Consider the following 275,771-nt stretch of genomic DNA (forward strand, 5'->3'; position numbering starts at 1 on the left):
CCACTGGTCTACAAGCAGCACTACGACTGATTTACTCTTATTTAGTTACTCAACCAGTTGATTATGTATTTAATATTTTGACTCTAATAAATTAATGCTGGTTGGTAGTTTGTATTCTCACATTTCGACTTAAAAATTATACAACGATTATTGAAAGGAACAACACGCAAGTTTCTTGCTCGTTCTTCTTGTGATGAGACAGCTACCCAATGAGCGGTAGATAAGTTAGCTATTAGTGGCCAATTCGGCAAGAAATGGATCCTTAGGTTAAAAAGTATCTTGTGTCATCTATCCCAAGTGCTACTTTTAATATAAAATTTCATGATAATTCAATCAGCCGTTAATATAGGAAAGGGTAATATATAATATTAGTTAGAATATATGTATGTATCAGATGTATATAATTGTATATCATTAGCTGTAAATATGAAATTCAACGTTTGTTTCAAACTATTTGTGACCATTAATGAAACCGCTTTATTGAATATTGGTCGAAGTTAGTTCAAAGCGACGTTATATAGGACGTTTATAGTGACATATTGTAGTTATTGTAATGACATGCCCTAATAATTTCAGGTTCGAAATTCAAATTAGCAATGCGAAATTTAAAAAAGAATTCTGGTCAAGTTTGTATGTCGCCGGAGCCAAAAGAAGAAGAAAAAAAGTTTGTATGCATTATAATTAAAAATTCGAAATTTAAATACAGATACTGCGAATTCTGGTTGTGTCGCTAAAAATAAAAAATAATAATTAGTTATCTTTAATTGAACCTTTTACTTAAGTTTTCAATACGTAATATATTGTAAGCACGTTTCTAATACGTAATATATTGTAGTCTTTATCACGACATGCCCTAATTCAAATTTACGATTCGAAATTTAATTAAAGAATTCTGGTCCTGTTTGTATGCATTTTTCACCATCCTTTTTGTATTGTACTTATTAATTCGAAATTTAAAAAGTTCCTAAGAATACTGGTCATCTCTAAAAATAAAAATTGCATTTTAAAAACACTTTGTTATCTTTAAATGAGCCTTTTAGTGAAATTTGTGCTATAGAACGTTTCTAGTAATCTATTATAGTCTTTGTATATACACTAATTGTGTATGTATGTATGATATTTACCTTATGTGTGTTTGTGTTCGAATTTCAAATCAACAATTCGAAATATGAAAAAATACAGTTACTGTTCTGTCGACATTAACAATGAAAATTCGTATTTTTAAAGTATTTTGTTATTTAATTGATCCACTTTATTATATTGGTAATTATTAGGTAGGTATTGGTAAAAGTTTATTGAAATAATCCAGATGCTTGATAGGCTTTGTACGAAACCGTCTGCGTACTACGTATACTATATACTACTTACTACTTACTATAATACTTTCTCAAAATGTGTTTCGATTGAAGATTGAGATAAGGTACAGAAGTTACAAATTTCGGAGATCAGTCGTATTTGTCCTGAGTACCACATGCGTTACGTGATGACGTGATATCCGTGGTGCTGTTCATGTAGACGACGGCTACCACTTACCATAAGGTAGCAATTATATTGTTTGCCATTAGAGTAACATAAAAAAATCTAGTCATATATACTCTTTGTTGTGACATGCCCTGATAAAACGCGGGTTCTAATTTCAAATCAACAATTCCAATTTGAAAAAAGATTACGACAGTTCTGGTCCTGTCTATATGAATAATAAAAAAATGCGAATTTTAACCCTCTCTAGATGTGGTCCGGTTTGCTCAATGGACTTTACATGTCCTGTCATTTTTGTACAGGGGGGCCGTACAAAGGGTTAAATTTGCGAGTGAAAACCCTCCACGACTGAAGGGCGGATTATTTATGAAGACTGGCCACATTTTTAAAATGTAGGTCATTACAATCGATTAGAAGAAAAAAATATTTTTCTTGGATACAACTGTAAATGTCCAGTGTGATTGATGCGAGCTTCCATCTCTACGTGTCACGTCAATTTCGCAACTATCTTGACATGACAATTTTAAGAACGTATATCGATTAATTTCGTTTATTTTTTTTTTGTTATTTAATTATTGTTTTTAATCAATTTTATAGTATAGATTGTAAATTAGGAGTGCCTATTTGATGGCTAGAACAACTCCTCAAATTAAATATCTGCGGTTCGTACCTTCACAATTCTGCCTTGTATGCCGGCGTAAGCCAAACCATTCGCTTGCGCTTACAAAATTCAGTTTGTGTTGCAGAACGCACGCGCGCGGCCGTTCTGCGCGGCCGAAATTTTCAAATTTGGAAGCTCCGCAAATTTTTCATATTTCGAACGTTTTTTGACAGTTGTGATTTAGTTTTTTTTTTTCCAATTCTAATTGGACTCCAGTTGGTTTATTGACCACCAGTGCCTAATTGGACTTTTCGGTGTACCACCGCTGTGAGTTTTGGATTGTTACAAATGCATTGCGTTGGATGTGAGTAATATATAGTAAGCGTTTTGAGATTGTTCGTCCGTTGTACTTTGTACATGCGTTTGTGTAGTTGTACGTACTTTGTGGGCAAATTAACTTAACATTATCTGTAACTTCAGAAATTCCAAATTCAAAATAGACAAATTAAGTGCGATCCGGCACAATGAAAAATTATAATATTTATAAAGATAAAAAAATATATTTTCGGCCAGTGTTATATTATGCATTTTGTAGTAATAATTATTTTTTCGTGTACTTGAAAAGGCTTGTATAATAATCACCCGTATACCAATTATCTATCACGAAACTTGCAATTTATCAAGGTCTCAGTTGCATGAGATCTCGTATTGCACTGTGCGAGCGAGAGGGAATAAAACGACCTTGCGTGACAGAACGAGACGGCGAACGTTAGGAAACTGTTGGGAAATATCATTTTTCTCTTTCGGGGGCTGAAGGGCACTTTTTGTGTATTTGTATTATGATAATAAATTTATCTCTATTTGTTTGAACAATATTTAGGTCGATGTTAAGGAGTTACGTTATTTATTAGCACATTCAAACAAACAGATGGTATTTTTTATGTTAATAACACAACAATATTTTATCTATTTTAAATTATAATCGTACAATATTTTTTTTTTATTAAACTGACTGATCTGTAAGAATTTTTATTATCCATTTATACATTTATTTATTTTTTTAATTATATATAGGTAATAAACCATAAGTAATTTGAGATACTACCGTATATTCACGCCTGGCCCTAATCGGTTCCGGGGGTTCTTGACTCCTTCTCTAATATTGTCTTCTTATAGATATTACAGTATTTACCCATTTGTCTATATAAAACATACTCAAAGACAGGCAACTTAATATTTAGTGAGTTCAAAAAAATTAAATTACTGAAAATTTGCTTATATTCTATTCTTATTCAAGTTAAAGGATTATTAATAAAAATGAAATCTAATCCTTTAATAAGCATATTCCATATTTGAATATAACTTTTTTAAAAACTTTATTAAAAATTAAAAATTAAAAAAAAAACAATATTAACCACAGATTGTATGAAAAATTTATTTCAGATTTGGAATATAATTCCTAGTACTCCAAGAATTGTATTCCAATTTTGAAAGTTTTTAACTGTCGTGCATATTATAACAAAGTATGTAATCGCAACACAAATCACCAAAACGAAACAACACAAGGAGCCAAAATATATATATGTATAAAAGTAAAATGGGCGGGTTATACTAAAATTAATAAGGAATTTCAGTATAAAGGGTTCACTAACTAGCGTCTACTTTATGTAGTTCTCTAAATACATAGTATCAAACAAAATCTCTGTCTTCGTCTATCTCTAAATTTACTTGTCTAAACCTAATTTATGAAATTTTATATTTTTTTATTGACTGTATATGTTTATATAATCTGTATATATCGGTCAATTCGGGATAAGTTACAACGGATCGCTAGTAATGATTAAATATTAAACTAATTATTTTTTTATGTTTGAGGTATAAATTATTATTTGTAAATTGTATATATAATTACTAGTAATTATATAGTATCTTCTGTTAGTTATAATTATTTATGATTTTATTTATATAATTATGTTCATATATTTTTTTATATACTATTATGCTATACTAATATTATCACAATACATTCAAATGCACACGGTAATGAACTAAGAGGGATATTATACTATCATATATAGGATCATATACATATATATATTTATATATATATATAAATATCCCCTTGGGCACTTTGTGGCTCAGACGTGCCGTATAGGTAGTTTTTTGTTGATCCTTTTTCACTTGTTGATCCGGAGGCCTTTTGTTGATCTAATGCCAGATGACCATATATAAATGTTGATCCGTTTTGAGCCACAACTGTCAAGACGAGTAATAATAATAATTAAGCGATTTATACACGATTTTATACAAATCCACCTTTTTGGCATACGACCACTTCTTGATCCAATTCAAACGGGCCAATCAGGGTGCAGCATTTGCCAAGGGCTTCCTCATTGGCACGTTTGGGCTACTACATTATGGCTACAGTAACTCAATAATGTCTAGCTAGTATTTCAAGAATAATAGTCTATCTAATCTAAATATTTATAGAAATCAGTCTGGAGTAACGTGACTCCAGATCAAACCTCAATACTTGTTATTTTTTGGACGGGAATCTTTTCTTTTGTAACAACGTTACCGAGCGAATAAAGAGAAGACGCAACGGCGGATCCAGGGGGGAGCGTCATGGAGGTCATGGGAGTCATGGGGGCATCATGACTTTCCCCCCCCTTAGCCCAGGACTTAGGTAGACCACTAATTGAACTAAAAAATAATGAAACAGCAAATTTTTTTGCACGATCGGAATGTTGGTGCAGTAGTATTAATTATAATTAAACATTGTTACTTAAAACATAACAGTTAAAGTACTATAACACTAAAAGCAAAATAGGTATTTTCAAAATACTTTTTCAAAATAAATTACCCTTTGAGTTTTTGTCCAAACCTCAGATATTTTATTTATTTTAGGTATATCAATCATTACATAGTATAGTATAGTATAAAAAAAGTCGCTGTCGCATCTAACAAGTACATAAATAAAGAAAGAAGACTTTTTGGCTCTGAATATATTTCAAAAATCAATTACTTGTGTTAATCAATTTATATACTCTTTCTTATTTCATAGTACTTGTTTTGATCCGAATATATACAGATACCGTAACGGTCTATTAATTATGAATTTATTATACCTAACCTAGATATTTTATTGTGACGAAACTCCGTGTATTAGTAGTATCCGATAAGGGTATGCGAACCCTAAGTATTATTACAAAATGACCAGTAATTTCGAAGAAATAAGCCTTTGAATTTCAAATCAACTTACCAAACGGACGCTCAAGGTTCGATTCCCGCCATAGAATTTTTTTTGTTTTGACTTTATGTTATATTTTAAATTAACTATTTTAATAATTAAATGAATTTAATCGAACAAAAAGTTGTCAAGTATTAAATTAATTTTAATTTACATTAACTATTATACTTTCTAAATTGTAAAGCAGCTAACAATTATAGTAAGATCTTATAAATAATGAACACAACAACATTTCAAATGTATTTTCTTTATTATTACAAAATATTTTTTGTGCATGCTATAATAGTTAATGTCACTTAAAATTTATTTAATATTAAACAACGTTTTTATCGATTAAATTCATTTAATTATTAAAATAGTTAATTTTAAATATTACTTTAAAAAAAAAAAAAAAAAAAAGTCAATGGTGGGAATCGAACCCGGGGTGTCTGTGTGGTAAGTTGGTACACAGGTACACTCCTAACTAGTAAAATTAATTTAATACTTAACTACGTTTTTCTCGTATAAATTAATTTAATTATTCAAATAATAAATTAAAAAAAAAACAAAAAGAAGTAAATAACAATAGTCAATGGTGGGAATCGAACCCGGGATGTCTGTGTGGTAAGTTGGTACACAGGTACACTCCTAACTAGTAAAATTAATTTAATACTTAACTACGTTTTTCTCGTATAAATTAATTTAATTATTAAAATATTAAATTTAAAAAAAACAAAAAGGAGTAAATAACAATAGTCAATGGTGGGAATCGAACCCGGGGTGTCTGTGTGGTAAGTTGGTACACAGGTACACTCCTAAGTAGTAAAATTAATTTAATACTTAACTACGTTTTTATTATAAATTCATAATCGTATATAATCATAAATTAATTATTAAAATATAAAATAAAAAAAAAACAAAAAAATAAATAATGAAAAAAAAGTATAGGATTCGAACTCGGAGTATCTATGTGGTAAATTGGTAAACAGGTACACTACTAACTAGGCCATATTGTTGTTGTTTGCTGTGGTGAAAAAACTAGTATATATATAAGTTACACGTACAATTTCAAAGACTTATTTCTTGAAAACTACTGGCCATTTTGAAATAGAAATAGAAAATCATTTATTCAAATAAACTTACATTGAAGCACTTTTGAATAGTCATTACATTTTTTAATCTACCGCTCGTTCGGAAAGCTGTCTCATCACAAGAAGAACGAGCAAGAAACTTGCGTGTTGCTCTTTTAAATAATTTTATTATTACTTTACATTTTTAAGTTTAAGTGTGTGAATACAAACCAACAATTAGCACTAATTCAATTAAATACTCAAATAGAAAAAATATTGAATATATAACCAACTGGTTAAACAATTAATAAGAGAAAATCAGTCATAGTGATTAGAGCAGACCAGTCCCTACAAGCAGCACCCGTTCAAGAGTATGACGGATGAGCCAGCCATCACTGCGCTCGACCATATTTTAGGGAGCCCAATGACCCGGCCCACCACGCCGCCACAAGTCTGGACATTTTAGTGAGCATGACTACTCAAAACACTAGACTACGTCAAAGCTACTTACAATTGCCATCTGATAGTTATAGTATTCACATTTTACATAAGAATGCATGCGGCAATCAATACAAAAACCGCTACGCTTTCATGTTTCTAAAATCAATCAATTAAATCAAGAAAGCAATGAGAAAATTAAATTATAACGTTGTATGCTAATAAACTAGTTATTTACTTGAAATAAAACTTTAGGGTTTGTATATGTAATGTTTGCATATAAAATATGATTAAAGGTTACCAGTGTATTTACACTTTTACTGAACAAACAGAGTTGTTTAGTACTGAAAATATTGTGTGGAAGCCATCAATTACTTTCAGTGCACTTATAGCTTTGATCTTTTCCTAATTATTATTATTAAGTTTTAAAGTGGTTGAATTTTGCGTAGAGTGTTTTTATACGTTATTTCTAATTTACCATTTACTTTAAGTTTTTTAAACTCTATTCATCGAGACCAATCTAATGAGTCCAAACACGATATTTCTGCTGTAAGTTTTCGAAGAGTATGTTCATCATCTGATAATACTGGTGCCAGTATGAAGTCAAGGTTAACAGATAGATAGATAACTAATTACTCTTATTTCGTCAAAATCTTTAGATTACGTACAATAAATTCATAATATCGCTACCTATTCGAATCAAAACAAGTATTTTAGGTACTTCATGTACTAGTATATAAATTCATCAACACACAAGTAAATGATTTTTTAAATATATTCAGAGCCAAAGTTTTTGTGCATTTAAAAAATTTTGCTGATACGGAGTCACTAATGCAGGAAATTGTTGAAAACATATATATCGAGTACAGGTACTATCGACGAATACTTTATCTAGGGAACACGCGGGAACGCGGAACGGCAACATGTTGCCGTTCCGCCACGATACCGTTATAGTGGTAGAAAGAGATAGACAGTGGAACCAGCAAATGTGTCTACGGGTCGTGGCTGGATCAACAAAGTGTACAACTAAGTGCGCGTATATATATATATATATACACTTGTCTTTAATTCAAAGGAAATATAAATAATGAACACATCACATTTAAAACAGTAATAAGTACGTAATATTATCACATTATCAAACAGTAACTACGTAATATTATCACATGGTAACAGCACGTATTATGGCAAAAATAAACATCGGCTGATTTGAAAAGATTTATTATAGTAATAATAGTAATCTCAGGACAATTCACACAGCTTCATCTAGACCCAAGTTAAGCTAGCTGAACATTGTGTTATGGGTACCAGATAACTGATACAAATACAAAGATTTTTTTCGTAAATTAATATATATTATCTATACATAGAAAACACCCAGACCGTTACAAACAATCATACTCATGAATACAAATGTTTGCAGCGTGCGAGGAATCGAACCCTCGACCACCAAGCAGGAATCAAAGCGGTGTACTAGCTAAATCGCTAGACTACCGACAACTAGCTGTACACGCGACTTCGTTCGCGTGGAATGTAACTTCTTATATTTTAGTAAAATAAAGTTAAATTACACACGGACGAAATCCCGTGTACAGCTAGTCATCAATAAAAAAAAAACACGTAGGTATCTCTAATATATTATACACTAGCTATTCCCGCGACTTCGTCCGCGTGGTTGTTAACTTTATTTTTCTAAAATAAAAGTAGCCTAAGTTACTCCTTATTACATCAGCTACCTGTCAAAAAAGATCCCATTAAAATCGGTCCAGCTATTTCAGAGATTAGCCGGAACAAACAGACAGACAGACAGACAAAAATTGTATAAAAATAAATTTTAGTATATGTACCGTATTTATATTCATATGCAAGTAGTAAAAAACGGTTATTTCAATATTACAAACAACAGGCTTCAACATTCTCAAGTACCACAAAAAAGATGTTTTTTCTATCAAATAAACCGTTTTTATTAAAAACAAGCTGGGAACAGCGACTTCGTCCGCGTGGAATTTAACTTTATTTTTCTAAAATAAAAGTAGCCTAAGTTACTCCTTATAAATCAGCTACCTGCCAAAAAAAGTACCGTCAAAATCGGTCCAGCCATTTCAGAGATTAGCCGGAACAAACAGACCGACAGACAGACAGACAAAAATTATAAAAATTGTTATTTTGGTATATGTACCTTATATATATTCATATGCATGTAGTAAAAAACGGTTATTTCAATATTACAAACAGACACTCCAATTTTTATTAAATGTATAGATGTATAGATTATTATTTATTTATTTATTCATCCAAAATAATACAAATTGTGTAGGATAACGTAATAGTAACATTACAGTAAAATTTTGTCACCAACATAATAGCAACTTAAATATTAAATCTCGGTATATCTATAGACTAGCTGGCCCCAGCGACTTCGTCCGCGTGAAATTTTATTTTATTTTTCTAAAATAACAGTAGCGTAAGTTACTCCTTATTACATCAGCTACTTGCCAAAAAAAGTCCCGTCAAAATCGGTCCAGCTATTTCAGAGATTAGCCGGAACAAACAGACAGACAGACAGACAAAACTTGTAAAATATGTTATTTTGGTGTATGTACCGTATTTATATTCATATGCAAGTAGTAAAAAACGGTTATTTCAATATTACAAACAGACACTCCAATTTTATTTACATGTATAGATGTATAGATTAAAAAAAAAGTAACAGTCATAAGGCTAGTCGTATGCCTAATATATATAATAATGTAATAAATTCATTTAAACAGAAATTGCGGCAACATTATTTAAATTTGTAACTTTTTTACTGTCCTTCTCCTTTTTTCACATCTTTCTGTTATATCCCTATAGTTCTCTCTATATTTTCTGTTTTTCTTACTTTCAATTTGAGACTGTACTTATAATTTGATTATCGGATCATTATGTATTTATTTATACATTTATGGGTTATATATTTATGTATGTATATTGTTATTTTTTTATAGAAATGTATATTTTGCTTTGTATTTATATATCTTTTTTTGACATTTCTTATTTATATTAGTGCACCGCCAATAATCTTTCGCTGCACCACTCATGGTTGCCTAGTAAATAACGCGGCAAAATATTAAGTCCGCCACATGTACAAATTTGTTTGTGCATTAAAGTTAAAGAAATAAAAAAAATACAATACTGTTTAATGAAAATGCGTATTGTCTAGTGCTTAGAGATGTATCAAAATAAGGTCAACAAAAAAGTCCATGATGGTATATGTCTATCTCTTAAGGATAACCAACAATAACCATTTTTTATCTTTTACATTTTACGGGAATTTTTTTTATCGTATGTTTCCCTTAAAATCATGTAAACTATGTTATTATGTCATAATCTAAAGAAATAATAATATTTTATAGTGACATATCCACTATAAAATACCAAAAAGTAGCAATGTAATTCGTTACGCGCGAATCAGCTGTTATAAGGTCAAAGGTCGGTGCACCCCGCGTATTTGATAAATATGTAGTGCTTCTCTGGATGTCTTTAAGAGAAAATGGCAGTATGTACGTGTATATGTACAAGTCCTTAAGTGTTAAGTTTTTCAAATGTACAATAAAGAATAAATATTTTTAAGTACAGTACTTACGTACATTAATATAATACCTACTTTTTACTTGTATCTATTGTTATCAAAATTAAATTATAAGTTCTTAACTTTACCACGACTATGTGACCCTCTCTTGGCGCCAAAACGAGTGAAAAAATGAACAGCATACGACGACGACGCAGTACCTATAGAGTGGAGCAAGTGCTTATTCAGTTTTATTCAACTATTTAGTCCCTCCACCGTTACAATGAATGGAGGCGGATATTAGAATGTATGTAGCATTGCGAATATAAAATATCTAGATTAGGTATAATAAATTCATAATTGATAGGCCGTTACGGTATCAGAGCCAAAAAGTCTTCTTTCTTTATTTATGTACTGTTAGATGCGACATCGACTTTGTTTGTATACTACACTATGTAATGATTGATATACCTAAAATAAATAAAATATCTGAGGTTTGGACAAAAATTCAAAAGGTACTTTATTTTGAAAATACCTATTTTGCATTTTGTATTTGAAATACAAAACACAAAACTATTTTTGTTTTTAGAGTGACATTTCTATGAATTCACTGTCGATAGCGAGCGGTGCGATGGAAAAAGATAACCGTTTATAAAAATATAATAAATAGCCCTGGACAATTAACACAGACTGATACTGAACTGATATAAATAGATATTTTTATTTTGTAAATACATATATAATATACATATAAAACACCCAGACCGATGAAAACAATCGATGACCGATGAGTACAAATGTTTGCACCGTGCGAGAAATCGAACCCGCGACCATCGGATGTAAAGCGGTGTGACCACCGAGGCAGTCGAGATATATAAATAATCTTATGAATTTAATTTATTCTAATTTGTTTGTGTGCGCGGGGTGCGGTGTACGGTGCTCCCCCCTGCCTCCACCGTTGCTGGAGCTTGCATGTATGGAACATTGCGAATATAAAATATCTAGATTAGCAAATGAATAAATTCATTATTGACAGACCGTTACGGTATCTATATATATTCGGATGAAAATAAGTATCGCAGTAAGGACGAGTATATAAAGTGATCAACACAATTAATTGATTTTTGAAATATATACAGAGCCAAAAAGTCTTTGTGTATTCAAAAAATATCTAATTTGTTTGTGTGTGCGGGGTGCGGTGTACGGTGCAGGGGGGACCCTGCCTCCACCGTTGCTGGAGCTTGCATGTATGGAGCATTGCGAATATAAAATATCTACATTAGTAAATTAATAAATTCATAATTGATAGACCGTTACGGTATCTGTATATATTCGGATGAAAGTAAGTATCGCAGTAAGGACGAGTATATAAAGTGATCAACATAATTAATTGATTTTTGAAATATATTCAGAGCCAAAAAGTCTTTGTGTATACCAAAAATTTAGCCGTTCGGAGCCAGTCAGTCACGAATTATTAGTAAAAAAAGTGTCGAGTATATCGTACTATCGACGAATATATATGGCCACATCGCAAAATAGAATGCGACGTTGCCATACCGCCTGAGATATACGCGATAGGAGTCAAGTTATTCAGTGCAAAAGGTGGAATCGGCAAGTGTGTAGGTTGTGGCGTGATCAACAAAGTGCCCAAAGAGGTGTTTATATAATTATATCAGTATAATTCATTATCTACATATATTATATAAGACTAATCTTCACAGATCACTTTTATTCAACCTATACTTTTTACTGTGTGATATATATATGATCTTGTAATAACCACTTTAACAGTAACTGGCCATGTAATTCTGTTCTTTAATTAGAGCGCCATTAAATGCACGCCTCTAATTGTACTGGCACTAGAATTGGGCTTCACTTCACTAGATCAAAGGTCTAATATTTTCATTCTGGTAACTGAACCTACATACCATACGGAAGTCATGATTCCGTATGGTATGTAGGTTCAGTTACCAGTATGAAAATATTATCTTAGTCCTTAGAAATTAGGTTACCATATAACGAGGGGAAGTGACGGTCATAGCACTGTTAATGTATATACACGACATTTACCACTTACCATCAGGTGGGCCGTAAGCTTGTATGTCGTTTTATTTGCACTATAAAACCATTTGTAATAGAATACTAAAACAATTAATATTTTGCATGTCAACCATTATGAAATTGCCAGTTTTCGATGGGAATTTCGAAGAATGGCCTTCTTTCTATGTGTCAATTTAGCAACGCGCAATTCATGTGAATAGGCCTTCATAAATAACGAATTTTTATGTAAACTATTGAGTACATTAATTGAGAAATGTTAATTATTTTAAACCTATTTGTTTAACTAAGCTGTAAGTTGATATATACCAAATCTTACTTAAAATAGTGCATGAAAATTAAGATAATGTGGACAAGGGTGGGTTTCTTTTTTAATGAAGTCTCTTCCAGCCGAACTAACACTGTGACTTAGTTTATTCCTATTATGAATTAACAGAGTAAAAATTTTTGATTAAAACTTTTGGGTACGGACCGTAATAAATAAAATTGACTTCTGTAAAAAAACTAATATGAATAAATTATTTTAACTTTAACTTACACATATAGATATACAAATACTTATTATCACGAAATGACTACACCATTTTAGATGAAACTCAGCATGGTAACAGGTAATATTTAAGACTTGTTTCTAAGAAATAAATGCACGTGGTTACACGTATTGGTTGTGTCTTAACGCCGACTTCTAACCCGCTACCCTTTGGACGGTAACAATAGCCAACACACCATTGTATAAATAGAAATGTAATTTAAATAATTAACATACTGGTCAAGCTACCGGCGTTGCTCGTTCCTTGGTTACTTTTGTTAAGCAAGAAGCACTAGATTAATATCTACACTAATATTAAGATTAGTTTGTTATTTTTTTTATTAAATGGTAACGGAATTGACTGTCTCGATGGTCTAGCGGTTTGTCACATCGACTTCCGATGATTGCGGGTTCGATTCCTCGTGATATAAACATTTTCTATTCATCAGTATGATTCTTTGTATGTAATTTGGATTATTTCTATGTATATTACGTATGAAATAAAAAAATGTAATTGTGTATACCTATCAGTTATCTAGTACCCGTAACACAAGCTCTGCTTAGCTTAGGACTAGATGGCGCTGTGTGAATTGTCTAAGGTCTAAGGCACTCTCTTGTTCTAACAATATAAGCTGGCGGGGCACTAGTGCAGGATGTTAGGAGGAGTATAAAGTCAGGTCAGTTAGCCCATCGTAGATAATACATCAGTAATTAACCATAATGGTTTCCACATCTATATATTGTTAGCTATGGCTGATATTTATTTCCTCATTGGAACTAGCGCCAAGCCGGGAGATGCCGGGAGAATAGAAATAATCTATATTCAAATAAACTTAATATAAACACTTTTGAATAGTCACATTTATAATTCTACTATTCATTCTTCTTCGGAAGAAATTTCGGAACGTGCGTTCCGAACTTTCCTGCTCATTCTTCTTGTGATGAGTCTGCACTCATCAAGAATAATGAGCAAGAAACTTGCGTGTTGCTGTTTTCAGCTGTAGCTAGTGTACACTAATATTACAGTAGAAAAACATTCTGTATCTAAGTTTGTTATCGATAAACTCAAAAAATATGTGATCGGCTTTAAAAATTGTAAGTTATATTGTTATCGAATAATATAGGCTGTATATCAGGCGAGCAACGCAGCGGGATTTAGCTAGTTGCTATTAAATCATAGTTCAAGTTGTTAAACTTTAAAGCACTAAATTTCAGAATCTAGTATAAAATATACTTGTATTTTGCCTTCAAATAGATGTAGTTACCTCTAATATTATACGCATATACCGGTTTTGTGGCTTTAGCGTGATGCAAGGACAAACTGATGTACTTAGATACTATTAATGTTCGATACCAACGATTCGTACCTTTGATTTTATCCTTTATATAATCTGTAGAAATAATTAGATATCTATCAAAATTATTCTTTTTTTAATTTTTGCTGCCGTTTTTTTATAATTTTTTGTTAAATGATATTGTCCATATTGATTGTTTTGTAATAATTAGTTACAAAAAAGTCATCTAATTTCATCAAAAAGATTTATTTCTAATTTATTACGCAATGATTTTTAAAAGGTTAAAACTAATTTGATATTGACCATGTGATTTTGTGTATTCTAATTACGAAAAAATAACATTTTATTCTTATAAATTAGAATACTGTAAACACTGTACTGTAAATACTGTAAAAAATACATATTGGTTGTCAAAATACTTTTACTCATCCATAAACAAAGATGAGATAATGCAAAAGACATAACAATATATAAATACATGAATTGGCATTCCAATTACCCAATATTTGTGGTGCTTAATTTTTATTATCTTATAAAATAAATAGATGTAAATAAACACATGGTAATTATATCGATAGGCAATCGATATTTCGATACATCCGGCTTTTGCTTTTAGCATATATCGTATAATGGGTAATAATAATTACGTCGATCAAGCTCTCGCCGCTTTCACATGGGTTTTTGGCAGCGGACTTTCACTTGGCCAGTGTTTGGGATAAGTCATAAACGTATGACTATATTTGTTAGGTTTATTCATTTGCCTTATTCATTATTGTCTATATATGTATATTTATAAATACTAGTGAGACGCCTTGGTTTCGCATGGGTGCATTTATTATAGGGATATTAAATTTATTACATTATATGTATATATATATTTGAATCATGTATAAGTTATGATACTTGGCGATTAATTAAAAAATAATGTAATTATTAGATTTTGAAATTTTATATTTATATAAATATAGATTCGGTGTTTTTTTTATATAATGAATTCACATAGTCATATTGACAATGCCATGTAAATAAATGCAAGTAAAAGCCTGAAACCAGGTTTTCTCGAGAGACTACAGCATGGGGTTATTCAAGAAGCGTATATTAAGGTTTTTAAGGGTCGGCAACGCGCATGTGACAAGCCTGGTTTCAGGCGTCCATAGGCTATGTTAACCGATTACTATCAGATGGGCCGTATGCTTGTTTGCCACCTATGTGGTATAAAAAAAACTAATGTTTGCGCCGTGCGAGGAATCTTATCCGCGACCATCGGAAGTAAAGTCCTAAACCGCTAGACCCCAAGGCTGTAAAATTTAAAAGAAATACTAAATTTTGCTTTCCGCTATCGCGTATAACTTGTACGCTTACAGCCAAAAGTAGCTGCTTTCGCGCGGGTGTGTGCTTACAACGTAACGTTGTGCAACTATCGCTGCGCGCGCGCCGCCCGAATGCTGATTAACATCAGGGATGCCAACATTACGATGATCCTCGTACAAAACGGCGTCGGTGGTCCAGCTTCCTCCGATTGATCCCCCGTCCAATTCAAACGGGTATCAAAATTTCGATGACCTGAGCGACGTTCGAACCCCTGGCGGTGTCTTCAGACTAAAACCGTATCAGAGAGACGGGAATGGGCCTTCAGCTGCTACATAAGTCCTTCCTTTGGTTTGGAGTGCCATCTGCACTCGTTTCCTATCATCCACTGAAGCTGTAAAGGCCTACTACGGCCAACAGCATTAGATTAGTCCGAAAAAAGTGGTCTAGCGGTTCAGTACACCGTTTTACTTCCGATGGTCGCTTATTCTATTCCTCGCAAGATACTAACATTTGTTAACATTGTATTCATGTAGGTGTTGTTTTGTATACATATATTCATGAAAAAAAATGTATTTAGGTATATTTATCAGTTCTGTAGTACCCATAAAACAAGCAAGTTCCTTGTTCGTTCTTCTTGTTATGAGACTTCTTTCTGAATGAGCGGTAGAATAATAAAATATGATGTAACTATCAAGAGTACTTATATTAAGTTTATTTTAATAATGATTATTTCTATTTCTCTGCTTAGCTTGGGACTAGACGGTGCTGTGTCAATTATCCAGGGCTATTATAGTTAAAACGACATGGTATTTTCATATGTGGTGTTTTAATGCTAGTAGTTTAAAACGAGGTTAGAGAGCAGAATTGAGATAATGTACGAGATTTTGTCAAACTGTTATTTTCTTCGTACAAGACGAGATATTTTAAGGTTGGCAACCCTGATTAATATTTACATGTGCGTACGCAAAATGATGAGTCAGTAGCATGCACTCGTCATGTATTTTTATTAGCTTGTAAGAGAGGTATGATATATATGAAAAGAGAGAGATAGACTTTGTAAAAAGTGGTCTACGTCTGGTCTACGAGTTTTTTTTATGGATGATAATGTAATAATGCACCCGCCTGCGCTAACAGCTTACGCTGGCGGGAAACCAGTGGAGAATGAAGTCAGATCAGTTAGCCTCTTCGCAAATAGCAATTTGCCACGATGGTTTCCAGGTGAAACCGCGTGGGGGTCAACCTGACATGGTACATTGCTAGCAATGGAGTTATTATTCCATATTACTAAGGGGAGCGGTTTAGCCCCTCCCCTCTAGAAGATGTCTTTGTAGGGAGAGTTGAGATTAGGCAGTGAAATTATACATTTAAGAGGTATGACAGCAGTTTTAGTGGTATCACGGGTGTCACATGATAACGTGATGTCAGTAGTGCTGTTTGTCTATATTGTCAACAGGTACGACGTCGTAGTGAACCTAACACTTGACTTGCTGGATACATTTGAATACAATATGAAAGGAGGCGAGCCTACCATTGTATCATGGAATAATCAGATTTTTTTTACAACTCACACAGCTCCATTTATTACCAAGCTAAGCAGAGCTTGTGTTATAGGTACTAGATAACTGATATAAATACATAGATACATTTTTTAAACACATACTTGATATACATAGTAAACACACAGACCTGTACAAACTATCATACTTATGAATGCAAATGTTTGTACCGTGCGAGGAAGGAACCCGCAACCATCGGAAGTAAATGTGCTGTACCGCTAGACCACCAAACCCGTCATCATAAATTAAAACTTATAGTTTTATCGGTTACATTTCGAACTTACGACCTTGAAGTCTAAGTCCGGGTAGTTAACAACTAAGCCATAACTCTCTCCACAAATTGAAATAATTAAGATTTAAACATATGTAATAATTATATTTCGTTACCGAAATAAGCCCAATTATGAAATAAAACATTGTCTCCATACATTTCAATAGTCATTGTTAATTAAGAGATATGCATACAATCGCACTTGTCTCTCACACTATAGCTTTACAACATTACAATAATAACTTCAAAGAATAATAAACACTAATTATTACCCGGGACTATGTCTGCTTTATTAACCGATCTCAAAAAAAGGAGGAGGTTCTCAATTTGGAACTTTTTTCTTAGTGAACCGATTCTGATAATTCCCTTTTTATAGGAAAGTTGTGTGCTTTTTTTGCTGTCCTATATATATTTCAAAAGATATATTTGACTGTCCCATAAATATTTATTGAGTTACCTTTATTATTTTGGTTGTTGTCTTTTTTTTTTACCGCAATAGGTGAGTTATCAATCTCTCTATTACCACAAAAATAAAACGAAAACGAAAGAGCTGAATAGATTTTTGAGAATGAAGATAGCATCTATCTTCACTTCAAATTTAATAAAAATCTGTTCAGCCGTTTAGTCTTAAAAAGTTACATACAGATAGAGCATCTCAGGTATTGCGTACTACACTTCAGCACGACGTCTACAGAAACGCTTCTGTCTACCCCATTTGGGAAGCCTAGTCGTGAAGAAATATTCTTTTAAATAATGTAATTTGAAACATATGTCCAATATGTACAATAACATATATTGTACAAATATATTATATGTAAATTAAAAAAAATCTGCTTCTATTACTATTATAAAGAGCTAATTATTAGTTTAAATATTATGGATAAGTTGTAAAACAAATGAAATAAGCTACGGGATCCCATTAACATATATACGACGGTCTCCTAACCGTCTTTTACAAATATGATAAAAAATGAGCATATTTAAAAATAATTTAGCTCGCTAGCTGTACAGCGCACTGTGAAATACTCAGGGAAACATCAAAGGGAGTGACATAATAGACCTGACGCCTCTATAAGTACATATACCATAGCCAACCACACATAGTGAAGAAAAGTAGTGTTTCAGTTGGCATACCTCACTGGCCACGCGGGATCGATTCCGAGCATGCGCACACCGCGCCGGCACTTCCGACCCCCCACCCATCCCGAGCTGAAGCTGAAACCCACACCACTGCAACTGCATTTCAGTGCACACGAGAACGCCAGTAAAAACTGAAAAACAACGCAATAAACGCTCCCTTGAAGCACACACAAAGAACGGTTTCCAATTACAAAAAATTCGCGGTAATTCAAATTTAAAAATAGAATGATAATTTAAATTTCGAATATGTGCCTGTACGCGTGTGATTTAACCGTTGCATCGTTTTAACACTGGCCGGCGACAAGGGGTGGCAACGCATTCACGATTACGAACTATGAAGAGAAAAAAACGCGTACACAGAAAATTCAGAAACCGCATACGTAATCAAATTAAAAGTATATTTTCTACGACGACGGCACTGTGACAATACTGAAGTATATCCGAACGTATTTAAAAAAATATATTTAAATTAAATTTATCACAATTTATTCAATTTACACGCAATATATAATCACAAAACAATAGTTTTTATCTAATACAATATATATCACAAATAGAATATAATACCCACAAAGTATGTATAACTTCCCAAGCAAATAAATCCAAAACCTTACGAACGAAATTTTAGACTGATATTAAAATTCTTAGAGTAGGCGAGAGTATAGCGTATTTACATTAGTTGAGGATTTGAGAAAGTTTATAATAAATAGTAGTTTAAAAATATTTATGAAATTTTGCAATAATTAACAAACAAGTTACCAATATAACCGGGGATCAGTGAATAAGCCTTATTTTATACAACGCACGAACGATCCATAGTGTTACGATGTGGATGAACTTGTATGAGTGCCTGGGCGCAGTGTAATGGAACAGTTATTGTGAGACAGTAGGTCCCAGTAGGGACCCAACGATGTTGAATATGTTTGATATGTGGAACTCGGTGAGCACCAAACTGGAGGCTCAGAGCAACGTCCAACAAAGTCAACAACCACACACATCAGGTGGGAGCATTAAAGGTAATTTCCACTTAATAATGGCGTCGCAGCCGACAAAAAAGAGGCAAAACCCCTGATAATTTTTTTCCGTTTTTTAAATCTTTAAAGTCTGCGTGGGTACCTCTATCTCGCCTATTTAGGCAGTTTTATAAGCTGTTTCGGATTTAAGGTTGAGATTTGGTAGTGAAATTACAGAGTACTGAAGTATGACATCTTAGTCCATCTAGATAACAATGCATGTTTTTTGTGGCAAATAAGCATACGGCCCATCTGATGGTAAACGGTTACCGTAGCCTATGAACACCTGAAAAACTGGTGTCACGTCTGTGTTGCCGAGTCTTAAGAACCTTAATATACCTATATGACCTGATACCACTAGTATCACATGATGACGTGATATCCGTCATGCCACTTTCCATCAGGTGGGCTATAAGACTGTTTGCCATAGCCGTTCCATAAAAAAAATAGTTTATTAATAGTAAAAGGTGACGGTGCTTAATATGATAATTTGTGTGTGCTGTGCTACGTGATATCTTCGTGAAATCCTTCGATTTCGATGATTCTTTTTCTAACGTATACCTTGCAATAAATATTAATTAACAAACATTTTTATGAAAGAAATTTGGTGGGGATTTTTTTTAATTTAATTATTACAATACGGATTCAATGTTCATAGTTAAAGAGACAGGTCAGGTGGTTCGAAATGAATTATAACTATCTATTTGGGTCTATCTTCACGCCAAATTAAATAACTACGAAACCGGGATAGAATTACGACGACCTCAGCCGAGGTTCGAACCCCTAGCGGTGCCCTCAGGCTGAAATCATATCCAGGCAGGAGTTGCCTTCAGCCACTCCATAAGTCCTTCCGCTGGTTTGGAGAGTCCTCTACACACGCCGCCATTTTGGTGCGTTTCGAACAGTTAATTCAAATTTGAAAATAGAATATATTTTTATATTTATTATAATTTAAATATTTGAATAACAAGCAGTGAATTTTGAAAAATAATTAATTAATTCTTTTTTCAAAATTCATTGTAATTTAAATAACTATAGAGTTTTTATAATTATGACGTAATACAACAATGTAAGTTGTAACGATAATTAATAATATTACAACAGTCGGCGTGAGATAATCAGTTAGGCCTACAAGAATATACTGAGAACAACACGAAATTTCTAGAAAGTGTGCAACGCATCTTTTCCGGTGTATTAATACATACATAATTGTTTCTTATTTCGTTTGATAGTTACGCAACTGAAAGTTACACAGTAAGAAAGTGGCCAATTAAAATTCGGTAACAGAAAACCGTCTCTACATTGTCGCGGCTCTATCTGATTCGTGTTATGCAGTTATGTTATATCTGGCTAATCGGAAATGTGTTTTTATTCTAAATTACTTTTAAGATGTTTTTCGGTTAAAGGGTAAAGAAAATAAAAAAATATACTGTACCAGCTACTCGCCCCTTCTTCACACGGGTATACATGTATGATATATATAAACCTAATTAATAACTCTATATATTTGTACCGCACTAAATTCCGTTGCGTAGTTTTAAAGATTTAAGCATATATAGGGACGGACAGACAGCGACAGCGACTTTGTTTTATACGATGTAGTGAAGAGGCATATTAGTCCTCCAGAATGCCAACGAATGAGTGGTAACACAGAACTTGATAACGATAAGTGTTTATATATTATTTACCATAAGCTAAAGTTTACCATCAGTTCCTTAGCCATTCCAATTACATGAAAAAAAAATCTTTTCAATGATAATTGACATTTAATTTTCGAACTTTCACGAGCGTAAAGTGTTCGAAATTTAAAATAATAAAGGACATTTCGCATGCCAGTCTCAAGAAAGCTCCGGTTCGAAATCTGGTTTCTTTTTTTTTTAAATAATAACACGTTCGTATTGCGTAACGCGAGGTGGAATAACGGCGGCAACCAGTTTACGACTATTTATTTTCTGTTTTATTATTCGTATGTGAATGAAACTGGACCAGTCTTTGCCCCCTTATCGAAATGTCATTCGCGATTATTAAAGGGACATTGCAAATTTTACTGGTTTCCCACGAAGTACTGTTTGCCGTCTAATTCTAATGGCTCGCTTCCAAAAATTATAATAATCATAATATTTAGTTTTTTGTAACCTAGATATAAAGATAAATTACATTCTTAACTTAACTATATGTTTTCTATTTCTTATATATTACGATATCTAAATTATTACAAACTTGGGAAAATCAAAAGTTTTAATATTGAAGTCTAATAAAAAAATACGACAACTATCTCTCTATTTTTTAGCTTTTCACAACAAATATACTGAACGTATCGAAATTAATTTTATAATCATAATACTAACTTTTTTCCTCAAAAACACAGTAGAGAAGACTGCAATTAAAATATAAGACCATGTGTTTTGGCATAGCAAAGACAAGTAAAAATGTTTAAAAATAGTACACACATAATCCACAAAAAGAAAAAAGATCCGTAAATATAGATTGTATGACGACAAATGAAAAATAGCAGACGACAAAACAATTAATAAACGGCACAATTAAAATATATAACCAATTATTACTATGTTTAACTTGTATTTTTGTGTTTTCCATAGTAAAAATACCGTTAGTCTAATATATTATATGTAAATTAAACGTTTTTTTTCAACGCTTATAAAACCGTTAACACTTTATAATTGAAAAATAAAATGCAAATAAATACGCAACTAGAAAGGCGACTAAATCGGTTGTTTACGTTACATTTAACTATACACTAGTTACTAAATATCACAGAGTAATTATATAACAATTTAATTCCATTTTTGAAAAAAATAAAAAACAGGACCTCTCAATAATTCAAAACAAATCAAATTGATATATATTTATGCATGCAGGTCTATTACATACTTATAATATGTCAAATCTACCGTTATTTCGTTTATTGTTCACTGTTTAAAAGTTTTAAAGCTTTAACTGATATTTTATAACAGTATTACGTGATAAACAATAAGTAGTTATATATAGATGTATGTAATAAAAATGTAACTGAACGCTGTCTGTACATGAGTGACATATTACTATAAAACTGTTATTGGCAGATAAGTGCAATCATTAGGGGACTCATACAATTAATATCTGTTTGTCTGTTTCTAAGATTAGTAGACTGATTTGGTTGCTGTTCAGTATTGTACTCTGGTAAACATCTCTTAAAATTTTGTGTTTGTTTTAATTCTTTGAAAACCTGTTATAGGCTTTCTCAAGAAATGTACTGTTGATTTAATGTACTGGATAGTAAGCTGTTGCTTTTGTAATTAATTAATTTTAATATATATTACATTATATCGGCTTATTATAAACAAAACAGTAATGGAAGTCGCGGGCTTAGCTAATATTCTTATATATATTCGATTAGAACAAAAATTATTTCATTTATTTTCAATTCAATTTAAACTAATATTGTTATTAAATATATGAAACCTCATAAATGTTTCTGTTATTTGGATTAATTTAAAAAAATAATTAGGTATGTAATCGTTGAATAAGTGTTGCGATACTTTCAACTGTATCTGTTACAAAATATTGGTAACAGCAGTAACAGTGACTGCAATTTGCATTATAACTTTATAATAACGTTTCAATAAAACCGTGTCACTTTTCATCACGTGCTCTTGTTACAATCTCTTTGTCACGTGGTCAATGAATTGCAAAAAAATAATATTTATGGAACTATTAATCAAATATAATAATAATGTACCGCCACGAATATCCCAGATGGTGTAATTTTTTAATGGATGATAGTGGAATGGTGCACCCGTTTACGCTGGCGGGGCACTAATGGAGGATGATAGGATGAGCATTAAGTCAAGTTAGTTAGCCCATATTGGTAAATGGTAATTTACCATGATGGTTTCGAGAGGGCACCGCGTGGAGGTCGACCTGACATGGTACATTGCTAACAATGGGGTTACTAACAACTCGTTCCCTCCTCCCGGATGGGATAGTCAGCTGACAATTGGTGAACAATACTTTACATGTATTTTACTGGGTATATTTATATGCAACGCAGAATATAAGCTTACCGCCGTCTTTCGGATTATATTTGAGTTTGTTACCGGTGTTTCCTTCACCGGAAAATATTTATTGCCAAATAGAACTGTACTTAAAGGTTAATCTGAAATATTATATTTCAAAGACACAAACAGATTTTTGGTATCGCGCAGATTTAAACTCATGATCTTTTGTCAAAGTCAAGTTAGTAAACCACTAGATATCAATGCTTTCTAACTATTAATAGTAATAGATAACTTAGTAATAATTAATAAAATTTATATATATATAAATATATGTAAGTCTGTACTAAAAAATATAACTTCATTTCAAGCTAGTAAACGGTAATTAGTAATGTATTAAATACGTACAATACATAAATAACAGTTATATATAGATACATTACGCCCGTCTCTAATCGCATCAGGAAAAAGCTGATTATGCAATAAAATATTAGGACGTTATGTGAAATTTGAGCGTTATTCATATCGTAAGCAATAACAGGTATGAAATCACTATTTTATATTATCACGCAGATTTTAAATATTTGCTGAATTGAAGTGTTTGAAATTTTATTGTTTTAATTTTATTCGTATTAAGCAAGAAAATAATGCAGCGTGATTTATTTTGTTCAAATTAAAATTGTGAATTGTTAATTTCACAAAATTCATACTGATGACATAGAGGACCGTTGCCTCGCGGTATACTACCCCGATTTATAGCGAAGGTCGTGAATTCAATTCTCGCTGATAATAACAAAAGGTTCGTGTGTGTGTCAGTGTATATCTGACTAACTTTCTGATGAAGGTAACACCGATAACAAACTAAAAATAAATTCTAAAGAGAGTGCTAGGCTCGCCCCTTGCCACGTTGTATCCAAAGAAATCTGGGCATATCAATTATTGCGTTTACCATGACGTCAACAATAAATAAATAAATAACCCTGGGCTATTAACACAGCGCCATCTTGTCCCATGGTAAGAATCCCAGAACTTGTGTTATGAGTACTAGACAACTTATATAAATATATTTTTTGTAAATACATACATAATACACCCAGACCTACACAAACAATCATACCTTTGAATACAAATGTTAGCACTGTACAAATGTTTGAATCGAACCCGCGACTATCGGAAGTAAAACGGTGTGCTAAACCATTATACCACCGAGGCCATCGTCATCGCATTAAGTTTCTCTTACTTTTGAAGTTGGTTAAAATTGACCAGTAGTACCAGGATAACATAAACACATGATAGGTCCAACGAACACCACTTTAGAGTATAGAACGCAAGAAAAAGTTGCACGGCCAAGACCCATATAGCGCGGACGATGCGTGCCGACCGACCCGACTTGGTACTTGTTGAACCTTCAGAGTTTAACGACACCTGGTATAAATTATTTGTTGACGATCTACTCGATTGCGAGAACACACTTTATTTTTATATTATTAGAGTCTTTATTGTAAACATAAATAGTTTTCTGGTGATTTGTCTAAAATATTTAAACGTGGAAAATTTTGGTTTTGTAACGGTTGGAAATTAAAAATAATAGTTACAGTTTTAAAATATATTTGAACACTGAAACACTGAACGATTACTTGAATGACGAGCGTGCATGGCAATAATTTGTTAATGCACGGGATTTTCATTTAATGTTAGACATGGACACCTACATAAATATACATTATAATAAAATTGCGCGGGCGGAGGAGTATGAAATTTCGGACACTTACAGTTTATATATATAAAGATGTAGTGCATAATGGTAATATTTTTTTAAATTATGCATAAAATATATTAAATACTAGCTGACCCTCACAACTTCGTCATTTATCATTAAATATCGGCCAATTTACATAATATCTTTTTAAATTATAGCCTATATGTTATTCTGATATATACGCTATATTGCTGTAAAGTCTCATCAAAATCCGTTCAGTAGTTTTTCCGTGATAACAGACATATATTCACAAAACATTACAAACACTACCAAGTATTTGACAGACACATATATACTCTTTTGTTTATTGTTAAATTCTGTAAATAATAATGTAATGTAAATAATATTGAAAGTTATAATTTAAATTAATTATGGTAGGATTTCATCCATTGGTCGGCCACTAGTATATATTTTATATTTTTATAAGTAATGAACAACAAAGTTGGCACTAATTTGAGCAAAAGCGTAATATTTACGTAAATTTCGCGCTAAGTCCTGAAAATAACGCACTAAAAAAGCTAATCTTTTTCAATTTCACCTCCATCTCTATTTCCTCCCGATTCGTTAGATATTAGATATGTTATAGGAAGTTAATGGCTGCTGATGAATTTTTACAACTTTAATAATAAATGTTTTAAGTCATAGAAAAAATATTACGATTTTTTTCTCATTTCTATAAAGTTAAAGTATCAAATACGATGATGCAACGTACACACATTTCTGTATGCGCGTGCGTGGAACATGCACTCAGGTACTAGGTGGTAGGGTCTGATAGGTACTAGACTGCCATGTGTGGGTACCGCGGTGCTGCCTTCACACCTATTTGTCTAGCTGGCGCGAGTTACTCACCTGTACACTTGTACAAGATGCTAATCACGATTACATCCTTTTTTGAGATAAAATGTAGCCTGTAGCAGTTTAATTTCTTGTCAAATTTCATTAAGTTCCGATCAGCTGAGCAGTATACAATCGCATGACAGCTTAGAACTTTGAAATAGCAACGCGCTGTACGAAGTCACGGGATTTTAAGTAACGTGGACTGATGACCCCATTCTTGCAATGGAGTCATCAGTCCACGTCCAGTCCAATGTACTATATCAGTTTGACCTCCACAAGGTTTCCCCTGAAAAGCATCATGTTAAATTCCTGGTGAATATGTAATGATAAGCTAACTGGCCTGGCCTTATGTTCATCTTATCATCCTTTACTGGTGCCCCGTCAGCATTAACCGTTAGTGCAGGGTGTACCACTCCATTATAATCCATTTAAAAAAAAGTACGTAGTTACATGACCTCATGATGATGATGATGATGATGACGCGCCCAACTAGCCGCCCAACTCGCGCCAGCACTTGCCACCATAGTCTATGACTGCAGCGAGCGGGTCGCGTGTCTATGTGCGCGCGCGCACGATGTCGCGCCGCTCACATGGTGACGTCACTACGCATTATGTATTGAAATTAGACAGGGTGGGGTATAAGTCAATGACAAAACATGTGAAAAGTACTTTAAGCTAACTCCTATAGTACGACTTTGAAATATGTACAATATTTCGTGAGATTATAGGGACAGATATGGTAGAGCCATATGGCATTAAACTCTCCTCTTGTACATTCTTTATTGTGCAATAAAGAATCATCATTACATAGAATAAAACAAAGTCGCTGTTGCTGTCTGTCCTTCCCTATGTATGCTTAAATCTTTAAAACTACGCAACGGATTTGAAGCGGTTTTTTTAGTAGATAGAGTGATTCAAGAGGAAGGTTTGTATGTATAATACATGTACAGCCGTGCGAAGCCGGGGCGTGTAGTTAGTAAAGAATATACGAGTACTAAAGTTGCCGTGATACACTTTGTAAACATGTACAAGCTTATTTTAAGAATAAGAGCTGAGTTTCTCGTCAGTTCTTCTTGGCCCGAAAGCACTCAGAACTGACGATAGATTTGACATATCATAAGAGCCTGTAATATACCTACATGAATGAATAAAGTTATTTTGTCGAAAGTCACCTATTTCGGCCGCCAAGCAGCTTGCTTTGTAGGCTGTATTGCTGAGACACGGCAGTTCTTCAAAATGGCAACGCATGAGTGAAACCACGTGTATCATATGAAAAAGCGATGTTTGCCATTTACCACTAGTTGAGCCGTCATATTGTTTGCCATTTCAATGGCAGATTGCCGTAGTAAGTGTAGTGATCACTGAGACTATATTATTATTATTATTTTATCTTATTTACTAATATTATAAACGCGAAAGTTTGAGTATGCATGGATGTTTGTTACTCTTTCACGCAAAAACAAGTGAACGGATTTTGATTAAACTTTACAGTATATAGCTTATACATTAGAATAAGACATAGGCTATAATTTAAAAATATATTATGTAAATTAGGCGAAATGTAATGGTAAATATCAAGTAATGCAAACGAACGGGTCAGTTATTTATTATATATATACGGTATACACACAGAAGGTAGATTTCAGATCTGATCGATACCAAAAAACCCTTGTGATCATTTTATATTCCTGACTGACTTCCCGGTGGAAGAAACACCGATAACATACCCAAAAATAAATCTGACAGCCAGCAGTAGGCTCGTTGGATTCAAATATACATAGCAAAATGTTGCTTTTAACATGACGTCGATATTAAATCTCTGGCTACCCTAACCGGGATTACAATAATATCTCAGGTAAATTCACACAGTGCCATCTAGTCCCAAGATAAGCAGATTTTTTTTGTAAAAAAATATATATTATAAATATAAAACACCCAGACCCATACAATCATACTCATGAATACAAATGTTTGTACCGTACGAGGAATCAAACCAGCGACCATCGGATAGTAAAGCGGTAGGCTAAACCACTAGACCATCGAGGCTGTCATCGAGACAGTGGCGTATGTATGTATCATAAGTATTTCCACTTCTATTCCACTATCTATTGGAAAGTAGTTATAAATCGTTATCAATATAAGTATATAGTGTGGTATTGTCTCAAAGTTCGTATTTAGCATTAAATCACACGATATCAGTGTCAATACTAGCCTAGAATGCATTATCAGAGTTGATTTCGTACCTAAACTTAACTGAATTAGTTTTTATAACTATGTACATGGATTTTTTTGACGCGATCATTATTTATACTTATGTACAATTAGGAAAAATCACAGGATCTGACCACATTATATTTATTTTTATTATTATTATTGCTATACCCGTAATAGTCATGGCCGTTGTAACACTGCTGAAATATAGCTGGCCTGAGACAAGGTTCGAATCCCTAGCAGTGCCATCAGACTAAAGTCGTATCCGTCCGGCAGGAGTTGGTTGGGTTTCCGTGGGTTTGGAGTGCTATTAACACGCCCCCTAACGGTCGGTGAAGCTGAAAAGACAGCTACGGCCAAAAGTATCAGATTTTTGACGGTAGCAAAAAAATATTAATACAATAAACTAGTCGTACATAAGCGGCTACAATATCCTACATGAATAAATGATATTTGACTTGATTTGATCGATTTTCGAAATATTTCAAGTTCGATAAAAATGCATACAGTAGTTTATGTGTTATAGATATATAAATAAATAGCCGACCCATTTACCAATTTATTGGACCTGTACCCTTGTGGTGGATGGGTCGTTTAAATCTGCGGATGTTCTCTCTCACCTCGGATACAACGCGCGGCGAAACTCTCAGCATGACCGTCTACAGAGAATTTGTCATAATCAATTCAATGGATATTAATAATAAATAATAACCATGAACAATTCACACAGCGCCATCTATAGTCTGTTTAATAATTCTGGAGACAAATTTGACATTACCGATGTTAGCAAACCGGTATCGCAGGTGCACCACTACTCCGCTATAGGTGGTAACTTTATTTGAAAATTTGACACTTACATTACACCTGTCAATTTAGTTTCTGGAATAAAAAAAAACAAACTATAGTACCAAGGTAAGCAGAGCTTGTGTTGTGGGTACTAGACGACTAATATAAACACTTTTTTTTTTAACACAACAATAATATACATAGGAAACATCCAGGCTGATATACTCATGAATACAAACGTTTGTACCATACGATGTAACCCGCGACCATCGGAGCTAAAGCTGTGTGATAAACCGCTACACTACCGAGGCCTTCGTTAAGTATATATGTATTTACATTAAATGTGTCTAATATATATAAATTTACTAGTATACATAACGCGTTTTGCTTAGTTTGGGACTAGATGTCACTGTGTGAATTGTCCAGCGTTATATTTGCAATTCTATTTACATAAAACAAAGAAAAGGGTAATCATGATTATGAAATCCTTTTAACCATTCTCCTTAATTATTAAGGACGGGGGATATAATTAAAATATGTATTTTTTACATGCCGTATTTATCTCCGGAACATTTAAATATGTATGGGAATAAATAAGCTTACTGATGTAACATATTTCCTATACTATCCTGTTTCACTGTCACGCAAGCGTGTACTGTTAGCCCAGCCAGAGACACCATTCCATCATCATCCACAGACAAAATCTAGCCATAAATCTAAACAATAACATTGTCAACATCCCGACAATCAATCAAATTGTCATTATAAAAGAGAAATCCAGCCTTCCGCCGCTGTTGTAACACCATCGCCCGCTTTTTCATTTTTCGCAACCACCAAGGTGACAGTTATTGAGTTTTTTATAAGTTGACAACCGAATCCGGGTCGGTAGGTAGTCCTTGAAGGTTAATAGTAAGGGAAACCAATGGTATGGAACTATCATCGATAGCTTACTTAATTATTACACTAATAATACTAAAGCCTTTATTCATATACTAGTTACTCGCGCCGGCTTCGCACGGGTGTACATGTATTATATATATAAACCTTCCTCTTGAATCAATCCATCTACTAAAAAAAACCGTTCCAAAATCCGTTGCGAGTTTTAAAGATTTAAGCTTACATAGGGACAGACAGCGACAGCGACTTTGTTTTATACTATGTAATGATGATTAGTTATTTACATTTACATTTCCTACCATATATGTCTATATTTGTTTGCTAACATCCTCCAAATGTCTCCCTAAGCAGTTCTTGCCCAAGTACCCTATTACCACATTACATTAATACGTGAAACAAAAACTTTATACCCCTTTTAACGAAAATTACGCGGAAGTATGAAAGTTCACACGTTTACAGTTTATAAAAAGAAGGCGTACAAAATGCTAATATATATTTTATTATTATACCTAAAACTACATTAAATCAAGAAAAAACAACATTACACCGTACACTGCCATGTATTTGAAACACACGCATATATATACTGTTTTGTTTATTGTTAAAATCTGTGGTCAAATTGAGAATAGATTTATAATGTTCGGACTTATAATTTAAAGTATTTATGGTCGAATTTCGATCACTTGTAATAATAACTATTCAGCTTTCATAGCATAAGCATAATACAATGAAACAGAATAAAAAATATAACTCAAAACTATTATGGTATAATATGAAAGGCTCTCTTAGCTATTGCTGCAGCGTATCAGTTTAGCGTTGTTTTCAGTGGAAGTACCACAAGTAAGGGATAGCATGAGCATTATTGAGGTTGCATAAAAATAAATTGTCTTCGCAATATTTTCTAAAAAAAAAAACATTTTAATCATCCATCATCTCTCCATGACGAAAATCATAAGAAAATATCGAAATTTAAAAAAGGAACATTAATTTTCATATTTATAATTAACAATGTCAATAAAACCAATTCCAAATTTGAAAATGTAGGTCAGTTCAATAGAAATGACCGATAGTGCAAGTTTATCGCCATTTGTAATCTTCTTTATAAATTTTGTGGAGACAGACAAAAAAGAACGGTTTTTTATCATTCTTTGTATTCAAGTAAATATAACAAATACAAATAAATAAAATATCTTTATTGTTTCTGTGTCATATATCGGTAAATTGTTTGTGGTTTAGAGTATGTTTTATGAGTCATGTTGATTAAACCTTTTTATTTTTTAATCCTGTTTTGACATGGATATTTTGCATTATTTTGCAGTACTTTTTTTAAACGTTTATAACTGTTTAAGCGAACGCTTATAAAACAATCCATAATCGAATTCAAATCCGCAAAAACCGCGAAATTCGAAATTTAAATTTCGACATTTCGCGATAGGACACCGAACGTTGTCTCAATTAAAACTATATTTTCAAATACGGTTATATCATAACCAATCTTATGGTGTTAGAAATAAGTTTGTGTATCGTTTGTGGGTTAGTACGGCGTCAAGCCAACTCAAAAGTGTGTCACAGAGTTGAATAGCATGCGCAAGGCCGAACCGCTGCCGAGCTATCTATGAGTGCGCGCGCAAAAGCGCGGATGTGCGTCCCTCGTCTATCTGTTTATTTTAATGTACGCGTAAACATTTACATGTACAAGTATACATAACATGCGTAGAATATGTACCTACATATTATCCGGTAGTTTCAAATTGAGTGACCTAATTATGCAGAGAAATGCATGCTTTTGTTTCAGAGGTTCTAATATAGCGTAGTTGTGTAAAAATAGTTTTTTTTTTAAGTTTGAATATGGAATGGAGTATTCTCCTGAGCTAACGTTATACGCTGGTAAGGCATCAATGGAGGATGATAGTATGAGAATAAAGTTAGGTCAGTTCGGCTAACTGACCTAACCTTATGGTGAATGTACTTGGAATTAACCACGATGGTTTCCAAGTGTGATCGCGTATTGGTTAACCTGATACAATGCCATAGGGGAAATTGTTGACCCTATTGTAATGTACTATGTTAGGTAGACCTCCACTCTGTTTCCCTTGGAAACCATAATGATAAATTCTTAGAGAATTTGTCAAGATGGGCTAACTGACCTGACTTCATATTCATCTTATCATCCCTCACTGGTGCCCCGCCAGCGTAGACCGTTAGCGCAGGCGGGTGAAACATTCCATTATCATCCTTAAAAAATAGTCTTTATTAAAGTCAATTATTTGAATTCCTTATAGCAATGGTTTCTTAACTATGCAGAAGCCCCAGGGGCGTCACGTTGCTATTCTAGCGGTCGAAACCTCTAGAGTTTCGATTTGCGAAATTAATCACAGAAGAGCGAAAATATTCGTCCTGACTAGTAGTAAAGAATAATGTAATAACTAAAAAACATTCTGATTCTACATATTATATTAATTAATATAATTCTTTGGAATTATTTCGAGTTCATAGAAAATTTAAAGTCAATGGGTATATCAATGGGTGTCCTTCCATGGCGGATCGAAGTAAAACTAATTACAAACCCGGGCTTTGTTTTTAAGTAATTATATTGAATGAAAACTAGAGTTATTTAATACTAAAATAGACTTTATTATTCGTTGATAAAGTATTTTTTTTAGTTAAATCATAACATTACAATAGAAACAAAAAATCATATCTTCCCACTTTATAACATTTGTTATAGCCCTCTTAAAATGAAATAAAAAAAATACGGTTTGTAATCGGTTGAAAATATTTCTAGTGAAACCTGATAATGATCATAATATTTCGGTACTGGCAGTTTATAACAGTAAAAACACTTTCCTTTGCCTACGCGGCCATCACAGTGACGTAAGCACAGAGTACGTACGAAACAACAGATACATAGCGTAGTAGAAGTACAAAGTGTAAAGGTAAACAAAAAGTATGTGTGCCTTGCGCAACTTATCCTCACGGGTCTACACTCGTGCCATGTACCGTTGTCATAATATTTTATGAATTTCAAATTTCGAATGCCGTTTATTTTTAATTATACATATTTTTTAATGGCAAAGGATAATTAAGATAACTTATTTAAATCTTTACTGTACTGTTTTTTATACTATTTTTTCTTAGAATATACATAATTTGTGATTTAGTTATCAGTTTAACTGTAGATGTGTCAGTGTGTCTGTCTATGGCATTGTAACATTGTAGCTAGACTGATATGATGTTTTACGCCATCTAGTCCCAAGCTAACATCACAGAATTGCATAAAATAAAATTTTTACATATTAGAGATTTTTGTGTCGAAAATGTATAATTTTATTTTGTTATTTATAATGTAAAAATATAGACTAATGGGGAATATTATTTAAGTCAATTCATTGAACTCATAATAAAAAAAAATAAAAAATATAAAGAGGAAGAAAAAATTATACAGTTCCAATAGTGCATATATTTTTTTTTTAATGCCGTACATTTTTTAATGTACTATAATAATATTTATTAATATTATAAATGCGAAAGTAACTCTGTCTTCTGTCGCGCTTTCTCGCCGAAACTATTGAACCGACTTAAATGGAATTCGGTGCACGGATAGTCTAGATCCTGAGAAAGGACATAGGCTACTGTTTAATGCGAAAAATGGGTTGTAAGGTGTTGCAAGGGGAGATGAAAGATTGTATGGCAGTATCGTCATTTTTAAAGCTTGAAACTTATTTTTTAGTCTGTTGATTAAATACATATATCATTGAATTTTTGGTAAAAATTTTACTTCTAAATAAAATAAAATAGGGAATGAAAGTTTGTACGGAAAATTGACATTTTGAAGCTAGAACGATTCAACTTTTACTTTGGCTTTTTACAATTAGGCTAAATAATTAAAACTGCCATCTAAGGTCACTATTCAACGGGGATGAAGTCGCGGGCACAGCTAGTGGATTATATTTGAAAGTTTTAAGTTTAAAATATGATCATTAATAGGCATATTTATTATAATATTGATGAAATTAATAAAATATTATTATCGTGATATTTGCGACTTATTTTGCAACCAGTACATGGTTAATACTTTTTCCTTGTTGCAACACAGTATTTTTTTTTCAAGGGAAAGCTATGACGAATGTTAGTGGTCATATCCACAGATAACATTATTGTTAGAAATTAATATTTTACTTGTTTTCTCGCTGCGGTCAGGGCTATTTCGCCTTACACTATATTCTATTTTTTTTTTATTGAGTGCTTAGGTCTATTGTCATCATCAAGACCTGTAGCACTGCAATAGATCTATGTAGGTACATAAATCTATTGTGCTCGCCCTTTATCAAAATTCTCTACCTAAACCCGTCAGAGACAAGAATTGAAGGTTATTATTAGGAACAATGGTTTTAATTTTTCCTCTATTATTTAGATTTGTCTATACTTTCCAAGGGACAACCACATAGATTGTCAGTTCTTCTTAGGTCAAAAGCACTCCGGACTGATGGTAGATTTGTAATATCATAAGAGTCTGTAATATCATACAAATCATATTATCATATAAAGTAGTATTTCCTTTTTTCCGGACTACTCTAACGCTGTTGGCCGCAGCTGGCCTTTACAGTCTCACCGGACGATAGGAGGCGAGTGCAGATGGCATTCCAAACCCGCGGAAGGACTTATGGAGCGACTGAAGGCCAACTCCCGCCTGACGGATACGACTTTACTCTGAGGGCACCGCTAGGGGTTCGAACCTCGGCTCAGGCCGTCGTAGTATCGATCCCCGTTTGAATTGGACGGGGGATCGATCGGAGGGGGAGTATAAAGTAGTGTGATGGCTGCGCCGGCGCAGTGACGTCAGCATGCGTGCGCGCGAGGTCGATGGCGGGCAACGCATCAAATCTAACTGATTCGTGAGCCAGCCATTACGAATCATTGTCATCACTTTCGTAACTCACCGACTATTACTGTTTATGTATTCATAATTAGCTGTGCCCGCGACTTCGTTCGCGTGGGGTAACTTGAACTGTTTACGCAGCGCACGCAACGGAAGCCCTCAAATATGAATATTTTCTTCCCCGTTTCTGTAACATTTTACACTAATGCCTCACTTCTATTAGTAATTTTATGTGGCTTAAAGCCTTCCTCAACAAATGAACTATCCAACACAAATTTTTTTTTTCAATCCGAACCAATAGCTCCTGAGATTAGCGCGTTCAAACAAACAAACTCTTCAACTTTATAATGTTGGTATAGATCATGACCCATATCCCAGACGAGGTAGTCAGAGACGTTTATTGATAGCCGCGGTGGTTTTGCGATTTAGCACACCGCTTTTCTTCCTAAGGTAGCGGGATCGATCCTCGCAAGGCATAAACATTTGTATTCTTGAGTGCGATTGTTTGTATCGGTCTGGGTGTTATCTATGTATATTATGTATGCATTTACAAAAAAAATATCCTAATACATAATATAAGAAATATTATAGTAAAGTTAAAATACATAAAAAAAGTCGTAGAAAAGGAATAAATTGTAGTCTGTAGTAAACAAGTTTGATTACAATTATATAATAAAAAATCAAAAATGTGTTTAATAATAATAAATAAATTATCACAAGATAATATCTAGTTAATCAAATCAAATCGTAAATAAACTGAGTTTTAATAAATGACAAGAAGTATATTGTAATACTCCACAAACGAACATAATTACACAAACTTAAATATCAAAGTTCAGACTCCCACATTTATTCCTAGGTAGTACGGTCTTAGGCAGTATAGCTTAACGTCATTGCTGCCTACAAATAATACGCCATTAAAAAAACATAATTAATTTCCCGCCTAAATGTCCCGCCAAAATTTTTGCAACCTAATTCCAAATTCTAAATTATAATAATTCGCAACGTCCACATCCACAGCCGTGTCACTTTGAGTAAAATAATATTTATATGACACCATGTAACCACTTTTTTTAGAATAACATTTCAACACTACAGGTGTTTTTTATAGGTTAAAATCTTCAAGTTGATGGGCGTACCGTCCTCGCTATTTGATATTCCGTGACTTTTTTAATGGATGATAATGGAATGGTGCACCCGCCTGCGCTAACGGCTTACGCTGGCGGGGCACCCGTGGAGGATGATAAAATGGATATGATGGTCAGATTAGTCCATCGTAACAAATTCATCAGGAATTTATCACTATGGTTTCCAAAGCAACCGCGTGGAAATCAAACTGACATGGTACATTGTTAACATTGGGTTAGTCTGCATTACTAAAAATCACCTTTCTACAATATAGTTAGATAAAAGCTGTGATCACACTGTTGGTAGTGGCATAAATGTGTTTTAGATTTCATTCTCATAAGAGCTGCGCCCAGTCATAAAACGAAGTTATTAAATACTCCTTAATTAAAATCATACATTACATAAATAAAAACATATTCATACTTATTTATGTAAAATTTGAATTTGGAATTTCTTTCAAAAAGATAAAATGGAATGGTGCACCCGCCTGCGCTAACGGTTTACGCTGGCGGGGCACCAGTGGAGGATGATAAGATGAGCATGAGGTCAGGTCAGTGGTGAATTTACAAGGTATTAACCACGATGGTTTCCAAAGTGCACCGCATGGAAGTCGACCTGAGCTGTCTCTATTGCTAACAACAGCAGAAATAAGTGTAACACCCATCCAGACGCTTTGTTCAAAGTCACACATTCAACTCTTCACAGACGACTCTTATTCATTCATAATTTAATTGCCGCGCTCTTGTCGATACAGCTTGTGCATATGTGATACGAGATAACTCCTACTTTTCCTAAATTTATTTGATATAGCTGTGTCTTCGTCTTCCCCTTGCACTTCTTCCTTCTCATCGGAGCAAATTAACCTACGCACACTACCAACAATTTCTCTCAACGGATCTGACCTTTCACCAAATGATACTATGATTAGTGACCTCTACATACTGGCCACTGCTTTCTATGACATCATCTAAGTACCTAATAAAAAATAGAAACAAAGAATTACTTTCAATTCTACAATGTTATTTTTTTTAAATTACTAAATAATTATAATAATATATACTGTGTACAATTCACATAACTCCATTTACTACTTTATTTGCTTTGTCAATAAATCAATAAATAGTGTAATACGAAGCGTAAAAAATATAATATAAACAAAAAAAACAGGAATAAAACATAGGCGAAAATAATATAACCACAAAGAAAACGACAGAATAGAATAGAATGGAAATTCACTTAAATTCAAATATACTAAAACTAAAAGTGTAAACTTGCAACGATTATTTAAAAGAGCAACACAAGTTTCTTGCTCATTCTTCTTGTGATGAGACAGCTTTCCAAATGTGCGGTAGATTAAAAAATATATATTCTATTGAAAATTGTGATGACAATTCTAAAATGCTAATAAGTACTTTAGAATAGACATCACAATTTTTTTACAAGAAGAATGAGCAAGAAATTTGTGTGTTGCTCTTTTAAATAATCATTGTAGGTCGAAACGTGTGAATACAAACTGCCATTAGCATTAATTTAGGATCAAATATAAATACACAATAAGATTAAATCAGTCGTAGTGATTAGAGCAGATCAGTCCCTACAAGCAGCACTGGTTCACGAGTATGATGATAAAGTAAGTTCACAGATGTTAGTTTACAATAAAAAAAAAATACCACAATTCTAAGTCAGCTAAGTCACGGTGGCCCTCGCGTGCTCGTCACACTGACCTCGACGTTGCATAAATAAATATATAACAATTTCTGGAAGCCGCTGGGAAACGTGACAAAGATGGAAGTTTTTTTATAATTAATTCTATTTAGGGTTACGCTGTTTTTTTTTTATTGGAATGGCATACAACCTGATGATAAGCGGTCACTGTAGTCTAAATATATATTTTTTTATTAAAGAGTAATATCTGCGTTTTGGATTATTTTTTTTACCGTTGAATATATTTATGAACAGTACTTTGGACACCACTTTATTTTGTAAGTACAGTATAACAATAGAATCTAAGAATGTAAGAAAGGCGGCCTAGGTCTAACGGTTTAACACACCACTTTACTAGTGTGTGTTGTAGGACCCATAATACGAACTCGGTTTAACTTGGGATTAAATGGGGTTGTGTTGTGAATTGTCCAGAAATATTATTATTATTATTATTCGATAGTTTAATAAATCTTTATATAGTACAAAAGTTGCTTCCGCTGTCTGTTCGTTTAGATCTTAAACTACGCAACGGATTTCAATGCAGTTTTTAGTAATAGATAGAGTGATTCAAAAGGTAGGTTTATATGTATAATACATGTACCCACGTGAGAAGCCGGGGCGGGTAGCTAGTAGTATAATAAATATGAAAGTAATTCTTTGTGTTTGTCACATAAAGTATTCACGGTCAAACCTATTTGAATGCAAATATACATTTAGTTACGAAACAACGAGTTTTACAACAGTCAAAACATACGTGATTATTGTATTATCGACTAATAAAAAGTATCCTTAGTAATTAAAATATATTATTTATGTTTTTTTTATTGTATTGCAATAACAATGACAAACAAGCAGACAATACTTTTTTTTAAATACAGACAACAATCATACATATGAATAAAAATATTATAATCGTGCGAGGACTCAAATCCGCTACCATTGGAGGCAAAGCGGTGTTCTAAACTGCTAGAGCCTTCAAATTTTAATTTAAATTTAACAAGATCAGGTCCAGAGATCAAGCTCATAATCCTTAATCTTGGGATGTATGACAAATATTACTTTGCCCATTTTTAGAGAAAAAAAAATAACAATAAATAATTTTCTTGTCAGAACAATAGCTTATGTCTAGGCGTGTCTAATTAATAAGCAAATTTATCGTCAAGATGGACAATTAAGCTGTAAATATGCAGTCGGTACGTACGAAACCTTCACCGTGTTTGGTCTCACGCGATTGTAATGCCTTTAACACACGTTTGTTGTTTAAATATAAAAAAAATGCATTTTTTTTTTTAATTACGGTTTTTCACGGAAGATAACATAATAACAAACAGTTTAAAATTAAATGAACTTTAATTGTTATTGTTTAAAGACGACTTCACAGTTTTTTGTTATAGTTCATACAGTTAGTTATTTCTGTTTACATTTTTTTATACTGTCTTAGGACTAATTCGCTATATATTATCCACGGTTAATCAATTACATTTTTTATTTAATTGTCCGTGCTTAATTGGCTTTTAAAAAAAATTAAGTTGAGTTTCTTGCCAGTTCTTCTCGATCGAATCTGTATACTGAACTGAACGGTAGGGAAAAATATTAAGACAAAAAACGGTCATAATCGGCTAAAGTGTCTTACATGGAATAAATGATTTTTGATTAGATTTGATTTGCCATTTTATTTATAAAAAAAATCGGTTTGAACATTTTTGTGGTGCAAAATCAACTTGTTTTAGACAATAGACTAGTGTCCGAGGTGTGGCCACAGACTATAAGTATAGTTTATCACGACCGGTCCGTTATCTAACCGGTGAAAGTATTTCGGGGTCTGTCCCTGCGTTCAACTAACTATACGATTACGTTTAATGAAACCGTTTGCTCCTCCGCAACGTTGTGATCAATGAGGTTAAGCAACTCTGAGTGGGGGTCTCAATTTGGATGGGTTCACCATTAAATGGTACTCAACTAAGTCAATACTATGGTCTTATTTTTTGTTGTGATCAATGAGGTTAAGCAGCCCTGGGACCGGTAATTAATTTGGATGGGTGACCGTTCGATATAGCAATAGGACAGACAGACAGTGACAGAGCTACTTTCGTATTTATAATATTAGTAAGGATTTAGTTTTTAATTTAAATTATAAATGCAGATTCTAAACTGCAACCGGAATAAATAACTTCTGTTAACGGTGTTTACCGTGATCTAAGTTAAGTATAAATTTAAATTACGGACTTTTAGCCACCAATGAACTGTCAGCTAACTGATCACCTTCTTTATATTGCTAATAGGGTTATATAATTTAAAAACTAATTCATTAAAACCTTTATACATTTTTAAATTATTTATATAAACGAACCACGACAAAAACTGAATCTTGTTAATAAAATTAAAAAATATGACATTAACATATTTATTTATAGATATATACTCAACACAAGAACAGTAACCAAACACCGTTTACAAAATTATTGGATGTCATACTACATCCAATAATTTTATAAAATATATAACTCTTATTGTATTCATAAAGTTAACAGGGTATAATAAACAACAAATTCATTCTAATTATGATACAACATCACTAATAATACTGGCCGCTTGTTACAAAACTAATATTATTACAAATATTACGTTATTAAAAAGTTATTCTCAAAAGCTTCATGGGAATGGCTCTCCAAAAATAGCTGTGAACGCATACTCTCTGGTCTCTCGTTTCAACTTTCGAATACCTAGAGAAAGTTGCCCGCCAAATGTGTTTAAAAAATTTTTTATGTACCACTCGCGAAAATGTTGTATTTCGAACGCGGAAGTTACGTTCGGATATCGACACGCGAGCTTTGTTGTATCACCTAATGTATTTAATTGATTTCTTACATAATAAATGGTTAGGATTATAAATTAATTGATTGCCTATGAAAGTTGTATTAAAATAAAAAGATTAACATATTATATTTAAATAAAAATCTTTTTAATACTGTGTACATTTTGATTTTTTTTATTTGCGTGTGTTTTTAAATAAGAGCTGTTATGATATAGAACTAATGTATTGGTAAAAATAAAAAGTATTTTCCATAGCAAAACTAATGAGTTATTTTTAGAGGTATCATGAAATAAATTAACAATAATGTAAGCTGTGTAATAATGTAAACGTATATAATAAATTTTAGTAATCATATATAACCAGACTGGTTGTATACAATTTCTAAATATCCTTATTTATTTTTATATCCCATTTCTATTTTTAACTTCAAAATTTGCAAGACCATGGAAACGCTATTTCAAGAATCACGTATTCAATTCTTTACAATTTATATACCTTTATACCAAGCCACTTTTAGAAAATAGTTTATATTTATTTTTAAGAAAAAAAATCGCTGATACAATAGAACATATTTCGATATTCATTCCATAACTTTCATCCATTACTTTTACACTTATATTTTTTGCTTAACAATCTAGATAACATATCCGATCTCTCTTTCGTGTTCGCTTATATCGCTTTATGAAAAAAAAAACTATTTCTGACAAATGAATCATGATTCTCTTTTTAAAATTTATTGCGTCTCAAATTTTGTTACCTTTAAAAATATTTTTAGCTAACTTTTGACTTTTGGAAAAATCAAAAAGACTATTCCCATACCGTATGGGCTGTATAGTCGTTGTGTTGTGTCATCTTTAACAATCGTATTTTTCCTTCTTTTTTTATCATTTTTTTAAAGGAAAGGCAAAGGGAACAGCCGTATTAGTAATACTAAATTATACAATGACATGGTAATCCTTAATTTTGAAATTTTTCTTAGCTTTTACAGTAATGAGTATGTCTGTATATAAAGATAATAGAGCCTCCTACTTACTATTCACGGTATTTCTGCCGCTAAAAACAGTAGCACAGTTATTTTCTCTTCACTATGAAAGAACGAGATTTCCCGCCCAAACAGTGAGTCATTCGTTGCTCAACCATACCTACTACGTAGCTTGTTGATCTTTCAACCTTACTGATATAGCAGGCGTTCTTACCTTAAGTTAAGGAAATTTTTACGCTAAATACACAGAACTAATATAAGTAATTAAGCGTAGGAAATGATAGACAAAACCAAATGATAACAAAACTTAGCTCCAGTAAACATAGCTTACGTAATACAATGATAAGTATCCAATTTCACCTGACACCTAAACACTTTTCTTTGCGTTCCAAATTGAAGATAGCGACAGTTTGGAGGTAGGTCAAGTTAAGCTGGCCGGTGCAGTCAATAAGTAAAGATGGCAGACAGCATATGTTCGGCGGAAAGAGCCGACGGTGGCCGAGCGCGTTCGTAAGTGGGTCACACGGATACACGCACACAGGGATAGGAAGCCACGCGAGTAGATGCCGCGGCGTGACGCGCTCGTCTCGTGATTGCGTTGCAGAAAAATTACTTTTTTTTTTCGAACACAAAGGACGGTTTTCGACCTGACTTTTTTCAACGCCATATTTTCTTAATTTAAATACGATATAAGGAGCAATTCTTATAGTGTATTCATTACTGTTCCTGTATGACAATAAACATCGTGTTTATTCCCAAATTAAAATCGATAAATTAAAAAGAATATAATAATAAATTGTGTAATAAATAAATTGAAATAGTCAACTTTTTAAATAATAAATTATTTGTAATAAGAATATATTAAATAAATAAAAATAATTATTTTTTAATTGTACAATGCGGCATATCCTCCAACTAATACAAAATCGTCTGCTTAGACTTTATCTGTGTCGCTTATTTTTTAGGTTTGTCACGATAGCCACATATAATAATATAATAAAAAAAAATTGTTGTTAAACAGCTTGCTTGCAGCTTTATAATCTGAATTTGTTTTTTAATGGTGAGAGTAGACAAGGCAACGAAATTACAAAGTATGTGGACATTATGCCCAATTTACACTCAGCCCGAGTGGGCAACGTAGTGAGCAGCGCGAGAGTGTAAACACTAGTGGAAACACTTCCCATGCCATTGGCGCTGCTACTCGCGCAGCCCGGCGCTCCCTCGATTGGTTTTTCGTGCGCGAGTCAAAGGACTGGCAGCGCGAGTGGCAGCGTGTTTTTACATTCAGCCCTCTCGCTCAGTTGTCGCCCGGCAATATTTCCGGCAGCGCGAGTGGCAGGGGAAGCGGCTGAATGTAAACGTAGCATAAGTCTACCAATCCGGTGGACTAAGATGTTATGCTCCTTGTAATTTTAATGCCATATCTAAACCTACAACCACAGATTATGAAGTTGCTTTGTGGCTGAAATGGCTGAGACAGAAGTACCCATGCAGATGACTTTAAACAAAGTCTACCTCTGGTAATAATAATAATTAGAGGAGGGTGATTGTTTTTTTTTGTGCGCTAACGGTTTTCCTAGTAGTGGAGGCTGTTAAGATGAGCATGAGGTCAGGTCAGTTAGCCCATCCTGATAAATTCACCAGGAATTTAACCCGATGGTTTCCAGAGGGAACCGCGTGGAGGTCGACCTGACATGGTACATTGCTAGCAATGGGGTTATCAATCCACATTACTAACAATCCCCTTGCCCCCTTATTGGGCGATTGTTAGAAATGATGACTGTTAACCCCATTGCTAGTGTACCATCCACCATCTTGATAAATTGCTGGTAAATTTGCCACGATGGGCTAACTGACCTGACCTCATGTTCATCTTATCGTCCTCCACTGGTGCCCCGCCAGCGTTTACCGTTAGCGCAGGCCGGTGCACCATTATCATCTATAAAAAATGCTATTAAATATTAATTACATTAAAATATCTAATATTTGGTGTGCCCGCGATTACGCCCGCGTAAAATTTTGTTATTCTGATGTTTAAGCTATATTAGTGTAAAGTTTCATCTATATGCGTTTAGTAGCTTTTTTGCGTCAAGGAATCACAAACATCCATCCATACATCCATACTCACAATCTTTCGAGTTTATAATATTATTAAGCTTTAAAATACAAGTTTCTACTTAGTTTTATAATGTAAATATTGGTTGAACAATAAATTATTTTTATATAAAAAATATATATATATTTCGTATTTACATTAAAATACTCATAAAATCAACGCCTTAATGTTATTAATGAATATAATTACATTTAATTATACGACACTGACCAATTTTGCGTGCTGTTGTTGGAATGTAGTAACTAGTAATTAAACGACAGCAAAAACCTAGGCACAGACTCGAGCCTAAACGTCTAGAATAATAATTACATCGATTTAGTATTGCGCAGATTCGCGAGACTTTTGATAGTATCTTATTTAGCACCAGCTTTTGCCCGCGGCTTTGCACGCGTTAATTTATCCCCTTAGGGGTGGAATTTATCGAAATCCTTTCTTAGGGAATGCCTACGTCATAGTAGCTTTTTGCATGCAAAGTCTCAGCCCGATCGGTTTAAAATTGACAAAGTTTCGTACAAACTCTCATTCAAAATCCTTTCTTAGCGGATGCCTACGCCACATCTACCTGCATGTCAAATTTCAGCCCGATCCGTCCAGTGGTTTGGGCTGTGCGTTGATAGATCACTATATCAGTCACCTTTGTTATATATATATATATATATATATATATATATATATATATATATATATATATATAGACTAGTTCAGTTGGAAGAGGAGGGGATAATTGAAAATCAAGATCAAAAATCATTTATTCGTGTGTCCCAGTAAAAATGAATAAAAAAATATAGATGCTTGTTGAGACGTTTATTATTGCAGAGCGCAGTGACAGAAGCTATATCACTTCTGTCACTAAGTTCGACTATAAAATGTATATAAAGAACATCTATATTTTTATAAACAAAATGTATATAAAGAACATCATATTTTGAATATGGATGAAAGAATATATAAAAACTGCCAGTGACTCTCATTGTAGGTCTAACAGTCCCGCACTTCTTGACAGTATTTTATTTAGTAGGTATTACCTGAGCTGGGGGAGAATGGATTGATCAAAATCAAGATCAGAAATCATTTATTCATGTTGGTTATTTTAGCCGCTTTTGAACGTCAAGTTTTTTATATTAATCTTATTATTTTCCCTAACGTCCAGTTCAGTATACAGATTCAATTGAGACGAACTGGCAAGAAACTCAAGTATATTTCCTTTTTTTAATGTTCGTTTATTTACACTGTATATATGTAGGTATATGTCTAACATTAAATGAAAATTCCTTGCAAGAACGACTATTGCCATGCACGTATTGTTTGTAAGGAAGACTAGTGGTCCCGTTGCTAGCAATGTCGGGTCGACCTCCACGCGGTCTAACAAAGAAACCGTCGTGGTGAATTTGTCAGATCTGTTAGAGCTATTGTATATTTCTTATAAGTACATAGGTACATAGAAAAACACTCAGATCAATACAAATAATATATTCATGAATATAAATGTTATTGTGCGAGAATCAAACCATTGACCATTAGATGCAAGGCGGAGTGGTAAACCGCCAGACCACCGAGACTATCAATTTATTATTAATATGAACAAGTACTTAATACAAATACTAATAATATTGATAACAGCTTGTCTAATCTAAATTTCTAATGTTGAAATGGCATACTACTCATGTTCTAATATATAAAACGTATATAACGACTTTCTACCTGATAAGATTCTGATAACTCTATTAATTAATTATTTATTTGATTAAAAACATTTATATTCATAATTTGTTACAGGAACATATTCTTGCGAAATATGATAAATGAAAATGTACAATGCTTGATTCGTTTTTGATTTGTCTGAGTGGAAAATAGTTTATTTTCCATTTTTCAAACTTACTAAGAATAAAAACGTATATCACGTATATTCCATGAAGGAAAGACTTAACTCAAGATGTATAAATCTTAAAACTAGGCAGTATACCTACATGCTCGTAGCCTGTATAAATTGGACGAAAATTTAAAACAAAAACAATAAAAGTATCAATATTTTAAATTTCGAACTCTTAGTATATCGCACAAGTATAATAACGTCTTTAATTTGTAATTTTTACAAATTTTTGAAATTAGATTCTTATAATTTAAATAAAGAGCATGAATTTCCTCTAATTAGGAATTTTAATTATCACCTCCTAATATGGAGTGATTGTTGGTAACGGTGATCACTGCCCCCATTACAACCAATGTACCGTATCAGGTCGACCCCATGCGGTTCCTCCTGGAAACCATCGTGATCAACTTTATGATCATCCTATCAATGTCTGCCTTTCTGAGTATACCGTTACAAGAGGCGGAAGCATATTCCATATTCATCCATCTAAAAAAAATTTCAACGCATACATTCAAATTCCGTGAGTAGGTCAAGCCAAAAATTAACATTAACACGCTATAATCGTCACAGAATTCCTGGAAATTGAAAACTTGAAAGGGGCATATTTTCCTTTTCACTAAAAAGCACTCATTAAAGGTATGAAACCCGCATTCCACAAAAGATTAGGCCGCACACATGCGTAATGCATGTGGACACGTATAAAACGTTTGAATGTGGTCGAGTGTATATGCATAGTGTAGAGTTACGTGTGAGACGCACACATGCACGGCAGTACAGAATAGTGATGTAACTCCGTTGACGCCTCGCAGACATTTTTTATGGACTGTGACGCAATTTTTTTTTATAACCGCACCGTAGTTAGGGCGGCATCATATATTCCAATAGGATTTTCAGGACGTGGCTTCATTTTTTGTTTCGTAAAGTATATCAAATTTATAATATGTATTTAACGTTTTTTTTGTTTATATAATGAATATAACATTATTATCGTATAGATAAATAAATAATCAAACATATACATACAATATCTCATTTTACAAATAAAGAAATTATATATAATATTCTATTTTTATTTGGGAATTAATCAAATTAGTTAAGAATAAATACATATTTCATACATTATCTTTATTAATTTACTTTAGATAGAGAAGTAACCAGTAACATTCCTGAAGGCGTAGCCTAGACGCTCAGTTCTGTTCGCAGCCTACGCTAAGCCCAGGAATTCTTCTAAATATTGTAATTGTAATCAAATATATTAAACACCATTATTAATAGTCATTTCTGGGGCCATATGTATTTAGTATAGTAGACAAGTGGCCACATTGCTAATAATGTACCATGTCAGGTCGACCTCCACGCGGAAACCATCGTGGTTAATTAATTGAGTTCGCCGACTCACGACTACGTAATCACCATATCGTTCTTTTATACCGTTAATACCGGGTGCACCATAATAACGGTATCACCATAAAAAACCCTGTACTTGCCTATGTTTATATATCATTGTATAATACTAATCAGATATTTTTCCTTGTCAACAGGTAAGCATTGCGCGCATACAACCATGAGTAAAACAGGTTTTGTATTTCGTTAATTAGAATTAGTACATGTGAGTGTACTTTGTACTGAAATAGGTTGACAATTTAAATTGGTTGTCATACAATTTTTTTTTTAACAGGAACGTACTTTAATTTCCAGTATATATATTCTTAATTATTATTGAAGTGTTTTTTTAAGTTATTTATTTTATTAATTTACTAACCATTAAGATATTTCACAAAAGGTGAACCTTATGCTATTATATACCATTCTCTACCACTTATCCTTTGGGAAGTGCAGAAATACTTGATTGTAAATTGTAAATGTGAAATACTTAAATTTGTTACAAAACCATTAAAACACCATATACATCCCGTATGAATTTAATTTTAAAGGTTAATTTTAAAAACCAATTCGAATCCGAGATTGAATATTCATGATACTGAATGAACAACGGGAAATTAAGTTGAAAAACTGCAAATGAGTCTGTTTGGGAAACTACTCTGCTACCAAAATGTTAGGGAAGCGTCAGTCACGTACCTTTATGGTTCTGCGGGCTTCTTGGGCTTCAGGGTCTCGAAGATATCTTCGCTAGCTTTCCAGTTTCACATCAGGCCTCACAGTAGGTTTAACAGAGTCTTAAAGTTTTCATACAAAATTTATCACGTGACCATGCAGTTTGTATGTAAGTTGTAAAACATACTTTCAATCTTACATTTTGCTTCTTTGCGAAAGATTTTTACTTCTGTGAATACTACGAGTATTTTCGTCCAGTGAAGCTGTAAAGCTGCTCTTACAGCTTCACTGGACGTAGGTGATTACGGCCAAGCCTTAGAATAGTTAAAAAAACTCTTTATCAATATTAGATGAGATTTAATTTGTATACCTTTGCCACCATCTGTACATATCTTATAAAAAAGACATTAACTGTTGAACGTTTCAACTTACGATTATTAAAACTTAAGATTACCTCCACTATTCTGGGAAGACAATTCATTTCGCATTCATATTGTTCTGAGTTTATAACAAACCTTGGTTTTTGTATTGATTAAACACGTAAGTACTGATGAAGTATCACATTTACTATAATTATGATACGTCCAGATAGATTTATCTAAATTAATATTATAAAGATCTAATTTATTTATTTATTACTTATTTATTACTAACATATATTTTTTGTAACATTTATTTATTTATCTTCACTGTTACAACTATTTTAACAGGTCTTAATAGGTACAATAGTGTAATTTATATATATTAATCCTATTTTAAAAATAAAATCACATGTAAAATGCCCCAATATCCGTAATCTATATATACATACATATATATTTGTTTTTTGTCTATGATAATGCATTCCATTATCAAAATGTGCACCCGCCTGCGCTAACGGTTTACTGGCGGGGCACCAGTGGAGGATGATAAGATGAACATGAGGTCAGGTCATTTAGTCCATCGTGACAAATTCACCAAGAATTTATAGCTATATAGATAGCTTCCAGGGGGAACCGCGTGGAGGTCGACATAACATGTTACATAGTTAGCAATGGGAGTTACTAGTTCCCATTACTAACAATCCCCGTCCCCCCACATACATAAATACATATATTATTTATTCTATCACGTGTACTCTTTCGTAAGTTTGTGTGGATACCTCATCCAATTCAATCTCAACGCAACTTTTTTATAAGCGTTATTCTATTGAAGGGACATGGCAGTGAAATTACAGGGTACAGAAGCATGGCACGTTAGTCCTACTGATTGGCAATTAAAAATAATTATAAAATAATGTCGTAATTCCCGCTCTTTATTTATATAGGCGACGGTGACCACTTACCATCAGGTGGACCGTCAGCTTAGTCATCTAGTCACATAAAAATATAGAGACTACTAAAATAGTTCAACACCTTCAACAACATTTTTTTTAATTTAAATTAGTGATGATGTTGAATTGAATGCATGTAGTGTATTTATATATATTTGTTATATAAACGCGTATTAGATTTAGATGTGTGTTTGTTTATATTAATGATTATAAATGTTAATCACTTCATTTTAAAAGCTGTGATGGAATATATTAATAAATTGTCTATATTTTTAAATACCAGTCGCCCAGTAATCATAAGTCTAACATAATCCGTTTAAACTTTAAAGTTTTTATTTATTAAAGTACTATTATTATGAAAGGTTAAATATATTTATGTTGGAGTATATATAAGAAAATATTAGTTTTCTGCATTCCTCAATATGAACATTATCTGTGTTAGTTTTCATACTCTGTCCACGTAATAAATGGTATAAAGTTTTAATTAATTAATTAATTAGTATAATATATAGATAAATGAGTCGTGTGGATCTACCCTTAAGATGCACGCTCACTACATAGAAACATCATGTAACAGTAAAGCAAGGCTGCACACAACGTAACAAGGACAGGTCAATGCACTTCGTTGCCTTGCACGAGCGAGATAAAAATATACGCGGCAGCCGACGCGCGACAAGCATAAATATATGATGCACGCTTCCGCTGTCCAAACGGGTAACGCAATGCGTGCGACAAAGATGACGCCATACCGACGGAAGGAGATGGCTATATAAATATTATGACTGTTATTTCACTTCCTTCGCTGTGATGCAATAGCGATATACAGTATATTACCTTTTTAGAGATAAATTTTACACATTTTTCATAGTTCAAACTTACATCAAACTTTATTTTTTAATAAATAAAACAATTTAATAAGTACAAAATTATAATATACTAAGTTTTACGTTGCTACAATTCATATAATATTCAAGTATACATATTTTCTCTGCTTTTTAAGCATATACTGTATAGTATTTTATTTTCTTTTACATTTTATTTTGTTTGTAATTCAGTAGTGATTTTGGCGGGAAAACCTCTGCGCTGGTATATAGAAACCATAAACAATTCTTTTCTAGTCTCACTGTTCATAATATAACTATTATTGATTGTTTGATGGCATTTCGATATACAAATATTATGAATCTAAAATCAATGTGCTGAATATTTTGCAACGCCACCTTTCGTCGAGTAGCAGTACTACACAATTGTGATTTATTACTCTATCGTTTATTTGTCCTCATTTTCGGTCAATTCTCATTGGGTACGAGTTCAGACAACTCATCAACAGTGCTGTTGTATATAAAGACCAAGATCTAAATACTACTTTTTCCTCGTCGTTCTTGGAAAAATCGATCGCGGAGAAAAAATAGGTCTAAACTACGCATGCCCTACTTTTAGTTGAGTGAAAACGTCTTTTGTGGACTTTTCGACTATGCCTACAATATGGCGGAAAAAATCAGCGTGGACTAAAACCACGTGTCATTGAACCTCTTCAAAAAGCCGCTGTGCACCTTTTGGTCAACCCAAAAATAGACCTACTGCCTTCACTGAGAACGTTCGAATTTCCACTTCGCGAATCTAAGAAAAGAGTTTCATTTTCAAAAATACACTCGACACTTACGCTCTTTCGTTCGGAATTCAAAAATGTAAAGACTAGTGCACACTAATGCATAGAGTATCAAAGGCGTTGAGGTAGTGTTTATTATGTACAAAGAAAGTACGTGTGAGCTTTCTCTGTGTAGAGTTATTACACAACCTGACATGCTATAGCCTCGTCTCTCTTCATCACGGAGCAAGCAGGCCGCTGCACCTACCTCTCTTTCTAACCAACTGTTATGTAATAACGGTTGTTGTGATTTAACCGCGTAACATTTTTCTCTTGAAACCGCTACGTAGAGCCGCTACGCCGACATTTTTAATCTAGCATTTTAATTTGTCCAACAGTACTTATTAAAATTTTAATTGTTACCATGCCATGATATTCGCTGTTTATTACCCGCTTTATATTACAATTAAATATAACACGATTGCTATCCATACCCGATCCAACATATATACTTAGTATTGTTACCGTTAACTTCAAAAACAATAGACAGGATTCGCTATTTAAAAACACGCACACAAACACATATCATATAGCACGCATAGGCCTATAAATAAACTTGCATGTGCCTGTCAAAATAAATGCACCTCCACAATACATACAGGCATGCATGAACAAGCGCGCTGCACACACTTATACACAACGCCAGCTAGTGTGCTACACGCCTGTGTTCATTTCCTAGTTGTTCCCCCGATGGCCCGCTTGCAACATCTCGGTGTGAGCGGGTCCTTACAATTCGGCGCGCGTTTTCGAAATTAGAATGTTTTAAAAAATCATCATAGTTTTTTAGTGGTTTTTGATGTGAATTATTTGTGACCAGTTATGTGTAGTGTAGTGGATATAGTTTAAAAAAGGAATTTTATATTTGGAATGACAGGAGGTTTGAGTTTTTCTATTTCAAATTCCTAAACTATGGTTGTCGCAACTCGGGAAATTAAAAACGCAACGTGGTTCGCGATTATTACTGTTTATTATACAGATTAGACTGTATGGTTTTGTACCTTTTCATTTATAATTTTAGATAAAGTATTATGTCTTTATAATTATATAAGGATAACCAGTTACGTCGGACTTAATCAATGCACAATATGAAACTTTCTATGACTAAAAACGTAATTAATATATAAAACGACTCAATTAGATGTGTGAAACGGTTGTCTGTATGTAAAATATACACTATTTGCATTAATAACTGAGTTACGAAGTTAGAATGATACTAGTTTGAAGTCGTAGCGAGTTTTATTTTTTTGTCTTTTTACATAATAACCAGACGTAATAGGAAAATAAATGTAACTTTAATTAACATTTTATAACACGCTCCAAGTTAAAGAAAGGGGTTTGACTTGTTTTAGTGAATGTTTTATTCAGTAGTTGTTTATTGGATTTATTAATATGTATGATTTAAGTGATATTACATAAAGTGATGTGATATTTTGATTATATTTTCCATTATAAAAACAATAGTAATACGAAATTAAAATAGTTTTTTTAAGTCTAATGGAGTTTTAGAAGTCTTTCGATCACTAACATATTACATTAAATATAGCGTGTGTTACTATAGAATTTACTATAGATATATATGTATTATTTAGATCCTATATATATATTGGAGTTACAACTACAGGATACAAAACAAAATTAACCTTTAATTTGTAAATTATTTTTTTACTATTAAAATAAACAAATAATTATCAGAACCACTACGCCTTTTGATGAAATTATTTCACTATTTAAAAGATACCTACATTATTTCAGGGCTATAAATTCTATATAATATGTTAATCTATATAAAACTCACAAAGTTACATGCAACCGGGCGAAGCCGTTATGAGCAAGTAGAATTAGTAAAATCTTTAGATAGTATAAAATTAAGTATATTCAGTTGTTTGTTCGCTTAGATCTTTTAAAGTACACAACTGATTTTAATGCACTTTTTAGCAATAGATAGAGCGATTCGAGAGGGATATTTATATTTATAACATAGTTACAGTTAGTTGATTATAAAAGAATAAAAAACACCGGCGAATCGAGAATCGTCTGCCTTTTTAAGTCGAAACCATATAATAGGACCTTTATTCGTCAGATTACAATAAAATGTTGATGGTATACGATAACGATATCGAATACAAACAAAGTTTCTACCATTTTCATGATGGTGAACCGCAAACAATATACATTCGCGTGTGTATAGATAAAAATACTATATCTTGGCACCACGATAGATAATGGCAGTGAGTAATAGACACATTCCATACAATATATATATCTACCTTGTATTTAAATTAATAGGGAATATTAGAGAAGACCGTGAACAGTTTGACATGGAAACAAATTATATAGAAAAACTATGTAGTTTTTTTAGAGTCTAAGACTAATAAATAACACTAAGTTATTATTAATTCGCGTCGAAAATAATACATAATTTTCTGTAAGTAATAAACGCAGATGTTGTTCCCATAAATTCACAACACGTGATAATGAAAGGAAAAATGTTAAATTAGAGAAAGGTATATAAATACATATCTAAATATATATATATATATATATATAGATCTCGTGTAATTTAATAATAATAATATCTCAGGACAATTCACAAGCTAAGGAGACCTTATGTTATGGGTACTAGACAAGTAATATAAATATATAAATACGTTTTTTTGTACATATATCCATAACATAGAAAACACCCAGACCAGTACAAATAAGTAAACAATCATCGTGAATACAATTGTTTGTACCGTGCGAGGCATCGAACCCGCGACCATCGGAAGTAAGTCGGTGTGCTACCGAGGCCATCAACATTTAGCAATATATTACTTGTTAATAGACATTATTACATATTTTTTTATTATTAAATCGGAATTGTTTATCATTCTTTGAAGAATTGTATGAAAATGTTGATCATACACTAGATCAATAATAAAATTAATTAAGATACACACGTCATCTCAAAATTTCATATTAGCGGATACATATCTTTTTATAATATTGTCTATCTGGACACCATCGTTAAGGGGAAACTTTATAAAACGGACGTCTCTATCTCTCTTACGTAAAAAAGCTAATTCATGAAAGAGACAGGCATATTCCAATTGTCATATCACAATGGCTGACCCATTTTCAGGCACGTGGCTCTCTCGAAGAGCCTGTATTTTCCCCCCATAAAATTCTGTTTCGGAGGGCAAAGGAATTGAATGATTTGTGTTTTAGAGGGGCTACATTATCTTTGTTGGGTTCCGTTTTCGCTTGAATATCAAATAATGCTGTAACCATTACTGCGGAATAAAAAGCTTGTATACATTTATACACGCTTGTATACATTTTTGCACTATACATTTATTTATTCTTTTGCACACAAAAATGTATACATGGCGGACTTAATGCCTGATGACATTCTCTACCAGTCAACAGTCGCGTTGACCAGAGATAATAATATGGCGGTGCAATTTAACAATTAATATATAATACATGTATTATAGATATAAATCATTTCTCTTAAATCACTATCTATTGCTAAAAATTGAATGAAAATCTGTTGCGTAGTTTACAAGCTCTAAGCGAAAAGATAGCTAGATTATATTGTAATAACCTGGGAATACCCAGACCTACCGAGTATACAAATAAGATCTCATCAGAATCGGTTCAGTAGTTTAGGATGCTGTAACGTGACATAATATTTTTATATATTAATATAACAACATTGGTCGATTGGTCTGTTGTAACAAATTTGAGCTTTAGAGAGTTACCCATGTCATAAGGAGAATTTACCACGTGGATGTTAACCAAATAGGGTACATTGTTAACAATAAGCTTCTATTCCTCTTTACTAACAATTCTCTTCTCTTCTTCCACAAGAAAGAGAGACAGAGTAAGAAAATTGTCTTCTCTCGGAAAGAACTTGATCAGTTGCATGAAAAATAGAAAAGCAAAAAAACTGCAAAGTTACATAACAGGATCAATGACATCGTCGGTGGTCTAGCCGTTTAGAACACCGCTTTACTCCCAATGGTCGCGGGTTCTATTCCTCGCACGGTATAATCATTCATAAATATGATTGTTCGTATCGGTCGGTGTGTATTCTATGTACATTACGTATTTATTTAAAAAAATGTATCTAAGTATATCTATCAGTTGTTTAGTACCCATAACATAAGCTTTGCTTAGCTTGGGACTAGATGGAGCTGTGTGAATTGATAAGAACTAGCTGCACCCGTGACTTCGTCTGCGTGGAATTTAACTTTATTTTTATAAAATAAAAGTAGCTTAAGTTGCTCTTTATTACATGTCAAAAAAAGTCACATCAAAATCAGTCCAGCCATTTCAGAGATTAGCCGGAACAAACAGACAGTCAGACAGAGAGAAAAAAATTGTAAGAAATGTTATTTTCGTGTATGTGCCGTATTTATATAATTAAAGTATTGTAGTAAAAAGAGGTTATTTCAATATTACAAACAGACACTCCAATTTTATTTATATGTATAGATGTTGAAAAGTCTGTGTTTGATTACATTAAAAAGACAATTAAATAGTCCTGCGAAATAAATGATACCATTGACCTCTCCTGAAATCGGATGTGACCTCAAACTTGAATTGGATATAGGTCATCCAGGTCGGTGCAGGTCACGCATTTCGGCCACCGAACGGGTTGCTGTACCGACCTCAATGACCTTGATTCTAAGGTCTCTTGAGGTCAAAGTCGAGATACAACAGCTTTGCCCCAGTTCAAGGCGGAAGATGTTTGTGTAATTTGCTATTTATTTTGTTAACTGGCCTTTAGCTGATTAGACTATTAATAAGTAGGTATTTTGTAATAACAAAACAACAAAACAAAATAACTTTAATTGTAACCAAATTAGTATAAGAATTATCGAATTTTTCCGTTTCAGAATTAATTCACACTCAAATTTATTTATTTACTAGCTGCAACCGCGACTTCGTCCGCGTGGAATTTAACTTTTTTTTTAAAAAGTTGCCTAAGTTACTCCATATTACATCAGCTATCAGCCAATAAAAGTCCTGTCAAAATCGGTCCAGCCATTTCAGAGATTAGCTGGAACAAACAGACAGACAGACAAAAATTGTAAAAAATGTTATTTTGGTGTATTAATATTCATATACATGTAATAAAAAACGGTTATTTCAATATTACAAACAGACACTCCAATTTTATTTATATGTATAGATTTAAACTTTACTGCACAGGTACAATATATATGTGTACATATGACGGACTTAACGCCGAAGAGCGTTCTCTACCAGTCAACCAAACGGCAGAAATTAGTAAGAGGCACATTACAGTTTGCAAACATTTCAGAGAGCAAGAACAAACGGACAGACAATTTTTTTTTACATTAATATATATTAGAAAGAATGAAATTTTTCTTTATGTTTAGTATATGTAATTGGTTTGTATTTTTTAGTTGTAATTTTGTTTTAATTATTATTATCATTAATATTTTAAATAGTGACTTTTTCTCTCCCCTTTTTTATATATTTTTTTTCTCGTTTTGGTGCCACTGAAAACCAGCTATATGTTCACACAGAACATACAATAAAGCTATATGGAGCCATTTCAAAATATATGGATGTTTATTTAAATGTAAATAACATGTTAAATTAAGTTTAATTATATATATAGACATTTTATTTAACCTTTTTTTGTTAGATTTTTTTATATTGCAACATTGTTGAAAAACACTGAATAAATATTTTTTCTTTCATTCTAATTTTTTATGTAAGTATCGTATAGTTTCATATGCATTTAGTGAAAAGCTGTTAATTTGAAATAGGCACTTAAATTTTATTTATTTGTTTACTGCATATCTATAACGTATTGGTTTTCTGTTTGATCTCTACTTTTACTTTTAGTGCAATTTTAGTGTACATACAATTTTGATTATATAGAATTGATAATCTACTATAGTAGGTAAAATACAAACGTTATCAGTTTATAATGAAAGTAAAGGTAGAGAGCAGGTGCAGTTAAAAGTCGGTTTTACACAAATCAGTTGTCTAGTACCTATAACACAAGCTCTGATTAGCTTGAGACTAGATGGCGCTGTCTATTCAGGGATATCATCATTATTATTATTATGATTCCTTTTCTCAGATTTTCCTAGTTTGTTACGGTTGGTCGCGTACCACACCTACGGGTAGAGACCGTTATTATTATTATTTAATTATACATTTTATATTTTCGAAATTCGTCTGTATATAAGTTAGAGTTACGAGTCATAATGACCAAGTAATTCTATTATAATAATAATAAATAACCCCTGGACAATTAACACAACGCCATCTAGTGCTATGGTAAGAGCTTGTGTTATGGGTACTAGGCAATTGATATAAATACATACATTTTTTTGTAAATACATACTTAATATACGTAGAAAACACCCAGACCGATACAAACAATCATACTCATAAATGTTTGCACCGTGCGAGGAATCGAACCAGCGACCATAGGAAATAAAGCGGTGTGCTAAACCGCTAGACCACTGAGGACGTCAAATCGTCAAATTACATTATATCTTCCTGTAAAAAATTACTATTATATTATTATAATTAGTGGCAAGAGCTCCACCGAAAAGAGCTGTTAAATTATGAATGAATGAATGAAAATGATTATAGTGTTTGTTTATTATAATTGGTTTAGAAAACAATAAAGTTTTACGAGAAGAAATTCGCAATATCAATAATAATTCTTATGTATTAATCCACGCTTGTCAAATATGAATTTAGTTTAATATTTGATTATGATGGCTCGACATGTTAAGGAGATATCCAGCAAATAAAACGGCATACCAAATACTTGACCATTAAGTCTACCTTATACGGGTCTAGTGACTCCAAAATGATAAAGAACTTATCATATCTTTTAACTGTTGATAACAGAATTATTAACTGGCATCAGTAATCGCGAATGCGTTTCCGTGGAATCGTTATATTTACGCACATTGAATATTGTTCAGTAATAGCTGGACGACAGTCACGTGTTGCTAAGGGAAAATTGTAATACTCTCTCTCTATTTAATTAATGTAGGCACATGGTAATTGTTTGTTTGTTTGTGATACTTCATTGTACAATCTTTATATACAAAAATAACATGTCACGTGTTTGTCCGCGATGTACTCCTAAACTATTGGACCGATTGCAAATTTGATTTGCACATTGTGTGCAATTTGATCCAACTTGAAAGATAGGATAGCTTACATCTCAATTTATAGTCGCAATATTATTTTATTCAAGAACCTTAGCCACAGCAACGCGTGGCCGGGTCTGCTAGTACAATTATAAATACAAGAACACAATTGACTTAAAAAATAAATACAATAAGAATAAATATGTACAACAGCGGACTCATACCAAAAGAGAGCTTTTTTCATTCAATCTTTGAGTGACTGAGAGGAATTGTGAAGTGGTGAAAAAGGTACAACAGATAATACTCGTCACAATGCAATATATAAACAAATTTGTATATGCAAACATATATAAATTAATATAGTATATAAATAATAAGAATATATCTACATATAAATTTAATAATATAATTAAAAAAAAAACGTATATATAGTATGTATATAGATACACACAGAAAAGGAAAAGAAAAGTAAGTGGAGTATAAAAAAGCGCAGGCTCCGAATGATCCCAATTGTGTGTACATTCTTATAAATAGAAAAGATATTTAATTAATGGGGATTTTTAATGTTTTTTTTTTAGCTTGAAAGGATCACTCAAAACGTGTATAAAACTCAATAATAATAAAACGTAGTAAGACTCCGTGATTTTTTCCTAATTTTACGTATAAATAATGACCGCATCATATGTAACAAAGTTTATTTAAGGATAATAGTAAGTGTGTAAACTCTCTGAGCAGTATTAAGCGATTACGTGGTTTGGACACTGAGCTCTTCATTTTCTTAGCATTTCCAATGAATACTAAAAACAAATTGCATAATACATTGCATGATCACTATAAAATACCTTAACGTCTATCCGTACCAGGGTTGCCAACTTTAAGTTCGCATGGGATATAAAAATAAAAAAATATGTTATAATCTCCTATACATATTACCTTAATTTCTTCAGGCAGTTAAGTTTTGCCGAGGTTAGGGGTTCTTTAACCACGGCAAAACTTGAATACTTGATCTAGCGATTTAGCACAACGCTTTTCTTCTGATGGTCGCGAGTTTGGTTCCTCGCACGGTACAAACATTTGTATTTATATTTATGAGTACGATTGTTTTTAACAATCTGGATGTTTTCTTTCTATTATGTATGTATTTACAGAATAAAATGTTTCTAAGTATTTATATCAGTAGTTTAGTAACCATAACACAAGCTCTGCTTACATTGTGACTAAATGGCGGTGCGTGAATTGTTCAGGGATATTCTTGTTATTAATCTCGAAAATCGTCATATTTTGGCCGAATTTCATAGACAAAAATTTCGTACAAAGTTGTACAAGGTACAAAATATTAGTACCGAAGGCCAAAAATCTCGTATTTGTACGAGATACCTCGCACGATCGCCATCCCTGATCTGCTGATATACACGAGGTACACTACCTACAGAATAACAAGTTGTTGAGTTGCACGGACGTTTCTAGTAATGACCAATTGCGCAATATGACAGCGACATTAAACTTACACGAAAACAAACTTTATTTACACCGCCATGAAATAAATATTAATTAAAATTAATTAATTGGAAAAAAAATCAGTTTCGTATTTAAATATAATTCAATTAGGTATTTCTCATAAAATACACGTATATTTATGAGAATAGCTGAGACCTGCGACTTTGTCTAGAATTAGTACTTCGAGTAATCTTAATCTTGGTTTTTTTTTATGCTACGATGGTGGCAATCAAACATACATTAGTATACATAAATAGCATTAGTATTTGTTTTTTATCATTTGAGAATGTATTTTATCACTATTTTTTATTATTTGAGAGAAAAAAATAGGATACCTGTCTCTCTCGTATATATAATTTTATTAATATTAGAAACGCGAAAGTTTGTGAGTATGGATGGATGTTTGTTACTCTTTTACGCAAAAACTACTGAACGGAGTTTTCGAAACTTTACAGTTATATAGCTTAAACTACATGAGAATAACATATAGGCTATAAATTTGAAGCGGGTGAAACCGCGGGCAAAGCTCGTATTCATATATATTAACTGGATAAACTAATTTATTATCAATTCACGACGATAAAAATTAACTGAATTTTTAAGCAACTTTTAATATCGTAATAATTAGTAAAAATCACGGGATGTTACCACGTTTTATATTTATTTGCTGAGTTCACGATATTTCGGCAGTGTTTCAACCGCCATGATCACGGGTAAACTTTAAACAATATATCATGATAATCATTTATTTTTCTCAGTCTAATTGACTATAATAGTCGATTAAAACTGAGAAAAATATATAATATAATATATTCTTGAAATAATTATACCGTTAGTAAATAACTAAATAAAAAATTAAATAAAAACACTAATTTTAACATAATGATAGAATACGGTGTAATAGAAAGAATGTAGGAAAATGGCGACGCTCGCGCCAAAAGGGTCCTTTTCAATAAGAGTACTCTCGACCTTGAGACTGGGGCCGGGAAACACAATTATGAAATGTCGTGAATAAAATGAATTATAATACTCAATACTAAATAGATATTCAAATAATAATAACGCAGGATGAATCGCATAACGCCATCTAGCGATAAATTAAGCAGAACTTGTGTTATGAGTACTAACAAGACAACTGATATACATACTCAAATACAAGTTTTTTGTAAATACACATATATACAACTAATAGAAATACTTAAATATTTTTGTTATAAATTACTCAAAATTCAAACTTTTACGTAATTTTTTTATTACTATTAAAAACACACATACATCGTAGTCGGTAGTCTAGCGAGTCAGCACACCACTTTACTCCCGATAGTCGCGAGTTCGATTCCTGGCACGATACAATTAAATGTTATATAACAATCATACTCGTGAATTTTGTATTCATGAGTATGATTGTTTGTATTAGTCTGAGTATATTGTAGGTTTTGTATTTACAAAAAAATGTCTAAGAATTTATATCAGTTGTCTACTAGCCATAAGACAGATGTTGCTTAGCTCAGGACTAGGTGGCATTGTGATCTGTCTAAGGATATTATTATTATACATAAAATCACCCAAATTCATACTCAATTGTCAGTAATGTGGACTAGGCGGCAATGCTCACGTGACAACCCTAGTGTTACAAGCATATATAGGCTACGGTAACCGTTTACCATCAGATGGGCCGTGTGCTTATTTACTACCACCATAGTATAAAAAAGTGTCTCCATCGCTAACAATGTACCATAACCTACATACGAGTGTATACTCCTGGTAACCGTCATGTTTAATTCCTTTTAAATTTGTCACTATGGGCCAACTAACCTGACGTCATACTCATCCTGTCATCCTCCACTGGTGACCCGGCCAGCGTATACCGTTAGTGCAGACGAGTGCATTCCTTATGTATCCATAAAAAATAATACGGCGTGAATCACGTCATAGTATGTTCATAGTTTACTCATAACTTGGTGTTTATTCTTTGTTTAGCAATATAAATATATAAGTAATGACTGATACATATTATAAATACAATAATAATAACATATATACATATTTAATAATATTTTATGTCAATAGAAACAGAAGTTATCTGTGGTCACAAAGTGGAGAAGAGTTGTAAAACATAGGAAGCAGTGGAAATCGCTGTTAAAGATCTACATATATATATATGTGCCTTCCACATATATAAATTTTATGTATATATATTAAAGCAAATCTTTGTTTCCCTACTGTCCAGGTCTGTGCACAAATTCAATTAATTAATAACTAAATTAATAGCAATTCATAAGTAAACTATTAATACAAATGTTCACCTATGTAGACTTCGCATAAAGACGTCTACGTACCTTAGTTTGACCAATTTCGGCATCCAAGACTTTACTACGTGTATCGAATGAAAGATGAACTAAGGTAGTAAGTATATCGTTTTTAAAAGGTTTTTCAGTAATTAATAAGAAAAACTTCTTACATTAAAGTAATAATTATCATAGCCATATTATTTTTAAATGGTGTTTATTAATAAATTATGATTGTAACGTAAAATAATGGTCATTAAAATATTACTTTCCGAATAAGCGCCATCTGTTGTTCAGTAGCAACACTAACGTGGTTATAAAAACAACTACGATTAGTGATTTGTTTACGTGCGCGTTAAGGTCTTTGACACGTTTATTTGCATTTTATGTACATATCGTGAGGGATCCACGAATATTCACATTTACATCACATTGCGTTGACTCTTTTAGTGCTAAGTTTTAGAATACCATCACTAGATGGCGCTGTTTGCCACTCGGCCACCGACCTATGTTTATTATGTCATATTTTTTATCGAGCCGATACATAGCTGCACTAATCGTACATTGACCGATTGCATTTTATTGTTTTTTTACTGCTATGTGGTTGAATGGCCATAGTATGCCTACTTCAGTGATATGCGACTAATCAATATGCTCTTGATTTCACGTTCATCTTATCAACCTCCACCGGTGCTCCGCCAGCGTATACCTATAGCGCAGGCGGGTGCATTCCATTATCCTAAATAATATCATTAACTCTGTCTGTCTGTACGTCGCGCTTTTACACCAATACTACTGAACCGAGATAAATGAAATTTGGTACACAGGTAGTCTAGATCTTGAGAAAACATATAGTTACTTTTTAATTCCAAATAAGGGTTAAATTGGAGAGGGTTGGTTGTATGGATACATCGTCAATTTTAAAGCTAGAGGTTTGAAACTTATTTTTTAGGCTGTTGATTAAATATAAATAATTATGACTTGATAGGGGATGAAAATTTGTATGGAAATTCATCATTTGTCATCTATTCCACACGGACGAAGTCGAAAGCAAAGTCATCTATAAAAAAATGATAAAAAAGATGTAGGTGCTTACTTCGTGATAGACTTGGCATGCCATGAAAGAACGATAAGATAGAATTTCAAAGTGCAGAGTTACAGAGTTTCAGGGTAAAAGTGTCTTTATGCGCGTCAGCTGGTCGTAGAGGTTTTGGTACAAGATTTACGTTCTACTGCCTCTAGAGCGTGAGACAATAGCAATGATTTACTGCCATTTACCGTACAGTCTGAAACCGACGTAAATTGCTCTTAAAACTGCTATAATCTGTGGGAAATAGATCCACCAGGCATAATTAAAAACATATTTACTTTTGTCTGCGCTTTTGTGTAAAGTGGAAAAGATTTGAATTTTTTGTATGTATATTTGCTGGTAATGGATAAATTACAAAAAAATATCGATTTTAAGAAGTCTTCTCACTTAATATTTTGTCGAGACGGTGGTATATCGGTTTACCCAACCGGCTTACTTCATCGTCGCGGGTTTGATTCCTCATACGATACAAATACAACGATTTGTATTCAACTGATTATGACTATTTGGTCTCTGTGTTTTTATATATATTATATATAAAAATAAAATAAAATGTATTGGTATTTCTATCAGTTGTTTAGTACCTATAACACAAGATCTACTTAGTTTGAGACTAGACGACGCTATATGAATTGTCCAGGGTTATTATTATTATTAATAATAGATATGTCAGTGGAATTTCATGGCAACGCTTGAGAGGTACCATGGTCACATAATAACGTGATGATCTTGATGCTTCATATATATAAGCTACAATGCCACTTACTACAGCAAGTGGTTACTATATAAGTTGCATAATCAAAAATATACCTACTTCTAAATTGGTCACAACTTCAATCCAGTGACATTTTGTGCGAATTTTTCATCAATCACGCCTTATCTCAATTCCCATTAAACATACCGTCTAGACTTCAGGCTGATAACTTGACAGACGGACAGACGTACCGACGCCTTTGTTTCAATTGTCATAGTAGTACAATACTAGGTTATAAAAGCAGTGTTATCTAATATATATATTAAAATATTTTCCTCAAACTGTCCGTATATGTTTATTCAATCCGTTACTATGTGGTTGAGTTTCTTGCCTGTTCTTCGCAAGTGAAACTGTATCCTGCAATGGCTATATAAAATAAAATAAAAAATTATCTTGCATAAAATTCCCAAAAATGTTCTACACGAACGAAAAAATATATTCTTATAATAAATAAAGACAATTAATATTAAAACAAATTATATGAAAACGTATAAATTATTTTATCAACAAAATTATTTAAACAAATGGCTAACTAAATGTATACACTACACACTATTCAAATATGTACTACATGCCCACATTATAATACTAGGTCGCACGAACAATACATCAAATAGAAATAAGGGGCGGACGAAAATAATAATACATAAAGTAAAAATAAATACCCCAAAAATAAGGGAGGAATACATGAGGGAAAAATATTGCTCTTTTCAGTATTATTTCCCCTATATATTGTTACAATAAATAGGGGTAAACAAATAAGCTCGGGGTGTAATCCCTGTTGAGAGAAAAAAAATTGAGAAGGGGTTGGAATATTAAAAAAATATTAAGTTTTCGTACGTAACAAATAATCTATACGCATTCTAGACTAAACTTAAAGTACTGTTTTTATAATACCCAACACCATCTAGTCCCAAGCTAAGCAGAACTTGTATTATGGATACTAGACAACTGATACAAAAACTTCGACATATTTATTTGTAAATACATACATATTATACATAGAAAACACCCAGACCGATATAGCAATCATACTCATGTATACAAATGTTAGTGTGCGAATCGAACCCGCGACCGTTGGAAGTAAAGCAGTGTACTCAACCGCTAGACCACCGAGTCGTTGAAGGTTCGTCAAACGAGTAGACTTACTGGATTTATATTTCCTCTACCATTAACGTGTGGAATAAATTAATATGAATTGACGGATTATAAGCCTCTGTCATTTCCAAAGGGACTTGGAGTTTGACCCCCATAATAGTCAGGTAGACTGTTCAGGAAGTACTTCTAGCTGGCTATATTAACCATTCATATTGTTCTCATATTTTTGTTTTTTTTTAGATTCTCGATTTGACAAGATATGTGATTATTATTCGTACATATTTGCATAATTAGGTTTTTTTAATGGATGATAATGGAATGGTGTAATGTCTACGCTAACGGTTAACGCTGGTGAACCACTAGTGGAGGATGATAGGATGAACATGAGGTCAGGTTCGTTAGCCCATCGTGACAAATTCATAAGGAATTTATCACGATGGTTTCGAGGAGGTCAACCTGACCATGCACCGTGCACTGTTAGTTATGAGGTCATTAGTGCAAATTGTAGGTTTCAATGTGTCAAATGCAGTTTGTTAGCAATTGTTTTACATAATTAAGCACCGGATCTCGGATATCAAACAAAGAAGCCGCAATTAAATAAATATTTTCCTCGTGCACAATATGGAAAAATAATTCACGTACGTATGTGTCACTGCGTTCATATAATACGAGATAAGCCGGGGTCGTTCACCTTAGTTTGGCAGTCGGTTGAACTTTGGTACCGCTATCTGATAAGAGATGGCGTTGAATTCCGTAATAAAAATACTCAGTGACGTACGAGTTACGACACGGCACGAAGTTTTCCAAAATTTTATACATGAATATATCTATGAAAATACAATTAATTTAAATAAATACATAATTTTTATCCCATTCGGGAATAACTGATATAACATATTTATTTCATTATTTTACGCGACTACGACGAAAAGAAAAGGTTAAAAACTTCAAAACATTTACACTACAATTTTCGAATATTTAATATATATAAAAAAATAGTCTAGAATAAATCAGATATAACATAACTGTAACAATATGGTAATTTATGAATATATTGATTCAAATTTTGATAACAATATAGAGCTCTTTCAAAAACCTCTGGCACGTTGCCAGAGTACTAAGGTGTCATGAGTTTGTAAGTCTATTCTCTGTAACTTCACTACCATACATCTCGCCTCAAAGGTAGACTGTTTACAAAGTAAGCTGATTGGCAGTTGATATAGGTGAGACACAACACAACAGGTAACAGCCGGGTATGCGAATAAAGTCGGATATTAGACTTTTTTATTGCGTGTCCGGCCAAAGTAAACGGTGTCCGGCTAGTCCGGCTTTGGTTAGACTTACATTATTGTTATTATGAAACAAATAATTCTTTTTATTATTTATACTGGGACAAAATCCTCAATAATATTGCATGTGCGGCATTTTTATCCAAATATACGGCCAAACTGGCTGCTCCTGTTTGGCGACATGGCAACTCTGGGTGAGTCTGACGGTAAAATATCCACGTAAATGACTTCATACAAAGTATATCTAATTACAAAGTATAAAACTAAATGTCAGCTACTGGACAACAGATGGCTCTGTACAAAGGTATCCCCGTGTCTGGTGTCTGGGTAGCGTGTTGAGTGCGTTGCTCCTAGCCGCGGTTATTGGACCCTCGGGCCTCGCCTCGTAATGTTGACCGGGTGAGTATATAAAAAAAAAAACGACGCAATTGTACGAAAGTGTAACATTTGACACTTTTTCTCACAAAGTGATAAAGCGAGTGAGTAATGATAACAAATTCATTGTAAAAATAACGTTACATATATGCGGAAGTAACTGCGTCTGTATGTTACGTAGTCACACTTGAACTACTGAACCGATTTTGATGAAATGTGGCCGGTGATTGCTAATGATTGATAATGATTGCTAAAATAAATACCTATTCAAAAGAGTTTAATAAAGTTTTAATAGTTCAACTTTATATAAAGTCCCCTAGGTATCTCAGTCTCACCTATTTCTGCCGCTACATCCTATCCGTCAGGCGGGAGTTGGTCTTCAGCCGCTCCATAAGTCCTTTGCACTTTGGAGTGTCATCTGCACTCGCTCCCTGACGTCCGGTGAAGCTGTAAAGGCCAGCTGCGGCTAACAGCATTAGAGTAGTCCGTAAAATGCCGCTTAGCTTGTATGTCATTTCTGGCAAGGCATCTTTTTAAGACGACCACCTCGTGGTCGCCCTGGAAACCGTAATGATGAATTCCTGGTCAATTCTCCAGGATGCTAACTAACTCACTTCATGCTCATCCTATCATCCTCCACTAGCGCCCGGTCAGCGTAAACCGTTAGCGCAGGCGGGTGCACCATTTTATCATCACTTAAAAAAAATAAACCCTTTCATTTATCCTCCGCTAAAATAGGCTTATTGGACAGTTAACATTTATGAATAATGTTCTGATTCTATCATTATATGTGTGTATGTCGTTTAATTATGTCAATGGCCTAAATAAATATTGTAGAATATACATCACTGCCACTTACTGAGAAATGTAATTAATTTAAAATGAATTTATGAAACAGGAAAGAAAATAAATTTTGTAGCGATTTCATGCCTTACCTTGTGTGTTTTGTTATGGATGATAAAGGAATGATGCACTCTCTTGCACTAACGATATACGCTGGCGGGGTATCAGTGGTGGATGCTAAGATGAACATGAGGACAGGTCAGTTAGTCCAACGTGACAAATTCACCAGGATTTGTCACAATGGTTTCCAGGGAGAACCCCGTGATCAATCTGACAAACTATATTGCTAGCTATGGGGTCATCAGTCCCCATTACTAAGGATATGAGGGATGGGGCCCCTCGTGGTATAATGGTTTATCTCATAACCTTAATTTAAAATGTTAGCAGTTTGCATTATCGGTTGATACGGACATTTGTAGTCATGACTCGCAAGTAGGATTACTGGTGACAGTCAGGATGTTTTCTATTATTTTAGTATTTCTATCAGTAGTGTAGTACTATAGTATAAACTTTGAAAAGTGGCAATTTAAAAGTGCTTAAATTTAAGTTTATTTGAATTAAGAATTTTCATTCTTTTAAGATATTCTTTTCTACTGTGTTTGGGAGTAGATAGCACTATGTGACATATTCTGGGCTATTTTTTTTTCAGTCCATCTGTCAGCATTGGGTTATTCTTATTATTATATTTTGTCCGTCCATCGGTCACATACTTTACCGATACTTTTTCGCGACAAATTTCCTTGAATTTCGTTATATGTTATAAGGATAATACTTTGTTTATATTGTAAGAGATGGAGTCGTCTAGTCACACCGAAATTTAGGTCAAATTATTGTCAATACGTGAATAAGGTAAAATAATTAGTATTTTAATCGTAAAATTATGATTAATCAATATTATGGTACCAACTTCATGGTTGGAAGCTATACTGCAAATGACTATAATATTCACGGTTTTCTCAGAGACACGAACGTCATTAAAATAATACGTAAGTTTAATAATTAAATTATTAACATGTGTTAATAATAAAATTATAGAAATTTATTAATATTTTTTAGAAAAAAACGTGTAAATTTATATAACTAATAATAAAATATTTAAAACGTTTTGCCATATAAATTAAAACCGCTATTAAAACTAGGGGTGTGTGATAGTAGTGTTTAATGCTATATTATAAAATAATAAAAAATACAATTTTGTCCAGGAAATAAAAAATATGTTAGGGGTGAACAACTCTTATGTTATGTATTAGTGGTATAATAAATAGATAATTGTCGATTCTCACCCCTACTAAATATGCATATAAAATTATTTCATCACGATTCAAACCCGTAAATTGAGGCTGCGAGTTAAACTGCCAAACCATTGTTTAGTTCACAAAGGATTCTTGTTAAATTAATATATATTTTGATTACGCGTTTATCAGTAAATTCATTCCATTATTTTCTTGCTGGTTGATAGCAATGAGGAAATATTTATTTTATTAGTTCAATATCAAAGTCAGCCCTACGGTCAGTCAACACATACACTGTAACTAATGGCCCACCACGGCTTCGCCTGGATTCTTATTACTATATGAGTTTTAATATATATAAACGCTAGCTGTACCCCCGGTTTCACTCGCGTGAAATTTATAGCCTATAAGTTATTCTGATTTATGAGCTATATTACTGTAAAGTTTCAGTGAAATCCGTTCAGTAGTTTTTGCGTAAAAGAGTAAGAAACATCAGTTATATTGTTTCCCATTATTAAAAACTAGTTGTCTCGCTCAACTTCGTCTGCATCACATTTATTTGACCTTTATCATTGTATTTCGTCCAATTTACATAATATCTTTTTAAATTATAGCCTATGTGTTATTCTGACGTATAGGCTATATTACTGTAAAGTTTCATCAAAATCGGTTCAGTAGTTTTTAAGTAAGGTATAAGGCATATCACCTCTTTTGATGCCGGTAAAACACAGCACCCTAATTTGTTCAAAATGGACCGACTGCGTTATCTAATGTTGATTCACATTCTGTATACGGAAGAGTTACTGACCTTGCAGTACATTGACCTTTAATTATTATATTTTTTTAATCAAGGGTGAATGCACTTGTCTAGTACCTATAGGTATGATTCTTTATTGATAGATTGTGAGTGCCGGACAATGGTGCGGTTACTCTGACGTCATATGCCGGAATTACATCAAAGAAAGAAAAAAATATTGCCAACTATTATATTGTTGCACACATATACATATACACATACATACACATACATAAATGCAACTAGTTGCTCCGCGCAACTTCGTCTGCGTTATTTTGCTCGTTTTACAACATTTATCACTGCTGCTCAGCTGTTATTGAATGTATCTTAATGTTATATAGCCTGTCACACATATACACATACATTTCTGTAACTAGCTGACCCGCGCGACTTCGTCTGCATTATTTCGCCCGTTTTTTCAACATTCATCACTGCTTCTCTGCTTTGCTTTGCTATAGCGTCATATTATATAACTTGTATAAATATTGTTGGATAACCAATTTATTGTGGACGGTCGTCGGTCCTTAAAATTCTAAAAGACGTGAGAGAGTCGTGGTTTAGCGGTTTTCTACCCCGACTGTAACCCCAGTGGTCGTCAGTTGAAATCTGACCAAAGTTTATGTCTCAAATTATATTTCTTATTAACTCTTCGGTGATGTAAAACACCGGTAACAAGTAACGGCGGTAGGCTACTGTCGTTGGATTGAAATATAGTAGTAACTTAGCGCTACTTGGACATATCAAGTATTCTTATAGAATGTTGACAGTTGATACCACTGTCTACCCCATCTAGAACAGTCGTGAAGGTATTATTTTGTTTAATATGAAGTATTTAAACATACTTAGGTACTTACATTATTTTTTTCGGACTACTCTAATACTGTTGGCCGCAGCTGGCCTTTACAGCTTCACCGGACGATACGGGGCGAGTGCAGATGGCACTCCAAACCTGCGGAAGGACTTATGAAGCGGCTGAAGTACCACTCCCGCCTGACGGATACGACTAGTCTCAGGGAACCGCTAGGGGTTCGAAGCTCGACTCAGGCCGACGTAATTTTAAATTTAGCTACATATTTAAATTTGCATATTTTTATAATTAAGTTAAACGGTGTTGATTGTCAAAAAAAAATCCTCTGAAACGTCACAATCACGTGTCCGTGTTGCCGTCTCGCTCGCACACTATAAATATAAATACGAAAGGCCGCCGACCCGGTCGACGACCGCCGAAATTCGGGGTCAACGAACGACCGAGCCGAGTTGAACGTACGAAACCGTGCACCGTACACGGCGTGGCGGTTTTTTCGCGAACTATGCCTAGTTTTAATCAGAAAAAAAATCTGATAAAAAAAATATATATTTTATCTTTGTTATAGATTGCATTTATACAGCGTGTTATTTTTTCGGCAGTATTTTATATTAATTATACATGTATGAAAATAAATTTCTCAATACTTTTTTTATTTTTAATTATAATAATAATAACACATATTCACACAGTCCAATCTAAGCAGAGCTTGTGTTAGATAATTGGTAAAAATATATAGATATATTTTTTCGTAAATACATAATATACATAGAAAACACCCAGACCGATACAAACAATCATACTCATGAATACAAATATTTGTACCGTTCGAGGACTCGAATCCCTGACATCTGTGTGTTAATCCGCATAGCCTACGTCCGTCGACTATATGTAGCCTATCTCGTGATACAATCTACCTTTACGTCAAATTTTAATAAGATAGTAACAGCCATCTAGCAGGAGAAAGGTGACAGACAGACAGTATCGCAATCAGAATATTAATATCAAAATGTCCTAATTAATAATAGAAATCTATATATAAAAATTAGGCCAAAAGAAATCGAACCTAGTTACCAGTGCACACCCAAATATTGCAAAGGTGGTAGTTCGTTAACACTGCGTAGTGTAAACGACCCCAGCAACATAACGCTGCCGACTCGAGTGTTGTTTGATTTTTCGTTTCCTGTCCATCCTGCAGGCTGTTAATTTTTTTTTACGTATTTAATTAATTTCAGGATACTAATCGCCCATATTATAAATACCTTATAGACTAACATACTCGTACATCTTATTAATATTATACACACGAAAGTTTGTGAATGTGGATGTTTATTACTCTTTCACGCAAAAACTACTAAACGAATTTTGATGAAAGTTTACAATAATATAGCTTATATATCATAATAACATATAAGCTATTAATTTACAGGATCGGCACGGCTGGTATGAAATAATTAGCTGACCCGCACAACTTCGTCTGCATCACACTTACTTGACATTTAACATTATATTTCGCACAATTTACATAATATATTATTAAATTGTAGCCTATATGTTATTTTTATGTATAAGCTATATTACTATAAACTTTCATCAAGATTTGTTTAGTAGTTTTTGCGTGAAAGAGTAACAAACATCGATACTCACAAACTTTTGCGTTTATAATATGTTAATAGAAAATAAATATAAATTGTCTTTGTGGCACGGCACCGACGACGGTAGCGCCAATACACCACCCCCTTCAGCCAGTCCTCCTTCATGAAGGTGGGCAGCATGATGGTTGGGACCCAAACCATAAACGCCTTGAAACTCGTGTTATGACTCAACTCCAGCTACGTCACCCTCAATGTCAGGTTACTCCTGGTCCGTAAGTAGTCGAAAACTTTACTCACTTATTCTCTAATTACAAAAAACCATTAAAGCAAATTAGCATGTAAAACTTCGCTCTGAAGTTCATATGCATCACTACGGTCACCTCTTTTGTCACGGGTTTGATGTCCGGGTCGCGCAAATACGTCACGCATTTCATAACATGAGGCAACATCTACAACTAATCAGTTACAAAAAAAAGTGACTCAACCCTTCGTCGCGTGTAACACTATTGTAGGGATATCTACAAATATACAATTAAAAAAAAGTTGATACACATATATTCTTATTCTATAGAATAATTATTATCTTCTAAGTGACACGGCCCTGGATTTTTATCGAATATAATATTTGAATTCAAAATTTAAAAAAATCAAAATATCATTTAATCAGAGGTCGTAACCCGAACAGTATGGTCTGTTCGGGTTACGAACACTGATTAGATCATATTGTTCAGAAACTATTCTATTTTCAAATACACTATTAAGCATGTCTTGTAATTATTTATTTGTAAAAACTGTATTCTATTTTCAAAATAAGTTCCTCACTTATTTCAGTCAGAGACAAGAATTTTTCGTGCGTATTTTTTTCTTTATAATTCGATCGATTTGGCGCCAACCACCCGGACAGATAAGGTTTCCTTTTTTAAATTCTTTTTACAAATAAGGCAAATGTAGTTTTATATTTGCAAAAATACATGTTTTTGCATTAATACGTAGCAGCTTGCTGATAAACCATACAGTATCAATAGATATAACGTTCATTCAACTTGGTGGGTACGTTGACATTCCAAAATGCCAAGTTATCCTTACTATGTAATATTTTAGTCGCCATATTAGATGTTATATGTTTTTTAATTACTTGACAGGCAAAGGAATTCGATTGGTTCGATATTTAAAAAAATAGATACATCGCTTATTGTAAAGAGAGTAAGTGAACTCCGGAACAACTGCATCGATTTGAAAAAATCTTTCACTGAATTGTACTTTATTCCGGAGTGAATGTATCCATAGACTATATGTTATGATAAAGTTATGAGCAACCAGGCTAAACTTACTAACTTTTTTACCTAAACCCATAAATATGTACTTCAATTTTAAAAATTTGATATAATTTTCGAGTCGCAGATAATAATTATTCTATTGAACAGTGCATTCACTTTTTTTAATTGTATATTTCAAATTCATTTGTTGTGTAGTTTAATTACGTGCGTACGTTAATTGTATATAATCTATAATATATAATTCATATATAAAATTGATCAAGGACATTTTTTTAAAATAATATTTAAATATTGCATTATGGTTACATAAATTCAAAGCTGTTTTAGTAAAAATATAGCAAACAAATACACAATCCACTTTTGAAATTGTAATATTAGTATTGTCGACGGCTATAAGAATCGAACCCGCGACTTTGCTAACCTACACCAACAAGTTGGAGGTAACTGTGACACAAGAGTTCAAGTTATGGCAACCCAGTCAGTCAGTTTCGCACATTCAACCCGACGCGGTGCGTTGAACCCCAAAATTATCTGTACGAAGATTGTAGTGTTTCATATATATTTAGTACTACTAGTTGAATGGAAACGTCATACTCTATGGTTAATAATAAATTAAGTCATAAAAATATTTATTGGGAAACCGTCTTTAAACATTTATTATTAAAGTCGATTACTCAAAAAATAATATATGTCACATAATGCAATTTATTATTGAGTAAAACTTAAAAATAGTTCTTAGATAATTGACTATAAATTAACGAAATTAAAGTCAATTTTCCAAAAAGTTTTTTTACAGTTCATTATACTCGTAGAATAAATAATGAACAGAATTAAATCATAAAAACATTTTTTTGGATAATCTACTATAAATTTTCAACATTAACCCAAAAAAATATTTTTGCCACATAATACAGTTTATTATTAAATAAAGAATGGACTGAATTCAATCAGAGAAATATTATTTGGGTCTTTAAAATTATCCAATTAAAGTCGATTTTCCAAAAACAATAATAGCCACATAATGCAGTATTAAATCATAAAAATATATAGCGTTTCTAATATTAGTAAAATATACCATTTAACATTAGAATGCAATATGTAAATATCCTAAAGATATTTGTTTAATCAACTCCCATACGTTGTTGGCGTATTCAGTACGGTATTCAAACGTTTTAGTCAAGCGTCGATACCCGTGTAGGTAAATAGCTGTTACCAGACTTTAGTTAAATAAATATTTAATTAGTTATAATCGAGTATAGCGCGGGATATTATGCGTATAGTCAATATTAACTTACCACGTTCACTGACTGTACCAAAATGTGTGTTGTATTATACTATCTCACATAATATATATACGTATATATAGACGGCCTCGGTGGTCTTGCGGTTTAGCGCACGATGGTCGCGGGTTCGATTCCTCGCAAGGTGCAACATTTGTATTCATGAGCATGGTGGTTTGTATCGGTCTGCGTGTTTTCTATGTATATTATGAATGTTTTTTCAAAAAAATAGCTAAGTATTTATATCATTTGTCTAGTACCCATGACAAGGTCTGCTTACAATGGGACTAAAATGACTTTAACTAGATTTTTTTTTAAATAGTATAATTAAAGAACTGATTTAAATTAATAGATATTTTTTTTAATAAATAATGAATATGAGGATTCAAACCCGCGACAATCGGAAGTCTCTCTGTATGACTCATTTCACACACGCTCGTCATAGTCTGTGACTAGATGGCGCTGTGGGAATTGTCCTAAGTTATTATTATTATTCCAATATTAAAAAAAAACATAGTCCAGCTATAAACCGGTAGACTCAACTGAGTTGCGAATTATGACAACAGATTTCGGGGGTCATCGACCCAGCGGTTACCGACCGCACAGCACTGACCTATGTTTAGGCATTCTACCTACAATATATACTTACGATATAAATGATAGGCTGAGCATTCACTTTTATGCCTTATGGCTAATTTTAAATTTATGACTTTATTATAAGTACATAAAGTTTTTTTTTGTTTTTATTATTTTTTCGGACTACTCAAATGCTGTTGGCCGCAGCTGGCCTTTACAGCTTCACCGGACGATAGGGGGCGAGTGCAGATGGCACTCCAAACCCGCGGAAGGACTTATGGAGCGGCTGAAGGACAAATCCCACCTGACCTTTTTGGGATTTTTTTTATTTTTTTTATAAAGTCTAATCACAGATAACACGAAATGGAAGCAATGTAAGCTTGTCTATATACATGCCTATTACAATGAACGCGTGTTGATTGTAGGTGCAATGCGCTTGTTTTACCTCACCCCTCGGGGAACGCCCTCAGGGTCGTACCCCGACATCATATGACGGCTTTGGTCCATCCTAATACAAGTATGAGACCACGATCGTCACATGATGTTCATAGTATTATTCCATGTATATAGGCGACGGTTACCACTTACCATCAGAACCATCAGCCATTTTGTGATAAAATTTTTTTTTTATCCCCTCAGACTAAAATCGATTCCATCCAGCAGGAGTTGGTCTTCAGCCGCTTTATAAATATTCCGCAGGTTTGGAGTGCCATGTGCACTCAACCGCTATCGTCCGGTGAAGCTGTAAAGGCCAGCTGCTGCCAACAGCATTAGAGTAGTCCGAAAAAAAAAGAAAATTATCACCAAGACATATTGCGATTTTTTTTTAATTAGAATTTAAAGCAATGGAAGCAACGTAAGCTTGTCTATGAACATATTACAATGAACGCGTGTTGATTGTAGGTGCAATGCGCTTGTTTTACCTCACCCCTCGGGGAACGCCCTCAGGGTCGTACCCCGACCTCGGTAGTAGGCGCGCGGTACACAGCTTGTTAATTAATAACCGAGCGGCATATTACGTTATTTTCCCGTAGTGACGTATGTGAGTTGAGAATTTTTATCTTACAGCCGTATTACACTATCAACTACTATAGTAACAATAATTTTGAAATTGAAATGTTATATCCTTAATTTATACCTAAATTTCGTTTTAATAATATAACATATGTAGTTATAAATAACAAAATAAATAATAACATATATAGTGCCAGTTTCGTACAAATTGGTCTTCATAATATCGTAAAGGCGGAAGTTTGAAAGTGTGGATGGATGGATGAATGTATGATGAAAACTGCTGTACTATTGAAGATATAAAATTTTATAAGATCGGATCGAGCTGGTTTATTTCAATTTAGTATATACTATACATATACAATTTATTAAAATTAATAAAATTTTAATAAATTGTATATGTATAGTCATCAAAGCATTTTTTTTTATTTCAATGGAGAAAATATTTATAATATAATATTAATTTATGAAGATTTAATACATCTTTTATATATATATATATATATATATATACGGATTAGCATATACAATTTATTATTATTAATTGTTTAAAATAATAAAATTTTCGTCAAAACTTTTTTATTTTATTTTAATGGAAGAAATATATATAATTATTATTTATCATCATTTATGTATATACGGAACCCAATAAAAAAGATACAATCTCCTCTTTTTTTTAACAACATCAGTATTGTATCTTTGTACTTCGTAAAGGACGTTTACCTATGAACTCGTCAGTTAAATGACCCGTACATACAAACTCACAATGGATTCGTGTCTGACTTAACCCAATTTGAGCAAATCGTTTGAGCCTAGATAGATACAGGGGATGATTAAGAGCATCATTAATATCGAATGGTGTTTAGTAAAAAAAACTATCTAATATTTTACAATTTTTTAAACGAAAGTGGGGTAATATGGTTTAGTATTGAACTGACATAATTATATACGTATATAAGTTCGAATCTTTGTCGTAGCATGTAGGTATCGTAAATGAATGATATCCTAACTAATATTTGATTATATACTAATATTATAAATATTATAAAAATGCGAAAGTATGTCTGTTTGTTACAATTTCACGTCTTAGTACCTGAACCAATTCTGAAATTTAATCCGTAGTATATGAGATAAAGAATGACACACGATTTTTTTTTCAGTTAATCTTGATTACGTGGACGAAGTCGAAATCAGAATTTAATATATAAATATAGACGATCATACAGTGACGAACTTACGAAAATAGAAAAACTATTTGCTTTTCGTGACTATTCAAGTCTACGTTTTTTTCATCAATTATGTTTAGATACAGACCACTCAAATTGCCAGGCCACAAATATTGCGCAATTCCACCAATACGTCACGTTTTATTCTCAAATAATAATCTATAATTATACGAACGAAATACCACAGAGTTGAACGCACCTGAGCAAGGAACATACAATGTAAACATACAGTTATTTCTATTTACATTACTAGAAATATAATGTGACGCCGCGAAACTGCTTTCAAATCGATTCGCATATTTATAAAAAAAAATGTCTATGGTCATCGCCGTTGCGACATTTAAATTGAGAACGCAAGATTACTTTATACATTTTATGGAAACTAATTTGGTGGATTTAAAATCCATTTGTGATATATGTATCATGTGACGCAGCAAAACTACTTTTTAATAAAAAAAAATGGTAGCTAGATAATTATACATATCATCGTCATTTCTAAATTTAAATTTAGAATTACATAGAATCTTTTTTTACAATCTTATTTTTAATTTGCTATAAATGTTCTAACTTTAATACAGAATATACAATCATATAATGTTCGCTATCACACGACGTGATGAAAAAAAAGTTTGTAAATGATGTCGTATTTCATATCTCAACGATGTACCGACTCTTTTTTGTGCCTTTACTAATGGATTACCATTCTAATTGTATGACGATAAAATCGGATACACATAAATTATAACCGAACAAGACATGACATCAACGCGCCAAAATTTGAAAAAAGAATACACCACAGACAAGCCGGTACATGTAGAACACCTACACACTAGTAGCATAAAAAATATTTTTGAAAAAGGAACATACAATTAGTCACCTGTGCGGCTACGCCCCAGTGCGTGTGTGTGTTTGCATCATGCCATTTGACAAGTGTGCGTGAGGTTGTGGATTCTCTTCGTGTGTGCTCCGTTGTGCGCGTTCAGCGAACTCGGGCTGCGCAGTGGGGCAGGCGTTGACCCACCACGTGGGTTGCAGAGGAACCGGCCCGTCTTATCGCGCCGTGTACAAGCTTCCCGGTTCAATTTTTGAACCTTACAAATTAAACTATACGAACTGTGTGTTCTTTTTTCAAATTTAATTTAAATTAGAATTTTTCCTGGAATTATTAATAATTAACAAACAACATTAAAAAAAACATTATACAGCCATAATAAGTATTTTATAAAAGTTTGAATTTCGAACGTTTCGAATGATATAAAACTTTTAAAATAAGAATACCTACAAGGAGTATTCCAGAAGTTTCCCATGACTGAAACAAGATGCACTGAGCAAATGATCAGCAATTATAGTTTAGTGTGTAAATTATTTAATACATTTGTAAATATGAAGTAGTGTAGTAGTCACCTACAACATCATTCTTATCCGCTTACTGGCACAATTAGACTGAGTTCATAGCTGTCATTTGTAAACTGAAATCAGTCTGTCAGCCAATATTTTAGTATTTTTTTACCATTTTGTACCATCACAGGCGTATTATAAAAAAGAATACTAAAATATCGGCTGACAGACTGACTGACTGTTCTACCCATGAGTTCCCATTCCGGAGGATTATGTAATACCTCAGTACTCTGTAATTTCACTACTATATCTAACCCTTTAATCGAAATAGCTAAAAATCAAGCTCCTTGACTATTGAAGTAGGTAAGATATAGGTACTCACTCTAACAACTTCTTGCAAAGTCTACATTATACAAAGATTTCAAATTCAATTGAAATTTTCATCTCAATCGTTAATTATGAATCGAACCTAGAATTTAGTCAATTTTAGCCTAAATTAATAACCAGCAGTTGAGAATATAAAGACTTACTAAACAAACGCAATGGGTATAATGAACCCCTTGAAAGCAGGTCGCAGATGTTTGATTTCCTTCACACAATTTCGTTGATATTCTAAAAAAACCGCCTCTACAAATTCGCTTTATAAAATTTACATACCTTATAGAGTAAGATCCCAGGGCATATATTACTTACTAGCTAGACCCGCGGTTTCACCCGCATGAAATTTATGGCCTATATGTTATTCTGATGTACAAGCTATATTACTGTAAAGTTTCATCAAAATCCGTTCAGTAATTTTAATATTAATAATATTTTCTAAATAACGAAATAAGTGGAATAGACTAGTTTAGTGTGTACTCCAAACGTATGCATACTCGCTAGCTAGGGCCGTTGGCCAATTTACAGGTACTACAGGTACGTTAAACCTTACTCAATTTTCGTCTGAGTGTTAAAGTCTGAGTGTTGATTTTTCTATATGTTTTGTAAATGAGACCTTAACTTACTTAAAAGAACACACAAAAAGGTATTATATACATATAGATAGGTACAGTAAATTATAGAAAAATATTATGGAAAAGCCCAACGAAAATAGGCAAGAAATGAATGTTTACTAATAAAAAACAATTGAAAATTAAAGTCCGTTCGATTTTCGAATTTAATTTTTTTAAATTTTGTGTTGTTTTATCTACAACCGATTGTGTTGCCATTAGTCATAATGGAGATTATTTTGCGCGATCTTTTATTACGGAATCGAAGTGGGAATTTAAAAGATTCTGAACTATAATAATAACCATTTAATTTAGAACGTTATAAATCGAATTTCTAAACAAACGCGATGGTGTGATGAACCCACCGGAAAGCAGGTCGGCGCTGTTTGCTTATACTGTTTGAAAGTAGGTTAGTAACGTTTTCGGGAAATTAGATTTTTATTGTGTAGTTTCAGGCCATCCGATACGTATAAAAGGAGCCCTAATGGCGGCACAGAGAGGGGTAGAATGGATAATCACACGACCGTGTACCTAATAACCTTTTAACCGACTTTAGAATAGGATATGTGAAACATTTTATAATTTAGTAAAAATTGAGAGTGGTTTTGTTTTTAGGTCGGGACTTGTTTTTTCTATCGCAACTTTAATACAATACTGTTTTAGTTAAAAAATACTAAATTTGATAAATTGGCTATAATTTTAAAGTCTAGTTAGAGAAAAATATTTTTTTCAGTTAATGCAGTATTAAGCTAATATGTACATTACATAGGCGTTTTTTTTTATGGATGATAATGGAATGGTGCACCCGCCTGCGCTAACGGTTTACGCTGGCGGGGCACCAGTGGAGGATGATAAGATGAGCATGAGGTCAGGTCAGTTAGCTCATCGTGATAAATTCATCAGGAATTTAACAGTATGGTTTCCAGTGGGAACCGCGTGGAGGTCGACCTGACATGATACCTTGCTAGCAATAAGGTCATCAGTCCACATTACTAACAAACCCCTTGGGCGTTTATCTAAACATATATAACTCAAAGGTGACTGGCTGACATAGTGATCTATCAACGCATAGCCCAAACCACTGGACGGATCGGGCTGAAATTTAGCATGCAGGTAGGATAAATAGGATAGAGGGGATGAAAGTTTGTATGAAACTTTGTCAACCGATAGGGCTGAGACTTTGCTTGCATAAAGCTACTATGACCTAGGCATCCCCTAAGAAAGGATTTTGATAAATTAACGCGAGCGAAGCCGCGTGCAAAAGCTAGTTCAATATATATGTTTTTAAATGACTTCAATGAAGGAAAAATTAATTTCATTTACGGCAGAATTTGTAAAACCTTAATGAAATAATCTATACATACTATTAACGATGATATAAAATAATACAGATTGAGAACCTTCTCTTGAGAACTGTTTACTTTGTGTAATTTGGGCAAAGATAGACTCATTCACGTACGCATTGGCTGTTATTTAATATTAAAAATAAAAAGGAATTTAGACTGCGTGATTTGAATTTAAAAATAGTAATTCTCCAGATGTTCGTTTTAAATTTAGAACGCAATTGCTTTTCACAACTTCCGGATAAGAGTCTGGAACACCGATGACGGAAGCACATCAATTTCGCCCGTCACTGGCCAGCCAGCAGCCACTAACGAATCGACGATCGATATCGTTTCGAGTGGTTATCTCGTTCAAATTGCTCGGTTCGACGCTCGTTCGCGTCGGCCGACGAACCCCGAAACTGCGAGTTCAACGGCACTCGTCTAGCCGTCCAGCTACATTGGGCGTTGGTGGATGCAATTCGCGAATGTTTAAATTCCGAACTATTCATCCGATTGGTGGTAATGGATTTTGAATTTAGAATCAATTATTCGTTTTTTGAACAATTGCCCGACTCGTGACCACGCTATTGTCACTGGTCAGGCGGGTGAAATTAATTCGATACAGGTAGTTGTTTTAAACGGGATTTTCCGTACTTTAAATTAGTGTGTTGCAGAAAATTAAAAAACGAATATAAAGTTTTATAACGAGCTAGCAACCGTTTTTGTTAACGAGTTTATATTAACGGATCTTTTTAATTGTGTTCTCAGATGAAACTTTGAAGAAGTTGGAAATATTTGGTGTAATTTTATTAAAGCTGCTAATAGGCATTAAGTTATTCTGTCAATGGGAAATATGTATAGAAGGCACTTAAAAAGTATCTCAATTATAATTTTAGAATCTATAATAAGAAAATACTAGTTATGAGAAAAATAAAATACAAAATTTTTGTAACGTTTTTTAATAATTATGAACATGTTTTTGTTTATCACTTAAAATTTATAAAATTATTTTCAGACAATATTTTGTATTGAATATAATAAATAAGCCTGTACCTGGAACCTATGACACAGTTTGACACAAATTTATTTTGTTTTAATTGAGATGTGAAATGATGACAAACCCTTCCTTCCAAAGCCCAAAATTACTCCTACATGCAAAATAGGCGTAAAAAAAAATGATAGCACAGATTCATATAAAATATTTTGTTGCTAGTGCCAAGCCAGATACCTGGCATAAAAGATTTTTCGTACAACACTACATAAGGGTCACACGGTTCATAGTTCGTTGGACGTCCGCATACGGCGCCAAATTTGAAATTCGAATATTGAGCTTCTTCTGAACTTTTGAATTTGGAATCACTCTCGTGTTATTTTTAAAACTTAACGGTAGAGGTGATGAGAACAAACCGTTTTGGATTTTTCACATATTAATAATAATAATATTCTTCATCATCATCATTTCTTTTATACTTGTCATTGTTTGGTCATTTTCACCCGCAATGACAAGTCTATCACCCCAGCAAAGGGAGATAATAATAATAATATCAGGACAATTCACACAGCGCCATCTAGTCCCAAGTTAAGCTAGCTAAAGCTTGTGTTATGGGTACTAAACAACTGATACAAATACATAGATATTTTTTCGGAAATGCATACATAGAAAACACCCAGACCTATACAAGCTAGTTGCTACTTACGAATACATATGTTTGTGCCGTGCGAGGAATCGAATCTGCGACCATCGGAAGTAAAGCGGTGTGCTAAAACGCTATATCACCGATCAAGCTCAGCTTACCGTGGGACTAGATGGCGCTGTGTTGATTGTCCAGTGTTATTTATTCTTATTCTAAAGAACTAAGATATCATGCCTCTGATCCTGTAATTACACTGTGATATTGTTTACGCAATTTTGAGCAATATTTCTTACATATGACGTATATATATATACGTCACAACAACATAAATCTCTTACGATGCTAATAAGCTCATGACAGAAAGAGATAGCATTATTAATAGCTATTGACTGTTGCTGACCGATAATAGGGTATCTAATCCTTTTAATGACCTTAGCGGTATAGTGGTTTAAGGCCTTTCGGTGGTCATTGGTTCGATTCCCACACAATACAAATAATTGCATTCATGATTATGTGTGTTTACATTGGTTTAGATGTTTTATATGTATTTTTTTCATGAGTCATGGAATGGTGCACTTGGAGAATGAATTAACCAAGCTGGTTTTCAGAGGGGTCCGCGTGTGGGTCGATCTCCCATGGTATATTTTAGTTCTCTGTATAAAATACTAGAAAACGCCACAGCTTCAAACGCGGACAATCATTGCAATATTTATTACAAAACACTAGTGAACCGCCCCGGCTTCGCACGATTGTAATTACTGTAACGCTACTTATCATTAACTTATACAATTTGAAATAAATTATAACTTATGTTACTTACTTGTAATTTATAAATTTCTATCATTATATACAAGCATTTAACGCTTTCCAAAATGTTAGAGTCAATCGATTGTAAAAAGAATCATTAAAACTTGAATCACAAAATAGGAACAGATTTTGTTGCACTGTTAGACCCCCCCTTTATGAAGTCGGTTGATAATATATCGCGTTTGCGGTTGGCCTAAAACCACAAATAATTTGCACATGTACCAAAACTTTAGAACAATGTATTATTATTAGTATTATTACAACATACATACATACATACATACATGCAACAATGTATTGTCATTATTAGTTATTGTGTTAGTTATTATGACGGCCTCGATGGTCTAGTGGTTTAGCCCACAGCCTTCCAATGGTCGCGGCTTCGATTCCTCGCATGGCATATTTGTATTCATGAGTAACCGCCTAACACGCTAGACTTCATCTGCGTCAGACTTACATGACATTTTTACATAATATCACAATAATCTATACATTCTATACATATAAATACCAAAAATTTTTGGTTTATAATTATTAACATTAAGATTTTGTAAAACATTAGAATAATATACCGTATTATTTTACACTTGCAATATAATAATAAATACCTACACATAAATAAAAATGGAGTGTCTGTTTGTTTTATAATTTTTATCTGAATCTGTCTGTCATATTTTACTATTTGTTCCGGCTATTTTCTGAAATGGCTGGACCGATTTTGACGAGACTTTTTTTGGCGGGTATCTGATGTAATAAGGAGTAACTAAGGCTACTTTTATTTTAGAAAAATAAAGTTATATTCCACGCGGACGAAGTCGTGTGAACAGCTAGTAATAATATAATAATCTCAAGACAATTCACACAGCGCCATCTAGATCCAAGTTACACTAGCTAAAACTTATGTTGTAGGCACTAGATACAAATACATAGATTTTTTTCTCTAAATACATATTATACATAGAAAACACTCAGACCGATACAAACAGTCATACTCATGACTACTAATGTCTGTGCCGTGCAAGGAATCGAACCTGCGACCATCGGACGTTACACCACCGCTACACCACCGAGGTCGTCAAACAATAATTGTCATTATTAGTTATTGTGCAATAGCCTTGGCAGGAAGGTCATTGACACTAAAAAAATACATGATATATATACAGAGTTGATAAAACCGATATGACCGATACCGAAATCTGATTGATAGCTGTTTTTTTATGTAACTAGTATTGCAATAGGGATGGTAGCCACCTGGTGGTAAGTGGTAACCGTCGCTTATAGACTTGAACGGTATTACGGATATCAAATTTCCATCAGGTGAGCCGTTAGTTTGTTTGGCAATACAATTATTTAATATAAAATAAATATGAATAATTTTAATTCAAGTATTAAAAAAAAATACATGTTAGGGTTAAAAAACCGACAGTTACGTTCTTAATGACTAGCTGTGCGCGCGGTTTCACCTGCATGATATTTATAGCCTGTGTTATTCTGAAGTACAAGCTATATTATTGTAAAGTTTCATCAAAATCCGTTCAGTAGTTTTTGCGTGAATGAGCAACAAACATACATCTATCCATCCATACCTACCGACTTACGCATTTACAATATTAGTAAGATAACTTTATAAATACTGATCAGATTTTAATCAAATTTATATTAAACCAGACGTGAAGTAGGTACCTCCTTCAATAAAAAAAAAACAATTATCAAAATCAATAAACATAAAAAACTACAGTCAAATTAAATTCCCCTTTTTTGAAGTCGGTTTAAAAGTGAGTACGTAACAAAATTCGCGAAAAAAATTAAATTGAATCACAGTTTCACAAACATCAAAGCAAAATATGAATATGTATTGATTTATCGGTGTCATTGCCCTGCGAGATATGCTGAGTTGCTATCTTATTTGCAAGATATACCTTGAATTAATTCGACACTCTTATCAACAGAAATCCATAGCGACCTCGCTAGTAGTCATGATAAAATAGAAAAATTATTATCACTTAATACATTTATATTACTTTGCTTAATTCCGCAACCGTTAGGATGTTACCTCGACGGTCTAGTGGTTAGCCAACGTCCGACGGGTTCGATTCCTCGCACGGTGCAAACATTTGTATTTATGAGTATGATTGTTTGTGTCGGTCTGGGTGTTTTATATATATGTATTTACATACGTATTTACAAAAAAAAACATACATACATGCATTTATATCAGTTGTATAGTACCCATAATACAATTTCTGAAAGTTTGTTAGTATGGATATTTTTTTTTCTTATGGATCATAATGGAATGGTGCACTCGCCTGCGCTACCGGTTTACGCTGGAAGTGCACTAGTGGAGGATGATAAGATGAGCAGGAGATCAGGTCAGTTAGCCCATCGTAGTAAATTCACCATGAATTTATCACGATGGTTTCAAGGGGGACCGCGTGGAGGTCAACCTGATATGGTACATTGCTAGCAATGGGATTAGTAGTCCACATTACTAACAATCACTTTCCCCCAACGTTGGATGTTTGTTACTCTTTCCCGCAAAAAGTACTGAACGAATTTTGATGAAAGTTTACAGTAATATAGCTTATACATCAGAATAACATATAAGCTATTAAATTACAGCATCGGCATGACTAGTATGAAATAATTAGCTGACCCGCACAACTTCGTCTGCATCACACTTACTTGACATTTAACATTATATTTCGCACAATTTACATAATATATTTTTAAATTATAGTGTCTATATGTTATTTTTATGTATAAGCTATATTACTGTAAACTTTCATCAAGATTCGTTTAGTAGTTTTTGCGTGATAGAGTAACAAAGTTTCAAGTAGTAGTAACAGAGTTATGTGTTTATAGGTTAGTATGAATAGGACCATTTGTTATAGTATTGTCTCTGTCTATCCCTATAGGAGACGAGTGTGACGTATGTATGTAGGTTACTTGCACGAAATAGAGCAACATTGTTAGAATCAACGAATTCGGGCATCGATGATGAATCATTTGTGACAAATGTTAATGGAAATAATGACGAAATGGCATATTTAGCACGTGGTCAGAAATCAATAGGTCGTTAGCCTGTGAGAGTGAATGGGACGCAGATATGTGGTGTGTCAGTTATCTCTTTCTATCGCAAGGTCGCCGGCTTCCCTGGGTTAATAACATTTTTTTTTATTTGGAAATATATTCTACTTTATGCTTTTAAACTGCATAGAATATATTTCCTTAGTAATATCTTTTTTTAAGTAGTTTGATACATATCTACTGCACACTGAAATCTTGAAACCCTGGTGAAATGTGCTAAAATTTAGCACATTTCAGCACGATTTCACATTAAGTACATTCAGTTTCGTAATAAAAATATTAAAACTAATTTATTTTACACCACGATGGAGGTAATGAAGCATACGGCCCATCTTATAGTAAAATATTACAGTAGTCACGTGATAACGTGATGGCTATAATGCTGTTCATGCATCTGTAGGCGGCAACCAAATGGTCTTACCATCAGGTGTCGCTGTCTGCTTGTTTACCATTCCCATAAAAAAATGGTCCGGAACCAATGCCTACCACAAACTTCGAGTTAAAAAATTTACTATACGTGTAAGTATCTATATGCAGCGACGGTTACCACTTACCATCAGGTAGATCGTCTGCTTGTTTACCATTCGCATAAAAAAATATCCCGAACTAATGTTTACTACAGAGATCAAGTTAAAAAAATTTACTATTTACGTGAAGGTATCTACCACTGCTGTCCGATATGGTGGTGGTGAGATTTCTGATGGATTTCGATAGCCATACAACCTATCACAAAACAATACATTCCGTATATCATAGATAACATTCGTACAGAGCGACTAGCGTCTTCTTTCCTCATACGGACAGTATAGTAGCAGAATTGTCTATATTTTACAATCTATACCATAAGAACAATTCCTTGTGAATTCGCCATAATGGGGCAAGAATATCCCATGAATTTAAGAATTTTTTACCCCTCTGAAAAAAATCCCCTTAGAAAAGTAAGGGGTTTGCTGTTAGCGTTCCACTCTGCCTTTGGCGGCTCAACTGTCCCCTATCGGGAGAAAGGGGATTGTTAGTAATGTGGACTGATGGCCCTATGGTACCATGTCAGATTGACCTCCACGTGGTTCCCCTGGAAACCATCGTAATAAATTCCTTGTGAATTTACCATGATGGGCTATAATCTGACCTCATGCTCATCTTATCATCCTCCACTGGTGCCCCGCCAGCGTAAACCGTTAGCCTAGGCGGGTGCACCATTACATTATCATCCTATGTAGATAGGATGAGGTAAGGTCAATCCACCAGGATTTAACCACGATGTTTTCTAATGGGAACCACGTGGAGACTAACCTAACATAGTCCAGTACTAGTAGTAGGGTCAATGTTCCCGTTAAATACTCCCCTACACGTAGTATATATACTGTAGAAGGACGCAATAGTAATAAATTTTCATTAGGCTATTTTTCATCAATCAATTAACAAGTTTTATTCAAGCGGACGAAGTCGCGCGCACGTCTAGTCGTCTATTAAATTGGAAAAGGTTAATATCCTTGAAGTCGTTTCTGCATTACCTACTTACCGTTCCAACTTCAGGATAAACAAAATCGCCAACTATTTGCGCTGACAACATTTTCCCGAGTCAATGACCTGTTAACACTACGATACAACCGCTCAATCCATAACTAATAGAAACCGCTTGTTATTTTTTATAACGTATGAAATAGCTTTAAATATTATAATTTTCGAAAAAAGAATTCTTTCAAAATGCAGTTGACATAATCAATAAATCATATTTTTAAAATTAGAATCTAGAATAACAGATTGGAATTAGCTTCTAGGTTTTAATTTTAAAAATTCATATTTCGAACGTTCCTGCAAAAGAATCGCGAACCACGAACATCGTAATATTATCATCACCCTGGCGATTCCACATTCAAAACTAGAGTTCAACAGCATTTCACCGAAATCTACTTTGTTTGGGTCCTGGGGTCGATGAACCGTTGTGACGCCGGCTTGGCTGTGTGCGCGCGCCGCTATGTCCGTACACACCAGCGACGTACGCACACAGAGACGAGTCGCCTTGTAGTTGGTGCGGACTATAATGGGCAATTTTCTTAATTAATTACTGTCTTGCCATAGGCATATTTTAATATTTAAGTAATTATATCTACATTTTAGATAGTTTTATATATAAATGTGAAGTTATTTTTTCTTAAATGTTAATATTTTAGGATATATTATTTTCCATTATAGTCCGCATTGCGCCGGGGCGATTGAACTATCACTATGAGCTAAGTTGATTATTCGGTCGGAATGAAAAAATATATAATTTTTTCGTGAACCTCGCCGAAGATTCGTCAATGCGTCAGTCACGTTCGGGCTGCCCTGGCGTCAACATCTCATGACTGCCAGTCGTCGTCGGGAAGCCGAGTTGTGAACAACCATAGTACAAAACATAACGTACAAATTTTTCCAGCAGTGAGGTGAACGCATCTTGTTTTTTTTTAAATAGTGACAGTGCCTTTATAGTGCAGTGACCAGGATTATCATTGGAAAATGGAACGCGGTGGTGTTTAAAACAGAGTTCTAAATTTAAAAAAGCGAATTCGTGCCCGATGTAAATTCGTACAACTGGATTTTAGATAACTGAACACAACAACGTTCGGTTAGCTAAAGTCTTACAAATAAAAAATAAAATAACAAATTGGCATATAAATCTTATTTAACAAATAACTTCTCTTTAAATCAAATAAATTCTTCTTTCTGCTTTGGTTTTCTCTTTACAGATATTTTGTGCTTTGATCAGTAAGAAGATAGAGATTAGTATACGGGAACAAGTGAATAATTACAATAAACCGATAAGTGCCTTATAATGTTTATTTAAGAGGAAACGAAGACAAAATATACAAACAAATCACGGAGACAAAATGCCAAAAAACTTGTTGCTCTTCAAAAAGATAATACCCGAGATCAATTTCGCTAAAAGAAATCTCACATCGCCTCTTGGTCGAAACATATTCATCAGTTAAAAACTGACGAATATAAAAAAATAAAACAAGCTGAAGAAACATCGGGGGAGTGCCATAAAGTTTTTTCAAAATTCTTAATGGTGATAATAATATAACAAAACACAAAAAAACGTTGCCTTAACACCGACTTAGTCGATAAAACAACAATACAAAACGTCAAAACGTATAAAACATCAAAACACCAAAACGTTCAGTGATACTAGTGTAAAAAGAGACGCAATGCGAATGCAATTCGCGCGTTTGCAAAAATACTGGCCGAAAATAACCTAAAGAAAGCGGTTACGTTGTAAATTTAAGAAAACTTTTTGAAAGTTTCAAATTTCGAATTTCGAAATGAACAACAGTCAGTTCCACGAGTTGTTCGGGTCTCAGTGGCCGCCCGATCAGCATGGGGGCCACTCGTCGGCGTCCACGATGCTGCATCAGGCGCAGTCGCCACTGCCTCAAGGCATGCAGCTGAAGAGAGAGCCCCACACCGATGTTCAGGGTGTGATGCATAACCAGATGGGCATGGACATAACGTCTGGCTCCGTCGCTGACAGCACTTCCCCTCCACCAGGGAGCAGTGAAGGCATGTTTGGATCCTCAATGTCAGGAATGTTCATGGATAAGAAAGCTGCTAATTCCATTAGAGGTATCTATATTTCTTTATTCTTTTTTTAAACGCCGCTGGCAAGTTATGATTTATAAATTGCCAGTAACAATTTTTTTAATATCAGTTATTAAATATAAACTCGATTACATAAAAATTACGTATAGGTATATTTATTTTATTAAAAACGGTTTAGCTATATGTGGACAATCAAAGGAATGTATTCGGCCAGTCTAACTCGAGTGTCATGAAATCGTATAAAAATAATGTTATTGTACTAAACCCTTACTAATATTGTAAATGCAAAAGTAACTGTCTGTCTGTCTGTCTCGCTTATCACGCCAAAACTACTGAACCTATTCAAATGAAATTTGGTACATAGATAGCCTAGATATATAGTCTAGTGAAACATAAGATTGAGAGTACTTTTTATATATATATTGTCGCGATTTTTTTTTAAATATAACTGTCAAAGATTTTTTTATTAACAATGATAGAGTGATGCGTCGTATAGTATAAAGTCATATAAATACTTAATAACAGTTATTATCTACAGCTAAAGTAAATATAAATATCAATCTGTTTGTTTGTATTTAATGCTAAGATATTAATATATATGTATATTTGTATGTGTGTATGTTTGTGCACGCTATCATTATGTAAACTGTGAATGTAGCATTTTTTCTTATTTAATATTGTTAAGTAATCTTTTAAGGTTTCTTGTAGTTAAGTACTATATACATATACATATGTATGACTCATTTATGTGTCTATATATATAACTAGCTACTCGCCCCGGCTCCGCACGGGTGTACATGTATTATATATATAAACCTTCCTCTAGAATCACTCTTATTTATTAAACAAAAACCACTTCAAAATCCGTAGCGTAGTTTTAAAGATTTAAATACATAGGGACGGACAGACAGCGACAGTGACTTTGTTTCATACTATGTAATGATATATAAAATATAACTAGCTCCGATTCATCCCCAGTCCGATTCAAACGGGGATCGAAATTACGACGGCCTGAGCTGAGGTTCGAACCCCTAACGGTGCTCTCAGACTAAAGTCAGGCAGGAGTTAGCCTTCAGCCATCCCATAAGTCCTTCCGCGGGTTTGGAGTGTCATCTGCACTCGCCCCCTATCGTCCGGTGAAGTTGTAAAAGCCAGCTGCGACCAACAGCATTAGAGTAGTTCGATAAAAGTCTTTATGATGCAACTCACCCATCGCAAAAATTAAGGTCCTTTGAGACGTTTAAATTCATACAACACGTTGTTTTGCCTTATAAATTAAAATCGGTATTGAGCTATAGGGGTTGGTGATAGAAGTGTTTTTTTTTTCAATGCTAAATTATAATAAAATAAAAAAAATTATCGAAAATAATGAAAAAAAAAATTTGCCGTGAATCCATCCTTAACATTTAGGGGTTTTTTTTTGTGTATGATAATGGATATATATTGCACCTGCAAACGTTGTTTTGCGCATTTAGGGGGATGAAAAATAACGGTACTACGCGGTGGCGAGGCGAAAACTGTGACACGAGAATTTTATATATAAGTGGAGGATGAATTTTTAATTTCATTCATTTAAGATGAGTAAGAGGTCATGAAAATGTAACAGACAGATATACAGAATGAGTATTTATAGCCCATCGTGATATATACAAATTCATCCGTATAAGATATTCATCACGGTAAATATAAATATCAATCTGTTTGGTTTAATGCTAAGATATTAATATATATGGATGTGTGTAACTATCGCTGTGAATGTGGATTGTTAAGTAATCTTTTAAGTTTTCTTGACTATATACTAACATGTGTACATGGTTTATATATATAAAGCTTCCTCTAGAATCACTATATTTATTAAAAAAAAACCACTTCAAAATCCGCTAGATTTAAATACATAATGGTAATGAGTTACTCAAACGGGGAGTTCCCATTGCTCAACTAAATCCCCTTCTCCCCAACATTTAGGGGTATAAAAATTAGTTCTACACCTATTCTCAGACCTACTGAATATACATATAAAATTTCATCAAACTCGGTCAAGCCGTTTCGGAGAAGTATAAACACGAAATCTGTGACAAGAGAATTTTATATATTAGACTAGCTGTCTCGGCAAACGTTGTTTTGCCTTAAAATAGGAGTGGACTACCCCTACCCATTTAGGGGGATGAAAAATAGATGTTGGCCGATTCTCAGACCTACTCAATACGCTCACAAAATTTCATGAGAATCGGTCAAGCCGTTTCGGAGGAGTATGGGAACGAAAACTGTGACACGAGAATTTTATATATAAGATGTATGTGTATGTAAATGTTTGTTTTTATTCTGTGGAGGAGAAGAATAAAGAATTTTTAATTTCATTAATTTAATTATGAAAATGTAACAGACAGATATACAGAATGAGTTTCGTATTTATAACATTAGTATACCTTTGGTGACCTGAAAACTAAATATCTACTTACAACTACTTATCCGTATCGTCTATTTGTCATGAACCCAATTACATTTAAATGTTTGTGTCCCAAATTATAGTTTTCCACTAATAACGATTTTTTTTCTTTGTTCGGAATTTGTGTTAATTGTCCAAAAATTTGGGTTAGGTAAACGCTTGCAATTAAGTTGCAATATGCCAATGTAATCCGTACCACTCGGAGATAAAGCACAAATTTGTATTGTTGCATTTGGTATTTGCATTTTTGTTCTACATATTTATATTGTTATGTCATTTAAATATTAACTTTATTGTATGTGTAATATAATTCACATTCGATCCATGTGTGATAGACTTAAGTCGTTTTTCAATTGTGTGCGCATTGCACGTGTAGAACGGGGTGAACGCACTTGACACACTGCCTTTGCACTTTGACTTGTGATGATTTTGATGGCATTGTTTGGTATTGTTTGTTGCTATGGGCACTAATACTGGCACAATACAAAAACATACTTAATAATACCTGCATGCGTATATAAGCGTACAGGTAAAAGTAAGTTCTAAATTTGAATTTTGGTTTTTCTTGTTTGGATAGTTATAGTATGTAATATTATGTTATCTGTGGTTATAGTATAATATTTTATCCACAACTTGAATAGCAAAGATATAAATGTATACAGCCTAAACTACTGTTTATTTTTAATTAAATATTCCATATTTACTGGCCAGTTGTATTTTGTCCCTTAACTGTAATTATTTATTTTCTAATTATAAATAGATATATAATAATTAATTTCTAAAATCCCTTTATTTATATATAAACACACATATAAAACATGTAGATCCCTTTGTATAAAACTACAGGCCACTAGGTAATGAACTAAATGACGATTAATTTAACATTTAAAATTAATACAAGAAAATTACTACAGATTAATTAGTTATTGCTTATATTTCATGAGAAACTAATAATGTGGTTATTGTAGGCATTATAAAAGCCACCAGTTGTTTAGCTAAAATAGATATTGTGTTCTGATGTCTAAACTATTGTACTTTATAATATACTAAATGACTGGCCGATACTTATTTTTTTTAAATTTTTTTTTATGAAAAATTTTGTTATTATACTCTTGATCTAGTTTATTAAACTATGTACGCCTTTATTATGTTAAACTCGCCTGTTCTTATGTATTATTTTTAAATTATACATTAAATTAAATCATAAAAAAAATATTACACAAACTATTCTATATTTAAAACACATACATATATAATATATGTACTCTTTTGTTTATTGTTAAACTCTGTGGTTAAATTGAGAATAGATTCATATTGTTTGTCTTTAGTACCTATTATTTGTCTACTGACCTCGTATTTGTCCTATCATCCTCCAATGTAATCCCGCCAGCGTATACCGTTAGCTGAGACGTGTACTATTCCACTATACTCCATTCAAAATTTTATTCTCCCTCTTCAAAGTCGGCTAACATTAAGTCCAAAGATTCCAGTCATGGTTTAAATAAAAAAAACTATTTTCTCTCCTCTTCAAAATTAAAAATACATTCTTGCTCCTCTTCAAAGTCGGCTAACATCAAGTCTACAGCTCCCCGTCAAGGTTTAAATAAAACTTTGACCTTATAGTGTAGTTGTTAAATATTTCGGTGTGAGATGATTGGTTAATTGAGTGAATTAGTTTAGTCGGGTTCAAAAATACCATCAATTCGTTGATGCGTTCATCTCAAGAGGTGTACAGGACATACCTCTTGTAGTCTGTAATACTACAGTAATTTTGATAAAACTGTTCGGCTTACGAACACTGATTAGCCTATTTGCTTTTGCAATAGCATATGCTGGTGGTCACTCTATTCTCTCAAATTCGAATTTAAAAATGAATCTGTATTATTGTAAACATATGCAATATTTATTTGAAAGGAATACGAGCTGAGTTTCGGATACTGAGACGGTAGATTTGACATATCATAAGAGTCTGTAATAGACCTACATGAATATAGATGTTTTGCTAACAGTTTACGCTGGCGGGGCACCAGTAGAGGATGATAAGATGAACATTAGCTAAGGTCAGGTAGCACAACTTGGCGAATGGCAATTTACCACCATGGTTTCCAAGGGGAAGGTTACATGGTGTTACATATGAATGTGGATGGTTATAAGGGCAGAGGAAGGCCGATAAAGAGATGGATGGACTGTGTGAAAGATGATATGGTAAGAAAGGAAGTAAATAACGCGAGAACTGCGAACAGGGATGAATGGGAGAGGAAAACATATTACGACGACCACAAATAAATGGTATAAGGAAGAAGCAGATGATGATGGTGTCCAAGGGGAACCATTGTGGCTAGCAATGTACCATGTCAACCTGACATGGCTAGCAATGTGGTTATTAGTCCACTCTACTAACAAACGTCTTCCCCCCAATATAACAATAGTAGCCCGTCCAGGCTACGCTTGGTGCTTATGTATAACTTTTTTTTTTCACGAAAGCATGACAGCTCAACATAGGTTATCAAGGTGTCACATGAAGATGTGATATCCATGGTATTCTATAGGCAATGCATGGTATTTTCCATTTTGTAGGCCATAAGATTTGTTTGACATTCCAGTGATATAAACAAAATGCATTTATGTAGGTAGATATTATATTTGTATCTGTTATTCACTATCCCTACAAAAAATAATATATAGGTACGAACTTACTCTATATTGTAGAAACTTCCCGCCAATTTTTACTTTTTATCAATAATAAAAAATAATAATTGGCGGGAAATTTCTGTACTAATCTTTTTAAAAACATCTTTCTCACAGACAACCTAAGTATTATAAATTCATTTATAATTACATTACACACCAATAATTTATGTTATCTGTCACATATTTAATTTTAATTAAAAAGTTACTACACCGCAGGTTTTTAAAAATCGAACGTGCCACAGCGCGATGGCAAGCATCGAGCCGGGTTCAATGACCCTGACGTCATCGTGACGTCACACGTGGCTGTCACTTTTATTTTAGAGCACGCTCTAAAAATGACGAATGATGACTTTTATTTAAGTGCAGAGTGGTGCCTTTTATTCTAACCGATTCTAAATTTGAAATGAGCCACGCTTACAATAGGTTTCATAGACAATTGTATTTGGTTTTTTTGATATAAACCTCTTTGTTACAAGGAGTAGTTTCGTTCCAAATCAACAAAGGTTCTTTCTTTTAGTTCCCTACAGCGTAGTCGTTTAGAACAATATATTTTTTGTATGAAACTGTGTAAAGATTTTTTTAGAAAATATTTTTTTTATTTAGTTGTATTTATGCAGTAAAGGGATTAAGATTATTAATAATCTCAGAAAAATTCACACAGCGCCATCTAGACCTAAATAAGCTACCTAAAGCTTGTGTTATGGGTACTAGATAACTGATAGAAATACACAGATATATATTTTTTTCGCAAATACATACATATTATACATAGTAAATTGCGAGAATCGAAACCGCGACGATCGGTAATAAAGCGGCGCGGCGCGTTAAAGCGCTAGAGGCACTCGAGAATAACATTTCAATACTAAATGTGGTTGCATAGATTCAACTTAGGTTTAGTTCTCATAAGGTCAGTACCGTTTCTTAGAACGCAGTATCTATTTACTGTCATTCCGTTTTTTTATGTATTGGAAAATCTTAGACAAGCTGACAGCACGGATATCATGTCATCAGGTCATCATATTCCTGAACATCATGATATCACGATGTCAACCATCTTAAACATCATACTGAAATAAACGATATAAGAGACGACTTTGAACAAAGTCTACCTCTAAGGTGTAATGTTTTTTACAATTATAATTCTAATTCCGTAATACATAATACCAATACTGGAGTAATATAACTAAGTAACGTGACACGGTTCAATGAACTCCTAACCAAATTAGTCATCATTATAATTGTCATTTGATTACAAGTATTTCGTTGCAACTTCGAAATAACTGCTTGCGATGTTTATTTTATTGCTAGCCGTTACACGCGGATATGTCTGCTTTTTAAGATATTTTTTATCTTTAAAAATTTTGGCACTTTTGAACAATTTAAAAGTACATGTTAGTCCCATTGTACTCTTTGGTACGCACTATCTGAAATAATAATAATAAACGTGGACAATTCACTCAGCGCCATCTAGTCCCAAGCTAAGCAGAGCTTGTGTTATGGATATACGACTGACATTTTAAAATACATATATAATATACATAGAAAACATCCAGACTGATACAAACAACCATACTCATGAATACAAATGTTTGTACAGTGCGAGGAATTGAACCCGCGGCCGTTGGAAGTATAGCGAGGTACACACTGTTACAATCTATACTAATATCTCTGCCTATTGTGTAAACGATCTAACGTAACTAAAAATTTCATGCAAGTGAAACCGCGGACACAGCTAGTATGATAAATAAATAAACATACGAAGCCGGCGGTAAAAACTAGTTATTATCTTGTATAATGTAGTTCCACGAAGATGTTGCAGCATAAACTGTGATTTAAAAAAAAATGGATAAGGCCAAGGATATTATAGCATAATTATGTTGTCTATGGCGTTCTTGTTAAGATATTATACCTTTTTGGTCTTGTTAATAATATATTATACGGTTTTTGGTCAGTGGAAAATAGCTGTTCAGACGTGACAATTTCATCGAATTTGCAGATGGTTTCCAGGGGAACCACGTGGACTAATATTATAAAAAGTAATGTTTTGATGGGTTTGATTGTGATGAATAAACTCATTTTGAGCATCGTACTTTTAGTGGTTTACCCTGAAATACGTGTAAGAGGTCGTGAGTTCAAATCTGCCGATACAGAAATAAATTTAGTGTAAATTATATTTATGTGTAATAGACTCCCCGGTGAAGAAAGCAATAATCAGCAATATCAAACCAAAAATTTATACGAGAGACGGCGCCAGCCTCTCACTATTCGAGCTACAACATGAGGAACCTACAACAATTGTACTAGAGCGAAGCCGGGGAGGATTACTAGTATGTAAAGCGCGTTATCCGCGAGTGCATTGACCCCGTGACGTCACACGTCACTCCGTACCACAGTTACGTGTGATTCTATGATAACGATACGATACGAGTCTGACCGATATTAGGTCATTGTCAGTTAGCGACGGTACCTCAAGAATTAATCAAGAATACCATTGTATTTCTTATGGATGATAATGGAATGGTGCACCCGCCTGCGCTAACGGTTTATACTGGCGGATGATAAGGTGAGCAAGAGGTCAGCTCAATTAGCCCATCATGGTAAACGACAATTTACCATGATGGTTTCCGGGAGTAACCGCGTGGAGGTCGCCCTGATAGCACTGTACCATGATACCCTCATTAGTATTAATCCCATCCTCCAATAACAATGCATTTTTTTTTTATTTTGACAATGGAATGGTGCTTGGTTATCATCCATTGTGACAAATTCACTAGGAATTTATGACGACGGTACCAAGGGGAACCTGACATGGTACATTGCTACCAATATAGTCCTATCCCCCATTACTAACACCCCCTCCCCCTCTCCTCACCCCAATTCCATTGTATTAATGACGAGTATCTATGCTTTAATGAAAAAAATCATGGTTTGGGACTAAGGTGTCATGCTTCCACCCTTCAATTTCACTACCACATCTCAATATTTTCATCAAAACAAAGCAAGACAGATTTAGACAGATCGGCAGTGTTTATTTGTTGTAAATGTTTTTATTGACTGGGAATTGAATCCGCTAACATTAGGCGCTGAAACTGTATTGAAGCGCATTGCAACTATACTCTATACTTATGAATGGTTAAACGAACCACACAGTACCAAACAGCATTAACTAAAAAGTTATATTTCGGAAACTCAACATTAAAACTAAGCATTAAAGTTGCTTTTCCAAAATTTGTAACCTCAGAATTAATACGTTTCGTTATAAAGTGCGAATATTATAAACACGTAATCCTCCTTTAACACCACTACTCTACTCGTGAAATCGATTAAATTTAATCGATAGACCATCAAATCGATTCTCAATTCGCGTGGATAAAACGTGAGTTCATCACGCGATTGTACATAGCAACACTTATCTTTCGTTCCGAGATATTTAATCGATTTGATCATATGATCATATTTCAATGATTCTGATTATGTGTGTGATATTGTCTTTATTTCTTACTAGGTTTTACCCGCGACTTGCTACACGTGGAATTTTTTTTTTATTATAATTTTACTAACATTATAAACGCGTAAGTTTGTGAGTATGGAACTATGGATGGATGAATGTTTGTTACTCTTTCATGCAAAAACTATTGAACGGATTTTAATGAAACTTTACAGTAACATAGCTTATGTATACATTAGAATAACACATAGGGTATAATTTATAAATATATTATGTAAATTGGGCGAAATGTCAAGTATGATGCAGACGTTAGAGGGTGAGTGCAGATGGCACTCCAAACCAAAGGAAGGACTTATGGAGCGGCTGAAGGCATACTCCCTCTTGACGGATACGACTTTAGTCTGAGGGCACCACTAGGGGTTCGAACCACGGCTCAGGCTGTCGTAATTTTGATCCCCGTCTGAATTCGTCGGGAATCGATCTGAAGGGGATTATCATTAAGTGTGTTTCAAGCGTTACCATTACAAAACCCGCACATTTTTAAGCAAAATCGGGGGCGGCCACTAGTATGTTATAATACTGCAAAATACATATTATCAAACTGCATGTTGTCACTTGAAATAGACGTATCTTAAAATAAACACGCTTATTTACATCGATTCCATACAATTGGATATATATATACATACTTCGCAATAAACTGCATTAACACAATACTAACAAACTTCGCAAATACGACTTTATTACGATTATTTAAAGTTGATTTTCTAAAATTTGTAATTTTTGAGTTAATACATTTGGTTGTTGTTCGTGCGATATAGTTTTGGCGTAGAATCAGACGTAATGTGCGAGTTGAATGAACTCATATTTTAAAGAGCACACTTGTCAATTATCCACTAAACTATCCAGACGATGGTAACGGTGACAGTCCACATAATTTCTCATGTACCATTTTGATATTAAAAAAAAACAAATAAAAAAATGTAATTAGAATGAGAAACTACTAACTGAAGCTACTACTACTGCCGGCCTAACATTTAGATATTAAAAAAAAAATTAGAATGCGAAACATTTTGATTCTGATGGTAAGTGGTAATAAAAAATGTAATTATAATGAGAAACTACTAACTGACATTTACATATTAAAAAAAAAATTACTACTACTATTATTAATTACATTTTGATTCTGATGGTAAGTGGTAACCGTCACCTACATACATGAACAGCACTATGGACATCTCGTTATCATCTGACACTCATGCGTTACTTCTTTACTCCCTTCATTTCACTGTCTACTCTGACTCTATAACCGAAAGCTCTCTTTTGTAAGCTACAAAGCAAGCTACTTGGCGCCTGAAATAGGTTAGGTACTTACGCAGACGGCTTTTCATTTATTTATTTACTAGCTGACCCGCGCAACTTCATCTGGGTTTCATATCCCCACCTTATGCAATATTTTTCATTGCAGCTTCACTCCTATTGGTCGTAGCATATTGTATTATTATTCTACTTCTATTATAACATGCAAGAATATACGAGTATATTCTTGCATGTTTTTCATGTGCCACCTACCATTTTGTTTTTTCTCTACCTAAAGGTTGTCTGTTAGAAATTGCTTGCTTGTAATAAGACCTTTTGTACATGTATATCTCTTTTCTGTTAATTCTTATGTAAAAAAGAAGAGGTCATAAATAAATAAATAACCGGTGAGAAATAGTTAGTAAGATCTAGAGTCTATGCTCAAAACGAATTCAGATTGTACCTAACTACCGCTACCAGTTTCAACGGATGATATAAAGATCAAAGAACACTTCATTTCCTTTCCTAGACAGGTAACTACACAATTCTGCATGATTATCATCACAAAGCTTTTAATTTTAAGTGGTTTTCATCAAACAATTTTGTCTATTACAATTGTGGATACAGCAAATAAAAATTAACTTCCTGCCTCTATGGTTGAACATAAAAACTATTTCGAGCACTATATTCTCATACGAATTTCGAACAGCAATACACTGGCTGAATCTATAACACTTCTAAAACTAATTGTTAAACGAAATTATGTTCTATTTCCTTCGTAATAAGTGTTATGTGCATCTCCTTGGGCTGTAACGTTAAAGTGGTGGCGTAACGTTAGTTCGGACAACCGCGGTCGTTCACCCGTGACGTACGCAAGCAGTTAGATTAAAATTCAAATTTGGAACTAGAGCCTGGTGTTAGAGGTTTAGCATAGAAGGCTCGACGGGGCGTTGACCGACGACGAATGTGACGTTCTGTGGGTGTGTTATGGTGTACTCACTACAATTGTTTTTTTTTATTTTCATTAATGAGGCTCAAGGCTGAAGACGACATTATCATGAAGAATTTTACTTTTTTTTGTTAAACAGGTTTCAGACCGCTATTTGAAGTATTATTATTAGTTAACGACCTTGCTTATGAAGCGGCTAAGCGCACTGCCTCAACTTCCGATAGTATCGGGTTCAATCCCAGCACAGTGTAAAACAGTCATGAATATCTAGTTTAGAAGCAGTCACAGTTGGCAATTTATCTGTAAAAACAACTAAAAAAACTAACTTGCCTGTATTCGTTGAATTTGATGGATAAAACAAATAGGCAAAATCACTTTTATACTGGGAAAAATTAAATTATAATCTGTGCAATACTTCTACAGATAACATACAAAAACATTTTCTTAAAAGGAATAAAATGTATTGAATATATTCTAAAAACCTTTTTTTTTATTTCACATGTAACAAATTGTCAGTTCCACAAATCTGATTTCAACCGAATTTTTAAATTTAGAACTGCTTTCGTAGCTTATGAAATTCGCTAAACAATAAAGTGACCTCCCCTGTACCATGAATGAGCTAACGCACACATACTCACCCGACCTCCATAACGGTGCAATAATCGTACCTAATACGATACGTATTCCAAATTCAAAACGCGGTGACGTCACAGCGGGCGTGATACAATTTCGAACGAAGAGTTCGATGTTTGAACGGTGTTGCGGGGTCGGCGACCGGTGACGTCACGATCAGCTGGCCGTGTGCAACGGGCAAGTCTATAGGTTGTCCCTTTTTTACGCGATTGCAGGTCTTATGACTTTGTTTAACTTCATGTTATTTTTTTTTAATATATGAAAATGGAATGGTACACCTGCACTAATGGTTTGAGACAATTTATAAAATGCGTTAAGGGAAGGGGGTCGACAAAGTGCGACTTTACATTGTATAAAACAAATTGCCGTCATTATCTGTTCGCTTATATCTTTTAAATTACGCAACGGATTTTAATGGCATTTTCAGCAGTAGATAGAGTGATTCAAGAGGAAGGTTTTTATGTATAATACAAGCGTGTTATAGTATAGAAGAAACATAGAAATTAAAAGATTTGCGAATCCGGGCTCTCTCTGCAAAGAAAAAGGATTCATCGTTCTAGGTTCAAAAATATCGATTTCCAAACTTCCTACCCCTATTTTATTTTACCCCCTTAATGGTAACATTTTTACATATTTTGAATGTCATATTTATTTATACTTATTGAACAGACTAAAAAATAAGTTTCAAGTTTCTAGCTTTAAAAATTACGATATTTCCCTACAAATTTTCATCTCCATTTTCAACCCTTTACAACCTTTTTTTCGCATTAAAAGTAGCCTATGTCCTTTCTCAGTGTCTAGACTATCTGTGTACTCAATTTCATTTAAATCGGTTCAGTAGTTTTGACGTAAAAGCTACACAGACAGACAGACAGAGTTACTTAGCTACTTTCGCATTTATAATATTAGTCAGAAAGTAAGGATGGTTATAGTACATACATTAAGATACTTAAGTATCCTGTCAATAGATCAATAGATGTTTTTTTAATAAAGTTGCTTTCTATTCTATTCTATACAAAGGTACTATATTATATTCAAATTTATCTATTGAAATTTGTAACCAAATTGTAAAATATTTAGCAATTCCAAAGCCATAAAACTACGGATAAGATGTAGGATATTGCCAAACAAGCCGACAAAGGTGTTGCAAGCAGTGCTCTATGGCTGTATATAAAAATAATCGCTCATTGTTACATCACTATTGTCTATGGCGCGACGCCATTTTGGATACGGCCGATTATTTATCGGAATAGCGATGTCCTTGTTTAAATTTACAATTTAAATACCAATTGTTTACAATTATTGTGGAAATAGATAACGGCGACTGTTGAGAAAACTAGGCGTTACCGGCGACTTTGTCTCTTTTTTTATAAGTAAAAGATCTAACTATGCTAACGGTAAATGCTGATAGAACACCGGTGGAGGATGAACGAATGAAAGAAAAATTCTGTATTGTTCTTCTCACAAAAAGAAAAAAAATTGACGATGATAATATGTTAGATAAGTGTTTAGAATCAGGTTATTATATTGCAAATATAATAATACTAGTAATGTGGGGACTGGTCTGTTTGGGTTACGGTTACTGATCAAAGCTAAGCTGCTGCTAAGCTGGGTGGTCACTCCATTCTACCTTTACAAATGAATCTGTATTTTCGTAATCATGTACAAGCTTATTTGAAAATAATAAGTGCTGAGTTTTTTGTCAGTTCTTAGATTGAAAGCACTCCGAAATGACACTTGTTTCACTCCATTCTCCCTTTAAAATGAATCTGCATTTTCGTAATCATGTACAAGCTTATTTGAATTTAATATTATATTTGAGTTTCTTGTCTGTTCTTCTCAGCTCAAAAGCTCTCCGAAATGACGGACAAAAACGCAATGGTATATGCAAGTTGCCACTCATTCTCCCTTTAAAAATGAATCTGTATTTTTGTAGTCATGTACAAGCTCATTTGAAAAGAATACGAGCAGAGTTTCTTCTCAGTTCTTCGCAGCTCGAAAGCACTCCGAACTGACGGTAGATTTGACATATCATAAGAGTCTGTAATAGACCTACATGAATAAAGGTGTTTTGATTTCATTTTAGTATACCGCCATAATTGTTAACCCAGAGGAGGTATTCACACAAATTTACAGTGAACTATTAATAAAGTTATTCGAAACGAATATAATATAGCAGAATTTTGTGAATTAAATCAAAATAAGTAATTTCCTTCTAAACGAAATGAAGAATAAACACTGTTGATTAATCCTAAAATAAAACTCGACTCGATTTACAATAACAAGGAAGTAATAAAAGGTTAGAATTATTAGATTTTTACTAAAATAATAGATTTTAATTTAAAATAATAACACTGTTTTGGATTTTATTTTTAATTCATTAATTAACTTCATTACTTAAAATCTCGTAAAACATCTGTATAGACATACTAGGGGACTAAAATGTCATGCCTCTTCTCCTGTAATTTTACTTCCTAAATGTAAACTACACTCAAAGTAAAGATGACAAAAGTTAGTATTAAGAATTCGGTTTAGAAATAGGTGAGACAGAGGAACACGCGCAGACTGCTTTCTAGAAAATCTCCATCTAGTAAAATATATGTAAAAATAAAAACGGAACAGTATTATCACATATCATTCTAGTTCTAGGAAAATTTGTGGTCATAAATATTGGAAAATGCGTTTAGTTAACACGTGTCAGAAAAAGTTAAACAATTAATTGTTCTAATCGTTAAATTCAAATTTAAATATCGAATTCGAACGACTAGTGACGCGACTATTATCTAATTTGAAGCGTTACGAGGAAAAAACAAGATAACCAGTGTTGAGAATAGCAGAATCGATCCGCGCCTTATCCATGTGAAGGATCAATGTGGTTGTGACTTGTCCCACGCACACACGCAACGCGCAGTCATCGGCCGCGCTCCGACCTTGCCTCGGGGTCGATGAACCATCCGACCGAAAACGGTAGTCGTAACATGACAGTTCGAAATTTGAATTTTGTTGTCTTATTTTTGTAAGGTCTTAACAGACTTATTTGTTCTTAATACATAGGCCCTTTGTTTTTTTGGACGTCAGCTAAATTATAGTGCTTGCTTTTTATAGCATTAGTTTAGTGTTTTCTTTTCTTTCGAGTAACATTCTTAACTTGCGTGAAAAGGACAAAAAACAGTAATAAATTGGATTTATATATAAAGTGAGTCATTATTTAGACAGTAAGAAGTATTATTCTGTAGAACCTATTTTTATTTATCTTTTCAAAGGATTTGATATTTAATAGGAATGTCTCTAATTTAACACCGAATTTGATGATTCTTTTTATAAACGTTGACTATAATCTTGCTACGTTGAATTCTATTGTACTAGACGAAATGTGGGCATGTTAAGTGTTGTGTTCATCACCTTGACTGTTAACAATGCCTCTACCTACCCCAAATTAAATAACAGTCGTGATAATATAAGTAGATGGAAATAAAATTTTTCCTTTATATTATTACTTACTAGGGACCCTATACCCTAGTGATGAAGGAATGGTGCACCCGCCTGCGCTAACGGATTACGCTGGCGGGGCACCAGTGGAGGATGATAAGATGAATATGAGGTCATCATGTCATATATGACATGATGACCTCATATTCATCTTAGCAAAGCCCATCGTGGCAAATTTGCCAGGAATTCATCAGGATGGTTTCCAGGGGGAACCACGTGGTGGTCAACCTGACATGGTACAATGATAGCAATGGGATCGTTAGTCCACTTTATAAGTATATTCTATAAATGTACCATTATCATCATCTGCTTCTTCCTTATCCCATTTATTTGTGGTCGGCGTAATATGTTATTCTCTTCCATTCATCCCTGTTCGCAGTCATCTCGTTATTTACTCCCTTTCTTAACATATCATCTTTCACACAGTCCATCCATTTCTTTTTTGTCTTTCTCTGACTTTATAACCACCCACATTCATATGTAACACCTTTAAAATATTATCTTCATTCCTACACATTATATGACGGCCTCGGTGGTCTAGCGGTTGAGCAGACCGCATTACTTCCGAGGGTCGCGAGTTCGATTCCCCGTAGGGCACAAGCATTTGTATTCATGAGTATGATTGTTTGTTTCAGTCTGGGTGTTTTCTATGTGTAATATGTATGTATTTACGAAAAAAATATATTTATGTATTTGTATCAGTTGTCTAGTACCCATAACACAAGGTTTAGCTAGCTTAACTTGGGTCTAGATGGCGCTGTGTGAATTATCCTGATATTATTATTATTATTATTATAATATATAATATAACAATAAATAACAATGTATTTTCTTTTGTTGCAGCCCAAATCGAGATAATACCGTGCAAGGTGTGCGGGGACAAGTCTTCAGGGGTGCACTATGGGGTGATCACGTGCGAGGGATGTAAGGGGTTCTTCCGGCGGTCACAGAGCACAGGTCAGGTTCATTTATCATCCTTCCCACATGATTTTTTTTATTTTAATTTGTCTATTGTTTTACTGAACGGCAATGAAATTTTTTTTTAAATACCAATTAGGTGGCAAACTAGCATACGGCCCATCTGATGGTAAACGGTTACCAGGGGGGAAACACCAGGGGTGTCACATACGCGTTGTCGACCATTAAGAAACCTTAATATACCCTTCTTGAAAAAATGACTTTATAATAGAAAATAGCAATCATCGCCTCTATCTACAGATATATGAAACCAAATAATGATATTCTGGAGAACTAGTATTATTGTATTGGTTAGTTTTTTTTAACTGAATGGCAAACAAGGTAATAATACATTTATAATGGGAAACGCCAACTGTCGCCTGTATACATGAACAGCACCAGAAACATATAAAAAGCCATTATATCTCATATTGCCATTCTGGAGAACTAAGGTGTCATGCCTTATTAAGCAACAATTTGACTGCCATATCTCAACTTCAAAAACGCACTTCGTTTTCGAAGTTGAGATATGGCAGTCAACAACAAGATTATTTAGTATTTCTTATATGTTGGAATAGCAATTAAACTGACTGACCCACCTGATGGTAACTGGTAACCGTCGCTTATATTACATGAAGAATTAACTCCATGGATATCACGACATCATCATATGCGCCTATAGATCCCGTTATGAGTTGTCATTCCGGAGTACTAAGATCTCATGCTTCGTACCTTTATTGTCGCTTTCTTAAAGGATCCGGAGGCATGATATCTTAGTCCTCTTTAGCTGAGTACAGCTTCCAAAGCACGCTGCTTTGTAAGCTGTATTCAATTGAAGAGTGGCTGAAATGGGTGCGACAGACTTTCCAAGAATTTGACAATTATGAAAATCTTTTTTCATTGAATGAGTTGTAGCATACATTTTCCTTTATTTAATTCAAAGGAAACTGGTCTGCCAAATACATAATTCTAAATTGGTAATAAATAAAAAAAATATTATATTATTGTTTTTTTAATTGATGATAGTAGAATGGTACACCCGCCTGCGCTAACGGATTACGCTGGTGTGGCACCAGTAGATGATAGGATGAGCATGAGTGGTACACCCGCCTGCGCTAATGGTTTACGCTGGTGTGGCACCAGTAGATGTTGATAGGATGAGCATGAGTACAGATCAGTTAGCCCATCGCAACAATTTCTTTATTATAACATACAGTTTTGTTTTTGGAGAAACATAAGGCGATTAATCTAGGAATTTATTACAATGGTTTCCGTTTGGATATCAACCTGACATGGTACATTGTTAGCGAGGGGACCTAGTCCACATTACTCACAAACCCCTTCCTCTGTTATTGTTCCAATTAATAACGCCATGCATTGTTTCAGTGGTGAACTACCAGTGCCCGCGCAACAAAGCCTGCGTAGTGGACCGGGTCAACAGGAACAGATGTCAGTACTGCCGGCTGCAGAAGTGCCTCAAGCTTGGAATGAGCCGTGATGGTGAGTAGACGTAGAAGTAATCTATTGTAAAGAGTCTAACGGGTTAAGCATATGAAAACACGTGAAATTAAACAGTTATAAGAACAAATTTATGATAATGGATTTTTTTCGGAATACTCTAATGCTGTTGGAAGCAGTTGACCTTTACAGCTTCTCCAGATGATAGAGGGTGAGTGCAGATGCCACTCCAAAGAAAAGGAAGGACTTATGGAGCGGCTGAAGGCCAACTCCCACCTGACGTTTATTTTTTTAAACTATGTTCCATATATTCGACCCTTTTGTAACTCTAACCTGTAATAGGTAACTAATTAATAAATAAGATATATTTTTTTTATAAAAAACCACCCACTAAAAGTATAGTTCTCGTTTCTTACAGTTTCTAATATAAGAAAAATCTTATAAATATATATTATAATTAGTTTATCGCTAGTCATATATGGTTTCAATTTCATGAAGATATCTTGAATAGATACAGAGAAAAAAAATGTTTTTAAGGGCTTTCACCCCCCATTATTCCCTTACTATAGGGGTGTGAGATTGAGTGTATGGCTATTTTAGATGAAAAACAAAAAATAGAAAGTAAGAACCCTTCATCAGACGCGAGTGTAGTTTTCATATGCTTAATCCGGTAGATCCTTTAATATAAGCACTTTTTTTTATGCCACCAACTCATTAGCTGCCTTTAGTCTACGACTTTAGTCTGAGGGCACCGCTAGGGGTTCGAACCTCGGCTCAGGCTGTCGTAATTTCGATGTCCGTTTGAATTTGACGGGGGATCGATCGGAGAAGTAATGGATGATAACGGAATGGTGCTAACAGCATGGGGGCAAACCACGTCACACTTTAAGGAGAGGCCGTCAAATTGTGATATTTATACAATGTCACACTTTGTCAACAAGGGGTTGATTATATAAAATAATTTCTCATATAGGACCCCTCCTACCTTCCTAGAAGATATACTAGTTCGTTAAATTCTAGTATTCAAATATTAACTAGTAGTAGTTCATATCTACGAGTATAGGCGACGATTGTTCTTTTCCATCATGTGGGTCGCCAATGTATTTAAAAAAAATATCTATAAAAAATATAATTGTATATAAAAAAAATACCATTCCAATATACATTACAACAGATACATATACTTATAATGTTACACCATATCTCCGTTACAATGACGTAAAACCTAAAATAAACTTTAACACAATGACATAAGATTCAAATACAAACACCACTACAATGGCTGCTATCGCAAAGAAAAAGATTGCATTACCTAGATGAAACACGTGGTGGTATGAGGAAGCGAACACGGGGTCAACGGCCTGCTATCACGGTTTGATAACGCAATATTATGTTTATACATTTATGACTCATGTTACATTTTATAAGCGGTAGCGGAAACCGGTTTAACTTTGGGTCTTACAATTAGTCAGCGATATAGTGAATTTTTTTTTAATTGAATATTACATTGTCCTTTTGTTTCAAAAACTTGTTATGTGATTGCAGAATATAATTCTATATAACAAAATACAAACGTAAGTTTGTTATATTTTCATGCTTACACGGCCAAACCAATCATGAAATTTGGCATATATATATGTACTATATAGTCTTGTACATGCGAACGCAGTTGCAGCAAGAACTAGTTGGAAACAATATTATTTATACTAACAATAATGCCAAAATTATTTAATTTTTTATTCGTAATGTAACGTAAATTATGAATAAATTTCTATATTCGTAAAAATAAAATTTCTTTATTCATAATAACTAAAAAACCATCGATTTTAAAAATTCCTTCACCTTTCTATCTTGATCTGCAAATAACATGGGCTGTATCTTATTCAAAGATGCATATTTACTAAATGCATTATATGTTCAAGTAGTACACTATGAATCGCTAGTAAATATAAAAACGCTCCGTGCATCGCTCCGCTTGTGCCTAACATCGCAGCCTTATAGGTGCGTGTTGTAGTGACCAATGAGTTCGTTCTCTGTTATTAACAGGGATAGATTAAGAAAATTGCCTGCATATGTTATAGAACCGTATTAGTTCCGGTAGGGCGAGGCGTGCTAGTTTTTTTTTAATTCCGTCACGGGCAGTGATTTATACTGCCTAAATAAGAAATAGCCAGTGTAACTGTAATTAGGGCTTATTACATTATCATAACTAATATAGGAGCATTATTTTTATATAGCACACTTTGTAAAAAGTCAAAGTCACACATTTCAGCAGTCAAGCAGCGTGCTTTATAAGTTTGTAAACTGTGGTTAAACATAATAGGATATGTGGTTTGACATCTTAGTCCTCTAGAATGGCAACGCTTGAATGGCACTACGGGTGTCACATAATAGCGTGATATCCGTGGTCCTGTTTATGTATATAGGTGACCGTTACCACATACCACCTCGTGGATCGTTAGCTTCTTCAGCATTTCAGTAATATAAAAAAAACACTCGCGACTCTTTACGCGACGCGTTACTCTTTCGCGCAAAAACTACTGAACGGATTTTGATGAAACTTTAAAGTAATATAGCTTATACTATAGCTTATAATATAGAATAATACATAGAATAATATATTGTATAAATTGGGCGAAATATAATGATAAATGTCATGTAAGTGTGATGCAGACGAAGTGCCGCGGGTCAGCTAGTTTATGATAAAACAATAGAATGTCACGAATAAATTGACAACAAATGTGTTTGTTTTATTCCTCCAAAGATTGTAAAGATTTATTTTCGCGCTACTTCTTATTTCAAAATAAGAACACTTTAAAAAACTGTCACATAAAAACAATAAAATATTTTAAAAATGGAACACAAACACCGGCCGGTACTTAAATATTTTATACTGCCATAACATAATTCAAGTAGTTGCATTGCATGATAGCGCGTCGCAGGAGGAACTCACTGACGCGTTCAAGTTGCGCAATAGAACGTAACGTGTAGTGATGTGGCACGTGATGATAATATTACAAATATCGATATCGATGAAAAATATGTAAAATATATCATTATCTCGTCTATTACTACTAGCTTGACTTCGAGAAACTTGTGGTCACGTTAAGTAAAATGTAACAATAACGTTAAAATAACAGAGACCATTAGAGAGCTTTGCGTTGACAATTCAAACCCAACTACCAGACAGGCGCCCGATTAGCACAGATACAAAGCTTAGTGTCACTAAAAGAAAACGATATTAAGTGGACGATATCACTATCCCTGGGTTTGTCCACGATTTTCACATACAAAACTAAAATAAACCGTATGCTACACAGCTTAGCTCACTTTTTCATTAACATTGGCTTGTTGCTGAGGTGTTAAATGGACGACGACCCTTAACCGTGTTTTTTTAGTGACCCGGTTGGCAGATTTTCTGAAAAATACACTTTTGTCACGCAGCTTACACTGTTATGTCTAAAAACACGATATGAAAAGAAGCATTATAAATCAAATATGAACTAATTAGGTAGTAACAAATAATTAGATCAAGAGTTTACGATAGTGTTGGTTAGTTTTGTTTTATAACATACGATGCTCTATTTTTTGTAAAATTTTCTATAGATGCAGATAGAGAGAGAGACTGTTAATCAATAAATAAGCTACTAAAGTCTTATTTTCAATTTTCGTAAATTACTTTGTAGTCTGTAATGTTTATCAAGACAATATTTTTTTAGAAGAAATATCGACTCATCATATTTTTTCGTATTTTTAAAATTATTTCAAAGGTATTCTTTACCTGATAAAGAAAGCGAAATGAGCGAAAGAGTTAAAGAAAAAAAAAAAAATTTTTAAATATATTACAAAAAACACTAATTCAGTTTCATTTGCTAGTAATTAGTAATCCGTAATACTTTCGAAGTCATAATCATATTGGTACGTCCAGCATAAACGTACTCCTACTTAAAGATATTCAGGAGAACACGAAAACATTAGTCTATGTCAGTTGTACAAACAACAATTTATTTAGTATTATAACTGTACCTCGCTGACAGCTAAGATATATATTAATACAATGTTTTGACACACTAAACGTTTGAGCATATATCACCATGCTAATATTTATTTAATGACATAATTTAAGAACTGGGTTTCACGAGAATCATGATTTATAAATGTAAAATAAAACATAATTAATATGGATGACATTTCTTTTTTTAAATTTGTTTTGGATTTGGATGTTGTGTTAAAAATAACAAACCAGAAACAACAACAATAAATCTAGAATATTATGAATAAAAATCAAAATAACAGTGGCCACATAAATTCAATATGAGAATATAGTATCTAAATAATAAAATTTAAATAATAATAGTACTTAAGTTACACAAAAATACTAGGTCCAATGTTAATATAAAACTATAAAAATGTTATCTATAATAAATTATCGATATAGATAAATAATCAACGACGGACATCACAATGCATTGTGCAATGTGCAAGCGTAACGTGCATGTCTCGGTATCGATGTTTTGTGCACGTAACTGCACGCATCGACACCCAGTTATTTATGTAAACCGAGTATTCTTGAAACTTGCTGACCCAAATGTTCTGAATTGTATTCGAAATTTAAAATCAAAGCAAGAAAAAAAGAAATGCATACACTTTAAACTTGCTGACTTCAAATTCGAATTAGAATTCCAAATTTAAAATCACAGCAAGAAAAAAAAGAAATGCATATTCTTTAAACTTACTTACTTCAAATATTTCGATAACATTCCAAATTTAAAACAAAAGACAAAGTAATGCATATTCTTAAAACTTGCTAACTTCAATTGTTTCGAATTAGATTCGAAATTTAAAATTATTACAAAAATAAAATGCAATTAATTATTTCTTACTAGTGACTACAGAACAGTTACGTTAATGTATCTGTCTAACAAGAGTTTAACAAAGAAGGAAGCTCTTCTTTTCATATAGATTAAATTTTGGATCGATTCTCAAGGACGATGTTAAACTCTTATATTTTCACACAAAAACTGTTTTGTTTTATGCAAGGCGGTCTTGTACATGCGGAGAAAACCTTCAAGATCAATCTATGCGAACAATTGCTTGCAAATATCGTGCCGAGATGTACCTACTTGGTAACACAGTTTATATAAAAATTCTCTGACAATACTAGTTTAGACTATTTGTGTCCTAAGTATTTCAGCAAAAAAATCTAATATCAAAGTATTTTTTTTGTAGGTCCCCCTATTTATGTTTATGTTTGTCTGTATGTTTGTTGTCATTTCAAGATTAAACAGTTAATGACTATGACGATACTACTACGACATACAGTATCTTTTATTTAAAAATACAGACAAAATCGCTGGTAATACCTAGAATAAATTAAATAAATATAAAATTTTATTTGAAAATGAACAAAGATGTTTCTTGTCTTAATCACCAATATTCTTTTAACTAGAATAACAATTGTTTCATGTACAAACAGAAAATCTATTGTTAACATGTTTTCTTTCATTTTGTAAAGCTGTTAATGTAGGACATTATACCCACTGAGGTCGCCGTCCCAAAACGCCTTTAACAAAATAGGCACAGCCAATGTTTATTGATCCTCCAATCAATAGCAAACGCTTCACAACAAAGACCCACTTAGACCGGCCGCGATGTAGTTCATCGAACTGCCTACAAAGAAAACTTTTCATAGACCGAAAATTTACAACTGCACATAAAAAAAAACATACACCTACCAAATCGACAAATTATCCGCTGGAATTCGGTAGGTCATTAAACTGCGCGCGCGATCTAACGACCCGTGCGCGTTTTAATCCGGTCGCGTTACACCGAACGGGACCGCAGCTAGTTACGTAGCTATACGTCACACGTACGTACTGTACGTATACATACATACGTCAGAGGTTCGAGAGTTCGTTGTTCCACTAGGCAGTGTGCCAACGGCCTATGTGTCCCCCACGCACACATGCACACGCGACCGCACACACCAATCAGAAGCTGTTTAATAACGCACACAATCACATATCGAACACAAACAAACGCGTTTCGCACACATTGACGGAACTAGCTATTGAGTAACCGAGCGATGCTGGTGTCATTGAGAACATACTAATTGCATTGTGTTGTAGAGCCGCGAGGCTTACTGATTTTAGTTCTTTTTTCGTGGGAATAAAGAGTAAGGCGCTATGGGAACAGATTGGAAACCGAGTTCCCCTGTTATGTCATTGATTTTTCACGCGACAACAGCGCTTCCAACGGCAAATAGCGTATTCGATTATCGCATATATTTTTTCCTTCGTTACCTAACAGCGCTATTGTTGGCGAGTAGATGAACTAATTTTACACTGTTTTTGTTTCCAGCGGTGAAATTCGGTCGCATGTCGAAGAAACAACGTGAGAAGGTGGAAGATGAGGTGCGATATCATCGCGCGCAGATGAGAGCACAGACAGATGCCGCTCCGGACTCGGTATATGATGCCCAACAGCAGACGCCCAGCTCCAGTGACCAGTTCCATGGTCATTATAATGGGTGAGTAGCGACATCTGTTATTGAGAAGATGTACTTAGAAAATTAGAGTTTTCCTCCGGGTACATTTAGATTGAGGAATGAACTACCTGCAAAGGTTTTCTCGAGAGAGGTGTTTTCAAGAAGGGTATATTAATTTGTTTCTGAAGGATCGGTAACGCGCACGAGACCCCCCTGGTGTTTCAGGCGTCCATAGGCTACGGTAACCATTTAATATCAGATCTGCAACCTATGTAGTATAAAAAAATTGATATATCTACCGTTTTTGCAGACCGGAGGTAGACCGTAGAAAGTTGTCTTTCTCTATTTCACACATTTAAGCAACCCGTAAAGTTTCTTTCGTGACCTGTGTTTTTTTGCTTGAGTATTGAGATATGACAGTGAAATTACGACGTTGCGTGGTATACCACGGTCGTCACAAACCATGAGTGGCGTCCGTTAAGTATAGGTATTATTAGGGCCGTAAGGTTCACATTCCAATTAGATAAAAAAATCTTAGCAGTTTCCCAATAAATGTATGTATTCTAGTGGAGCGTAGCAGTAGTCTAGGTGCTTCAAGGAACAAAGGACGTGTGGTATCGAGTATTGAGAGACGTTTATATATTATAAAAAAACGTGCCGCGTTATCCGTTAGTTTTACTGTAATATTACGTTATCTTTGGTTTTACGATTGCAAAACTTTGTTTATACCAATGACAATCGTGACAAAGCAGTTCGTAATTATTATATGAACTATAGATAATACCTGTGTATTACAAAAAGAAGACAAATCAATGTCGAATTGGCGTATATGTACAGTTTAAATACATAAAATAAATATTGGAAACGTTTTTTTGTTAGAATATTTTAATCTATATCGTAAAGTAACCTACTTTGTAAAACTTTTGTGCTCTCTGTTTTTATATTATCTGTGATTTTTTTTCTTTCACCTTGACCTCCTTCTTCCGGTTTTTGAGGCAATCAAAGATGTCGTCTTTTTTCAAATAAATGATTAAATAAGTACATAAGTATCTAATTATTTCACAATTGTCAACATTTTTTAATGTTAGATTAAAGTTCTGTTAACAACTTATATACCAGCATACCAGAACAAAAAAGTCACTAAAATATTGTGCTAATAAGTTAGTATACTAAAAAATCTATTGACAGTTATCAGATCTGTGATACAATTCCTAAACCAATGTGAAAAGATTAAATACAGCTATTTCCTAGCTACAAGGCCCGGATTCATACGGGTGTACATGTATTATAAATATAAACCTTTTTTTTTAATCACACTATTGCTGAAACTGCAAATAAAATCCGTTGTGTAGTTTGAAAGATTTAAGCGAACAGACAGTGGAAGCGACTTCATTTTATACTATACTAGCTACCCGCCCCAGCTTCGCCCGGGTGTACATGTATTATACATATAAACCATCCTCTTGAATCAGTCTATCTATTTTAAAAAAACCGCTTAAAAATCCGTTGCGTAGTTTTAAAGATTCAAGCATAAATAGGGACGGAAAGACAGCGACAGCGACTTTGTTTCGTACTATGTAATGATGATAAAGATTTTATTCTTCAAAAGCGACACTAAGTTCTCTATGAGTAATGTTTTTTTTTAGTCTTTTAAAAAGTTGTAATTCCTTTTTTAAACGCAATTCGAGTCTTGTGACGCCATCTTGCCGGTGTGTTTACAGTTCAGTTGTACTATGTCTCAGTCGTACAATACCGTTGTTATCCCATAATTCATTACATCTATTCGTGTCAGCGGTGCATCAAATGTCATTATTGCAGGCAACGGTAAGTGCGTGACACTGAATGGCGTGCAACGGTAACCGCCCGACACTGACGCGCAACGGTAAATGTAAATAGCGACGTCTAGTAACGAGTAGCGGTACTAAATGTTACTTGTATCCGTTGATAGATGGCGGTGTTCCGTGTTTGTGAATGGGCCGTGCGACCGCATAGTTTGTTTTTTCTAATTCACGTTCGGGAAGAATTTCCAATTAATTTCTTATACAGTAGTGTTGATCATTAACTTCAATTCGATGATAAAATATCAATTTCCCCTTAGTCGTTATTTAATTTGTTCATTTAACTTACTAATATTATAAACGCGAAAGTTTGTGAGTGTAGTTGATAGATAGATGTTTGTTACTCTTTCAAGCAAAAACTACTAAACGGATTTTGTTGAAGCTTCCAGTAATATAGCTTATACATTAGAATAACACATATGCTATAAAAATAATGCGAGTGAAACCACCGGCACAGCTAGTTTATAATAAGTCATCATTTCCTTCACGAAATTATAAGTAAATAATTTTGACATTTGTAATAATTTAATAGCGCAAATATTTTACTTGTGTGCATTTAAGTGTATTATATGAAAGAGCAAAATTTTTAGGTATATTCGAAAAACCTATTTTATTAATTTCAGCTACACAGGCTACCCTTCGCCTCTCTCTTCATACGGGTACGGCGGCAACGCGGGACCAGCCCTGACTTCAAACATGAACATTCAACCCCAACCACCCCAGCAACAACCCTACGACGTATCAGCTGACTACGTTGACTCTACAACTGCCTACGAGCCAAAACAAACTGGAGGATTCTTGGACACTGACTTCATAGGACCTGGTAAGTCTTTTTCTGTCATTATAGGAATGAGCGAGACGTAATCTTAGAGTAAAGTGTACTATTACTACCTCTCGATCGATTCCCCGTTCAATTCAAACGGGGATCGAATTACGACGGCCTGAGCTGAGGCTCAAACCCCCAGCAGTGCTCTCAGACTAAAGTCGTATCCGTCAGGCGGGAGTTGGCCTTCAGTCGCTCCATAAGTTCTTCCGCAGGTTTGAAGTGTTATCTGAACTCGCCCCCTATCATCCGGTGAAGTTGTAAAGCCCACTGCGGTCAACATCATTAGAGTAGACCGAAAAAAAAGTGTACTATTAGTCAACCATTTGGCATTAGGCTTTGGTGAGTCTCTGAGGAAATCTTGAGGATATAGTGTGGTCCTTTTTTAATTTAATGGAATAAAACGAGACGGCAATTGTGCTGGTAAGGCACTTCTTATCATTGAAGGGTTAAGAGAGAGAAAATCTTAAGGCAGTATGCTGTCTTTCTAATTTAATGGAATAGAATGACACGGCAATTGTTTATACTTAGTTGTTGGTGAGTCTCCTTTTATTATTAAACAAATAGCGAGATGAAATCTTAGTGAATTTGTGATCACCTTAGTAGGATAGACCGGGATGTCAGCTGTTGTTAGATCCATTACATCAACTAAACAAGCAGTATATTCCCAATTAACAGTCGCTAACCTTTTCAATAGACGAGCAACAAAAAAGCACCATAGTCCGACCATCAGGTTCCACGTCAACCGCAACGGCAACCACATCGACAACCACCCTCCGACAGTCAGCCATAGAAATGCCGAGGCCCAGAATACAGGAATTCGACAGATACGAGGAAAGGATTCAGTCACCTGCTTCTATATCGAGCGGTGTCATTAATATCAAGCAGGAAATAAAACCGGAAACTTCTATGGGGGTTGACAACTTGGTTGCCAGTTATGTGGACTCGACAACCTTCTTACACAGTCCTTCGAACATCCAACACAGTCCCATGGACATACAGAATACCGTGCTTGTCTCTGGGCAGAGTTCTGTCTCTTTGACAAGCGAGGAATTAAGTCCTGATGACTTAACGTCGAGTAGTGGACACGGGCGGTTAATGGATCCAATACCTATGAATATACCTCCCATGGGGATGGTTAACCCCAACGCAGTCACTAATAGAAGAAACCAGGGCTCAAGTCATAGTGGGTCGTCCAGCTCAGAAGACCTGCCTTGTAAGTGCTGTTTGGTTGTCTATGGTTGCCTGGTAGAAAATTTTGTTTATTTACGATTCCGTTATTTTTTCGTTGGCAACATTTGCATTGCTAGATCTTATGGTAGTAATATTCACATTATTTTTAATGTAAACTGAGTTAATTGTACAATATTTCACTGAGTTTTTTTACTATAAACTCAGTCTATTATTTATATGCTAACTTTTATTTACCATGATATTATCCGTGGTAAGATCCGGTTAACAATATAAATAATAAAAAATAATATTTACCCGTATAAATAACAAATTTATTAATATTATTCCATACAGGTACAATAAACTCAGTGTCATAATTTCTATTGGTTGGCTAAGTTGGTTAGATTAATTTTATTTGCTCAGGTTTATTTCTATTATTTTGCCAGGTTCTATATTTTTATGTTGTTTATGTTGTTGTAGATAGATAGATAGATAGATTTGGATGTAAGTTTCACAATATTAGTATTCGTAGTGCTATTTTTCAGTTATATTCGATTAATATTAAATAGTAATTAGTATCTTTAAGAATTTTAATAGTCTAAGTAATTCTTAAACTTATTTTTTACTTGTACTTTATCGCATATATAAAATACTACTACTTCCAGGACTAGTCTACATGTTAAGATCGTATTCATTTGCGTAGGTACCACTGTCGAACCCAGTGTTTCCCAACCTTTTTAGTATCATGCCCCACTTTTGCCTCTCTAAAATTCTCTATATAACATACAGCCAGTAATTAATAAAAAAAATATTGCCATTTCATATATTTATCATTATATTTGCTATTTGTGCACACGATATGGTTAAGTGGCATTTCTTTTTGTCTTTAACACTATTCCACTGTTAGTCCAAACTAAGTAATATAGATGATGATTTTTACCCTGAAATGAAACACCATTATTACTTATTTATTGTTACTTAATATTATTATTATTACTTTATTATGCTTTATACTTAATATTATTACTTATATTAACTGACGGGTTTGGTTGTCTAGCGATTTCGCACTCTCTCTAACTTCCAACGGTCACAAGTTCATTTCTATATACAAACTTTTGTATTCATGAGTATGAATGTTTATTATGTATTTACCAAAAAAAATTACCTATTTAAGTATTTCTATCAGTTGCTTAGTACCCATAGTACAAGCTCTGAATAGGTTGAGAACTAGATAGCGTTGTGTTGATTTTATATCAGTTATTATGACTAGTACAGTACAGGCTCTGTTTAGTTTGGGACTAGATGGCGCTGTGTGAATTATCCTGGGTTTAATAAATATAATTAAACCTGACTGGACAGTTAGGTTAGTGATAAAGATATGAGGTGCACAAGAGCCAATAGGTGTTATGTTAATAAATTTGAATTATCAGTAATTTTTTATACCAAAATTTTTATAATAAATTAACAGTAGGTAAAACAGTAAACCTACCGTTACAAAACCGCTCCTCTTGCATTCCAATCTGTTAGATTCACGAAGAATTAGAAAAGGAAACGGTATTAGTGGTAGAGCTAGACAGCAGGGCAAATAACACGCTGGAAAGGAAGAATATCTTACTACTGTTATAAATGTTAAGGTTTATGAGTATGGATACATGGATCTTTGTTACTCTTTCATTTAAAAACCATTGAACGCATTTTGTTGAAACTTTACGATTTTAGAAACTATAAAGTCTTGTCCTATTAGTCAAATATATAATCGGTCTGGGTGTTTTCTAATATATATGTATGTAAGTATTTATATCAGTTGTCTAGTACTCATAACACGAGCTCTGGCCACTATGTGCTTAGATGGCATTGTGAAAATGTCCAGGGGTATTATTACTAAAAAAATAAAGTAAAATTTATTGATATATATTTACATACTTGTAACATCCATCCATCCACACTCAAAATTCCGCGTTTATAATATGAGTAAGATTATTATTATAATGAGGCTGGCCTGGCAATAGAGAAGCGTTCAAAGGACTATTTTTAGGGCTGTTGTCCATAGTACATCAGTTCCTTGAATTCCATGTCCAACAGTGGACTTCAATGATAAGATAATACTTACGCCAGCAAGCTATCAAACAAGCACCAAATAGAAAAGCTGTAAATGGTTCCATCGCCATATTTTATTTATTTTATTTTATCTACAATTAATTCATTTTGTAAACTACGTCATTTTGACACAACGTTACTTTACATTAATTTTATCTTCTTGTGCAAATAGTTTTTTTGTATTGTAAACATTGACACGATAATTGACATATGTTGGACATTGACTTTAATTTTTAACTTCGAGTTAGTTTGTTAAAGTTGGGCTAAAAGGCCTTGTATCCAGAGCTGTAAAACATAATATTAAATATATATATGCATATATATAATATCAGTTACCCGTCGGGCTTCGCACGGTGTATGTACACATACCTATTATACAGTTAATATTGGGATTTTATATATAAACCATTTTTCTATTTATTAATGTTTTCTCCTTTTTATATACAGTAATATATGTCAATTAAATCACAAATAAACCTTATCTATTGCTAAAAACAGCATTAAAATCCGTTGTGTAGTTTAAAAGATCTGAAGTGAACAGAGGAAGCGACTTCATTTAAAAATGGGTAAAGATTTATGTAATATATATTCTCGTTTCAGTGCTTTTTACACAACTCCTCTGAAACGGCTAAATCGGTTCAAATGAAATTCTTTGTGTATATTCAGTAGGTCTGAGAATAGGAAGTAAACTATTTTATATATCCTTAAGTGATAACGGTGGTCCACCCTAGTTTTTTTTTATGATAAAAAGAATCGTAGTATTTGTTATGATTTATAGGATAGTATATATATTTAATTGATATTAAAATTATATACATATTATCCTATAAATACTGTTTAATAGCGATGTTGGTACTTTAATTTTTATGGTAAAACGTTTACCGGCACTGATAGTCTTATTATAAATTTATACGAAATTATGAAGTAGTAGTAGTATTATTTTTGTATTCTTTGTAAATGTGATAAGGAATTTAATTTTTTTAATATATTTTCTTCTATAATTTTTTACATTAGAATCGAAAAGTTCTTGACATCATGAAGAGTGTATGGTCTTTGTTTCCTTTGCTTATATAGCTTAATATAAAATTGTATTGTTACTTGTTATGATGCATTTTATTTGATATTTACTGAATTTATTTTATTGATCACGTACAAGTTTTTGTATTTTTTTTTGTATTTTGACGTGATATAAAAACATTTGTATTATCTGTGTTGCGAAGTTGGAAGTGAATATGTTTGAAATATGTATTCATATATTGAAAACCAAAAGCAATACAAATAGTTTTCACGCAATAAATGAATATTTAATAAAAAAATATTCACCAAATTCTTATGTTTTTATTCTATAAAGCAACTTGTACAATTTGAGTTATACATTCAAATTAGTTTGAATAATTTGCTTTATAAAATTATTCAAGTAATAATTTGAATAATAATGTTCTTAATTAATCATAATATTATTATATCAATAGATTTATTAATATTAGATAAAATATTCTAGTTTTAATATTCGTTATATTTATTTCATTTTTAATTGTAATTCTCTCTTAGTTTCTATATTAGTTGTACTATTTTCCTTTTTTTAAATTTTGGTTAACTTTTTTAGCGGAAGGCGACATCAGCAAAGTACTGGTGAAGAGTTTGGCAGAGGCGCACGCAAACACCAACCCGAAGCTGGAATACGTCCACGAGATGTTTAGAAAACCACCAGATGTCTCTAAGTAAGTCCTAACATTATTATTAACTTCATGAAGGAAATCTTCCTTGGCCGAAGGGAGTTGTGCACCGTCGCTACCGTGGCAGATTGCCATAGTGAGTGTGGTGAACACAAAAACAATATTTGTAGAATTTCATACATTTTAATGTTCAATAACTTATTTAGACACACAAATATTTGTCTGTGCAAATGCTTCTGACATTTGCACATATTATACAAATATATGTAAATAAAAGTACATATATTACTATAATCTGTTACAGACTTTTATTTTACAACTCGATGACTTATGAAGAGATGTGGCTAGATTGTGCGGACAAGCTGACAGGGATGATACAAAATATTATAGAGTTCGCGAAGCTGATACCAGGCTTCATGAAACTCACCCAAGATGACCAGATACTGCTGCTCAAATCAGGTGAGTATTTGTATTATTTTCAATAAAGCAGCTAAAATACAGAAGTATATATATTTTACCGGATCCCTATATATGTTTTATATATATATATATTTATATATGAAATTCTGTCTCTTGAAACACTTTTTTACGATACTATCTTTAATATATTATTATATTCAAACGGTTTTTAATTAGGTTAAGTTTATATTACATTACTGGAAGTAGAATACAAGTAGCTTAATAAAAGTACTAGTTGTTGACTATAAACATTTACAGTACAGAGAAAATAACAGTTAATGTCCGCGTGCCCTACACATTAGCTAGGGAGTGCCGTGCACAAACTTAATGGGCTTTAAACTGTGATTCCTAACGGTAATATGTTTAGAAAGTTACTTAAAGTGCAATCATGCGTATTTTTTTTATAACTCCTTAGGGTTAATTCTGAAAATTGGCGACTGCCAAATACTTCTATTTGACATCGAAATCAAATAGAAGTATAAGTTTTGTATATTATAATATAAATGCGTTATTATGGTTATAACGAGGCGGAATTTTAGTCCCAACCAAAGGCGAGGTTGTAATAAAATCGAGTGTGTTCAATACGCACGTATATCGTACGATGTTTTTACAACACATTAATTTGAAATAAACTTAACTATAAAACGGTGATTGATGCAAACCATTACTTTCCCGCCATTTTACTTTTTAAATCAGCGCGCTGTCTACTAATTGGTGACGCGAGGTGGTCCGTTTGAAATTTGATAAAAAAAAAAATAGCAAATAGTGCGGTTGTGGAATATAACTTCACTATTTTCGTTTATAACGCACGCGTGTTTTATGAACTGCTTTATATATACCGGTGCAGATAGATCCACTTTACGAGGAAGTGTGTTGAAAAAATATTTAACTAATTAACATTTCTATTACGTCACAGGTTCATTCGAGTTGGCAATAGTACGTCTGTCGCGGCTGATCGATGTAAACCGCGAACAAGTGCTATACGGCGATGTCGTATTGCCGATACGAGAGTGTGTGCATGCACGGTTAGTTTATATAATTTCATTATATTTTCCTAAATTACTAGTATTTTTTTAATTTCAATAACTTTGATGACCAAGAAAATGTGGTACAATTAAACAAAATTATACATATAATTAACAGAAGCCAATGATAAGGCTTATACAGTAAAAAAAGTAGATTTAATATGTAATTAAGCAATATTATTGTTTAAATAACTGACTATCATATTTAATACTAGTTGTGTCCGGTGTTTCACTCACATGAAATTTATACCCTATGTATTATTTTGATGTATAAGCTCTAAAGTTTCCTCAAAATCCGTTCAGTAGTTTTTGCGTGAAAGAAACAACAAACATTCATGTATTCACCTATCCATCGATACTTAGAAACTTTTGCATTTATAATTGTAAGACTGATTGGCAATTACGATAAATTTATTATTGATTAAATAATTGACTATCATATATAATATTGTTGTTGTGAGAGTGTAAACTGATATAATGTTACGTTTAACTGTAATAACTTTTCATTAATTTCTTATTGATTACTTTTTCCAGCGACCCCCGGGATATGTCACTTGTGGTCGGCATATTCGACGCCGCGAAGACAATTGCGCGACTCAAACTGACTGAGACTGAGTTGGCTTTGTATCAAAGTCTTGTGTTGTTGTGGCCAGGTGAGTTTCTTAAATATTTATATAATATATGTATTCAATATAGCAAACAAACATAGTCCTTTGATAGTAAATAATTTATCGCTGTCTCTGTATACCAGCACTCGAGCTCGGATTATTTAAATGAACATACAAAACCTTGTATATAACAGTGTTTGTTTGATATAAATATCATTCCAATTAATTTAAACTATCATGTTATGTAACTAATAATTATTTTATTTATTTATTTTTATTGAATTTAGGAAGATTAATGTTTTATGTTTATTTATAAATGCTAAATAATAGAATATTGAAATTATAAGTTTGAATGTATTATCAATTTACAGAACGGCATGGAGTTCGTGGTAATCCCGAGATCCAGTGTCTATTCAACATGTCGATGGCGGCCATGCGTCATGAGATTGAATCTAACCACGCGCCTCTCAAAGGCGACGTGACAGTGCTGGACACTCTGCTTGCGAAAATACCCACCTTCAGGTAAGTTTTATACTTAATCATTAAATAAAAACTGATTAATGAAATAGAAAACCATTTATTTTCATTTAAATTAGACATATTTTACCGACCGTGAATAATTCTAATTTTACATATGAGTCTATAGTATTCTGAAGTTATATGTAATTACATATATTTTGTTACAGAGAACTTTCGCTCATGCATTTGGAGGCGTTATGCCGCTTCAAAGCGGCACATCCACACCATGTATTCCCAGCACTCTACAAAGAACTGTTCTCCTTAGACAGTGTACTAGATTATACACACGGATAATTTCGCCAAATTATTCCATGGGTTATATCCTTTGTTGGGGTTAGTACGATCTCATTTTTGCCTACAAAATCTGGAGAGGGCAGCAGTGAGGCCGACCTTTGTTTAAAGACTTGACAGCTATGTATTTTTTATTTGATTCCTTTGAACTGTGGACACCTAAAACGTTATTTGTTAACCTATTTATAATTGTATGTATGTACTTTGAGACTGTTATAATGATATTTTACGTATAGGTACGTACGTACAATATTAATATTTAAATGTTTATTTAATTTTGAATCTAGGAACATTTTAGGTGTCCACAGTTCACGTGTAATGTCAGATGGTATTATATTTTTTGTTGTGGTTTTATTTTTCATAACAAAATGTAGATTATGGGAATATATGAAACCTGATTTTGTGAGCTTTATATAAATACATAATAATGCATATATGTTTTGTTGTGTGTTTGTATATAGAGACGTATCGTAATATAATTATCATAAATGTGTAACTTTTATGAGAAAGTAAGAATTATATATAAAAATAATAATAGTAATAGAGTTTTTATTAAGAAATGAATAAAGAAGTTATAACGATATAGAGTCGTAATGATCACACTACAGTTTTTTTTTCTAAACAGAACTGTAATTATTAGTCCTTAATTATTTTTTAACAATTTTTTTTTAAAGAATATTGTAATTTGTTATTTATTTCAAATGATTATTATTATTGATGTTTTTTTCTCTTCAACATAGATAATATAAGTTGTAATATAGGATACACAATACTGCCCATTTAATTATATATTTTATTTTTCGTTGGCTTGAACAAGTAAAGCGATGAAAAACTTGAAGATATAATAACGTAATATAACCTAATAATAAGATGGATTATAACGTATTATTGTACGGTGCATTGAACAAAATTGCAGTCGAACATTATATTATTATTATTATAATAATAAAAGATATATAAACAATCAAATTTGTACCGATCAAATTCATTTTGTATACTGTTTTAGCAGGCAATTTACATTTTTTCTTAGAATAAATTTGATCTCATTTTTTTGCACGTTCTTCGCTTTGGTGCCATGTTCGGAATTTATTCACAATTTTATTGCATAATACACGAGATGTTATGCCACAACAATGCATAATAATAATTCTATAACTGATTATTGAAGTACATTTTTTACAATAATATATATATATATTTTAATAATACGTAAATAATATTATTTACAGTTTTTAAGCTTTACGCTCTTTTATGTACGTATCACGGACGAATGTTTGATTATTAGAAGATCCCTCTTAATTTTTTTTATATTAAAATTGCCTGCTACGTCTATTAGAATTATTAACCATCAATTTTTCTAACAATTACGCTAAGTTTTGTCGAATAGCCTTTTACTATAGACTGGTTTATATTAATATTAAAAAAAAGTATAAATCTTAACTCGTATTTTGTAAATAGTTATTAATCATATGTATTTTATATTAAATATCATTATAAGGTTCAATGGGTTAATTTTAATTTTACATTCTATTAAAAAAAAAGTGAAAAACAAATTTTCCACAATGACCTGCCGGGATGTCGCGTCTTGAACGATCTTGTGAAAGTGTTGTTTTTTGTCTTTCTATATATTATATATTTTTTGTTAAATAAAGCAATCTGTTATTGTCTATTTCTTTTTGGTTTTATTTTTTTTTCATTTTTAATGCGTTCCTTATCGTATATATTATTATTTTTTTATTTCCTCTATTTGAGCACCATATTTTTTTATTTACAAGAATATTTAATATAGTTATAATCATACATAAATAGTGAGATACATAATAGTATAAAAATATACGGGTGATTCAATATATTATTTTTAAACACAGTATATATATCTACAAATATATAGTCCCATTGTTTTATTGATATTGTTATGAAAAAAAATATATAAAACGTATATTCAAGTGATTTTAATGAATGTAACTTTTCCACTGAGCGACATTTAAACCATTTTATTTTAAATATAAGATTATAGGCGCACATTAGACGAATTAGCGAAGTATTTATTTAGCTTAATAATGGGATTTGTCCAATTTTTTCAATACAAAATTAATTTAAAACGTACCTTAAGATATACGAAGAATTACATTATTTATCAGTCATCAGTTTTTCGTCTACACCACTGTTGATCATATATACTATATTATACATTATACAAAGAGTTATTTGTTTATACATTATATTATATACCGAATTATATTATTAGTACTATACATGAACATATTTTTATTTGTATTGATTGGATATTTCCCATTAAATATTTACTTTATACTTGATAAATAAACGTTCTAGAGCACTAAGACTGAAAATTCGGCTAAAATCATTAATAACACAATAAAATATAGTATCTCGTTATCAGCACTAGTTATTAAGTCTGAACTCATTATGATCTTATACTCTTAGATATAAAATTTAATATTTTTGCTTAATAATGCAACTCCCTCAAATTAATTCCACTTGTCCTTGAAATTATTAATATTTTATATTCGTTTTGTACAGTATTAGAAATTGTACAAAACAAAGGGTAACATTCTATACTTATATAAAGAGACAGTATTTGTCAATATGATATATGTTTCCTTCCAAGAGATTCTGAAATAAGGAATTTAAAACAAAATAAAATATTTGTTTAATAAATAAATTATTTTGGTAGATACTTTCGACTAGTGTTCTTTTATTTAAAAAGTTCGTAAAAGTTTAATTTTATAAATTTATGGCTATACAGTAGGTAAAGTACAAAACATTACTTATATATATAAGATTATATAAATCTACTTACTATATAAATAAATGTAACAGAAGAAATGAATATGTTTCATATTATTATATAATATAATACCATTACACTACAATTCCATTTTCAAAAATATATATAAATGAAATATAAATGAGTTCAGACATAAATTGACTAGTTATGTTTCGATACGAGTTCGATATCTAGAAATCTATTTTCAAAAATTGTTTTTTCTTTGAAAAAATATAGAAACAAATCCTTTACGGATTTCGAATATACGAAGCCTATTGTCACTTACAGGCCGTGTCCATTCTCTATTTCATGTAACGTAGACTTTGATTGGTGCAGACAATTTGAAAACGAAACGAGATGCATAACGTCTCTCTTTCGCGCACGTACGAAGGGTGTCAGTGCGATAGTGATAGATATAGGGTAAACATTTTAATTGCTGGGTAGTTTTAGTAGGTATTTCTAAAACTTTTGTACTATGTTTTGCTAAATTTCCACTAAAACTAATTATATAGATTTGGACACATAATGGTTAGATTATAAAGTATTTTCGAAAACGCAAGCGTGAAATTTCACGGGAATAATCGGTAAATTGTTTGAGTGTTAGTGTGTTTTATATATAGGTCCATTTATATTGGTTCTATTAGGGATTTCATTTAACGATATCGTTTGTGAAGAGCTTTCTATTTTGTACAAAGGTGCCTAACGGTGTCACAATCATTAATAATAGTAAAAAATGTACCTTGTTTTCTATAAGATGATTTAAGTATATAATGAAAGTATTGCTTTGTTGACGAAATATTAATATTTTTACACCATTACCTGAGACATATTGAGAAGAGTAACAAATATATCTATGTAAAGAAAGTCGAATATATAAATACATATTTTGTATGTACATGTTGATGGAAAATTGGTACACTAGTAAATATATGAACGTTATATTTAATATCTTGATTTTTTTTATATGTAGTAACCTGATAAATATAGTCGGTTTTCTATCAACCTGTATGTAAGCTTTGTTGATTTATGAACTCAATACAAAACATTGTACCTAAAGTAGATTGGAGGTGGTGTTGGTTTATATCCAATAGCTAATAAATGTTATTGTTTTATTATTCTCGAATCACTTGCAAGAGGGCGTGTTTTATTTTTAAAATAACCTTAAAAATTACATATACACAACCCTACAATCGAGGGACATATCGGAGTAAGTATTAGAGGGAGGAATGTGAATGTGGCAATAAATATACAAATATAATAGACCCTCACACGTCGCGATACCACTCATGCGTTGCCAACGCAAGGGTTTTAGGCATTCCAGAGGACTAAGATGTCATGTCTTTTATTCTGTAATTTAATTATCAAATCTGCACCCCACAAACTAGACAGTTTATAATACAAGCTGGTTGGTGGTTGGAATAGGTGAGGAGGTATTCACGCTGCCAAGTTTTTACAGTCAACCAGTATTGTTCTTATCTATTTCATCCCATATTTTCTTCAGACAGCTAACGAAGTGGTCATTTAACCTTGGTATAGGATATCCTAAAGACAGGATATGCCTAGACTGTAGATAGTCTTGGCATATCCCACTTTCAAATTGATCAATATATATCCTATATACAAAAAAATGCTATTTATTAATCCTATATTAGGGGAAAAAAAACATAAAACTTAAAAATTATATATATATCCTATTTTAATAAATCTTATATTATGGGAAAATAAAACAATATCCTCAATAAATTTACTGTATTTAATTAATTTATATTATTTATTATATTTTGGTATTTTAAATCGATTTTCATTCGAGTAATGTTATGTACATTTTCTATATAACTTATAATTAGAAACTATACAACTATTTAAATAATAATCTGGTAGTAAGAGGCGTTCCGAGTATGGTGACATTAAATTATATGACTATTAGTGTTCCTTTATATAAATCTTCTCTCTGTACTCCCAAACTTTAGATTTGAGATGAGATTGAGTGAAGTAACTCGTATAGAGTACGAATAATATGAAAATGAAGAATAAGGGAAAAAATATGGTACCTTCCAGAACTTTGAGTATAAGGTACGGCCAGACCCCATAATCTCCATAGCGAGTGTAAAACAACCTGAAATGAATTCAATATCAATATATAGTAGGTGAAAAGTCAAATAATAATAATAACCTTGGACAATTTACACAGCGCCATCTAGTAATAGTAATCGGAACTTGCGTTATGGGTACTAGACAACTGATACAAATACATAGACATATAACATACATTTCGTTTGTAAATACATATATAATAAAACACACAGACCGATACAAACAATCGTACTCATAAATACAAAAGTTCGCACCTAATTATCGTTTAAAGAAACAAATATTTCACCATTACCATGTCTATATATATTTTAAATGTGTTTATTTGTGAAAAGAAATATTGATATCTTCGTAATGAAATAAAATTGCGTGCGAGGAAAAGAACCTGCGACCATCGATCTGCTAAACGGCTAGACCACGAGCCGTCAAACTATTTCTAAATATTATTTATATTATTAATCGGGTCTTAACACGAATAATTTTATGGCAAATAAAGGTATTTACCTCTCTCGACATTACTCTTACTCCAGTCAGCTCGTGACCATGGCTAGTGCAACCTAGTCGAAAAGTCGAGAGAGGTAAAATCTTTATTTGCTATAAAATGATTCGTGTTAAGACCCGGTTTAAAATATAAATAATATATATTAAACACGAAAGTTAAAAAGTACTATTTCTAAATATGAATAATACAAATATACTTACGAAGTATTATATATCACATACATAAGTAATATGTAAACACAGCTGTGTGTGTGTGATACATAAATTTTCTTCGGCTGAAACACCAACTCCCATACAACAACGGGTAGTATAAATGCATGGAACACAATGTTGGATGTAGGGCATATTACCATGTTGCTTTTGGGTGGAAATACCAGTGGCTTGTCATAGAAATATATAGGCCAGAAGAGTGTAAACACGAGCTGAAATAAAAGTTACATGTGTTATTACATATATACTAGCATTTGCTGGTGGTCACTCTATTCTCCCAAATTTGAATTATAATAACTGTATTTATCATATACATGTTCCACTATTATTTGACAAAAAATTACGAGCTGAGTTTCTTGTCAGTTCTTCTCATCTCGATATCATTCCGAACTGACGGTAGATTTGACATATCATAAGAGTCTGTAATAGACCTACATGAATAAAGATATTTTGAATTTGAATTTGAATTTGAACTAGCTGTGCCCGATGATTCACGCGCGTGAAATTTATATTACTGTAAAGTCATACAGTTTATACACAACATTGCGTGAAAGATTAACAAACATCCATCTATCTATACACACAAACATTCGTGTTTATGATATTAGTATATATATATATACAATAACACAATATGTGTCAGCATTTTGGCGCCATAATTTTTACTTTTTTAATATGAACTTTGCAGGCAACGCAACGGAACATTACACAACAGCTATAATGACATTAAAAACGTACCACAGTCTTACTAAAATCATCATTTATTATTTGTGAATTAAACAAATCTTATATATAAAATTCTCGTGTCACAGTTTTCGTTCCCATACTCCTGCGAAACGGCTTGACCGATTCTCATGAAATTTTGTGAGCGTATTGAGTAGGTCTGAGAATCGGCCAACATCTATTTTTCATCCCCCTAAATGTTAGGGGTAGTCCACCCCAGTAGTATTTTTTAGACAAAAATTTTAGTTTCTATTTTTTTATGATACAACATACAAAAATACATACAATCCTAAATTTTCACCCTTCTATCATCAACCCCTATTTTTTTTATAGCGTTATTAATTTATATGGCAAAACAACGTTTGCCGGGACAGCTAGTATAATATAAAAATAAAATATAATAACAATAATGATGACACATCTCTGACATTCACAATGGATAGATTGCCCAAGAATTATGAAGATATAATATAGAGTGCCTTTCTACGTCTCTTGCTTTGGTTTATTATAATAATGCTAAAATGTATAGCTGCGTAGCAGTTTCTATGTAGATTATGGACATTTAAATCCGTTTCCCCAAGGTTGCCTTGTAATAACGGTTTCAGCAATAAGGCTGCCTTATTGTAACTATACATGTGTTCTTTAATATATTGTTTATGCATTTTCATACATGTATGTTACAAATAATGTATATTCTATTTATCTTATGGCATGCCTAATCCTTGTTAATGTGTATTCACTGAGAACGACATATATTTAAAAGAGCAACACGTAAGTTTCTTGGTCATTCGTCTTGTGATGAGTCTGCGTTCCGATTGAGTGGTAGAATATAAAAATATGACTATCCAAAGTGCTTATATTTAGTTTATTTCAATAAAAAATATTTCTATTTTTATTTATCAAAAGGTGGACCGTGACCTTATTTACCATTCCAGTTACATAGAAAAAATTTTCTTACCACAGCGAATGGTAACACAATTGCTGAGAAATATTTGTAGCTAGCATCTCTAATAGTTGTGATCGTAGGCGATTTCTTCCCAATTATAATGAGGGTATCACAAACTAGTCCCATAATGGCGTAAATCACCTGAAAGACCTGTTGAACGAATTTCTTATTAACTCTTTATTGCACCAGAAGTAAATTATAAAGAACTAGTTGTGACCGCGGTTTCACCCGTGTTAAATTTGAATAAAAAATATAGCCTATATGTTATCTATATTACTGCAAACTTTCATCAAAATCCGTTTAGTAGTTTTTGCGTGAAAGAGTATCAAACAGCCATATTCACAAACTTTCTCGTTTATAATATTATTAAGATTAATATATAAATAGAAATAATATAGGCGAAAAGGCGGTCTTATTGTATATTATGTTAATATATACAGAACTCACAAAGTTACATAGCGCACCTGAGCGAAGCCGGGTTCGTAACATAACTGTTGTGAGTAAAATTGATATTACAAAATTTACCTCGCAGTGTAAAGTTAGTTGGTAGTCTGTATTCACACATTTCAACTAGGCACCGCTAGGGATTCGAACCTCGGCTCAGGACGTCATAATTTCGATCTCCGTTTGAATTGGGCGGGGGATCGATCGGAGGGGTTAAAAGGTGGGAACATCGGGGGGTTTTGGTGGGTAAGAGCCCCACAGTATCCGCCAGCACCCCTACATCAAAGTTCTGTATTGAACGGTTCTCTTCTCCCAAATTTGAATTAAAAAAATAATCTGTATTATTGTAAACATGTACATTTATTGAAAATAATACGAGCTGAGATTCTTATCAGTTCTTCTCATCTCGAATTCATTCCGCACTGATGGTAGATTGGACATATCATATGAGTCTGTGAGAGACCTATATGAGTAAAATATATTTATTGAATCTTGAACATTTCTCCTCTTAAAAAAAGGTGCCTTCTCAACTCTTTGTCACACTATGTCCCACATTGTCACTCCATTTACATGAATAAAAAAACTAATATGTTACATACCGTTGTCCATATCGTGAGGTATCTATACTGCAGGTTCAGGAATATGGTGAGTTCCGGATTTGAGGGTAGTTTTTGTTGGAGCCGTGACGTCACCACGGCCAGGTTCGTGAGATGGGTACACAGCGTCACCAGATATCCAATTAGACGGTAATATATGAATTTGTCCATTGTACTAGAAAATAATAGGTAAAGTAAGTAACACGATTTGGTGTCTAAATAATAATAATGATGACGGCCTCGCTGGTCTAGTGGTGTAGCACACCGCTGTCCTTCCAACTGTCGCGGGTTCGATTTGTACGTACGGTACAAACATTTGTATTCATGAGTATGGTTGTTTGTAACGGTTTGGGTAATTTCTATGTATGTTATATATGTATGTGTTAATAGTAATAACTCTGGACAATTAACACGGCGCCATCTAGACCTAAGCTAAGGAGAACTAGTGTTATAAGTACTAGACAACTGATACAAATACTTAGAAAACTTTGTTTTGTAAATACATACATAATATACGTAGAAAATACCCAAACCGATACATATAATCATACTCATGAATATAAATTTTTGCACCTTGAGAGGAATCGAACCCGCATCCATCGGACGCAAAGCGGTGTGCTAAATTGTTAGACTATTGAAGTCGTCAATATATAGTATTCTATCGCCAACTGCGATAGCCTAATTCACCTGTCTTCATGCTCAGGATTGTTAGTAATGTAGATTAATAATCTCATTGCAACCAATGTACCATGTTAGGTTTACCTCCTTGAAACCATTATGTTAAAAACCTGATGAATTTGCCACGATAGACTACCTGACCTGACCTCATACTCATTTTATCATCCTCCACTGATGCCTCGCCAGCACGTTAGCCATAGTTTTTTTTTTATGGATGATAATGGAATAGTGCACCCGCCTGCGCTAACGGTTTACGCTGGCGGGGCACCAGTGGAGGATGATAAGATGAGCATCAGGTCAAGTCAGTTAGCCAGTTATATTCTTAGTGAATTTGTCACGATGGTTTCCAGGGGGAACCGCGTGGAGGTCAACCACATTACTAACAATCCCCTTCTGTATACTGTATACTGTATACAGTATACTGTTAGCGCAGGTGGGTGCACCATCCCATTATCATCCTTAAAAAATCCTGGTGCCCCATTAGCTCAAGCAGAGTCACCGTATCATATTAATTAATTAAATTAAATAAAAATACTATTACCTATATAAATATACATTGTAAATAAACTGGCTTTAAAAAAAAAAAGTAATTCAATTGAGTTTCTTGCCAGTTCTTCTCAATTGGATCTATATACCGAACTGGACGGTAGGGAAAAAAATAAAATTATAATGTAAAAATTTGACGTTCATAAGCGGCTAAAATGTCCTACATGAATAAATGATTTTTGAATTTGAATTACAGCTAAATAAAAATTATTAGTATTATTGGTGTATGAACCCTCAGCCTGTCTCGTCATCACGTAAATATAGTCAGTTAATTAAATGTTTTCGCCAAATTATAGGTAAACGTAATTTTTTTACAACCAAGACAACGCTTAAAATCTTGAATTTCCAAGGTTAGAATCGTTTAGAATAATTTAATATTGCAAAAATTATAATGGTAGAACTAACATACAACTTCTAAAAAAGGTTTTTTTTTTAATTATTCTAATGCTAAAGCTTCACCGAACGATGAGGTGAGTGCAGATGGCACTCCAAACTCGCGAAGAACTTTGGAGTGGCTGATGGGCAACTCCTGCCTGACGGATACGACTTTAGTTAGAGGGCACCGCTAGTAGTTTGATCCTCGGCTTAGGCCGTCGTAATATCAGTCCCCGTTTGAATGGTATCGATCGGAGGGGGCTAAAAAGGAGGAAGTTTTCAATTTCACTGTATTTTATCAATATTACCTTAGAACTTTATTCTACATGAACTGCCTTCCGTATCATTCATTAGGGTTAAACAGTAGGCTATGCAGACATCATTGGAGTAAAAGAGAAAAGAGAGGTATACTCTATGTATGATATTTCAAATCTACCGTCAGTTCGGAATGATTTCGAGATGAGAAGAACTGACAAGAAACTCAGCTCGTATTCTTTTTAAATAAATGTTGTACATGTTTACAATAATACAGATTCATTTAAATTCAAATTTGGGAGAAAAAAAATGAGATTGTCAATAACTGAGACAGTTAACAATGTCTCTGACCACTCTATCTGGTTTTGTAGGCGTGATAGTATATTTGTAGTAATAAAAATATTAAAATACCTCGTACGTGCGTAATTCAGGCAAAATTTCGTATATAAGGTCACCAACTAACGTTCACTGTACATTGAAACGGAATGAAAAATAAACGCTGTTTTTTTACGTGTATCATGATTTACATCTTCATGTACATGAATATCTACTTATACATGTTTTAGGGTTCGTAAATACAAAGAAACTATGAAATTGTGGGTATATTTTTTTGTTTGCCATTGTAGAAAGTATTCCATGTGAGAACCTAGGTCTCACTTATTTCACAAGAAAAAAATAACAAATTACTTGGTGGTAAGCACAAGGACAAAGACTATAGAGTGGCTGAAGGCTAACTTTTGCCTAACGAATAAGATTTAAATCTGAAGGCACCGCTAGAGATTCGGACCTCGATTTAGGTGAGGTGGAGGAAAACTACTAGAGAAGACTTCGCTTAATTTGTTTCAGTTGTGGATAGAAAAGCTTAATTTGGGACTAGATGGCGCTGTGCGAATTGCCCTGGGTATCATGGTCAAGGTATTAAATCATATACAAATGTATATATATTAATATATATATATATGTTCATATAGGTCAATTATAACAATTCCATTATCCATTAATAAAAATATTTTCTTTTTTGTGGTCTTTTCTAATTAGTGCTTGTTGGTAGTTTGTATTCACACGTTTCGACTTGTAAATGTAAACTTACAAGGATTATTTAAATGGTCAACACTATTATCTTCAATCGTTCTTCTTGTGATGAGACAGCTTTCCGAACGAGTGGGAGATAAAAAACAAATTGTTATGACTATTCAAAAGTGCTTAAATTAAGTTTATTTGAATAAATGATTTTCTATTCTATTCTTTTCCTTCTCTACTTATATACGTACTCCAAATGACGACAAGATGGCGCTACTTGTCTGTTTTATAGTTCCACGCACATATTGCAGTGTAAGCCGATTTTATATATGTAGTTTGTATCGAAAATAAAAATGCTAGGTACTTGATCTGTTATTACAAAACAACATAAGCTTGAAAGTGATAGTGTAATAGACATATATTTTATTGAGAAATTTTATTACAATGTTTTGTATACAAAATAAATGTAAGAATGTTGGCGTTATGATAAGAAAGAGAGAGAGAGAGAGATTAATATATAGAAGTTGATACAATAATATAACGAGTATATCAGAAAATTGGTATTAAGAACATATATAATATAAGCCTGGACATTTCTCGCAACGCCATCTACTGCCAAGCTAAGCAGAGCTTGTGTTATGGATACTAGACAACTGTAAACCAGACTACTACTGTGACTTGTGTGATATGAATCGGTATACTTCCAAAGCCGCGGAAAACAGCTAGTTTTGTATGGCCTTGTATATTAAAATTATACTTGTCTAATAAGCGTGACAATAATACATGCGTGTATTCTAATTGCTATGTATTGGGTTATTTCTGAGTAATATTGTCTCTTTTTTTAAAAAGAATATCCTCCTTAGTAATCATATTACTATAGAAAATACTGAAACATAGCATCTATTAATATGACAATATTTCTGGATTATGCATCGAGGAGACATATTCTTACCCGACAATGCCCGACAATCCCTGAGGCATGTTCTTGATCCCTATGACCCTATAATGGCAGTTAAGTTCTCTATAGGTTCACCCCTTTTATCTCTACTACATTATGACATAAATACACGACACCGTCCTCACCGGCGAATACGACAACCCCAACCACACCATCTAGCGCAAACAACCGGGCACCTTCTCATTTCCGGACGCTCCCGGTCGTCCCTCCGACCGATTCCCTGTCCAATTCAAACGAGATTCAAATTAGGACAGCCTATGTTGAGGGTATGTAGAACCCCTAACGGTGCCCTCAGACTAAAGTCGTATCCGTCAGGCGGGAGTTTGCCTTCAGCCGCTCCATAAGTCCTTCCGCGGGTGCTAAGTGTCATATACACACCATATGTAAATGTAAACGATATTTTTACCTTGATATCATTTAAGAGTTTCTGATGTTTAGATACACTGCCATCTGCAGTCGATCCGTGACCAGGACGTTTATCGATATATTTTTTTATAGCACAGGGCACAAACGACCTTGCGGCTCACCTGATGGTACGTGATTACCGCCGTTCGTAAGCACCCGCAATACCAGGAGAATTGCGAGTGCATTGCCGGCTTTTTAAGAAGGTCTTTTCTTGAAGGTTCCATCGTATCAGTTCTGAAATTGCTGGATAGTGATTCCACAATGTGATTGAAAATTATATAAGGAGCTCTAAAATAATAAATGTTATGACTGTAAATATCCCGTTTACATAATGTGACCTTAACTCTGAACGTAGTAATTGCCCTGCCCCTGTCATATGTAACTATCAACCAGAGCAACTAATTAACAACAAAACTTGCTTTACATGTTCCTTGCAAAGTAAGTTACTGGACCACATACCTCATTATCTGTTTATATATATTTTTATATATAACACATTTATTACATATGAAACATATATAACATAAAAAATTGTAACGAAGATTATCTGTTTGTGTTTATGTGTTAGGTACTGTTTAAAGAGCATGAAAATTTCAAAAATAAAGAAAAGTACTTCTCTAATTGAATTTCTTTTTTATTATTTCCCTTTCCTTTAAGTTTTTACGACACCGCACTAGTTATGTGCTTATCTCTTGTTTCTATAAATATATAATATAATAGAAATTATTAATAGTGTTTTTTCTTCTCCATTATAACATAATAAAAGAGAATGTGACTTTTCACGTTCTCTTTTTTCTTCTCAACTTGTACTTTTTATTTTTTTTTATTATGATCTCCAATTTCTTCATTCATTTCCGTATTATTAACTTCATAAAACCTTTCTTTTTATTTTCAGATTTAAGTGTTGATATTATGGCCCTACAGAAATAAAAAAGAAGGCTGAAGAAAATTGGTATAAATATCCTCCGAATGGGGCATTACTTAATTTAAATATGTTTATGTATGTATATTATTATTATTATATGTATGAAGGTATCCGCAGAATACCAACGTCTTGGCACTTCGTCACGGCATATGCTGAGCACAAATTATCTTTGTTATTGTTATGTGTATAAAATAAACGTATTTAATTTTTTTCTAAATGTGAAATTTTTCAATAGGTTTCCTACAATTTTTTATAATAGTATCGATATTCAAAATCGATATCGATTCGGTTGACGAATTTAAATCTACCGTTATATGATGCGTACATCACTATCTGTGCATTACGTTGATACGCATTCAGAATGATAACGGTAGTCTGCCACATAGTATAGTGCCGTCTCAGTGTACAACAGTGTTGTGTTAAATAAATAAATAATTATTTATACATGTCAGTGACTTGATAGTATAACATGTAAGTTATATTATTTGTAAGAATTATGTTAATTTACATATTAATACTAGAAAAACCTTTGTACTCATTTTTACGAAAATTGTGCGGATGAAGGAGTATGATATTTAGCATACTTATAGTTTATATAAACAAGGAGTGGAGATAATATTTTGTTTAAACGTGTAAAAAAATATTAACTATATTTCTTTAAATTTTTGTAAAAAAGTGTATAAAGTTTTTGTTTCACGTATTAATATAAAGTATAATTTTTAAATTTATTAATTTCCCGCAAATACTTATTGCGTATATATTAAAAATATGCATGTACTTAAGTTAATAATTAATTTATTTTGTAAAATTATTTAATCGATTATTAGGTAGGCTATGTAGACGTCATCGCAGTAGAAGAGAAAAGATTTGCAATTACATTACGTCATAATAATATAATATGTTTAAAAATCATAATTACGAGATAATTACATTCTGACATCATTATAAAAAGGATGTTTTCCAAAATATTATTTTATTTTAAATTTTAATTCTTCTGGAGTTAATTGTCTGATAGTAACCGGTAGTTTATTATAGATTTTTATTTTTAAAGTAATGTCTCGTTTAAAAGTTTAATCAAGTTTTGTTTTTGGCAATTGTATGTTATCTTTATTTCGCGTGGTAATTATGATTATCGGAAATCTTATTTTTTTCTTTTATAAAGTCTGGTCTGGCTGATACGCGTTTGTGGAGACCCCAAATAATCCTTATAGACCGTAAATACATTAAATTAATAAAGAAAAACATTACACACACATAGATTATTTTTGTTTGTATTTAATATTATTTTGTAGTCTTACTGAATGTGAAAAAAAAATTAACTTAATTATCTTTTTTTCGAATTTCGACCATTGGGTAACCATTAGTTTTTATTATTATTTCTACATATCAAAGCTAAGGTGGTATTTACACCGAGGAGTGCCTATACTAAGGCTCTTATTACTATTATTATTATTAAAGACTAGCTGGGAGATTACATCTGCGTGCGATAGATGACGAATTTAGTGTGCCAACTGTCATCCCCCATTTTATTTAACCCCTCAGCATCTACTATTTTTTTTATATTTAACAAGCAGCCTAAAAATATAAGTTACAAGCACTAAAATGACGATATTTCCATACAACCTTTCATCTCCTTTTTCAACCCCTTACAACCTTTTTTCGCTTTAAAAGTAGGCTGTGTCCTTTATCAGGATCTAGTGTATCTGTGTATATAAAATTTATTTGAATCGGACCAGTAGTTCCGCGTGACAGACAGACAGACAGACAGGCATTTATAATTTTAATTAATAAGTCTATTTTAATTTTGTTTAATAGATTCAGAGATTCAAATTTCATCCCTATGGGTTGTATCAATAAGAATTCTATCAGAATTTATAAAACCTGTCTAAAACCTTCTATTTTTTACCTGTACCATAAAAATTATGTCTAACCAAATCAAATATTAATTTTTAATTTATACAATTCTATAATATTTGTTTGTTTGTACGTCACCTCAATGTCATGACTCTACGCCACAACATGGCACGTTGGATTATAGTAAAAAAATTACAGGTTGACGCTCTGAGGTACAAAGTGTAAAGTTTGGAAAATGTTTTCAAACGAAATCATTTAAATAGATATTTTATTATAATCTTATTATATCTTTTCATGGAAACTAGATAGCGCTATAGGAAAATGTAATTCGCTCTGTTAAGATGTTTTCAGTTATAATAACCTGTCTCTAGAACTCTAAATAAAATAACCTTATCATACTTATTTTGAATGTCCAACTGACCCCTCCATTCACTCCTCCGTCCAATTCAAACGGGGATCGAACCTCTAGCGGTGCCCACAGACTAAAGTCATATCAGTCAGGCAGAGGTTGGCCTTCAGCCGCCTCCTTCTGCTGGTTCGGAGTGCCATCTGCACTCGGTTTTTTGCATTTTTTTTTATCTGTAAAATTAAATAATATTGTGTTGACAGTTTTAATTTTAAATTAACAGATCTTCATTAAATGCATATACGGTACTTATATAACAAAATAATTTAAAAAAATATCTGTCTACCTGTTTGTTCTTCCTAATCTCTGAACGGCTGGGCCGATTTTAACGGGCTTTCGCTCGCAGATAGATAATGTTATAAAGAGTAACTCAATTTACTTTTAATTTAATTTTTTTATTTATTAATACATTAAATTCTTCTTTTCCAGCATGTCTTCCCATATCTACTTAAGGATGTTAGGGTATGTGGTGACCATAACACTTCATGTTGGAAATATTGTGGTGATGTCACAACCGAAGCCGAAGCATATTGTAGTGGACCCGAGGATAGCGGCCTATGCTGAACTGCAAGCCAGGTTCTTCACCTGCTGGACATTCGTAAGTGATTATCATTCATTTTGACGGCCTCGGTGGTCTAGCGGTTTAATGTGTTAAACCACCGAGCTTTACTGCAGATTGTCGCAGGTTTGATTCCTAGCATGGTATAAACATTTGTAAGAGATGGATGAGTATGAGATGGATGGATGAGTATGATTGTTTCGGTCTGAGTGTTTTGTGTATATATTATGTATGTATTTACAAAAAATATAATGTAATGCGTAGGAATAAAGATAATATTTTAAAGAAAGTACTACATATGAATGTGGAATGTTATAAGGGCAGAGGAATGCCGAAAAAGAGATGGATGGACCGTGTGAAAGATGACATGGTAAGAAAGGGAGAGTAAATAACGAGATGACTGCGAACAGGGAAGAATAGAAAAACATATTACGCCGACACCAAATGAATGGGATAAGGAAGAAGCAGGTGATGATGATTATTTCGATATTCGTAAGTCATTATTATTATATACTATTTTGGACATTAAATAATTAGTTTTAGTTTTATTTACTTATGTATATATTAGTTTTGTCTTTTCGTACATTTATTAATTGCACTTTTGAGACCCACACACTACTTTCTGTGCTACTCTGTTTTAAGTTGACTGGAGGAGATCTCTTTTAGAGATAAGTCCTAGCTGTGCCCGCGGTTTCACTCGCATGAAATTTATAGCCTATGTGTTATTCTTATATATATTCTATATTACTGTACACTTTCATCCAAATCCGTTCAGTACTTTTTTCGTGGAAGATTAACAAACATCCATCGATCTTCACAAACTTTCGCGTTTATAATATTAATAAGATGTGTTGTTATAATGTATACGCTGTATTACTGTAAAGTTTAATCAAAATCCGTTCAGTCCTTTTACGTGAAAGAGTAACAAACATACATCCATACTCATAAACTTTCCTGTTTATAATATTTAGTCAGATGCATAATAAAAATTTGACACATATGACAAAATGACTAAATGAATAAATGATTTTGTAATTCAATTATAACCTCGTTCATTTATTTCCATTACAGTTCCTGCAAATTGTATGTGCATTTAGTGGACTAATATGCGACACACTGGTACTGTGGAACACCAGTAACAAAGACTATAAGCTGCCCAAATACCTTAGAGGTTTCAGGAATACACTCTTCTCAGCCATTGTTTGGCCTTGTACTTGGGTAAGAAATTATAATAATAATAATATCTCAGGATAATTCGCACAGCGCCATCTAGTCCCAAGCTATGGGGGAATGGGGATTGTTAGTAATGTGGACTGATAATCTTATTGCTAGCAATGTACCATGTCAGGTTGATATTCCCCCTGGAAGCTACCGTGATAAATTCTTGTGCATTTAATTTAAGCATAATTTATGTTATGGGTACTAGACAACTGAAATAAATACATATTTTTTTTGTAAATAGATACATAATATGCATAAAAAATGACATACAACAGATATGCAAAATATCATAGGTATTGGTACAACTAGACAACTAATAGAAATATTTAGACACATTGTTTTTTTAAATACATATATATTATGCATAAAAATACAGTAATGCAAAATATTATACTGCATAAAAATCACAATCATGAATATAAATGTACAGTGCGAGGAATCGAACCGCGAACATTTGAAGTAAGGAGATATGTATAGTATACTGTTTGGCAACCGATTCAGTCAAATGCACTAGCTATTGGCTGTTGATAAAATGTAAAAAAATATGACACATAAACTTTGTAAAAATTTTACCCTTAAGGGGATAAAATAAGGGATATAATTTTGAATTGAAAATGGTCATTTTTGAAGCTAGAACGATGTCATGCATATCATTTTTGTAAAACAATTCTTTATAAATGCTATGCAAGGTCACTAATACACGCAGACGAAGCTGCGGGCACAGCTAGTAATAATGAAATATAAAAAGTGGTGAGAACCCCTGATTTTCTCAATTTTACGTACAAATTCATATTGTTTTAATGATACAAATGTAAAGTTAATTAAGTAAGTAAGTTTGCAACATAAACCTTGTAATGACACTACACTAATAGGTAATGTTGGCATAAATGTCAGTTATCACAAAATGATGTCGCTTGGACTCGAACTCACGACCTTTATGGTTCATAGGTCGACGTATTTAACCTCTATTAATGCATATAATTACTACACTTCAAATCGAAAAACATATTTATTACTATATTTGTATTATTTATTGGTCTTCGATGACCTGATAAATCTACTACAACAACTTCTGATAAAAGATTATAAATTCTAAGATACCTTCTAACTACAATTTACTTACTAATGAGTAATAACGTATCCACTTTCAATAAATGCATACTATATCGGGATACCAGTTTTTTGGATGGTAATGAAATGTTATACCTGCCTGCGCTAACGGTATACGCTGGCGGCGCACCAGTGAAGGATGAAAAGATGATCATGAAATCAGAGCGTAACTGCTCTGACTTCATGATCATCTTATCAAAGGTTAACACACCTTTCTTGACAAATTCACCGCGGCGTAATAGAGAAAGAATGAAGAAGAGAGGAAAGAAATTTATTGTCAATTATTAACATAACAATATAAAAAATCACGTAACAATAAAATTATACATTTAAGCTATATGGCTCACACTCAGCATATGCTGAGATAGCTTACTGCCATACCGTTCATATTCTGCACAGGTCATAAGTGACCACACGGCCGACTGAAGAGCATAAGCTAATAAATAAGCTAAATAGAAAAAAACAAAATAACTAAAATATATATAGATCTCCACTATGTATTTAATTATTTATCTACGTATATAGTATTATTATGTAAGCATATTAGTATATAATATGAAAAGTATGCGTTTTTCCATTACTGCCCTTCAACCATTTTCTGTTTTTACCCAATGAATGATAGAAAATGTCATATGGCATTAAGTTCGTCAGTTGTACATTTATTTTAAATTAGCTGTGCCCGCGGTTTCATCTGAAATTTGTAGCCTATATTTATTCTGATGTATAAGCTATATTACTGTAAAGTTTCATCAAAATCCATTCAGTAGTTTTTGCTTGAAAGAGTAACAAACATCTCTCCATACTCACAAACTTTCGCGTTTATAATATTAATAAGATAGTGCAATAAATAATAAATAAATAACTACAGTGAAATGCTCTTATGGTCAACAAATCTTCACTTTATTTAGCGTTTGTATATAGTAGGACCATTGCTAGCAATTACCCTACTATTTATTCTATTACCATTTATAATCTCTTTCCCCTGTTTCTATTAATTTTGATAATAATAAACACTGCAGCTTTAAGAAAATAAAAACAATTTAAGAAGAAATATCAATTACAAAGACGCGATAGTCATTAAAAATTACTTTTTTTTTTCCGGTTTTGCAGTTGATTTTTTAATAATGCTTTATTCATGACCATGGATACAAGTCCTTCAGTTGAATACATTTTTATAATGAATTGAATACATAACATAAAAATGAAAAAAAAAGGAATAAACTATTATGTGAGCGTAGGCAGTACAATTTTACAATTTTAGTAATAATTTAGTTAATATTGCCACTTATGAATTTTAAAAATAATATTAAAATCTGCCTGTTGATCACTACGCCGTTATATTTATACGTAATATCAAGAAAAGTATACAAGTGTAAAAGCAATTATATTTGTCCATTTTATTGTGTTATCATACATATAATATTTATCAATAACATTTATAATAATATCTTTTGTTCGACTTAACTTATTGAAATCGTCATTGATAAAAGGTTAACTATATGTAATAAATTTAAATTGTGATGATATGTTAAAACAAACACAAAATATCCGTTTCAATTTACAGCAAAATGTGAAATTTATATCAGTTAAAGACGCAGTTATGAGATCAAAGTCTCTTATAGGTTTACATATTCCAAACTTAATATACTCGTACATCAACTAAAAAGAGACACGATTTTGGAATTAGACTTTAAAATTATTATCCTTGCAGTGGATTTCACATTTCTAATTATTAATTTTAATATCTATAACAAGCGCGCGAAATCTTACGCTTAATAATAAATAAATTGAGTTAAATTGCAATAATGACAAATTAAAGTTAAACTTTATCAGCATTTTTTTTTTCGGTCAGTCAGATTTGATTTCTCTACCTTTTGGGTGTAAGTCGGGCTATTAAACCACTAAGCCATGACGCTTTTTAATAAGGATTCAGAGGAGTTTCCTCCTGCGTTCACTTAGATTGTGTAATGAACTTCCTGCCAAGGTTTTCTCACGAGACAGACTCTTAAGAAATCTTAATATACCCTTCTTGAAAAACCCCCATGTTTTTCAATAAGGGTATTTTGAGGTTTCATAAGGGTCGACACGCGCACGTGATATCACTAGTATCTCAGGCGTTCATAGGCTACGGTAACCATTTGCCATCAGATGGGCCGTATGCTTGTTTGCCACCATCGTTGTATAAAACACACACACATTATATATATCGTTGTAACTGAGTTTATAATAGTACGTGCTTGAAGGCACCTGGTATATAAATCATCATTGCGTTGAGATCTGCGTAGTATGTCATCTTCTTCCACTGATCCCTATCGTCCGTCACATCTGAACTTACTCTCCTTTTATACACGGTATCTTTCACACAGTCCATCTATCTTTTCTTTAGTCTTCTCCTTTTATGTACATATATTTGGTAGATAAATAAATACCCAAATGTTATTTATTTTCAGCTGGTCTTCTTATTCTTCTGGACCCTGTATATATACGATAGAAGTCTTATATATCCTGAATTTGTGGACGATTACCTAACACCAACGTCGAATCACATAATGCATACAGCCATCATACCTATTGTCCTGTGGGAGGTCGTGTTCCAACCGAGATATATCCCGAAGTCGCATGCAAGGAATCTGAAGCATTTGACGTTCCATCTTGTGTTATATTTCATTGTGTAAGTTTTTTTTATTTATATATTTATATCATAATATTTTTTACTTATATTTTCGGGCTACTCTGTCTGTCAATATATATATATATATTTCTTATGGATGATAATGGAATGGTGCACCCGCCAGAGATAACGGTTTACGCTGGTGGGCCACCAGTGGAGGATGATACGACAAGCATAAGGTCAGATCAGATAGGTCACCGTCGTGGTAAATTCACTATGAATTTATCACGATGGTTTCTCCGAAAGAAAGCACATAGAGCAGTACTTGACATACATGAGGTACATTGTTAGCAATGTATTAGTTCATATTAGTTTAAGAATGATAAAAATTGGTCAAGTATGTGTTGAGTTTATTCGTTACAAACATATAAACAGTTTTCCTCTTTATAATATTAGTGTAGTCTAACGATCAGTACTGGATTTGCTATCCTTGGATCAACTCAATATAATGATTGTTATTATCAAACATGCATTGCAGCAATGATTTTCTGATAATTTACAATGATTGAGGTCTTTGCTACTGGGATATTATAGAAGATTGTTGCAGAAATAGTACAGTATAATTTTCCTTAAGTGACCAACAATTACGTTACTGAGTTTAATGGAGAATTTCGCGCATGACCTACTTTGTGTCATTACAGTGACTTACGAGTTTTATTTTTAGACTCACTATTAGGAATCTTCCCAAATACTATTGTTGTCTTTCATTCTATAATCAATTGATTTAATACTCTAATAAATCTATTACGTTGTAATCGATTATTTTTTTTATCTGAAAATGTGACATAAAAAAATAAGTCCTAGTGTTTATTATCAAAAAATAAGACAGTGGTGTCCTTAAAAAAACAAGAGCAGCCACAAGCGACGACTAGTATACACGATCATTAAATCTGCAACGCCATCTAGTGATCAATTTAGATATTAAAATTACATACTAAAAGTACCTAAACAATATATTAATAATTATCACTTATATGATTTCAGAATGATATACACATACGTAGAACGGAACGTATGGATATACCCTGTATTCAAGAGGCTGTATGGAACACCGTACTTCTTCATTGTCCTGGCGTCTCTTCTATTAATATGCGTCATATTTTATTACATCCAATGGTTTCTTACAAAGATAATTTGGGGCCGATTGGAGAAAGAGAATACAAAAATAAAAATACATTAACAAAATGAAAATGTGTTTGAAAATGGAACGTTTATGCCATATCGTCACAAAATGCCGCCTTTAGATCTGCAAGTTTACTAGTAAGTAACTTGTCGTTTTTGTATATACCTAAGTTGATTAAGTAAATTATTTTAATGTATGTACTGAAACAAAACTTACAGGTTTAAAGGCGATCAAAGGTGGGTTAAGACTAAAAAAAATAGTATAATATAAATAAGAATAGAACAAGGTAGAATGTAGAATCATCGAAGCTGTTACTAACCAAACACGAAAAGTAGTCAAATCTAACCAAATTAAATTAATCTTTTAGATTATATTTGCTGAGAGTGTCTTAGCATGTCTATTCAGAACATGAATTGAAAGAGCAGAGAAAAAATATGATTTCATTTATTCGTTTACTAGCTGTGCCCGCGGTTTTACCCCAATGAAATTTAGAGCCTTTGTATTATTCTGATGTATATAGCTATATTATTGTAAAGTTTCATCTGTTCAGTAGTTTTTGTGTGAAAGAGTAACAAACATTCATCCATCCCTACTTACAAACTTTCGCATATATAATATTACTTGGTTTGTAGACTAGACTTCCAATCTAATTTTTTAGAATATCGTGTATTACCTACGTAAGTACTTTTACGTAATTTATTTATTATCAATTTCCAACTATAATCTCTCTAGTAAATCATTGTAATTTACAAAGTACGACTTTATATTAATGAAATAAATTTACTCGTATTTACGTAAGTAACACTTACCAAGTGTAAACGGGGCTTCCGTCGAATAAAGACGCCATTTTGTACTTTGAATTGATTTTTAAAAAAAGAACATTAATGATGTTAATTAAAAATTATGTAGTGAGAAAAAGTGAGATTCTAATGCATTCAATTTTCCATGTAAATAGTGAATAAGAATGCATGTGTTAATTATTTAATAATTTAATATTTATTTTTCGAATAAAAATGGTTTTTCATATTATCCTGGTTTCATTATAAACTAGCTGTGATTGCGACTTCGTCCGCGTGTCATAGTGATCTTGACCAAATAAAGAAAAATATTAAATAATCTAACCCAAAAAAGGCAAAGTTAAGTTGCAATATTCAATCAATCAATAGCCTAAAACATAAGTTTCTAGCTTCTAGCTTTAAAACTGACAATACTTCCAGACAAACTTTCATATCCTCTTACAACCCTTTTTTCGCATTAGCAAGTAGCCCATATCCTTTCATTATTACATGTGTATTTTCATTTAAATCGGTTCAGTAGCTTTGGCATGAAAGTGAGACAGACAGAGTTATATTTGCATTAATAATATTTGGTAAGGAAGTAAGGATTGATAGTTAGATATAGTTGATTAGCATACGAATAATAATTAATATATAATTATTTTATCAACAGCTTATCATATTATATCATCAAGATATATTATGTACGGTAGTTCTTACAAGGACATTGGTTTATCATAGCAGAAATATAGTCGACTAAAAATTTACAATTTTTTATCATTACATAGTATAAAACAAAGTCGCTGTTGCTGTCTGCCCGTCCCTATGTATGCTTAAATCTTTAAACCTACGCAACGGATTTTGATAAGTGATTCAAGAGGAAGGTTTATTTTTTTTGTAGATAGTTATAAGTGATTCAAGACGTTACATCATAACATGATGTTAGGTTCTTTATCTATTCCGGAAGTATTCCGGAATAGATAAGAACAAGAATAAGTGTGTATATAATATGTAAATTGTACATCCAACAACTAATTGTTATAGCTCGACCAGACACAGTCTAAATTACAGCGGCCGCCCATTTTTACCTCTATATTATAATTATTTTGTTATTATTTTCATATTTAATGTACATATTAATTTATGTAATTATTCTTTCTGTGAGAGGAACTCATTTACCCTGTAATTTCACTGCCATATTATAATAATAATAATACTGCCGGACAATTCACAACGTCATCTAGTCCCACGGTAAGCGGCTTTATGTTACGGATACCAGATGACTAATATAAATACTTAGATTATTATTATGTAAATACATACATAAAATACATAGAAAATACTCGTACTGATATAAGCGATGCAATGATATTCATGAATACCGTGCGACGAATCGAACCCACGACCATCGGAAGCACAGATAACATAATTAGTAATAGTGTTACAGTTAAAAGTATTGGTAATACTTTAGAAATAATAACTAACAAAAACAAGAACATTACTAAATTACTATCTCATTTTCATTTTAGAAAAATACCTCACGTATTTTTTTAAATTTCTTTAGTACAGTTATTTTAAACTAATAATACTTAATTTCATCCTAATTTTCTTAGTCGTTTGTAAGCTAAAATTTAACACACTAGCAAACAAATTTTACGTTGTTTTTTACGATGTTTAATGTATCAACATAATTAATAGATGAACTTTTACTATATCGAGTATAGTCAGAATGGGTTCCTTCATATCGAACAATAACAGTGTCCCAATATTTTATTATTAGAATTTATTTAGATAAAATTTTATCTAAGGTCCGCTTTACATAACGTTATTTTTTTTGCGTACGGTGCCGGCGAATGACAGAGACAGCAATAAATGTTATCTCCCCCTCTCTGCTAGTGATGTGCAACCAATGAATAAGGTAATCGAAATTAATTACAGTATTTATAAGTCCTGTTTTATATTTTTTTAAGACAAGGTAAGTTCTAATGTGTTAATTATGATACACAAGTGTAGGATGGTGACATAAAAAAATATTTTTATAACAAAGAAATAAATTTCATTATATTTTAAAATGACTTATAGTTTAATTACTTTACTTTGCTCGTGACAGCCATCTGTAAATTCTATATATAGCCATCTGTAAGTTAAATTCCACGCGGATGGACTTCATCCGCGTGGAATTTAACTTGAACAGCTAGTATACTATGTGCAGGTCAATTGGGTTACTCATTATTATTATTATCCTTCACTAGTAAAGACTTTAACTATTAGATTTAATTTATTTATTTATGTTAATTACACTAACTGTTGGTAAACTAGAATATTAAGTTTGAAAAAATATCAAACATTCATATAATAATATCGTCATATATTACTAGTTAGTCATTACTAACATACATTAGTTATCGATAAAAGATAAGTGTGTCAAATAAGTAAGTATTTATCGATATCTCGTTTGACGCGATACCACCACTAGATTATCTACCGTTATGCCGTTACCACCACACGCCATCGCCAGTATCTAGTTCTGAATGGGTACATTTTAGTTGATTTTAGTTTATATGTACCCGTTGTCCATGATCTTTGTTCCTCTACTTCACAATTCAAACAACTAGTGTCATTATTGCGTGGAATTTATAGAAATAATATTGTTAGAATAATTTGAACTCTATTTTATACTGCATTAAGTATTTATTAGAATACTTATTATTTATGGTGTAAAAGTGTATTTTAGCAGGTTTTAAAGTAAGTTTTGTTTTATTATTTTTAGAATACAATGTTGCTAAGTGGTAGGCAGACGGTATTTTTAATTGCTATTTTTTTTAATATCATGGTACAGTGGTTTACAAGGTTTAAGACTTCAATGCATAGTTTTTTTTTAATTAATAGGTAATAATGGTACACACGCTAGCGCTAACGGTGTACGCTGTGAGGGCCCAGTGGAGGATGATAGGCCATGAAGTTAAGTCAGTTTCTCACCTGGAATTAATCACGATGGATTCCAGCAGTCCACTTATCGTGGACGCATATATATGCCAAAAAAATACCAAATACGAATTAATGTTTCTGATTTTGATAATCCTCTGACTTACCAGAGATTTATTAAAGTAAAAACATCTTAAGGCATCCGACTTCTATGTACATGAACAGCACCATAGTTATGCGATACCTGTAGTGCCCCTTATGCGTTGTCATTCTGGGTTCATACTTACGCACCGTGTAATTTCACTACCATAGCTCTCCCAATAAAACAAAACAATGAAACAATGAAATAACGGATGTATATAAAATTTAGCAGGCATTATCGTCAAATAAAATAATCTATTTTCATTTATCGTTACAGAATGTCAGGTCATATTTACCTCCGACTATTGGGTTATGTCGTGACAATTTCCCTTCACGTTGGAAATTGGATTATAATGACCCAACCTATTCCCAAGCACATATTAGCCGATCCAAAAGTTAGAGGATTCGTTGAATTGCGGAGTCGATTCCTAACGCATTGGACAGTTGTAAGTAAATATAGTATAATGAAATTACCTTCAAAATGACAAAATAGTTTCGAATAAAACGGCACATATTTGATATAAATCGGATCATTCTAACTATAGTAAATAAACTTTCAATTTCAATCAAAAATAATGCATTTCTTTTTACTACACCCTATAGTTTGTATACATGGAAACGTCACTACACATCCTATGTGTTTGTAGCTCACTCATGTATAAACGAAATATCTTCTTTGAAAAATATATATATATACACTCTATCCTGAGGAAATAATAACCATCGCTCTAAAGAATATCTTTCAATTCTTGTTCATGACAGGTAGCGAACTTTAAAAAAAGGGCGAGCATTTTAGATCTATGCAGGACACAGTGTTACATGTATATTGTAAATACAAAAAAAAATCTAAACATTTATTCTTTATTGTACTCACATATAACAGCAATAAGATACATGTAATGTACTCACTCTATTCTCCCAAATTTGAATTTAAATGAAATAGTAATATTGTAAATATGTACAACATTAAAAAAAAATACGAACTGAGTTTCTTGTCAGTTCTTCTCATCTCGAAATCATTCCGAACTGACGGTAGATTTGACATATCATAAGAGTCTGTAATAGACCTACATGAATAAAGATATTTTGAATTTTAATTTGTACAAGTGTTAGCTTATCTCTAAAAAGAGATTTCTTCTAGAAAATGTTATAGGATAATGTGGGCACTAGATCAGCCATGAATACGTGTACGAGAAAATGTTATATCAGTTGTCTAGCCCATAACAAAATTGAGGTGAGATGCCGTCCTGTAATTTATACTGGGGTTTATTATAATTGACTGTTGTTTAGCATTCAGTAATGATTTCATAGCATGTCTTTTTTCAGTGACACGTCTTGGCTTCATGGGATATGGGGGTTTTATGGGAATATGAACTACCAAATATGCAAACCATAAAAATTTAGGTTTAATAATATTTACATAAATTTCATAAAAATGTACTGAACACAAACAAAGTGACGGACCATCTGATTGTAATTGATAACGAATAGTCTCAAGGACACTGTCATTGAAGTCTGTAATTGCCATTACGAAGGATTTATTTGTTATTTCTCTATATTATATCGTAATTTCTAGCCTTATTGCCTTATTTTCCTGAACCGAAACACACCTAGCAAGCTTCTTGGTAACTGAAATAGGATACACTGAGGTACTTACGCAGACTTCTTACAAAATCTGCATCGGGAAAATTTAAAAGAAAAATTTGATTATTTTATTAAAATATTGAAAAGCATCACTTTAATACTCTCAAATTAAAATCGCTATTAAAAAATAGGGGTTGGCGATAGAAGGGTGATAATTTAGGGTTGTATATATTTTTTAATGCCACATTAAAAATGTCCAAAAAATAAAAATAATATAATAATACATATCACTTAGGGATATGAAAAATACATAGTAGCAGATTCTCAGACCAAATGGAGATGCATATTTCATAAAAATCGGTTAAGCCGTTTCACAGCAGGTTGACTGCTCGAGAGAGAAATGACACGAGAATTTTATATATAAGACTAATATTATTTACTATACTTTTTCAGTTCATGCAAATATTTTTTGCTATTACTGGTCTAATTTGCGATACTCTGACTCTGTTGAACTCCAAGAAACAACCTCCGAAGTATATTAAGGGATTCAAAGATCTTTTCTTTGCAGCTGTTGTTTGGCCTTCTACACTGGTATGTACTTTATTTACACATTTTTTTTATATAATTGGAATGACAAACAAGCCGACGGCACAACTTGATCATATCTATATGTGTTATTCTTATTAGACCTGTAGTATTATTTATTTATTATTTTGCACACATAGCGGACTTAATGCGTGATGGTATTCTCTACCAGTCAACCGTATCGTTGATCAGAGATACACGAGTAAGGCGGTGCAATGTAATAATTAATATAAAAACAGATAAATATAAGAAAAATAATATATAATATACATATGCAAATATATAAACTTATGGAATATAAACAAATAAAAATTGTATTTATGTATGTATGAGTATGACTGCTTGTATCGGTCTGGGTGTTTTCTATGTATATTGTGTCTGTATGTTACAAAAAATGTATCTAAGTACGTCCATGGGTTGTGTAGCACCCATAACATAAATCATGCTTAGCTTGGGACTGGATGACGCTGTGAATTGTCCAGGGTCATTATTGTAATGGTTAACAAGCTGACGGCTCACCTGATGGTAAGTGGTAAGTCGTCAATATACATGAACAGCGCTTCATAGGTCGCTATTCCATAAGACAAAGATGTCATGCCTTAAGTTAAAGTGAGACCTTATAATATCACTTCTTAGGTAGCTGTGAGGCGAGGTTTTCTTAGCATAGTTTCGGTTCATTCTCTTATATTATTTTTAACATTTTAACACATTTACAAGATGGTTATTGTTTAAAAAAATTGTGTATAGGTACTAATGGAATGGAATGAATAAATTTTATTATTACTAATCTGTTCCCTGGATTTCGTCCGCGTGGAATATAACTTTATTTATCTAATATAAAAGATTTTATTCTAAAATAAAAGTAGTCTAAGTTACTCTTTATTACATCAGCTACCTACCAAAAAAACTCCCGTCAAAATCGGTCCAGCCATTTCAGAGATTAGACAGAACAAACAGACAGACAGACAAAAATTGTAAAAAATGTTATTTTGGTATATGTACCAAATATATGCATATAGTAAAAAACGGTTATTTCAATATTACAAACAGACACTCTAATTTTATTTATATGTGTAAATAACTTATATTTTCAGCTGGTCTTTACGTTCTTCTGGACTTTATACGTGCTGGACAGAGGTCTCATTTATCCTCCGTTTTTGGACCAAATCTTAGCGCCAGCATCAAACCATATAATGCATACAGCCATCGTCCCAATAGCACTTTGGGAGGTGGCTTTTCAACCCAGATCTGTGCCCAAATCGCATATTAAGAATGCATTTCATTTAGTATTATATCTTGGATTGTACTTGAGTGTGTAAGTATTTCAATAATAGATATGTAATGATAGATATATGATAAAAAACATTAATTACTCATGAACCATTTATTTGTAATCAATTTAAGTCTTGATTTACTCTGATTTGATATCAATTCTTTATTTTGTTCATTAACTAAAAACAAAATTCATTAATGAACAACAACTTTATACGTACTTGAAATATCGATACAAACAATTTGATAATAAAATAATATGTGCCAAAATTATTTTAGTATTTAGTATCAGATTCTCAGACCTACTGAATGCATTTGGAAATTTCATAAAAATCGGTCAAGCCGTTTCGGAGGAGAAAGATAACTAACATTGTGACACGAGAATTTTATATATAAGAAATATATATACCTACTATCATCATCATCATCATCATCTTAGCCCGAAAGACATCCACTGCTGAACAAAGGCCTCCTCCAAAGATCTCAACGACGATCGGTCCTGCGCTGCTCGCATCCATTGCCTTCTAGCTATCTTGACCAGATCGTCGGTCCACCTTGCTGGAGGCCTTCCCACGCCGCATCCACCGGGCTGCGCTCGCCATTCGAGGACTTTATTACCGCAACGGCCATCTGTCCTTCGATCTATGTACCCTGCCCGTTGCCACTTCAGTTTCTCTACTATATATTTGTATATTTTCTTTTTTAGGATGATCTACACGTACGTCGAACAAAACAAATGGGTGTATCCTATATTTGACAAGATATACGGAACTATACATTTCTATATTGTATTGGTAGGTGTCGCATTATTATGTGGAATATTTTATTCCCTACAATGGCCGTTGACGAGAGCAATTTGGGGAACAGTGGAGAAAGAAAAGATTAAGAAGAAAGTACGGTAGAGAAAGAAGAGTTTGGTATAAAAATGATGTAAAATTATTTATGACGTACTGAGTTTGAGAAGTAAACGGGATATATAAAAATATAATATTATGTTGACTGTTAGTTTTTTATTTTTTCATTTATTTTTTTTATAATAGACATCAAAATATTATATCTAATTCTTGTAATTATACATACTGATTTTAAAGACTTGATTTTTTGTTTGTTTTGTAGACTTGTAGCACTGTGACCGTAGAAGATCTACTGCGTTTGCACTATTAGGAATTCGCTACTAATTCTTGGCAGGACATGATTGTAAGATTGTGAGGTAGATTTTGTATGAAGTTGTCCAATAATTCTGTCTCACCATAGAGGGAAGGGGATGGTGACGTGAAGTGTTGACTCCATTGCTAGCAATGTACCATGTCAGGTTCACGTCCACGTTTCCCTTGGAAACCATCAAGTTATATTTCTGGTGAATTTGTCATGATATGCTAACTGAACTTACTTCATACTCATCTTATCATCCTCCACTGGTGCTCCGCCAGCGTATACCGTTAGTACAGGCGGGTGCATCGTTCTATTATTAACAATTACTTTTGTCTCACCTGAATATAGGACAACCATAGATTTTAGTATGTACGTTGTATTCAATCCGTCAATCGACATATAACTCGTATTCACATGAATCGATGAATCGTGTATCGATTCCTAAACTGTTTATTTATGTGATAAAAAGTAGTATCAAGATTTTGGTATATACATTATATTCAATCCGTCAATCGACACCTAACTCGTATTCGCATCATTCGATGAACCGTACATCGATTCCGAAGCGGGTACCTCGCGTGTCTCGTCCCTTTAGTGATACCAGATTGAAGATTTTGTGGGGAGACGACAATATAAGTTGAGGAGAGTTGGAGATTTGGTACCTTAATACCAATATTGTATCTGGAGAAAAAAAAACACAAGTTCGTTTGGTGTGGCCCGGGCCTTAACAACATGGACCTTCATGAAGGAAGACTACTGGCCGAAGGGAGTGCTGTAATGATTGTGGTGACCACAAAGATTTAATTTATTATTTTATATTTATATGTTAGTTAATATTGTTATTTAAATAATATTACGTGGGGTGAAAGGGAACTGTCAGTAATGTGGACTGATGACCTTACTGCCAGCAATGTACCATGTAATGTTGACCTCCATGAGGATCCCTGAAAACTGGCTAACAGATCTAACTGGCGGCTAACTGATATGACCTCATGTTCATCCTATCATCCTTCACTGGTGCCCCGCCAGCGTAAACCGTTAGAGTAAGCGGGTGCACCATTCTATAGTCATCTATAAAATAATATTTAGTTGCCTGAAGTAACATAAATAAATTAACTTTTTCGCATTCAAATTAAATTAAATTATTAATACAGTAATCGAAATTTTTCAACGTACCTAAATTTTGGGGTATTTGGTCAAAATTAATGGGGAAAGCATGGCGGTTATCTGGCAACACCGTGTGTCACGTCGCTTGGCTTGAGTCAGTCAATACTCGTTGTCCGTGACCTGTGTTTGTGTACTCTGTGTTTTTTAATTATTATTATAAACGGAAGTCTCCGTTATTTGGAACGTAGTTAAAATGTATTGTTAAAACAATTTGAACCGTATTGTTAGTTGTATTTTGTACTATTATGCGGTAGCATATAAGGAGTGGTCGACGTACTCACCGCTACCATCTTCATTAGACTGTGCAGTCACAGAGTAATTATTTATTAACACTGGTTATCATACTGATTCACCATACATTGTTATTTTTACCTGTTTATTAATACCAAGCGAACCTACTTCTATTTATAGATTTCGAAGTAAGTAAAATTGTTTTTATACTTATAACTTTTATATATAAATAAAATTGTAAAATTGTGAGAGACAAAAACTGTTTGTTCGTCTGTTTGTGTATCAAGGTTTTACTTAAAAACGTCTTTCTTTTCGTTCTTTTTGTCTTAATATGTAGACCAACGAAAGCTGAGAAAATTAAAATACCCCACAAAAGAGGAAATAATTGACATTGTAAATAATTTTAATACGTCAACTATAATTATATTAATACATTTATTATTATATATTAGATGGCGCGACGTGGACACCTTATACATTGTACCTTCATCTGTCGAATAAAAATAATGTTAAATTTCTATCTCACTCTTTATGATCGGGGAAATAAAAAACTAAAAAAAAAACTTGATAGATTTCTATTATTTTGTTTAATTCCGCTACAATTAGCATGTGTGAGGCCACGAATATCCTGTGTGGAAGCTTGACTATCGTTACGACCTTCTCTAATGGTGATCAAATATCAATAAAAAAAATACCAGAATACCAGTACCATTGCCTCGTCGGATACAGAAAATACAAAGCCAAATGTGGGCACGTCAAGTGTTCCATCATAATATCGACAGTTGACGATGACTCTGATTACCCCATCTGGGATAAAAGTCGTGACGTTATGTTTATACACACGACTTTCACATATTCAGAAATTAGATAGTATAAATAAAGTCGCTATCGCTGTCTGTCTATCTATGCTTAAATCTTTAAAACTACGCAACGGATTTTGAATCAGTTTTTTTTAAATAGATAGAGTGATTCAAGAGGAAGGTTTATATATATAATACATGTACACCCGTGCGAAGCCGGGGCGAGTAGCTAGTTTTAATATAATACGTTCTTCAATGAGCTCGAAGTGGCACCTCATCAGTAATAACCTCCTCTATAATACCTGTATCACTAGATGCTGGAACGATGGATCTATATTATGTTTTGAATATATTTTTGCAGTATGTCCCGGCATATATATTTTCGAATATTCGGCTATGTTGCAACCATCGTTCTCCATATTGGCAATTGGTACGTGATGGGGCTACCCAAACCAATACACATAATGGCTGATCCACACATTAGGGGATACTTGGAAATGAGAAGTCGCTACTTCACTCGCTGGACATTCGTGAGTAAACTTGTTTACTTTAGCTATTTTAATAGCATTGTTTTGTGGTATTTTATTATGGAGTAAAACAGCTGATATAAATACAGTATTTATGTTTAAAAGAGGGTCATCCGCTCCATTTATGGTATGGGTTCCAGGGAGGCTTTGCGAGAGTGTTTCAAGCTGACAAGCATGCTCTACTATGATTCAGTTAAAGTAAGATAAAGTAGTGAAATTACAGGATAAGAGGCATGGTATTTTAGTCTTCAGCACTGAATTCAGGAAACGCATGTGTTGTATCACGAATGTCATATTGATAATGTGATCTTTGTCATTTTCTCGCAAAGCTTTCCTGTAATACTGGTATGGCTTTGCAAGAGTGCTTTAAGCTTGTTTTACCATGATTCGGCCTTGTATAGCTTTACAAGAGTGCTTTAAGCCGATAAGCTTGCTTTACCATGATTCGGATAAAGTAGTAAAATTTCAGGATAATAGGTATGACATCTTAGTCCTCTAGAATGGCTACATGAGTGATATCACGGGTGTCACATTGATAATGTGATGTTTGTGTTATTCATGTATATAGGCGACGGTTACCACTTACCATCAGGTGGGCCGTTAGATAGTTTGTTATACCAATTACAAGAAAAAAATGTAAAGGTATCAGACCATTTTTCTTATTCCTGATATTCATTTTGTGTATAGCGTGTCTATAGCAAAAAGAAATATAAACAAAAAACCGTATACAAGAATAAAAATCAACAATACAACAAAAAATAAAAATCTTAAAAAGACCCCTAAATATAGAACTCATACTTAAGTTAGGATAAGTTAATCTTAAGTTAGTTGTATAGCTATTATAATTTTAAGTATATGTTAAGAACACCTGCCAAAATAACAAAAGCTGCCAATCCTGAACCCTTGGAGTTGTTGCCCTCGGAGATGGCGCCGGGGCAAGGGTTCGTCCCTTGCACCCTATTAAGAGGGTGCAAAAGAGTCCGTGTTTTTTATGTAATGTGAATGACAAACAGACTGACGATGCACCTGATGGTAATATAGAACAAATCAACGTGTCGATACACTATTTCGTAGGTTTGTTACAAATTATAATCATAATAATTTCAGGACAATTCACATAAACCTACTAACCACTATTCACTAGACCCCAGTTAGGCTAGCTATGTATGTGTTATGGGTACTAGATAACTGATACAAATACATAGATTTCTTTCGTAAATACATACAAATTATACATAGAAAACACCCAGACCGATACAAACGATCATACTCATGAATACAAATGTTTGTACCGTGCGAGGAAACGAACCCGCTATCATCGGACGTAAAGCGGTGTGCTAAACCGCTAGACCACCGAGGTCGTCAAAGGTTTTATTTTATATGGCAAAACAACGTTTGCCGGGACAACTAATTGACTGTAAAATTATTCGGTTCTCAACCCTATTAGCAATATAAATAAGAATTAGAATAGTTTGAAAAAAAAACTTGCTTGCATCGCAGCTTGGATTCGCAGTCTATCTAGTGATTTCTAGTGTAACAGAACAGTGTTTAGTATTAATACATAAATATTATTTCATATGTATGTTAGTTTATAAGATATTTATAATATGGGCCTATAAATATTATTTCATATGTATGTTAATAATAAATTTACTAATATACTAAACACAAATTTTTACAACAGGCTTCAACATTCTCAAGTACCACAAATATAAGATATTATTATATAAAAAATCCATTTAAAACATATTCGTCCGCGTAATAATTTCGAAATATTTCATAAGTCATGATTAGTCAAGTAACCTAAGTTATCTTTATGTTTTTATTACAGTTTCTACTAATATACTATCTGTTTTTATTACAGTTTCTACAAGTGTTCTACGCGGTCTGTGGTTTGATTTGCGATGGTATGATATTGAAAAGTACCAATAAAAACTATAAACTACCGAGACATCTCAAGGGGTTCAGGGATACGCTGTTTGCTGCTATTGTATGGCCTTCCACTTTCGTATGTATTTTCGTTTATATTAATATTATAAAAATGAAACTTTTTTGTCATACATGTATGATAGACGATAAAAGTACTTCATAATAAAAGATGCGTATATTGGAGTATGGTGTGAAAGAGAGAGAATGATACGATATGTAAGTGTAGAGAGAGAGCAGGGAGTTAGTGGAAGTTAAGACAGTTAAAAGGAGTAATAAGTAAAAAGGTGTTTTAAAGTGATTTAATAGTGTAGAAAGGTAAGGTAAGGTACAATAAATATATATCTCAGAAGTAATAGTTCATCATTCAATCCCGATTCTACATACATCTTACTAATATAAACGCGTAAGTTATATATGGATGAATGGATGTTTGTTACTTTTTGACGCAAAAACTGCTGATTTTGATGAAACTTTACAATAATATAGCTTATATATCAGAATAAGAAATACATAGGCTACAAATTTTATGTATGTGACACCGCGGGTATAGCTAGTTTGTAATATTGATGTCAGCACTCAGCACCCTTCCATTAGTTTACGTCTTCACATAACTTAGATTTAAGTTCAGTGTAAAGTCAGTCCGCATTATGACTCCGCGTTTCTAATAAGCCATGTAGCACATGATCATTAAACTTGTTAATGTAGTGCAAACATGTGGAATGTTTATGTATACTCAATACCTAGATACTACAGGAAATAATAAACAATAATCAAGTAGCTACACCTCCTCACATCATATTTAACGCTACAGTGGTAGGGTGCGGGGGTGGGGGGTGGCGGTGGGGGTAGGGGAGATTGTTAGTAATGTGAACTAATGACTTTTGCTAGCAATGTACCATGTCAGCTTGACCTCCACGCAGTTTCCCCTGGAAACCATTACGATAAATTCATTGTCAGATTATGAGGCAAGTATGTATGGATGTATGTATGTTATATTTTTGTATGTATATGTTTTTATGTTTTTTTGTGTACGTTTGATAAAATTATTATAATATTGTTTGCACCGCCAACAACTTATCTCTGCACAACTCATGGTTGACTGGTAGAAAATGCCATAAGGTGTTAAGTCTACCATTTGTTCTTTTTACCTGTGTATGACGTGCATTAAAGTTATTTAAATAAAAATAAATATATAAATTTCTTCCTTTCTCACGATGTACTGACCTGACCTCATGCTCATCTTATCAGCCTCCACTGGAGCCTGATATACTAAATAACAATAGTCAAATAGAAGGAGGGGTGACACGGTTTGTGCAGTGCTTAGTAGGCACTATTCAATTTGTTTCACTGGCCTTAATTCATTGAAACTATTACATACATTGTTGTATCTAGGTAACTGTGTCCCATAGATACTGAAACTGAATATATTTTTTTATACTCTTTATTGCACCAATCACAGAACAAAAAAACAATTAAAATAGAAAATATACATTAACTGATATAAAAGGCGGTCTTATCGCTAAACATCTTCCAGACTACCTTTGGGTGGATAGAGAAATAAAAATAAGAAAAGCTATATATATAATGTTTTTATTATTTCAGCTGGTGTTCACATTCTTCTGGACTTTATATGTGGTTGATAGAGACTTGATTTTCCCACCTTTCCTGGACAAAATCTTGACGCCACTGTCAAATCATATAATGCATACTGCTATAATACCTATAGCACTTTGGGAAGTAATCTTTCAACAAAGAACCATACCGAAGTCGCATATCAAGAATGTACTGTATTTAATATTTTATCTTGTATTGTATTTGAGTGTGTAAGTATACATCTTATTTAATTATTTCGGATATCCATCCATGTTATGTTAGTAAAAAAACTTATAAACTATGTTAGTAAATTATTATATATATCTCTCGATTCATATGCAACACGCAAGTTTCTTGCTCGTCTTCGAGTGGAGCGAATTGAAAAAAATAAGTGATGACTATTCAAAAGTGCTTCAATATGAATTTATTTGAATAAAGAATTTTGTATTCTATTCTATTTATACATGTCCACGTCCAGAAGTACTGGGTACGTAGCAGTGCAATGATTCAGTGTTCTGGAGAGGACAATCTGATATATATGTTATAGTGGTTGCGAGGCTGTTTGCGCTCTCCTAAATTCGACTAATAAGGATCTAGATCTATATTGTTTTTACTAATAAGGCGATGGAAAGTTGAAAAAAATATATTTGATCTATTTATAACCCCATTCCATTTTAATATAACAAAAATATTTGACAATCGATTGGCGCGAAAATGAGAAAACACAATTATCTTTTTTTTTTATTTTAAAGGCTTTAAAGGAAAGGCAAAGTAAATACGTAATGAACATTCATAAAAGAATGACATATACCAAATTCAAATGTAACATTTTGTTTATTTTTTACAATATTTATTGCCACTCAGATGACTTTTTTACAATTCTATATCAGCATAAAATTTATAATGCTGATCAGAGAAAAATACATATATGTCTATGTCTATACGATATAGATACGTATATATTATATAAACTTTGTAAAAACTTTCTCACCTCAGTCTCACCCATTGCAGCCGCCAAGCGGCTTGCTTTGTTTGCTGCATTTCGGATTAATCAGCAAAATTACAGGATAAGAGGCATGACATCTTAGTTCTCTGGAGTAGCAACGCATGACTGATATCACAGTCGCCTTATGATAACATGCTTTCCGTGGTGCTTTTCATGTATATAGGCGATAGTTTTTTATTACATATTACATAGTTACTTATGATAATGGAATGGAGCCCCCGCCTGCGCTAACGGTTTACGCTGGCGGGGCACCAGTGAGGGATGATAAAATGAGCATGAGATCAGGTCAGTTAGCCCATAACTGCACCATTCCATTATCATCCATAAAAAAATTCACACGGCGTCATCCAGATAAGGTTGTGTGATTTACTCTACTTGGGACTAGTCTCAGACTATCGGCTAGTGTTATGGGTATAAACAACTGAAAAAATTACTTATATTTTATGTATAACTAATATAACTATACTAATAAATACACATTAGCTATATACAGTATTTACATAAAATTAAATCATTTTAAAAAATTGTCTGTTTGTCTGTTCTTGCGTAACAAATTCACCAGGAATTTATCACGATGGTTTCCAGGGGGAACCACGTGGAGGTCAACCTGACGTAGTACATTGCTAGCAATGGGGTCATCAGTCCACATTACTAACAATCCCTTTCCCCAATAGGTGATAGTTGCTACCTACCATCAGATGAACCATAAGCTTATTTGCCATTCAATTACATAAAAAATAATTATACGTTTTTTTCTTTTAAGGTTAATCTACACGTATACAGAACATAAGAGATGGGTGTATCCAGTATTCCAGAAGATATACGGAACTATATATTTTTATATTGTAATGATATTTATCGGATTACTATGTATATTCTTTTATTCGTTGCAATGGCCGCTAACGAAGAGAATTTGGGGAATATCAGAGAAAGATAAAAAGAAAAGAAAAGCATAATAGTCAAAGAACGGAAAAGAGGTTCAGAGTCAACAATAGCTGTTAAACGAAATACAATATCCAAATAAAAAATGAGTTTCTTATAGTCAAAGGACATTACACTGCGTTTTTTAGCACAATTCCGCTAGTACAATAAATTTACATTGTGAAAAGCCCTCTATGTTAACTGAGATCACATGTAGAGCAGGATTTTAGTTTTGTTTGGCATTATGGTGAGAGTATTGGGCAGCATAGACACTGTGTTGCCATGTGTAAAATATAATAAAAATATATCAAAAACGGCAACGTGTAAAAAAGAAAAGAAGAGTGAAGATAAAGTAAGAAAAAGGAAGATCTTTTAAATATAAAAAGGAATATTTGTATGGTAGTGAGAAAAGGACTGGCTATATGTATTATTTAAAAATAAGTATTATTTAATTATTAATAAAAAATATTATGAAGTAATGAAGAATTATTTATTTATTTCAACAACATTACAATACCTTAACAGATTAGTTTTTAGCACACCGCTTTACTTCCGATGATCGCGGGTTCGTTTCCACGCACGGTACAAATATTTGTATTCATGAGTATGATTGTTTGTCTGGGTGTTTTCTATACGTGTTTTTACAAATATATATATATTTAAGTATCAGTCGTCTAGTACTCATAATTATAACAAGCTCTGCTTAGTGAATATATGGCGCTCTGCGAATTGTCAAAAAAATCAGTATTAACTCAGTACAGTACATACAGATATAATTTATAATACATAATTTAAACATAGAGGGAAAATAAAAGGAAGAAGGGGAGGGGACAACTGAGGTGTACTTACATTAAGAAAATTAAAGACAAAATTGGGGTTTTGTCATATCAATATTTAAAGAGAATGACGGTAGATTCATCAATAAGAGTAGTTGTTAAATTATGAATGAATGAATGAATTTAAACATTATAAAAAAATGTTGCGTAATTTAAAAGATGAAGCGAACAGACACCGGTGGGAACTTTGTTTTATACTGTGTAAAGATACTACATTCTTAGTAACTAAAATATGTATAATATAATATATTTCTAGGTGTAGTAAATTTAGATGTGACACCGTTGATGTTTGAACGAATGTAAGTCAGAACTTATGACGCAAGCAACAGTCGCTATAAGAACATAGTCAGCGTTTTACAGATTTAGTATGAAATTAACAATTACATTTAAAACTGTCCAACTATATTGAAATTGGGACACTGCGGTCTCGTACATTGTTAGCGGTATGATCTATATTCATATGGCTTTATTTATATGCTAGTCTTGTTGTATATGAGTATTTTATTGTAATAAAAGTAATTTACAGACAGATAAAGTAATGAAGAATAGTGTAAAAAAATAAGTGATCAGAAGTGCAATAGTTTAGAAGAATGTTTGCAGAAGAAGCCATTTTGGAGTTAGTTTTTCCCGCGCAAACGCAATGCGCCACAGATGCACAATAGGCAAGGCGCACAGCCGCAGTAGGATGACGCGCGCGTTATGGCAGTATGTGCGATGTTAATACTATGAGCACAGATAATATCTATGAGTATTATTGAGTATTGATACACATTCTTCGGCAACTGAAGATTCTGTTTATCAGCACTTTTCGATAAAGCTGTGCACTGCGTATGTATTAAATATTAATTATCATTTGTCAATTTTAAGTTTAGGGAAAAGAAAATATTCAATTGAATAAAAATCGTCTTATCATTTGTTTTTGCTCATCCAAGGTGTAAGTTTTTAGTGGATGATAATGAAGTGATAGATCCGCCTGCGCTAAGGGTTTAGGCTGGCGGAACACCAGTGGAGATTGATAGGATGAACGTAAGGACAGGTCAGTTGGCCCAACGTGATTCACAAGGAATTTATCACGATGGTTTCCAGAGGAACGCGTGGTGGTCAACCTGCCTTGGTACATTGCTAGAGATGAAGTAATTAGTTCACATTACTAACAATCCCTCCCCCCTTTTTCAAATGAGTTTGTCTCTATCATTATAATAATACGTATAAAAGATGATTACACATCTGACTATACCTACAATGCTGATGGCAGATAGATAGATAGAAAATACCTAGACCGATACAAACAATCATACTCATGAATACAAATGTTTGTGCCGTGCGAGGAATCGAACCCGCGACCATCGGACGTAAAGCGGTGTGCCAGACCGCTAGACCACCGAGGTCGTCGAAATGGGGTCGTCGTCGTCGTCGTATGGTTTAGTTCTTTCAAATATATTTTTTTATCAATATATTTCCGTACTATATATCCTAGGTATTGTATAAAAGGTACTGTAAGTTAGTATATTATATAGTAAACATTGCTGAATTCAATTAAAAGTGCAAACTTGATAATAATAACTCTGGACATTCGACACATGTTGTCTAGTACCCATAATACAAGCTAAGCAGAGCTTGTGTTATAGGTACTAGGCAATTGATATAAAAACATCGATGTTTATTTTTTGTAAATACATACTTAAACATAGAGAAAATAGCCAGACCAACACAAACAGTATACTTTCATCATACTTATGAATACAAATGTTAGTATCGTGCCAGGAATCGAACCCGTCACCATCGAAGTAAACCGCTAGACTACCGAGGCCGTTCTATGTCAGTATTAGCACAGATAAGATAATGTATTAATATAATATTAGTATAGTTTGATCGACCTCGTTCCTATCCATATTTTTTTATCTCTTCTTTATTAAAAATCTTCCTTTCAAATTGTTGTTTTAAAGCGATTATCATTTCTAAAGTGTAGTTTCATATTATTATTTTTTATTGTTGTAAGCAATATAATAAAAAAAAAAAATAGGTAATTAATATCAAAAGGTACCTAGTCTTTCCTGACTGGACAGGGAGAGAAATACGAGCGTGAAGGTTAGTGTTGACGTATGTCGGCAAAGGGGTCAACCTACAACCGGGTCACAAGTCCCGGGAACTACGCGGAGTTTCCTTCTCTGCCACATGATGGACATGGATGGTACGTTGAATCCATCGAATGGTAAAAAGCTCACTTTCCTTTTATTATACCATACTTGACACAATGGAAGCGTGCTATTGGAATATTAGTTAGGAACGAGGTAAATAAGAAAACACAATTTTTCTGAGTCACGGAGTTGTTTTTATTTATTTATTTATTTATTTATTAGCATACAAAACAGATTACAGTCAATATAATAATATAATTAGGAGCGTGTAGTTCGGTACAGAACTGGATTGTAATCCAACACTATGTATGCCTAAGAGCTAAATTATATAGACGCATTCAATATACGCTAGATAGCTAGATAAGGTTATATAATAAAAAGTAAACTAAATAGAAAATGATATATAACTACGTAATGCAATTAATGATGTTTTTAGTTTGTAATGTTTTCTTTTTTATAGATATAAAAAAGAAAACATTACAAACTAAAATTATATAATAATTTCGCATTTATATTATTATTAAGTTTTAAGATTAAAACTTAATAATAATATAAATGCGAAAGTTTGTGAGTATGGATGTTTATTAGTCTTACGCAAAAACTACTGAAGGGATTTTGATGAGACTTTACAGTAATATAGCTTATACATCAGAATAACACATAATACACAGAATAGTTTTAAGCTGATGAAACAGCACAGCTAGTATAAATATATAGGTATAAAATAAGAAAGAGGTTTTATTTCCAACTGATTGTTAGACATTCTTCTCCAAAAATGTTTAATTGTTCTATCGGTAGTCCATTAGTAGATTATTTGACAATAAAACTGGTTCGTAGTAAAAAAAATAAATGAAATAGTTTTAATAAAAAAAACCGTATCAAAATATCAACATTAAACCGATGTATTAATAGACCTCTGTTAGTTAGATGTCGTAGAAAACATAGCTCTCTCACTGTTAAGTGACCAATCAACAAATTTGTTATACTCTCGAATACATTATAATCAACTTCTATAGCAAACAGAATAAAGTCCAAATTGGAATGGTTGTAGTGAACCAATAAAGTATATAGTAAATAGTGTGGATAAATGCTACCTGTGATTGCCTCGTTTCTTTTCACGGTTAAGATCAGCGGTGTTGCCAGTATAAATTTTTTACTAAATATTAAGGAGTTACTCTTGATAGTAAATCATAATTTAAATTGTTTAATAATATGTTATTATCTAAACTATAAACTGAGGAAAAATTTAATATTTTATTCTTAATTAACTTAATTGTACAATAAATTTATTATTCCATAGAAAATATTGTGTTTCCCCAATATTTTCTATGAAATAATAAATACAATGTGATTAATTTTATAAATTTAAAGAAAATATAATTTTGACTAGGATTTCAGCTTTAGTTATTCATGTGTTTGAAATTGCAAATATATGCAAATTTTTACTAAATATAAAATAGTTTAGTAAGTATACATACGTTAAATAATGTTTTTGTAGAAAACCTTAAAATTTATAGCGCTGACAATATTATCTGATTGCACTAAGAATGAGTGCGTAGCGGTTTCTGTGTTGATTAAAGCATGCCTCTTACTTGTTATCGTGTAATTATTTATATAAAAAAAAAAACATCTATTCAACAGAGCAACACACAAGTGTCTTGCTTATTCTATTACTAATATTTTAGTAGGTACGTAATACAACAGACAATAAAAGTCACTAGACTAGACTATTAAAATTAATAGAGCAGATGTAACAAATGTAAACTACATCATAGAGATGGTAACCCTAAAGTCGAGAGCTACACCCAATCACTTATCTGAAGAAGCATTTGTGGGTCAGCTGCATGTCGTAGCAGCAAGCGGCGTTCCAAACATTAAAAAAAAATTCCAAGTGCAATCATAGACTATGTCAGTTTCGTATGCAGTTTCCCGCGTAATGAGGCGCGCGTCGCCGTTCCTTTTTCAAAAAAGATACGAGTCGACGGTGGCCAGTTTGACGAAAGATGAAATATTGTTACTGTTAAGACCTCCATCATCAAATTGGAGTAATATAATTAGGGACGCAGAGAAAGTAGTCGGATATCCGACCTCATTTATGAATTTGAGATGTCTACTGAGCGACGAGTTTGCTAATTTGGCGTCATATTTAAGAACATTGGTACGTTAATTTTATTTTTCTTTTAGCTCTTAATTAGTTTTTTTAATTATCCAATTATCAGGTTTATGACTTGTGATTATAGGTTTATTTTTATTTATTGTTTTTAAAACATATAGTTGACTAGCCACGGTTTGGCACTAATGAATTTTATAGCCTATATGTTATTCTGAGGTATAAGCTATATTATTGTAAAGTTTCATCAAAATCCGTTCAGAAAGAGTAACAAACATCCATACTTATAAACTTTGGCATTTATAATATTAATAAAATTATATTCATAATTTCAGAGCCGCGCTCTTGTCGGTGGATCTCTTGCCATTTTCCACGATTTTCCATTAATCTCTGTAGTTGTTGATACGACACGACTGCAAAATAAGCATAGCTACTTATTTATTTAGCATTACACTTTAAAATTTATATATATATAATAAATTTATTATATTTATCATTATGTATGTATATTATTATTATTTTATAGAAATGTATATATAAATATTTTGCTTTATATTTATATATCTTTTTTTGACAAATCTCATTTATATCAGTCATTAGTGCACCCCCTACAATCTTTCTCTGCACCACTCATGGTTGCCTGGTAGATAACGCCGTAAGGTATTAATTAAGTCCGCCATATGTACAGGTTTTTGTGCATTAAAGTTAAATAAATAAAAATAAAATTAGTTATACTGATGAGACAATATTAATAATCTACTATCTATCTATCTACTATCGTTTTAACTGTAATTAAAAAGAAAGCCTTTTTCTTACACATGAATTATAGAAATGTATATACAGTTCTCTTGTACAAGTTTTTTGTTTCGCTACTCTCACGCAATACTGTAAACTCTATATCAAGCATACTATAAAATAAGTCAAACTAGTGAAAAATAATGTTGACATGACTATAAATAAATATACATGTATTTGGCACACGCATATATGTATATACTCTTTTGTTTATTAGTCTAGTTTAGCTTAGCAATTGTTAGAGGAGGGAAATGGTACCTGAAATACAAGTTTCTACTTAGTTTAATAATAATAATATAATAATAATAATAATATATTTATTTGTCAGAAGACATTAGGTACCAGGGAGCAATTTAAATTGTAAATATTGGATGCAAAATAAAAATATCATAATAACTTAAATATTAGTTATATATTAGAGATTGATAAGATTATTTTAGACTATCATTGAGGTACACTTTGTACAAAGTCGCTTGTGGGAATATAATATATTGTGCTGTTAGATTCTGCCCGCATTGTACGCCGGTTTCTCTCCCTGGGGCCCTGAACCCCGGCCGACTGTGCTTCTACCGGGGGTATGTTGCCATCTCCTCTCCTTAAGAGGGGAGATGAGAATATTTGGAAAAAAAAAAATAATAACTCTTTATTGCGCACAGACAAACAAAGAACAGTAAAATATGATAAAAAGTTATACAAAAGGCTGTCTTATCACTAACAGCAATTTCTTACAGACAACCTGGTATTGACAGGTACTATTTACATAGAGAAGGTAGAAGGCGCACAGTAGACAATATATTTATAATACACATATAGATAAACATACATTTTATAAGTATAAATAAATAAACTTACACACTAATACATCTTATATATAAAATTCTCGTGTCACAGTTTTCTTTCCCATACTCCTCCGAAACGGCTTGACCGATTCTCATGAAATTTTGTGAGCGTATAGAGTAGGTCTGAGAATGGGCCAACATCTATTTTTCATCCCCCTAAATGTTAGGGGTAGTCCACCCCTAATTTTTTTTTTATTTTAAGGCAAAACAACGTTTGCCGGGACAGATAGTATTATATATATATATACATACATATACTACATATGGGATGAGAACCTGTGGGAATATCTCTATTTAACCTATTCCTTCCGCCATATTTTGTGCCCGCGGTTTCACTCTCGTTAAATTTCATTATACAAATCAAAATATAGCCTATGTGTTATTCTGATGCATAATCTATATTACTGTACACTTTCATCAAAATCCGTTCTATAGTTTTTGCGTGAAAGAGTAACAAACATCCATACTTACAAACTTTCGCGTTTATAATATTATAATATAAGTAATTAATTAATGCTAAGCATAAAACATTGACGGCCTCAGTGGTCTAGCGGTTTAGCATACCGCCTTACTTCCGAAGGTCGCGGGTTCGATTCCTCGTACGGTTCAAACATTAATATTCATGAGTATGGTTGTTTATATTAGTTTGGGTGTTTTCTATGTATACTATGTATGTATTTACAAAAAAGTCTATGTATTTATATCCGTAGTCTATGTATTATGCGTACTATCTGACTGACTGATAGAAATATTTAAATACATTTTTTTCACAAATATATCGAGCCCACCCAGATATACTACATATATTCATACTCATGAATATAAATGTTCATCTTGCGAGAATCGAATCCACAATCATTGAAGTAAGGCTGTGCACTAAACCGCTAGATCACCGAAGTGGTCAAATATCATATCAGTTCCTTGTATTTCTTTCGTTTGACAGATCTCGATTTGGTCTCTTAATTAATAATCACTAAGTTCCGTGTAAAGGACCATAATATCATGTTGAACAAGTTTAACGTAAAATTTGACGTAACTTTTGACATTTAATATATTTGCATTTTCGCCCAAAATTAGCCGTTTATTGTATTCTCAAGGGTAACTGGATAGCTAATCATAAACATATAAATAAAATTGGAGTGTCTGTTTGTAATATTGAAATAACCGTTTTTTACTACAGGCATATAAATATCTTTGGGGGAGGCCTATGTCCAGCAGTGGACGTCTTCCGGGCTGCGATGATGATATAAATATAAATACGGTACATACAGCAAAATAACATTTTTTACAATTTTTGTCTGTCTGTCTGTCAGTCTGTTTGTTCCGGCTAATCTCTGAAATGGCTGGACTGATTTTGACGGGACATTTATTGGCAGGTAGCTGATGTAAAAAGGAGTAACTTAGGCTACTTGGATTTCAGAAAAATTCTTTTATTTTAGAAATAATATTATTTAATAAAAATAAAGTTACATTCCGCGCGGACGAAGTCGCGGGTACAGCTAGTATAATATATAGTACTGATTCGTCAACTGATATAATACATATTAATACGTAGAGCAAAAACTTTGTGGCCCTTTTTACGAAAATTGCGCGCACCGATGCGTATGAAATTTCGAACACTCATAGTTCATATAGATAAGAGAATGCAGAATGTTAATATTTTTTTTAGTAGATATCCATAAAAATTATGTAAATAAAAAATTACACCCACGTTTATAAATTCTTTTGTTTAGTGGTCGAAATTCAAATTTCGACCCCGTGGTCTAAATTATCTTATATATAAAATTCTCGTGTCACAGTTTTTGTCCCATACTCCTCCGAAACGGCTTGACCGATTCTCATGAAATTTTGTGAGCGTATTGAGTACGTCTGAGAATCGGCCAACATCTATCTTTCATCCCCCTAAATGTTAGGGGTAGTCCACCCCTAATTTTTTTTTTATTTTAAGGCAAAACAACGTTTGCCGGGACAGCTAGTACCATAATAAAATACAAAAAAAATATTTCGACGGACTCAGTGGTCTAGCTGTTTGGTATACCACTTTATTTCCATTGGTTGCCAGTTTAATTCTTGCATGATGCAAACATTTATATATTGTATACTTTTATAATGTTTTCCATGTATATGATCTACAAATATACAAAAATGTTTTTAAGTAGTTCTATTATTTATCTATTAACCTTTGCTTAACTCGAGACTGGATAGCGCTGTGTGAATTGTCGTAGCTTATTATTAAAATTAATAAAATGAAACCAGATAAATCTATCCTTATACCAGATCCCATATCCATAATCAACACAACTGTTTTATGAATAAAGAATGACAAACAAGCTTACAGCAAGTGTTCTGGTGGTAAATGGCAACAGTTGCCTACATACGAGTACATGGTACCGTTCATGCGTGGAACTGAGAGGATGTTTTAAAGTGTAAAATGAAAAGGTACTCTAACATGAAGTAATGGTACCAGCTGTTGGGGTACTAATGAAGGATGATAAGATGTGTATGAATTCAGGTTAGTAAGCAGCGTGACAAATTAATAAGAAATTAACGACAACGGCAGAGAAAGATTTTATTAATAATAATCTGTGTAATTAAATTGTAAACAAGCTGATGGTCTACCTAATAATAAGTGATAATCGTCACATATGAACAGGATCACGTACATCACGTTATCATGCGATACGTCAACCTGGCAACTCATCTCCACGATGAGTTGCCAGGATGCGTTGCCACTCTTCATTCCAGAAGACAAAGCTGTCTCCATATTACCCTAAAGGCTCCGTATTTTGCAATTTCACTGCCCTATCTCACTCTTCAAACAAAATCTTACAAAGCAAGGTGCTTGGAGCCAAAATATATGAGATAGTGCTACAGTAAGTTGCCGTACTTAGTCTTATCTCGAGATGAAATAATAAATTTAATCTGTCTAATTCCAGGTTGGCAGTAATCATCTTGTAATGCAAACAGCCAAGAATGTTCTTTACGGTGATTCCAAAAATCTACAGCCTTGGGGACTCATCATCTTGTTACTCTCCAAATCAGTGAAGAACAACTCATCACTTCCAGTGAAAAGAGTGGAAGAACAACAGCGGGTGTTGGCGGAACTAACGGAAATGAATAGAACAGGACACTTGATTCATCGCGGGATCGTGAATGTACCTTTCGCGAAACGATCGGAAAATACAGATTCTGCAATCTTCGGGAATAAAATTTCTCTTTTACTTGGCGATTACCTTCTAGTTACAGCAAACGGTATGCTAGCAAGTTTGAGAAACTCTGATGTGTCTTATATTATATCTTCAGGATTAAAAGATCTGTCCGAAGGTGAATTCTTCGGTGAAAGAGATGAACAAAATATGCCATTACCAGGAAAGCCTAAATCAACCGGTGAAGACTATCAAATCACATTCGATACTACTTCAATTAGCGTAGAACAAGTAATTGGGAAAGCTATGAGGGAGTGGACAGCTAGAACGGTTTTTAATGGAGCCAGTCTATTGGGCAGAGGATGCCAATCAGCAATGGTTCTAAACGAACAGAGTAGAGAGATGCAAAACTACGCTTACCATTTCGGATGTCACGTCGGTTTAGCGTGGCAGGCTGCTACCGAATTGCAACAGTTAACGTCAGACAGCAAGGACCAGTTTTGCTTGGCAAGTGCTCCTGTACTTTTCGCGCTAGAGGGCAATCCAAGTTTGTACGAAATAATCGATCAAAGTAAAAATGACGTAAAAGACGTTGATTATGAAGATTTGAAATTCCATATATTGAAGACAGACGCGATAGTTAAAACGAAGAAGCTTTACGAGGACCACGCTAAGAAAGCAACTGCGTACATTGAAAGTATGGGAGAGAACGAATCTGTGGATATGATTAAGAAATTGGTTAATACGTTTTGATCAGTAAATTTTATGTTATTAGAGGTAGGTACATTAAATTTATATAATACATGGAGGTAAGGTCATGACGCTTATAAACACCTGTGGACTGCGGGTGGAAGTACATTGACAAAATTTATGATGAATATTAATGTTACTAACCCACGTGTTTTGCTTTTATGGTGTAGTTAAGATGTTTTAATTTCGTGACTAATATTTATGTATGTGATTAAAGATTAATCTTAAACTATAGTTATTAATAATATCGACATATATACTAATAATAAATAACGCTCGAGAGTTTGTTCGTTTGTTTGAACACATTTATATTTAGATCTAGCAGTAGGGTTAGAAAAAAATTATTGAATTATTGTACAGTTCTCTAAGAAGATTACAGGGTATTTAATTAAGTAACATTAAGCTATGATCATAAGGTTTAATTTTATATATACATAGTCAAGTTATTATTATTAAAAATGTGACGTCACACTAGGAATGGGGTATTGTCACAAATATGACAATTGTATGTATTGTAGACACTAAACTACTAGTAATAATATTAAAATAGAGATTGTCAAATACCAACTTAACATAGAGAGCGTGGTGACCTAGTGGTGGTTAGGCGTAATTAAGACCAAGAGGTCGTAAGTTCAAATCTGGCCGAGAACAATAAAAGTTCTGTATGTACATGTATATTACAGGCTGACATTCTAGCGATGGAAACATCAATATCAAACAATAATTTGTGGGACATCGGCTCGACCCCTGATGGATGTTGGATTTAAATATATTCAGCGAAATGTTTGCATATTAGGTACTGCGTTTCATACCATTGACAATCGACAGCCTCTGTCTACCCTAACTGTGGTAACAGTCATGATATATTGTGGAAAGCACTCAGACAAGTTAACAATTTTATAATGAGTAAACGATAGTGTTCGCTCAAATCGAATACGTGGTCAACTGAAGGTTTTTTTAAAGCATACACATATAAGCTTCCGGCTCACCTGATAGTAAGTGATTACCGCCGTCGTTCGAGCACCTGTAACAACAGGGGAATTGCAAATGCGTCGGTGGCCTTTTAAGAAGGAATAAGCTTTTTAGGAATGTTTCAATATAGTATCGGTTCAGAAATACAATTGGTGGAAGGTGTTTCACAATGTGTTTTTTTTTTAAATAATATTATTGGAATGGTGTACCTGACTACGGTTTACGATAGTTGGCCCCACTGTCGGATGATATTATGAGCATGAGGGCAAGTCGTTAGCCCATCGTGTCAAATTCTTGGAATTTATCGCGATGGTTTCCAGGGGGAACCGCGTGGAGGTTAACCTGACATGGTACATTGCTAGCAATAAGTGCATTAGTCCACATTACTAACAATCCCCTTTCCCCCCTGCATAATGTGGTTGTGCGTGCCACGCACAATCACATAAGTTATGCAACAGAAGTTATGCAAAAAGGTCTAAGTGCTCAACGCTAGATTGCTGAGGTCAGAACATATCAAGTGTCGTATATTTGTCCACCTTCTGATTCTATTATAAGGTAGCTCATTAACATAGAATGGCATAGACAATTCGTAAACATCGTAATACTTCTAAACAATTATTTAGATATACTCTAAAAAGAAATAAATGTTATAATGAGGTCGTGAACCACACAATTTTAGACAGAAGAATTGCGAACTGAAGTGGCAATGGGCAGGGTATATAGCTCGTAGGACAGATGGCCGTTGGGGCAGTAAATTCTTCTAGTGGCGACCGCGGACAGGAAGACACTGCGTGGAAAGGCCTCCAGCGAGGTGGACCGACGATCTGGTCGAGATCGTTGGAAGGCGTAGGATGCGAGCAGCGCAGGACTGATCGTCGTGGAGATCTTTGGGGGAGGCCTTTGTTCAGCAGTGAACGTCTACCGGGCTGAAATGATGATGAGGACTTGGACTGTCACTGTGACTGATTTGACAGTATTTCATTTTGACAAAATTGTAATAGCATAAGCTGGCGTATAAATCTGTATTTTTGTAAATATGTACAAGTACAATTGAAAAAATAAGAGCTGAGTTTCTTGTCAGTTCTTCTTAGCTCGAATACTCTCCGAACGGTAGTTGTTCATACATCATAAGAGTCTATAATAGACCTACATGAATGATATTTAATTTGAACTAGCTGCTACTCCGACGTCGCGTAGAATTAATTTATTTTTGTTTAACAAAAATATATAAATTAAGCTTCTGCTTCGGTTGTGACATCACCACAATATTTCCTACATGAAGTGTTATGGTCATCACATATACTAACATCCTCAAGTAGCCAAGCTGAAAAAGAAGAATTTAATAAAGAAATAAATAATAATTCTAAAATAAAAGTAGCCTAAGTTACTCCATATAACTTAATCTATCTGCGAGTGAAATTCTCGTCAAAATCTGTCCAGCCAATTTAGAGATTAGCAAGAACAGACAGACAGACAATTTATTAAAATGATTTAATTTTATGTAAATACTGTATATAGCTAATGTGTATTTATTAGTATAGTTATATTAGTTATACATAAAATATAAGTAATTTTTTCAGTTGTTTAGTACCTATAACACAAGCCGATAGTCTGAGACTTGTCCCAAGTAGAGTAAATCACACAACCTCATCTGGATGGCGCCGTGTGAATTTTTTTATGGATGATAATGGAATGGTGCACCTGCCTGCGCTAATGGTTTACGCTGGCGGGGCACCAGTAAAGGATGATAAGATGAGCATGAGGTCAGATCACTTAGCCCATCGTGACAAATTCACCAAGAATTTACCACGATGGTTCCCAGGGAGAACCGCGTGGAGGTCAACCTGACATGGTACATTGCTAGCAATAAGATCATCAGTCCACGTTACTAATAATCCCCTTTCCCCTCCGCTGTGTGAATTGTCCTGGGATATCATTACGACTTTTTATAAAGTCTTCCAAAACTGCGCTGTATGAGATAACATAGGTTCCAGTATGTTAGGACGGATTTCCAGTCGGTTCCAGGTTCTTAGTCCAGCGGGTATTATGTCAAACAATTCCAGAGAATATAATCCGTTATACACACAAAGGAAGAAGTTTCTTCGTATCTAAAAACTATGACGAAATTGAAGCTGTCTTGTACAGTTCTGGGTGACCGTGTGGTGTCTGTATAATTGCACTGGAGTCCTGAGGAATGTAGTCATAACGTAATATATATACAATAATATGTATTAAATACATTACACACGGTCTGAGCCTATACACTAAAGTCATCCGTATCTTCAGCCGCTCCATAAGTCCTTCCGCGAGTTTGGAGTGCCATCTGCATCGCCCACTATCTTCCTGTCAAATTAGAGCAGTCGAAAAAAACGTCATATGCAGCGGAAACAAATCTGATCATAATAATAAATAACCATATATAGTACTATTATTATTAATTATCTATATAATAAAAAATTAACAAGAAAAGACTAAAGAGTCTCTATATCTCGAGAACAAAAAAATTATAAATTTTGTTTGATGGTTTTGACAATAGATATATGCAAAAGACTTTCAGTATTCTCTTTTTTTTCAATATAACTTTTAATTTATTTATATGTTACTTGAAATGCCGGCCTGCCTGATGGCCAGCAGTAGCACTACATACATGCTCATCTAGACAACACAAAGAACGGTAAATGCAATGTAAACTCAACTTCGAAGCAATACTAAAATTGATCGTCTCATTACACTTTTTACAGTTTAAAATTTGTATCTAAAAAATTATAAATCAATAGATGGCGTTATTTTTTTTTATAAATAACAAGCATTCCAGTAAATGCTCATAAAATATTACATTTCGTTTAGCAATAAAAAGTGTTATAATATTTTAAATTTTAATCCTATTACAATAACATTAAAATTCAATATAACATTAATTTTTATTGGTCAATCCGTGGTTGTTTTCGGACCTTAAAAGTGTTAAAAGTATAATTTGGGCTGTGACGAGGTCGCCCTCTACCGTACATCGTATTCACGATCGATAAATTAGTTCTCGCCGTTTGAATTATTTTTCCATTTGTGACATAGATGTCGCTACCTTACACGTTGTTTTGTTCGTTTCTATTATTGTTCGAACACAGAAAAATGGTGGGGAACATTGCATTACAGGAATTTGTATATCCGAATTGACATAGGATATTAATAGTTTATGGCCTAGGGCCTAGGCCTATAAATTTTATCTCTTTAAACTATTTTATTTTATTTATTCATTATTTCGAGTAACTACTCGTTAGTAACCGGCAACTGTCACCTGTGTACATAAACAGTAATAGGAACATTTGGTATCACTCTTGCGTTGCCATTCCAGAGGTCTAATGCCCAATTTACACTCAGCCCGAGTGGGCAGGGAAGTGAGCACGGAAGTGAGCAGCGCGAGAGTGTAAACACGAGTGGAAACACTTCCCATGCCATAGGCGCTGTCACTCGCGCTGACCGGGCGGCGCTCCCTCGATTGTCGGTTTTTCGTGCGCGAGTCAAAGGACTGGCAGCGCGAGTGGCAGCGTGTTTTTATATTCAGCCCTCTCGCTCAGTTGTCGCTCGGCAATATTTCCGGCAGCGCGAGTAGCAGGGGAAGCGGCTGAATGTAATCGTAGCATAAGATGTGGTGTACTGTACAATAGGGACTATGAGTCTTTATTGTACAGTTCCATTATCTCTATTCCTCTTTTTGTTAGTAAAATCACAGATAAAATAATATTAGAATAAAATTAACTAAAATGAAAAATGGTTAGAAGGTATTATTTAATTACATCTTTAACGCATTTTAGGTATTATATCTTGAATACCTACCTATCGAATAATATTCATACCTACCTCTCATAATTTATCTAATTCAGATTCTGCATTTCTGCAGCATCCCACCAGATAAGCTGCAGTAATAGCTCACGTACAAACAGTCAAGTCTGAAAACGATGTTGTCAGGATAGTATTGGTGCCCCCTACTCCCCCAGTTCCCCCATCCTCCATGGCAACTCTTACGCATTGTCGTGTTAAAGCCGTCCACTCTCTGCTGTTCTGATTACTGATGCTCCCTGATCAGGGCATCAGGGCAACTCTAACAGCACCCTGAACTTGTTATTATAATGTACTGGTAGAGTAAGTATTTGTGTAAATCTAGCTTACAAGCTGAACGTGGAACACAGCCATATTCATAACATTTCTAAGCAACGAGCATTTCGTTTAGAAAAAGTCAGTGGGTCTTTTATGGGGTACTATAATATATAATAATTTGACAATAAGATACCAAAGGATATACTGGAATTATCTTTTAAATTTAAACACCAGTTAAATCATATTTATAGCATAGCAAACCATATTACTTAAATGACAAACGAGCATGGCAATAGTTGTTCATGCATGGGATTTTCATTTAATGTTAGCATAGACACCTATATAAATTAGTATTTAGAAAAAAATCAGTAGAATCAGTTTCTTGTCAGTCTGCTCAGTTGAATCTGTATACTAAACTGGACGGTAGGGAAAAAATATTAATACAAAAAACTTGACGTACATAAGCGGCTAAAATAACCTACATGAATAAATGATTTTTGATTTGAAACAAATACAAAACGCACTGAATAATTTAGTTTTCCTTATTTATGTTCAATCACATTACTTTACTATACTTATTATTTTAGTGGATGTTATTGGAATAGTGCTAATGGGACCAGTGGAGGTTTTTTTTTATGGATGATAATGGAATGGTGCTACAGCCTGCGCTAACGGTTTACGCTGGCGGGGCACCAGTGGAGGATGACAAGATGATCATGAGGTCAGGTCAGTTAACCCATCGTGACAAATTCACCAGGAACTTATCATGATGGTTTCCAGGAGGAACCGGGTGTAGGTCAACCTGGCATTGTAAATTGCTAGTAATGCGGTCATGAGTCCACATTACTAACAATCCCTTTTTCCTTCGACCAGTGGAGGTTAGGATAGGACTAGGTTGATGTCTCGTTAGCAAATCAAGGCGATTTCATCAGAAATTACCCACGATTGTTTCCAGGGGCCATTCCCCCTGGCCTTTACGAATGATGTACCACGTCAGGTCCAGAACGAAAAATTGTTTTAGGCTACCTCTTAAGAAAATATCGTATCGAAAAATAAAGAAAGATTACTCCAATTTCTCATCGACTAGCCCTTACTCATCTGACACTAAAACTGGTTATAATAAATGAAAGAGTAAAAAAACCGTTTCAAATTATCAACATTAAATCGACCTCTATCGCCCATTAGATGTCTTAGAAAAGATAGCTCTCACTAAAATTGTGAGCTACTCAACAATTTTCATTATGCTCTTGTATACATTGTAATTAACTTCTATTTTAAAATGCATAAAGACTAAAATGGAATGGATGTATTTGTGCCCATTGAAGTAAATGATGTGGATATGCTACTTGGGGCTGCCTCGTTTCTCTTCACGGTCAAGATCAAAGGTGTTGCCATATAGATATTTAATTTTACTAAATATTGGGGATTTATAGTTGAAGTTGAAGACAAAATAATTTTCTTAATTAAGGATGTATTGTAGTCTTAATAAAATAAAAATTATCTATAGCATGAGATAATATGTATTTATAATTTCAGTAAATATAATTTATATAGACTTGTATGGAACTTGTTGTTGTTGCTGTTTTTAATTTCGAATTTTATGCCAGAAATACACAAATTTCTTCCAGTTAATTATTAAGTAATTAATGTACATATATCCAAGAGAGATTGCATTCATACAATTTAATTTATACGTACTAAAAAAACTTTAAATTTAATAATATTTCATATTATACTGTATTTTGAAAAAAATATTTATTTATATTTCAACCATTTTCACTCATACTCACAAGCTATGTTTACTCAGAAACTAGATAGCACTGTATGAATTGTGTAAAAAAAGATAATAAAGCAACAACATACTAGACCTTTAAAATTAATACAGCAGATGTAAACAATCGTAAACTAAAACATAAAGATGGTAACCCTAAGAGAAAGAGAGTTAAACCCACTCGCTTACCTGTAGAGGCATTTCTCGGTCAGCTGCATACCGACGCGGCAAGCTGCGCTGGCGTTCTTAGCTTTGTTCAAAAATTAAAAAAGTGAAATCATAGACAATGTCAGTTTCGTACGCGGTTTCCCGCGTTTTGAGGCGCGCGTCGCCGTTCCTTTTTCAAAACAGATACGAATCGACGGTGGCCAGTTTGACGAAAGATGAAATATTGATACTATTAAGACCTCCTTTCACAAATTGGAGTAATATAATTAGGGACGCAGAGAAAGTAGTCGGATATCCGACCTCATTTATGAATTTGAGATGTCTACTGAGTGACGAGTTTGCTAATTTGGCGTTGTATTTAAGGAAATTGGTAAGTTTTTAAAATTTTACTTTTCTGTCAATTAATTATTAATTTGTCTTTTGTTGTAATGTTTTTAATTGAGAATTATAAATAAAGTACTTGTTAAATAGCTTTTCACGACAAACAAGCCTTATTTATCTAAATAATATTTAAGTTGTTTAAATTATATTATCTTTAGTTTAAGAATATTTATATTAAGGATATATAAAACAGATTTATAATTACACATTATAAAACGACATCTTGTTTTAATATTGACGCGTATATAAAAAAGTAAGTAGAGACAATATTTCGCAGTATATTTTTTTTCAATGCTATAGGTTTTTGGTTTTTAGAAACTTTTAAAATTTATAACTGTATTATGGTAATTATTTTGTCTTTTTTTTAAGTTTATTACTTTTAAAGTAAATTCATATTCGTAAGTAAGTAACCTTACTTACGAATATGAATTTACTTACTTTAGTTTGGTTTTAATTGTTACGTTATTTGTATTACTTTTCAGGCAAAATAAAGATTTTGTATTTGTATTTTGTAAGACCGATGTAAAGTTTATAAAAGTTGTCTGCGTACTTTGTAAGCTTCCGTGACGTTCATAGCGCTGTTCATGAATGTTCGCCTACATTCATCAGGTTACCACTTACCATCAGGTTGACCGTCAGCTTGTTTGTCATTACAATTAGATAAAAAATACTTGATGCCATTGTCGTAGAGGACTTGTAACGGAGAGAGTCAATTAGAAGTAAAATTGACATGAAAGTATCATTTTGGTGTAAACCAGTTTCTTCTGCTTCTATTCTGTATATAATTGTAAACATACTGACGACCATATGATGGTAAGTGGTCATCATGACCTATATACATACATGAATAGCATCACGGACAATTTTTTAATGGATGATAATGGAATGTTGCCTCAGCCAGAGCTAACGGTTTACGCTGGCGTGACACTAGTGGATGATGATAAAATGAGCATGAGGTCTGGTCAGTTGGCCGATCATGACAAATTCACCATAATTTTGTCATTATGGTTTCCAACGGAAAATGTACAGAGGTCAACCCAACATTGCAATGGGGTAATCAGTCCATATTACTAACAATCTCCTTTCCTCCATGGACATTAAATTTATGGTAAATCACAAACGTCCAGTGTCCCTGCAAGTTATAATATAAGAGAGAAGAAGCCTGTTAGGAATAAGTGGGCTCATTGCTAGCAATTAAGTTAGGTTGACCTCCACGGGGTCTGTCTGGAAACCGTCGTGATTAACTTCATGCTTATAATTTGAATGGCCATAAACTTCACGCCTTATGCGTTTAATACATAATACTAGTTCTTTGTACATACTACGCTTGGTAGACCTTGGATGGGTCTACTTTTAGTTGTTGCAAAGTTCCGTGTATTGGACCTTAAGATCAAGTATACAAGGTTAATATTAACGTCGATGTAACTTGAACTTTCATATTTTATCACCAACTCGCAAATTTATAGTTGATTTTTAAGGGTAAGAAAGAATTATTAGTTTTAAATGTAAAGACTTATACTATAGATTTCCGGCCTCGGTAGTCTAGCAGTTTAGTATACTTTAATTTCGATGGTCGCAGGTTCGATTCCTCGCACGGCACAAATATTTGTATCCATGAGTATAATTGTTTGTACCGGCATGACCATTCCTTTACTTTGATTATTTGCAAAAAAATATCCATGTATTTGTAGCTGTCTAATTACCTAGTAGACAAAGTTTGCTTGGAAATAGTTTTGAAGAAGAGTTTGAAGAAAAATCCTTAATAATTGAAGAAAAGTTAATATCAGCAAGGCTTTTGCTATCTTGTCAAGTTACAACTTTACCCAATTTAATTTTTTAACAAACTAGCCCAAAAATGTATCCTCCAAATTTACTATCATCACAAGAAAATCTTGCGATATACCTCTTCAAATTTTTTAAGACCTTTATAGCCAATTCTCAAATCTACGATTGATTTTGAACTTAATGTTATAATATTTTTAGTCTATATTGTGTAATAAAACTTTATAAGGCCCTGAACTTTTATCTTGCATTTCCGTGGATACATTTCATAGTACACAACATTAGTATGTCTGATTCCAGGTTGGCAGCAATCACCTTGTGATGCAGACAGCTAAGAATGTTCTTTACGGTGACTCCAAAAATCTTCAGCCTTGGGGACTTATGATCTTGTTACTTTCCAAATCAGTGAAGTCCACCTCATCGCTTCCTGCAAAAAAGGTCGAGGAACAACAGAGGGCATTGGCGGAACTAACAGAAATGATTAGAACGGGACACATGATTCATCGTGGAATTGTTAATGTGCCTTTCGCAAAACGATCGAAAAATACAGAATCTGCAATTTTCGGGAACAAAATTGCTCTTTTACTTGGAGATTATCTGCTAGTTACAGCTAACGGTATGTTAGCTGGTCTTAGGAACTCTGACGTGTCTTACATTATATCTACTGCGTTGAAAGATCTATCTGAAGGTGAATTCTTCGGTGAGAGGGACGAACAAAACATGCCATTACCTGGTAAGCCTAAATCAACTGACGAAGACTATCAAATAACGTTCGATACTAAATCGATTAGTGTAGATCAAGTAATTGGGAAACCTATGAGGGAATGGACAGCTAGAACAGTTTTCAATGGAGTCAGTCTGTTGGGCAGAGGATGCCAAGCAGCAATGGTTCTAAACAAACAGAGTACAGAGATGCAAAACTACGCATATCATTTCGGATGTCACGTCGGTTTAGCGTGGCAGGCTGCTACCGAATTGCAACAGTTAACATCAGATAGCAAGGACCAGTTTTGTTTGGCAAGTGCTCCTGTACTTTTTGCGTTAGAAGGCAATCCAGATTTGTATGAAATCATTAATCAAGGTAAAAATGACGTAAAAGATGTTGATTACGAAGATTTGAAATTCAATGTACTGAAGACAGATGCGATTGTTAAAACAAAGAAGCTTTACGAGGACCACGCTAAGAAAGCAACTGCGTACATTGAAAGTATGGGAGAGAACGAATCTGTGGATATGATTAAGAAATTAATTAATACATTTTGATCTACGAATTTGATATTATTAGAGCCTTAATATATTCTGTTGACTTGTATACACTTATGCGCCGTTAAGTTTATTTTTATACTCTTGTTTCTAAAATTGTTTGGAAGAGATTTTGTTAGTGTTAAGACCGTATTTTCTAGTTTTATGTGTATTGTTGAAGATGTAAACAATGTTATATGACTTGCAACAGCAATTGTCCATTTGGACGATCATATTGAATTATACATAATTACAAAAGATAAAATTTTAGTTTGCTTAAAATGAGAAATAATTGCAACAGCAGATTATACAACCAATTCCCAGCTATCTCATTAGCATTGAATGGCTTAAATAACCATAATTTTTATAATGAATTCAAACAGACCTTAGACATTAAATGGTACGAAATCATGACACCTGAGTGAAATCATTACTCATGTCGATGTGAGTACCTTAATCTTACCTATTTCAACTGCCAAGCAGCTTGCTTTGTAAACTGTGTTTCCGGTTGAGATAAGGCAGTAAAATTATACGGTACGGAGGGATAATACTATAGTTCTCTGGAATGGCAGTGTGTGTATTTAATAGCCGCAGTAGTCTAACAGTTCTGCCGATGGTCGCTGGTTCGATTCTTCGCACGGTACAATTATCGGTACATTATTCATGAGTATGATTATTTGTATTGCTCTGGGTGTTTTCTATATATATTATGTATGTATTTATAAAAGAAAATCTAAGTATTTATATATATAATGACCCTGTATAATTCACACAGCGCCATCTAGTCCTAAGCTAACCAGAGCTTGTGTTATGACTACTAGATAACTGATACAATTACATAGATATTTTCATGAATACATACATATTATACATAGAAAACACCCAGACGATACAAACAATCATACTCATGAATACAAAAGTTTGTGCCGTGCGAGGAATCAACCCGCGACCATCGGACCTAAAGCGATGTGCTAAACCGCTAGACCACCGAGGTCGTTCGGTACATTATTGTAGCTTCATTAAAATCCCGTTGTAGCTTGAACGAGTAACAAACAAAGAGTAAGAATCAAAGATTAATTAATTTATTCATACTTATAAACTTCCGCATTTATAATATTAGTAACATAAGCGAATAATGACGCCTCAACGAGGTCATGGGTTTGCAAAGCTTTCGCACAACGCCTTTTAACGTTTTCGGGCGCATTCACGGTTGCCAACTATAAAACTTTTAACGTAGTACACGTAAAAGTATCGTATTAACCTTGTACAAAAGTAACAAAAACACCTTGTACAAAAGTGACAAAGGAGGAGATCACAGTACGGGTAACGCAAGATTTTTAAGGATGACAGTAGAATGGTGTATATTATTCCAATTCCTTCACTGTCCAAGCTGCTCGCCTCTGAAACTCTACCACTCTCCATTCCGATCAGCTCAAACACAAGCATCATTTAAAAATAATCTAAGATACCTTCCAATATGTAGTATATATGTAGATTTATATATTTATACCTAATTTATGTATGTATATTTATTAGCATAGTAAATATAGAGTCTTATGTGTGCCACCTACCTATTTATTTATTTATTTAAACTTTATTGAATTGTACAATAGGCGGGATTAATGTTAATAGCGTTCTCTACCAGCCAACCTTAGGGAATGCAGATATATCGATTCTATGTACATAAGTCTTCTCTTCTAGGTTGTTTGTAAGAAATTACTTGTACCGATAACGAGAGACCGTTTTTTGTTATTACTGTTATATTTACTGATTTTTTCTTATTGTTTCTTCTGTGGACACAATATAGAGTTAATTATTATTATTTTTATTAGTGGTGCATTTATTATTCTTTATTATTCTGGTGATTTGTATGATTAGCCTCTTACTATAATATTATTTTAGGTTATTTACAACATAACGTGTGAATTACTGAAAGTGTAAATTACTAAATTGCTCATAAATTTAAATTATAATTTAGTGTATTTTTTTAATGGTTGTATTTTTTTTATAGATGATAATGGAACGGATGTACGACGGCCTGAGCCGAGGTTCGAACCCCTAGTGGTGCCCGCAGACTAAAGTCGTATCCGTCAGGCAGGAGTTGGCCTTCAGCCGCTCCATAAGTCCTTCCGCAGGTTTGGAGTGCCATCTGCACTGAGCTGTATATCTATAGTAACATTACGAAAAGGAAATGTTTTATTTTGTGTAGGAAAAAAGAAATTACATTTTTAGAATTTATCTTGTTACTCAAGTAATTCGCTATTTGGCAGTTTCTATTTACACAAAATTATTAAAAATGTGATTCTGAACAATATTTGTTTAAAAGACCAACACATAAGTTTCTTAAGAGTCTGCGTTCCAAATGAGTGGTAGAATAAAAAAATATGACTATTCAAAAACTATTAAGTTAATTTGAATAAAGATTATTTTTATTTGTATATAAATGTATTTTATAGAAATCAAAATAATCTTGATAAAATTTATTTTTATCATGTTATGTATGCATTTTATATAAATTATTTAAATAAATATTTTTTTATTGGTACTTATTTTAAACACGGACTATTAACTAAGAATGTAAGATATAATTGCAATATAAAAAATTGTCTGCAGTGAAAAATTATCCATCAAAATTTTGTAGGTCAAAGCCTCGTATTCATAATAAGTTCCTCGTAAGGTTGGCAACCTTGACACCAATAAATTATGAGGTTACCTAAGCAATACACATAATAATATTATATATGTCTCCAAATTTCAAATTGCAAGGTGTCAGTAATTTCAAAACGATACTAAACTGAATAGACAGACGAGAAAACATAGTAAATGAGAATAGTACACTTAATTAAATATATTTAAAATTGTTATAAAAATAAAACATATTAAATAATACAAAACATAAATGAATAAAAATAAACGATATGTACATATAAATAAGTAGAAGCATTCGCCATGTGTTTTATTTATCATAACAAATAAATAAAATTTATGTGCAATAAATAAATAATATATACATATATTGAGTAAAAGTATTCGATATATGTTTTATTTACTTACACAAATAAATAAAATTCAAATGTCCGTTTGTAATATCAAATTAACAGTCTTTCACTAAATGAATATAATATACGGTACTGAGATAAAAAAAAAAGAAAAAAATGTGTCTCTCTGTCTTTAATTCATATTATTCTCTTTATGACTTTAACAGAATGTTAAGTCGCAAATAGCTAATATTATAAGGAATAACTTAGGCTACTTTTATTTTAGAAAAAAATATTTATTTTAATAAAAAAAGTGAAATTCTAAGCGAAGGAAGGTATGGGACATCAAGTATATAAATAATTTCGGTACCACGGGTTTCTTTCCAATTCTGGTATCATAGGATGGTTTATGATGCTGTTGGAGTATCTTACTAAATAAATTAACTATAACTTATAAACGCGAAAGTTTGTGAGTTACTCTTTAATGTTTGTTACTTGCAATACTTGTCTCACGCAAAAACTAATGAACGGATTTTGAAGAAACTTTACAGTTTACGTATACATCAGACATATATAGGTGACAAATTTCATCAGGATGAAACCGTGGGCACATCTAGTAATTAATATAGTTAAACGGGTTCTAGCATGAAAATTTTTTGGTAAATAACGGTATTTACTTCTGTCCTATAATTATAGGATTATTCTCTCAATTTACCATACAATGATTCGTGTTGAAAGTTGTTCAGCTATATTAATAATTTGTACTAAACGTGAAAGTTGAAAAATGAGTGCTTCTGAGTTGTTCAGGGTTATTATAATTATGACAATCACATATAAAAAGTATTTTTGCCAAATGCCCGTTATTTCTTAACAATCTACTTTTATATTCTGTTGTATAAGCTATATTACTGTATGTTTCTTCAAAAGCAGTTCGGTAGTTTTTGCGTGAAAGAGTAACAAACATCCATCCATGTATCATCGCATACTCACAAACTTTCGTGATTATAATATTAGTAAAATTAACACAGCGCCATCTAGTCCCAAACTAAACAGACCTTTACTATGAATAAAACTGATATAAATATATAAATATATTTTTTGTACGTATATATGTTAGACCTGCAATGAGATTCACTGGCAGTTATATTCCTTTACCCACATTTAAAATAAAAGTGTTCTTTTTGACTATTGTTTTCATAGAAATATATATCAAAAGTGCTTAAATAAAAATAAACTTAATTTAAACACTTTTGAATAATCATAGTTTTTTTTAATCTACCGCTCATTCAGAAAGCTGTCTCATCACAAGACTATTTTAAATTTTATTTATGTAATCAACAGCTTATACAGATTATATATATTAGTAAAATGACATTATCAGTTACATTAAATTGTACAAAAAAATAAACAAGTTTAAAAAAAAAAAATGAGAAATACAAACATTACTTGTTGCTTTTTTTAATTAACTTTGTAACCTTATATTTTTAAGTCGAATTAAGTCGAAATATGTGAATAGAAATTACCAACTAGAAATAATTTATTAGGGTCAAAATATTAAATACACAATAAGATTAAATCAATTATAGGGATTAGAGCAGACCAGTCCCTACAAGCAGCACTCGGTCACGAGTATGACGGTTGAATCAGCTATCAATGCGCTTTACATCTTCTGTCACTGCTATATTAAAGGTCTAATAATATATCTATCATTTATAATTACTATATACATATAAAAAACACACAGGAAAATATAAATAATCAATGTTAATGAATACCTATTATTGTATCGTACGAGAATCGAAATCGCATTGGAAGTAAGGCGGCGCGGCGCGGCGTGCGAATCCGCTAGACCACCGACGAAGGCGTCAATTCATAATTAACATAATAATATAAAATAGTAGGTTAATATAATACGTAGACCTAAAAATTTACTCCTACTTACAAAATCGAGGTAGTCACTTCAATCCTGCATCAAATTTGATTTTTTATATGTCAAGGGCACACTGTGGCAATCAAGCATACGCCCTGATCGATGGTGAAAAGCATCTCATGAACGGTTGCAACATAATGTTTAAGTTAATTGCAACATTTTTTTTTAAATATCGTTAAAATCTGTTACGTATTAAAAGACCTAAGGTAACAAACAGCGGATACGACTTTCATTTTATACTACGTGATATTTACTACTGTATCACTACTTTTTTTCCATACAGCGCCATCTATTCTCAAGATAAGTAGAGCTTCTGTTATGGGTACAGGCAAGTGACAAATATAAAAAAATAAAAAACTCTGTTTTCTAGTTTATTATGTAAGTATTTAGAAATAGGAATGGTATTTTTAGTAATATGGACTAATGAACCCAAGGCTACTAATGTACCATGTCAGTTTGACCTCTACGCAGTTTCCTGGAAATCGTGCTAAGTTTCTGATCAACATGTCACGATGGGCAAACTGATCTCACCTCATGCTCATCTTATCATTCTCCACTTGTGCTCCTTTTTTTTCGACTACTCTAATGCTGTTGGCCGCAACTGGCCTTTACAGCTTCACCGGACGATAGGGGGCGAGTGCATATGGCACTCCAAACCCGCGGAAGGACTTATGGAGCGGCTGAAGGCCAACTCCCGCCTGACGGATACGACTTTAGTCTGTGGGCACCTCTAGGGGTTTTTTTTTTTTTAACCTCGGCTCAGGTCGACGTAACATAGGTAACATAGGTAGTAACATAGGCCTTTTGAATTGGACGGGGGATCAATCGGAGGGGACTTGTGCTCCGCCAACATAGACTATTAGCGTAGGTGGGAGAGCCATTCCATTATCATAAATTAAATAAAAAAACATAGAAAAGACCAATAATAAAGTCATATATGTAACCGTAACTGAAGAAGACAGTGAAACATGTTACTTATTCTTAGATTATTGTACTGCAATGATAAAGAATTTTAATAAACTTATGTAACTGTAAATTTCATTACATAGTATAAAACAAAGTCGCTGTCGCTGTCTGTCCGTCCCTATGTCTGCTTAAATCTTTAAAATTACGCAACAGATTTTGAAGCGGTTTTTTTTAATAGATAAAGTGATTCAAGAGGAAGGTTTAAATATAGAACTAGTCAAAGATAAATAATTTGAATTTTAATAAATAAATGTAACTTTATTTTCTGTGACAGGTAAAACGAACATTTTTTAATTTAATGTCATATGTACACATGCCCTTGGCAGTCGTTTGTTCCATTCAGGCTTGTTAAAAACAACACAAATAAATAATTTGAATTTTAATATGTATATGTAACTTTATTTTCTGTGTGTGGAACAACGGACATTTTTTAATTTAATGTCATATGTACACATGCCCTTGGCAGTCTTTTGTTCCCTTCAGACTTGTTAAAAACAATTAACAAGTCTGTTAACAATAAATTGTCGCAAATAATCACAAAAATGGCGTTGCAATGTCAAACAATTTTACACAAATCAATGCCGATGTAAACCGCTGGTTTCGTAAGAACATCTTATTAATTAACTAGCTGTATTTAAAGATTTGCTTGCGTGGTATACAGGTACTATTTTTTGTTTCGATCCTCCGTCCAATTCACACGGGGATCGAAATTACGACGCAGGTTGTCGTGTGCGATGTTCGAACTCCTAGAGGTGCCCTCACACTAAACTCTCCATAAGTCCTTCCTATCGTGCGGCCAACAGCATTAGAGTAGTTTATAATAAAGCTGATATTATAATTATGTTTGTAGGTGAACTAATAAAAAAAAGTCTGGGTGTTTTCAATATATATATTATGTATAAAAAAAAATGTTTCTATCGATTAGTACCCATAACATAAGGGACAAGATGGCGCTTTGTGAATTATCCAAGGTAATTATGATTATAGAAAATATATTGTCGTATGCTATACCGAGTGCGGGTCCCCACCAACATGCTGCCCACCTTCATGAAGGAGGACTACTGTCCGAAGGCTGTGGTGTATCGGCGCTACCGTGGCAGATTGCCGTCGTCAGTGTCGTGATCATAGAGAATTTTTTTTTATTTTTATTTTATTATTATTTCTTATCTATGATATGGGCCTTAATTATTTAAATAAATAAATCTAAATATATATAACTTAAAGGTGACTGACGTAGTGATCTATCAACGCATAGCCCAAACCACTGGACGGATCGGGCTGAAATATGGCATGTAGGTAGATGTTATGACGTAGGCATCCGCTAAGAAAACATTTTGATTAATTCCACCCCCAACAAGGGGATAAAATAGGGGATGAGAGTTTGTATGAAACTTTGTCAATTTTAAACCGATCGGCCTGAGACTTTGCATGCATAAAGCTACTATGACGTAGGCATCCCCTAAGAAATGATTTTGATAAATTCCACCTCTAAAGGTATAAATTAACGCGAGCGAAGTCGCGGGCAAAAGCTAGTATACTAATATACACCTACTATAGTTCTCGTCTTATCATATAAATGGTTTTTATTTACCTACATAAAAACAAAGCACAGAAATATAGTTGTTAAGATGGACATATGGATCATATGTGACACATACATCTACTATGTACGTGTATGTATATGTACGTCCTACATCCACATATTAAAAAAGTTTTTTTTAATTTAGAAACAAAAATATAGAACTTACATTATCGATTTTAAAAATTAAAACCCTTACAGTAACCTACTCTATTAGCTAGAACTGTGGTCTATATTATTGAAACAAAAATATATAGAGCGTTACAATTGCACCCTAGAATTGAAATGAAACGGTCGATAGCTATTTGCTAATATACTATTTCGATCTGTGGTTTCAAGAAAAGGTAACAAATATACAGAGATATAATATTGTACTTACATATATATACTATATAAGCTGTATAGTATTTCTGTCAACTCACACAGATTTATCATATATATACAGTATATATGTACAACTACTAACTTATTAATAAATTAAATTATTTATTTTCTTTGTTTGGATTATTATTAATTTAATTATTATTATTTAATATATATAATTAAATAATTAATAATTTGAAGAAAATGTATTTGTGTTTTCTTCTAAAGAAAAGATATTCATTTGTTTTTGATATTCTGACAGCGAGTAATACATGAGCTACATAATAAGTCGGACGTTTTAATTCATATATATTAATAACACTCAAATAACCACAGTGTATAACAGTGCCTGACTGTTATACACTGGTTATTTGACTAGATAAAGAAAAAGTTGGAGTCGTGTCGTATAAACAGCTAAAAGGACTGATAGAAGATCGTGGAAGGTGGCGGGAGCTCTACCGACAAGCTCTTAAATTATGAATGAATGAACCAGTCCACGTATATATACAGTTATATATATATATATATATACAGTTCTACATAGTCCATGTTATGTATGTAATTTTGTGAGTATGGATGTATAGTTGGATGAATGTTTGTTACTCTATCACGCATAAACTACTCAGTTGATTTTGATGAAACTTTACAGTAATGTAGTTTACACATCAAAATGACATATAGGCTCAAATTTAAAATGATATTATGTAAATGTTATCCAGACGAAGTTGGGCGGGTAAGCTAGTTTAATAATAATATCTTACGACAATTCCCACAGCGCCATCTAGTCCCACGCTAAGCAGAACTTGTGTTATCGGTACTAGATAACTAATACAAATACATAGATTCTTTTTTTGTAAATATATACATAATATACATAGGAAACCCCCAGACCAATGCAAACAATCATACTTATACATACAAATGTTTGCGCCGTGCGAGGAATCGAACCCGCAACCCTAGAAAAAAAGCTGAGTAAAAATAAATAGATACCATAATGTTATTTTTGGTGAAGTGTATAATCTATAATAATAAATAAAATTGGAATGTCTGTTCTTAATTTTAAACTAACAACTTTTCACTAAATGTATATGATAGTACATATGGTACGTACGTAAAAAAAAGATTTTAATTTTTATCTGTCTGTTTGTTCTTGCTAATTTCTCTCGTGTCTGTTTTTAAATTCTACCGTTACGTAACTGCATTGGTAGAGTGTGGTAGAGCGTGGTAGAGCTATGTTCCGGGGGCGTCAATTAGTAACACGGTGAATATGGTTTGAAATTCAAAGTTTTGCGTTTATAATAACAATAATGACTTTAAAATGTATATAAATTACCTAATATACTTACACTATGTCTAAATGGCCAGGTCCACCAGGTGCACCAGGTCCCTTTTCAGGACCGCCGTGGACAAAGTAAAGATCGCAATAATGATCACCAACCTCCGATAGGAGATGGCACCTAAAGAAGAAATGCGTAAGTACATCTGGGATAATATAATACCTATATGTACGTAGGCAGAGGAATTGCCAAATGTACACGATGTAGTAATACAAGCTTCCAAATTTCACTATCGCACTACCTATTAGATACTAAAATTCTTTCTGATCATCTGGATAAATTGCTGTCGTTTTTGCCACGCATAACGATATTGTGGAATCACCTTCCAGAAATGCTATTTACGATACGGTATGGAAACCTTCAAGAAAAGAGCTTATTCCTACTCAATAGGCCGGCAACACACTTGCAATTACTCTGGTGTTGCGGATGCTCACGGGCACCGGTAATTACTTACCATTAGATGAGCTGCAGCATATCGCACGCAGCTCTCGACATATCCACGATTCACTGAGTATATTTGAAACCAACGAGGTTAAGGAGGAACCTACTGCTCTCTCATGGATTAATTTACATTGATATCAGTGTTTCCATCACTGGAGAGTCAGTCAGAATACAAATATCTTCTTCTTAATTAAAAAGCCTCGCTCTTGTCGATGGAGCTCCTGCTATTTCCCACAACCTTCCATCAATCTCTTTAATTATTGATATGAGACGACTCCAACTTTTTCCTTGATCTGCTTGATATAATTGTGTTTTGGTTTGATATTTCTCTTCCCCTTTCCTTTTATTTTTCCTTCGATAATAATATTCAGTTCATCATGTCGTTGAACTTATGAATGTTTACAATAATATACATAATACATTTTGGTGTCGGCTAGATTCGATCTCACTACCATTTAGGTGGGAGTCATGTCACTAGGGCACGAAGGCTCACTAACCTTTATTACAATCAAAAATAGAACAGTACTTGTTGACGTCTTTATTTTTCATGAATAGCGACATCTACCAGCTAATACTGTAATTATTTAACGTAAAGGAGAAGTTGACCTATTCCACGAAGAGAATAATATCGCGTACGCATTTAATTTGCTTAACTTGCAAAAGTTTTTTGGTACAGTTAATAGATGTCACTAAAACACAAGTATATTTTCAATGTTATGTATGATAGATAATCCGGCAATTGTAGAACATATATACTAGCCGTGATCGCGACTTCGTTCGCGTCTTATAGTGACCTTGAGAAATAAAAATAAAACAATTATCTAGCCATAGCTTCTAAAATGCGGACTTTCCATACATACCTTCATCCCCTATTTTATTATTACCCCTTTAAGGGTAACATTTATACAAACTTTTTATAAATACATGCCATATTTTTTTATATTTAATCTACGGCTTAAAAAAGAAGTTTCAAGCTTCTAACTTACAAATGACAATATTTCCATACAATCCTTTATCTCTCCTTAAAACCCTTTTTTCGCATTCAAAAGTAGCTTCTTTCTCAGGGCCACGACTATCTGTGTAGCAAATTTCAATTAAATCAGTTTAGTAGTTTTGGCGTGAAAGCGAGACAAACTGACAGAGTTACTTTCGCATTTATAATATTAGTTCGGATGATATAATATCACACCGAATTACGTGAGAAGTGTTACCCATCGGCTTGTCTGACTGGTTGCAACTGAGGTAGAACGCACTAGCATGTTCTTAATTGAATTATTTTATTCATTGTATCTCTTAAACAAATTTTTGGATAAGAGCGATGATGCTGACATATTCATAGAATCATTGTTTTTTTAATGAATAAAATATTAGTATATATCTGTTGTATGTATAAATGTATAAATTGTCCAAGGACGTTACAGACTGGTGCCAGAGACAATATAAAAGACGGAAAGGGAGACATCGTCGTAGATGGGAAGACGATGTTAAATACGCACATGCCACGCTAGTAATTCTCCCACTATGAGAGCATTGCAATTATTAAATTTATTTTAGGTAAGGTCCAAGATGCTGACGTTTATGCAGAAGCCTTGCCTTCCATAATTACTAAAATAAAAATATTTTTATAATTTTTGTATAAATAATTTTAAAATATAAACGTGTTGGCAATTAGCTGTAAGTTTATATTGTGTTAATTAAATAAATAAATAAAAATAAAAAAAATAGCGGGACATACGTGAGAAAGAGTAGCGCAGAATCGCATTCAATGGCAAACTCTAGGGGAGGCCTATGCTGGACAGCAAGACAACTTTCAAGTACCGGTGTCAAGTAATTAAACTAAAAAGGTTTTTAAATAAAGGCTATTATTATTATTTTTTTTTTCCAAAAATTCTCATCTCCCCTCTTAAGGAGAGAAGATGGCAACATACCCCCGGCAGAAGTACAGTCGGCTGGGATTCAGGGCCCCAGGGAGAGAAATGCAGGCAGAATCTAAGAGCACCGCTTTCTGCATCTTTCCCGGGAGTGAGCTGCCCCGGAATCCCAACCGTCTGAGATGTTGTTCCAGACTGGTTGGGATAAGACCGTTCACCGACATAACGATTGGAATGATTTCGGTGGACATCACTCCCCACATTTCGGTCACCTCGTGAGTCAGGTCGAGATATTTTCTCTTTTTCTCAGTTTCGGCTTTCACGAGGTTCTCGTCATGCGGTATGGTGATATCCACCAAAACACCCTCGAAAGAGCCCGATCCATCACCACGTATCAGGTTTGTTCGCAAGAACGGTCCTGTCCGTGATGATGGATCGGGTCTTATTATTATTATTATTATTCTCTTTTTCACAGCTTAAGCTGGTGACTAGTGCCGAGGACGAGACATGCCAAGTCTCTCGTTACTTTATTTTGCTGGATGGTTCATTCTGTGGCATTTAGGAAGCGAAAAGCTGTTATCTTAGATACATGTGCAATAGTCCGTCTATTACACATGTATCTAAGATAACAGCTTTTCGTAGAGGAATGTAGATTCATTTATTTAATTTCAGATCGTCTATAGCTTTCTATTTTTTTATTATTATTATTATTATATATCTGTTTTAAATAATATGAAGCAATTTCAAATTAAGGAAAATAATCGAAAATTTAATTACATAGAAAGAAGTTGTGAGTATGAATGACATAATAAAATAATCTTGAACTAAGGACCTCCTCCTATTTTATACATCGGTTGAGAAGTCAGCTGCGGATATCAGGTGGTATATAATAATTAAAGTTAGTTAAAGTCCTTGATTTCAGAACTTAATAGAGCAAAGTCGCAGGTCCAACCGATTATTACGGATGATTACGTTTTCAATTACTCATTAATTGCAGTACAGTTGTGTTACGTGAAGTTATTTACTTATTACTGTTGTATTTATGTATATTTTTTTATATATTATATGTTAATTAATTAATTTATTTACTTCAGGCTACATGGCAAAATAACAAACACTTTATAGACACACATATGAAAAAATAATAAAACATAAATAAAATTTGTCTGTGTGGTCACGGCACTGACGACGGCAATCTGCCAATGTAGCGCCGATACACCACCCCCTTCGGACAGTAGTCCACCTTCAGGAAGGTGGGCAGCATGTTGATGGGGACCCATTTATTTGAAAGAACATGAGCTGAGATTCTTGTCAGTTCTTGTCATTTCGAAATCATTCAGAACTGAGGATAGATTTGACATATCATAAGAGTCTATAATAGACGTAAAGGAATAAAGATATTTTAAATTTTAAAAATTTTGATTTTTGAACCGAGTTATTTGTGGCTCCGCTCAAAATTCAAAATTTTGAAACGCGTTGTAACTCGACTCCAGCTGCGTCATCCTCAATGTCAGATTACTCCTGGTTACTGGCCAGGAGTAATCTGACATTCTAATAGAATAGTGTACCCGTCTGAGCTAACGGTTTACGCTGGCTGGGCACCGGTGTTGACCACCTGGCTGTGAAATATCAACAGCATTATGGATGTAATATAATGTAATATGGACTCCATTTTCCGCAATTAGCCTCTCAGCAGCATTATGGATATCACGTTATCTTATAAAGTCCCTCTAAAAAAATATCACTTTATTAATTAATTTAAATTATTTATGATCGAATTTCGACCACTAGGTGACCAACATTATTAAACACTTCTCACGCAACAAAACCCACTGGCAGTCGCTATTCATTTTTGTTTTTTTTATTAATTTTTTTCACGTGCCCTTGAAACTGAAAATCAGCGCTTAGTTCGCTGAATAATCTTCCATACTGAGCTTACGACCTTTTTGTATTGCTGCGCATCACATTAACTTATTAATCTTAAGTCCATCTATATATTTTAATTTATTAATTTCCCTTCTGCTCTTCTCTATTCATTGTTCTTGTATTACCTTTTGTTCTTATATTATTTTTTGTTTTGTGTTATATATTCATTATTTATTGTATTCAACGATTTGACTATCTATTTATATACAAAAATTACAAGTTACGTTATTTGTCCGCGATGGAACTACTAAACCGATTGCAAATTTGATTTGCATATTTTGTGCAATTTGATCCAACTTGAAAGATAGGATAGCTTATATCTCAATTCATATAGTGTATATACATATATATGTGCACTCCGGCGCATCATACTCGACAATTTGTTTATACTACGTCGTCATAATATTTACGACTCATTAATATCTGGTGTATTTATAAATTGAGTTATTTTTATTACATGATAACATTACATTTATCAATATTAGATGCCCTTCGTAGATAAGTGATTTGATTGGTTTGTTATTAGTATAATCTAATTAAATCATTTCGTACATCCCGTACGTCTTACGTATTAATAGTTAAGACTTATCAACCGACTTGAAAGAGGTTTTGACGTTACGATTCAGTTTGTAAACATACATATATTATTTTGTGTATACTAATTTGACCACTGGAGATAGTTAGCTGCTTGTTAGCAAACAGATATCTATCTATACATATAAATAAAATTGGAGTGTCTGTTTGTAATATTGAAATAGCTGTTTTTTACTGCATGCATATAAAATACGGTACTTACACCAAAATAACATTTTTAACAATTTTTGTCTGTCTTTCTGTCTGTCTGTCTATCTGTTTATTCCGGCTAATCTTTGAAATGGCTGGACCAATTTTGACGGGACGTTATTTGGCAGGTAGCTGATGCAATAAGGAGTGACTTAGGCTACTTTTATTTTAGAAAAATAAAGTTAAATTCCACGCGGACGAAGTCGCGGGAATAGCTAGTATATATATATATATATATATATATATGGCAGGAAATGTGAAATGTAAAAGTAACTAGTATCTGAATAAAGGCTTTATTATTATTATTATCTTATTAATATTATAAACGCGAAAGTTTGTGAGTATGGATGGATGTTTGTTACTCTTTTACGTAAAAACTACTGATCGGATTTTGATGAAACTTTACAGTAATATAGCTTATATATCAGAATAACATAGGCTATAAATTTCACGCGGTGAAACCGTGGGCACAGCTGGTTAGATATAATTTTTATAAAAGATTTGATGTGTTGTATGTAATGGAAAAATTAGATAATCAATTGAATAAAAAAGCTTTATTATAACCGGTTAATATCTTTACGTAGTAAAAATGTAACAGTTTCCGCTGTCTGTTGGTTTAGATCTTTTATACTACGCAACTGATTTTAATTGACGACAGACTGTTATTTTTAAAGGATGATAAAGGATCAGTCGCCTGCGCCAACGGTTTACTCTATCGGGGCACCAGTGGTGGATGATAAGATGAGCATGAGGTCAGGTCAGTTAGCCCATTGTGGCAAATTCATCAAGAGTTTATCACGATGGTTTCCAGGCGGTTGCGTGGAGGTCAACCTGACATGATGCAGTGCTAGCAATAAGAGCATCCACATTACTAACAATCCCTTTCCCCCCGGTCACCTATAGTATATACATATTAATGACTAATTTAATAATAATAATAATTATTATTATTATTAAAAAAAAAACTAGCAAAAGCTGAGAGAATATAAAAACAAAAAATTAAAAAATAATAATCTTTATTTAATTCAGAAGGATCGTTACAATATTATTTATACAATAGAAACACTTTCTAGACAATATCAATCCCTCAGTATTTATGTGTAGTCCTGGCTTCTGAACTAGCATTAGCCGAATGACATAAGCCAAAATATAATACTGTTGTTTTCGTGGAACCCCAATATATTTTGCAGCAGTGTAGTAGTGCATCAAATTTTTTTTAATTACCACACATTTTTGTTAACCAATTAATTTATTCTAGAATTTTGTTGTATCATGTTTTTAATTAAGAGTTTTTCACCCGTATTATCCGCATACTAATTTTGTAAATATACAAAACGTTTGTTTTTATAAAATAAGCATACTCAATTCTTTTATTTCTATACATGCTCCTAAAGCTGCCTTATTTTTATTGAGAAACTGTTTTGATATTAAAAGTTAGGTAGTAAAGTTCATTTTTGTTTTCTATAAACACAAACTATAAAAAACAAAAAATTGCAATTTTGTGTTTATATATGTCATTTCACAAATTTGTCAAATACACTACAAAAGAATTATATCTATATATATTAGAAATATTTATCGTAGAATTAATATAAATAAAATTTCTAGAAATAGTTTTAATACATATTGTATTAAAACTATATAATAACAACAGAAAGATTGATAAAAAAATCTATAACACCGTATATTTTGTATTTTTTAATAATATAATGATGGTCACCTCCAATATGTGTCAGTGATACGGTACAGAGATGTGGTCACTAAAGACATATGTACATACATATTATGTATACTAATTTTAGTGAATCTCGTTGATCTCGTGCTGTCTAGACAAGCAGCTTTGGTTTGAAATGATGATGATGATGAAATGGACACTTCATTTTTATTTGAAAAGAGCCATTGAAGACTAACTAACTAACCAACTGATAGAATACTATCTATATGAGTTTTCAAACTAATCATTCTGTAGATTCAAAATTGATAACATAATTAGATGGCAACTGGAAAAGCCATTTAGATTTCAAATTATTATCATTTAAATATATAACAAAAAATTGTTGGATGCAATCTCTTTTGTGTTTATATTTATTAATCGCAAGTTAATAAATATAATTAAATTTTATTTTTCACAAATATTGACCGTCGCTTGTAATAATGAACAATAATTATGAATGTGATTATATAAAATGATGCGAAATAAGTACGATTTCTAAAATAAAAAGTAGATTAAGCGACATGACATTAGCTATCTGCGATTCAAAATCGATCAAGCCGTTTCTGAGATTAGCGAGAACAAGCAGACAGATATTTTTTCTTTCAATAATATTTTATATGTGTAAGTATACTTATATTACCTATACATGTATTTAGAACCTAGTATGTATCCATAACAAAGTGGCATGTACTTAATAATACAGCATTTTGGGATTCTAGTTTATTTGTATACGTTTCAAGTAATTATGATGCACAACATAAAAAAAATGATTTTTTGCCATCAGCTTGTTCACCATTTCTATTGGAAAGGTAAACAAGCTGATGAGTCAACAAAAAGTCGAGAAATTCAAAGATTTGTGACATTTTGTTATAAAAATAATACTGTTACTAGACTAACTTTATTACTACTGATTAGTTTATACGATAATACACTTTACAATACAAAGATTTGTGACAATTTCGCTATAACTGTTACTAGACTGACTTTACTACGACACTTTACTATACGGGGTGTATTGTAAAGGGTCATTTTGTAAATAGTCATTTATTCAAATAAACTCATTACCACTTTTAATAATTTTGATTCTACCACTCATTCGGAATGCAGTTATCAAGAAGAATGAGCAAGAAACTTGTGTGTTGCTCTTTTTAATAGATGTTTTTTTTTTTTATATAAATAATTACAGTGTAACAAGTAGACTACTGATATAAATACATAAATATTTTTTGTAAAAGCACATAATATACATGGAAAACACCCAGACCGATATAAACAATCATATAGTTATGAATACAAATGTATGTATTGTACGAGGAATCGAACCCGCGACCATCAGAAGTAAGGCGGTGTGCTAAACCACTAGACCACCGAGGCCGTCCTATAATATACGAAAGTAAAACGTACCTACTTACCTATCAGCAGGGGATTCCTGTATTTTTTATATAGCATGATTCAACTATTTTTTAATTATTTAAGAATAAAAAAATAGCTGTATTTCACGGATGGTTGCTCGCAAATTCCATGTCGTCTTCATAATGGTCACTAGATCAATTCCAGTTAGGGATGTGGCATACTGTAAATAAGAATAATTTTGTAAGCATATTATTATGCAGTTCAAGAATCGATTTTTTCAATCAATTATTTTATCATATCCATTATATTTATCATATCCATTATTTTATGGTTGTCTTTTTGTTTTTTTTTAATCTCTATTGTATCAACTAGACTTGTCATAACATAACAATGTTATGTTTATATATAAAATATCATAAAAACTATTATATATATAATAATATATTGTAATATAAAAACTATTAAAAAAGATAATTTTATTATATGTAACATATAATATTTTTTTCAATATTAATAATTAATTATAAAATCTAAATTGTTAAAATATTGATTATAGATATTAAAACATTCTTATAGAAATTATCGTTATGTTAAAGTTTAATAAAAAAGATAATTAACACAAAAAAAGTTACAGTTTGTGTGTGACGAAAACCACACGAAAATCCGTTCAGTAGTTTTTGAGATTATCGCAAACATGCAAACAGATTCAGTGACGGACTTTGTTTTATCTTTACATCGTATGAAAAGAAGTGGCTTCCGCTGTCTGTTCGCTTAGATCTTTTAAACTGCGCAACGGATTTTAATGCTGTTTTAGCAACAAATATAGCGATTCAAGAGCTTCCTCTTTTATATATATATATACACGTACACCCGTGCGAAGCCGGGGCGGGTAGCTAGTAATGTATATATTAATACGTGAAGCAAAAACTTAGTACCCCTTCTTACTTGGACCTAGAAGTTCGAAATTTCGTACATTTATAGTTTAAATAGAGAAAAAGTGCAAAATGCCAATATTTTTCCAAAATTATGCATAAAAAGTACATTAAATCAATAAAAAAACATTACACACACTACCATGTATTTGTCACACACGCATATATACTCTTTTGTTTATTGTTAGAGTCTGTAGTCAAATTGCAAAAAGATTAATATTGCTTCTGATTGTGGTCAAATTGCGACTACTGGGCGGCCACTGGCATGTTTAGTTAAAGCTTACGTGCTTGTCAAAGTGTTATGATGTACATAAATCATAAATATAATTTTTGACCTTATATTCTTGTTAGTATCAAATATTTAACAAATATAGTCTCGGTTATGATATTTAATTGGATGCGATAACATCTCGTTATGGCGAAGATAATGATCAACTGTACAGATTTTACATCGACCCGGAAAATCTGTTAAAAGTTGTATTTTAGTCTAGTTTTAGTGTCCTCAAGCTGTTTGCTCACTTAGTGTACGAGAGGTAGCGATTTTAGGGTAAAAAATATTTTATTAATTTTTAGAATATTTGCGTAGTACAGCCTAGAGGTGCACTATCCCGACAAAATCATAATATCCGAAAAGGATTACGAATACTAATCTATAGAATATAGATTAGTATTCGCAACACTTTTCGGAATCTTTTCTTTCTCTATATCTATACTTGGGATATGAGAGGTAACGTTTTAGGAAAATTTTATTTTATATATACATATTTCTTATAAAATTTGTGTAGTCACTTAGTGGTGTTGCAAGTACTAATCTTCCCAAAAAAATGTGTCAATTAATATTGTCGACTGACTCTCCAGTGTAGGAAATACCGATAACAAAATCAAATAGAATAGAATAAAATAGAAAATTCTTTATTCAAATAAACTTACCTAAATTTAAGCACATATGGATAGTCATTACTTATTTATTGAATCTACCGCTTATACTGGATTATACTTTGACTATACATACATACTGGAATAGAGTCCAAGGGGGAAGGGATTGGATGGCTAGTAACCTGACCTTATGCTCATCCTATCATCCCTCACTCACCAACATGAACAGTAGCAGAGGGTACTCCAATTTCATTGTCAAAACTATTAATTAGTCGAGCGCAGTGATGATTGGCAAATCCATCATACTCGTGAACGAGTGCTGCTTGGGGACTGGTCTGATCTAATCACTACAACTCATTTAATCTTATCGTGTATGTGTAGTCAAAATATAAAATTTTGACTCTAATAAATTAGTGATAGTTGGTACTTTGTATTCACACATTTCGACAATTATTTAAAAAAGCAAAACGCAAGTTTCTTTCGCCTTCTTGTGATGTTACAGCTTTTCGATTGAGCGGTAAATGAATAAAAATAGCCATGAACATTTTAAAGTGGATAAATTCAGTTTATTTGAATAAAGGATTATCTATTCTATTATATTAGAAATAAAATTAAACCTTTAAAAAAATCTGTCTCAGAAATCGCTTCTCTCGTGCAATATAGCGTCAGCCCTACCAATCGACCGATCGGTTGTCTCATCAGTTGACTATTTGCAACCCCTATATAAACTGTAAACGTAAGTAACAAGCAACAGTGACATCCTATCGTCCTGTGCCGTCCATATCCGGTTTTTTTCCATAAAACAGTTAGTGAACCGCAGTGTTTTATTTTCTTAAATTCATTCGGTAAGTTGTAATTAATTATTATTTATAAATAATTAAGTTGTTAATTATAATTTTTGTTGTTTTTGTGTTATAAAAAAGTGAGCTAATGTTATATTTTATGCAGTTATTTGTATCATTGAAATAATTTCTTTTATTAATTCTTAGTAATAAATGTATCGGTATAAATATATATGTATATTTTAATTAATTATATCATTTCTGATTTTTTTTTATTATAAGTAAAACCTTGGAATATACAATATAATAATTAAAATTATTTAAATGTTTATTAATTTATATTTGAATGAATAAAAGTCATTAAATCGCATAGATGTTTAAATTTAGAATTTAGAATTTAATATTATAATGTATATATATATTAACAAAAAATAATAATATACATATTAATTTATAATTGAATTAATTTGATGAATATTTTCAGGAATATAATATTATTTTACAAAATCAGTGTCTAACGAAATTGTATATTTTAATTTAGAAATAATTAAAACAATGACTGATTAAATTAATGTTTTTATTAACTTATTGTTATCATTAGGTAAATAGATCAATCAAAGTAACTTTGGCGAACTCCGTGATGTATATTATAGAATTTTTAAATTTAATAATAATATTTTTTGACATATACTTTTTTACAACTATCTATTAGACTTCCTCGGTGGTGTAGTGGTTTAGCACACGGCGTTACTTCCAATGGTCGCGGGTTCGATTCCTCATCTGTTTTGCCTTGTTTGAATCGATGTAGGTGTTTTCTATGTATAGTATGTATAATTTATGAAAAGAAATATCTATGTATTTGTATTATGATTGTGTTATGATTACTAGTTAACTAACTAGTAATCATAACACAAGCTTGAGCTAGCTTAACTGAAGAGATCTTAATAAATTGTAGGTAAGAATCAATCCAATGATGTTAGTTTTTAATAAATAAAACTACATCACATAACAATCATTCTGTACCCTACTCACGTTTAAACGAAATACTCCTTTCAGAACTTTACACTCTATCCTGAAGAGATAAAAACCATCGCTCCTAAGAATATCCTTCAATTCTTGTCCCTGATGGGTCTAACTCTGAAAAGGTAGCGAACTCTGAAAAAGGGCGAGCACAATAAATCTATGTATCTCACAGTGCTACAGGTCCAAGCAACTGACAATAGCCTAAACCCCTCAATAAAAACGTATACCGTAACTTCACACATTATTTGGGTTCGATGTTTAGATATGGAGATATGATAAACTACTAGTAATAATGTATTAAAAATACTTCAGTTCAGAATCGATCCCTTGACTGGATTTATGCAAACCGTAACACTCACCACTGCGCCATAGCGGCCTCCAGATAATTAGTTCATGTCTGATCTCGCTTTAAATTTTGAAACACTAATTACTCAATGAAAGGCTCGGTCCATCCTTTTATGAATGCCCAGTGACCCAGTACTTACTGACACCAGTGGTAAGGGGTGTGGGCGATTTTTAAAGCCAAAAGAAGGTCTAAGGACGATAAACATTTAAAGATAATAAAAAATAATTAATGCAGAACCTTTAGAAGATAATAATTATACATCATAAATTAAAATATAGAGTGTCACATAAATATGTAGAAGCGACAATCTCCTAAAATTGTTATAGGATAATAACCGCCCTAATAAAATTTTAGGACAAAAAATTAGGGCGGTTGTAGAAGACCCTTGTCGCCTGTGATAAAGAAGACAGTAAATTGTATTTTGAATTTTAACAAGGTTTGAATAAAGCTCTCTTTGTTGCATTCAGAGAATCAGGTATTTGAATATACAAGACATTCTCCTAAAATTGTTACAGGATAATAACCGCCCTAAGACAATTTTAGGAGAGTATAATTAGGGCGGTTGTAGAAGACCGTTGTCGCCTATGATAAAGAAGAATAATCTATTTTGAATTTTAACAAGGTTTGAATAAAGTTCTCTTTCTTACATTCAGAGAATAATATAAATATAGGAGATCTTCTCCTAAAATAGTTTAGGGCGGTTATAGAAGGTATATAGGAGCATCGTCGCTTATGTTAACGAAAAAAGTAAATGCAATTTTGAATCTTAATAAACTTTGAATAACGACCTTTCAGTTCCATTCAGAAAATCGTATAAGTATAGCCGAACATCTCCTAAAATTGTTTTAAGACGGATATAATTAATTTAATTACGGATTAAATTAATAAGAGCACGGACCATATGTATGTGGGAAAAAATCTTTGATATAGCGTTCATTTATAAACAATCAAATGTTTCTTCTTTATCGACTTACTGCAAACTAGTGGCAATAAAGTAAACCAGTATTGGACAATACGTCACAATCTGTCAATAATGACATCTGTATCGTGAGATTTAATAAAAGACATATTCGCGCTCTATGGTATTTGTTTTATCTGTAGATATTTGATACAATTTTATTTTTAGAAAAGTTGTGTTACAAAAGTAGTTTGTTTGGAAGTACTGTATTTCTCTATATTCAGCCTCCTAAACCTAAGTTGAAATTATTACAGTTAGTGGTCGCCCATCGGTCGAAATTCGACTATATATAATTAAACGTTCAGTAAGACTATAGACAAAAATATTAATCTATTCTCAATTTGACCACAGACTTTAACAATGAAGAAAAGAGTATATGTGTCAACTGCATGGAAGTGTGTGTAAAGTTGTTTTTATTGATTTAATGTATTTTATGCGCTGTGTCTAAGACGTTAGGTGTTGTTACTTATAAATATATGCAACCTCATTTTACTACATTGCATTATATAACTTTTAAAAAAAGAACACAGAACACTCCAATTTTAAATTTGACATTCTGAGCTATATCAATGGAGGGAAAATACAAAATCATTTACATTAGTACAAAATATTTGTTTTATTTTCACAAGAACAAAAGGATAGTACAAACACACTTGTTTAAAAAAACATATTGGCTTTCTGCTCTCCTTCTGTATATAAAATATAAGTGCGATTTTTATGTTCCCCAGTCCTCGCAAATTTCGTAATCAGGTGTATAAAGCTTTTGCTTCACGTATTAAAATATATATACATATACATATAATCGAATCCGCGACCATCCGAAAGCGGAATGCCAAATCGCTAGATCACCGAGACCGTTAATGAAATACTATATCGGAAAATACATACAAAATATTTCATGATATCTGTGATACTTTGACGACCTCGGTGGTCTAGCGGTCTAGCACACCGCTTTACGTCCGATGGTCGAGGGTTCGATTCCTCTACATTTGTATTCATGAGTATGATTGTTTGTATTTGTCTGGGTGTTTTCTAAGTATAATATGTATGTATTTACGAAAAAAAAACTTATCTATGTATTTGTATCAGTTGTCTAGTACCCATAAAACAAGCTTTAGATAGCTTAACTTGGGTCTAGAAGGCGCTGTGTGAATTGTCCTGAGATTATTATTATATTATTATTACTAATCATGTATATAGCTTGTGTATTTAGATACTGTTTTTTTTACTCTCGTGTATATTTTTCGTAGAAATTGGTAGTAATTTTAACGGTAGTATTAGTAGTTAAAACAATAATCCTCGGTTGTGAAGCCATAGAAACACCCGCCTGGTCTCCATTGCCTCGTAGTTTGTACGCATGTATATCACATTATAAAAAATGAGGCCAAATATTATTTATAGGAATGGTTTCTATTTTATGCATTAAAAGAAATTTACTTTTATGTTTGTCCCTTATTCCTTGTATTTTAATGGTGATGGTAAGTGGTAACTGTAGCTCATCCTATACAGATGAACTTGCGATTATTTGCCGTTCCTGAGGAATTGCCTTGCAATTATATTGCTATGAATAATAGCCGAGGCGGCTCACTCCCGAGAAAGATGCAGAAAGCGGTGCTCTTAGATTCTGCCCGCATTGTACGCCGGTTTCTTTCCCTGGGGCTCTGAACCCCGGCCGACTGTGCTTCTGCCGGGGGTGAGTTGCCATCTCCTCTCCTTAAGAGGGGAGATGAGAATTTTTTTAAGTTTAAGAAATAATAATAATAATCTCACGATAATTCTCACAGCGCTATCTAGATCTAAGTAAACTAGATAAAACTTGTCTTATGGGTACTAGATAAGTGATACAAATACATAAGAAACACCCAGATCGATACATATATTCATACTCATGAATACAAATGTTTGTGACGTGCGAGGAGTTGAACCCACGACTATCGAAAGAAAGGCGGTATGCTAAACCGCTGGACCTATATATATATATATATATATATATATTTCAAGCAATAGATTACTAATTAATATACTGTTATATAAAATCTATAAATAAATATTCAGAGATCTAACCGATTTGTAAGCTATGAATTTTAAGGTTTTTGTACAAAAAACTTAGAATTCATAGCGCTGACAATATTATCTGATTGTACTATGAATGAGTGCGCAGTGGTTTCTATTTTAATTATCGCATGCCTCTCACTTGTTATCGTGTTATTATTTATTTAAAATAATATCTATTCAAAAGAACAACACACAAGTTTCTTGCTCATTCTTCTTGTGATGAGTCTGCGTTCCTAATGAGTAGTAGTATAAAAAAATATGACTATTCAAAAGTGCTATTAAGTTTATTAACTGAATAAAAATTATAAAATACTTTCCTGTACTTGAAGACTTTACATAATAATATTTTGTATGAGTCATTTATTTGTAAAGCGATTACATATTTTTCCGTTTTACTAAAAAAATTAAATTTTTCCTTCTCATTATTTGTTTTTTATCAAATTACAGGCCTGGAAACAAAATATTTCTTTATTTGGTGCCAAAATAATTGCGTTATTACTTCAATATACGCTGCCTCCAAATTAAAAAGGTGAAATGTAAACGTTTGATTTACCCTCATTTTTAATAAAAAAACAGATTTTAATAGTTTGTTTACATAAAGATACTAACGTTGAATGTCAATTGAATTATATAATGTCTTCGTCGAATTACGAATGGTTCAGTAGTCGTGACGGTATGTTATTTTTTCTCTATTTCATATTTTATTATATTAAAAATGTAATATTCAAAACCGCGTAATATTTTTTACTAGTAAGTATGTAGATTACCTACTATTTGTAACTACATTGTTACCTACTATATTTTTTTAATTGAATGATAATGGAACGATGTACCCTCGAGGAGGTGCTTAAATAATCTAAACACAGTCATATTTGCGGTATAATATGTGTGGAATATATAGTAAAAGTGCGTGGAAAAACTATATAAATAAAAATATTTTCGAGCGTTTTTCACTCATAATTTTAACATGTTAAACATGTTGAACGAAATGGTACGAGTTTAAATTCCTTTCAAAAGAACGACTAGAAATATTGGCATCCAGATTTAAAGAAAGAAATCTGTTTTATTTAATTTTTCTACAGGTTTTTTAATTCTGAAAATTATATTATTATTGTAATGACATTGGAAGAGTTTTGACAAAATTGGTGTGATATAGTGATGCAAATCAGCACGTTCGGTAGTAGATTGTGCCAGTGTACGTTTTATCTAATGACACGTAGGCCACGCAGTTGTTTATATATATAGTTTATGTAATTAGTCTAAGATAGAGTAAATCAAGATGTAACAGTTAATAAGAAGAAGGGTGGAACTTGTACCACCCTTCTAGGCCTGTTATTCTCACCACCATTTCTGTCATCACAGTGGTAATAACATAAGTCCTAAATATAGATATGACCTATCCCTCCTCAGAAAATGTCAGATTAATATTACAATAGCATTTCCATAGGCTGCAGTAACCGTTTACCAGATCATTGTAGGTCGCAGTGCTACAGGTGCTACAAACATCTGACAATAGCCCGAACAACCCAATAAAAAATCCCTCCTCAGAAAATGTCAGATTAATATTACAATAGCAATTCCATAGGCTGCAGTAACCGTTTACCATCAGATGGGAGGTATGATTTATAACCACCATCATGTATAAAAAATATATATTATAAGCAAGATTATATTTTTGTTTCAGATTGTAGAGGGAGGTATTTTCCAGGTAACATGGAACACGCGGAGTTCAGAGTGAAAGGTAAGTCGTTTAACATATAATTTACAATTTTACTAATTAAGCTTTGAAAAGTATGCTTAAAAATTTTAAAATCTATTGCTCTATTTATCTCAAAAAATTAATTTTAAAAATATTTGTCTATCTGTCTCTTTTGCTAATCTCTGAAATGGCTAGGCCGATTTTGACGGGACCTTCACTAGCAGATAGCTAATTTTATAAGGACTAACTTAGGCCATTTTTATTTGAGAATATTTATTTAAATAAATCACATGCGGATGAATAGTCGTTAATATAAGTACTTCTGTATTCATATTATAAATGCGGAGAGTCTGTATATATGTATATGTACATATATGTTACCTTTCACGATTTGTTTATGATCGTGTAAATTGATTAAGCCGGAATTAAAACCATTGAGCATTGATACATACGGTCGGTTTCTTACATAATTAATCAGTTTATTATTCATGTCTCGTAACTACGTAAATAATAATTTTAGTTATAATTGCATTTAGATAATTGATTTATAATAATTGCAGTATCAATGGTGCAGACAGATATACGCGTATTCTAGCCACGAAACAATAATTTATTTATGTCACTTCGCACAGGTTTTGTAATATTACAACTATCATTTAAAAGGGAACACGCAAGTTTCTTTCTCGTTCTTCTTGTGATGTGACAGCTTTAAAAATGAGCGGTAGATTAAGAAAAACCTATTACTATTCTAAGGTGCTTAAATTGAGTTTATTTGCATAAAGGATTATCTATTCTATTCTATTTTTGTATTAAGACTCCGAATAAGTTCTCTGTATTTCTTACATTCTAAAGAATTCATATATAAAATATAAAGATTAAAAAAAATTAACTACAGGTTGTTCATCATTAGAGACCACTTTCCCCTACTTTTCTGGTACTACATGAATATCAATCCAGTTCAATCTATAGATTTAATTGAGAAGAACTGGCAAGAAACTCAACTGTATTTGTATTTTTTTTAAATAGAAACAGGAATTATGTATTACTAATTATGTCAAATAAATAAAAATATATGTATATTTATATCAGTTGTCTAGTACCCATAACACAAGCTGTGCTTAGTTTGGGACTAAATAGCGCGACGAAACGAAACGAGCTGTCCAAGGATGTTATTATATTATATTGCATGTGACTAATATTAATTATATATATAGATTTGTATTTCGTTGAACAAAATACTTTAGATTACTTTTTCATATACATATATGAAAAATTGAAACGTGATCCTACATATAATAATAATAATAATAATAATAACTAACTCTGAAGTACGGCCTCGCGAATGAGAGGTTGCCGTACTATAAGTACGAGCCCCAGCCGGTCCTCGAAAGCGACAGCGTCAAGCTCTACTGGGACCGATCCATCATCAAAGACAGAACCGTTCTTGCGAACAAACCTGATATCGTGGTGATGGATCGGGCACTTTCGAGGGTGTTTTTGGTGGACATCACCATACCGCATGACGAGAACCTCGTGAAAGCTGAAACTGAGAAAAAGAGAAAATATCTCGACCTGGCTCACGAGGTCACCGAAATGTGGGGGGTGATGTCCACCGAAATCATTCCAATCGTTATGTCGGTGAACGGTCTTATCCCAACCAGTCTGGAACAACATCTCAGACGGTTGTGATTCCGGGGCGGCTCACTCCCGGGAAAGATGCAGAAAGCGGTGCTCTTAGATTCTGCCCGCATTGTACGCCGGTTTCTCTCCCTGAGGCCCTGAACCCCGGCCGACTGTGCTTCTACCGGGGGTATGTTACCATCTCCTCTCCTTAAGAGGGGAGATGAGAATATTTGGAATAAATTATGATAATAATAATTTCAGGACAATTCACACAGCGCCATCTAGATCCAAGTTAAGCTAGCTAAAGCTTGTGTATATATTACGGTTATATATGATAGCATGATGGATAGTATAATAAATCGTTTACTTACACTACAATAGCGACAGTCTGTACATTGTACACTGGCTACATATATCTACATAATCTCACCCTACTTCCCTCGTCGTAATCGAGCAACAGTATATCCTAAACTGTGTTCATAGCAATAAAACGAGATCAACACGTCCCTATATGGATGTCGATATTAAATCGTTTGTCTGTACATCGACAATCTTTATTGGGTCATTGGATTTAGAATAGAAGTTATTGTCTGTGTTCATTTTGATGTTTCGATTCGTTACAAACTAACTTACAATTTTTTTATGTAACTGAAATGGTTATAGTACTTAGTCCATATTTTATACCATACTAGCTGACTCGTGCAACTTCGTCTGCGTTTCATTTCCCCAACTTTTACAGTATTTTTCATTGCAGCTCCGCTCCTATCGGTTGTAGCGTAATGTTATATAGCTTAAAGCCTTCCTCAACAAATAGACTATCCAACACAAATATATTTTTTCAATTCGAACCTGTAGTTCCTGAGATTAGCACGTACAAACAAACAAACAAACTCTTCAGCTTTATAATATTATAGTATAGATTTCATCTATCTCAGTGTTCCCAAGCTTTTTCCTTATCATCTTTGTAATATAATTTATAACATTAATTTATTAATTCTTCTTCACTATAAGTAATGTTGATAACATTACAGTCTGACAATTTTATGATACCTGAAATGATTAACCCACAAAGCCTCTGGCTCGCGGTCTATAGTCCCTCTTCAAGTAACAAGAACTGGTAACATTTCTTCAAACACACTCGTTCTATAATCGAATTAAAACGTCATTCGTGTACCTCCTTTGTTGGAGCAGCAATCGTCTTTCGCCACAAAAGGATCGAATGAAATTCATTGCACTTGTGAATGCGAAGGATTTCATCTATTTTTAAACAACTTTAAAATATATCTCTTTTATGTCTTTCATGTCGATGGCCTTGGTTGTCTAGCGGTTTATCACACCGCCTTAATTCCGATGGTCGCGGGTTCGATTCCTCGCACGGCACAAATATTTCTATTCAGGAGTATGATTATTTGTATCAGTCTGGGTGTTAGAAAACACCCAGACTGATACAAATAATCATACTCATGAATATATAATATGTATGTATTAACGAAAAAAAGTATTACATAGATATTTTTTTTGTTAATACATACATATTATATATGGAAAACACCCAGACTTTGTATCAGTTATCTAGTACCCATAATACAAGCTTTAGCTAGCTTAACTTGGGTCTAGATGGCGCTGTCTGAATTGTCCTGAGATTATTATTATTATGTATCTAACTAGTAATTATGTTATAGTCGCGACTTCGTCTGTACAAACTTTCATCCCCTATTTCACCCCTTCCAATTTTGTTTATTGAAATAAAAGATTGCTACGTCCGTTCTGGTGATACAACCTATCTACTTATAAAATTTTATTAATATCCGTTCAGCCGCATAGTTGTTTTAAGGTAACAAACGAACAGACAAAGCATTCATGATATTAGTGTATATATATATATATATATATATATAGATATTCGAAAAACGTAGGATTTTGTTACCAGAAATACATTACGTGTCAATTTATTTCCTCTATCTGACTTTCTGGTTATGGAAACACCGATAACAAATCAAATCCGTGAATAGACTCCGGGGTATAGATTCAGACCTAGCTTCGTTAGATTATCTATATTAATATGCCAAAAAATAATATAGGGACGCTCTTAGGATTTGAGATATAATTTAAGTTTATTTGTTACCAGCTAAAGAGATGGTGGACTTCATAGCTGATTATCTGGAGAACATTCGAGAACGCCGCGTGTATCCCAGCGTGCAGCCAGGGTACCTCCACAAGTTATTACCAACGGAAGCCCCCCAACAGGCCGAGAAATGGGATGACATCTTCAAAGATGTTGAAGAACACATAATGCCCGGCGTATGTATGAACTACTACTACGTCACTATTTATTTCTATTAGTATATTGTTTGACATGTTAATTAAATAATTCATAAATAATGTATAAATTAATGATATTTAATTTTGAATTTTAACCAATTTTTATTTATATATTAAAAATACAATCCAAATACATTAATAATAATAAATGTTAATTTCATCTCCACAAATTACATAATTCCAGTTTTATTATATAAATGCCAACAATAAAAATCACAAATATAATTTGTGGGAAATCTGGAGCCTGTACCTTAGACACCAGGTCTCCATATAATAATCAATAATCTCTTCATATAAATTTGTAATACATCTAGTTTTTAGTTTATACGTGGAGTGAATTACGTGTGTGTATGTATGTGAGTGAGTGAAAGATCTATGTAAAATTTATATTTAATCTTGTAATTTATATTTTACTTATATTTACATGTGTGTATTTAATTTATGTATATTATAGTTTATACATTAAATTTCTAGAGAAAACCAATAACATATTTTCAGTGACTGTAAAAATATAAATTTAGAAATGCAAATCAAACATTTCACAATAAATAAAAGTAATAGAACATATACTTTAAGAATTATAAATACGATAATTGTATCTCAAATAGAAGATCTGAATTATAATGTAATTGTACATATTATGTTAAATCATATTTATTGAATAAAGCCTACTTACTAAACGATTACTTAAATGACAAACGTGCATGGTTATAGTTGTTCATCCACTGGATTTTCATTTAATGTTAAACATAGACACCTTTACAAGATAACAAAGTAAATAAACTGGATTTAAAATAAAAAGAAATTCAATTGAGCTTCTTGCCAGTTCTCAATTGAATCTGTAATTTGAACTGGACGGAAAGAAATAATAGTACAAAAAACTTGACATCCATAAGCGGCGAAAATCAACATGAATATATAATTTTTGATTTGATTTCATAATTATAATAATTTCAATATATTGTATATCGCATGTTATGTACTTAATTTTTTAATAACCTACCATGTTCCATGTGAGAAATGAAATGAAATTATATGTGCCAATTAGTATAAAAAGTATAATAGGATAATTCAATATGATCATTAATTACATGTTACTGATCATATTGAATTTACATATTAAAATTGATCATATGATCATATTATATCACCGTTAATCTTCCTAAAATAAATAAATAGAAATAACAATCTTACCATTGTAAAATGTTAAGTATAACGATATTGCTGTGTTCGATGTATAGACTTATTTAAATGAACGTATATAAAATAAAATATTAATAAAATGTGTTGCAATAACATTGGTTTTGAAGCCAAAAGAATAAGAAATATTAAGACTATTTCTATTATCTTTTAAAACTAAAAAGGTTTCATAGACCTTTGTTGGAATTTCCAACAAATACAAGAGTAATGATTTCTGATATAGTGTGTTTTTTTCAATAGCTGGTGCACTGGCAGAGTCCTCATATGCACGCCTACTTCCCGGCTCTAACCTCGTACCCATCCATCATGGGTGACATGCTGTCCAGTGCCCTCAACGTCCTGTGCTTCACTTGGGTAAGTAATTATTTAAAAAGAATTAATTTATTTTTAGAATTAAGTAATCATTACCATGTTTTATTTATTATATTCCCGATATTTCGGCTGCACTATAATGTTCTACGATGATGATAAAATTAAAGAGTAGTAAGAGAGTAATAAGAGAGTAGATCATAGTAAGAATAAAAATGTCTCAGGACAATTCACATAGCGCCATACAGTCCCAAGCTAAGCGCGACTTGTATTATGGGTACTAGAGAACTGACAGATATTTTTTTACTAAATATCTATATAATATACATAGAAAACACCCATATCGATACAAACAATCATACCCATGAACAGAAATTTTGGACCGTGTGAGAAATCGACAGCAGTAGCAGCGCAGATGACACTCTAGCACCAGCGGAAGGACTTATGAAGCGGCTGAAAGCCAACTCCTGCCCGACGGATATGGCTTTTGTCTGGGGACACCGCTAAGGGTTCGAATCTCGGCACAGGCCATTATAATTTCGACCCTCGTTTGAATTGGATGGGAGATCGATCGGAAGGGAGTAAAAAACGGTGAAGATTTCGAGTTTTAATTCTGCCCAATAGTTTAAAAAAAATTGGAGACTTTTTAAAACTTTTCGATTGGGAGACTCGAAAAGAACGGAACTTATAAGTTAACAACAACAATGTTTTATTCATCATCAGGCGTCATCACCAGCAGGCACTGAACTGGAGACGATTGCTATGAACTGGCTCGGCAAACTGTTGGGGCTTCCTGATTGCTTTCTCAATGAGAAGAATGATAGTCCGGGCGGTGGAGTCATTCAGGTATAGATTTACTAATATTAATGGCAAGTTTATATAATAATAACTAGCTGGTACGGCAATCTTTGTTTTGCTATATAAATTAATGTTACTAATAAAAAATAGGGGTTGATGGTATAAGGGTGAATATTTAGGGTTGCCTTTTTTAATGCCGAAACATAAAAATATTGTCCATTAAATTATAAAAAAAATTGGTATGGGCCATCCTTATCACTTAGAGGTATAAAACATAGATAATCTGTTCTCAGACATAGCCTACTATCCTACTGGGTATACATATTAAATTTCATCAAAATCGGTAAAGCAGTTTCAAAGAAGAAAAAAAAAGAGATATGGCTAACTTGCTCACCATACTAAGCAGAGCCTGTTTCATGGATACTATACCACTGATACAAATATTTAACTACATTTTTGTAAAAGCATACATAATGTATATAGAAAACACCCAGACAAACGGACATTTATTTCGATGAATTGTATTCGACTGTAACAGCGTCTAAATATCAGGAACTTAAAATCATTTTATTATAAATAATAATAAGTGTCCCTATTTATATATAAATAGTATATATAATTTTTTTTTTGTGTTTTTTTTATTTTATGAAAATCAACGGTAATTTCTTTATCCACTATTAAGTCGAAATTCGACCTTAATTAATATAAATTATTAGTTGAACATTATTAAGGTTCCATTCTCAAAATCTAGACGTTAAATACGTGTGTATTAAATACATGGTATGTATTATTTTTTGATAGATATAATGTTTATTTTTTATATATTAAAAAAAATATTAGCATTCTGCACACTTTCTCTATGTAAAGTACTAGCTACTCGCCTCGGCTTACATGTATTATTATACGTGTCTTATATGTATATATAAACCTTCCTCTCAAATTACTCTATCTATTAAAAAACCGCTTCAAAATCCGTTTCGTAGTTTTAAAGATTTAAGCATACATAGGGACAGACAGCGAGAGCGACTTTGTTTTATACTATGTAATGATGATGAAAAAATATTCTGCACTCTTTCTCTAAAGAAAGTAAGTATAAGTGTACGATTTTTCATATCAATCGCAATTTTCATAATAAAGTTTTTACTTCACGTATATATATAATATAATGGTTACCAAGTAACTGATATTCATTGATTTTCCACAATAAACGTTTGCAAGCCATTAATTTGCTTAGAAACTGTTCAGCAAAATAATGTTATCGTGCTTTAGAATCTTCACTGACCTTTATTAAGACTTATCTTCAATGTTCGCTCGCGCAGATTGAATTTATTTTGGAGGTGAAATTAAATAACAAAATCTGTTCAATCAATAGTTTAAATTTATTTATAGAAGTAAATAAATATTAGATTATAGATAGATCTGTCTACTGATACTGTCTGTCTACGTTATTTACTGTTATTACTTTTCTAATTAATTCCTGTAAATTAAATAAGATCTTATATATAAAATTCTCATAACACAATATTAGTTACCATACTATGTCCATTATGTGTCACAATATTAGTAACGACTTGACCGATTTTTATCAAATTTCAATGCATATTCAGTAGGTCTGAGAATCGGCTAGTATCTATTTTTCATACCCCTAAGTGATAAGAGTTGTCCACCTCTAATTTTGTTGTTGTTGGCATTAAAAATATATAGAACCCTAAATTTTCACCCTTCTATCACCAAATTCTATTTTTTAATAAAGATACTAATTTATATGGCAAAACAACTTTTTCGAAACACCTAGTTTACCATAAAGTTATTCGTGTAACTATATTGATAAGATTTCTTATAAGTAAGATGTTTGTACTAACAGACTACGGCCAGTGAAGCAACTCTGGTCAGCTTACTGGCGGCTCGTACCAGGGCCCTCATGGAGTTGGCCAAACTGAACCCTGAGGTGCAGTCATCAGAGTTACTTGGCCATCTGATCTGCTACTGCTCCGATCAGGCCCACTCCTCAGTTGAGAAGGCTGGACTAATTGGTAAGACAAATGGAAGTTATTAATAATAACCCTGGACAATTCACACAGCGCCATCTAGTCCCATGATAAGTAGAGCTTGTATTATAGGTACTAGATAAGCGATAGAAATACTATTTTTGTAAATATGTACATACATAATATACACAGAAAACACACAGACTAATATAAAAATTCAAACTCATGCATACAGAAGACGACAAGTAATATGAGACAAGACAACTATATATGTGTATGTTAATAATCATTAACATACACATATATATCTTATTAATTGTTTGGTTTATACGAATACTAGGTACCTACCCGGCTTCAAACGGGTGGACATGTATTATACATATAAACCTTCTTGAATCACTCTATCTAATAAAAAACAGCTTCAAAATCCGTTGCGTAGTTTTAAATGTTTAAGCATACATAGGGACAGACAGACAGCGACAGTGACTTTGTTCTATACTATGTACCTAATGTTGTTAATAAATATTGTATTTCATTCATATATTATTATTATTCTAACCAGGTCTGGTCAGGATGAGGTACATCGAGTCTGATGAAAACCAGAGCATGCGCGGTGCTCAGCTGGAGGAAGCGATCATCAGTGATAAGGCCAAAGGATTAGTACCGTTCTGGGTAAGTTATACATTTTTATTGTATTTATTAAAATTTAATTACCAAAGGTATACGACATTTTTCCATACGTAATCTAAATTGACAGAGGTAGCTAACGACTTTGTATGTAATCCACTTCTGATATACGAGTCATAACATTAATATTACATATAAAGACAAACTTGCTGTTCCTAAGTAACTTTTAGAAAAACTAAATAGGTTTTTTATGGATTCCGATAAAACACAAATTGACTTTTTCTAAATATGTTTGTCAGTTCTTCTTAGCGCAAAAGTACTACGAACTGACAGTAGATTTGACATATAATAATAATAATAATAAATCCATTTATTGCCAATATCAGTATAGTTACACATTTATACATATTTAATATGATTGGCAATAGGTACAAACTCAGCTATTGCTGGACTGATGGGCGTCCAGCTCTGGTTTTCTGTTTGTGCTAGATAATCATACCACAACATAATGAAATAAAAATTTAACAAATTAATACATAAATAATAATAATATCCATACGGATACACACGTGCAATGCATATTATGAGAGTCTATAATGTTTGTTTTTATGAGAATGGGTATAAAAAATTACAACAATACACCAAAGGATATACTGGAATTACATTCAAATACATTTAAAACATTTGTTAAATCAGATACTCACTAAATGATTAGTTAAAAGACAAACGTGCATGCCAATAGTTGTTCATGAACGGGATTTTCATTTAATATTAGACATAGACATATATGTGCACAAAGTAAATAAACTGGCTTAAAAAAAATCTGTTGAGTTTCTTTCCAGTACTTCTTATTTGAATCCATATACTGATATGGATGGTAGGGAAAAATATGTATTTATAGAAAAAACTTAACGTTCATAAGCGTCTTAAATTTACTACTAGATTAAATAATATTTGATTCGATAAGATTTTGCATAGTTCTTAATAATCGAAAAGCTTTAAAAGTTTAAAATCTAAAATTAGAAGCTTGTTACATTGAATAAATAATATTGCACTGTGATATAAAATTAATAAGACACAGTCTTCATAATTCCCTTGTGGCTTTTAGAATATATATTTAAAACCACTCCAATTAGTTTCAACGGAAAGATCAGATGTTTTCATTTTAAAATGGCCGCTCGCTTGCTTTATTCCCTATGAGACCAATTTGTTCTAGAGATTTAGGAAAGTCAATAGGTTGTAGCGTAAGTGACGAGCGGTAAGCGTATATAGGAAATATGTATTTGTTTTCAGGTTAATACTAAGGGTATATAAACTTTACGCGTTTTGATTAATGGTTTATATTGGAATGGGGGTGCACCGCCTGCTCTAATGGTTTATGCTGGCGGGGCACCAGTCGAGAACAATAAGATGAGCATGAGGTCATGTTAGTTAGTCTATCGTGACAAATTCAGCAGGATTTTATTATGCTCCCTACCAAAATCGCAAATTTCTGTCGGTAGATTACCTTTTCACGTTTAAAAAGCTAAAAGGATGTAATTTGAATTTAACAAAATTTATATGACGAAGAGAAAATGGGTTATTATTTATACGAAAAAAATACAAGCATGTGAAATAAGGGATACAAGTTTTTGCGAAAAAATTCGCCGGTAATGTTTTCCTCTCGCTGCGTTTAATATCAATAAGTTTATAACTTGGGCCAGAGGCTATCTAGCTTAATAATCCTTTGAAACTATTATATTTTAAAGTACATTATTTGCTAATGATATTAAAATTCTATTTCATTATCGAAGTCTACAGACTTTGATAATTATAACCTGCTGAAGTGTAGAGTGTAGACTTTGAACAGTCGTCTATCTGGACATCTCAATTTCACCTATTTCAGCTAACAGCTGTTTGATTTGTAATATATGTTTCGTTTGAAGGCTACGATATTCCTATATATATATTTATTCATTTATTTCATGCAACTAGGCTCATATTATAAATACCTTATATATATATATATATATATATATATATATATATATATATATATATATATATATATGTGACTCGACTTCAGCTGTGTTACCCTCAATGTCAGGTTACTCTTGGTACGAATATAATCGACAATGTCCTGCTCCTTAGTGGCTTAATGTAGACGGGACAGGTACATTGTCGTGGTCGGTGTAGCAGCACACAGCAGAAAGTTGGGCCCAGTGAGTGCAGTGCCACAATGATTCCTATTGACCCTGTTTGTGCGCCTCTTCTTTTGTACCACGACGAAGCCATCATCGTCGCGGTTCCCAGTGGCAGCACACATAGGGTCAATATTCAGTGCCGTTGTTGGCACACGCCGCTGTACTGAAGCAGTCAGTTTGCTAGCGACGACGGCGGCAAAATCTCGACGCTGTGGTTGCACTGAGGATTTTGTTAGCTAGATAGTTAAATATATAGATATAGATTAGATATATATTCCCCTGAACAGGGGAAAGGAGATTGTTAGTAATGTGGACTAATAATCCTATTGCTAGCAATGTACCATGTTAGGTTGACCTCGACGCGGTTCCCCCTGGAAACCATCGTCATAAATTCTTGGTGAATTTGTCACGATAGGCTAACTACATAACCTAATGCTCATCTTATCATCCTCCACTGGTGCCCCGCCAGCGTAAACCGTTAGCGCAGGCGGGTGCACCATTCTATTATCATCCATAAAAAAAATCCCAGAACAATTCACACAGCGTCACCAAGTCCATAGCTAAGCAGATCTTGTGTTATTACTAGACAGCTGATAAATATACTTAGATACATTTTTTTGTAAACGCATTTAATACACATAGGAAACATCCAGAGCGATGCAATTAATCATATGTTTGTATCGTGTGAGGAATCGAACCAGTCACCATCGGAAGTAAGGCGGTGTGCTAAAGTGTTAAGCCATAGAGGCCGTCATATCAGAATGGATTTATGTGTAACAAAATAACATCATTGATAAAGTTAACAAGATGTAATTGGATCAGGAAGACATACAAAAACAATCTGAATTTCAAGCGCGGATCATTGTATACTCCAATACAGTGTTTTTCAATCTTTTTGATTTCGCGACCCATTTACAGGGTAAAATATTCTGGCGACCCCCTTGTGTCATAGATAAACTAAATAAATAATTTAATTAAAAGCCTACTTACGTTAGTTAGGTAAATATTTTTTTTTATTTTAGTACGTTTATTTATTATTCACGCGGGCCACATGCGTCGACGCCGGCGACGTTGCCACACCAATTAAAAAATAAACAAGCACATCCTTCTCACTAAAATTGTGTTTTTGTTATACATGATCCTAGATATTTTCTTTCACCCGACGACCCCTCGGTAAGGCTTCGCGACACCCCTAGGGTCGCGATCCACAGATTGAAAAACACTGCTCTAATGTAAGGTCGTTCGTATTAAAATCCACTTAAAACCTGACGCCTATCATCGTAATACGTGCTGAAGGTTTTAATAGCATTATTGATAGACCTTGTCTAGTTGACATGTATGATATACTAGCTCTTTACTGGGACTTCGTCTGCTTTTTTGAAGAAGTTGAATAGAAAATTGTTTGTTCAAATAAATTTATATTGGAGCACTTTTGAATAGTCACTACTTTTTTTTATCTACCGCTCATTCTGAAAGCTGTCTCAACATTTGCGTTAACGTTACGAAACTTACGTGTTGCTCTTTAAAATAATTTAGTTCTAACTTTACTTTTTTAACTTAATATGTGTGAATTGCTACCAACTAGCACTAGTTTTTTAAAGTAAAAATATTAAATACACAAAAAACTGGTTGAGTACTTACTCAACCAGTTTTTTGTGTATTTAATATTTACTTAAATAAGAGTAAATCAGTTGTAGTGATTAGAGCAGTCGAGTCTCTACAAGCATTACCACTCACGAGTAAGGTGGAAGAAATTTTAAATAAAAGTCCCCATGTCAGTTCTCGTGAGACAATCCACTGTCCCTACTTCAATTGTTGTATTCCCAGATAAAATAACATAGTAAATTGATATAACTACATACATTATATTGATATGATTTATTTTACTATGTATCTTTCTTGATATATGATAGCGTAGCGGCTTTTGTATTGATTGCCGCATGCATCCTCATGTAAAGTGCGAATACTATAACTACCATATAGTAATTTTTGTAGCTGTGACGTGGTCGAGTGGAATGAGTAGTCATGCTCACTAAAATGTCCAGACATGTGGCGGCGTGGTGGCCCGGGTCATTGGGCTCCCTAAAATATGGTCGAGCGCAGTGATGGCTGGCTCATCCGTCATACTCGTGAACGAGTGCTGCTTGTAGGGACTGGTCTGCTCTTATCACTACGACTGATTTAATCTTATTGTGTTTTTATATTTGAGCCTAAATAAATTAGTGCTGGCTGGTAGTTTGTATTCACACGTTTCGACTTGTAAAATGTGAACTTACAAGGATTGTTTAAAAGAGCAACACACAAGTTTCTTGCTTATTCTTCTTGTGATGACTGTCTCATCACAAGAAGAATAAGCAAGAAACTTGTGTGTTGACTATTCAAAAGTGCCTAAATAAATAAATGATTTTCTATTCTATTCTATTCTATGAAATATATATTTGTATGATATGCGTTTTTTAGTGGTAGAAAGGTGAACATTTAGGCTTAATGTATTCTAGAATATGTCCAAAAAACATACAGAAAATGTTAGGAATGGACAACCTTTATCACTTAGAGGTATGAAAAATAGATAGTAGCCGATTCTCAGACGTACTGAATATACATATAAAATTTCATAAAACTTGGTCAAGTCGGTTCGAAGGAGTATGATAACTGACATTGTGACACGAGATTTTTTATATAAGATCTAGGATTATAGATAGAGAAGTTTCTTGTATAGATGCATAGATGGCTCCATTAGTATCGTATTGCGAAATATAAGATAATTGAAAATTAAACGGAACTAGTCTATGATTCAATACACGTACATGTTAAATCGATAGACAGGACTTGGCTTTCAGCCGCTCCATAAGTCCTTCGCAGGTTTGAATTGCCATTTGCACTCGCCCCTAATCTTTCGATAAAGCTGTACAGGCCAGAGCGGCCAACAGTTTTAGAATAGTTAAATAAAAAGGATAGTTTGAATGGTTCATAAAAAAAGGAAATTTTCTTTAATATTCTTCTGTATTCGGTACTTATGTAACAAAAACTTTGTAAATACCATTTACGAAAATTGAGCAGACGAACGTGTATGAAACTTCGCACAGTCATAGTTCATAAAGAAAAGGACTTGGAAGGAATTTTAAAATAATATTAGCATTCTGCAATGTTAATACATTTTTTAATTATGCATTAAAATACGTAGAATCAATATAAGAAATATAACTCCTGCTGATGGATATGACTTTAGTCTCAGTGCACTGCCAGGGGATCGAACCTTGGTTCAGGCCTTCGTAATTTCAATCCCGATTTGAATTGGACAGGGTATACATCTGAGTGGCGACCTGGGTGCCGCTTATTCTAGGTGTATGTTTACTTCTGTTTATTACAGGTGTGCGCAACATTGGGTACAACCGGATCGGTTGCTTTCGACAACCTGCGAGAGGTGGGACAAGTGTGCGAGAAACATTCTGCTTGGTTGCATGTGGACGCTGCATATGCCGGTAGCGCCTTCATATGCCCCGAGTATAGGTATGTACTTGAATATTAGTTGTTTATGACAAAGTTAGGAATTAACTCATACGCTCTTTCACGCGAAAATGGACTTTCATGCAAGAAAGAATGAGTAAGTATATGTAGACCAAGGGAACGTAAAACACCGTGAGTGTTGCCAGCTCGAACATTCACGCGTTCTTCAATTGTGGGTGACTGACTACTCTACTCCTGTTGGTCGCAGCAGACCTTTAGAGCTTCACCTGATGATAGGGGGCGGGTGCAGATAGCACTCCAAACCTGCGGAAGGACTTATGGAGCGGCTGAAGGCCAACTCCCGCCTGACGGATACGACTTTAGTCTGAGGGCATCACGTCAATTTGTAAATTGTTGCAGTTTTTGGGTGAGATATGGTAGTGAAATTATAGAGTTATCTTAATACTCCGGAATGGCAACTTATGAGTGGTATCACGGGTGTCAAATGCTAACGTAATGTCCGTAGTGCTATTCAAGTATATAGGCGATGGTTGCCACTTACCATCAAGAGGGTCGTCAGATTTTTTGCCATTGGAATAGTAAAGAATATAAAACAAATATGTATCTTTCAATATACCTGGTTACAATATACTATATATAATATTTCCAGGCATTGGCTGGATGGAGTGGAACTGGCTGACTCGTTCGCGTTCAACCCTTCCAAGTGGTTGATGGTCAACTTTGATTGTACAGCTATGTGGTAAGTTTACTGTACAGAACTTTAATTTATTACGGTTTCTGATATTGTAGTTATTTTTATAATAATAATAATAACCTTGGACAATGTACAGAGCCATGGAGTCCTAAGCTAAGCAGAGCTTGTAATACGGGTACTAGACAACTGATATAAGTATATACATAATATAAATAGAAAATAGAAACCTATACAAACAGTGATTCAAGAATATAAAAAACACCTGCTGATTATAATAGAACTTTAAGACATATTGCTAATTTTATAAACCATTTAAGCAGTGTTTTTATTTCAGGGTAAAAGATAGCACAGCTCTTCACAGGACTTTTAACGTTAATCCTATTTATCTGAGACACGAGAATTCAGGTAACTTTATAATAAATACTGTATATAAACTATATTTACATAATATGAAGTCAATGGGTCTTTAGAACCGGTTTATATATTTTTCTCCAATGTTTAATTTACTTTAAGAATAGTTTTAGACATAGAAATAGATTGAAGGTTTATTAAAATAAACTTAATATAAGAATAGTCATATTTTTTCTACTACTCATTCAGAAAGCAGTCTTATTTCAAGAAAAATGCGAATGAAAATAAATGTTGTTCAAACTTACCTTTTTTTGAATAAACCAATCTCCTTAAGCAGTACCAATTCACGGCTATGACGGATGAGCAATACACATACACCACACAGTTCAAATTATAAAAATTATAATGAAACTTATTAATTAATTTATTAACATAATGTAATTTATTCCTTTTTATTTGCAGGAAAAGCCATCGATTATATGGTAAGTTTTGTTGTCTAGCGAATAATTTAATTGTAAATGATTGTTGGGTGAAGATTTCTGTATTTTCTCATTTAGAAGTTTGTTATCACATCAAAATAAATTGCCTGAATAAACTCCGCCAAAAATACTGTAATTGAAATGTTTAATGTAAAACCTTTTGATTAAATGTTCTTAAATGTTTTAAATTAATTTAATTAACTTTTGGTTAGATGTGTTATTGATAGCTATTTTTTTTATTATTTATAATACTACTTGCATTTAATAATCAGTTGGGAACCCAAAAAGCCAATACTCGAAGAAAATTCCGCACCAAAGATGAAACAAATTTTAACCAATCACCAAACACAAAGCATGACATAGCAATTGTAAACGAGAATGGCATTGCTCTGAATGGTAAACATGTAAATGGTGATCTTAAAAGAAATGAAGATACAATTGAAAATACTGATGATTTGGATTTATCTGATGACGACAATACTGACGATAACAATGATCTCAATGAAGGAAAGCTTCACGGGTACAACAAAATGTCTTCTGGATGTGGTAAATCTATACAATTGGAGAATCCTGATAAAAAGGAGATGCTTGTAAGACTTTCTATTTAGGTGATGGGTTGGTTAATTAACGGTGATGGTGATTGGAATAGACGCTTAACATTTAACGGGCAGACTTATATTATAATAAGGTGGAAATAATAATAGTACGAATAAGCAAATTAGTAAGAATGGAAAGTTAAACAGTAATAATATGAATTTAAATAGTTATTATCATAAGTAATTTTATTTATGTATATTTTTCTGTGATTCTAATAGTTTTAATTAGAGAAGATCCTGTAATTGAACAAAACTGTATTTAGTACTTGTATTTTGTAGATATATGTACTTTACATGTGAAGAATATATGTTTAATTGAGCCGTTTACAATAATTGATAAACTGACCAACTTAGAACTAACGTATATTTATTACTAAAGTGAATTTTTAGATTACTATTAAAACATTTTTAAAAATGGTTTAGTAACCTACATAATATAGATAATACTGATATAATATTATTCAGTTTGAAGAATCGAGTTGAATTTTTTCAGCACTGGCAGATCCCATTGAGTCGACGTTTCAGAGCTCTGAAACTTTGGTTTGTACTAAGAAACTATGGAGTCTCTGGAATACAGAAACATCTCAGAGAGGTTAGTATTTTTTTCTCCAATTATATTTGTCTCAAATACAGTATTTTTTGCTACAGCATAATATGCTAAGCAGTAGTAACTTACCTACCAACTGCTATTCTGACATAGTCTGACATAATACTTAATTAAATACTTAATTATCGTCATTCTGCAGATCTTTGTTTTATTAATTCACATCGAGCGGGTGTCGCTATTTTAAACAAAGTGTTTCAAATTTATGAAATTATTATTTTTTGGACACCACAGTATGATCTCCGAAAAAATAAAACTTAAATTTTGAAGAAATTGAAACATGGCAATTGTTCTACAAGACAAAAGTTTAAAGACGTGGTAGGTCCTTGGGACAGTCACGGTCCGTATTATACATTGGGTACCCATACGTGTCTAGCTAAACCAGAACCAATTTATTTTAATGTATAAAGAGAATCATAAAGTGTAATAGTCATAAAGAGATCTTCACCTATTTTATATGCAAATTATTTTGCTATTTCAGAGTGTTCGTTTAGCTCAGAAGTTTGAAGCGTTGGTTCTTGCTGATCAGAGATTCGATATACCTCAACCAAGGAATTTGGGTATGTTTATACTTAAAAATACTGTATTAAAAGTTACTTGCAGAAGATCTGTAATGAAATTATCGAATAAAGTTTACCTGCTTGAATGTTGTAATTTAAATATATAAAAACACCCAGACTAATACAAAGAAAGACTCAAAGACTACAAATATTTGGATTGTGCGAGGAGTCGAATTCATGACTGTCGAAAGTAAAGCGGTATGCTACACTGCTAGACAATTGAGGTATTCGATTAGGATTTTAAACCTGCATATTTTGTTTAATATATATGTGTATATTTTATAATTTCAGGTATGGTAGCATTCAGATTGAAAGGCGACAATGCTCTTACTGAACGCTTGTTGAAGCGCTTAAATGCTCGCGGCTTCATTCATGCTGTACCAGCATGCTTCAAGGGGATATACGTCATCAGATTTACTGTGACTTCGCAGCGCACCACCAATCAGGATATTTTGGGTATGGTCACTGTTTCGATATCTTTTATTAGTGCACACAGATGTAATCTTCTTTTTTTAAATGTTGATCAAATGCTCTTGAATTTGTCTTCTATATTTTATATTGAGGTGCAATCTAGTTAATAATTAAGATAATTTCAAAGTTTAATACACGACAGTTATAGAGAAGTTTTTTTTCGTACTACTCTAACGCTGTTGGCCGCAGATGGCCTTTACAGCTTTACCGGACGATAGGGGGTGAGTGCAGATGGCACTCCAAACCCGCGGAAGGACTTATGGAGCGGCTGAAGGCCAATTCCCGCCTGATGTATAACAACTTTAGTCTGAGGGCTAGTCGTACGAACCTCAGGACCGTTTGAATTGGACGGGGGATCGATCGAAGGAGAAAAGTACGTTTAATGCCTTTACCGATTTACCTTTTTTCAGATGATTGGAATGAAATCAAGTCCGTGGCTAAAGAGATCCTGATTGATGTGTTTGGTTCAGAGAATGGAAATATTATTGTACCAAAGAAACCAAGAATTTCATTGAGAGGTATGTTTCAGTATAATCTTGCTATTCGTCAATTTGTTATATTCTTCTGTTGTTCATCAATTGCTTGAAACCTTAAACAAAAAATGAGATATTTTGACTTGAACAAACAGGAGATAACTCTAATATTAGAATTTGTAATTACTGAATTAGGAATTCATATTTTCAATGAATCAATTTCCATATCACCATATTCCACTCCATTTCCGTACCATTCATATAATATAGAATTTTTATAAAACATTCTATGTAACGACAGCTTCCGACATTTTTTTTAATCGGTTTATTGTAATAGTTCAGTTTAACATTTAATACCCAAAAATAAATATAACATAACTTAAAAAAATTATAAGTTGTATTTTGCCAGTTCGTCTCAACTGAAGTAGCTAGTCGAACTGGACGGTAGAGATTGTATTAAAATTATGATGTACGCAATTATGAGTTTGAGTTTAATAACAACGTAACGGATTAAATTTTTGTTACATGATAGTCCTAAAATTTGCATGGATGATTTTAATAAATTCTCACTTATAGAAACTCGAGAGCTCAATGCTACATTTGGGACCAGTCTGCTTCTCGCCAACAGTCCTATGAGTCCGAAAATAGTGAATGGTACTCATGCAGCTATCTGTGATTATGAACAAGTGCTAACATCTTGCGCACAGACTTTCGCACAATTAAAAATGGAGCCGAAGGACAGTCCTGGTGAGTGTATTCATTCATTCATGCATGCCTGCACTATTTTGTATCTTTAAATCTGAAAATAACCTCTATATTCTAGGTAATCTTTAACACAAGATCCATTTATACCAAGGTAACCTTGGGACAGAGCCAATGTGTTGATTAACAATTTTTGATTTGGTTTACACAGTTTAAAATGTTTAATGCGCAGCGATATAACGCTAACTTTTCATAAGTATTTTGCTATAACAATGCTTTCATGATCTTAGAAATTGAACATTTATTCCGCTTAACATAAAGTGCCTTTACTAAATGACTATGCAATTATCATATTTCTTTTTGTCTTATAGATTCTTTTAGTATCATTATTTATTGCTACGTTTATAACTAAATCTATTACTTCCTACAGCTACAAATAATACATGTACTCCTTCTCTTTGTGACTTTTGCTGTTGGGCTTTTCATTAAATTGTATTAATCTCTGTAATTCTACTGAGTCTTCTCTGATTTCTTCTTTGCATTATACATGGTATCATGGGTTGACTAGTATATAATTACCATTATCTTCCATTTTACTAACACTACTAACACAACAGAGATGCGCCGACGCATCCGTGGCATCAAAATGTGCGGTAAGAAGTTCTCGCTTGATTCCTGCATGGATATGGTGCAGGGTCTGATGATGGAGCAACCATTGCCTCTTTGTTCTGAGGATATGGAGGATGTTTCAAATGGTAGGTATTGCTAATAGATTTTAAAATCGATACAGTTGTCGCTTATTAAATTCAATGACATATAATATCACCAAGTGGAAATTCTATACAAAGATAATTGGAAACTTATTCAATAATTCACCTATTTCTACCGCTGTATTCCAGTTTGTAAAGTCCGACAGTTAGTTACTGGGTACTGGGATCTTCATTAGACAGTGTAAAATAAAAATTGCTACTGATTGTTTGTTATTGGATCGAAAGTAGAAGAAATTGATGCTACTTACCATGAAGCAGACCCAAGTGTTTGTCTTAACTATACATGTTTATTTGAGAGACGCGCAATAAAGTATATATGGTTCCTAAGAATATAATCAGAACCGCCTTTTGTAGCAATATATGGAATCTTTATTAAACAGTTGCAATAGTGATGCTGTAGAAACTTTTGTTTTGAACAAAACATAGTCAACACACAACAACACATAGTCAAACATAGTAATTTTCTATAACATAGTAAAGTTTGAATAAGATTTGGTTTGTCGTTTCTCCATTAAAACCTTCTTCCATTAAAAGGCTTCTTGAGAATTTAATAATTAATAAAATACTGAGTATAAAAAAAAATTTCGTTTGCTAAGTATATTAAAATGATGTATGAATTTTCTAGAACATGAATCCGAAGTTGTTGGTGGCCTACATTAAATCTGAGGTAATGATACCAACATTTTGGTGATGGGTACATTTAGTTAACAAAACCATTCCTAAGCATAAAAATATAAGCGCAATTTACAACGAAAGAGGTGCGTCGTGTCGATTCTGTAATAATTATAAATTGCATTATGAAGAGTCATCCATGTTCTATGGAATTAACACAGCCTAAATAGATTTATAATCGTATAAGTTGCATGCAAATATGAGTTTTAAATTACTGGAAATAGAATTGCATATATGATGACTTGAAATTGGTGTATTCCAAAATGAACTCCAGTCCACTCCCCTCGATAAATGCATTTCGTTGTACTGTACTGTACTCAATAACATAGTCAAAACTACTAACTACTATTATTAACAACTAAATGTAACAATTGAATTCTGCAACATAAATATTGCATTTGTTCATAAAATCTTTTATATCCAGGATCGAGTCCTGGCGAAAGATCATCCCTATCATTATCACCAGTGACATCCAGCGGCACAATCAAGCAAGACTCAAATTCGGACTCGAACCAACTACAAGTACCTCCAACGCCATCTAGACAATACAGGTCAAAATCTGTTGACGTATCACTTACTGGTCTGAGGCTCGATGATGCAAAAATAACTATTGACATGAAAAATAGTGAAATTATAATTACACCAACTGGATCCAAAAGTATTCATGATGGTATAGATCAGAAAGCTGTATTAAGTGATATTGAAGAGAAACTCAACATAGGTGATAAAATTACGCAAGCATTTGAGAATTTTCAAGATGGTTTGCAAATGTTAAGCGAATATCGACAGAATAATGTAGAGGAGACTGAAAGTAAATCGGATGATTGTAACGCAAAATTAACTATTAGAGGTCCGGGTAGTTATATTAAGAAGTTGATACAGCAATTCAGTGAAGGTCCATTTGAAACTGAGGACTCTAAGCCTGAATCTGATAGAGGTATATCAACTCAGTCTATCCGAGATAAAGCCGATGCGATTTGTAAAAAATGCTTGCATTATAAAGGGAAAATATCGAAGTAATCAAGTACTGATAAAATAACACTCTTTTTAGAATTGTACTTATTTTGATGTAGCTTCACCAGATTCTCTAAACAAACGGAATATATAACGACTGAACATCAAGTTCCACCCGATACGACTTTACTTTTAGGGCACCTCTAGGGATTCGAACGTCAGCTCAGGCCGTGTAGTATCATATAAAATATATCCATTTATAAAGTCCCGATTAATAATAGTAATAAACCAGGATAAATCACGCGGCGCCATCTAGTCCCAAACTAAGCAGAGCTTGCAGGACGAATTTTGACTAATGAGCATCCACAATTTCTTTGTAATCATTAAAAAAAAAGATATATTTAGTGTTTTAAAAGTATATAACTTTGCTAGAAGTAAGTAGCTTTGCTGTTATAGCATTTAGTAAATAATTATTAACATATTCATGTTATATACTTACCGAAATGTGTATTTAGCAATAATATTATATAGATAAATAAATAATCAATATTAGATTGTATAAAAATGTATTTATCATAAATAATTTATATATAAATTAATAGTGTATAAATTATTTATAACTGTTTCTTTTATTAATATTTTACTATTAGCGCTTTTTTATTCTCTTGAAAGTCATTTTTTCTTCCTAAAATGATAAAATATATAAAAAAAAATGCGGTGTGGTATTAGTATTTTCGCAATTTTTGAAAGAAACATTATTTATTATGGATTTTACTTATACATATTTTAGAATTATCTTGAAATTATATATAAATTATAATGTAAGAAATAAAAATAACATACCTATCTTTATTAACCAATAATCACATTTAAAAATCTGTATATTATATAATGGCTTAAATGGTGATATATTCGTTAGAATAGTATTGGTTATATATAATATACATATGGAGTTCTTTATATATATTATACATATATATAATTACTATATAGATATTCTTATGGCATGTGTTATATAAGAAAATGTATAAATTGTATTTATTTATAAATACCTGCACAATGTTAAGTTAGTTTTGTGAATTTTGTAAATAGTATTATTTACACATTATTAATAGATAATCCTATTTTCTGTATATGTATATATTAATATATATATAGATTTATTTCATAAAAAACGAGTAGATGATGATTTAGATTTATATTATATTAGTAATATAATTATTAGTTAGTTATATTAGTAGTATAATTTGGTTTGTGTTCTTTAAACTTATGATAAATGAATTGACATTACAAAAGAATATTTTTTTATATAGTTTAAAAATTAATTATTTTTTTTATTCTTTTAACAGATAATATAAACACTTTCAATATATTGGTAAAATGTAAGTAGATACAGTAACGTGATGTTGTATGTAATATATTTCTCTTTCATATTATATATGCAATTGCTTAGATTGTTAATTAGTACTGTAATCGTAATATATATATACTGCTGTGCTAAATCAATAATATATAATATTATATATCAATATACATATCTTTACACTAAAGGGCAACTATTATACATATATATATATATATATTTATTATTTATTTTAGGATGATAATGAAATGGTGCACCCGCCTGCGCTAACGGCTTACGCTGGCGGGGCACCAGTGGAGGATGATAATATGAAAATGTGGTCAGGTCATTCCACCGTTGCAAATTCACCAGGAATTTATCACGGTTTCCATGGGAAAGCACGTGTAGGTCAACATTACTAACAATCCTTTGCCCCCAAAATGATCATTTATGTTGAGGTTATCATCTCTTCCACTGGTGTTTTGTATGCTCTTCCTGAATAAGATCTTTTTTGGTATTTTGGGAATGAAAAGTAGTGGTGTTATTTTGTATTCTTAGAGCACTCATAGTCCTAAAATTGGAGATTATAGCAGTGATTTTAAGGCCTTGTCTGGATGGAGTAGGCAATATATGTATAAATTTTTAATCTATAAATATTATATAAAACTTTATGAAATATTGATCAAGTGATATTCATTTATGTATTATATAAATTGTTAATACATAATGTATAATTTAGATTACTAAAGTATAAATTAAATTTATGTTTTTAATTTCGAACATATATAATGTTTGCTCTTAATTAGCTACGAATATTCTCATTAGTTTAAAAAAAAAAGTATAATATATAAAAATATTTTAAATTTAGATTCTATATTAAAATGTATAATTACAGAATTTGTAGGCATAATGATAAACGTAGACACAAAATGGCATAAATGTATTGAGGTTTAGAAATAAATGCATAATATAAATAATGGCAAATTAAACTGGTCTTTTATTTCTGTAAATTTAATATAATATTTAATTTCTTGACGGACCTTGAACTTGAGTAGTCTAGCGGTTTAGAACTCCGCCTTACTTCCTAAAGTCGCCAGTTCGATTCCTCACAGTAAAAGCATTGGTGTGTATGAGTATGATTGTCTGCGTGTTTTCTATGTATATTTTGGATGTAACAGTTATCCCCATAAAACCAGTTCTGATTAGCATGGAACTAGATGACGCTGTGGGAATTATTCTGGGGTTATTATTATATTATTATTATTGTCTATTTATATTATTGAGCGGAGCATGAAGTGCGGAGAAATCTTAGAGATCAGATTAACACTCTTTGTAACGATACTCCTCCGAAACGGTTGACCAATCAAGACCAAAATTTAGTCTAAGGTTGAATTTCGGGCCTCCATCGTTTACTAATAAAAAAAATCTGATCTGAAGGTCGGGTTTTTAAAAATTAATGCGCTCCGTTCAACATGTGGCCTGGTGTGTAAACATCTAGTATTATTTCATATTGTTTTCTAATTTAAAAATAAAATATTGATATATCTGGATTATGAATGTCTTTGAAATTTCACTCATTAGGTAATAATAATTTAAGAAATCAACACAATCGTGGGGATAGGTAAGGTAGTAAAGGTTGTGGTTCTTTTCTCATTTCGTTCTTACATCTGTTATTTACCAGAGTAAGATTTTATATACTTCCTCGCAGAGATATCTTGCCTCTTTCTGTCACTAACAAAATATTATAGCGCAGTGGTTATCACCTCAACACTGTAGCGTTATACATGATGTGATGAGGTGTCGCTATATAATTTATATTTTCATTGTATTGTATGTAGATAGTAAGTATACAGGTAAAATAATTGTACTATTTAATATATATTAGTAATTATTTGGTAGTGTGTGTGTCTACATGGCTTATTAGTAACGCGTACATTCGATGCGGAGTCGTAATGTGGACTTTACACTGAACTTAAATCTATGATCTAGAGAGGTATTAATGGAAGGTCTCGAGTGTTGACAGAAATATTACAATGTATGTAGAATATCATAGGGAAGGGTCAAAGAAATAATATATAACAATCTGTAATTAGAATATTTAATAAATGCACAACAAATATAAACATTTACTTATTGTTTACTTGAGCGATCCATAATTCTGCATTTTAATACTCAAATAACAAGAAAAAAATAACAATATACATTTGAGCAACATATGTGTATGATAAATAATTATATTTAATGCATTTAACATGATAAATAATAAATAAATAAATTTTATACATTTTCTAAATTCAGTCTTATACACTAACTTACAATTAATTATATAATAAATAAATGCATTTAATTTACAAATTACACTATGCAATAATATACATTTTTTTGTATATTACAATTCTCGCAATTGTATACATTAAGCTCTTATTTATTATTAAATAGAGAGCTGGTATTGAGTTAATAAACGAATTTTTATACATTTCTTCTAGTATATATAATTTATTTATTAAATATATTACGGCGAAATAATATTAATGAAAACAGTAGAGTGGTTAATAAATTAGTGTTACTAAATATATTCTATATTTAATATTTCGTAATTGTTTTATATTTGAAATAAAACTGTTGAAAATAATTACTTAAAAGAAAGAGAAACATATGTAATTATTATAAATTAAAATGAACTCTATTATAATTAAAATACTGAACATTTTTTAAAATTATATATTTATTGAGAGGTGGGGGATTCTATTTAAAAAACACTAATTTCGAATGTTCTAGACAATTTAAGCTTTAATGTACTGTAAAGCAAATCCTAATCAGATAGTGGAATTTGATGTATAAATTAAAAGCCTTCAAAATCGGTCATAATGAGTGAAGTTATGAAGTTGTATGATGCAATTATTTAAATATTGTAAGAATGGAAGCCAATGGCACTTAGTTCTCTCTGCCTACCCCCTACGGGTAATGGTGTGGAGAGAAAGAGCCAATTTTTAGATGATCTATATTTTATAAATACATCATTATATATAGAAAAATACTAAACCAATACAAACAGTTCCTATAAATAGAAATGTTTGTATTGTGTGGAATCGAAAGCGACTGTTGGAAGTAAGGTGATGTGTTAAATTGTTAGACCACCTGGTGGTAAGTGGTAACCGTCGCCTATATACATGAACTGCAACATGCATACAATATAATCATGCGACATCAGTGATACCACTCATAAGTTGTTTTTCCAGAGGACATATCTCCATACCTTGTAATTTCACTGTATTATCACACCTTCAGCCGAAAAACATCTTACAAGCATACAAACAAACAGACAAACTCGTCCTTTTTAGTACATTAATATGAATTGGAGGTTATCTATATTCTTTATTTTACAAAAAAACTAATTTTGAGTCAACCATTTTTTTTGGTTAGGATTTTCCCTTCGCCGGGAAAGGTAAAGTGTCTTAGCTTGTACAGCCATTTCTTTCATAAGTCAACGAAATTAAAGACATTTTGATACTAATACAATAACGTCAAAAGTCTTCTTTCCTCAGGTATTCAACCCTATTGAAGTTACAAATAGTCATTGGGGATCATTCCGAAATTATCTCACACACATTTCACGATTACCTGACCCCTCTCCCGTCCTGGGACACCTGGTCACATTTGGGGATAGTACCCTCCCTAGTGTGACGTACCATCTTTTGCAATTTAGCTCTACTAAACCGGGTATAAATTTTTTCTACGAATCATTAATAAAAAGTTAATATCCTTAATAAGATATTTAAGTTTTTATTAATGATTCAATCACCATTTGCTTCTTCCTTATCCCATTTATTTGGAGTCGGCGTAATTAATGATTCAATATTAGTGTATTAATACTTTGAAATGTGACATGACTAAATGCGATATTTAGGACACTTTCCATTCCTTGTCACAAAATGTCATTCTTTCTCGACCCCTTTCTGCCCCTAAAATGTGTGACATAATTTATGAATAGCCCCTTAATTATTTTTTAAAGACTGTATTGGTAACATCGGCAAAGGAATTGACTGACTCGTGTATCAAATACTACATAAAGATGGTAACGATATCATCAATGTACACCAGTGACACTCTTCAGCCAGGGTTTGTAGAATGTAGTCCTCATGTAGACTCCTGGAAGGTAGGGAGCAGCGCACTTGATGCCGTGCGATACGGTACCAACCAGCTGCCATCTGCCGTCATCCCGCTGCAGAACTAGTGGACCACCACTGTCACCCTGAAATGTTAAGAAATTGGAGATGAGGTTGGTGATAAATGGAAAATGAAAAAGAGAAAAATTCATAATTACTTGACCCTTTTCCGTTCTAGTGTGACGGTTTTACTCTAGTAAACTGAGTGTAAACTCGCCAACAAAACAATTTAAACCTTATTTTTATACTGGTCATCAAAATTCCTCATTCAATTATACTACTGTTACTACTACTAATGTTATCCCCTAAGAATTTCCTAATATTATCCTCTCAGAAATTCCTAAAATTATACCAATATACTAACTTCACAAGAATCCTTCTCTCCGTTCGCATATCCTGCACATATGAAGGACTTGAGGATATTCTTGAAGTGGCCAGCGGTCAAGAACATCTCCTGGCATGCGGCATTTTCTATCACAGGCACCTGGAAAATTTATAATAAAAATTGAATACATCATAAAACTAGTTTTATCCTGCAGTGCTGTCTCGAGCAGTGCTGTCACATACCACAGGTGCAGTTACCATCAGGTGGACGTCACTTTATTTGGCATTATAGTTATTAAAAAAATAAAATAAATGAATGATTGCATTTGCATTTCGTTGTTGTTTTGTGAATCATGATTGTTAGGTGTTTAGAAACAAAAATATATTTCAGTATTCAAATCAGTGGTCTAGTATCCATAACACAAGCTCTGGTTAATTGTGTGAATTGTCATGTAGTCCCAAATATTATTGTTATTATAACATTTTTTTTATATTTTATCAACTATTAATTAATTTTATTGCTTGTAGTAATATTACACTGTCGTTTATTATAAACTCATCGAATGAACAATCGAATCACATGAAAAAATCGATCGATGAATTATTTTTTAACTTCGTTTTTGAAGTTGCATAGTATAATCTTACTAAAATAAATAAATTAACTATATACCTGGACTTCTTGTAACACAGTCGGCACACCCCCGCCGTACTTCAGTCGTCCCCAACCCGTCACTGTTGCCATTCGTCCGGTAAAGTCAGAATCGTCCGGTGGCATGCATATTGGTACTGTAACGTATAGTAAAAAGAATTAATATTATAAACGAAAAAGTTTGTAAGTACGGATGGACGTTAGTTACTCTTTCACGCTAAACTAAATTACTGAACGGATTTTGATGAAACTTTACGGTAATATAGCTTATACATAAAAATAACATATAGGTTATATATTTCACGTGGGTAAAACCGCGGGCACAGTTGGTGTATACTATATTAACGGATAAGGAAGACGTCATTCAGTCTGAAAAAGCAGCGCCATCTATCGGGTAAAATAGTATTTTCAAGTAATCCGGTAACAAATTAAAATTGTATTATAAATATACATTAATCTTGTTTTCTGTTCTTAATAATCTGTAAATGTTAAATTAAGGGATCTTTAAAGTGTCAGTAAGGTTTTTAGTAACAAATGAATGTAGTGGGTAGCGTAGGTACATATACAAACATCTAGTTGCTTGTAAAAATACTGTATAAAAATTCTATTACTCTTTACGAGAATGTATATTACATTTAATATCTTTTTTAATAATATTTTCTTTATAAGCCAATAAGTTAATAATTTTACATTATGATATTACGGCGAACCACACACTAGATATGCAGATCTATATCCAGTTGGTGGAATTCAGTACAACTTTATGAGTGACTATATTTGATGTTCTCATTATTATTTTGTAAATTAAGATGTAATTTGTGTTTGTGAACTAGTATATAATTGTAATGTCTTCTGATTATGAGGTGTACAAAAAAAAAACAAAAATCTACTAACCAATATGTGCATCAAACTTAACAGGCGTTTCCAATTCGAGCAGAGCGAGATCGTTCTCGAAGGTTGCAGCATCGTACTGCCGGTGTACGATCACACGTCTCACGTTCTTAGAGATGGGTCTTCTGGGTTCCTTATCTCCTGATATGTCATTCTCCCCGAAGACTGCTACTAGGGAGGCCAGGAATCTGAAATTTAATATTTTTAATTTTATTTTATCATATATTTTTTCTACTATCCAGTTCAGTATACAGATTATCTTACCAATTTTAAGAACTGGCAAGAAATTATATATTAGATTGTATAAATATTATCTATAAATACTACTAGAAAAAATATTCTATTGTCTATATGGACGACCATAATTATATATGGTACCATATATAATTATGGTTGTAGAATATTTTTTCGTCGTCCATCAAAATTATTTATTATTTTTGGGTATTTTTTTTTTAAATTATATGGCATTAAAAATACACTACTACATTTTCACTAGCGATATTAGTAGTTTAAATTTATATGGCAAAACAACGTTTACGGGGTCAGCTAGTAAAATTATGTATTTTTTTTATTATTAACTGCATCGGTGTGCTAGCAGTTTATAATAACATTTGTATTCATAATAATAATAATATATCTCAGGACAATCACACAACGTTATCTAAGTCCAAGCTAAGCAGAGCTTGGGTTGTGGGTACTAGATAACTAATATAAATATGTATAGATACACTTATTTTCAACATACATAGTATACATAGAAAACACCCAGTTCGATACAAACAAATTACTCATGAATACAAATGTTTGTACCATGCAAGAAATCAAATAACACAAGCTCTTTTTAGCTTGGAAATAGATAATACGCTGTGAATTGTCCAGGCTTATAATTATTTACTACTCTATTCTATTCTATTCTATTATACCTCTATTAGATTATTACGACCGTATTCCTCGCACGGTACAAACATTTATACTCATGTTTGTTTGTATTGGTCTGGGTGTTTTATATGTGTACTATGTATGTATTTACAAAAAAAAAAATCTATGTATATGCATCAGTTATCTAGTACCGATAACACAAGCTCTAGCTAGCTTAACTTGGGTCTAGATGGCTCTGTGTGAATTGTCCTGAGATTATTATTTTTTTCCAAATATTCTCTCTCTTTCAGCTTTTAGAAGCACAGTGGTTTTCTCCACACTTACGGGCCAGAGAAACCAAGTAATGCGTGCAGAGTGTGTATATGTGTGTGCGTGAGTGTGTGTGTACTTATTGTGTGCCTGGTGTGACTGGTGGTATATCATATTCATCGATTTCGGTGGAGAAATTTTCGGACTGTACGACAGTTATTATTATTATTATTATTATATACATACTACATACCCAGGCTGACAGTGCGCTGCAGTTGTCACGAATTTGTTCGTTATCAGTACTCCACCGCATTTATTCTTCGTGAATAGTCCCAGCCATGTTGATTCCCTGACCAACACTTGCCAGGGCCACTCACCGAATTCTGCGTTCTTGCCGCCGACGATCCGACCTGACTTGACAAGTGGTCGGACACCACACACTGAAATAACGTAAAATATATGTGGATTAGTATAATATTGTAATATATGGCTATTATAACTATATTTCATTATATTCATAACATTAATACTAGATTTAAAGACAAACTTGCTGTTCCTAAGTGTCGTTTACAAAGTCAATAGGACTTTTATGGTAATGAGAATAAAAAATTACAATAGTATACAGAATATATTGGAATTACCCTTAAATAAATTCAAAACATTTTTTAAATCATATTTATTGAGCGATTACTTGAATGACGAGCGTGCATGGCAATAGTTGTTCATGCACGGGATTTTCATTTAATGTTAGACATAGACAGACACCTATATAAATACCTATGTATTGTAAATAAACTGGCTTTTAAAAAAAATGTTATTTAATTGAGTTTCTTGCCAGTTCTTCTCAATTGGATATATATACCGAAGTGGACGGTAGGGAAAAAAATAAAATTATAATGTAAAAACTTGACGTTCATAAGCGGCTAAAATGTCCTGTATAAATAAATGTTTTTTGAATTTGAATTTGAATTTAAGCAAAGCCTCACTAAACTCACTAAACAATTATTTGAATGATGTGTGCGTCCGTGCACGACAGTAGTTAGTTGTTCATGCACGGGATTTTCATTTAATGTTAGACGTAGACACCTATATGAAAAAAAAATAGTTAATAACCAGCCTTTTAAAAAAAAATCAGTTGAGTTTTTTCACAGTTTTTTTTTCAATTAAATCTGAACAAAGAAAAAATTATAATATAAAAATTTGACTTAGGCGACTAAAGGAATTTGGCTTCACGTTGTCTGTCTGCACCTATATATGTTGTGATCTTAAAAACTACGCGGATTTTGATATTTTTTTTTTAATAGACAGAATAGATAAAGTGACTCAGAGGAAGATTTAAGTTATATAACATTTCAGGTTATTAATAAAATTCTAATTATATTTAATTTGTGAAAATATCATTGCTGTATATTATGACTTGACGTATATGTAATGAAGTTTTTTACATTGCTCAATAAACGAAATAAAAATATTTATTTACATATATACTGGAAAAGTCAGATGTGGCAGCATTAGAATAGTTAAAAAAAAAAGACATTCAATCGTCACTAGTTAAGTATAATAATAATAATAATGCTTTATTTGTACAACCACAAGATTACAAAATTAAATAGAAGAGTACATAATAGTTAAATTTCATTAGCTAGGTAATCAATGGCAGAAAGTTGTGCAATACAAAATGAAGACCCTAAGTAGACTGAAACCTAAGCTAACCTTATGATTTTTAGTACGGTATGCATTGTATTTGATTAATTATAGCAAAAGTTTCATAAGGATTGGTGAATTTTTTTATTTATAGGCTATTCCAGTGCTGTAAATTTAAATGTATTTAATTTAGAAGAATTAAGCTGAACTAACAATTAATTATTTATTGTAATCTTAAACTCTTAAAGAGAAAAAAACTTACGATTTTTGTCGTTGTAGTCTATGGTAGTGTCGCGGTACGGTTCTGTCGTGATTTCATCAGCTTGCTCCGTGATGGTGGTGGTTGGTTGTGTAGTTGTCACCTTCTTCGTCGGTTTGGCCCTTCTCGTGGTGGTCGCCTGTAAATAATACAATCACATACACGGGACAAGTATCTACACATTTCTTTTCTTCACACGTAATATCAATAGACCTATTTATTTTATATGATCAAGTCAAAGCAGCGGTAGGCGGTCCACTCCACGAGTGTAACTTTTTTTCGGACTACTCTAATGCTGTTGGCTGCAGCTGGCCGCAGCTGGCGAATGTAGATGGCACTGCAAACCCCCGGAAGGACTTATGAGCGGCTGAAGGCCAACTCCCGCCTGACGGATACGATTTTAGTCTGAGGGCACTGCTAGGGGTTCGAACCTCGGCTCAGGCCGTCGTAATTTCGATTCCTGTTTGATATGGACAGGGGATCGATCGGAGGGTATAGAATGGCAGCCAGTAGGGAGAAATGGCGAGCCGTCGTAGGGCGGATGACATCTGCCTCTCACTCTACTACATAATGACCATGACTGTTCTGTCAACAGTGTATCGAATAAGAAGAATATTTTTTTTTATTTGACGGCCTCGGTGGTCTAACTGTATAGCCACTTTACTTCCGATGATCGCGGGTCTGATTCCTCGCACAGTACAAATATTTGTATTCATAAGTATGATTGTATATGGATGTTTTCTATGTATAGTATGTATGTATTGACAAAAAAATTATATATGTATTTATTTTATATAAGTTGTCTAGTACCCATAACACAAGCTCTGCTTAGTTTAGGTCTAGATGGCGCTGTGGAAATGTCTTGAGTTATTATTATAAATATTAAATTGACCTTCCATAAATGTCTTCAATATAATATTTGAATTAGAAATCTATTTCGAAACTATTACAATGGAATGTGTTAGTCATATAAACCAAATCCGATAGATTTTGTATTTCTTACGTCAGTATTAACTTTCTTAAATATGTTTTGTTATACACTATATTTAAGAACTAACTTCTGCCCACAAATTCGCTTGCGTTATTATTATTGATTAGAATAGAAAGTAGCTTGTCTATTTTTAAGTTCCATGTATATGATATCTTTCTTATGATTTATCTATATTAATAATACAAATATGTAAATTTTGCGAGTTTGGATTTTCGGGAGAATCTTTGATATTACTAACCCGATTATGCAAATTTATTGTTGGATAGCTTACTTAATGAGGAAGGCTATAAGCTATGGCTAACAGGAGAATGGCTACATTGAAAAAGACACAAATTTAGTGAACATACAAACAAAATTAGTTTCGCATTCATAACTTTTTAGCAAAGACTTCAAAATTACAAAAATTACCAACTTAATTATTTGTTATTGAAAAAAATAGATACTTACCGGTTTTTTAGGAGTAGTTGTCTGAGGAGCAATGGTAGTAGTTCTTCTAGCTATTGTCGTCAATCTCGTAGGTTTCTTTGTAGTTCTCACCGGTTTTCTGGTTGTAGTTGTCAATCTAATCGGTTTTCTAGTCGTCGTTGTCAATCTGACTGGTTTTCTTGTCGTAACTGGAGGTTTTCTAGTAGGTTTCGGCGTAGTTGTTCTAGTATTTATCGATGTAGCGTTTGTCTTTTTATCTAATATTACAATGTCGTGTAATTCTTGGAAAGTACCTTGTAGGCTACCGACTATCTTATTAACAAACAAATTCATCTTTTCATTTAATTTATCATCATCCTGCCATGATGGCGTTGTAAAATCGTGATAGCTTTCTATCTCATCATTTGATAATGTTATACTAGTATTGTACATTAATGGATTTGAACCTGTTGCGTTAAGCATTGGATTTCTAACTGGAGGGAAATTAATCAAATCATCAGGAGATGTTTGCAATTCAGGTCGTATGGTTGTTGGAGAATAATATTCAGTGTATGAATCAAATGTTGGGCCCGTAATAGAAATAGGTTTAGTAGATGCTTTCACAGGGTATGGTGTAGTATTTGGAGTTGGTTTAGGAGTAATAAGTACAGTAGGAGATGACGGTCTGTCGTATTTTTGTGGAGGTTTACCTACAAATATGTTATTCGTCGATTCAATATTATTATTTACTGTTATTTGACTAACCGGCTTCTTGAATGGTTCTTGACTAATTTCTACGAACTCTGGCTCTTGCACTTTTGTAGATGTCTCTGGTTTTGGAGTGTGTAAACCATTTAGAACTATAACAGTTGGAGTTACGCTTGAGAATGTATCTCCAGCATCGTAACTTGAAATAATACTTGACGGTGAAGTTACAGGCCTTCTTGAAGGACTTGCTCCAGTGACGTAACTTGTAGATGGAGGTTTTCTAGTAGTAGTAGTTGGCATTGGTGTCGTAGTAGAACTTACATAGCTAAATGTTGTAAGTGATTGTCCAAAATTGTCAGGGTTCGTTGGATATTTACTGAAAGCTTCATATGCTTGACTAGTGGAAAGACTAGGTATGGGTGAAGAATATTGAGGTTTTGTTACAATTTTATCTACTTCAGGTATACTATTAGGTGTAGTAAAGTATGGCTTCTTTGTTGTATATGGTTTCTTTGTGTGGTATGCAAAAGTAGTGCTATATACACTAGCGCCGGGTCTAACTGTTACGAAATGACCTGGAGACACATAATAATTATATGTTGGAGTGGGTGACGATTTATGTTCTAAAATATCAGATGACGGCGACGTAATATCGTCTTGTAAACTTGGTGTACTATCATTCAACATCTGTATTATACTGTTGATAGAAGAAAGCTCTGGAACTTTCTGACTATCCTTCGTTACCGTCGATATCATTACATAATTTTCTGTACTACTTTGTGTTGTATTTTTCTTAAAAGGCTTTGGTTTGAATATTGGCTTTGAATAAATTGGATGATGAGTTGAAACCGTCTTAGGTGGTGAAGTTGACGTTGACATTGGTGAAATTGTTGGTTTAGTTTGCATTGATGATATTTGTATATTAAAATCTGAAGGTCTGACAATATTATCTGCAATCGAACCATTCTTATGATAGAGTATAGTATCAGCTATATTATGATCTATTGTACTATGAGTGTATATTCCTCCAGGTCTTTCAGGTTTAATATAAACGTCATTTTTGGGTGGAGAATTTAATAATGTATTAGTAATCTGATTAAATCCTTCAGATATTAATTCTTGTGCTTCACTGACTTTATCTTCAGGTTGGATGGTAGATGAAACTGGATTTCTATCAGGCTTATAGCCTGGTGTTACTACAGGTTTGAAGCTATTATGCCAAGCGTTCAATTGTTCAGCTTCATAATCAGCTGTTTCTGATTCTGGATCTGGATAATCCAAGTAACTTGTCATGACAACTCCTGGCCCTTTTGGTATATGGGATTGGCTATCACTTTTTAGTTGACAGCATGCTCCAAATAAGAATCCATCCATGCACGCTCCAACCACTTCTCCTTTACGTTGCATGCATTCATGGTTGAACATGCATATTGTATTACCTCTGTTGTATTTTGCTGTTCTTGTTGCTTTGCAATATGTCGGTGTTATTCGATAGCCGCCGAACAATTTTGTTGCATCTGGAAATTAAATACAGTTCATATTAGTTTATAACAATTATAGAGCAATAATTAGTTGGGAATAAAATTGAGAAGAAATGGAGATCTTCTAGAAAGATCGTTAGGTAATTTATCAGAGTTAGACTGTAAAAAATCGTCTGCATGAGTATATCATTCTTACATATACCAGCCGTGAAGCGTCTTGCTTTGTAAATTGTTTTCACATCACATTAGGCGGTGAAATTACAGGATAAGACGAGTAACATCATAGTGCTATAGTATGATATCAATGGTGCTCGACAGTTACCGCTTACCATCAGTTTATCATTTTTTTTTGCCATTCCAATATAACTGTTGCTTTAACCAATTTACTGGCTACAGTGACTATTGGCTTATTACACTGGTACCAGAGACTGTAGACTGTTTTTTATTAGTCAGAATTCTTTGAACCACGAATGTGTAACTAGACTATTTGGAGATGAATCATACAAATATGTATATTTTGGTTTGTTGCTATCACCTGCATTGACACACTTCTAGAGGAAGTGGTTCTAAGTTTAACTACATTTCTTATTTTACTTTGCAATTTTTATAACATACTTGTGAGTAGTTCTGACTGCGTAGCGTCTCCATCATATAAATGAATGAATTTTTCTATATATTGTACTATTTATATATAAAGTTTTTTGATGATTGATTCAATCGTTAAAACGTAAAAAACAAAAAGATGCATATTTATATTTAATTAAATTCCGACGCAAAAAAGACTATTTAAGGTTTGACTTGTCTATGTACCTATCTGTGTAAGTATCTGTTAAAAGACATATTTTAAATGGCTCTTAGCTACAATTTCATTTTGCTTTCGGCAAATATTGTGATTTATTCGTTGTACTAAAATGTAATAAAATACATATATCATTATAATAAAATCGAATGAAAACTCTCAAGTAATAAAGATATTACAGCAATCTGTAGTTTACGAGGCAATAAATGATTCATTCCATTTTATACTTGGACCTACTTTAAAAAGAGATTATATTGATTATCACAAGTATGTGAGTAATTCAGTTGAAATCAAATTTATATAGTTATTCGTCATATACAGTACGTGTGAGAGATTGCATTTATATGCCTCAATTAGAAAATAATAATAATGAAAGTAGGTATTGAAATAACTTGGTCTGTATGACCGGTAACTCTAAATTACAAACGAAGTAAAATAAAAAATAAATATAGATATAATCTTTATTCAATTAATAGAAGCACTTTTGAATAGTCATATTTTTATAATGTATAATAATAATTACTACGAACAATTGACACAAAATCATCTAGTCTAATGCTAATAATATGAGTACTAAATGACTAATAGAAATGCTTAACAATTTTTATATAATATAACTACAAAAGGTCCAGACCAATTGTATGTATTGGAAACATTGAAATTTTTAGGAATGTAAACATTTATACTGTACAAGGAATCGAATCGAGGGTGCATCGAAAGTAATGTGGTATGCTAAACTTTTAGACCACCTAGACCTAAATAAAGCAATTTATTGTACAATACAACATTTTAGGACAACACAGCACCATCTAGTCTCAATCTAAGTAAAGCTTGTGTTATGGGAACAAGAGAACTGATATAGATACATAGGTAATTTTTTTTGTACATACATACATATGTATATTACATTGTAAATACCCAGACTGATACAAACAATCATATTCATGAGTATAAATGTCTGTACCAAGTGAGAAATCGAACCCATGGAAATAAAGTAAGGTAAGCCAAACCGCTAGACCACCGAGGTCGTCATACCAATTACCAATCTACTACAAATGTTTATATGATATTCAGTGTTGATTTATAAAAGACTACTAGATCATAGTACAGTACATTTGCCTAAATATACAGACACAATAACCGTTAATTCTATTAGTATATATTTACTCAACTAAGTTTACTTTATATGTTGGTTTTAATTGAATTCATACAATAACACAGTTACATGTACAGTATACATACTTTTAAGTAGATTTATGTTATAGTATTGCATTATATCAAAAATGTTAAACGCACACATTATAAAAAAAAACTATGTTAAGAGACTGATTTAAAAAGAAATGTTAAGTTTTATCTCAACAAAAGTAGCTAGGCGACGGGATGGTAGGGATAATGAAAACAAAATAACCCTGGATAATTCACATTATTGTCAATTGAAATAGCTAAACGAACTGGATGGTAGGGATCATGAAAAAGAAAAAAAATAACCCTGGACAATTCACACAGTACCATCAAGTGACATGTTAAGCAGACCTTGTATTATGGGTACTAGACAACTGATGTAAATACTTTTTTTTTTGTAAATACACTTAAATTTGTGTAGCCGTAAAAACTAACTGCGGCCAATAGCATTGGAATAGCTAAAAAACAAAAAGGTAAATCTTACTAATATTATAAACAAGAAAGTTTGTGAGTATGGATGGATGTTTGTTACTCTGTCACGCAAAAACTACCGAACGGATTTTTATAAAACTTTACAGTTATACAGCTTATACATCAGAATAACATATAGGCTATAATTTAAGAGGATATTAGTTAAATTGGGTGAAATATAATAAGTGTGATGCAGACGAAGGAGCACGGGTGAGCTAGTACATAATATAAATAGAAAACACACAGATCAATACAACAATACAATATATCATACTCACGAATACAAATGTTGGTATCGTGCGAGGAATCGAACCTGGGACCATCGGAGTAAAACGGTGTGCACGCAGATCAATACAATATATCATACTCATGAAAACAAATGTTTGCATCGTGCGAGAAATCGAACTTGCGACCATCGGAGTAAAACGGTGTGTTAAACCGCTAGACCACCGAGTCTGTCTTTATAACATGTTGCAAAAATGTCCCTCGACATAATGACTCACATAGATTTTCTTTAATTATATTAAAAAGGCAAACGACGTCGCGTGTAACCACTAGTTCTATATCATCGTATGTGTATTAACGAACTGTAATGCATTACAGTTGACATGTTTGAAGTGAAATTTGGATTGGTTTAGAAAGTTGCGATACGTGAGTGGTATACGATTTGCGAATGCCGGGGAAACTCCTGGTTGTATTAAAAGCTTTCCAAAGATATCGAGACCTAATTAAGATGGCAATATGCAATTATACAGCGATCGTTAATGTATTCTCAAGGCAAAAGTCCTACTGAATACTCATGAAACATGAGCACTTTCGTCTTATATTAAAATTCTCGTGTCACAATGTTATAGAATAGAATAGAAAATCATTTATTCAAATAAACTTACATTGAAGCACTTTTGAATAGTCATAACATTTTTTTTTTAATCTACCGCTCATTCGGAATGCTGTCTCATCACAAGAAGAATTTTTGTGTGTTTCTTTTAAATATAAGTTTAAGTGTGTGAATACAAACCACCGATTAGCACTAATTCAATGAAATAATTTTCAATATACAACAACTGGTTAAACAATTAATAAGAGAAAATAAGTCATAGTGATTAGAGCAGACCAGTCCACACAACCAGCACCCGTTCACGAGTATATATATAGGGAGCCCAATGACCCGGCCCACCACGCCGCCACAAGTCTGGACATTTTTATTTTTTAATTGCCATCTGATTTTTTTCACATTTCACATATGAATGCATGCGGCAATTACTACAAAAACCGCTACGCTTTCATATTTCTAAAATAATTGAATCAAGAAAGCAATGAGATAAACAAATTATAACGTTGTATGCTAATAAACTAATTATTTACTTGATATGTTGTCGTCCACTCCATACTCCATACTCCTCCGGTTTGACAGATTTTTGTGAAATTTTATATGCATATTCAGGTCTGAGAATCGGTTACTATCTATATATATATCTATATATATATATGTTTATATGGTAAAACAGCGTTAAGATATGAAGTGCAATGCTGAGAATATTTATTTTGTTCATTTATTTCAGGCTACTAATGGGCCAAGAGAAGAGGAAACGCCACTACACATCCTATGTGCCCACTCATGCATAAACGAAATATCTCCTTTGGAAAGTATACACTACGAGTATATCATGAGGAGATAAAAACCATCACTCCTAAGAATCTAGGTATCGAACTCTGAAAAATGGCGAGCACAATAAATCTATGTAGGTCGCAGTGCTACAGGTCCAAGCACCTGACAATAGCCCAAACAACCTAATAAAAAATAAAAGATAAACATATGTATAATAATAAAATATGTTTTCGATGGCCTCGGTGGTCTAGCGGTTTAGCGCACCGCTTTACTTCCGATGGCCGCGGGTCCGATTCCTCGCACGATGCAAACATTTGTATTCATGAGTCTGATTTCTAGTATCGATCTCGATGTTATCTATGTAGAATATGTATTTATATCAGTTGTTTAGTACCCATAATATAAGCTCTGCTTAGCTTGAGACTAGATGGCGTAGTGTGAATTGTCTAAAAAAACATAGAGGTACATGAATAGAGATATTTTGATTTTGAATGAAATAAATTTAAATTCAAAAGTACACAAATGGTAGCAGGTCATACCGTTACCAGCGCGCCCGCTACCATGTTAACATAATATTTAGATTTGTAAACGACACGTTTGCGAATTATTCAGTCTAGAGAAAATTAGGTAGAAATCCTTTTACGGGTTTAGTGGCGTTTTCTAATTCCACACCAAAAGATTTTATAATCTGAGATAAAAATAACTTTTTTTTTAATTTACGACAATGTTATGTCATCCCATAAAAATTGCGGTGATGGAGGAGTAAGAAATTTCGCACACTTATAGTTTATACTAGCTGTTCCCGTGACTTCGTCCGCGTGGAATTTAACTTTATTTTTCTAAAATAAAAGTAGCCTCAGTTACTCCTTATTACATAAGCTACTAGCCAAAAAAAGTCCCGTCAAAATCTGTCCAGCCATTTCAGAGATTAGCCGGAACAAACAGACAGACAGACAGACAAATATTGTAAAAAATGTTATTTTGGTGTATGTACCGTATTTATATTCATGTGCATGTAGCAAAAAAACAGTTATTTCAATATTAGTGATAGACCGCTGGATAAGATAGAGCGAAGTGATAAACCGCTGGACCACCGAAGCTGTAAACACTGAATACACTCATATTATTCTTAGATGAGAAACTGGTGTTTAGTCTTTTATAATTCGTCACTAAAATTCTCATTGGTCCGCATTCATTCCAATACTTTACTATTCAGGACGCGGTGTGACATACTGAATACATCCTGTACATTCTTTATTAAGTCTTCCGTCAATCTAACCTCATGGCCTAAAATATAACACAAAAATGTGATATATTTCTGTCGTGATATAGTCTTATCTCGTGACCTAAAAATAATCACAAAATATGATGTTACTATCTCTTAGTCTATAAATTAAAAAAATAAAATGTAATATGTCTCTATCTCTTAGCCTAAAAATAATACAAATATGTTTTTTTACGTAATGCACAAATATCAAATTAAAACTTGTTTTTTTATATCATCGTCCAAAATGAAAATCGCTATAAAATTCTAAAATAAAAAAAACTAACACAAAACTAAGAAAGTCTTTTTTAAAACAAGCGTTTAAATACGCCAAAGAACTTTTCTTTTTTAAACTTTTACTGCCAATATAGAATGTTATTATAGGATTTGTATAATATGAAAGCTTATCGTGAGATTAAAATCATATTAAAAAAAAACTCGTAGTAACTAAAATTGAACATTTTTAAAATTTTTTTTTTTTTTACTTGTTTATCTTAACCCCATCTGGGATAACAGTCGTGAAGTGATTTTATTATGCACTACTAAAAACAGCGGTCATAAATACCAACAGACATTCTTATAATCCGTTCCGCTTCACAAAACTATACTTTCGTATTATTTAAAAAAATACGTGAAAACACCTAGCAAATGACGCATGCGGTCATAACGAAACGTGATTTTATGGATGATGTCATACATTTCTGTATAGAAAAGAGAAAGTCCACTTTTGTTCCGAGTCAGGCACGCAATGTTATAACTCGAACGATAATTTGGAAATACTTCGAATTTATTGACATGAAAGTGCAGGAAATTATATAAGAATTTGAAAATGGAATTTTACTGCAATAGTTTTTATTGCCGATTCAATTGCTTTTTTTTATTGGTCTAAGATACGGCAAAGGACATCTGTTTTTTTTATTGGTCGGCAAAGATCATCTGTCATTTAAGTAATAATAACGTTTATACGTTACACTATGTAGATTTACTACAGGTCTTATGTGGTCTTTAGCCACATGGTCTTATTTGCGATGTTAGCGGGTTCGAACGGTACAAACATTTGTATTCATGAATATGATGCATATATTACGTATATTTACAAAAAATAAGCAGATCTATCACTTGTCTAGTAAGTAAACTATCCGAGGTTATAATTATTATTTTATATGTAATGAAAAACTATTTCTACTATCTTATATATAAAATTATCGTGTCACAATGTTAGTTACCACACTTCTCCGAAACAATTTGACCGATTTTTATGAAATTTTATATGCATATGCATTCAGTAGGTCTGAGAATCGGTTACTATCTATTTTTCATACCGCTAAGTGATAAGGGTTGTCCACTCTTCACATTTTATTTTCATTTTTTTATAATGTGGCATTAAAAATATATACAACCCTAAATTTACACCCTTCCCTATTTTTTAACAGCGTTTTTAATTTATATGGCAAAACAACGATTGCGGTGTCAGCCAGTATACAGTAAAAAATTCATTATAATTTGTTCAAGTCATTTAATAGAAGTTCGATAAGAAACACGATATTTATATATATTATATATATAATGACTAGATAATGCGTCAAAGTTTGCGGTGTAAGCTAGTACATACATAATAAAATTTCATAAAAAATTGTTCAAGTCATTTTTTATACTACAATGGTGGCAAGTATTTAGTAGAAGTTCGATAAGAAACACGAGATTTATATATATAATAATGATTAGATAATGCAACATAAACTGTTAACAACAACTCATCAGAGACGGAAGTGCTATATAGCAAACAGAGCGTGGTAGAGAAACGCATACCACGATGCAGCTCGGCGCAGTCTCACGGCTCGAGAGGTGCATCGATGAGGTCATTGGGCCTCACTATGATCATCCCAATACTGCATTTACGTATTATTATTATTTTCGATCGCAAATTGCCATATAATTACATTTAAAAATAAAATTATAAAATTCAAATTTGGAACGTCACGCATGGAACATCGATGTTGTTTTGTTTAAGTTTATACAATTTTTCGCACTTCTTCTCGAACATTCCGTGGCGTCACTACTAAAATTTAGTGTACGATATATTCAGACCATTTTTTATTTAAATAATATAACAAATTAAACATTGCAATATTCCTCCAGCAAACAATTATACATATATTTATGTATTACTAGCTGCTCCGCGCAACTTCGTCTGTATCATACTTACTTAAAATTTATCATTATATTTCGTCCAATTGACATAATATCTTATTAAATTATAGCCTATGTTTTATTCTGATGTATAAGCTATATTACTGTAAAGTTTCATCAATATTAGTTCAGTAGTTTTTGCGGGAAAGACTAACAAACATCCATCTATACTCACAAACTTTCGCGTTTATAATATTAACTAGCTACTCGCCCCGGCTTCTTGTGGGTGTACATGTATCATATATATAAACCTTCCTCTTGAATCACTCTATCTATTAAAAAAAATCGCTTAAAAATCCGTAGTTTTAAATATTTAACCATACATAGGGACGGACAGACAGCGACAGCGACCTTGTTTTATACTATGTAATGATAGAAAAAGAGTGCAGAATGCAATTATTATTTAAATTAATAATACAAAAGACATTAAATTTATAAAAAAAAACGATGCACACACTACTACGTATATGACACACACGCATAGTCTTTGAAAATAGAATTATGTTTAAAATAAACTATAATAATATTTTTGTAGAAAAAACTTAAAATTCATAGAGCTGACATTATATCGACATTTTAATAAATATATATAATTACGATTTAATTTACAATTTTGGTGTTTTATAATTATTCACAACGAATACATCCACGCAACTCGTTGAGAATCACACAAAATTTGGTCCATTTCGAGCATCGTAAGGTAAGAAACAGCGAGTACAATAATCCCAACGCAACATACGTGGATGCAAGAAACGCCATTCATTTGTAATTAACATGTGCTTCAATATATTGTTACACCGCTAATTATATCGACATTTTAATAAATATATATAATATTTAATTTACAATTTGGTGTTTGATAATTATTTATAACTATATATATATAGATAGATAGATAAAAAAGCTTTATTTTTCAAATTTTACATATTATTATTCTACTATCCTGCAAAACTCCTGTCGGGGTTTGTCTGCAGGCACGTAGTTCTCTCTTATCTACTTACAATAGGTACATGCTTATATATTATTTTAGATAGTATTTTAACGTACACATAAAATACAGTATTCCGTTTTATAAGTATTAAATACTATTAAATAAGGACAAGATTTTTTTTTTTTTTGTTTATTAAGTTTCTAGGTTATATGTTTTTAATAAATGGTTTCTATAATTTATACAAAAGGATTTATATCTATTTTGATTTCTGATATGTAAGTGTATGTGTGAATTTCATAAAAATATCCGCGCAATTTTCCTAAAAAGATATACAAAGTTTTTTTTTCTCGTATTAATTTGTACATATACACGTTTCCTACTCGTATAACTAATTTGTTTGTTGCAAATCGATTGGAGTAAAATAAATACTAAATTTTTAGTTAACCTTACCACGCTGTATTAGTGAAAACAGGAAACAAATTCGTTAAGCTGTTCTTTAGATTGGTGCGGAATAATGCACAGACAGACAGACAAAAATTTTTACAATCATTGTTTTGGATTTTGTTGCGTTGATAAAATAAATAGTTTATCTCGTGTATCTATCATGGATAGACAGAGATTAGTTATCTTTATCTATCTATATGTAAATAACATGTAGATATATATACATATATCATCACCATCATCCAAAAACAAATTACAGATTAGCCGTTGAGTTTTATTATATACTATATGTACTTTGGATATTAACTTTATTTTTCTAAAATAAAAGTAGCTTAAGTTACTCTTTATTACATTAGCTACCTGCCTATAAAAGTCCCGTCAAAATCGGTTCGGCCATTTCATAGATTAGCCGGAACAAACTGATAGACAGACATATAGACAAAAATTGTAAAATATGTTATTTTGGTGTATATACCGTATTTATATACAGATGCATGTAGTAAAAAAAGGTTATTTCAATATTACAAACAGACACTCCAATTTTATTTATATGAATAGATATATATATATTACCCATAAACAAATTAAACGAAACGGCCTAATAGTATAGTATAGTATTTGATTTATAATAATTTGTTCCATTTTAATGAGTTTACAAACAAAATTGTTACGCAGGCTCACTTTTCCTAAATACATTTTCACTTTTAATATAAATTTATTTAACCTGTAAAAGTGGTACAAATTCGCTATAGTGAATCTTGTGTCCAATTGTTAAGATAACATCAGTTCCACTTTCATTGGTCCACACTGTGGGTACACAATTGCTACCTACATTGTTGGCGTAATTAAATTTGAACCATTGTACCTTTGTAATAGTGATCATTATGTGATTAGTAATTTTGAGAAATAAAAGAAGTGAAAATTCAATTGAAATTGGAGAAATAAAAAGTGTCTATGTGCTAGGGTTGACACCAAAAACTTTGTTTAATCTTATATTACTAATATTATAAACAAGAAAGTTTGTGAGTATGAATGGATGTTTGTTAGTCTTTCACGTAGAAACTACTGAACGGATTTTGATGAAACTTTACAGTAATATAGCTTACACTTCAGAATAACATATAGGCTATAAATTTTATGCGGTTGAAACCAGGGGTACAACTAGTCTATAATAACAGTATAAATAAGAAAGTATTAAAGTTTTGTATGTTTATTAAAAGCAAAACAAATAATTTTTTCCCACTTTTCAACATAGACTGTGTTACTTGTAAAAATAAATTTATGTAAATGAAATCTTTTAATTTAAACTATATATTCGTAAAGCATAATCTCTAATGCTGTTGGCCGCAGCTGACTAGACTAGATAGCACTCCAAACCAAAGGAAGGACTTATGGAGCGGCTGAAGGCCAACTCCCGCCTGACGGATATGACTTCAGTCTGCGGGCACCGCTAGAGGTTCGAATCTGGGCTCAGACCGTTGTAATTTCGACCCTCTCGTATTGGACGGAGGATCGATCGGAAGGACCTCTCTGTCAAATATGTTTGACTATACAAGAGAATTCAAAGTAGAAAATAGGTCGAAAATTAACCTGCTGACAGCAAAATGGTGAGACGGAGGTACATGCAAATGACTTCATACAAAGTCTTCTTCTCGTAGTCTGCTGTAGTGGTTGTATCACTTGTAAACAATATAAATCTCACGAATATCTAGTTAACAATAGGTCATTGTATGTATTGATGACGTGTGAACAGTGAAATTGAGTAAGTATAGCGCCCTTGCTTCTCTCTTTCTAATTTTTCATATAATATAAAATTTATTTGGAATGCTTTTATTATATACAGGCGATTTGCTTCAGTTTCGCACGGGTGTACGTGTATTACACATATAAACCTTCCTCTTGAATCACTCTAGCTATTGTTAAAAACTGCATTAAAATCCTTTGCATAGTTTAAAGATCAAAGCGAACAGACTTAGGAAGCGATTTAATTTTATATTATGTAAAGATTATAATGGGCAACACACCGCTTCACTTACGATGGTCGCGGGTTCGATTCCTCCTACGGTGCAAATTTTTGTATTCATGAATATGATTGTCCGCTTCTGTCAGTGTGATTCTATGTATATTATGTATGTATTTACATACAAAATTGTCTAGTACATAAAATACAGGCTCTGCTTAGCTTGGGACTAGAGTAGAATAGAAAATCTTTTATTCAAATAAACTTAATTTAAGCAGTTTGAGTAGTCATAACAATATTTTTAATCTACCGCTCATTCGGAAAGCTGTCATCACAAGAAGAACAAGCAAAAATACTTGTGTGTTGCTCTTTTAAATAATACTATGAAACTTATTGCTTAGGATCATTATTAATATGTTATTATTTGTTTAATTTTCACATATTCAGGTGATTTGTTATGCCTTGTCATATACCATACTTATTGCCTAAAAACTTTTATAATTATTATAATAACCATGGACAATTCACACACTCGGCAGTAGCTTTTTACATTATGGTTACAACCGTGTCTATAGTCTATGGTTTCATCTCAATGAATACGACGGTATTCCTTTTATACTGGCCCGTATGGCCTTTAGGATAATCAGTGACCTGCATTTTAAAGGTTACCAAAGTTAAAAAAACGTATTACAAAGTAATAATAATATTGTGTTAAAAAGTCTAGTTACACGGCTTGACATTATTAAGTATAAATAATGATAATAATAATCCTGGACTAAGGTAAGCAACACTTGTGTTATAGTCACTAGACAACTTATATAAATCAGTTAATAAGGGGTTGAAAGGGGAGTCCCTAACCCCCACCAACCGGGGGGAAAGGGGATAGTTAGTATTGTGGATTGATAACCCCATTGCTAGCAATGTACCATGTCAGGTTGACCTCCACGCGATTCCCGCTGGAAACCATCGTGACAAATTCCTGGTGAACTTGTCACGATGGGCTAACTGACCTGACCTCATGCGCATCTTATCATCTTCCACTGGTGCCCCGCCAGCGTAAACCGTTAGCGCAGGTGGGTGCACCATTCCCCACCAACCTTTTATTCGCATTAAAAAGTAGTCTATACTCTTTCTCAGGGTCTAGCCCAACTGTGTATCAAATTTCATTTAAATCTGTTCAGTAGTATTGGCGTCGGAGCGCGATAGATAGACAGACAGAGTTACTTTCGCATTTATAATATTAGTAACTAGCTAGCCCCGAAGTCGCACGGGTGAACATGTATTATATATATAAACCTTCCTCTTGAATCACTCTATCTATTAACAAAAACCAATTCAAAATCCGTTGCGTAGTTTCAAAGATTTAAGCATACATAAGGACGGACAGACAGTGACAGCGACTTTGTTTTATACTATGTAATGATGAAGATGGAATGCGAATTATGAATATTTGTCATATTATATTTATGTTTTTAACTCGCACTAACATTAGATTTAAGTAATTATTACTATAATATAATATCTCTGGAAAATTCACACAGCACAATCAATTTATGAGGTGTTCCGCTGGAGACACGTGACAATATCCAACATTAGGTGATTACATCAAAATCTTGATACTGTATTTATTTTTATAATATATTCTTTATTGCACAGATAATACAAAGATATTATAATTTAGAGACAATGTGAGCAAAGGTGGACGTATCCCTAGAAGAGATCTCTTCCAGTCAACCTAAATTAGTGGGATATGTGGTACTAAGTGGGTAATAACTGGTGCAAACGTCTCGTTAAAAATATTAAATTATTTAACTATATTTATGATATAAGTAGGTAATTAGAAACTAGAATGTACATATATTTAACGCATGTAACGTGTAACATATTTTTCTGTAAGTACCTAACTAACTTATGGTATATTTAAATTTAATAAGTTAATTAAAAAGCTTGAGAAATATAATACAATAACTACTATATATTATTAAAAGGGGTCCCTTTAGGCAAAGTTCCGAAGATACTGGCAATAATTCGATTTCCGATAATATATGATAATTCAATTTAAAATAACTTAATTATACAACATAGAAACCAAAATTAAAAACGTTATAAAACATAATATAATATTCTAAAATATATTATTAAAATTTTAACGTCTACTATGAAACCATATAGTATATCATACCACATAGCACAATATTTGCCCGCCATTTTTTACAATTCATACAACCACAACTTTTTGCTTGTAATGTTCACGATTTCACATGTTTGCCGCCGTCGAAAGTAGGTGAAATCTTAACTTTAACCCGATCTGTAGATGTTTTAAACTAGTTTCCGAAATGACGGTACTCTAGTTCTTATTATTTAAACCAATATTGACTAGTGGATGGATTAAATTTTTTGTTTGTAATGAATGAATTGAAAAAAAATTACCGTATTAAAAAAATCTTTGAAACACAGAAAACTGCTTTGTCAAGATCAAGAATAAGCTATACGAGTTGTATTTTAGTTTTAAAAATATTAAATACTAGCTGACCCGCGCAACTTCGTCTGCATCTCACTTACTTGACATTTATCTTTATATTTCACTCAATTTACATAACATCTTTTTAAATTATAGCGTATGTGATATTCTGTTGTATAAGCTATATCGCTGTAAAGGATAACAAAATCCGTTCAGTAGTTTTTGCGTGAAAGAGTAACAAACATTCATACTACAAACTTTTGCATTTATTATATTAATAAAATTTATTCATTGGAAGAGGCACCTGATCAAACGACATCGCTAGAGTTATAGATAAGATAATATGCTTGAGTAAATGTGAAGTGGAGACCGCGAACCTCGCGATGTCGTTATTAATCGTGCCTTACAATGTAACAAGCTCACCATTAGACATAATTCAACTTAAAGACAAAATGGCACAGTATTATTGTAAATATATTACAATAGGAAACATTGTAGAAAAAAGACTGATATATATATTTACCTGATTTGAATAATTATAATATAATTCATTAGTATGTTAATACAATGTGGCATAATTCCACAAAATGGCACTTTTTTATTGGAAGGAGAAATAACTGTTATAGCTTTTGTATTACAATATAATTATTGCTCTGTAAATAGCCTGTAGATCTAGAGAGATCTTCTACTGGAGCAGATCAAACCTCACAAGTATAGCGTTAGTATAAGTTATCCAATATATTTTTGCCAAGCAAAAAAGGAAACACTACACAACTTATGTGGTTGTAGTCCACTCATGCATAAACAATATATCTCCTTTGGAAAGTACACACTATATCCTGAGGAGATAAAAACCATCGCTCCTAAGATTATCCTTCAATTCTTGTCCTTTACGGGTCTACGTAGCGAACTTTGAATAAGGGCGAGCACAATAGATCTATACAGGTCGCAGTGTTACAGGTCTTAGCAAATGAGGATAGCCTAAACACCCCAATAAAAAAACAAAGTATACGCTATGAATAGCGCTGAGCTAATAAAGGTGAATACTAAATAATAAATAAAGATTTCGTATCATGTCGCAATAGGTTTAAATAATAATAATAGGAAGAGAAAATAAGACAACAGTGATAATAATAATAATAATCTCAGGACAATTCACACAGCGCCATCTAGACCCAAGTAAAGCTAAAGCTTGTGTTATGGGTACTAGACAACTGACAAAACTGGTACAAATACATAGTTTTTTTTTTGTCAATACAACAAATTAAATAAAGCAACGTAAATAAAATAACAATAAACATTTGTATTCATGACTATGATTGTTTGTATCGGTCTGAATATTTAGTATGTATGATATGTATTTACAAAAAAAATATATATCTATGTATTTTTATTAGTTATCTAGTATTTGGGTCTAGATGGCGCTGTGTGAATTGTCCTGAGATTATTATTATGAATTGTCTTCTTTAAAAGAAGATTTATTATTAAGGCTTTATGATTATTATTATATACGTATTTAATATCTTATTTAGGAGATATGTTTATTATTATGTATTATCTTTTATAATCTTACTGACTTTGTAGAGAAATTCGTCTACATCTAATACTTGCTAATTCTCATTTAGTAGCACTATATCCAATAATAAATAGAAATACATACATGTGAAATGTAAAAGCAAAACTTAAATTGTAACTTCGTTAGTTCCTAATAAATAAATAAAAAAACCTTAAAATGCATGGACGTTGTTCAAAGAGTTCGGTACTGATCACTGACGGTATTATACCACCGAGGCAGTAAAAAGATATTTAAAACAGTTTCAAGTATGTTTGAAATTGTCAACAATATCACTGTGACAAAGCACTAAAGCGCTGTATGTATTAATGAAAAACGTGTGTAAATAAAGATTTGTAAAAAAGCAAAGTAAATAGTAAATGCTAATAGAATTTTACGTTAAGGTAGCTTTTAGAATTGCTAATATATCGTAGATTTATAGACATTGTGGCCAATTGGTTACTATCCCGATTTAGACTGACAGATCCTAAGTTTGAGTCTGGGCAACACTAAAAATCTATGCGTCATTCTATATTATAATTAAAACTTCCAAACCGCTACAAACAATCATACTAATGAATATAACTTTTGCACCGTGAAAGGCATCGAACCAGCGCTCATTGGAAGTAAGGCGATGTGCCAAACCGTTAGACCACCGAGATCGTATTACTAGTATCAGCGAGACTTTGTAAAAAATCCTCGGATAAAAAACCTATTAGATAACATAATTAATAATAAATGACTATACTTATTAGTTAGTTATAATATACAGTAGTCGATTCTCAGACCTACAGAACATATATTATATATATATATAAAATTTCATTAAAATCGTTCAAGACATACCATATTGTCTGACAAACTGACACGAGAATATTATATGGTATATAAAATTATGTTGTACACACTGTTCATTAACCCAAACAATATAAAAAAAATCTATACATACCAACCAAAATCATAAACCTCCTTTATACTCAGTCGGTTAGAGAGCTTTATATGGAAAAAAATCCAACATAGATTAAGAAAGTCGTGATCAACTAAATTAGATCAATTTATTCCAGTAATGAAAGTGACATAAGTGTGTTTATAGTTTTGTAAACAAATTTCCGTGAATCAAGTTGAGCAGTTAGCGCTAACCAGACCGTTACACGTCACCGTAACTACAACGGCGAAAGTTTAGAAAGAGAAAACCTTAACACTATTTGCGTAAGACAATATTGATAAACGGATGATAAAATTAAATCATAGTATATGACGACCTCGGTGGTATAGCGGTTAAGCACGCTGCCTTACTTGCTATGGTTGCGGGTTCGATTCCTCGCAAATGCAAACATTCGTATTCATGAGTTTTATTGTATTGGTGTAGTATGTATATTCTGTATGTATTTATAAAAAAATATATAGTATTTATGGATTTCTAACAGTTGTTTAGTACCCACAAACTCTGCTTAGCTTGGGACTAGACTAGAGTGAATTGTTCAGGAAAAAAATAGATATGGAGTATGTTTATAGTTATAAACTGAGAATAGAATTATACTATGGAAACAAGACAACTGATAGAAATACTTAAATACATTTATTTATAAAGACGTATACAAACAATTATACTCATGACTACAAATGATGTGTCACACGATAATCGAATCCGCGACCAACATTAGAGAGGACGCAAAATTTCTAGATCGATTTATTTATTCATTATTTGTGTCACGTTCTTTAATGTCACATAAAACTTCATACAAAGTTTTCCTTAGCCTGATTTTTGCATGTAAAGATAAAAAAAAGAAAATCAGTAATAGACCATAAACTAGTGTGCACTTTATTTCCAGATGCGCATTTACAATAAGTCTGGCAACTATAAAAATAAAAAATAAAATATTCAAATTTGGATTTTTTTTGTCGTCACAGAAAAACTATTCATTGTGCGAGTGTCGAAGGTCGTACATCACGAATTCCAAGCAGTCATTACTGTTGTACACCTGGCCACACAATAGCAGACGGCAATTGCAGCCGCGTGCTTACTAAAACGGTTTCACTTTCGGTGACCTATGTAACTTACTTTCTACCACGTAGTTTGACAACGTTATGCGCTCGAAACTACGGATTAATAGCTGATGGCATTAAGATTAAGATGTGTAATGAAGTGAACCAATTAACTAGAGTTAGAATTAACCTCTAGTTAAGTAAACTTTGTACAAGGTTAACAGTTTAAGTAAATAAAATTTCATTTCCGTGACGGCCTCGATGGTCTAGCGGTTCAACATAGCGGTTTACTTCTGATGGTCACAGGTTCGATTCCTCGATACAAACATTTGTATCATAAGTATGATTGTTTATACTGGTCTGAGTGTTTTCTATGCATATATTTATAAGAAAATTTATGTATACATATATATTTGTTTTGGACAATTCACAAAGCACCATCTAGTCCAAAGGTAACCAAAGCTTGTTTTATATACCCATAACACAAGCTCCGCCTATCAATAAGATATAAATACTTAGATACATTGTTTTTTGTAAATACATAAATACACGCAAACACCCGAACCGATACAAACTATCATATTCACGAAAACAAATGTTTGTACCGTCCGAGAAATCGAATCCGCGACCATCGGAATTAAAGCGGTGTGTTAAACCTCTAGACCACCGAGACCGTCAGATATGTATTTACATCAGTCATTTAGTACCCATAACATAAGCTCTGCTTAGCTTGAGACTAGATGTCGCTGTGTGAATTGTCCAGAGCTATTATTATATCATTTGGCATGGTAACTTATCAGGAGTACTACAGAAGTACTTGACAATGCCCATGTTGCTATTCCTGAATATAAAAAACAATTGCCATTTACTATCAGGTTGCCAAGCTGAAGAGGAAACGCCACAACACATCCTATGTGTTTGTAGCCCACTCATGCATAAACGAAATATCTCTTTTGGAACGTATACACTTTATCCTGAGGAGATAAAAACCATCGCTCTTAAGGATATCCTTCAATTCTTGTCCCTGACGGGTCTAGGTTGAGAACTTTGAAAAGGTCAAGCAATAGATCTATGTAGGTCGCACTGCTACCAAAACCCTCAAAATAAAAAAAGTTGAGGTGGGCCAAATGCCTGTTTGCCAAATCCAGTTTAAAAGAAATCTGGCTCTACGACAGTTCTACACATTTGTAACCAGTTTTATGTCACAAGTCATAAAAAGCGGTTAATAATCGGAATTCCGTGGTTATCTCTCTGACTCATTAGTGTACGTAAAGAATGACAGTGACAAAATATGATAATGAGTTTCAATGACAAATTTACTATTCTCTTATTGTCCGTCGTTATGCTTATTACACACCTTAGTCCTTTGAAATGGTAACTCATGAGTACGGGCTTTACATGATAACGTGTTGTTCGAATACACTATTTTATACCCCTCCGATCGATCCCCCGTCCAATCCAAACGGGGATCTAAATTACGACGGCCTGAGCCGAGGTTCGAACGTCTAACGGTGCTGTAGACTGTAGTCGTATCCGTCAGGCGGGAGATGGCATTCAGCCGCTCCATAAGCCCTTCCGCAGGTTTGGAGTGCTATCTGCATTCGTCCTCTATCGTGCGGTGAAGCTGTAAAGGCCAGCTGCGGCCAACAGCATTAGAGTAGTACAAAAAAATCCGTTTCAAAATTTATTCCATGGTTGTTTACAATGTATACAATTTTATAAATAGGATATTTACAATGATAATAATATGAAAGAGCTCTCGATATTTCGACGCATCAAGTCCTCAGATGATAACGTGATGTCCGAAAACGCTGTCTCAAAGTTTATTTAGTTTGTATACATTTTTTAAATGGGACATTTACAATAATATTATTATGCCAGAGCTTATATTATAGAGACCGATATTTCTATGCTGTTACAGAGGTCACCGTCACGAGTCGACTGAAGATGGCTTCTTTTTCGAACTATTGTAATACTCTTGGCCTCAGCTGGCCTTTACATATTCACTCAACAATAAGGGGCGAGTGTTTCACACACAACAGCCCATATGAGAGGCTGAGAGGAGCCCAACTTACAAGGGGCGAGTGCAGATGGCACTCCAAACCAAAGGAAGGACTTATGATACGACGACGACTTATGATATGTATACGACTTTAGTCTGAGGGCACCGCTAGGGGTTTGAACCTCGGCTCAGACAGTCGTAATTTTGATCCCCATTTGAATTGAACGGGGGCTCGATCGGAGAGGACGGTGAATGTAAACAATTATGACGAGCAGCCATATCTGTCTTTTTCTATTTATCTTATATATAAAATTCTCGTCTCGCATACACTATACTCCTCCAAAACGGCATGACCGTATTTTATGAAATTATATATGCATATTCAGTAGGTCTGAAAATCGGCTATAATCTATTTCCACATCCCTAAGTGATGAGGGTTGTCCACCCATAATATATTTATTTTTTTATTTTTTAGACGAAAATTTTATTTTTTTATAATGTGGTATTAAAATAACCCTAAAATTTCACTCTTCTATCACCAACCCCTATTTTCGAATGGCAATTTTAATTCATATGGCAAAACAACGTTTGCGGGGATAGCTAGCCTTTTATAATCTCAATGACTTTATAAAGAAATAGATCTACATCTGAAATATGCTAATTCTCATTTAGTAACACTACGTGTATAAACAGAAAATACATAAAAACTGCGTGCATAAACAGACGTACATGTGAAAGGTAAAAACAAAACATTAAAAAACATGAACGTTGTTCAAAGAGTTCGGTCCAATTAAAGCAACATAAGAATTATTGTCGTTCGATTTACTTGGAAACATATTGATTTGTTAAGAGTAGTAATGTGTTTGAAAGTTTAAAACACTAATGACGTACAACGGCTTCGCCCGTTTACTCATAATATTGTAAGTTTTGTATATATTGTTTGTATATATCATCGTTGTTGTATATATTATCTTTATCATCATTAACTGCTTCTTCCTTAACTCATTTATTTGGGATCGGCGTAGTATACTTTCTTTTCCATTCAACCCTGTGTACATAATCTGTACATAGTATAAAAAGAAGCATTTCAACTACGCAACGGAATTCAATAAAATTTTTAGCAATAGATAGAGTGATTCAAGAGGAAGGTTTATAGGTATATACTACATGTACACTCCTGCGAAACTGGGCCGAGTAGCTAGTATACTGTATAATATAATGTCCCTGGACGCAATCTAGACTCTTATGGGTACTACATAACTAATATAAGTAAATGCATACATAATATACGTAGAAAACACCCAGACCGATAAGTTTTAACTTTAGTATCGGCCAGATATGTACATACGACCTTTTAGATATATATCGGGGTAGTAAACTAGTTGGTTATGATTTTCTTTTTGAGGAAATATAAATGGACTAGCTATTACCCGCGACTATATCTGATATTGTTTGAGATAAAAGATATCCTCGTCCGTTTGATATAATTTATCCTTATATGCTTTACCTGAAAATTTGTAGTTTCCTCTTTGAGTGGTTAGCTATGAGCCATTTTGTATTGCTGTCACATTCGCAGGTATACCTATATTGTATTGTATTGGTGCAAATAAACAGATTATTGATCCAATGCAATACACTGCAATACAATACAATGTAATGGGTAAACCTGCATGTTTGCTGTCCTGCATTGTAATTAAGCCTATATGTTGTGTGGATTAAAATACAATAAAAATTCTTATATATCTATGTCAAATTTCATTAAATGAAAAGGTAACATACTGATAGAGACATTTTGCAGTTTATAAGAAACTAGCTACTCACCCCGGCTTCGCACGGGTGTACATGTGTTATACATATAAACCTTCCTCTTGAATCACTCTATCTATTAAAAAAAACTGCTTCAAAATCCTTTCCGTAGTTTTAAAGATTTAAGCATACATACAGGACGGACAGACAGCAACAGCGACTTTGTTTTATACTATGTAATTTATAATAAAAGTTATGATACAACGTTAGTGGTGAAAATATTGCTAAAATTGGTTTCAATCACAGCCTTAACATTAAGGTGGCCACATTGCTACGGTAACAGACCGGTTGCCAAAATACTTGTCCGGGAGTGACCCGGTTTGGTTGGATATAGTAGGACTGTCATGTAGGGTTGTCACACAAACCTAATTCTTTTTAATGATAATTCAATATTAACAATAGTAAAAACCTAACGCTGTCTATTGCAACCTAACTAGATGTTCAAATTTTAAAATTCTTTTGATTTTCAATAACCCATTAATCAAAGAATGCTAAAGGATCTCAATGAGAAATATTGCAAAAACGAGAGAAATATGATACAGATGAACTTAAATATAATATACTTTAGTAAATCATTTATTTAAATAGATAAATAAATAATTTACTAGCGAAACATCCCGGCTTCGCATGGATGCATTACAAATCTTTGTACTTCTCGGCTTGTTCTATACTATAACACGCATGTATTATACATATAAACCTTCCTCTTGAATCACTCTATCTAGTATTTAAATCTGCATTAAAATCCGTTGCGTAATTTAAAAATATAAAACATTAAAAATAATACTAATTACTAGAAGTGGTCCAGATAACCTTTGTCAGTTTGTTGTCAGTTCTTCTCATCTCTAAATTATTCCGAACTGACAGTAGATTTGACATATCATAAGAGTCTGTAATAGACCTACAGGAATAAAGATATTTTGAATTTGGAAAGAGAGTAAGAGTAAAAAATAAAGTATATTGGCACATGAGTGGTGAAACGAAGGTATCTGATGTACCTGATGAGTGAGAGGTGTTGGTTTTATGAAGAAACATACGGAATTAAACGAAAATGCGACTAACACGACAGCTATACATAACAGAATGTTACAAAAAGAATATGTCAAAAAATATAATTATAAAATTCGAAAATAATATAAAAACCTATCAAGCAGTTCGTTACAAGTGGAAATGAATAAGAAACTAAAATTAATCTAAAATAACACTTACATACATATTATATGTATGACTAGAGCATCTATTAATAAAAATAAAATAATTGAAATGAACATGTGTATTTCCCAAATGTTAAGTGTGAAGTGGAAAGTGTCTGTGAGCCACAGCAAAGAAGAAAGTAACAACAACTAATAGTCAAAAGTGATATATATATAAAACAGATATCAAAAATACAATTATAAAAAGAATGGTAGACAAACTGCCAGCAACAATATGGTTCAAAATATATGGTCGACAGCCCTAACAATTTCGAGTGACTATAATTTGCAGCCACACGAGATTGAGGTTACAATAGTTAGTATGCCAAAGGTTCCGGCCGGGACGTGTTAATGGTCGCTAAGTGGCTTTTGGATCAATTTCACTATCTAATGTAACGTTAATAGAGAAATATCAAGTTTTTGTCTGTCTGATGTCTATAGCTAGGAAACTTATGAGAAATCTATACTAATATTATAAAGCTGAAGAGTTTGTTTGTTTGTTTGAATGCGGAAATCTCCGGAACTACTGGTCGTGTACCATTTGTCGAGGAATGCTTTAAGCTATATGACATTACGCTACGACCAATAGAAGCGAAGCAAACGGGGAAAATTATTCATATTTGAAGGTTTCCGTTGCGTGCGCTGCGCTATCGAAGTAGACACAGCGAGTATTATATATACAAACAAACAATAAAATTATGTCACTGTTTTTGGTGACTGATGATAGGTGGTAACAGTCACCTATATATATGAACAGTACTACGGTCATCACGTTATCATGTGACACCCGTGATACCACTCATGCGTTGCCATTCCAGAGTACTAAGATGTCATGCCTCTTATCCTGTAATTTCACTGCCTTATCTGCACCGTACAACTGAAACATGTGTTACATAGCAAACTACTATCCAGATTTTTTCCAGATGCTATCCAGAATTTAACAGTTTCCTTCTAGTTAAATAGTCAGTATGTTGTAGATAAATATGATGAACCTTTGTCTTTTAAGAAATTCTTGGTTTTAAGATAGACAAATCGATAAAAGAACTATTGTTTATTCTAATAATATTCTTATAAAATTTGTAAAAATGTCTCAAAAGTTTTACTTATGAATGAATAGATTTCGTTAAAACCATGTGTGTAGAACATATAATAGTTTACCTAGGGCGGTTATTAATTAATTAACATAAACAGAGCCGTATAGGTATAGGGTTGTAAGTTTATATGTGTTTATTTAAGCTATATTATATTCAATATTATACAAAGATACTACATTTATTTATAGCCATGTTTAAAATTAACAGAAGTAATAGTTCGTTGATGTCTTTTATATGAAAATTCAAGTGTACAATTTATATAGAAATTTTTCGAATATTATATTTAGAATTTGTAATGTAATTTTTTTTAGAGCTAAGCAGACCTTATTTTTTTTAATACAGTAGCCCCGGATATTAATCTCCAGGTTTGTTACTACTTTATTTATACACAACTTTTTATTATATAATATTTTAGGATACAGCAAAACTTGTATGAATATTACACAACTAATACAAATTAAATACATTTTTTTATTAACAGATACATAATACATAGAAAACACCCAGACCGATAAGACAGTCATACTAATGAATACAAATAGTGTTCTGCATGGAAACGAACCTACTACCATCAGAAGCAAATGTGCTAAACCGACCACCGTGGTGGTCAAATTATAAAAATGGATAGACTCGAAAAATACATAATCAGTTTTAGATATTATATATTATACAAAGATATAATATTGCCCTTATGTGAGTTGTGCTTATTTTAATTATAAAAATAGGTTTAGTTGCAGTTTTCACACTCATATCAATAATTTCTTCTGGAAGATTTATATGTATAATATATGCAGATATTTATACGATATTCACACAAACTATACATATGTCCAATGACAATAATTAAATTTATAATCACTTCCATATCTAAAATAGTTCTTATGTCATTTGTTAAATAAAGTCCATAATACAGTGGAGTTGTCTAAAACACGCTTTGATCCCCAAGATTCAAGGAACATATTTGGAGAATAAACAGCCAGGAATCATACTCCAATGGGTAATGTTGGGTGAAAGCAGTTTCAAGAAGTACAGTCAACAAAAATATCATCCTGTTTTATTTTACCGTAATTATTTTTTCAATAACTATTTTATACTAGCTGTCTGCGGATTCACCCACTTTAAATTAAAAATATGGCCTACGTGTTATCCTGAGGCCTAAGTTTATATTGATGTAAAGTTTCATCAAAATCCGTTCAGTAGTTTTTGCGTAAAAGAGTAATGAATATCCATACTCACTTTCGCGTTTATATTATTATATATTATATTAAGATTATAGTACGGCAAATGTCCTGTTTATATAATATAATTTGTATTTATTTTAAAATATGTATAAATATTTTTAACTTTACATTCTAACCATACAATGTATGAGAGGTTCTCAATCATACCGGAATTGGGTCACGGATGTTTTTTATTGACCGGCAGTGACGTAATAAATGAGCCGTAATTATATATTTTTATATTTAGAAACGGGTTCAAGCGCTCGAGTTTTTTTTCATTCTTGAGACCTTATGAAGTTTTACTTTCATATATTATCTTCATATTGCTATGTCAGACATAATCCAAATTTAGTTTTATAATGTTTTTCAAATATTTTAATTTATTTAAATCATTAATTAACATAATTTATACCAAATATTTATGTTAATTCATTTTCAAAGTAAGACATTTATTTATAAATTTAATGAATTTATATGAATGACCAATGGACAGTCAAAAATAGAAATAAAAAAATTGCGTACATATGTGTCCTACATGGAAAAATAATAAATATCTTATGCATATAGAAAAAAATAATAAAATTAATAAATTTAGAATTTGACTTTAACAAATGTTTTCTGATATACCATAACAGAAATGGCAAAGAAGCTTACGGCCCACCTGATGGAAACTGGCAAATTTCGTTAATTCTCATGAACAGTGTCAAGGTTATCACGTTATCATGTGACATTCAATGTACACTAATGCGTTGAGACTTCGGATGAGACTCAAAGAGAGTAGGAGACTTTATGATACTATAGAAGACTATAGGAAACTAGGAGACTATAGACGACTACGAGACTAGGTGACTATAGTAGACTAGGAGACTATAGGACACTAGGAGACTATAGGAGACTAGGAGACTATAGGACACTAGGAGACTATAGGACACTAGGAGACTATAGGACACTAGGAGACTACAGGAGACTAGGAGACTATAGGACACTAGGAGACTATAGAACACTCGGAGACTAGGAGACTATAGAACACTCGAAGACTATAGAGGACTAGGAGACTATAGGAGACTAGGAGACTATAGGAAATTAGGAGACTATAGAACACTCGGAGACTAGGAGACTATAGAAAATTATGAGAATATAGGAGACTAGGCTAATATTAGAGACTACAGGAGTCACGCATCCCTATTCTGTAATTTACTGCCATCTCTTATTCAAAACTGTAACGTAGCTGGGTAATAAGGCTATCTTATAGCAAAATATTTCATCCACTTTTCTTTTCGTGACCAATCGCACTTGTCGCGATTAGTTTCTATTGATTCAAAGCACCTGTAACACGATTGCGGTTGAATCTCGGCTATCAAAGCGATTATAGTTTTTATCAACCACAGACAATGGGAGCAAATATTTCTATAACTTATTAGTCTTACCTCTGTCATAGTCTTCGCCTTTACATGTCAAAGGATTGTCCAATATCGATAATAACACAAACAATAACACCAACTGTTTCACATCACTACGGATAATTCCAAATTTGAACCACATTCGAACTGTCATCGTGACGTTCAATTTCCCGCGTAAAATTAAAAATATAATGGAAAAACTCCTTTTGAAAAAATTCACGTTCGATTTTCAAATATGGATTTCGTTCACATTTTATTTTTTTATTGCGTCTATTTCATTGGCGGCATCTGAACGGTTTCTTCTGCATTGTTTTATTTTTTTTTATCTTATAGTTTTTCTTTTTTAAATTCTGCAACAATGAACCAAGACGTGCGTCCGGTGTCACACCGAAGAACCCACTAGCCGACTGACCAACTTAACACTGTAAAATAAGAAACATACATATTGCAGGCGAAGAGTTACTGCGAAAGAGTCCCATTTTACTTTCTCCGCGTCAACAAAAAAAATCTCTAGTTATAGAAACAATAAGGTTGAAAACGTATCCCCTCTATACTCAGTAAGAACTCGGTCATAGTTAATAACGTCTCGCTAAACAAGTGAACGGTGAAATGAGAAATTGTGAGAGACGGACATATGTCAGAACGAGATGGGTAGACATTTCTTTAATAAGCCAACCACATTAACTACGAACCAATAAAAAGTTTTAGTTTTCATGGTGTGAACAATATATTATATATTTTATGGTATAATATTACCAAAACAAAAGTATTTGTTACTGAAAAAACTATTACAATATATTTCTAGCACTCTTTAATAAATACTTAATAGCCGAACAAATAGTATTTTATTCATATAAAATAACGGCGTCAAAACATATTAAAGAACATCTGCTATGTGTTTAAAAAGAGTATTTATACTTACAACTAGCTGTCCCGGAAAACGTTGTTTTGCCTTAGAATAAAATAAAAATTAGGGGATGGACTACCCCCAACAATTAGGGGGATGAAAAATAGATGTTGGCCGATTCTCAGACCTACACAATACGCTCACAAAATTTCATGAGAATCGGTCAAGCCGTTTCGGAGGAGCATGGGAACGAAAACTGTGACACGAGAATTTTATATAAGATAAAGGTTTCACTTTATGAAAGGCGGGTAGTAGCATAATATTGTAGTAAAGGAATTAAAATTAAGTTAAATAGGTATTTAATTTGATTTTTTTTACTAATTGGCGACTTTAATTCTTAAGATATATGAATTTCTTCAATATACACAGATTTTTATATTCACTTCCATAATGTGCAGCCTCTACTCCAAGTACATTGGAGAAGCCTGGTGACGGGGTTTGATGCGGAATATCTTTCTCTGGTCTTTTTAGTTCCTTCTAGCCCTCAAGCCATCCCGTCCGTTTTGACTGGTAAACATCCCTTATCCGCCACTTGGGAACGCGTTCTCTCGAATTACAGGCTCTTCGGTGATAATTTTTATATTGAAATATAAATTAATTTATATTATTATACTTATGTTCTTAGTTGTCGTGGTCAATTTCGAGATTATGCGTACTAACGGAAGCATCCATCTCACTTTTTTCCTAATAACGACAAGAATGACATAATTTTATTCAAATTCCTTTTATTTTTTAGTTCATTCATTGACCTAGTGTGTCCCTTTCTATCTTTTAATGCGGTTGTAGCATGAGAAAAAGTGATAGAGATATTTTTAACGTTGCGTCTGTTAAGTAGGTTGCTTGGCTTGCGGTGGCCGTGTGTGAATATCGATGGGTTGTTAATTAAACTAATGCTGTGCCAACGGTAAATTAATTATCGAGATACTGAACTGATATACTGCTACGTTTTTTTTTAATTTTCACTTTCTCTGTGAAGGTTTAGGTCTCGCTTCTATACAACTCATGATATCTGCTTTTTAAGTATCTTTCTTTTAATGGCTGATAATTTTGGTTTAAAAAGTAATCACTTTCCTATGCAATATACATTATACAATACTAACGTTTACCCGCGACTTTTTATATACAAATGATAGTCTATACACATCCTTGTGATATCCACTGCAAATTTCAGTAAGATGCGTTTAGCCGTTTTGTAGTTAAAAGTTTACAGCCAGACATAATTTCGCATTTGTAATACTAGCAGTTATACGCGATTTTGTTTGCATAAACATTCATCCCCTATTTCCCACTATTCTAGGCAATATATATATAAATATAACACTATATATCCTAGTGTTGCAATCTGTCTTCATATAATTTTTTTTAAAAATCTGTTCAGCCATTTATTCGTGTAAAAGCAACAAACAAACAGACAGCTACACTTTTATATTTATATATTACTATGGATAGCTTTAAGCTTGACGTGACATTAGTATGGACAAGATTTAAGTTCGACCATTAGGTACACCAAAGTTCAAAACAGGTTATGAACATGCAAGAAAATTTCTGATTTCTCGAGAAAAGCTGGCGAAAGCTCGCGTATAGATAAATCTTCCCCAACACTCTTCATTGAGAACTATGCCAACGTGTTACTTTCAGTTTCTCACTGTGCTAGAGGTCACTGACCTCCCACGACACTTGCGAACGGTTTACTTAACTTGGCTTAACTTATCTTACACTTGGGAGAGGCTGGACTTTCGCTTGGAGGTCACGGTAGTAAGGTGCAATGTGTCGATAAAATTACTTATCGATAATAATGTCGACTAGACCCTAATCAAAAGTAAGAAATGTCGATTTTATCTCAAGGATCTGAAGTTCATTGTCAAATTGTAATTATCTTGTTAGCAAAAATATACGAGGATATGTTTAAGATAGTCCCAAATGTATAATATTAGTTCACTCCGTGCAAACTAGATGGCGCCACAGGTAAATGTAGATGGCGCTATTAAGATTTTTTTTGTTTTAATGACCTCCCTATAGTATTTTTTTTTTACAAATTCCTATCATCCCTATTGAATGGTAGTTTCAATTGGAACCCTCAATAGCAGCTTTTTGACCTCACGGTACCTATTTGTTCAGATAATAATACAAAAAATACATATTATATTTACTTTTTTATCCTCACATATATAAAAACAAATATTTACTTTCATGGTTACGCTATAATTGATAGCAATAATGGATTTTATTAAACCTATTTTTTATAACTTTGTAATACTTTGCAGAAGGTTCTTCTGGAATAATATATTAAGAATTAAAAATTTACAAAGAAAACTTAACGACTTTTTTATACTCGAGCCTTTGATAGTTCGGACATTTGGAAATATATACAATATTCATAACTAAGTTAGGACTGTATCTGTCGCATCAACTAGTATCTATAATAATAAAAATATATATTTTATGAAATTCGTTTTATTGTAGTTATTACTGTTGGAAGTATAATGCTGGCCATCGTAGAATTAGTTGTTTGTACATTTTTATAGAATATGTCACTTTGAATATCTCAGTAATTTTTTTTGTAATGTCAACATGTAAATTTTATCATTTTAATATATTTCAATATTTAATCTGCTGCTACTTTCTCTTATTTCCAAAAATTACTAACAGATTTAATAATCCTACACATATTAAATGCTTTAATATCACCGAGTAACATAGAGTATATATTATGCTATGCTAAGCTAGTGTTTTATTTTCTATATTTTTTGCTTCAATACAATCATTTATTTATTTCTTAAACATTCTTGATTCTTGAAACACAAATTACTGTTACGGTTAATGAAATCTATGGCGAATACACTAGTTATGTATATTTTCTTGGTGATTTCATTATCGATATATTTCACATGTAGTTACATCACTAGCTTCCCACGAGCCATTATCGATAAAGTATTCGACACGGCGCGGCACAATAGAAAGTTTATTTGTACTCACCGTGCACCCGGACCGTCCACAAAAAAAACTTCTCTATTTATCCAACACAATGCATTTTTTATCTACGACTTAAGATTTTTTTTTATATTTTTTAAGGTAAAAGTTACCTGCTCTTATAGATCAAATAACCTGTATAATCTTTCATTCGTAGTAATGGATTAGTCATACTGATAAATCAAAAGTTAAAGAAAGTTTATACAGATATATGTACTTGTATATGCAATCGAATTATTGTGAACACCGTTGGTTTATAATGTGAGATTGTAAATTCCCCTCCAATTGATACTCTGTCCAACTCAAACGGGGATCAAAATTACGACGGCCTGAGCCGATTTTCAAAAGATGGGAAAGTAGGTGGACCTTAGTCTGGCATGGTGCTTCGCAGTTGCAAGCCAAGTTGTAATGCAAATAGCAAATAACAATGCAGTGAAACAAATAAAAAAATAGAATAGAATAGAAAATCATTTATTCAAATAAACTTACTTTGAAGCATTTTTGAATTGTCATCACATTATTTTTAATCTACCGCTCATTCTGAAATCTGTCTCATCACAAGAAGAACGAGCAAGAAACTTGCGTGTTGCTCTATTAAATAATCATTTTAACTATACATTTTTAAGTCGAAATGTGTGAATAGAAACTACCACTAGTATTAATTTATTTGGGTCAAATATTGAATATTCAATAACATTAAATCAGTCATAGTGATTA

The 275,771-nt window shown here is 32.8% G+C and overlaps 9 protein-coding genes across 22 annotated transcripts; 7 read left to right on the top strand and 2 right to left on the bottom strand.

The window, feature by feature from the left end:
• Nucleotides 1-2,230: 2,230 nt before the first annotated feature.
• Nucleotides 2,231-126,522, top strand: LOC131855378 (probable nuclear hormone receptor HR3). Of its 14 annotated transcripts, none has more exons than XM_059206645.1 (12): nt 2,231-2,444; nt 19,176-19,543; nt 105,266-105,379; nt 106,766-106,879; nt 113,198-113,366; nt 115,786-115,985; nt 120,862-120,976; nt 121,236-121,390; nt 122,307-122,415; nt 122,950-123,068; nt 123,395-123,545; nt 123,710-126,518. In XM_059206645.1, the coding sequence occupies exons 2-12, from the start codon at nt 19,438-19,440 to the stop codon at nt 123,834-123,836; spliced, it is 1,479 nt and encodes a 492-aa protein (XP_059062628.1). In that variant the 5' UTR covers nt 2,231-2,444; nt 19,176-19,437; the 3' UTR covers nt 123,837-126,518. The 14 variants fall into 14 exon arrangements, with proteins under 14 accessions (XP_059062628.1, XP_059062631.1, XP_059062629.1 ...); XM_059206648.1 differs by having other exon boundaries at nt 19,176-19,528; XM_059206646.1 differs by having other exon boundaries at nt 19,181-19,543.
• Nucleotides 126,523-128,544: 2,022 nt separating this feature from the next.
• LOC131855208 (androgen-dependent TFPI-regulating protein-like) lies at nt 128,545-132,829 on the bottom strand. Its single transcript, XM_059206451.1, has 5 exons — nt 132,820-132,829; nt 132,136-132,347; nt 131,105-131,242; nt 129,415-129,635; nt 128,545-128,737 (listed from the first exon to the last, which is right to left on the bottom strand). The coding sequence occupies exons 1-5, from the start codon at nt 132,827-132,829 to the stop codon at nt 128,545-128,547; spliced, it is 774 nt and encodes a 257-aa protein (XP_059062434.1).
• Nucleotides 132,830-137,697: 4,868 nt separating this feature from the next.
• On the top strand, nt 137,698-146,295 carry LOC131855338 (androgen-dependent TFPI-regulating protein-like). Its single transcript, XM_059206591.1, has 5 exons — nt 137,698-137,765; nt 139,984-140,152; nt 141,185-141,331; nt 144,895-145,115; nt 146,100-146,295. The coding sequence occupies exons 2-5, from the start codon at nt 139,985-139,987 to the stop codon at nt 146,293-146,295; spliced, it is 732 nt and encodes a 243-aa protein (XP_059062574.1). The 5' UTR covers nt 137,698-137,765; nt 139,984.
• A 4,063-nt stretch (nt 146,296-150,358) lies between these two features.
• On the top strand, nt 150,359-154,558 carry LOC131855336 (androgen-dependent TFPI-regulating protein-like). The gene is made up of 4 exons (XM_059206590.1): nt 150,359-150,526; nt 152,118-152,255; nt 153,344-153,564; nt 154,228-154,558. Exons 1-4 carry the CDS (start codon nt 150,359-150,361, stop codon nt 154,421-154,423), a joined length of 723 nt encoding a protein of 240 aa, XP_059062573.1. The 3' UTR covers nt 154,424-154,558.
• A 1,372-nt stretch (nt 154,559-155,930) lies between these two features.
• LOC131855289 (androgen-dependent TFPI-regulating protein-like) lies at nt 155,931-163,116 on the top strand. The gene is made up of 5 exons (XM_059206541.1): nt 155,931-156,259; nt 157,233-157,401; nt 159,263-159,406; nt 160,930-161,150; nt 162,690-163,116. The coding sequence occupies exons 2-5, from the start codon at nt 157,234-157,236 to the stop codon at nt 162,880-162,882; spliced, it is 726 nt and encodes a 241-aa protein (XP_059062524.1). The 5' UTR covers nt 155,931-156,259; nt 157,233; the 3' UTR covers nt 162,883-163,116.
• Nucleotides 163,117-167,727: 4,611 nt separating this feature from the next.
• LOC131855375 (all trans-polyprenyl-diphosphate synthase PDSS2-like) lies at nt 167,728-173,464 on the top strand. The gene is made up of 2 exons (XM_059206633.1): nt 167,728-167,979; nt 172,502-173,464. The coding sequence occupies exons 1-2, from the start codon at nt 167,728-167,730 to the stop codon at nt 173,462-173,464; spliced, it is 1,215 nt and encodes a 404-aa protein (XP_059062616.1).
• A 7,069-nt stretch (nt 173,465-180,533) lies between these two features.
• On the top strand, nt 180,534-184,088 carry LOC131855335 (all trans-polyprenyl-diphosphate synthase PDSS2-like). Its single transcript, XM_059206589.1, has 2 exons — nt 180,534-180,834; nt 182,928-184,088. Exons 1-2 carry the CDS (start codon nt 180,583-180,585, stop codon nt 183,888-183,890), a joined length of 1,215 nt encoding a protein of 404 aa, XP_059062572.1. The 5' UTR covers nt 180,534-180,582; the 3' UTR covers nt 183,891-184,088.
• A 25,707-nt stretch (nt 184,089-209,795) lies between these two features.
• LOC131855328 (aromatic-L-amino-acid decarboxylase) lies at nt 209,796-231,889 on the top strand. Its single transcript, XM_059206581.1, has 17 exons — nt 209,796-209,823; nt 213,533-213,705; nt 215,167-215,280; nt 215,959-216,081; nt 217,898-218,066; nt 218,584-218,693; nt 224,202-224,341; nt 224,949-225,038; nt 225,328-225,398; nt 225,807-225,826; nt 226,913-227,011; nt 227,505-227,583; nt 227,875-228,039; nt 228,465-228,572; nt 229,104-229,274; nt 229,847-229,984; nt 231,096-231,889. The coding sequence occupies exons 1-17, from the start codon at nt 209,796-209,798 to the stop codon at nt 231,689-231,691; spliced, it is 2,394 nt and encodes a 797-aa protein (XP_059062564.1). The 3' UTR covers nt 231,692-231,889.
• A 4,525-nt stretch (nt 231,890-236,414) lies between these two features.
• Nucleotides 236,415-271,331, bottom strand: LOC131855274 (serine protease filzig). Its single transcript, XM_059206521.1, has 8 exons — nt 271,205-271,331; nt 243,467-245,649; nt 242,032-242,167; nt 240,379-240,565; nt 239,001-239,185; nt 238,128-238,243; nt 237,498-237,617; nt 236,415-237,219 (listed from the first exon to the last, which is right to left on the bottom strand). The coding sequence occupies exons 1-8, from the start codon at nt 271,329-271,331 to the stop codon at nt 237,055-237,057; spliced, it is 3,219 nt and encodes a 1,072-aa protein (XP_059062504.1). The 3' UTR covers nt 236,415-237,054.
• Between the last annotated feature and the right edge of the window lie 4,440 nt (nt 271,332-275,771).

Source organism: Achroia grisella, unplaced genomic scaffold, assembly GCF_030625045.1.
Source record: "Achroia grisella isolate CSIRO2021 unplaced genomic scaffold, CSIRO_AGI_Agris_v1 utg1360, whole genome shotgun sequence".
NCBI classification, from domain to species: domain Eukaryota; kingdom Metazoa; phylum Arthropoda; class Insecta; order Lepidoptera; family Pyralidae; genus Achroia; species Achroia grisella.

Coding starts and splice junctions, on each gene's coding strand:
- LOC131855378 (XM_059206651.1), top strand. CDS start 89,191: ATGAACAACAGTCAGTTCCACGAGTTGTTCGGGTCTCAGTGGCCGCCC. Junction 122,416..122,949: donor CGAGAGTGTGTGCATGCACG/GTTAGTTTATAT, acceptor TACTTTTTCCAG/CGACCCCCGGGATATGTCAC. Junction 123,069..123,394: donor TCTTGTGTTGTTGTGGCCAG/GTGAGTTTCTTA, acceptor ATCAATTTACAG/AACGGCATGGAGTTCGTGGT.
- LOC131855208 (XM_059206451.1), bottom strand. Junction 131,243..132,135: donor ACCTCACGATATGGACAACG/GTATGTAACATA, acceptor TTCGTTCAACAG/GTCTTTCAGGTGATTTACGC. Junction 129,636..131,104: donor TTGTGTTACCATTCGCTGTG/GTAAGAAAATTT, acceptor CTTTTATTTCAG/CTCGTGTTTACACTCTTCTG.
- LOC131855338 (XM_059206591.1), top strand. CDS start 139,985: ATGTCTTCCCATATCTACTTAAGGATGTTAGGGTATGTGGTGACCATA. Junction 141,332..144,894: donor TTGTTTGGCCTTGTACTTGG/GTAAGAAATTAT, acceptor ATTTATTTTCAG/CTGGTCTTCTTATTCTTCTG. Junction 145,116..146,099: donor CTTGTGTTATATTTCATTGT/GTAAGTTTTTTT, acceptor ATATGATTTCAG/AATGATATACACATACGTAG.
- LOC131855336 (XM_059206590.1), top strand. CDS start 150,359: ATGTCAGGTCATATTTACCTCCGACTATTGGGTTATGTCGTGACAATT. Junction 150,527..152,117: donor TCCTAACGCATTGGACAGTT/GTAAGTAAATAT, acceptor ATACTTTTTCAG/TTCATGCAAATATTTTTTGC. Junction 152,256..153,343: donor TTGTTTGGCCTTCTACACTG/GTATGTACTTTA, acceptor TTATATTTTCAG/CTGGTCTTTACGTTCTTCTG.
- LOC131855289 (XM_059206541.1), top strand. CDS start 157,234: ATGTCCCGGCATATATATTTTCGAATATTCGGCTATGTTGCAACCATC. Junction 159,407..160,929: donor TTGTATGGCCTTCCACTTTC/GTATGTATTTTC, acceptor TTATTATTTCAG/CTGGTGTTCACATTCTTCTG. Junction 161,151..162,689: donor CTTGTATTGTATTTGAGTGT/GTAAGTATACAT, acceptor TTTTCTTTTAAG/GTTAATCTACACGTATACAG.
- LOC131855375 (XM_059206633.1), top strand. CDS start 167,728: ATGTCAGTTTCGTATGCAGTTTCCCGCGTAATGAGGCGCGCGTCGCCG. Junction 167,980..172,501: donor CGTCATATTTAAGAACATTG/GTACGTTAATTT, acceptor GTCTAATTCCAG/GTTGGCAGTAATCATCTTGT.
- LOC131855335 (XM_059206589.1), top strand. CDS start 180,583: ATGTCAGTTTCGTACGCGGTTTCCCGCGTTTTGAGGCGCGCGTCGCCG. Junction 180,835..182,927: donor CGTTGTATTTAAGGAAATTG/GTAAGTTTTTAA, acceptor GTCTGATTCCAG/GTTGGCAGCAATCACCTTGT.
- LOC131855328 (XM_059206581.1), top strand. CDS start 209,796: ATGGAACACGCGGAGTTCAGAGTGAAAG. Junction 215,281..215,958: donor ACGTCCTGTGCTTCACTTGG/GTAAGTAATTAT, acceptor ATTCATCATCAG/GCGTCATCACCAGCAGGCAC. Junction 225,039..225,327: donor TTTGATTGTACAGCTATGTG/GTAAGTTTACTG, acceptor TTTTTATTTCAG/GGTAAAAGATAGCACAGCTC.
- LOC131855274 (XM_059206521.1), bottom strand. CDS start 271,331: ATGACAGTTCGAATGTGGTTCAAATTTGGAATTATCCGTAGTGATGTG. Junction 242,168..243,466: donor CAACTACTCCTAAAAAACCG/GTAAGTATCTAT, acceptor TATTATTTACAG/GCGACCACCACGAGAAGGGC. Junction 237,220..237,497: donor GAGAGAAGGATTCTTGTGAA/GTTAGTATATTG, acceptor TTAACATTTCAG/GGTGACAGTGGTGGTCCACT.